General features: G+C 39.8%; 1 protein-coding gene, 1 non-coding gene and 1 pseudogene across 2 annotated transcripts; 1 reads left to right on the plus strand and 2 right to left on the minus strand.

Moving 5' to 3' along the window:
- Positions 1-8,275: 8,275 nt before the first annotated feature.
- On the minus strand, positions 8,276-8,481 carry LOC147999063 (small nucleolar RNA U3). Its single transcript, XR_015644463.1, has one exon. It is a non-coding gene; the product is annotated as a small nucleolar RNA U3 (small nucleolar RNA).
- Positions 8,482-52,708: 44,227 nt separating this feature from the next.
- Iqcm (IQ motif containing M) lies at positions 52,709-207,494 on the plus strand (the record flags this gene model as incomplete). Its single annotated transcript, NM_001014271.2, is given in 13 exon segments — positions 52,709-52,788; positions 54,893-54,975; positions 62,644-62,908; positions 72,892-72,982; positions 80,828-80,907; positions 96,613-96,727; positions 107,488-107,506; positions 109,799-109,810; positions 119,028-119,225; positions 146,008-146,152; positions 151,768-151,902; positions 162,878-163,039; positions 207,170-207,494. Coding segments are annotated over 13 exon segments (1,446 nt in total), but the record flags the coding sequence as incomplete, so codon positions are not given.
- LOC147999064 (septin-7 pseudogene) lies at positions 120,347-121,672 on the minus strand (annotated as a pseudogene).
- Positions 207,495-212,132: the final 4,638 nt, after the last annotated feature.

The following is a 212,132-nucleotide window of genomic DNA, read 5'->3' on the forward strand; positions in this document are numbered from 1 at the left end:
TCCTCCCCTTCCTCGATCTCCTTCTCTCTTCCCTCTCTCCTTCTCCCCCTCCCCCTCCCCCTTTCCTCCCTCCTCCTCCCTCTCCCTCCCCCTCCCTCCTCCTCCCTTTCCCCTGTCTCTCCCTCTCACTCCCCCTCTCCCCTCTCTCTCCCTCTCCCCCTTCCCTTCCAGTATGCAGGCACCAGCTGAAAGCAGGAGATCAGATCAGATCAAAGGATGTAATTCTAGGGACACAGCTGATGTATATTCTGACTCTTTGGTATTTGTTTTTACTAAAAAAAGTTGTCAGATCCAATTTCTGGCGAGTCTACAGTGTTAATTATGAAGAAAATATAGGAGGGCATCAGTAGAAAAGTTGCATGTAACCAGATATATTTTCTTTTGAGTTAGCGTTTTAACTTTTATCATGAAAGGAACTTAGCTGCATTGTGTAAAATGTAGTTTGAAGGGACAGTTACTAGGTTAAAGAGTTTACAGAATTCTCATAAAAAAACTGATATAATTACACAGAATGAAGAATTAGTTTGGCCATTGTAACATTTCTGTTTCAGAATTTATAAAAATGATTTTACTTTTTTATAGGTTATGTAGATGTTAATGCAGTTGCTGATATTAAAGGAGAGCGTTTTCGCACATATCATGACTTCACTGAAGTTAATATAATTTCTGGTGACCCTAAAAATACAGAACAAGAGAATGCTAGCGATGAAGGGAATCAGGAGGCTATTTACACCCGGGTTTCTCATCAGCAGCACTATTAATGCACTGGACTAGGTTGTTCACTGTTGGGAGGTACATGGTGCTGGGGAGTGCGAGGATGGAGCAGTCCTGGGCACTGAAGAATATTTAGCAGTATCTATGGTTTCTGCACGTGAAGTTCCTTCCGTGTTGGATGTAGTGTGTTTGTAAATGTCTTCGTATGTTGGAAAACTGCTACTCTAGGGATGGCTTGGTGGGAGTCATCTTTGATTAAGACACTGGGGCTTGGTGCAACCCTCTTGCTATTAAATAATGTTGATCCTGTGCCTGCTTACAAAGAACTAAGAAGTTTTTCATTTAGTAGCCTAGTTAGGTCTGGTATGTTGGAAGTAAGAGAAGGCAAAGAATGAAGTTATGAATATAATTCAAAGCCTCCATAGATAACACTGGCAGATTTTTAAAAAATGCATTTCTGGGGCTGCCATTTTGTTCTACGATCCTTTCTAGTCTTTCTTTTTCTAAGATCAGCAGCACTAAGAAAATCAATAAACATATCACTTAATTTTATTGACTACATTTACACATAAACACTCTCAGGTGTGCATATGCACAGCCATGCACATGCTCACACGTGTACATACTCACAGTGAGACAGGGTGTTGCTGTATTTCCCAGGTTGTCTTGCGCTCATGGGCTCAGTGCTTTTGCTGCAGTACCCTGAAGCTGGGTTTTAGGTGTGTGTCCCTCTGTTATACTAGTTTGTTTGTTTGTTCACATGACTTTCTCAATGAAGCGTACTGTGTTGATTCTGATAGGAGCATTTAGTGTTCCAACATTCTGTGACAAAATTCACGGACAATCATCAATATCTGGTCCCTTTTGGCTATACCACTGAAGAGATGAACACATCCTTAGCGTGGGCTCCTTTCTAAGTCTGTATCTGTTCTCTATGAGGAGATATTTCCTTGAGGCTCTGTTTTCTATCTGGCATAGTCACAAAGCAGACTTATATTACTCTCTTCCTTAAATTTATTTATCCTATTAATTAATTAATATGATTAAATTAATCCTATTCAAACCTCTCAAAATGTATGTTTGGTTCTTTTAAGAAATGTCCCAGTGAAGACTGTTCTTTGATGGCAATATAATTCTCTCAGGCAATGATAAATTCCATGTTCTCTTTGTTTTTCTGGGGGATACAACACACACACACACACACACACACACACACACACACACACACAAATCATACATATTGACTCACCCCAGAAAGAAAACCCGTGAGATATCAAAATAATGATCTCACAACATCCATCTGGGCAATCAACTGTAGTCTCCTGTCAGTCTTCTCCCCTGAGTTGTTCATTCCTTTTTATACTGCTGGTGGTGGGGGGGCCCTCAAATATCTTCCAAGTGTTTCTTCTCCCAAACGAGGGAGGTTTTATTTACCTCCTGAGTCATATGAGCTTCTCTCCTACAGGGAATATTTCAAATTGGGGGGAAAGTGTCATATGAAACTGTCTGTGTGTGTGTGTGTGTGTGTGTGTGTGTGTGTGTGTGTATTTAGACAAGAAAGGGCATGGGCAACAAAGAACTTGGAGTTTCCTACAGTGGGAAGAAATTGACCTTCACCAATTTGGAGGACGGACATCAGTGAGGGAAAGAAGGCCTTAGCAGAGAAAAGCAAAAGGCAGATGGTTGAGCCCTGGCATACTAAACCAAGTGACTTTAATTTTTATCCCAAGGACAATGGAAAGGGTATAAACCGATCAGACTTTATAGAAATCATCAACAAGAGTCTATTTCCACAACTATACACGGTGTCAAGTCCTTTGGCTTCTTGATCACAAAACTGTTCTTCATAGTGACACAGGGTGGTGGCAGAGATAGCCTGACAATAAAAGACAAACAGTGACCTGTGGGAGAAGATCTAACACACAAGGACAGCGAGGCATTGCTACTTTCTAAATGTATCTGTGGAATTACGCTGTGCCAACATACAGATCAACGTCAAGTGATAATTTCACACAAGAGAGTAAATACTTGCTTCAGAAACGAACAGTCGGGACCAGATCTTTCAGGCGAGAGAGAAAAGACAGTTTCTAAATTCAACTTAGCTGGTGACCAAATTAACTCCTATTAGCATTTGAAGAAATATCCTTAGCCCTAACTAGAGCATGCACATTTGCAAAAACAGCCTCAGTGTTGGAGAAAGCTGCTGCTGCTTCAGCTCTCGTTGTGTTGATGGAACACTCTGTCCCCGTTACGGTGCCCCCACTCCCTCAACGAAACAGGAAGACTAGAACGGCGCAACTGGGAAACCGACAAAGCCGAGTTGTCCCGACTTCTCTAGCTTAGCCTTTGAATTGTCAGCTTACCCAGGAACTGGGATATATTTAACACAGGAGGAGTCTGTAGTGCTATCCTTGAAATGTAGGATGCTTATTACTTTTTCCAGATTTAATTAAACATATGCTTGTTGTGTGCGATAGGAAGACATTGTGGCCAGTGAATCAGAGGATGACGAAAGTAATATTATGGTGTGCTTTGAGGTAAAACCAAAACTTACGTGAAAGAACAGGATCTGACAGTAATGCCTGTCACTCTGAAGCTTTTTTCAAAAGTTGCCATATATGTGTATATATATGAATATATACAAGAATATATACAAGAAGGGGTTGGGGATTTAGCTCAGTGGTAGAGCGCTTGCCTAGCAAGTGCAAGGCCCTTGGTTCAGTCCCCAGCTCCGAAAAAAAGAAAAAAGAAAAAAAAAAGAAGAAAAAAAAAGAATATATACAAGAATACATATATATGTATATATATGTACATATGTATATATGTATATATATATATATATATATATATATATATATATATATATTCTTTTCTTATACAATACATCTCAACTGCAGGCTCTCCTCCCTCCCCTCCTCCAAACACCCCTGCCTCCCCTCTTTCCCATATCCACTGCTCCTTTGTTTCTTTTTAGAAAACAGCTGGCCTCCAGTAATACCCCTGAACTTAGTATAACAAGATGCAGTTAGACTAGGCACATATCTATCCTCACATCAAGGCTGGATGAGGCCACCCAGTAGAAAGTAAGTCCTAAGGTTTGACTTCTCTCTCTTGTCCCTTCATACAGATGAACAGTAAGTTGAGAAAATTATTAACAGTAAATCCAACTTCGTACCTCCCATGGAGGTATTGGACAAAATTCATTTCCTGTCAGGAAGAAATAAGTATCTGGTATTTGTTCATATTACCTCCCAGACTTTGAAAAGCAGGCCACTTTTATTGTAACCGAGAGAAATTATCCCTTTCAGGACTATTTTTGGACCTGTATACAGTTAAAGTGTTATTCAAAAGATCTAAAAATAAATGTTAAGTATTTGTCATAATAACAGGCAGTGTGGTAGAAGGCGATTTTCCTTTTATGTAAAAATATAAAGCCTTGCTGATTTCCTTGCTTTAATCTTGCTTTCCAAGTGTGAGCTTTTTTTTTGTCTCCACAAATGTTCATATTTTATTTTCCTGTTTTGGAGAGGAAGGGGCGGTTGTTAGCTCACCATTGGAATGCTCGGCAATGTGGCATTTCTTTTGACACTGTTTCTTGAAAAAAGAAAACAGGTAAAGCTTCTGCATATAACGTAGACTAAAGAGAGCATAAGTATAAACATTGCAAGATAGAAATATTATAATAGTTTACCTGAGAACTGCATTAAAACAAGAGTAGAAGCATTGCCCATGAAAAAGCCTTGTCTTCCAGTGTTGACGAATGTCTGGAAAAAGAATGCTGGGCATAAAAGGGACTATGTTGGTAGACAGTTTGTGTTTAGATTAACTGTGATTTCTAGAGAAAGAAATACGCATTGTAGATGAAGATCTGGTTTATTACTCATGTTTTTTAAAAAACTCCTACTTAGTAGTTTCTATATCCTGCAAGCTGTTTTTAAACTAAAAATTATTACACTTACTATTCATCATTTATTCATTTTATTATGTGCATCAAAGTCAGAGGATACCTTGCAGGAGTTGGTTCTCCCTTTCACCATGGGTGTTCTAGGGATAAAGCTCAGGTCCCTGGGCTTGGCAGTCGGTGCTCATATTAAATGAGCCACTCCCAGCCCCAGTTGCTTGCTTATAAGAGAAACATTTCCAGTCTTTTTCCTGGCTTCCCAAACTGAAATGCTCCAGTGGTCTCCAGTGTCTGCTGGTAGTCCTGGTAGACTGTGACTGTTGACTCTCGGGCTCTAATGTTAGATAACTTTTTCACATGGTCAGGTGGAAATGTTTGCCGTCTGCCATTTCACTTGGCTTAGGATGCTCCGCCGTGAACGTTAGATTTCATCCCCCTGCCCCAGTTCTTTATTTCTCTAACTTAATCACATTTTTGCACAGTGAGTGCTGGACTAGCCTCCTTTGTATTTTAGACTCGATCTTTACCTCTCGGGATCATCTTCACTCCTCTGGCATATGGAGGCCTAGTTAAAGGAGCCCATCTTTGTGGACATTGCCGAGATTGTGCTCTGTGGGGACACTGGGAGGAAACAGTTGAGTGCAGAAGGTTTACGGATGTGTGTTCACGGGAGATAGTTCTCTAGTGACAGACAAACGGCAGACTAGAGCTAGGAGACTCTTACCTGCAATAGGATAGAAATGGAGGTCTCTCTACCTATGCTGTAGGATGCTGTGGTTATTAGGAGGGGCCTAAGGGATCGTCGCAATTTGAAGCATACGCTTCAGGCATTTGTTTTCAGTGTTAGCCGTGTGTTATCTTTTCACGCCTCCTAGGTGTGGCTTTGACCTAAGACAAGGCCCTTCTCTGTGGCATTAGTCAGGGACTTTGCAATGAGCCATAAACTAGTGATGGGATCAGATGAGTTCGTGCATTGGCCTTGAAATTGCAGATTTTTAATTTTCTAGAAAAGAGTAGGCCTTACAAGCATTATAAACCACCCACTAGGGCATCAAACACTGTCACAATTCTAACTAATCCCTTGGGGCCTTGGTTGGAAACCATTTATGATCACTGGGTTAAAAGACTGCTTATATCTACTATGGCTTTAAGGCTTGTGGATGAACGGGTGCATTGTGGGTCAGAATAGCAAACCTGGCCTGGCTCAGATAATACTGAATCTAAATACTTGTATGCAACCACTACTGCAAAGGATGTGGAGGATATTTAGAATGTTGCCCTCTGTTGCCCTGTAAAGCAGTTGAACCAGTTTATATTTTCATTAGCCATCTAACAGCCACGGGCTTTTAAAGTCTGCTAATTTGAATCTCTGTGAATTTTTACTGATGTTGTGGATGAGGCCCGAGAAGACAGGTAAAGAAGTGGGGCTTGTATAACCTAGGCTATGCTGCCATGCATGTTTTTATCCGGGTTTCTCCAGTGCCTCTAGAGATCTCCGAGAACAAAGGAGAGAGCTGGACACTTTATAATTCACATTTAAGAAAAACTAGAGTACTTAAGAAAGTGATTACTGAGAAGAACGTGGAAATATTTTAAGTTTTGACTGTGCAATTTAAACTCTCTTGGAGGTAACTCTCTTACTCCAATTTAACAAATTTAGATTAGTTCAACTCTGTCCTTTTAATATCTACTAATGGTTCAAAAAGGAATATCTGCTGTTAATTTAATCCTGTTCCCAAGGGCCAGCTGTCGATAGGATTGGCAGCTTCCCAGAAGAAAGAGTGGGCACGGAGACAAAAATAACCAACAAGTTTTCAGTGTGTGCGTTCCAAGAACAGGATGGGAGACTTGAAAATTAATTGTATAAAGTATCCAGATATTATGTATGGGCCAAAATGTGGCCCACACCATTTGTTGTTAATTTGGGATCTTTCACTTTTCTTTCTTTTTTTGTTTATAATCATAATTTGTTCAGTAATAATGTGTCATCACAGTTTGGTATATATAGAGACCATGATATTTTATACGTTTTTAGGAATAGCTAATTTAATAGTACACATAAGATATTAACTCTGAGCTACCCATGCTTTTTCAAACAGAAATTGTCCTATGCAACCACTTATACTTTAATGAGAACCAGGTCATGTATTTTTGTATTTTAATAATAAATTTTAGAAACAACTAATTATTTTAGATATGAACAAACAATACTGAAAATATTGGTGTATCTTTCTATAACAGCAGACATAAAATCAACATTGTTTTATAAAAACAAATACTCTCCCTTATAGTTATTCATGAGCTTATTAAAAAGATGAACATTTTTATGTTTTAATACAAAGTCTTTCGCAGTTTCATGTAATTATTAGAAAGATAAAAGGAGGCTCATTGACAAAAGAAAAATAACCATGTTCATTTTAATGGACTCTTCCAATTTTTCACTTTTTACCACAGTACTTTACCTTTAGATTTGTGTGCATGTGTGTGTGTGTGTGTGTGTGTGTGTGTGTGTGTTTGTGTTTGTGTGTGTATGTATGTGTGTGTATGTGTGTATATGTGTGTGTTTGTATGTGAGTATGTGTGTGTATGTGTTTGTGTGTGTATATGTATGTGTGTGTGTTTGTGTGTGTGAGTGTGTATATGTGTATGTATGTGTGTGTGTTTGTGTGTATGTGTGTGTTTGTGTGTGTGTGTGTGTGTGTGTGTGTGTGTGTGTGTGTGTAAGTGCAGGTGTCTGAGGAGGTCAGGGAACCTTGGAATCCTGCGAAAAGAACTCAGGTTCTCTATAAGAGCAATATATGCTCTTAATCATTGAGCAATCTTTCCAATCCTTCTTATGGATTTCAGATATTTCTGTTTTTTAAGCATAGTATATTGAAAAGTGTGAAAATAAGTTGTATAATGCTATAAATTATTTTGTTCTGTTATAGCACCAAAGTAAACCATCAAGAACAATGTTTTAAATACTGACACACTATCTTCTTAAGAATGAGAATAATATTTCACGATGCTTAAATGACATAATTTGATCCATACATAAGTTGCTTAAAAGCTGTCGTTATTTTAAATAAATTTTCAATAAATAACTTGCTTACAACTCATTGAGTGTTGTCAAATTAGTTTCTTAGATATATCCTTGTGCTGGAATGGCCGTTTGGAAGCAAACCTATTTTGAATTTGAGGCATATTTTCAGAAAATTTTCAGTACCAATTTGCACTCTCTAATAGTGACGTGAGGGAATCAACTACATCCTTTTAGGTATTAATAATATCAATACTTGACCAGCAGATGAAAATCTGTTTTAATCTTTTGATCATTAGTGAGATTGGAAATTTTCATTAGTATTTGCATTGTTTTGTGAGTTATGGGTCTTTTGGTAGTTTAAAAAACTAGATTGTTCCTTTTTAATAAAAATAGATTCAAAAGGACATGGCAGTGATTAAATATATTAGTCCTGTATATTACACATACATTTTCTTGACTTTATTTATAGTATACTTTCCTAGATTAAAAATCATATTTAAAGTATTCAAGTTTTAAGTATTTTCTTGTGTGATTTCTGATCTTTAGGTCAACCTTAGACTAATCACAATATAAAAATATCCTGATTAAAAATGCTACCTTTTTCCTCTTTTTTTCTCTCTCAAATAGAAAGTCTTTCATATTGTGTTTTCTTTAGCTCTCCCGAGGGGGAAGAAGAAAGATCACCAATGGCAGAAGGCCGTGGCAGCATAGGCGCAGAAAGAGCTTGTTTTGTGCTCAGGAGAGAACACGGCATCTCAGCCTCCTGGTTTTAGGTACTCTATGTGTTCACGGAAGTTTCCTAGTAATGAAGTTCAGAGATGGTCCCTGGAAGTCTAGTTCTCGATATCAGATATTTATTCAAAAAATTATATTTTTGTGGAGTTGGCTTCTTGTACAGAATAAGAAGTCTGGTATCTATGTTAGGTTTTGTCTACTTGACAAAGAGTTACCTGCGACCCCAGTTGAGGAATTACATCTATCAGATTGGTCTGTGGGGTTAGTGTTTGATTACTGATTGATGTGGGAGGGCCTCGCCTACTGTGGGTGGTGTCACTCCCTAGGTAGGTTGTACCCTGGGTTTGTATAAGAAAGAACACTGAGCAATCAACCGGATGTAAGCCACTAAGCAGCTTCCCTCCGCTGGTCTCTGCTTCTAGCTTCCACATTGGCTTTCATCCAGGATGCACAACAACCTGTAGCCCAAAAACCCCCTTTCTCTCCAAATTGGTTTTTGTCATGGTGCTAATCACAGCAAGAGAGGAGAATGAGGACAGTATCTTTCCAAAGGAAGGGTGATTATATGAATTATGTTTATTTTATAACTTATTCCCTTCACTTATTTGAAGTTATTTCATCTTCACTTAGATCTTCATTATTTTAAAATCTTTCTTGTTTTATTTAGTATTTATTTATTTATTATTCATTCTTCTCTCATACATTACACCCCAACCACAATTTCCCTTTTTATCCTTCTCCAATCTCATCTCCCTAACCTCCTCTCTCCCCAGATGCACCCCTCTCCAACTCCCCTCAGAAAAGAGCAGGCCTCTCAGGGACATCAACCAAACACGTAATACAACTAGGTACATACCGTCACATCAAGGCTGGACAAGGCAGTCCAGTAGGAAGAAAAGAGTCCCATAAGTAGGCAAGAGAATCAGAGAAAGCCCCTGCTACCATTGTTAGGATTCCCACAAGAACACCAAGTTACTCAGCCGTTGTTAACATGTCTGCAGAGGACTGAGGTCAGACTCCTTTTTTTTTTTTTAATTTAGAGAATACTTTATTAGTTTTTGTAATCAAACCCACGTATATAAGACCTTACATATTTAATACAGTGTGTTACCCCTGTACAAATGGAAAAAACTTAAGTTCAACATTTCTAGACCAATATGGCTATTAATTTCTGTACAGTGCCAACTCAACACAGTAAACGGGGATACTTTTTTCCAAAGTTGACAGCACAGGTAAAGTTTCAAAAAATTCAAATTATATATCTGTATATATATATATATTTATATTTATATAAAAAGACCAATAATAGCAGTGTGTTATGCATCAACAGCAGCAACAGCTTTTCCAGGTTCTGCAGTCATCTGAACAAAACTGTAGAGACATCCAGCATACTCCATTAAAAAAAAGAAAAGTAAAAAAACAAAACCCGAGAAAACAGCACAGTTCTGTTACTCTTGTGGTACCTGGCACCATTTTTTTTTTTAAAATTAGCTTCTCAATCATCATCTGGAAAGAAAACATTCTGAGCAACATCATTAAAAACAGCTCTGATAAAGCACGGTCACTACTACGTATCATAAAGCAGGTACAAGCTATTTTACATCCACAGAGGTATGATACAGTACTGTCCTACATCTATAATACTAGAGGATACAATTTAAAAGGCATTATTTGAGACTTGATTCTACTTTTCCAGCAGAGGGCCCAAAGGATGGTGTGACACAGCTTTGTAAAGAAACATACTCTAGACAGGATTTCCTTTCACTAGTGGCACAGTTCTAAGGATTCATTCTCTCCATGAATGTCAGCTAAAACCGTTATTAAAAAATGAAATATCCCTAGAACAAAACCGTATAACCACCGGATTCACATGAAGATGACCTAGTGGAGACAAGCTGGACCTCACCTTACCAACAAGCTATCAAATCTGTTATGTTTAAACAGTGAGACCTCCAAGGAAGGAGATGCCAAGTAGTGCTTCAAAGCTTCGGACCACAATCAAACACAGCATCCTTTTCAACAGAAGCAGAAGCTCATCTGAATATGCTCAAGGATGCTGACATCAACATTTAATCATCTCCTCACTCATCCAGGAAGAGGGGGAGATCAGTTACTACTGTACTTTATTGTGTTCAACCAAATCACCATGTTACAAAAATAGCAAGCTGCCATAATAAAAAATAAGGCTCCTCTATCCAGCACCAGATAGCATCATTTTACTTTCAAGCCTAGAAATTGCACACTTGTATATAAACCAATCGAAGATGAGGATTGAGAGTTCATCTTGGTGGATTTTTCCTTTGATGAATATGAAGTGTCCTTCCTATCTTTTTTGATGACTTTTAATTGAAAATTGATTTTCTTTGATATTAGAATGGCTACTCCAGCTTGCTTCTTCTGACCATTTGCTTGGAAAGTTGTTTTCCAGCCTTTCACTCTGAGGTAGTGTCTGTCTTTGTCTCTGAGGTGTGTTTCCTGTAGGCAGCAGAATGCAGGGTCCTCGTTGCGTATCCAGTTTGTTAATCTATGTCTTTTTATTGGGGAATTGAGGCCATTGATGTTGAGAGATATTAAGGAATAGTGATTATTGCTTCCTGTTATATTCATATTTGGATGTGAGGTTATGTTTGTGTGCTTTCATTCTCTTTGTTTTGTTGCCAAGACGATTAGTTTCTTGCTTCATCTAGGGTATAGCTTGCCTCCTTATGTTGGGCTTTACCCTTTATTATCCTTTGTAGTGCTGGATTTGTAGAAAGATATTGTGTAAATTTGGTTTTGTCATGGAATATCTTGGTTCCTCCATCTATGTTAATTGAGAGTTTTGCAGGATACAGTAACCTGGGCTGGCATTTGTGTTCTCTTAGGGTCTGTATGACATCAGTCCAGGATCTTCTGGCCTTCATAGTGTCTGGTGAAAAGTCTGGTGTGATTCTGATAGGTGTGCCTTTATATGTTACTTGACCTTTTTCCCTTACTGCTTTTAATATTCTTTCTTTATTTTGTGCGTTTGGTGTTTTGACTATTATGTGACGGGAGGTGTTTCTTTTCTGGTCCAATCTATTTGGAGTTCTGTAGGCTTCTTGTATGCCTATGGGTATCTCTTTTTTTAGGTTAGGGAAGTTTTCTTCTATGATTTTGTTGAAGATATTTACTGGTCCTTTGAGCTGGGAGTCTTCACGCTCTTCTATACCTATTATCCTTAGGTTTGATCTTCTCATTGAGTCCTGGATTTCCTGTATGTTTTGGACCAGTAGCTTTTTCTGCTTTACATTATCTTTGACAGTTGAGTCAATGATTTCTATGGTATCTTCTGCTCCCGAGATTCTCTCTTCCATCTCTTGTATTCTGTTGGTGAAGCTTGTATCTACAGCTCCTTCTCTTTTCTTTTGATTTTCTATGTCCAGGGTTGTTTTCATGTGTTCTTTCTTGATTGCTTCTATTTCCATTTTTAATTCCTTCAACTGTTTGATTGTGTTTTCCTGGAATTCTTTCAGGGATTTTTGCGATTCCTCTCTGTAGGCTTCTACTTGTTCTCTAAGGGAGTTCTTTATGTCTTTCTTGAAGTCCTCTAGCATCATGATCAAGTATGATTTTGAAACTAGATCTTGCTTTTCTGGTGTGTTTGGATATTCCGTGTTTGCTTTGGTGGGAGAATTGGGCTCCGATGATGCCATGTAGTCTTGGTTTCTGTTGCTTGGGTTCCTGTGCTTGCCTCTCGCCATTAGATTATCTCTAGTGTTACTTTGTTCTGCTATTTCTGACCGTGGCTAGACTGTCCTATAAGCCTGTGTGTCAGGAGTGCTGTAGACCTGTTTTCCTGTTTTCTTTCAGCCAGTTATGGCGACAGAGTGTTCTGCTTTCAGGCGTGTAGTTTTTCCTCTGTACAGGTCTTCAGCTGTTCCTGTGGGCCTGTGTCTTGAGTTCACCAGGCAGGTTTCTCGCAGGGGAAAAGTTGGTCCTACCCATGGTTCCAAGGCTCAAGTTTGCTCACGGGGTACTGCCCAAGTCCTCTCCGCGGCTGCAGCAACCGGGAAGATCTGCGCCGCCCTTTCCGGGAGCCTCAGTGCACCAGGGTTCCAGATGGCGTTTGGTGTTCTCCTCTGGCGTCTGGATGTGCACAGAGTGCAGTCTCTTCTGGTTTCCCAGGTGTGTCTGCCTCTCTGAAGGTTTAGCTCTCCCTCCCACGGGATTTGGGTGCAGAGAACTGTTTATCTGGTCTGTTTCCTTCAGGTTCCGGCGGTGTCTCAGGCGCAGGGATCCTGCCGCTCCTGGGCCCTCCCCTACGGGAACCCAGAGGCCTTATACAGTTGCCTCTTGGGCCAGGGATGTGGGCAGGGGTGGGCAGTGTTGGTGGTCTCCTCCCCTCTGCAGCCTCAGGAGTGCCCACCTGATCAGGCGGTGAGGTCTCTCTCCCACGGGGTTTGGGAGCAGAGAGCTGCTGCGGGCCGGGATCCTCGGGTGTGGGACTTCCCGTCGAGGTCAGACTCCTACAGGCTCCCTAATCTCTTTGAGAGCCCATGACTCCTGCTCAGTTGATTTTGTGTTCTCCTGGTACATCCCTGACCACTCTGGTTCCTCCAGTCCTTCCTCTTTCCCCTCAGCAGGACTCCTGGAGCTTCACCTAATTGTTTGGCTGTGTTGCATCGATCTGCTCCCATCAGTGGCTGGGTAACGTCTCTCTCTGCTCTCTTTGGTGAAGATCCTGCCATACTTCAGTCTCAGAACATTCTGTAGGCGGGACAAACTGTAGGTCAAAGTCTTGTGGCTGGGTTGGTGTCCTAATCCCTCCACTTGAGGCCTTGCCTGGTTACAGAAGACGGCCAGTCAGGTCAAGTTACTCTTTAGAGTTCCATGGAGTTTGCATTGTACCTCACCCCTGAAATGGTCTCTAATTCAGTCTTTCCTCCCAGTATTTTTCTCCCTACTCCCAACCTGATCAACCCAGTCCACCCTTGGAATCTATTCGATTTCCCTTTCCCAGGGAGATCCTTGCATCCTTCTTCTTACTTAGCCTTTCTAGGTCCTAAAGTTTACTTATAAATGAGTACATACCATGTTTGTCTTTCAGGGTCTCACTTGCCTCACTTAGGGTAATTTTTTTCTATTCCTATCAATTTACCTGAAACTTTGATGATGCATTCTTTTTAACAGCTGAGTAATACTCCATTGTGTAAACATACTGTGTTTTCTTTATCCATTCTTCAGTTGAGGGACATCTAGGTTGTATCCACATTCTGTCTGTTATGAATAAAGCTTCTTTGAATGGAGTTGAGCCAGTGTCCTTATGTTGGGATAGAGTTTGGGTATACGCCCAGGAGTGGTATGGCTGGTTCTTGAGGTAGATCGATATCCAATTATCTGAGAAACCACCATATTGAGCTCCAAAGTGTCTGTGAAAGTTTGCACTCCCACCAGCAATGGAGAAGTGTTCTCCTTGTTCCACATCCTCACCAGTATGAACTCTCGCTTGCGTTTTTGATCTCAGTTATTCTGACAGGTAGAAGACAGAGTCTGAGTCATTTTGCTTTGCATTTCCCTGGTGGCTAAGTAAGATGTTGAATGTTTCTTTGTTTCTCAGCCATTTGGTAAGTGGTATCTATCAAAGATTATCCATTTATTTTCCATTTTCCATTTTGTGCAGTTCAGGTTTTTGAAGTAAAATGTAATGATTTTTTTTTTTATTTTCTTAGTGCCTGTTGTTATGTCCCCCTTTTAACACCTGATTTTGTTAATTTGGATATTCTCTGTGTTTTACTTAGCTTGGATGAGGGTTTGTCAATATTGTTCCTTTTTTTGCAAACAACCAACTCTTTGTTTCATTGATTATTTGTATTGTTTTTGTTTCTACTTTATTGATTTCAGCTCTGACTCCTACCATCGACTCCTCTTGGGAGTGTTTGTTTCTTTTTATTCTAGTGCTTTGGGATGTGCTAGTATCAGATTTCTCAAATTTCTTTATGTAGGCACTTAGTGCTATGAACTTTCCTCTTAGCACTGCTTTTATCATTTTCCATCAGTGTAGGTATATTGTGTGTTAATTTACATTGAATTCTAGTAAGTCTTTAAGATCTTTCTTTATTTCTGTTTTGATCCTGAAGTTGATCTGTAGGGAATTGCTCAGTTTCCATGAGTTTGTCAGCTTTCTTTAGTTTCTGTTGTTGTTGATACCCAGGTTTAATCTGTGGTGTTCTGATAGGATACAGGGGGTTAGTTTACTTTTCTTATATTTGTTGATACTTGCTTTGTGACTGAGTGTGTGGTCAATTTTTGAGAATGTTCTGTGAGTCGCTGAGAACAAACAAATATTCTTTTGTGTTTGAGTGAAATCTTCTGTAGATATCTGTTAGGTACTTGATTCATATTATCTATTAGTTCCATTATTTCTCAGTTCAGTTTTCATCTGAATGGCCAGTGCATTGGTGAGAGTAGAGTACTGAAATCTTCCACTATTAATGCGTGGGGTTTGATGTATGATTTAAGCTTGAATAATACTTCTTTTACAAGTGTTTGACTTTGAATTAGGGTATAGATAATAAGAACTGAATTGTTATTTTGGTGAATTTTCCCTTTGTTGAGTATGGAATGTCCTTAGCCATCTCTTTTGATTAATTTTGGTGTGAGTCTATTTTGTTAGATATTAAAATAGTTATGCCAGATTATTTCTTGTGTCCATTTGCTTGGAAAATAATTTTACAAGCCTTTACTCTGAAGTTTATCGCTGATGTTGAGGTATGTTTCTGGTATGCAGCAGAAGGATAAATCTTGTTTTCATTTTGTTAGTCCATTTTGTTAGCCTGAGTCTTCTTATGGAGAAGTTAGTCCATTGATATTGAGAGATGTAAATGACCAATGATCCTTAATTCCTGTTATTATTGTTTGTTGTCGTTTGTGGTTCTCTCTCTCTCTCTCTCTCTCTCTCTCTCTCTCTCTGTGTGTGTGTGTGTGTGTGTGTGTGTGTGTGTGTGTGTGCTTTTCTTCTTTGGGTTTTGCTGGTGTGAGATCATTTACTGCCTATGGTTTTACCTGCCTGTGTAGTTAATGTCCTTTGGTCACATTTTCCTTCTAGTACTTTCTGTAGGGCTGTATTTGTGGATAGACATTGTTTACTTTTGACTTTGTTTCATCTATGGTGATTGAAAGTTTTTCTGGGTATAGCATTCTGGGCTGGCATTCATGATCCCTTAGAGTCTCCAAGACATCTGACCAGCTCCTTCTGGCTTTTAGCATCTCAGTTGAGGTGTCTCGTATTCTTCTAATATTACCACAATAATGGTAATAATATTGCAGCTTTTAATATTTTTCTTTGTTCTGTATATTTAGTGTTTTGATTATTATGTGGTGTGAGGACTTTCTTTTCTGGTCCAATCTACTAGGGGTACTGTAAGCTTCTTGTACCTTCAGAGGCATGTCCTTCTTTGGGTTAGGAAAATTTTCTTCTATGATTTTGTTAAAATTTCTGGGTTTTGAGCTGGGATTCTTTTCCTTCTATTCCTATTATTCTTATGTTTAGTCTCTTCATAAGGGTCCTAGATTTCTTGGAGGTTTTATGTTAGAAATTTTTTAGATTTAATATTTTCTTTGACTGATGAATCTAGCCATTCTAGTATATCCTTAACACCTGAGATTCTTTTTTCTGTTTCTTGTATTCTGTTGATGATGCTTGCATTTGTAGTTCCTGTTTGCTTGCTTACATTTCCCATTCCCAGAATTCCCTCAGTTTGTTTCTCTATTGCTTCTGTATCCATTTCCAGGTCTTGAATAGTTTTCTTCCCTTGCTTGTTTTTTTTTTTTCCCCTTGGCTTTCTTGTCATTCTGTAAGGGATTTATTGATTTCCTCCATTTTTTTTGTCTTTTCCTTGATTTCCTTAAGGACTTAAACATTTTTCTTTAAGGAATTCTGTCATCTTCATAAAGTTGGTTTTAAGGTTTTTTTTTTTTTTTTTTTTTTTTTTTTTTTTTTTTTTTTTTTTTTTTTTTTGTGCTTTGGCTGCACTAACCAAGTCTTGCTGTCATAGGGTAGCCTCATGGTGCCATGTTGCCCCGGTTGTGCTCTTTCACTGGTGTTTAGGCATCTGTGTTTGGGATGATTATAGCTCTAGGTGTTGATTTCTCAGTTTGTCTTTGTGATGGATGTTTTATTCCTTAGGTTCTGGTTCTTTGTTGGTCTTCTGGTCTTTGCGGACTGGATTTCTGGTGACCGGTATGACCTCTCATCTAGTAGGGAGTCTCTTGGCCTTTGGTGCAGCAGGGGGTCTCTGTTCTTCTGACTACCGAGTCCTGCACCTGAGCGTCTGCTGGAATTGTAGGCAGGAACCTAGCTGCAGGGAGAGCAGTGAGGTGGGTAGAAGGGGCCTGGCCTTGGGGTGGGTAGTTAGTGGGGGTGGGTGGAATGGCTCTTTGGGAACTGAATCTAGGGTGTTAGTTTGGCTGGCAAGCAGGTCAGTCACCTGTCCTTTTGACCAAAGTGACCTGAGCAACAGGAGTCTTCAAGTATTAGGGTATTTCTTGATTTTTAAAAATTATCATATCTATCTATCTATCTATCTATCTATCTATCTATCTATCTATATCTATATATATCGAATGACAAGAAAGATTAATAATTTTGTCCATATGGGGGCAATGCCAGTGTTTCAATGCTAGTCTAGCATCTAGGACTCACTGTGGCAGAGCTTGCTCTATGTCCTTCCCTGTCCATTGTTGACAGTGTTTTGATTCTAGGCCACTGCTAAGCTCCATGCTTTCTATTTTCTGCTCATAATCTGAAAAAAATTCTCCAACACTTTAACCCATGTTTCTAGAAGGTACAGAGCGAGATTACTAATGGATAACAAACATGATTGCTGTGTCTGACACAGTACTTTCTGTCCCCATTAAACACTTAAGATCTTGAATAGACTGATATTTTATCCAGCAGTCAACCCAGCATTGTCACTTTGGACTGTGTTTGGCACTCCTGTCAAGGGGTTTGAGGTACTGGCCTACTCAAAGGTGGCTGTCTTTTGGTATGGATATCCTTATAATCTGTTTTATTAAAAGTTTAGTTAATTGGGGTTGGGGATTTAGCTCAGTGGTAGAGCGCTTGCCTAGCAAGCACAAGGCCCTGGGTTCGGTCCTCAGTTCTGGAAAAAAGAAAAAGAAGGAAAAAAAAAAAGAAAACAAAAAGTTTAGTAATTAATGACATGAACCCTTTTGTGTGTGTCTCAAATCCCTTGCATATATCGATACATACAATAAAGAGAAGAAAGAGTTTAAGATCTGTATTTTATAGCTGAAAAAAAAAAAAAACCAAACTGAAATAAACAAGAACACACCCAGAGACTTTTAATTGCTATTCAACCCACCTAAAGTTCTACACTCAGAAAGGCTCTTTTATTTAAAATTTTTAATTGATGTTGATTTGATTCTTATAAGCAAAATATAAACTATGTAGCTCAGGCTAGACTTGAGCTTCTGATCCTCCTGCCTGCTTCTTCAATGCTGGGTTTACTGTCGTGTGTGACTTTTGTCCATTCTCCAGAAAAGATCTTACACCAGTATTTCAATTAAGGTGTTTTATTTTATTTTAACTTTTAAGATACTGAAAATTTCAATTCTAGTCATCTAGGTAATTGACTTTTTGGTTTAAGAACAATACCTACTTAAATATTGAAAAGCATTTTTTCTTCATTTTCACTCCAAACTCAATAGCCAACATGAAAGTTTGTGAATAGCTCCTGCATCATTAAATCAATTCATTCCCTCTATTTTGTGTTCTTTAAGAGTTTTATGGTATTCCCAGTTCAGCTTTGAAAGCCCCGAGAAGTTTTCAGCATCTTGCGTCCAGTTCTCATTCTTGGAAAGCTCAGAGGCAGCCAGGCTTTCCCGACTGATGAAAAGCAACACAAAGCTTAGAAGCCCTCTAACCTTACCTCAGCATGATGGCTTTCCTTCTTGCTTTATTACCTTTTTGACAGAGAATCCAACTACAAGAAAAGGGCATTTAAGAGATAAAGTCATTGCTAAAGTGAATATTGCAGACTTCCTTTGGCTCTACCCAGATTTCTAGCCACACTTTCATTTCTAGAAAATCTCTAAGACTTTTAAGTCCTATATTCTTTGCTTTTCTACTAGTTTATTTTTCAAGTATTAGATGTTTATGGCTTTTGTAATAAGTTCTAGTGTCCAGAAAAACTACTATCTATCTATCTATCTATCTATCTATCTATCTATCTATCTATCTATCTATCTATCTAATGTTCATTCAGAAATCCAAGCTCTTGAAATTATTTTTTGAGAGTGATATAATGTTGAAAACTTATACATTGGGAGTGTTGGTGAATTATGATCAAGGTCATGGCAAACACATTGCTTTTCTAGTGGCTGCATAATTATGAGGTCTTTGATGATAAATCTGTACCCACTGAAAATGCATTTAACTTATGTTGGTGATTTTGATTTATTGACCTTACAACAGCCAAGGTGCCCATTTATTAGTGCTTGTTTTATATCTCAGTGGCTGGGGAGCTTGTACATTTGAGGCATAGCCTAAAGTTAGTCTAGCTGTGTCATATTTTATAGCGAGCATCTAATCAGGGAAGCACTTTTTTGATATTTCTATTGGGATATTATATTGCTTTTAATATAGAGCGAGCATGTGATTTTAATTTAGAGTTCCTCTTTTCATGAACAGTATTGTGGTTTCAAAGAACTGGAAAATACAATAGAAATATGAAAATTACTAGTGAGCAATCAGCTTCATTTAGGGGGACATAAGTTAAATAATTTAAATAAAAGCAACAAACAAACAGCGACAGAAAAGATGTATTCATTAGCTTCTTTCTGAGCTTTTGTTCAACATGGACAAATGCTCCTAATGAATTTTATTAAAATTATTCTTAGTTTTCACTATCTAGGGGAATCCTTCAGCGTTTCCCTGGAAGAGCCAAAGAAAAAACTTGAAAGTCTCTAACTAGAATGAGAGCTTAAGGAATGTGGGCTTCAAGTGCCAAGGTTTAGAATAATTTCCAGGGTTAAATTGACTACTAGAGGAAGTACACGTTAATCCAAGCTTTCCTTCTGGATTATTGTAACTTGAAGCTCCATGGATTTGTTAGTGCTCTCAGCTTGGGTCCTAGGAGCCCTGATTTTCACAGTATTGTCAATTCCGGGGGCTGTTCTGTGTATTGTAGTGTAGTTAGTGTTATCTCTGGCCTGTGTCTATTATGTGCAGGTAGGACTACCACAACTGGGAGATGTTTCTAGGAGCTGGGGAGATAGCTCAGGAATATATATATATATATATATATATATATATATATATATATGAATGATATCTTTTGATGATTGTTATCCTTTGGGTCAAATGCTAATTCTGGAGCCAAGAGATAGCCAAGAGATAAATCAAATATAGATCAGATAAATTATCCATTCCATGAAAGTATTCTTAATTTCCTAAGTGAGCTGGAATAGAGGTAAATTTTTTTTGGGGGGGGGAGGGGAGATGATCATCCAAATCTAACACCTTTGGGAACATGGTTGACATTTGCATTTAGTATGAAAAAGCTGTTATGAATTCCAAAAACCATACTAAGATGCCATAAGCCAGATCCTTTGAATGGTGAAGTGTAACGATTGCGCTATGTCCACCTTAAAGTAACTGCGCTATCCCTTTGATTGAGATAATTAGTCTGGTGTAGACTGGGTGGTTCGCTCAGAGCAGACTGCAAGCAATAATCACCAGATAAGAGATTATTCTAGACCTGCTTCCCACACAGCACGGCTAACTGTATGTTTTCCTGGGGAGGAAGTTAGCTACAAACTTCCACCATGATTTTTAATACGGCAGAGCATAGGGTGTAATTTACAATGAAATTATTTGACCAATATGTGATGGGAATTTGTATTTTAATATTTTCTTTTTTTCTCATCCCACTTGGGATTTATTATACATTTCTTTTTTAAATTTATTTATTCACTTTCCATACCAATCATAGCCACCTTCCTTCCTCTCCTCCCAGCCCCACCTTCTCATCCCCGTTTTCCCAATTCCATTCTCAGAGAAGGAGCCCCCCTGGCACGTTTTCTCCCACTGAGACCAGACAGGGCAGCCCAGCTGGGGGAAAGGGAACTCAAGCCAGGCAACAGAATCTCAATCTTGCAACTTTAAAACACAAGTGTAGGTAGTGAGCAGAAGGTTTTATTTTGATGAGTATCAAAGAGCCTGACTTTTAAAGTGTAGGTGATAGCAGTTCACACTGAGGTCCTCGTGCCTCTGCAGCAAGCAAGCATTTGCCAGTTGAATAGTCTTCCCTGGGAAATAACTTTCCTTCCTTCCTTCCTTCCTTCCTTCCTTCCTCCCTTCCTCCCTTCCTTCCTCCTTCCCTCCCTCCCTCTTTCTTTCTTTCTTTCTCTCTCTCTTTCTTTCTTTCTTTCTTTCCTTCCTCCCTCCCTCTCTCTCCCTCTCCCTTCCTTCCTTCTTCCCTCTTTCTTTCTTTTCTTTCTTTCTTTCTTTCTTTTTCTTCCTCCCTCCCTTCCTTCTTTTCTTTCTTTCTTTCTTTCTTTCTTTCTTTCTTTCTTTCTTTCTTTCTCTTTTTTCTTTCTTCTTTAGTTAAAAAGAAAGAAGATTAAAAAGTTCTTGTTTGGGTTATAGATATCACAACTAAGAAGTATCTTCCTTCCCTTCCCTTCCCTTCCCTTCCCTTCCCTTCCCTTCCTTTCCTCTCCCTCTCCCTTCCCCCTCCCTTTCTTTCCTCTCCCTCTCCCTTCCCCCTCCCTTTCTTTCCTTTTTTTCTTTTTAAATGAAGGGTTATTTACTGAACACTCAGGGAGGCAGACAGATCAGGATCTGAACATATCCCCAAAGAGAGATTGTACAACACTTTAAAAAATATTTTTAATCATTTTTTTACAGTTCAGTTGTTATCCCCTTCGGGGTCCACGCTCTGACAGTTCCTCATCCCATTCCTCCTCCCCCATCTCCAAGAGGATGTCTCCAATTCACCCCCTACCCTCCCAGGCCTCCCTCCCTCTCTAGGGCCTCAAGTCTCTCTAGGGTAAGGTGCATCTTGTCTCACTGAGGCCAGACCAGGCAGTCCTCTGCTGTATATGTGTCAGGGACCTCATATCAGCTAGTGTATGCTGCCTGGTTGGTGGCTCAGTGTCTGAAAGATCTCAGGGGTCTATGTTAGTTGAGATTGCTGGTCTCCCCATGGGGTTGCCCTCCTCCTCAGCTTCTTCCAACCTTTCCCTATTCAACCACGGGGGTCCCTGTCTTCTGTCCATTGGTTGGGTATAAGCATCTGCCTGTAACTCTTTCAGCTGCTTGTTGGGCCTCTTGGAGGTTAGCCATGCTAGGCTTTGTCTATAAGCACACCATAGCATCAGTAATAGTGTTAGGCTTTGGAGCCTCCCCTTGAGCTGAATCTCAATTTAGGCCTGCAACTAGACCTCCTTTCCCTTGTGATAGCCAGAAGCTGGAAACAACCCAGATATCTTACAACAGAAGACTGGCTATAGAAAATGTAGTTCATTTACACAATGGAATACTATTCAGCTGTTAAGAATGAGGACATCAATGAGCTTTGCAGGCAAATAGAACTAGAAAATATCATCCTGAATGAGGCAACTCAAACCCAAAAGGACACACATGGTATCTTCTCTTTGTTTCTTATTGAGATAAGGTTTCTCTTTGTATCCTGACTGTCAGAGATCTAACTGCCTCTGTCTCCTGAGTGTTGGGATTCTTTAATCCCATGTATGTATCACCATGCTTGACAGAGAAGCCTCTCTGGTTTAGTAACTTTTAACCCCCCCACTCCCTTTCCATGCAAAATTTGAAAATTAGGATTAATATAAAATTTTAACACAGAGAAGTTTACCAAGAGCTAAGTATATATTTTATATTTTCATATCATATTAACGATATGAAATATTTATTAGAAGCTAAGTGTAGTCACACATTTCTAAGAAACAGTTTACAGCATTGAGATAGTAATGCCGTTGACTGACAACCAGGGTTAAAATTTTAATTAAACAGTACAAGGGCAGTGGCTTTTATTATTACCAGATAGGAGTGCCTTGTCACCTGGGGAGGGCAAAATTTGTAAGTAGCTAGAGCAGAGGGTCTGCCTTAATTTCTGTCAGAAAGAAAGGCAAACAAGGCAGCAGCTCTCTGCTCCCAGACCCGGTGAGAGAGAAACCCAACCGCCTGGTCAGGTGGGCACTCCTGAGGCTGCAGAGCGGAAGAGACCACCAACACTGCTCACCCCTGCCCACATCCCTGGCGCAAGAGGAAACTGTATAAGGCCTCTGGGCTCCCGTGGGGGAGGGCCCAGGAGCGGCAGGACCCCGCCGGACCCTGAAGGAAACAGACCGGATAAACAGTTCTCTGCACCCAAATCCCGTGGGAGGGAGAGCTAAACCTTCAGAGAGGCGGACAAGCCTGGGAAACCAGAAGAGACTGCCCCCTGCACACACATCTCGGACGCCAGAGGAAAAAGCCAAAGACCATCTGGAACCCTGGTGCACTGAAGCACCCGGAAGGGGTGGCACAGGTCTTCCTATTTGCTGCCGCTGCAGAGAGCCCCTGGGCAGCACCCCACGAGCAAACCCGAGCCTCGGGACCACAGGTAAGACCAAATTTTCTGCTGCAAGAAAGCTGCCTGGTGACCTCAAGACACAGGCCCACAGGAACAGCTGAAGACCTGTAGAGAGGAAAAACTACACGCCCGAAAGCAGAACACTCTGTCCCCATAACTGACTGAAAGAGAGGAAAACAGGTCTACAGCACTCCTGACACACAGGCTTATAGGACAGTCTAGCCACTGTCAGAAACAGCAGAACAAAGTAACACTAGAGATAATCTGATGGCGAGAGGCAAGCACAGGAACCCAAGCAACAGAAACCAAGACTACATGGCATCATCGGAGCCCAATTCTCCCACCAAAACAAACATGGAATATCCAAACACACCAGAAAAGCAAGATCTAGTTTCAAAATCATATTTGATCATGATGCTGGAGGACTTCAAGAAAGACATGAACACACTTAGGGAAGCACAGGAAAACATTAATAAACAAGTAAAAGCCTACAGAGAGGAATCGCAAAAATCCCTGAAAGAATTCCAGGAAAACACAATCAAACAGTTGAAGGAATTAAAAATGGAAATAGAAGCAATCAAGAAAGAACACATGGAAACAACCCTGGATATAGAAAACCAAAAGAAGAGACAAGGAGCTGTAGATACAAGCTTCACCAACAGAATACAAGAGATGGAAGAGAGAATCTCAGGAGCAGAAGATTCCATAGAAATCATTGACTCAACTGTCAAAGATAATGTAAAGCGGAAAAAGCTACTGGTCCAAAACATACAGGAAATCCAGGACTCAATGAGAAGATCAAACCTAAGGATAATAGGTATAGAAGAGCGTGAAGACTCCCAGCTCAAAGGACCAGTAAATATCTTCAACAAAATCATAGAAGAAAACTTCCCTAACCTAAAAAAAGAGATACCCATAGACATACAAGAAGCCTACAGAACTCCAAATAGATTGGACCAGAAAAGAAACACCTCCCGTCACATAATTGTCAAAACACCAAACGCACAAAATAAAGAAAGAATATTAAAAGCAGTAAGGGAAAAAGGTCAAGTAACATATAAAGGCAGACCTATCAGAATCACACCAGACTTCTCGCCAGAAACTATGAAGGCCAGAAGATCCTGGATTGATGTCATACAGACACTAAGAGAACACAAATGCCAGCCCAGGTTACTGTATCCAGCAAAACTCTCAATTAACATTGATGGAGAAACCAAGATATTCCATGACAAAACCAAATTTACACAATATCTTTCTACAAATCCAGCACTACAAAGGATAATAAATGGTAAAGCCCAACATAAGGAGGCAAGCTATACCCTAGAAGAAGCAAGAAACTAATTGTCTTGGCAACAAAACAAAGAGAATGAAAGCACACAAACATAACCTCACATCCAAATATGAATATAACGGGAAGCAATAATCACTATTCCTTAATATCTCTCAATATCAATGGCCTCAACTCCCCAATAAAAAGACATAGATTAACAAACTGGATACGCAACGAGGACCCTGCATTCTGCTGCCTACAGGAAACACACCTCAGAGACAAAGACAGACACTACCTCAGAGTGAAAGGCTGGAAAACAACTTTCCAAGCAAATGGTCAGAAGAAGCAAGCTGGAGTAGCCATTCTAATATCAAATAAAATCAATTTCCAACTAAAAGTCATCAAAAAAGATAAGGAAGGACACTTCATATTCATCAAAGGAAAAATCCACCAAGATGAACTCTCAATCCTAAATATCTATGCCCCAAATACAAGGGCACCTACATACGTAAAAGAAACCTTACTAAAGCTCAAAACACACATTGCACCTCACACAATAATAGTGGGAGATTTCAACACCCCACTCTCATCAATGGACAGATCATGGAAACAGAAATTAAACAGTGATGTAGACAGACTAAGAGAAGTCATGAGCCAAATGGACTTAACGGATATTTATAGAACATTCTATCCTAAAGCAAAAGGATATACCTTCTTCTCAGCTCCTCATGGTACTTTCTCCAAAATTGACCATATAATTGGTCAAAAAACGGGCCTCAACAGGTACAGAAAGATAGAAATAATCCCATGCGTGCTATCGGACCACCACGGCCTAAAACTGGTCTTCAATAACAATAAGGGAAGAATGCCCACATATACGTGGAAATTGAACAATGCTCTACTCAATGATAACCTGGTCAAGGAAGAAATAAAGAAAGAAATCAAAAACTTTTTAGAATTTAATGAAAATGAAGATACAACATACTCAAACTTATGGGACACAATGAAAGCTGTGCTAAGAGGAAAACTCATAGCGCTGAGTGCCTGCAGAAAGAAACAGGAAAGAGCATATGTCAGCAGCTTGACAGCACACCTAAAAGCTCTAGAACAAAAAGAAGCAAATACACCCAAGAGGAGTAGAAGGCAGGAAATAATCAAACTCAGAGCTGAAATCAACCAAGTAGAAACAAAAATGAGCATAGAAAGAATCAACAGAACCAAAAGTTGGTTCTTTGAGAAAATCAACAAGATAGATAAACCCTTAGCCAGACTAACGAGAGGACACAGAGAGTGTGTCCAAATTAACAAAATCAGAAATGAAAAGGGAGACATAACTACAGATTCGGAGGAAATTCAAAAAATCATCAGATCTTACTATAAAAACCTATATTCAACAAAATTTGAAAATCTTCAGGAAATGGACAATTTCCTAGACAGATACCAGGTATCGAAGTTAAATCAGGAACAGATAAACCAGTTAAACAACCCCATAACTCCTAAGGAAATAGAAGCAGTCATTAAAGGTCTCCCAACCAAAAAGAGCCCAGGTCCAGACAGGTTTAGTGCAGAATTCTATCAAACCTTCATAGAAGACCTCATACCAATATTATCCAAACTATTCCACAAAATTGAAACAGATGGAGCCCTACCGAATTCCTTCTACGAAGCCACAATTACTCTTATACCTAAACCACACAAAGACACAACAAAGAAAGAGAACTTCAGACCAATTTCCCTTATGAATATCGACGCAAAAATACTCAATAAAATTCTGGCAATCCGAATTCAAGAGCACATCAAAACAATCATCCACCATGACCAAGTAGGCTTCATCCCAGGCATGCAGGGATGGTTTAATATACGGAAAACCATCAACGTGATCCATTATATAAACAAACTGAAAGAACAGAACCACATGATCATTTCATTAGATGCTGAGAAAGCATTTGACAAAATTCAACACCCCTTCATGATAAAAGTCCTGGAAAGAATAGGAATTCAAGGCCCATACCTAAACATAGTAAAAGCCATATACAGCAAACCAGTTGCTAACATTAAACTAAATGGAGAGAAACTTGAAGCAATCCCACTAAAATCAGGGACTAGACAAGGCTGCCCACTCTCTCCCTACTTATTCAATATAGTTCTTGAAGTTCTAGCCAGAGCAATCAGACAACAAAAGGAGATCAAGGGGATACAGATCGGAAAAGAAGAGGTCAAAATATCACTATTTGCAGATGACATGATAGTATATTTAAGTGATCCCAAAAGTTCCACCAGAGAACTACTAAAGCTGATAAACAACTTCAGCAAAGTGGCTGGGTATAAAATTAACTCAAATAAATCAGTTGCCTTCCTCTATACAAAAGAGAAACAAGCCGAGAAAGAAATTAGGGAAACGACACCCTTCATAATAGACCCAAATAATATAAAGTACCTCGGTGTGACTTTAACCAAGCAAGTAAAAGATCTGTACAATAAGAACTTCAAGACACTGAGGAAAGAAATTGAAGAAGACCTCAGAAGATTGAAAGATCTCCCATGCTCATGGATTGGCAGGATTAATATAGTAAAAATGGCCATTTTACCAAAAGCAATCTACAGATTCAATGCAATCCCCATCAAAATACCAATCCAATTCTTCAAAGAGTTAGACAGAACAATTTGCAAATTCATCTGGAATAACAAAAAACCCAGGATAGCTAAAGCTATCCTCAACAATAAAAGGACTTCAGGGGGAATCACTATCCCTGAACTCAAGCAGTATTACAGAGCCATAGTGATAAAAGCTGCATGGTATTGGTACAGAGACAGACAGATAGACCAATGGAATAGAATTGAAGACCCAGAAATGAACCCACACACCTATGGTCACTTGATTTTTGACAAAGGAGCCAAAACCATCAAATGGAAAAAAGATAGCATTTTCAGCAAATGGTGCTGGTTCAACTGGAGGGCAACATGTAGAAGAATGCAGATCGATCCATGCTTATCACCCTGTACAAAGCTTAAGTCCAAGTGGATCAAGGACCTCCACATCAAACCAGACACACTCAAACTAATAGAAGAAAAACTAGGGAAGCATCTGGAACACATGGGCACTGGAAAAAATTTCCTGAACAAAACACCAATGGCTTATGCTCTAAGATCAAGAATCGACAAATGGGATCTCATAAAACTGCAAAGCTTCTGTAAGGCAAAGGACACTGTGGTTAGGACAAAACGGCAACCAACAGATTGGGAAAAGATCTTTACCAATCCTACAACAGATAGAGGCCTTATATCCAAAATATACAAAGAACTCAAGAAGTTAGACCGCAGGGAAACAAATAACCCTATTAAAAAATGGGGTTCAGAGCTAAACAAAGAATTCACAGCTGAGGAATGCCGAATGGCTGAGAAACACCTAAAGAAATGTTCAACATCTTTAGTCATAAGGGAAATGCAAATCAAAACAACCCTGAGATTTCACCTCACACCAGTGCGATTGGCTAAGATCAAAAACTCAGGTGACAGCAGATGCTGGCGAGGATGTGGAGAAAGAGGAACACTCCTCCATTGTTGGTGGGATTGCAGACTGGTAAAACCATTCTGGAAATCAGTCTGGAGGTTCCTCAGAAAATTGGACATTGAACTGCCTGAGGATCCAGCTATACCTCTCTTGGGCATATACCCAAAAGATGCCTCAACATATAAAAGAGACACATGCTCCACTATGTTCATCGCAGCCTTATTTATAATAGCCAGAAAATGGAAAGAACCCAGATGCCCTTCAACAGAGGAATGGATACAGAAAATGTGGTACATCTACACAATGGAATATTACTCAGCTATCAAAAACAACGAGTTTATGAAATTCGTAGGCAAATGGTTGGAACTGGAAAATATCATCCTGAGTGAGCTAACCCAATCACAGAAAGACATACATGGTATGCACTCATTGATAAGTGGCTATTAGCCCAAATGCTTGAATTACCCTAGATCCCTAGAACAAACGAAACTCAAGACGGATGATCAAAATGTGAATGCTTCACTCCTTCTTTAAATGAGGAAATAGAATACCCTTGGCAGGGAAGGGAGAGGCCAAGATTAAAACAGAGACTGAAGGAACACCCATTCAGAGCCTGCCCCACATGTGGCCCATACATATACAGCCACCCAATTAGACAAGATGGATGAAGCAAAGAAGTGCAGACCGACAGGAGCCGGATGTAGATCGCTCCTGAGAGACACAGCCAGAATACAGCAAATATAGAGGCGAATGCCAGCAGCAAACCACTGAACTGAGAATAGGTCCCCTATTGAAGGAATCGGAGAAAGAACTGGAAGAGCTTGAAGGGACTCGAGACCCCAAAAGTACAACAATGCCAAGCAACCAGAGCTTCCAGGGACTAAGCCATTACCTAAAGACTATACATGGACTGACCCTGGACTCTGACCCCATAGGTAGCAATGAATATCCTAGTAAGAGCACCAGTGGAAGGGGAAGCCCTGGGTCCTGCTAAGACTGAACCCCCAGTGAACTAGTCTATGGGGGGAGGGCGGCAATGGGGGGAGGGTTGGGAGGGGAACACCCATAAGGAAGGGGAGGGGGGAGGGGGATGTTTGCCCGGAAACCGGGAAAGGGAATAACACTCGAAATGTATATAAGAAATACTCAAGTTAATAATAAAAAAAAAAAAAAAAGAAAGGCAAACAAAGTCATTCGGGAGGCAGAGGCAGGCAGATCTCTGTGAGTTCGAGGGCTGCCTACTCTATATAGTAAGTTCCAGGACAGCCAAGATTTCATAGTGAGAGCTGGCCTCAAAAAATCAAGACCAAGACCTACTCCCTGCACCACCTCCCCCTGACAAAAATCTGACCCAACCATAACCTAACCAAACCAAAAGGCAGAGAGAGGCTGGAGAGAAATCAGTGGTTAAGATCACTTGTTGCTCTTGTAGATAGATGACTTGGGTTCACATGGCAATGTATAAACATCTATGACTCTGGTTCTAGGGAAACTATGCCCTCCTCTTGCCCATTCTGGCTCCTGTATATATGCGATGAATATCCATCAACTTAGGCACTCATTTATGCACATAAAATAAATAAATATATTTTAAAGGGCAAACAGTAAACCATTTCTCATTTCTTCATTTAATACATGAGATTAGGTAGGGAAAATATAAAAAAAATGGAGTTGCACCAACAGTGCAATTTAAACCATTTAATTACAAGCCTTATAAAATTAGATTATATGTTGCTAAGTTTTAAGAATTAAATATGCAAATATTTTGAAAAATAAGTGTTTCAGGAGAAGAGACGGGTGGGAATGAATGTGGAAGGTAGAATTGCTGAGAGACTGAATTTCGATGGAAAGCCTGTAGGGGCCCTTTACATCTGTCTCACATGCGTCTTTGCAGTAAAGAATTACATCAGATATTTCTGGTGATCGTTTTCATGTCCAAGTTAAGAGTGAAAAGCGTGTAATTAATCTTAAAAGACTACCTGTAGGGTCACTTCCACATGGCCAAGGATTTGGCCTCTGTCAGAGTGATGTTTGATGTTTGAGGGTGGCTCTTGGGAACTTGTCACCAAGGAAAAAGAAGCATTTGAATTTATCTGTTCACCCAGAGGAGTATTAAAGCATACTCTGACTTCTGAAGTCTGTTTGAACGTCGAATGCCTTCCTTTGAGACTACTTTGCTGTTCACTTGTAAAACTGGAAAAGGGCATTGCTGCCATTGCTGTAGTCTCTTAGTTAGGAGCAGAGACTGAGCAGTGGCCACCAGCAGGGATAACTTAAGGGCCCCTCAGAACGCTCTTCTACCAAAACATATCTGCCTGCATGAAGCCTATATATTTCTCTTTCTTGAACTGATTGAAATTCTGCCTACACACAGTGCCCTCTTTAAAACATATATTCCAGGGAAGGTTAAATAGTCTATTAATCGATCATTCACAGTCCTATGGGACTTAGTTTAATTAAATTGCTTTTTTTTCTAGGTAATGGAAGTTTTGATGAGGGTCAGGAGGAGAGAGAAGGGAAGTAGTTTTGTCCCTGAGGCTAGCCTGAGCTGAATGCCAAAGTGAACTCACTTTTGACATCGGAAGGACACAGGATGATACCAGGGACGAAGAAGAGAAGAGATAGAACTAGGAGAGTAAAGAAAGAAAAGAAGTATGGGCGAATATTCAAAAAAATGTTGAAGCATATTTTTTAAAATTTCTTTTTTAGAATTTAGGTTATTTTACTGACTTTGACTAATGTGATTAATGCACTCAAAGCTGCATATAGATGATATCAACCTGTATCCCCATGTTGCTTTGAACATTTATGTGATTATTAATTTTGTTTCAGGTTGATTTTTTTTATTAACTTGAGTATTTCTTATTTACATTTCGAGTGTTATTCCCTTTCCCGGTTTCCGGGCAAACATCCCCCTCCCCCCTCTCCTTCTTTATGGGTGTTCCCCTCCCCATCCTCCCCCATTGCCGCCCTCCCCCCATAGTCTAGTTCACTGGGGGTTCAGTCTTAGCAGGACCCAGGGCTTCCCCTTCCACTGGTGCTCTTACTAGGATATTCATTGCTACCTATGGGGTCAGAGTCCAGGGTCAGTCCATGTATAGTCTTTAGGTAATGGCTTAGTCCCTGGAAGCTCTGGTTGCTTGACATTGTTGTACATATGGGGTCTCGAGCCCCTTCAAGCTCTTCCAGTTCTTTCTCTGATTCCTTCAACGGGGGTCCTATTCTCAGTTCAGTGGTTTGCTGCTGGCATCCGCCTCTGTATTTGCTGTATTCTGGCTGTGTCTCTCAGGAGCGATCTACATCCGGCTCCTGTCAGTCTGCACTTCTTTGCTTCATCCATCTTGTCTAATTGGGTGGCTGTATATGTATGGGCCACATGTGGGGCAGGCTCTGAATGGGTGTTCCTTCAGTCTCTGTTTTAATCTTTGCCTCTTTATTCCCTGCCAAGGGTATTATTGTTCCCCTTTTAAAGAAGGAGTGAAGCATTCACATTTTGATCATCCGTCTTGAGTTTCATTTGTTCTAGGCATCTAGGGTAATTCAAGCATTTGGGCTAATAGCCACTTATCAATGAGTGCATACCATGTGTGTCTTTCTGTGATTGGGTTACCTCACTCAGGATGATATTTTCCAGTTCCAACCATTTGCCTACGAATTTCATAAACTCGTTGTTTTTGATAGCTGAGTAATATTCCATTGTGTAGATGTACCACATTTTCTGTATCCATTCCTCTGTTGAAGGGCATCTGGGTTCTTTCCAGTTTCTGGCTATTATAAATAAGGCTGCTATGAACATAGTGGAGCATGTGTCTTTTTTATATGTTGGGGCATCTTGTGGGTATATGCCCAAGAGAGGTATAGCTGGATCCTCAGACAGTTCAATGTCCAATTTTCTGAGGAACCTCCAGACTGATTTCCAGAATGGTTGTACCAGTCTGCAATCCCACCAACAATGGAGGAGTGTTCCTCTTTCTCCGCATCCTCGCCAGCATCTGCTGTCACCTTTCAGGTTGATTTTGATCTGTTGTCTGCTCTCAGCAATTTTGTTTCAGGTTGATTTTGATCTGTTGTCTGCTCTCAGCAGCACATGCATACACATGCACACACATGCATACACACACGCGCGCACACACACACACACGCCTACTTCTGGGTTAGGGGCATGGAAGAGTGCACAGTTAAAGATTAAATCTGTGAGTTCACCTTCGGTTGTAAACCTGATTACATGGGGAATCCAAGGCAATGTAAGGTTGGTTACACCGTTCTCTCACAGGGAGGTTAAACTTAAAAGATGCTGAGTACACAGCAGGGCCCTGGATTGAATCATCTCTCACGATCTCAAGGCGATCTCAAGGCGTACAATTAACTAGGTTGCAAGGTTCAGCAAATGCTTACCCTTCTTAAAGGCAGGAGGTATTCTCAGAGGAAGATAGCAGCACCCGCTTCGGCAGCCCTCACCTGCCGCGGCAGTGTCTTCTCCGTGAGTAGCTCTCCCGTCCGAATCTGCCTTCTCCAGTTCCACCCAACACTGCACAATGCTCATGTTTTCTTGGCCAGTGTTCTTCTGTAACCTATCCACTTAAGTACTATATTTTTTTTCCCTTACATTTAGGCGTGTGACTTGAGGGAGGGAAACGTCATTATCCATTTTTTCTCAAGGGAGTAACATGTGTCTTAAAAAAATGTTGTATCGCTTAAAATTACCTTTGGCTTTAAAGGAATTTTAGTAGGTCATACTTAAGTTTAAGTGTCTGACAAGTTTCTTATATGTTCCTCATTACCCCTTATGGAATTTGTCTTCCGTGGAATACTAGACGGAGCCAGTAAATCCATAATGTTTGGGTAATTTTGAAACACAAACCTAAATCATAGCTGAATGTGTTAGGGCAGAATGTGTGCAAGTTTTGTTGAGGCAAATCTGTGTCCTAGTAAAACAATGAAGACAAAATTCATATAGCCATCCATATATATATGCATGTATAATATATGCATATAATATATCCATCATATATGCCCATATATTCATATATATGTGTATGTTATACACACACACACACACACACACACACACACACAAGTATACTTGAGGTAAGTATTGCTTAAAGCAGTCTCTGGCTTTTGCCTGGTTTCGTAGCTACAAGGCAGGAAAAGACACAGGGAGTGATGTGAATGCTGCCGCTGTTAGAGGAGACGGTTGCTAGAAGGCTCGAAGGAAAGGACTAGCAATGGGAGGAAGGGAGGCACCTCAGGGCAAAGAGTCAAGATTTACTTTTTCCTCCTCACCTGCGTCTTGCTTCTTACGGTTTGAAAGGGAGATCTGAGAATGATCTAGCTCTTAGAACTTCAGACCAAGAGAGAAAGACAAATCCTAGATCTAGATTAGCTCTTCTGTTGATCCCTTATTTTCCTCTGTCAGAAAGGATTATGTAAATCAGGGCAATGTTCGTGTAAACCATCAAGTGAGCACAAACCTCCCTTAATGTTTCTTAATTAGGTCATCAAAAATGCCACCGAGGGAATTGTGCTGGCATTATATAGAATATCTGGAATCCAATGTTGAGGACACAGGCGTGTTTTGTAGAAGAAGGGGATAGGGAAGGTATAGGGGCTTATGGACAAGAAACCAGGAAAGGGGAATAACATTTGAAATGTAAGTAAGTAATACCCAATTTAATAAAGATGGAGAAAAAAATAAGAGAGGCAGTCCTCACCAGTATAAACCACACTGCGGTACTGTAACAGTTGGTATAATGTCCTATCTGAGCTATTGTTTTTTGATGATGAAAGTGATGATGATGACGATGACGGCGATGATGGTGATAGTGTGTAAAATGAGACGCCGTAATGTTTTTAGGATGAAGGCCGATATCAGATGGAATGTAGTTTGATTTTAATTGAATTAGCTGCATTTACTCTTAGCCTTCATCTTCGTGGGAGTTACAAAAGATGGACTTGGTTGTCCGTATACGTCATGTAAATATGTATTTAAATGAAACGTTTTGCAAATTCTGTAACTACAAGATGCTTTATGTCAAGGGACTCATGTCGCTAGGGACCTCTTTTGAGGAAAAGCTATTTAAATAAGTACTTTGGGATTTTGGGGTCTGTAGAGAACCTTATCCCTGAATTGCAACTGATTAGGCTTTTGATAAATGAATCTGGAGAAGACACGAGACTTTCTTCCTATTCCACCATTGGACGTACCTCTAACTTATTATGTAACTAAGCAATTAAATGTACCTCCTCTCCTGGTATCAGCTGACTCGTAGAAAAAGCCAGATGAACAAGGCCTGCAGGATCAAGATGCTTTTAAAACAGTGTGGAGCAGCTGCAGTCCCTGTCATCAGTGGTCCTGTCTCAGGGACAGGGTGCATGGCCAAAAGGACTTAATAGCTTGCTCTGAAGTTCTGCTTCATAGAAGACTAAGTGAAATGGTTGATTCCCTTTCATATTTAGCATAGTTCTTTCTGATGCTCTATGAGGTAATTGCATGGTGAGCTGAGTATGGATTCTGGAAGAAGATAGCATTTCCCCAAGGCTAGCATCTGCTGTTACCATTTAAGCCATCCTTCTAAGCAAGCACTCTCCCCCTTATAAGCTTGCTGTAGCTGACTTAAAAGATCACTCTGTTAATTTGATTTTATTCTATTCATTACTCATAAACTCACACAAGCCTCAGATTTCCCTACCAATGAAGAAATTCCCCTGTCACACTTTTTAAGCTCTTAGATATGGTTAAAAAGTTTGCCACACAGCTTTTCTTAATATATTGCCAAACATTATCTTATCATATATTAATTTTATTACTTATTTGATTCATGATTCTTTTTAAAGTTTTGCTTCCTTGAATTTGAGAGCGATTACCTTTCCTCCTTGTTCTTGTTTTTCTTGACATTTTCAAATGTATTACCTTTAATAGTAAGCTTATTTTGGGAAGCTTCTATCTTTAATGAGGGTATTAAAATGAGTTCTTATGTTTCCTACTGTAAGAGAAAGAGAAGGGAGAGGAAGAGGAGGAGGAAGAAGAAGAATCTTTTCACTCCTGCCCAATTTCAAAGGGACATCAGGAGAGCCTGTGGCTTGGAACTGGGCTTGTGGTTTTTGATCATTTATTGTGCGATTATCTTTTTAAGTGGGGACTCTCTCAATGGAGATTCTTACAATCGTTTTATTGTTAGTCATAAAGCTATGTGTGCAGAAAGTGTGAGTTGCTTCCTGTCATTTCTTGGCTCTATATTTTGTTATTTGCTTCACATAGTGACCTAGGCCACAGCAGTCCTTGACCCAAAGAGTATGGACTCATGGACTCCTAGTGGTTCTCATGTACTCTGAGAGTTTCAGGGATAGCATATTACTTTCTTGTTGCTGTGATCAACCTGATAAGAAGTAATTAAGTGGAGGAAGGATGTATGGACCCATGGATTGAGCCATGGTAGAAATGGCATGGCAGCTACTTGCTTCCATATAGGTAGGTTAGGACGCAGAGAAGGGAGACAAAGTGGGCACTCAGCTGGCCTTCTCCTTCCTCCTCCTTGTAAGTTCTGGCCTCCGAGTCATGAGACGGTACACCTAACCCGCAGGGCTGCTCTTGTGTTTGAGTTTATCCTATCTGGGAAAGCTCTCACAGAAACTAAACCTTTGCCTCTTTGGTTTCTGAATCCAATGAGGCAGCACTAGCCATCCTTTCTGGTTAGGTTAATTTATAGTTGTCTGGACCCAAAGGCAGCTAAGGAATGCGGACAGCAGGAGCAACAGTCTTCTCCAGGCAAGAGCACACACGTTGGTTATCTAGTACCAAATGGTCAGTCCTGAAAAGATACATTTAAGTAAGATTATATAGACCGAGCAGGTTGTATTGTGTGTGTGTGTGTGTGTGTGTGTGTGTGTGTGTGTGTGTGTATGTGTATGTGTGTGTGCGCGTGTGTGTTCATTCGTTCCAATAAACCATGATCAATGCCTTGATACATTTTACTTAATGATAATTATGATAATGATAATGATGATGACGACGACGACGACGATGATGATAATAATAATGGTAATAATCTCTGAAGGTAGTCTAACAGTCCTGTTGGAGAAGACATCTCCAATGGAAAGTGTCTGGAAAATTCTAGACCCCAATTGTTATTTAGTGCTAAATTGTTATTTAGCCTCAGGAATGCTGTGTGTGTACTCTGCTAATGGCCATATCCCCAGCCCTTTGAACTGGTGTTTATTTATTTGTTATTCATTATTTCTGTGCTGAGAATTGAACCCAAGGCCTGTGTGTGCTATGCTCTTCTCCCGAGGTAACTTACTAGCTATGTGGCTTGTATATTTGGACCAGTTTCATCATGTTTATTACTGTTCCACTCTCAGCCTTCTGCTATGTTATTTTAATCTCACGTAAGTAGTTCTTAATAAAAAGCATTCTATTCTAAGTTGATTTCATCTTATGCAACCTTAGCTCTTTACTTAGAAAGGAAAATACTTGAAGAGCTAGCATGTCTGGATCCCATGTGCTACTGTCCTCACGTCTTTCTCGTTAGCGCATTTCATGCTTTTTGGTCACCCCATTCTCTATTATTTGTTCTTCCCTGTGTGGGGCTCACAAGGCTTTGGGGTCTCGGGGCCTCATTACTGCCCAGCCTTATCTGAGTCTGTCTGTGTTCAGGTTGCCTTTGCCTGTTTGTCTCTCCCCCTGTCCCTTTTTACTCGCTTTCTTTTTTGGGGGGAGGGGGAGGTATTTTTATTTATATTTCAAATGTTATTCCTTTTCCTGGTTTCCCGGCCATAAGCCTCCTATCCCACGCCCCTCTCCTTCCTCTATAAGGGTGTTCCTCCTCCCCAACCACCCCCCTTTCTGCCTTCCCCCCTGACATTCCCCTATACTGGGGGGGGGGGTTCCAGCCTTGGCAGGACCAAGGGCTTCTCTTCCCACTGGTTTCCAACAAGGCCATCCTCTGCTACATATGCAGCTGGAGCCATGGGTCTGTCTATGTGTAGTCTTACTGATGAAGCCAAGAAGTGCATGCTGACAGGAACCGGATATAGCTGTTTCCTGAGAGGCTCAGCCAGAGCATGACAAATACAGAGGCGAATGCTAGCAGCAAACCACCGAACTGAGAACTGGGTCCCTGTTGGAGGAATTAGAGAAAGGATTGAAGGAGCTGAAGGGGCTTGCCGCCCCATAAGAACAACAATACCAACCAACCAGCTCCCAGGGATTAAACTCACTTGCTTTCTTTTGGTCCCTAGAATTTAGGAGACCGTGGACCTTGTTACTGTTTGTCAAGAGCCAGCTTTTGCTTCTTTTGCCTGCCTCTGCTATGCCATTTAGTGGAATTGTTTTCTACCTTGGAACAGTTTTGTTCATTAATTTCTTCTATGTTTTTCAGAATTAATATTTTTTGCTTTGCCCCTAGAGTTATTAGAGTTGTTTTGTTTTGGTAAATACATTCGAGGCAGTCAATTTGCTGTTTGATACTACTTCATGTGCACCCTACAGGCATGATGTCCTTATGCATATTTTCCTCATCCCATGCCTAAATACTTAAATTTTTCTATTATAATGTATATTAAATTTAAGATTTATTCTCTCTAGAATTTTTTACATGAGTACTTACATTATCTTTGCTCCTTTCTTCTCCCCTAACATCTTCTGTCCTCCAGATTCCCTTTCAAATCCATTATGTATTTTTAATTATTATTACATATTCATAAGTATGTATATATGTACATATATATCTTGTTGATTACATTTGTATATATATATATATATATGTATATATATATATATATATGGTGTGTGTGTGTGTGTGTGTGTGTGTGTGTGTGTCTTTAGGGCTTACTTTGTGGGTTGGATAAGCTATCAGGGGCTTTATCCCTGGAGAGAACTGATCCTCTCTTAGTGGCTTTTAATTGCTCATTCTCCTCATCTAGAGGGAAGGCCTTATGGTATTTTCCTTCCTATATTGGCAGGGAAACTGGTATTGCCATTGTTCTGGTCTTATTTAGACTACCATTTTGTTGAGCTATCATGAGTGCAGTTTTCCTGTTATACATAACAGACACAGTCGCACACCAGACGTCCGATTCTCTGTTTCTGCAATCTTTGGCCGCCTCTCCCAGAATGTTTCCTGAGCCTTAGGTGTCGGGGTTGTGTTGTAGATGTATCAGTTGGATTGGACACTCCACTGTGATTTGACCAGTTGTGATTTTCTAATGGTTTCTGTTCACTACAGAAAGAAGCTCCTTTGATGAGGGATAAGAGCTACATTTCACTGTAGGTTTAAGGATAGGTATTTAGAATGCAACTAGAATTTATACTGCTTTAGGCAGCATAGATTAAAGCTGGATATCAACAATGGTAGAAACAACAGAAGACTTATAAACTCGTGAAACCTTGACAACTGGATAAAAAAATGGGAGAAGACAGAAATTAGGAAAGGATTTAAAGTCTTTCTAGAGTTGAATGAAAACAAGTGTACAACATACTTGAAATATAGTTCCCTATATTTAGTGATATATTAAAGTGATTCTAAGAGGCAGAGTCCCAGCTTTAGTGCCTATATAAGATCTCTGGAGAGACCTTATATTAGTAACTTAATACTATACTTGAACATTCCACACCAATATTAGAAATCATATCCAAAAGAAGTAGACATCAAGACATTCTCAAATTCACGGCTGAAGTCAATAAAATAGAAACAAGTGAGCAAGCAAACAAAAAATAATACAAAGTATCTGTGAAACAAAAGCTTTTCATTTGTATATTCTTGAGGTTTCTGTTAAAGGTTATACATAAATTTTAATTAAATTATTTTTTAATTAATTAAATTAAATTACTTTTTATTTTTATTTTATGTGCATGGGTATTTTGCCTACCTATCTGATGTGTGTGCAGTGCCCAAAAATGTCAGAAGGATGCATCAGATTCCCTGGGACTGGAGTTATAGATGGCTTTGAACTGCCAATTAAATCTGGGTCTTGTGGAGGAACAGCCAGTGCTCTTAACCACTGAGCCATCTCTCCAGCCCTCTCATCTGTATTTCTAATTGTCATTTTTTTTAATTGTCATTTTTTTAAAGTAGTGAGTATTCTTTGAATATTTTGAATAGCAGACCTTTATCAGAGAGACATTTAAAACATATTTTTTTCAGTCTAGTCTTCTCTTGAAAAATAATTTTTATAGAGAGAATGTTTAATTTTAATGAAGGCCAGTTTTCTAGCTCTTCCTTTTCATATATAATGCTTTTGGTGTTATGTCTGAAAAGAGTCAATATTAAAATGTGTTTCATGTTTCTCCTTACCTAAAAGGAATTTTTGTTTGATTCTCTGGCTAGTATAAAATCTTTTTGCAGATATTTTTTTCTTTTGCACTTCCTCCCCAGTTGTTCCAACACATTTGCTGAAATACATTTATTTTCTACCGCAATGCCTTGGTTACTTGGTTGAAGATTAGTAGATTATATTCATAAGAGTCTGCTTGTCTATTGATATATATGGATGTATATCAATCAATATATATTCAAGAAAGTGTAATTTTATCTACACTATGCATCCCTCATGTTTATAAAATTCTTCTGTCAGATGCATCCTGTTGTAAATTGTCTCTTCTCTCTGTGAGAGTTCAGGTAATTTATTTATTCATTATTCTTCCAAGACAGTGATTTCCAATGAATGAATGTCAAAATATTAGAAATGCATCAGTGAAGAAGGAATCCTTAAACCCCGGTGTTTATAGGCCTTATAATCTCTGATGTAAATACGTAAGCAAAGATAGAGATAGATAGTCATAAATTAATCCCCTAGTTACCACTAACTTTTGTCTTATCGTGCTTATTCATTGAAACTGTCCAAATGAGGCAGATTCTCCTCTAAATGATTTTTAATTTTTATTTAATAAAAAATTAGTTATGTGGGGTGGACATAAGCACTTTAACGCATGTCTGTAGAGCGGAGAGAGAGGGTACAGGTCCCTGGCGACTGGAACTAGAGGTACTTGTGAATTGCCTGATGTGAGTACCGGGAACTGAACCCTGGTCCTCTGAAAGAACAACACGAACTCTTACCTGTCGAGTGATCTCTCTAGCACCACTGACCTCCACCCAAGCAATTTATTAAAAAACCCACAAACTTCTCCTTGTGTCTTCGTTACTTTCAACGCCCAGAGTCAGTGGCGTCCTAGTGTCACCTGCACCCCTGCGACAAAGAAGGAAAAGAAGACGAGGTTTGGCCTGAACGTTTACATGGACAAGACAGTCTGTGACACTTGTTTGACCCACATTCTTGCAGCTAGACCTTGAGCGCAGTTCAAGAGTTCCTACGAAAGGGAGTTTACCATGGGCTCACGATGAAGAGAAAGCAAGTCTGGCTAGAGGTACAGTAGACTGGGCTGTGCCTCAGTTTAGTGAAAGCGCCGCAGATCCTTGGAGAGCATAGCTGCTGTAGTCCTTCAGAATAGTCCTGAGCTGGGCCAGTTTATCCGGGTCTGCAACCACTCCGGGCTGACTTGCCACTGAGAGTGGACTGCCTGGGCGGCGGGTGTGGTTATGAACAAGGTAACTTCCAGAGAGTGTGATTCCGAGAAGTAAGTGTCACAGCTCAAGGTTGTGCTCTGTGCGTTTCCATAAGTAGGGGACTGCTCTCTCTCTCTCTCTCTCTCTCTCTCTCTCTCTCTCTCTCTCTCTCTCTCTCTCTCTCTCCCTCCCTCCCTCCCTCCCTCCCTCCCTCCCTCCCTCCCCGAAGGCTTGCGTCATGCTTCTCAGTATCCACCAGGGGTGTAGATATATTGTAGTTAGGTTTGCACAAAGACAAAAACCCGAGAACAGAATATAGCAAGACAGAAAATGGAGACAAAGCACATGCACGACTTTTTCTTTATTTCCGATGCTTGCTGTAAAGTGTGGATTTATCTGTATTCATATTGCTCATCTGAGTGTGCTTTCAGCCTGAGACTTGCATCATTAGTTTAATACTCACAGGTCAAATATTGCCTGCCTTCTATTTCTCTTTTTCCTGAAACTTGCTTTCCATGCTCACTGGGATCCTTCAGTATTTATGTCTCTTATTTGATATTTCATCTTTTTTTCCCTCCTCTAAGCATTTCTGGGAAATCCTCCATGCCGTCTTCTAATTCTTAGTCTAATCCAATCTAGACTTACTTTGTACCTTGAACATACAATTTTTCCAAATAATATATTCTCCTTTTCCAAAATTCCAATCTCTTCTTTTTCATGTCTCTATTTTACTCCTGACTGCTTTACTTCGTAGTTTGATGTTCTCTTCGAAAGTCACCCCATCTCCTCCTCCTCTCATGGTAGAGTTCAGTGTCCGTTTAACTCCATCTCATGCCGTTTGCTGTTCCCATTCTCTATGGGATGTCAATTCATTACAATTATTGGTATCATTCATTACTTTTTCCAGTGATGGTTTGGAGCGCATGTTTTATGATTTTAAAGTTATCTTATAACCGCCTGGTTTACACAGAATAGAGATTTTTTTTCTGTTTTTTTTTTTTTTTTTTTTTTTTTTTGCGTTTTTGTATTTTCTGAGTCACACTGTGGCTGCTGGGAGGATTTCCAGTTCAGACCCAGCCATGGTTCTTCCTGGCTCTTGCCCCTGCACTGATGGGAATATTGCACATCCCGTTCCTTAGCCAGGGCCTGGCAGGGTCTGACCACATTTATGTTACTTCTTAAATAGGGAAGTTAGAATGAGCCATGCCTCTAGCAGGAAGTAGTCGCGTTTTCTGCTCCCTCTTGGCCATTGTTTTTAGTGGAGTCAGGTGCCACTCTGCCTTCTGTGGGGTTTATGCTGGTTTCTGGGTGTCTCAGCAGTGTCGAACCCTAGGAACCTTTACCTGCCTGTGGGGGCTGGGACACTGTCCGCACTGCTTCATTTCTGTCACTACACTGTCTTCTGGTTTGGGGTCCTTTGTGGATTAAAAGTGCATCTCTGACTCACTCCATTCCACAAAGAAAACCTGTTCCTACCTTCCTCTTTCTTTTGGTCTAGTCTTCTACAGAAGCCTCACTTATCTGCGGGATTAAAATATAATTTATTATCATATATCATGCTTGCACAATCTCTGACTCCCTTTCCTGTCTGATTATGTTGGTCATTATGGCCTCTGGCCTCTGGCCTCCCTCCTTCCTTCCTTCTTAATGATTTCTGCTCTTCCTACACTATCCACACTTTCCCGAGTCGGCTGCTTGTCTTAATTCTCTGAAAATGAGTCTTATCTGTATGTTAAAAATAACACCTAAAATATTCAACTCTAACATGGAAAGAGAGGCAGGAGTGTGTGAGTCAAATAGGAGAGTGCTTCCTGGAGCTGGGCCTTGCATCATTTTGGGTTATAAGGCTCATCATCATCACCATCATCATCACCATTATCACCACCACCATCATCACCATCATCATCACCATCATCACCACCATCATCACCATCATCATCACCATCATCACCACCACCATCATCACCATCATCACCACCACCACCATCATCACCATCACCATCTCATCACCATTATCACCACCACCATCGTCACCATCATCATCACCATCATCATCACCATCATCACCACCACCATCATCACCATCATCATCACCACCACCATCATCACCATCACCATCTCATCACCATTATCACCACCACCATCGTCACCATCATCATCACCATCATCATCACCATCATCACCACCATCATCACCATCATCATCACCATCATCACCACCATCATCACCATCATCACCACCATCACCATCATCACCACCACCATCATCATCACCATCACCATCATCACCATCATCATCACCATCATCACCACCATCATCACCACCACCATCATCACCATCACCATCATCACCATCATCATCACCACCATCATCATCATCATCATCACCATCATCATCACCAGCATCACCACCACCATCATCATCATCATCACCATCATCATCACCACCACCATCACCATCATCCATATTATGTTTTACAGGATAAAGAGTTTTGGTTAAGAGAATAAGTAACTATCTTGAGTTTTTTCTAACATAAGCAGCCTCCAAGACTCAGGACTCTAGTTTTCGAAACAGTGATGTCATGGCACATTTAATATAATAGCTGGTTGTATAAAACTCAAGACCAGTGAATGGGAACTAAGAACCTTGTAGGGGGAGTACGATTCCCCAGAAGAAGTTTATTTCTCAGGAATCGGGAGATCTGTATCCTGTTTTCCATTCATTCACAAACCCAGTGCTAAATGGATATATAAATTCTTTACATATACCTGAAATGCATTCTTCTTACCTGTAGGAAGGGGGCTCAGAGAAACTCTTAAGATTCTTTGCCATCTTCAAATTATATTACTTGAAGCTGTTACTTAAATATAAACTCTCCTACACCAGTATTTTTTGCAAGGTCTTGAGAATAAAGAAAGGAGAGTACACAGAAGGAATAGACTGTGATTGGCCTCAATTTCTTGGACTGGATCTTTAAATTTACTATTTCTCAGTACAGAACGATTCTCTGTACGATAGCTTTGACCTTTATTTTATTTTGTTTTATTTGTTGTAATTAATTTTTTAGCAATTTCATTGTTGCTTTTACCTATTTACAAAATGTCCCAAGCATATCAACAGGGAACTATTTTGCAAAGTGAGTATTTACTCTGTATTATTATTTATAAGATGTTAATGCCTTCTATTTTAGACATAAATGATTAAGGCCAAATACACTTTATAATAGCACTGTTTTTTTTTTTTTTTGAATTAATTTTTTTTTTGCTAAATCCTTCTTTTTTTTTTTACATTATTAAAACATTTTTTTTTATTAACTTGAGTATTTCTTATATACATTTCAAGTGTTATTCCCTTTCCCGGTTTCCGGGCAAAATCCCCCTCCCCCCTCCCCTTCCTTATGGGTGTTCCCCTCCCAACCCTCCCCCCATTGCCGCCCTCCCCCCATAGTCTAGTTCACTGGGGGTTCAGTCTTAGCAGGACCCAGGGCTTCCCCTTCCACTGGTGCTCTTACTAGGATATTCATTGCTACCTATGGGGTCAGAGTCCAGGGTCAGTCCATATATAGTCTTTAGGTAGTGGCTTAGTCCCTGGAAGCTCTGGTTGCTTGACATTGTTGTACTTTTGGGGTCTCGAGCCCCTTCAAGCTCTTCCAGTTCTTTCTCTGATTCCTTCAACGGGGGACCTATTCTCAGTTCAGTGGTTTGCTGCTGGCATTCGCCTCTGTATTTGCTGTATTCTGGCTGTGTCTCTCAGGAGCGATCTACATCCGGCTCCTGTCGGTCTGCACTTCTTTGCTTCATCCATCTTGTCCAATTGGGTGGCTGTATATGTATGGGCCACCTGTGGGGCAGGCTCTGAATGGGTGTTCCTTCAGTCTCTGTTTTAATCTTTGCCTCTCCCTTCCCAGCCAAGGGTATTCTTTTTCCTCATTTAAAGAAGGAGTGAAGCATTCACATTTTGATCATCCGTCTTGAGTTTCGTTTGTTCTAGGGATCTAGGGTAATTCAAGCATTTGGGCTAATAGCCACTTATCAATGAGTGCATACCATGTATGTCTTTCTGTGATTGGGTTAGCTCACTCAGGATGATATTTTCCAGTTCCAACCATTTGCCTACGAATTTCATAGACTCGTTGTTTTTGATAGCTGAGTAATATTCCATTGTGTAGATGTACCACATTTTCTGTATCCATTCCTCTGTTGAAGGGCATCTGGGTTCTTTCCATTTTCTGGCTATTATAAATAAGGCTGCGATGAACATAGTGGAGCACGTGTCTCTTTTATATGTTGAGGCATCTTTTGGGTATATGCCCAAGAGAGGTATAGCTGGATCCTCAGGCAGTTCAATGTCCAATTTTCTGAGGAACCTCCAGACTGATTTCCAGAATGGTTTTACCAGTCTGCAATCCCACCAACAATGGAGGAGTGTTCCTCTTTCTCCACATCCTCGCCAGCATCTAATAGCACTGTTTTAATCTATAAAAATAACACGAAAGCATGCACATCGTGTTTCATTTGTCATGTATTAATTTGGGAATCTTCATGAGATATTTTGAAACCATACGTGATATGTAAGAGTGCTTCACAGACGGGAGAGTCAGTCTTCTACTGTTGTCACTGGGAATATGTACCTTCACTTAGAGTTTTCTTACCAAAAATCTTTTCATTAAAAATTGTTAAAAACTAAAGTATAATTACACTACTTTTCTTTCCTTGAATTCCTTTCACTATTTCTTCCTCTCAAATTCATGGCTTCCTTTGTTATTGATACACAGACTCACATGCACGAATGTACACACACACACACACACACACACACACACACACACACACATTCAAAAATGTATAAAAAAGGCCTGCATAGTCCGTATAGTGATATATGTATATGTTTCAAGAGCTGACCACTTATCTTACGAAACTTTGTACATAAAAATGCATGATAAGACATAATACTCGTACATTTTATTCAAGAAAAGCTTAAGTCTTCCTGTCATGGGAGTTTGAGGTGAGAGAAATGTAGTAAAAGGTGGATCTTTCTGAAGCCAGCTGCTTGTGTGTTCACTGCTATTTTGGACCAAAGCACTTAGATTCATTTCTCATTTGGCTAATTATGTTCTTCCTGTCAAGGTCACTGTACTAGTCATATTGCAAAATGCATGGCAGGTTACATGGAGGTTTTAGTAGTAATAGGGTTTCTAAAGAGTAGGTTGTCTTGGAAAATGTAGAAGAATACAAAACTAAGACTTCAGAGCAACAGTGTGTGTGTGTGTGTGTGTGTGTGTGTGTGTGCGCGCAGATGTGCATATGCTATGGTGTGCATGTAGAGATCAAAAGGCAACCCTAGGTGTTGGTTCTTATCATCTTATCTTGTTTTAGACAGGATCTTTACTGTTTGTTCACTGTGTTGTCTAGGGTATCCAGGCTAAAAGCATCTCTGGGATTCTCCTGTCTCCATTTCTCATCTCCTTATTGGGGTCTTGTGATAGCAAACACTTGTCCTGCATGCTCTTACTCACATAAAATCCCCAAGAGGGATTTGAACTATGGAATTTACATTTCTTTCATAGAAAGCTAGCTCCCTAGAAGGGTCCCAGCTTTCTATGGTGCAATAGTACAGGCTTAGCCACATATACAATCAATGGAAGACAAAAGTTAGTACTTGGCCAGGTGGGTCTTCCAAAGTAACTCTGACACATCCGGCTTTTTAAAACAAAGCTCTGTGCTTCATATTTCTTTTGATGGACAATCAGCTGATAATAAATAAAAATATCTATGAGGATTAGAGCTTAGTTTCAGTCTTATGTGTCATTTTGAAAAAGTAATAGGTGTCAGTAAATGCATTTTAGTTGCTAAATAAGATATTGGGAAAGTGTATACTATTCCCAGGGGCATAGCTTAATGAATAATACATATTTACAAAGGGAACACATTGTAAACCACATTCCATAAATGTCAGAAATTACTAGGACTTATAGTCTCACCTGAGACTCTTAACTCCTCTCCCTAGAGGTTGTACTTAGTTTTGAACTTTATATCGACTGGAGCATAAATCAGATCCTCTTTATGCTGACTTACTCTTTAACATTGTCTGTGAGAACCAATGATCTTTGATTAAGTCCAGTGTCAAGGCTGCAAATTTTCCACTATGTACATCGTGCTTACATTATTTATTCTTCTTTTGGTGGACATTAGAATTGTTTCTATTATTTCGATTTTTACACAGTACTACTATGATCATCCTTACATGTATCTTTCAGTAAATGGTGTTGCCTTTTCCATAAGGAGTCAGAATTGTCTGGTTCATGGGTAGGAATTTAGTTTTTGAAGATTATTTCCAACCAGTTTAATAAATTGACCAATTAATTCTCCAATAGGCAGGGAGTGAATATTTGAGTTGATCTATGTCTTTGGGGATTTTAAAGAGTCGTTTATTTGGGTATGTGTCTGTAAATTTTAGCCTTATTTTTCCTAATAACAAATCAATTTTGAGTATTATCTAATTTCCATTTGGAAATCTGCCTTGTAATTTTTTCAGTGTTTTCTTTTGTTATAATTTTACTGATTTGTGAAAGTATCTTAGATGTCTGTGTTTTCAATTTTACATTATGTAGAGACTAAAATTACGCATTTCAGCTCCTTGGAGCAGTTGGTACCTTTACTCAAATGTGGCTCCACTTGACAATGATCGACTCTCACTAACACAGGCATAATATGCTTGATTCCCAGGAACTTCCGTACACATGTTTGATTTTGCTAAATCATTTTCGTATATGTATGTGCATATATGTATATATCCATGGGGGCGGCTAGAGTTATATCTTGAGTATCTTTCCTTATATCTCTCTACCTTATTATTATTTTTTGAGACAAATATCATTGAGCCAAGAGCCAGTATAGTTAAGCAGATTGGCTGGTCAGCAAGCTCCAGGAACCATGCTGTCTTCTCTTCCCTAGCGCTACACAGACATGAGCTAGAGGCACACGCCGCCCCATCCAGCCTCAAGTGAGATCTGAGTGTTTGAATTAAGGTCCCTGTGTTTGGGCAGCACACACTGGGGTAACTTCCACCTCACCAAATTATATTTCATAGATCACTGTAGTAATCCGTAGTCATGTGAGATGACAGAAAACCACGGCTTATTGAACATGACTCAGCAGAGTCGGCTTCCTTTCCCCCCCTTTTATTAAAAATACAATTTTTCCTCTCACATAATGTATCCCGGCAACACTTTTCCCTTTATCTAACATCCCAGTTCCTCCTCCCCTCCCCACCCCTCCCCTCCAATCCAGAACACACCCTTTCTGTCATTAGAAATCGAACAGACTTCTAAATAATAATAATGCAATAAAATTAAAAAAAGATAAAACAAAACCTAACACATTGGAATAGGACGAAATGAACTGAAAGGACAGCCCAAGGAAAAGCAAAACTAACAGATACAGATGTCGTGATCCATTCATTTTCACACTCAGGAATTCCATGGAAATACAAAGCTGGAAGCCATTTACTCATTTCCTCTTTAAGGGCCTCTGTCATATTCATAAAGACCACTTCAAGGTCTCTTACTTGTAGTTAAGCTATGTTGCAATGCTCAGGGCCTTCTGTGGTGTGGTTGCTGGCCCTAGTGGAGACATTTTGTCCTGGCTGTTCTTGTGTTTGTTACACTGGAGTCTACACAATTGGCTTTGGAAGACTGGAATTTTAGGTGCTGATTTCCTGTCTTGTCTTTGTTGGGGGAGGGGTGTTTTGTTCCTTGGTTTCTGTTGCTTTTTCTGGTTCTTAGGAGGGTGTGGTGGCTGTGTGTTGCCCAGTGGGGATGCTTCTGGGATCATACAAGGTGTGGTCAATGGGGATTCTAGCTAAAATGTATTCTAGGTGTCTTAGTTAGGGTTTTACTGCTGTGAACAGATACCATGACCAAGGCAAGTCTCCCCAATCTAAACGAGCAATCTCAGGTTCTTTCTGCTCATAGTTAGTGTTCTGTACAAGTGAGAAAATACTTTGTCTAAAGCAACTTGAAAGAGAAGGGGCTATCTTTGCTTTCAGTCTAAGGAAACAGCATAGGATGGCATAAGGATTCCAGTTGTGGTGGCAGAAGCAAGAGGTGGTTGTTTGCACTGTCTCCACAGTCAGCAAGTACAGAGGGAACCACCGAGTCTCCTCTTTTCCTTTCTATTCTATCTGGTATAGCAGTATGGTGGCACTGGCGCTCTCTGGTAAACTTCTCAAAGACTTGCTCAGAAGTGTGTCATCTGATGGGTTGTGATCTAGTCCAGTGGCCAATATGGATAGACCATCACCCTTGTTAATCTGAACGAAATGTAGCACAGATTGGGAACAGTGGTCAGACCAGACTACGAGAGAGAGGTTATGGAATGAGAGGGAGTGCCGAAGGCTGTGGGGGAGTCACGTGACTCAGGAGGTCTGGCCTGGACTTTTCCTTTTATGTCAGACTCTGCAGCTTCTGAAAAGGCAGGAAGTGGCCAAAGGAGACCTGGGAAACCTTGACCGCATAGCTGATTTCTGTCATTCGGAATCGGCGGTTTATTTTTTATTTCAAAATATATAAAAACAATACACCAAAATTAAAATCGGAAGGGCCCTTTAAAGTATTTTATCCCAGTAATATCATTTAAATGAGGAAAATTAAAACTAAACCAAGTCAAATCCACCTACTGACTTAGTTCCAGAGTTGTGGAGTTTTTAAGATTGTAGTCCCAAGCTTCTTTTTTTTTGGTTCTTTTTTTTCGGAGCTGGGGACCGAACCCAGGGCCTTGAGCTTCCTAGGCAAGTGCTCTACCACTGAGCTAAATCCCCAACCCCAGTCCCAAGCTTCTTATTCATATTTATATAGGATGGTGAGATAAACAAGGCCAGGGCCAAGGCCACGTCTTTAAATGCAATCAGAAGCAGTGGAAAGGAAATGATCTGGTCCACACTTTGGAAGGTGGATGCTCTTCTGTGAAGACAGACAAAAACGTAAGGTGTTTTGAGGCCCAGGGCCCCAGGAACAGGTAGATACAGGTCAAGTTTCTGAGCGCAAAGTGTGGAGGTGAAAGTGGGACTGGAGATTTAGAAACTTGGTGTGGAGAGACAGTGGGAAGAAAGTTAGTGTTAAACGAAAATTTCTTTTTTTTTTAAATTTTTTATTTTTTTAATGCATTTTCTTTTTTTCTTCCATCTTTATTAAATTGGGTATTTCTTATTTACATTTCAAATATTATTCCTTTTCCCGATTTCCAGGCCAACATCCCCAAATCCCTCCCACTCCCCTTCTATATGGTGTTCCCCTCCCCATCCACCTCCCATTACTCCCCCCCCCCGCAAAAATCTCTTACATTGTGGGGCCCAGCCTTGGCAGGACCCAGGGCTTCCCCTTCCACTGGTGCTCTTACTAGGATATTCATTGCTACCTATGGGGTCAGAGTCCAGGGTCAGTCCATGTATAGTCTTTAGGTAGTGGCTTAGTCCCTGGAAGCTCTGGTTGCTTGGCATTGTTGTACATATGGGGTCTCCAGCCCCTTCAAGATCTTCCAGTTCTTTCTCTGATTCCTTCAACGGGGGTCCCGTTCTCAGTTCAGTGGTTTGCTGCTGGCATTCGCCTCTGTGTTTGCTGTATTCTGGCTGTGTCTCTCAGGAGAGATCTACATCTGGCTCCTATCGGCCTGCACTTCTTTGCTTCATCCATCTTGTCTAATTGGATGGCTGTATATGTATGGGCCACATGTGGGGCCGGCTCTGAATGGGTGTTCCTTCAGTCTCTGTTTTAATCTTTGCCTCTCTCTTCCCTGCCAAGGGTATTCTTGTTCCCCTTTTAAAGAAGGAGTGAAGCATTCACATTTTGATCATCCGTCTTGAGTTTCATGTGTTCTAGGCATCTAGGGCAATTCGAGCATTTGGGCTAAAATCCACTTATCAGTGAGTGCATACCATGTGTGTCTTTCTGTGATTGGGTTAGCTCACTCAGGATGATGTTTTCCAGTTCCACCCATTTGCCTAATTTCTGTCATTTGTTCTCACACCAACTGCTGGGCCACCTTTTCCAGGTCCCTAAAGTATGGTCCCTTTCCCGGCATCCCCCTGTGGGGCAACCACATCTGTTCTTGATCCCAAGTACATCCTTATGAAAGACATAACATTTGTTATCTTTCCTTTGCTTGGCCAACGTTTCCAGGATATTAATGGCCAATTGTAAAGACAGAAGTTTTGTTTTAGCTTATGGTTTCAGAATTTTCTTTCCATCGTTGTTTGACTCCATCATTTCGGTCTGTGGTGGCACAGTACCTTAAACTAGGGACATTTGATGGAGGAAGTTTGCTCATATCCTGGAAGTGGAAGCAGAATGTCTAGGGTCTTGATATTCTCTTCAAAGGTATGACTCAGTTTCCAGAGATCCTCCTACCAGGAAATGCCACCACCTTCTGGTACTTTTATACAAGCCTTTAATATATAGGCCTTTGGGAAAAATGTAAGGTCCTATATGGTATAGTCTATGATCAACTCTGATTAGTCATCTACTTTATGAAGATAAGGTAGGAAATGAGTTCTAATTCTGTTTGCCTCTTATCCTACAAGAACAGGAATGTAAATCTTAAGCTTTCTCTTACCAATTTAGAGAACTTTAAGTTGATCTACCCAGAGAGGACATATTCTGTGATCCTGCCTACAATATAATTCTGAGACTTGGAGAAATAGATTTTTCTAGAATTCCGAATTTTTAAATACGTGTTGTAGTGGTTTCTTTGTCTGGGTAGGGACCGAGGAAACTTTTTATACTTCTTTATCTAACCACATGTGACTATAGTAATGACTTTCGTGGGGTGGAGTTTATGCTTATTACAATAGTCCCCAAAGGGTTGAACTCTTCTTCACAGATTGTTGGATGAGTCAGTCAACTGAACAGTTATGTGTAAAGTCTAGACTACGATGGTGTGTGGGTCCCTGCGAGGCATGTAGTATTCTTGTTTATAATCATACAAACACTGAGTGCACAGTTTCCACCAGTGCAAGTGATTCCATAACTCTAGAGACACGTAATACATAGCATAATGCTTTCAAAGGAACGTAGTATTGATGTAGAAAGGAGAACTCAGCTCCGTCCATGTACCAGTCCATTTCCGAGCATCTCCAGAATCTGGAACACTGGACTAGAAACCCCTGTATCAAGGTTCAAGGCAGAGGTAAACTTCAAAAATGAAGTTCTTAGAATCTAGACTGATATGTTCATTAAACTTCCCAGGTGCATGGTAGTCATTCACAGTTGAGGACAAGCAGTGTTTAATTTCTAGTATTTTTTTTTTAGTATAATTTTGCTTTCCAGGTGCATGTGGTCTGTGTGGGGTTATGGGACTCTTAGACATACTTCTATTGTTAGCTCCTTACACAGATGAAATAGACAGCATAGCTATGATATTTAAAGCAGAGATAAGGGACTGAGACTAGACAAGTCACGAAGGAGATGGGAACAAAACCCCGGGCACTTTTTAAGTTGAAGATGAACACAAATCTAAGATCAGAGCTGGAATGTATAAGGTATGAATTAGATATTAATAAGAAAGTAATGAAGTTACGTGAGCTCTCACAGCACCTCGAGGTAGAATATTTGAAGTTGAGTTCTTTTACTCCACGAAATAGCTGTTCGCATGAACTGTTGGTTCCCTTTCTCTCCATTTTTTCTTTCGGGCTCTACCAAATGTGAGGCAGCAGCTCTAGGAGGTGTCCAGCTCTGTTACAATACATGAACTGTCTGAGGGAAGTTCATTTAACTCCGTTCCAGAGGTGCAAATTACGGCGCTAGCTTTGTCCCAGCTTCAGTGGGGAAGCTTGTGGCTGAGTTTCTCATAGTGGCAGCACATGAGGAAGAGAGCAATCATATCTCAGAAACCGGAAGCCAGAGGGGCTAGGGTAGCTCAACCTAATCCTATTACATCCTCCACATGACTTAAAGATGCTTCACTAGTTCTTAAGTCCTTCACACTGTCATTGGCACACCAAGAGCCATGCTTTCAACATGGGAACCTTTGGGAATACACTTAAAGACATCCAAACCCTTTCAAAGCTGTTTGAGTCCAGTAAGGTAGAATGTAAGCAAATACCCCACCACCCATCAGAGAAGAGACATTGAAAGCTTTAGATCAGGGGGCTGGAGGGGTGGCTCTGCTCTTCCAGAGGAGCTGGGTTAAAGTCTCAGCACCTTCATGGCCACTCACAACTATCTGTAATTCCAGTTCTAGGGCTTCTGATACTCTCACATGCATATAGACATCTGTGAAAGCAAAACACTAACAACTGTAAGATTGTGTGTGTGTGTGTGTGTGTGTGTGTGTGTGTGTGTGTGTGTGTGTGTGCGTGTGTGTGTAGCCCCGGAAAGTTTTAGATTAAAAGTATGCAATATAAGTGTTAGTTAATCATTTTATTTATGAATAAATAAAATACCTAAATAAGTGACCGTCACATCTTTATCACTCATAAACAGTGGCATTCAGCATTCAAGAAGGATAACCCAACCTACCCGTCATGGCAACTGCAGAAGCTATACCTGAAGTAGTGGAAGGTGAGTAGCCATGTTACCTAATCAATGAAATTGTTTTGAAGAATCTTTTCCTCTGATGCAATGACTCACAGAACAAACCATGTGTAAAGCATGACTTTTGACTTCTACGAACAGAGAAGGCCTGACATGTTATTTACTAGTCACGTGCGGCTACCCACTGCTTGAAACATGGCTGGCATAGCCAAGAGTGCCCATGACTAACAGCTGTTCATGTTTATCTTTTTGGAACATGATCTTTTCTATGCATGAATCTTTTATTGAAATATCTTGGCTTTCACCTGTTAGATATATGTTATTTTAGCCAACGATTATTTCCTTTAAAATAAAACTTAGTAGGAGCTTAAATATGAAACAGAGTTTGAGCTACTCTGGCTGGGGTGCTGGGAGCTCAAGAAATTAATGAAGTACAGATTTAAAGCTGCTGCTTGAGTTTGGATTTGCCTCACTGGGTCATTTCTCTGGAGATGTTTCTGTTTTAAACCTTTCCTTCCATCACGCAATGTAAAGCTTTAACTCTTCAAGGTGAAGTTTAGTCATCAGGGGGCCAGTTAGTGGTGGTTTATGCTATTCTATATTTCAGTATACTTTGTACTAAATGCCATTGAGTTTGTTAATAGATTCTTTCTAGAAGAACCCAAGCTCTATAGTACATAGAAAACAGGTGCAACGGTGTCCCGTGTGGGCACATTTGGCACTGAAAGCAGCACAGAGCTTAGCAGGTACGCAATGAATACATGCAGAATTGAGTTCATTGTGCCTAAGGTTATTTAGCACAGTTTTATTTTTGACTTTTTGAGACAGTATCTTGTTATGTAGCCCAGGCTGGCCTCAAAATCTTTTTGTCTCAGCTTCCCAAATGCTGGGATTCTAGGCATCTGCCAACAGGCTCAGTTTGAGGGTGCCTTTTCCAAATCCTGCGAATTCAGTCAAACACAGACCAGTAAGGGCATTCACTCAGACTACACATGCAGGATGGACTCACCCACATGACCATAAATCTTTGATTATCTTTTTTGTAATTTTTTTGTGAAGGCTTTCTGGGAAGTGAAGTCTAACTGGGAAGGGGTGAAACTTTCTGTGTTAGAAAATACAGGCTTACAAGTCTCTGGGACTTTTGGGTGCATAAAAGGCTTGTTCAAGGATCCCCCTTGCGGGGGAATTAGAGGAAGGATTGAAAGAGTTGAAGGAGCTTGCAACCCCATAAAAACAACAATGCCAACCAACCAGAGCTTCCAGGGACTAAACCACTACCGAAAGACTATACATGGACTGACCCAGGGCTCCAACTGCATATGTGCCTTGTTGGGGCACCAGTGGAATGGGAAGCCCTTGGTCTTGCCAAGGTTGGACCCCCAGTGAAGGGGAATATGGGGGGCAGTCAGGGGGATGTATGGAAGGAATATCTGTAGGAGGGGAGGGGATGGGGGCTTATGGACAGGAAACCGGGAAGGGGAATAACATTTGAAATGTAAGTAAAGAAGTATATCTAATAAAAAATTAAAAAAAAGGAATGGATATTTCTCATTTCCATATAAGTCCTACTGATTTATTGAGGCATTTTATTTTATAATTGTTACTTTACCAACAAATTAAAAGCACTCAAAAACGTATAGAATTATATGCTTTAGTCAACTGGGTAAGAGTTAATATTTTTATGCCCCAAATGTATTTTAATATTTTTATAAGATGATATTCAAAGAATCTTCAAAGACGATGGATATTTCAAGTTTGTTTGTTTTTTCCTTTAGTTTTTCAGGGACTTAATATTTAAGATCATTTAGCTCATTATCCTGACCACTATAAATTGAGTTTTCTTTTCAAATAATAGATATTACATACAAGTAGACGTTATTTCATTTCTTTCGAATCGAACTGTAAAGATTACTTAGAAAGTCCCCGTAATTGAGCCCCACAAAATCCACAACTGTCTCCAAAATTTAATCTCCTAGCTTCACCCCCTTGCTGTAGGGAAGTAAGTAATGATTTTAAGCAGTGCCTGGGAGGCTGAGGAAGGACAATGGCAAATGGCAAGCCAGCTTGTGACCTTGTCTCAGCCACAAAACAAATACTTTTATTTAAAGCAGTGTTTTTGTTTCCATTCTAGGCCCCTTATTAGAAACCACCCAGCGAGATTTTTTGCAAGAAGCAAAATCTCTTATCGCCCAGCATTACAAGAGAGTAAACGAGGTATTGCTTTGCCTTATTTAATGCGTCTATTCAGAAAAAATGAGTCAGGGACTTGAAGACCGTAATGATCATCACAAAAGCTTTCATGGACACTAATGACAGCTTCAAGTAGCTTTTATAAAAACCGATTCAGATGGCACACAGATCATTATTCAAATGATTTGATGATTACACACACACACACACACACACACACACACGTTTGCACATTTGATATATTTAAGGGTGTTAACCCTTTCTTGGATTTATCATTTTATGTAAGTATTCCCTTAAGTCTGTTTAGACAAAACTAGAATAGAAGCTTCACCATGAGACGCACCTCTCCGGTCTCCTCAGCCTGATATGTGAACCGGTGTCTTTTCCCGTGTCACTTTGCATTAAAGCTCTCTGTTGCAGTCTGTAGACCCTGGAGGACAGGCTGTCTTCTCGGAATGTCGTATCTCCAGCAACAAGCGTTGTGCCTGCTCAACAGACATTTGCTAGGCGTCAGGCAGTTGTGCGGTCTTAGGAAGGGTGGGAGGGTAAAAGGGAGCAAAGACGGGGGTCCCAGTTGGGAAAAAGGCTTTGCAGAGCAGGTGGGAAATCTTAAGACGGGGTAGCCATTGGGACAAGTGGTAAAGGTAATACTTAGCACCAAGAGCTTAATGACATCTTGAGTTGGCAACAATTAGAAGTGACAACAACTTGGCTTTTTGTAACCAGCTCTGTCCATCTGTAGGACAGATATTGTATAGACAATTGCATTTCAGGGACCTGGAGCTGTGTCAGTCTTCCACTGACTATGCTGCTCAAAATTAAGAAACACGTGATTAAAAACAACTGAAAAATTATATCCTGTTATCAATACATACAATCAATTCATGACAGCATACCTCCATCCTGAGTGGTTTCCAGCTTAGCAGAGAAACATTTGGGAATTTTATAGGCAGTTAAGTGTTCTCAGAGGTGGTTAAAATGACTAAATTAAAAAAATTATTTAAAAATAGACTGTATTTCTTGAGATAATTTAATTATAATTAATTTCTCCCTTCCCATCCTTCCCTTGAAATCCTTCCATATACCCCTTCCTGCTCTCCTTCAAATTCATCCATTCTTTAAATGTTATTATATATTCATATATATATATATGTATATACACTTTTTTTAAATTAACTTGAGTATTTCTTATTTACATTTCGAGTGTTATTCCCTTTCCCGGATTCCGGGCAAACATCCCCCTAATCCCTCCTCCTCCCCTTCTTTATGGGTGTTCCCCTCCCCTTCCTCCCCCATTGCTGCCCTCCCCCCAACAATCTAGTTTACTGGGGGTTCAGTCTTAGCAGGACCCAGGGCTTCCCCTTCCACTGGTGCTCTTACTAGGATATTCATTGCTACCTATGAGGTCAGAGTCCAGGGTCAGTCCATATATAGTCTTTAGGTAGTGGCTTAGTCCCTGGAAGCTCTGGTTGGTTGGCATTGTTGTTCATAAGGGGTCTCGAGCCCCTTCACGCTCTTCCAGTTCTTTCTCTGATTCCTTCAACGGGGGTCCTATTCTCAGTTCAGTGGTTTGCTGCTGGCATTCGCCTCTGTATTTGCTGTATTCTGGCTGTGTCTCTCAGGAGCGATCTACATCCAGCTCCTGTCGGCCTGCATTTCTTTGCTTCATCCATCTTGTCTAATTGGATGGCTGTATATGTATGGGCCACATGTGGGGCAGGCTCTGAATGGGTGTTCCTTCTGTGTCTGTTTTAATCTTTGCCTCTCTATTCCCTGCCAAGGGTATTCTTGTTCCCCTTTTAAAGAAGGAGTGAAGCATTCACATTTTGATCATCCGTCTTGAGTTTCATGTGTTCTAGGCATCTAGGGTAATTCAAGCATTTGGGCTAATAGCCACTTATCAATGAGTGCATACCATGTGTGTTTTTCTGTGATTGGGTTACCTCACTCAGGATGATATTTTCCAGTTCCAACCATTTGCCTACGAATTTCATAAAGTCATTGTTTTTGATAGCTGAGTAATATTCCATTGTGTAGATGTACCACATTCCTCTGTTGAAGGGCATCTGGGTTCTTTCCAGCTTCTGGCTATTATAAATAAGGCTGCTATGAACATAGTGGAGCACGTGTCTTTTTTATATGTTGGGGCATCTTTTGGGTATATGCCCAAGAGAGGTATAGCTGGATCCTCAGGTAGTTCAATGTCCAATTTTCTGAGGAACCTCCAGACTGATTTCCAGAATGGTTGTACCAGTCTGCAATCCCACCAACAATGGAGGAGTGTTCCTCTTTCTCCACATCCTTGCCAGCATCTGCTGTCACCTGAGTTTTTGATCTTAGCCATTCTCACTGGTGTGAGGTGAAATCTCAGGGTTGTTTTGATTTGCATTTCCCTTATGACTAAAGATGTTGAACATTTCTTTAGGTGTTTCTCAGCCATTCGGCATTCCTCAGCTGTGAATTCTTTGTTTAGCTCTGAACCCCATTTTTTAATAGGGTTATTTGTCTCCCTGCGGTCTAACTTCTTGGGTTCTTTGTATATTTTGGATATAAGGCCTCTATCTGTTGTAGGATTGGTAAAGATCTTTTCCCAATCTGTTGGTTGCCGTTTTGTCCTAACCACAGTGTCCTTTGCCTTACAGAAGCTTTGCAGTTTTATGAGATCCCATTTGTCGATTCTTGATCTTAGAGCATAAGCCATTGGTGTTTTGTTCAGGAAATTTTTTCCAGTGCCCATGTGTTCCAGATGCTTCCCTAGTTTTTCTTCTATTAGTTTGAATGTATCTGGTTTGATGTGGAGGTCCTTGATCCAGTTGGACTTAAGCTTTGTACAGGGTGATAAGCATGGATCGATCTGTATTTCTTCTACATGTTGACCTCCAGTTGAACCAGCACCTTTTGCTGAAAATGCTATCTTTTTTCCATTGGATGGTTTTGGCTCCTTTGTCAAAAATCAAGTGACCATAGGTTGTGGGTTCATTTCTGGGTCTTCAATTCTATTCCATTGGTCTATCTGTCTGTCTCTGTACCAATACCATGCAGTTTTTATCACTATTGCTCTGTAATACTGCTTGAGTTCAGGGATAGTGATTCCCCCTGAAGTCCTTTTATTGTTGAGGATAGCTTTAGCTATCCTGGGTTTTTTGTTATTCCAGATGAATTTGCAAATTGTTCTGTCTAACTCTTTGAAGAATTGGATTGGTATTTTGATGGGGATTGCATTGAATCTGTAGATCGCTTTTGGTAAAATGGCCATTTTTACTATATTAATCCTGCCAATCCATGAGCATGGGAGATCTTTCCATCTTCTGAGGTCTTCTTCAATTTCTTTCCTCAGTGTCTTGAAGTTCTTATTGTACAGATCTTTTACTTGCTTGGTTAAAGACACACCGAGGTACTTTATATTATTTGGGTCTATTATGAAGGGTGTCGTTTCCCTAATTTCTTTCTCGGCTTGTTTCTCTTTTGTGTAGAGGAAGGCTACTGATTTATTTGAGTTAATTTTATACCCAGCCACTTTGCTGAAGTTGTTTATCAGCTTTAGTAGTTCTCTGGTGGAACTTTTGGGGTCACTTAAATATACTATCATATTCATCTGCAAATAGTGATATTTTGACTTCTTCTTTTCCGATCTGTATCCCCTTGACCTCCTTTTGTTGTCTGATTGCTCTGGCTAGAACTTCAAGAACTATATTGAATAAGTAGGGAGAGAGTGGGCAGCCTTGTCTAGTCCCTGATTTTAGTGGGATTGCTTCAAGTTTCTCTCCATTTAGTTTAATGTTAGCAACTGGTTTGCTGTATATGGCTTTTACTATGTTTAGGTATGGGCCTTGAATTCCTATTCTTTCCAGAACTTTTATCATGAAGGGGTGTTGAATTTTGTCAAATGCTTTCTCAGCATCTAATGAAATGATCATGTGGTTTTGTTCTTTCAGTTTGTTTATATAATGGATCACGTTGATGGTTTTCCGTATATTAAACCATCCCTGCATGCCTGGGATGAAGCCTACTTGATCATGGTGGATGATTGTTTTGATGTGCTCTTGGATTTGGTTTGCCAGAATTTTATTGAGTATTTTTGCGTCGATATTCATAAGGGAAATTGGTCTGAAGTTCTCTTTCTTTGTTGTGTCTTTGTGTGGTTTAGGTATAAGAGTAATTGTGGCTTCGTAGAAGGTATTCGGTAGTGATCCATCTGTTTCAATTTTGTGGAATAGTTTGGATAATATTGGTATGAGGTCTTCTATGAAGGTCTGATAGAATTCTGCACTAAACCCATCTGGACCTGGGCTCTTTTTGGTTGGGAGACCTTTAATGACTGCTTCTATTTCCTTAGGAGTTATAGGGTTGTTTAACTGGTTTATCTGTTCCTGATTTAACTTCGGTACCTGGTATCTGTCTAGGAAATTGTCCATTTCCTGCAGATTTTCAAGTTTTGTTGAATATAGGCTTTTATAGTAAGATCTGATGATTTTTTGAATTTCCTCTGAATCTGTAGTTATGTCTCCCTTTTCATTTCTGATTTTGTTAATTTGGACACACTCTCCGTGTCCTCTCGTTAGTCTGGCTAAGGGTTTATCTATCTTGTTGTTTTTCTCAAAGAAACAACTTTTGGTTCTGTTGATTCTTTCAATGGTCCTTTTTGTTTCTACTTGGTTGATTTCAGCTCTGAGTTTGATTATTTCCTGCCTTCTACTCCTCTTGGGTGTATTTGCTTCTTTTTGTTCTAGAGCTTTTAGGTGTGTTGTCAAGCTGCTGATATATGCTCTTTCCTGTTTCTTTCTGCAGGCACTCAGCGCTATGAGTTTTCCTCTTAGCACAGCTTTCATTGTGTCCCATACGTTTGGGTATGTTGTGCCTTCGTTTTCATTAAATTCTAAAAAGTCTTTAATTTCTTTCTTTATTTCTTCCTTGACCAGGTTATCATTGAGTAGAGCATTGTTCAATTTCCACGTATAAGTGGGCATTATTCCCTTATTGTTATTGAAGACCAGCTTTAGGCCGTGGTGGTCTGATAGCACGCATGGGATTATTTCTATCTTTCTGTACCTGTTGAGGCCTGTTTTTTGACCAATTATATGGTCAATTTTGGAGAAAGTACCATGAGGAGCTGAGAAGAAGGTATATCCTTTTGTTTTAGGATAGAATGTTCTATAAATATCTGTTGGGTCCATTTGCCTCATGACTTCTCTTAGTCTGTCTACGTCTCTGTTTAATTTCTGTTTCCATGATCTGTCCATTGATGAAAGTGGGGTGTTGAAATCTCCTACTATTATTGTGTGAGGTGCAATGTGTGTTTTGAGCTTTAGTAAGGTTTCTTTTACAAATGTAGGTGCCCTTGTATTTGGGGCATAGATATTTAGGATTAAGAGTTCATCTTGATGGATTTTTCCTTTGATGAATATGAAGTGTCCTTCCTTAACCTTTTTGATGACTTTTAGTTGAAAATTGATTTTATTTGATATTAGAATGGCTACTCCAGCTTGCTTCTTCCTACCATTTGCTTGGAAAGTTGTTTTCCAGCCTTTCACTCTGAGGTAGTGTCTGTCTTTGTCTCTGAGGTGTGTTTCCTGTAGGCAGCAGAATGCAGGGTCCTTGTTGCGTATCCAGTTTGTTAATCTATGTCTTTTTATTGGGGAGTTGAGCCCATTGATGTTGAGAGATATTAAGGAATAGTGATTATTGCTTCCCGTTATATTCATATTTGGATGTGAGGTTATGTTTGTGTGCTTTTCTTCTCTTTGTTTTGTTGCCAAGACGATTAGTTTCTTGCTTCTTCTAGGGTATAGCTTGCCTCCTTATATTGGGCTTTACCATTTATTATCCTTTGTAGTGCTTGATTTGTAGAAAGATAATGTGTAAATTTGGTTTTGTCATGGAATATCTTGGTTTCTCCATCATGTTAATTGAGAGTATTGCAGGATACAGTAACCTGGGCTGGCATTTGTGTTTTTTTAGGGTGTGTATGACATCTGTCCAGGATCTTCTGGCTTTCATAGTTTCTGGCGAAAAGTCTGGTGTGATTCTGTAGGTCTGCCTTTATTTGTTCCTTGACCTTTTCCCTTACTGCTCTTAATATTCTTTCTTTATTTTGTGTGTTTGGTGTTTTGACTATTATGTGACGGGAGGTGTGTTCTTTTCTGGTCCAATCTATTTGGAGTTCTGTAGGCTTCTTGTATGCCTATGGGTATCTCTTTTTTTAGGTTAGGGAAGTTTTCTTCTATGATTTTTTGAAGATATTTACTGGTCCTTTGAGCTGGGAGTCTTCACTCTCTTCTATACCTATTATCCTTAGGTTTGATCTTCTCATTGAGTCCTGGATTTCCTGTATATTTTGGACCAGTAACTTTTTCTGCTTTACATTATCTTTGACAGTTGAGTCGATGATTTCTATGGAATCTTCTGCTCCTGAGATTTTCTCTTCCATCTCTTGTATTCTGTTGGTGAAGCTTGTATCTACAGCTCCTTGTCTCTTCTTTTGGTTTTCTATATCCAGGGTTGTTTCCATGTGTTCTTTCTTGATTGCTTCTATTTCCATTTTTAATTCCTTCAACTGTTTGATTGTGTTTTCCTGGAATTCTTTCAGGGATTTTCGTGACTCCTATCTCTAGGCTTCTACTTGTTTATTTATGTTTTCCTGGAATTCTTTCAGGGATTTTTGCGATTCCTCTCTGTAGGCTTCTACTTGTTTATTAATGTTTTCCTGTGTTTCTCTAAGGGAGTTCTTCACGTCTTTCTTGAAGTCCTCTAGCATCATGATCAAATATGATTTTGAAACTAGATCTTGCTTTTCTGGTGTGTTTGGATATTCCGTGTTTGCTTTGGTGGGAGAATTGGGCTCCGATGATGCCATGTAGTCTTGGTTTCTGTTGCTTGCCTCTCGCCATCAGATTATCTCTCGTGTTACTTTGTTCTGCTATTTCTGACAGTGGCTAGACTGTCCTATAAGCCTGTGTGTCAGGAGTGCTGTAGACATGTTTTCCTGTTTTCTTTCAGCCAGTTATGGGGACAGAGTGTTCTGCTTTCGGGCGTGTAGTTTTTCCTCTCTACAGGTCTTCAGCTGTTCCTGTGGGCCTGTGTCTTGAGTTCACCAGGCAGGTGGCTTGCAGCAGAAAAGTTGGTCTTACCTGTGGTCCCGAGGCTCAAGTTTGCTCGTGGGGTGTTGCTTATGAGCTCTCCGCGGTGGCAGCAACCAGGAAGCGCATATACACTTTTATTTACATTTCTTTTTTTTTTTTCCAGAGCTGGGGACCGAACAGGGCCTTGTGCTTGCTGGGCAAGTGCTCTACCACTGAGCTAAATCCCCAACCCCTTTCATATATATTTCTATATTTCTAAATGTTCAATTTGAATAATGCTGCCTGTATGTAAGTTTTGGGGGGTGTTTGTTTGCACACCTACATTTTAAAATATCTCTTTTGAGACACAAGCTGCTATTGGACAAATCACTTTCCTTTTGAAGTGGGATTTTGAAGTCCCATTCATGCTTGGGACTAGCTTTAGAGTGTGGGCTTAATTAATAACGGTCATGCATGTTGCAGTAAATATCTTCTCAGCGAGATGGTTTTCAAAATGCAGCCAGCTATGGTATGATTTTTTTTTCATCTCGGTAAAGTTTACTTATAAACTTAACCATGCAACTACATTAAAAAAATAAATATTAAAATTTTAATTTTTTTGTTTTATTTATAGAATAAGGCTCATGGAACGTCTATAGATGTCTTTAAAAACAAACACCAAAAACCGAAAACTGGCCAATTCATACCTTTCGAGATTAAGAAAAGTGAAATCCTTAATGTCGTTGAAGAACATCGGTTGGTACTCAGAAGCATTAGCTCCCCCAAGGACACTGCCAAATGCTCAAATTTAACTGAGGCCTCACAGCAAACTTCCTTGACGGAGCAGCATGTTCCGAATATAAAAAATAAGTACCAGCCTGTAGACCTTTTAAAAAAAGGTAAGCCTCACATGGCAGCAAGAAGATTGGAAAAGCAGCACATGGAACCCTTTGCTGTTTTTGAGAGCTTGAAATAAAATTTTCTGGTTCAAATGGTACCTAGAACCTTGTTTTAGCCGTGAAGGCTGAGGAGGATGGTTTCTGGAGCTTTCAACGTTTGATCTGTCAGAAACTGTGACAAGAGCATCCTAACAGGGAAGGGGAACCTAGGAACCAGAACTGGCTCATGTGTTTTCCTTAAGTGACATTTTTTTCTTTTTCTAGTGCAGATAGTTCGAGAATATTTATTTACCAAATAGCTTAAGTTCTATTGATGGGGACCATTAGGGCAAGCAACCTCTTTTCAGGGATGTTTCCCCAGCTCCCTCAACAGTATTCCCAGGCTGTAGAGTTTTCCACAAGGCAAACATTAGTAAAAATGTATTCTTTATTAGAAGCGTAGTAAGGGGGAAACCTCGGTTCCATTTAAGCAAAGTCAATACTGTTTTCTTCATAGTAACAGCTTAAACAAATGACCTCAAAACACACTTGTAGTTGTTATAGTGGTCAAAGGCTTAGGTATTTCTAAAATATTTCCTAAGCCATTCATCTGTTTATAGTTTTTTTTCTCAGCAAAGACTTTTCTTTCTGTGTCAGACACTGTTCAGAACTGGGGAAACAAAAGGTTAAAAAAGACTTATAGATCAATGTTAGGTTCGAGAATATTCTTTTCCCACTGCATGGCAATTGCTGAATGAGAAGTAAAAGAAAGTATATGGGAACACCATGAAATAATAAACTAAAGGCCAAAATGAAAATTTATCAGCAAAGATCTCACTAGAAATAGGATTTTAAGACATTTCTTTATTGTTAAGAGCAGAGAGAAGCCCCATTGAGCAGTGGGAGAAAAATTCCTCAGTCCCCAGAAGGGCGAAAGATCATGATATCAGGAAACAAAGCTGGGAAGAGGGATAGGGCCAGACTTTTGGGAATCTAAGCAGCCTAGGGTTTGAATCTATGCTTTTAGCAGATGAGAGCAAAGAAATATAAATAACAATGTCTTAGTGTTGTATTGCTGACAAGAGACACCACGACTACAGTTCTTTTAAAGAAAAACATTTAATTGGGACTGGCTTCCGTTTCAGAGGTTTAGTCTATTTTCATCATGGTGGGAACCATGATGGCATGCGGGCAGACATGGTTGAGAGGTAGTTGTGAGTTCTATATCTGAATCCACAGGCAGGTTTAAGCTTCTAAGACACCAAAGCCATACCCTACTGACAAACCTTCTCCAATAAAGCCACACCTCCTATTGTCACTTCCTATGTGCCTATAGGCATCCTTCATCCCTGCATCCCTGGGATGAAGCCTACTTGATCATGATGGGGGATTGATTTGATGTGTTCTTGGATTCAGTTTGCAAGAATCTTATTATTTTGGCATCTATATTCATAAGAGAAATTTGCCTGAAGTTCTCTTTCTTTGTTGGGTCTTTGTGTGGTTTACGTATAAGACTAATTGTGACTTTGTAGAAGGAATTTGGTAGTGTTCCTTCAGTTTCTATTTTGTGGAATAGTTTGGATAGTATTGGTATTAGGTCTTCTACGAAGGTCTGATAGAATTCAGCACTAAACCCATCTATGTGGTCCTTGGTTTTCTTTGATTTGGAGACTTTTAACTTCTATTTCTTTAGGAGTTATTGGACTGTTTAGATGGTTTATCTGATCCTGATTTAACTTTGGTACCTGGTATCTGTCTAGAAAATTGTCCATTTCATTCATATTTTGCAGTTTTGTTGAGTATAGGCTTCTGCAGTAGGATCTGATGTCTTTGAATTTCCTTGGTTTCTGTTGTTATGCCTCCCTTTTCATTTCTTATTTTGCTAATTTGGATACTGTCTCTGTGCCCTCTGGTTAGGCTTGCTCAGGGTTTATCTATCTTGTTGATTTTCTCAAAGAACCAGCTCTTGGTTTCTTGATTCATTGTATAGTTCTTTCTGTTTCTACTTGGTTGATTTCAGCCCTGAGTTTGATTATTTCCTGTCTTCTACTCCTCTTGGGTGTATTTGCTTCTTTTTGTTCTAGAGCTTTCAGATGTGCTGTCAAGCTGCTAGTGTATGCTCTCTCTAGTTTCTTTTTGGAGGCACCCAGAGCTATGAGTTTTCCTCTTAGTACTGCTTTCATTGTGCTCTATAAGTTTCAATATGCTGGGCCTTCATTATCATTAAATTCTAAAAAGTCTTTAACTTCCTTCTTTATTTCTTCCTTGATCAAGTTATCATTGAGTAGAGCATTGTTAAGCTTTCATGTATATGTGGGTTTTCGGTCATTTTTTGTTGTTCTTGAAGACCAGCCTTAGTCCACGGTAGTAGGACAGGATGCCTGGGATTATTTCTATCATCTTGTATCTGTTGAGGCCTGTTTTATGACCTTTATGACCAAGGGTGCCCTTGCATTTAGAGCATAGATATTCAGAATTGAGAGTTCATCTTGGTGGATTTTTTCTTTGATGAGTATAAAGTATCCTGCCTTATCTTTTTTGATAACTTTTGGTTGAAAGTTGATTTCATTTGATATTAGAATGGCTTCTCCAGCTTGTTTCTTGTGACCATTTGCTTGGAAACTTTTTTCTAGCCTTTTACTTTGAGGAAGTGTCTGTCTTTTCACTGAGGTGTGTTTCCTATATACAGCAAAATGCTAGGTTCTGTTTACATATCCAGTCTCTTAGTCTATGCCTTTTTATTGAGGAATTGAGTACATTTGTATTGGTAGATATTAGGAACTAATGATTATTGTTTCCTATTATTTTTGTTTTTAGAGGTGGAATTATGTTTGTGTGGCTATCTTCTTTTGGGTTAGTTGAAAGATTACTTTCTTGCTTTATCTAGGGTTTAGCTTCCTGCCTTGTGTTGGAGTTCTCCATTTAGTATCTTTTATGGGGCTGGATTTGTGAAAATATATTGTGTAAATTTGGTTTTGTAATGGAATATCTTGGTTTCTCCATCTATGGTAATGGAGAGTTTTACTGAATATAGTAGCCTGGGCTGGCATTTGTGTTCTCTTAGGGTCTGTATGACAACTGTGCAGGATCGTCTAGCTTTCATAGTCTCTGTTGCGAAGTCTCGTGTAATTCTGGTAGGTCTGCCTTTATATGTTACTAGACCTTTTTGTCTTACTGCTTTAATATTCTTTCTTTGTTTAGTACATTTGGTGTTTTGACTATTATGTGCTGGGAGGAATTTTTTTCTGCTTCAGTCTACTTGGAGTTCTGTAGGCTTCTTGTATGCTTTTGGGCTTCTCTTTAGGTTAGGGAAATTTTCTTCTATAACTTTGTTGAAGATATTTACCGACCTTTATGTTGGGAATCTTTGCTATCTTCTATACCTATTATCCTTAGGTTTGATCTCATTGTGTCCTTGATATCTCAGATGTTTTGGGTTAGGATCTTTTTGCATTTTGCATTTTCTTTGATGGTTGTGTCAATGTTTTCTAAGGAATCTTCTGCCCCTGAGATCCTCTCTTCTATCTCTTGTGTTCTGTTGGTGATGCTTGCATATATGACTCCTGATCTCTTTCCTAGGTTTTCTGTCTCCAGGGTTGACTTCCTTTGTGGTTTCTTTATTGTTTCTATTTCTATTTTTAGATCCTGGATGGTTTTGTTCAATTCCTTCACCTGTTTGGTTGTGTTTTCATGTAATTCTTTAAGGGATTTTTATGCTTCCTCTTTAAGGGGTTCTAATTGTTTACTTGTGTTGTCCTGTATTTCTTTAAGGTTTTTACTTATATCCTTCTTAAAAGTCATCTAACATCATTATGAGATGTGAGTTTAAATGGGAATCTTGCTTTTATGGTGTGTTGGGATATCCTTGCCCTGCTGTGGTAAGAAAACTGGGTTCTGAAGATGCCAAGTTGCCTTGGTTTCTGTTGCTCATGTTCTTACACTTGGTTCTTGCCATTTGTTTATCTCTGGTGTTAGCTGGTCTTGCTGTCTTTGACAGTCACTTGACCCTCCTGTAAGTCTGTTTGTCAGCTCTCCTGGGAGACCAACTCTTTCCCAGCAGGATCAGGACACAGAGGCCCGTGGCTCAGTATCACCTCTGGGTGCAGACAGAAACTGGAATGATCCTGTCCCAGATTGCTCCTTGGCTCCTGTGTCCTGAGGGCTCCAGGTGGGTCCCTAGGAGCAGAAGTTGTAGTCCTACCTGTGCTCTTGGTGTGCTAGCACTCCTTCCCTTCTTCCTTCCCTTTCCTCACTCCAAGCCTTCCTTCCCATGCAAACCCTTCTTTATTATCTTTTAAATTCATGACCCCCTTTTAAAATTGTTAAATGTGTGTGGGTATGTGTATGTGTTCGCACACACACACATGTGTGCATGTCCATGTCAGTGTCTGTGTCTGTGTGTATTGCAAAATATACATAAATACAACCTGCTTCATCTGTGCAATGTTGCTTGTATGTGTATTTTCAGGCTGACCATTTGATAATGGATAGCCAATTGGTGTACTCTTCCCTAGGGAAGAATATTTCTACCACATTCAGCATTCTTTGGTTGCCTGTAATTCTTCCTCTAGGGTTGAGACTTCATGAGCTTCCTCCTTCCGTGTTAGCATGTTTACTGGTGTCCTTCATGCTCAAACAGTCATGTTGGTGAGACTTTAAAAGTGTAGCTTCTGACATTACATGGAAACACAGGCTCACAGCAAATTCTCTGTTCCTCTGGCTCTTACAATGTTTTTGTCCCTTCTGCAGTGATCACTAAACATTAGGTGCAGGAATTTTTTTGTAGATAAGTTGAGACTGGGCTCTACAACTCCCATTTGTAGAGTTGTAGTTTTCTGTAATGGCCTCCTTGTGTTGTAAAGAGACGTTTCCTTAATGAGGTGTGAGAACTACACTTATCTGTATGTATAAGGTCAAGTATGCAGAATGTAGTTAGGGATCGTGCTGATTAGAATTATTAGTCCAGTGCTAGTTGTAGGTTCCCCAAGGTCCATGACTTCACTAACCCTGAGTAGTTGGTTAGGTTTTCCAATACCAGGCACAACTTCTCTCTTCTTGGCAGGTCTTAAGTCTAATTAGAGAGATGTTGGTTACCGTCAAGGTCTGTGTGTCACTATTGCACCCTTAGAGTTAGTATACCATGCTGGTCATTGTTGTGGTTCATAGGCATCATAGTTGAGTAGGGCTATGAGTTGCTTACATGGTGTCTTTTCGTATCATGAAGGAGACTTTCCGGTCACATCTAGATTAGGTTAGGCCCCCTGGGCCCTGTTTGGGTATGTAGTTTTTAATGGAGAAAACTCAAGAGTTAGGATTTGGATATAGTAGGTACAAGGAGTCTTTTAAACATCAAAGACATGACATCAAGTAGTCTTTTCCTTAAGAGCATTCACTCTGTTATAGCACCACAAAATGGGCTATGACATTACTCAAAAGATACTTTATTTATAACGACATTCAAATTTGATTTTGTGGGCTAAATATCTAAATTTAGTGTTTATTTCTCAAGTAGCACAAATATAGAGTTTATTACCATCATAGACCTTGAGAAGGTCATGAAGGGAAAAAGTGTAGTTGGGAGAAAATCCAAGATCTGAGCTCCAGAGACTTGTAGCATTGTGAGAAGAAAACAAGGAGTGGGAACTGAGGAGCTGAGGGGATTGACAGGACATGCAGTGACCTCATGTTCATGTTTCTACCAGGGAGGAACAATGCCTTAGACATTACCAAGTGTCCTAGGTGAGGCAGGTCTTGGGCATTGATGAATGCAGATTGGCAAGTGAGGGGTAGTGTTACATCTATATTTAAAAATAAATGTCAGAATGAATTCTTCACTTGAAGCTGGGATTGGATCACAAGTAGTAGAGTTTAGAGTAACTGGGAGAGGGGTCACTCTGGCAGACTTTTTTGGTAGAGTGTGGCAATGAATTGACTATGTTAATTTTTGTTTTCAGAGGAAAGGAAAATGATTGGTTAGTTTCTATAAAGAGAACGACTTTCTACAGCCCCAGAGTGTGAGTGGTGAACACATGGAATAAACAAGAGATTCTGGAAGGCTGTGTCCTTAAGATAGATGGTAGAAAGACCAGGCAAGGGACATCAAGGAGAATATAGTGAAATACCAACTTATCTGAGGGAAAGTCTTGAGATATTTGGTGTATAATAGTTTATGTCATGGTTTGAGGAAGGATGATAGATATGGATCTGTGGAGATTGGGATGAAACATTAAGAGTGACAAAATTGTGAGGATCTAGTAGAAAAGATGAGTAACTCTTTATAGCCATAGTCTCTTTGGGGAATATAGTTCCCTTTGGCAGTTAATTTGTACACAAGAGGTTAGGAATGTGGTACGTGATGAGGGAATGAAGTGTCTGTGAGAGTTCAATCACAGGGATCCTCCGGGGAAACCTCTATAGACTCTGTGATGTCAGAGCCATTTGACTAAGAGCCTTTGTATGTTCCCTACCAGGTAGCAATGATCAGAGAGAGAACTGATGTGTGACTTGAAATTGTGAGTCATTTGTTAAAGGTCTTATCTCAACACACATTAGGTTGTACCTTGGATGCATTTATTGAACAAATTTGATATTCACTTTGGGCTGACTTGGAAATGTGATCTAAGGTATCAGTGGCATTAATTTTAGAATTCAATTAGAGTTTGTGAGATAAGAAAGAGAAAATCTGCTATAGTACTTGTAGTCTACTCAGGCTGACAATTTTCTTCTGAAAATGGTGTATCTATCTGTCTATGTGAGAACATGCTAAACATTACCTTGAATTTGATCCAAAGATATCAACTTTTAAAAATGCCATGACAATTATCAGATCAAATAGCTTTAGCAAATATGTTCTTTATGTGTGACAGTTTCCTTAATAGAGTAAAATAAGGAAAAAATATGAACTCAATTTCTCTCGAAGTTTATAGATTCTACAGTACTGATTAACCAATTCCAATCGTCATTCTTCCAAGAACTTATGACTCTGGATTATTATAAATTAGAATTTTGAATGATGTATTATCAAATTAATGAATTTCAGAAATTAGAGATCACACGAGGAGTCACATGAAGAAGTTGGTTTTTGTAGTACATATTAAACACCACTCCATAGTCATCATAAAGCATATAATGTAAATGTCTTTATGCTTTTCTTTGGGGATAAAGGCATGTAATTTTACTTTTGGATTAGTTACAATTTTAAATGAACTTTGCGAGATTTAATATTTATATATGACAAATATATTTAGGATTGATACTAGGTTTTTAACTAGTCTGAAAGGAAGTGTGTGTGTGTGTGTGTGTAGAGAAAGAAAGATAGAGAGACAGAGAGAGAGGCAGAGACAGAAAGAGAGAGGGAGAAGAGACAGAAAGGGAGAGGGAGGAGAGAGAGAGAGAGAGAGAGAGAGAGAGAGAGAGAGAGAGAGAGAGAGAGAAATTTAATTTTGAGATTGTATGTGTGGGTAGTTGTAAATGTGTAGAGATGTGTCAGAATGTATGTTTCTTTGGTTATCAAATCACACATCGTTTCCTTTACATATACGATGAAGGCATATGCACTTTGATAATGATTTTCCTAAGGCATTATTAGGTGATGCATATGTAGGAAAGAATAGAGAAATCTCTAAGGATAGATGTCTGTTTTGTGCTTATTTCTGTGGCCACAGTTACAACTTATAAACAGTGTTTTGATCAATGATGTTTATAAAATATTCTAGTCTATATTTTAATGACTTTTAGAACACATGTAATTGTAGCAAACGTGTTAAAACTTTCTTTTAAAACTTATTTCTACAAAATTATTTGGAAGGATTTAAGTCTGGGATTCTTGATAATTTATTAGAAAAGGAGAAACTAAAATATATTTTTAAAAATGTTTCCATGAAGTAGGAAAATATATTGACTTTAGTATCATGAAGTAACTTGATCTTTGAAGCTTTCACATTTGAAACTATTTCCTTGTGCACAGAGGCTGACTTTCTAGGGGAGGGCTACCCTCAGAAGATGGTCACACAGAGAACTGTGTCTCTGGCTTTTCTTCTAGGTTTGGTTTGTTGTTTATTTTCAGTCCTTGTTACAGAACTTACTGTCCCCCCTTACTTTGTGTTACTGAGAAGACAGGCTCACCGACCTCCCTGACACATGTCTGGGTCATCAGCCTGTATCTCTGTACTCCTTTCACACTGTATCTTGAAACAGATGCATGCAGAGCGAGAACTCTGAATAAATAGGGGGTGCACTGCTTTTGCTGTAATAGGGGTTCGCATGTGAAAAACTTTTGATATAGTTATAAGATCTTAAACATGAACTTATCGTAAGAATTTAGAAGTAATAAAAAGGATTTTCAAAACCATCTTCCTTCTAGTATTTCTAGTATTACCAGACCAGAAAAATTCCATAATGGTCTGACTTTCAAATTGTCTGATTACTCTTGCTTCATGTTTTTTATATGTGGGGAAGAATTAAGAGCATGTCAAGTGTTTTATGGGGGGTGAAGGTCACACCCCATGTTTTATACATGAGTAACTTACACCAGCTCTTCTGAGGAAGTAAAATCATAGCTTCTTAGCTATGGTTTCTTATTTGTAGTGACAACCATCTTTAGTAAATGTATATATTGCTTTGGATTTCCAAGAATCCTTTAGTTCTGTTGACAACATAGTAAACATGCCTGCAATTTGCATCCAGGCATATAAAATCCACATGTGAAATTCATGTATAAACAGTGACTCACTCTTTCATGGCCAGAGTGATGTATTGAATGATAAAGCTCCAACAGGCAAGGGGAAAATGAGTCTGGAGGTAGCAGAGGATATGACCTGGGAATTTAGGACAGAAAATACAGAGTAATGGAGAAAAGCCAAGTCCTAACAAAATTGGTTAGGCCTCTGGACCTAGTATTGTTGCAAGTAAACCTTACCCGGACTCATGAAAACCAGGGACTGTTCCTTTCTTGAGAAGGTAGTCAACACATGTTCACAATTTAGAAGCATTTTCTTTGTGTTTACACTAATTTAGTTTTGTGTTGATCGTCACTATAATTCTGATGGAAACAGACTTTTCATCCAGTCGTCACAGGAAAAAAAATATCCCCTCAGTTGTCTTAAGTAGGTTGAATAATGGTAACTGGATGATACAGACTAGTGCCTGTAAAGTTATTTTATTAAGAAAAACAAGAGCAACAGCAATGAAAACAATGAAGGGTCTTTTTAGTTAAAGTTAACTTGAGAAACATGGGTTGGGGAGAGCAGTGAAAGCTGAGGTAGAAACACTGTCACAGGGAGAGTAGGAGATTGCCGATACAAAGAGGAGCCTTGGACCCTGGTGGCAAGTGTGGTGTGGGCAGAAGGTTGCTGGCAGATCTCGGAACTTGGAAGAGAGGAGGATCATTTATCTATCTATATCTATATATCTATATACCCATACCTATACCTAGATCTATAACTATATTTATATATTAATAGGCTTTATGATATATGGACCATATGCCTCTGTACCTTTTAATATATCTAAGCTGAGAAATGAAAAGTGTTGGTGGATAACCAACTTATTACTTTTGTCTTGAGCCTATTAAATGAAGAGATTTTTGCTTCTGTTAATTAATGACTTGCTAATTGATTTTTAAAACACCAGAGACTCCTATGTAAACCAAGCTTTATGATAATGAAGATAATAATGGTGATATGCACGGAAGTCCTTTGTATGTATGGGCATAAGCTATGTTGGTGTAGGCATTTTTTCCTGCTTTTGATAGACGCTGTTCAAGTCCGGTTTACTTTCTAGCTCTAAATTTTAGTGATTACAAAAGGTCAGAGTAGCATAGAGTAATGAAAAGTCAATCAAATGTGTTTCATGGGTAACTTTGTGCTATTGATTTTGGAATAATATAGCATCTCCTATTTTAAAAAGGTCTGTAAGTTTAAGTTGTAATTCAATCAAAAAGTACATTTGTTTTGGAAACTATAGTAATGCACAATCAAATCTTTTTTTTTTTTTGTTAATTCTAGAAAAAGTGAAACTGGGTAAAATAATGGACGATATTGAATCCGTGAGTAAGAGAATGGAGAAAGAGAAGGAGATGAATCTCAGGAAGTACAGGTACTGTGGATTATCTAATTTAGAGAATAGAGAGAGAGAGAGAGAGAGAGAGAGAGAGAGAGAGAGAGAGAGAGAGAGGGAGGAAGGGGCAGAGGGAGAGGGACTGAGGAAGGAAGAGGGATGGAGGAAAGGAAGGAGGGAGGGAGGGATAGAGACAGAAACAGAAAAAGGAGAGAAAGAGACAGAGAGGGGGGAGAGAGACAGAGAGAGGGAGAGAGAGAGACAGAAATTTTCTTCTTTTCTGGCCGTATTCTCTGACCAATGGCAGTGGTTTCTCAAACCCATCAACACCCCATGCATGAGGCTAATTTATCTTTCTGCTCCAGTCCCAAGGCATGTCAATTATCAAGATTTTAGTTTTCAGTTCAATTAACTTTTGAACCAGAGGATGTCTGAGTAGCTAAGCAAACCATCTGGGTTTTACAGTGCAGAAGCCTGTATCCAATTTGTGTCTTTCTTGAGAAAAATGCCATGTTTTTATGATAATATTATATAAGTTTGGAATTTTAATAACCCCTTTGCAGCAATTATGGAGCAGAATAACTTATGATTTTTTCCCTTTAAAATCTAATAGTTAAAGGTTAGTTTTTCCGTCACAGATGATGAGGGTGATTCCACAGGATGTGGTTGAGATGCAAGGATTTGCAATCTTGCTTCTGCTCTCCAGAGTGCCTGGAGATGGGTCAGCTTCTCTTCAGGGTTATCTTATGGAGTCATATCATCTTCCAGATACCTTTACAGGGGTGTGTGTGTGTTTTACCCCAGGGCTTCAGATAAAACCTCCGACTGCCCATAAGCACATATATTTGACAACTTGTACACTGTAGATGTTTCTCTGTTAAAATGCTCTCTCAATGGCTTATTTTACAGCAATTCATTAACACAACATGTTAAGAGAATTCCACACACGTTAAGAAAATTGACACAATATATAAAGAATGTCTTGTCTTCCAAATTCTGTGTCACAAACTGTGCCTCACGCCAGAAGACCCTTGACCGGTGCACTCGATCTCTTTGATCAAATCTGTTACAAGTCTCAGGTTTGAACAGATGGAAAACAGGCACAGCTTCAGGGCAAGGAGTTTGGTTTCACTTATCATTGGGGGAAGATATACATTATAAGAAAAAGAAGTTATTATATTGAAAGATTAATTTAAAAAAATTTCTCCTTTCTATCTTTACCCCATTTAACTCAAGATTCAGGTAAGATTAACTAAATCATGGCTGTTGGAAGACTACTTAATAAAGCAATTAATGTATAAGGCCTCTGGGTTCCCGTAGGGGAGGGCCCAGGAGCGGCAGGACCCCTGCGCCTGAGACACAGCCGGAACCTGAAGGAAACAGACCGGATAAACAGTTCTCTGCACCCAAGTCCCGTGGGAGGGAGAGCTGGACCTTCGGAGAGGCAGACACGCCTGGGAGACCAGAGGAGACTGCACTCTGCGCACATCCAGACGCCAGAGGAGAACACCAAACGCCATCTGGAACCCTGGTGCACGGAGGCTCCCGGAAAGGGCGGCGCAGATCTTCCCGGTTGCTGCAGCCGCGGAGAGGACTTGGGCAGTACCCCGTGAGCAAACTTGAGCCTTGGAACCATGGGTAGGACCAACTTTTCCCTTGCGAGAAACCTGCCTGGTGAACTCAAGACACAGGCCCACAGGAACAGCTGAAGACCTGGAGAGAGGAAAAACTACACGCCCGAAAGCAGAACACTCTGTCCCCATAACTGGCTGAAAGAAAACAGGAAAACAGGTCTACAGCACTCCTGACACACAGGCTTATAGGACAGTCTAGCCACTGTCAGAAATAGCAGAACAAAGTAACACTAGAGATAATCTGATGGCGAGAGGCAAGCACAGGAACCCAAGCAACAGAAACCAAGACTACATGGCATCATCGGAGCCCAATTCTCCCACCAAAATAAACATGGAATATCCAAACACACCAGAAAAGCAAGATCTAGTTTCAAAATCGTATTTGATCATGATGCTGGAGGACTTCAAGAAAGACGTGGAGAACTCCCTTAGAGAACAAGTAGAAGCCTACAGAGAGGAATCGCAAAAATGCCTGAAAGAATTCCAGGAAAACATAAATAAACAAGTAGAAGCCCTTAGAGAGGAGACACAAAAATCCCTGAAAGAATTCCAGGAAAACACAATCAAACAGTTGAAGGAATTAAAAATGGAAATAGAAGCAATCAAGAAAGAACACATGGAAACAACCCTGGACATAGAAAATCAAAAGAAGAGACAAGGAGCTATAGATACAAGCTTCACCAACAGAATACAAGAGATGGAAGAGAGAATCTCGGGAGCAGAAGATTCCATAGAAATCATTGACTCAACTGTCAAAGATAATGTAAAGCAGAAAAAGCTACTGGTCCAAAACATACAGGAAATCCAGGACTCAATGAGAAGATCAAACCTAAGGATAATAGGTATAGAAGAGAGTGAAGACTCTCAGCTCAAAGGACCAGTAAATATCTTCAACAAAATCATAGAAGAAAACTTCCCTAACCTAAAAAAAGAGATACCCACAGGCATACAAGAAGCCTACAGAACTCCAAATAGATTGGACCAGAAAAGAAACACCTCCCGTCACATTATAGTCAAAACACCAAACGCACAAAATAAAGAAAGAATATTAAAAGCAGTAAGGGAAAAAGGTCAAGTAACATATAAAGGCAGACCTATCAGAATCACACCAGACTTTTCGCCAGAAACTATGAAGGCCAGAAGATCCTGGACAGACGTCATACAGACCCTAAGAGAACACAAATGCCAGCCCAGGTTACTGTATCCTGCAAAACTCTCAATCAACATAGATGGAGAAACCAAGATATTCCATGACAAAACCAAATTTACACAATATCTTTCTACAAATCCAGCACTACAAAGGATAATAAAGGGTAAAGCCCAACATAAGGAGGCAAGCTATACCCTAGAAGAAGCAAGAAACTAATCGTCTTGGCAACAAAACAAAGAGAAGAAAAGCACACAAACATAACCTCACATCCAAATATGAATATAACAGGAAGCAATAATCACTATTCCTTAATATCTCTCAACATCAATGGGCTCAACTCCCCAATAAAAAGACATAGATTAACAAACTGGATACCCAACAAGGACCCTGCATTCTGCTGCCTACAGGAAACACACCTCAGAGACAAAGACAGACACTACCTCAGAGTGAAAGGCTGGAAAACAACTTTCCAAGCAAATGGTCAGAAGAAGCAAGCTGGAGTAGCCATTCTAATATCAAATAAAATCAATTTTCAACTAAAAGTCATCAAAAAAGATAAGGAAGGACACTTCATATTCATCAAAGGAAAAATCCACCAAGATGAACTCTCAATCCTCATCTTCGGTTGGTTTATATACAAGTGTGCAATTTCTAGGCTTGAAAGTAAAATGATGCTATCTGGTGCTGGATAGAGGAGCCTTATTTTTTATTATGGCAGCTTGCTATTTTTGTAACATGGTGATTTGGTTGAACACAATAAAGTACAGTAGTAACTGATCTCCCCTTCTTCCTGGATGAGTGAGCAGATGATTAAATGTTGATGTCAGCATCCTTGAGCATACTCAGATGAGCTTCTGCTTCTGTTGAAAATGATGCTGTGTTTGATTGTGGTCCGAAGCTTTGAAGCACTACTTGGCATCTCCTTCCTTGGAGGTCTCACTGTTTAAACCTAACAGATTTGATAGCTTGTTGGTAAGGTGAGGTCCAGCTTGTCTCCACTAGGTCATCTTCATGTGAATCCGGTGGTTATATGGTTTTGTTCTAGGGATATTTCATTTTTTTTAATAACGGTTTTAGCTGACATTCATGGAGAGAATGAATCCTTAGAACTGTGCCACTAGTGAAAGGAAATCCTGTCTAGAGTATGTTTCTTTACAAAGCTGTGTCACACCATCCTTTGGGCCCTCTGCTGGAAAAGTAGAATCAAGTCTCAAATAATGCCTTTTAAATTGTATCCTCTAGTATTATAGATGTAGGACAGTACTGTATCATACCTCTGTGGATGTAAAATAGCTTGTACCTGCTTTATGATACGTAGTAGTGACCGTGCTTTATCAGAGCTGTTTTTAATGATGTTGCTCAGAATGTTTTCTTTCCAGATGATGATTGAGAAGCTAATTTAAAAAAAAATGGTGCCAGGTACCACAAGAGTAACAGAACTGTGCTGTTTTCTCGGGTTTTGTTTTTTTACTTTTTTTTTTTTTTTAATGGAGTGTGCTGGATGTCTCTACAGTTTTGTTCAGATGACTGCAGAACCTGGAAAAGCTGTTGCTGCTGTTGATGCACAACACACTGCTATTATTGGTCTTTTTATATAAATATAAATATATATATACAGATATATAATTTGAATTTTTTGAAACTTTAGCTGTGCTGTCAACTTTGGAAAAAAGTATCCCCATTTACTGTGTTGAGTTGGCACTGTACAGAAATTAACAGCCATATTGGTCTAGAAATGTTGAACTTAAGTTTTTTCCATTTGTACAGGGGTAACACACTGTATTAAATATGTAAGGTCTTATCTATGTGGGTTTGATTACAAAAATTAATAAAGTATTCGCTAAATAAAAAAAAAAACTCAACCGTGATAATCTTAGCAAATGAGCGGCCGTTTTGTTCATTTAACTATGCAAATAGAGAATCATTTAAATATGCAAATAGCAGCTCAGGTTCATGCAGCATTTAGCCTAGTATTGTAGCAAGTTTTCCATTCTCTCCCACAACTTTCTCTTGTTCTGAATGCTATCATCTGCAGAAGTAGATGGCAGTGTAGTTCACCTCTGACTTCAACACCTTTATCCAATGACATGTTAAACATCTTTATATAGAAATCTCTTTCCAAACAGGTTTATTAAAAGGGAAACTTTCAGCTCTTTGGTTCTCTAAAATAAAAAGCATACCAATTTTAATAAAAAAAATAAAGCAGTTAAACAGTTTAGTCTATCCAGCAAGCTTTTAATAATGAGAAAAGTTAACCAAATTCATTGAAAAATAATTCTTATTTAATTTTAGGAAGCCTGTAATCCAAGGAACATTGACATCGATTTAGGGACAAATGAGCACTCATTTGTGATAAATCTGAACAAGAATAATGTCTTTCATTACGGTGTCTTTCTCAGTAGGGTTAACTGTTTCTCGGGGAATTGTTTCTTCTGCAATGGGTAGAAGATAAAGGTCTCCTAATACCCTCCTAGGTCCCATTTTTAAATGAAAACACATCCTGTTTAATGAGGAAGATCAACACTGTTCGAAATTAAGACCTGGTCCATGTACTCCAATGATAGCCTGGGGCACATAAAGCCTGAACTTCAATCTGCTCGGGCTGCCTTGTCTTTATTTATAGTTATTCTATGTTAGTAAGTTGTTCCTACCTCGGCAGTTGGCTTCATTTTGTTAATGCTGCTGTATGATGGGAATGCAGACAGACAGACAGACAGGCAGACAAGTAAGTACTTTGGGACATGGTGATTCAGGTTTTTTGAAAACCAGTATTTAGGTAGAATTTTTTTTTTTTTTAAAGAAGACATCAGGTTGAATTTTTTTATTGAAATCTGGCTCGTCCTGTCATGCAGAGAAAGCTTAGCAGAGATGCTGTAGAAAGCAGAAGGGAAAGAATGGAATCAGTCAGGTGGACAGGTAGAGAATTGCTAACAGCTTTTCAGACTAGATTTTGGGGGCGCTTCTGTCCAGATCACAGAGAGGCTTACAGGGGAGTTTTTTTCTCTCTCTCCTATATTTCCTTTCAAGATGACTTAGACAGAAAGCACTTATGGTTAAGGTGACATACATCATTTTCAGGTAGATTATAAAAATATTTACTAAAGAAAAGAAAAATGCCTAAAAAATAAGAAATATAAAAGAATTTTGTAAACACGCGATGTTTTAATTCATCTACAGTTCCCCATTTTTTGTCATGCAAAGAACAGAGTGGGCTGTTTCCACATTTTCACACTTCAGTTTAAGAATGTGACTTTCAAATTTTAAGTTAAAGATTATCGTTCACAAACCGTCCTGGTCCAACCATGGCAATGGTGGATGTGGATACATTCTAAATGTTACTTTCCAACCATGACGAAGCTGCACTGACCTACCTATTAGTGCTGTCAGTCATAGCCAGTGCATTGGAAAGCATGGCATCTGTCTTTCCGTCCAGGCACTCTTGGAATCCAGGCAAGTGAACCTAAACGCTGACCTCTGCTTTGTCCTCACCGAAGAGCTTACGCTGTATGTGACAGTCCAAGCCTGGGTCCTCTGACAAGTTCAATAAGAGAACCATAATGACGTGCCTCCCACTTCATTCTCCCACTTTGATTCATCTCCCTCAAAGTGCTAGGATTATTGGCATGCATCTCACTGGGTTGAAACAGCTCTGAATTAGGACTTAATGCTTTTCCTTCTTTTGTTTGCTAAACCAGATGATTTCGGTGACCATTTTTCATTAGTAGACGATTGTTGCTAAGATATCATGTTTTCCAGTTTGAAGATTAAAACATACTTAGTCATGTTCTACATGTTAGAGAGTAAACTGTCTGATACACGCACATACCTCTCAAGTTTGGTAGGATATAAATGAATTCTAAAATTTCAGTGGAATTACCCCGATCTTTGACAAATCCTTGAATATGTCATACTCATAGAAGAAAGACAAGGTGATTTATGAGATAAGTTAATCTCGTAATTTATTTACTCTTTATTTAGTGCCCACACCATATCTGATAGCAAGCTCTGACCAGGACTGTCATAGTCTCTTTCCCCATACATGCTGTTGTTTTTTTTCTCTTAGGGAAATATTTTAAATGCTAACACCTCTGTAATATTTATATAACATCTGGACAATAGTCCCATCCCTAGGCATTTATACCAAACAGGAAATTGAACAGGGGTAGAATTGAGAATGCCCAAAGGTTTCTGAGCCTTTTAAAAATGGCAGAACAGTGTGAGCTCCCTAAATATCTATCAGAAGACTGATACACCATTAGTCTATTCAATCCATATAGTACGACATTAAATAATAGTCCAATAGAACAGCAAGCATCTATGTGTGCTAATGAAGATATCCATAAGAATATCCAGTGTAAAAACTACTAGAAAACAACTTTATACACATAAACACTGTATGGAATATACTCTCTAGCTTATCATGTCAAATGAAGCTAGAATAGATAGTGTGTTATAATTCCTTAAGCCCACTGCCTGACCTCAAATCGAGGCTCCACCTATTTCTAGTTGTGATAATCTGACCTAATAACCCCCAGGCATTCTAGTGCCTTCATGTATAAAATTTGTAAATTAATAGTAGTAATTGGTTATTGGGCAAATTAAATCAGATAGGACATACAGAAGGCTTAAATGATACCTAGTCTATGAGAAATTATAAGTTAGCAAAATATTAGATGATGGCATTAGAGGAGATGTTCCTTTTCTTTTGGTTATTTATATTCTCTAAATTGTCTACATGGTCCTTGGCTTTAGATCCTACAGACAGACCTGTTTTAATCTTTACAAGAGACATTAGGAAAGCACGATTTAAAAATCTCTTATGAAACAATAAAAAATAGACATGGTGATTATTTTCCTGACTTCCGTTAGGTGAGGTTTGCTCAGACAGATGTTCCTGATGTTTACCACACTTAGAAGGTTAAGATTATTCTTTTAATAACGCTTACTGTGTAGGACACTGAGGGTGCCACAGCTCTAGTCCCTTTGTCAGGAGTACATGAGATTAGCATTTAATCCTGTAATTTGAGGTATGGGGGGCTTGCACTACCTAACAGGGGGCACTGAATGACTCAAGTTATAATAATTATGTTTTGAAAACAGGATGTTGGAACCCTTCCATTCCCAGATTGGCTTGTCTTTGCATAATGCGACCTCCCATTTGGGACTTCTGAAGGAACTTGGTGAGTTTCCCTGGACAAATGCTGGGAGCAGTAGTGATTTTCATTATATAAACCAAAGAGATGGTATTGAGCAAAGTCACTTGTTTATGATGTCATCTAAAAAACCATGCCAAAAGATAAAAGAGATTTGGGGGAGATCTAGTGGGAACTACTTTTTGTTACTTTAAACCTGAGAAGTTGGATCTTTAAGGTGTGAATATAGAATGCTGTAGGAAATTATGAAGATAAATTCATAGGCTTGAAAAGGAGTTTTCAGCAATAATTCTTTCAAGTTATTATTTTTGAAGTATATAAAATGTCTTAAAAACAAGCTATCCACGACACTTTATTTTATTTTTTTCCTCCATCATTATTTATTTATTTTTTTGTTATCTTTATTAACTTGAGTATTTCTTATTTACATTTCAGTTGTTATTCCCTTTCCTGGTTTCCAGGCCAACATCCCCCTAACCCCTCCCCTCCCCTTCTATATTGGTGTTCCCCTCCCCATCCTCCCCCCATTACCGCCCTCCCCCCAACAATCACGTTCACTGGGAGTTCAGTCTTGGCAGGACCAAGGGCTTCCCCTTCCACTGGTGCCCTTACTAGGCTATTCATTGCTACCTATGAGGTTGGAGTCCAGGGTCAGTCCATGTATAGTCTGTGGGTAGTGGCTTAGTCCCTGGAAGCTCTGGTTGCTTGGCATTGTTGTTCATATGGGGTCTCGAGACCCCCTTCAAGCTCTTCCAGTTCTTTCTCTGATTCCTTCAACAGGGATCCCGTTCTCAGTTCAGTGGTTTGCTGTTGGCATTCGCCCATGTATTTGCTGTATTCTGGGTGTGTTTCTCAGGAGAGATCTACATCCGGTTCCTGTAGGTCTGCACTTCTTTGCTTCATCTATCTTATCTAATTGGGTGGCTGTATATGTGTGGGCCACATGTGGGGCAGGCTCTGAATGGGTGTTCCTTCTGCCTCTGTTCTAAACTTTGCCTCCCTATTCCCTGCCAAGGGTTTTCTTGTTCCCCTTTTAAAGAAGGAGTGAAGCACATCTGGGTTCTTTCCAGCTTCTGGCTATTATAAATAAGGCTGCAATGAACATAGTGGAGCATGTGTCTTTTTTATATGTTGGGGCATCTTTTGGATATATGCCAAAGAAAGGTATAGCTGGATCCTCAGGCAGTTCAATGTCCAATTTTCTGAGGAACCTCCAGACTGATTTCCAGAATGGTTGTACCAGTTTGCAATCCCACCAACAATGGAGGAGTGTTCCTCTTTCTCCGCATCCTCGCCAGCATCTGCTGTCACCTGAGTTTTTGATCTCAGCCATTCTCACTGGTGTGAGGTGAAATCTCAGGGTTGTTTTGATTTGCATTTCCCTTATGACTAAAGATGTTGAACATTTCTTTAGGTGTTTCTCAGCCATTCGGCATTCCTCAGCTGTGAATTCTTTGTTTAGCTCTGAACCCCATTTTTTAATAGGGTTATTTGTCTCCCTGCGGTCTAACTTCTTGGGTTCTTTGTATATTTTGGATATAAGGCCTCTATCTGTTGTAGGATTGGTAAAGATCTTTTCCCAATCTGTTGGTTGCCGTTTTGTCCTAACCACAGTGTCCTTTGCCTTACAGAAGCTTTGCAGTTTTATGAGATCCCATTTGTCGATTCTTGATCTTAGAGCATAAGCCATTGGTGTTTTGTTCAGGAAAATTTTTCCAGTGCCCATGTGTTCCAGATGCTTCCCCACTTTTTATTCTACTAGTTTGAGTGCATCTGGTTTGATGTGGAGGTCCTTGATCCACTTGGACTTAAGCTTTGTACAGGGTGATATCCATGGGTCGATCTGCATTCTTCTACATGTTGACCTCCAGTTGAACCAGCACCATTTGCTGAAAATGCTATCTTTTCCTTTGGATGGTTTTGGCTCCTTTGTCAAAAATCAAGTGCCCATAGGTGTGTGGGTTCATTTCTGGGTCTTCAATTCTATTCCATTGGTCTATCTGTCTGTTTCTGTACCAATACCATGCAGTTTTTATCACTATTGCTCTGTAATACTGCTTGATTCAGGGAGGTGATTCCTCCTGAAGTCCTTTTATTGTTGAGGATAGTTTTAGCTATCCTGGGTTTTTTGTTATTCCAGATGAATTTGCAAATTGTTCTGTATAACTCTTTGAAGAATTGGATTGGTATTTTGATGGGGATTGCATTGAATCTGTAGATCGCTTTTGGTAAAATGGCCATTTTTGCTATATTAATCCTGCCAATCCATGAACATGGGAGATCTTTCCATCTTCTGAGGTCTTCTTCAATTTCTTTCTTCAGAGGCTTGAAGTTCTTATTGTACAGATCTTTTTTTTTTTTTATTAACTTGAGTATTTCTTATATACATTTCGAGTGTTATTCCCTTTCCCGGTTTCCGGGCAAACATCCCCCTCCCCCCTCCCCTTCCTTATGGGTGTTCCCCTCCCAACCCTCCCCCCATTGCCGCCCTCCCCCCATAGACTAGTTCACTGGGGGTTCAGTCTTAGCAGGACCCAGGGCTTCCCCTTCCACTGGTGCTCTTACTAGGATATTCATTGCTACCTATGGGGTCAGAGTCCAGGGTCAGTCCATGTATAGTCTTTAGGTAGTGGCTTAGTCCCTGGAAGCTCTGGTTGCTTGGCATTGTTGTACATATGGGGTCTCGAGACCCCCTTCAAGGTCTTCCAGTTCTTTCTCTGATTCCTTCAACAGGGGTCCTATTCTCAGTTCAGTGGTTTGCTGCTGGCATTCGCCTCTGTATTTGCTGTATTCTGGCTGTGTCTCTCAGGAGCGATCTACATCCGGCTCCTGTCGGCCTGCACTTCTTTGCTTCATCCATCTTGTCTAATTGGATGGCTGTATATGTATGGGCCACATGTGGGGCAGGCTCTGAATGGGTGTTCCTTCAGTCTCTGTTTTAATCTTTGCCTCTCCCTTCCCTGCCAAGGGTATTCTTTTTCCTCATTTAAAGAAGGAGTGAAGCATTCACATTTTGATCATCCGTCTTGAGTTTCGTTTATTCTAGGGATCTAGGGTAATTCAAGCATTTGGGCTAAAAGCCACTTATCAATGAGTGCATACCATGTATGTCTTTCTGTGATTGGGTTAGCTCACTCAGGATGATATTTTCCAGTTCCAACCATTTGCCTACGAATTTCATAAACTCCTTGTTTTTGATAGCTGAGTAATATTCCATTGTGTAGATGTACCACATTTTCTATATCCATTCCTCTGTTGAAGGGCATCTGGGTTCTTTCCATTTTCTGGCTATTATAAATAAGGCTGCGATGAACATACTGGAGCACGTGTCTCTTTTATATGTTGAGGCATCTTTTGGGTATATGCCCAAGAGAGGTATAGCTGGATCCTCAGGCAGTTCAATGTCCAATTTTCTGAGGAACCTCCAGACTGATTTCCAGAATGGTTTTACCAGTCTGCAATCCCACCAACAATGGAGGAGTGTTCCTCTTTCTCCACATCCTCGCCAGCTTCTGCTGTCACCTGAGTTTTTGATCTTAGCCATTCTCACTGGTGTGAGGTGAAATCTCAGGGTTGTTTTGATTTGCATTTCCCTTATGACTAAAGATGTTGAACATTTCTTTAGGTGTTTCTCAGCCATTCGGCATTCTTCAGCTGTGAATTCTTTGTTTAGCTCTGAACCCCATTTTTTAATAGGGTTATTTGTTTCCCTGCGGTCTAACTTCTTGAGTTCTTTGTATATTTTGGATATAAGGCCTCTATCTGTTGTAGGATTGGTAAAGATCTTTTCCCATGCTGTTGGTTGCCGTTTTGTCCTAACCACAGTGTCCTTCGCCTTACAGAAGCTTTGCAGTTTTATGAGATCCCATTTGTCGATTCTTGATCTTAGAGCATAAGCCATTGGTGTTTTGTTCAGGAAATTTTTTCCAGTGCGTATGTGTTCCAGATGCTTCCCTAGTTTTTCTTCTATTAGTTTGAGTGTGTCTGGTTTGATGTGGAGGTCCTTGATCCACTTGGACTTAAGCTTCTTCAGGGTGATAAGCATGGATCGATCTGCATTCTTCTACATGTTGACCTCCAGTTGAACCAGCACCATTTGCTGAAAATGCTATCTTTTTTCCATTGGATGGTTTTGGCTCCTTTGTCAAAAATCAAGTGACCATAGGTTGTGGGTTCATTTCTGGGTCTTCAATTCTATTCCATTGGTCTATCTGTCTGTCTCTGTACCAATACCATGCAGTTTTTATCACTATTGCTCTGTAATACTGCTTGAGTTCAGGGATAGTGATTCCCCCTGAAGTCCTTTTATTGTTGAGGATAGCTTTAGCTATCCTGGGTTTTTTGTTATTCCAGATGAATTTGCAAATTGTTCTGTCTAACTCTTTGAAGAATTGGATTGGTATTTTGATGGGGATTGCATTGAATCTGTAGATTGCTTTTGGTAAAATGGCCATTTTTACTATATTAATCCTGCCATTCCATGAGCATCGGAGATCTTTCCATCTTCTGAGGTCTTCTTCAATTTCTTTCCTCAGTGTCTTGAAGTTCTTATTGTACAGATCTTTTACTTGCTTGGTTAAAGTCACACCGAGGTACTTTATATTATTTGGGTCTATTATGAAGGGTGTCGTTTCCCTAATTTCTTTCTCGGCTTGTTTCTCTTTTGTGTAGAGGAAGGCTACTGATTTATTTGAGTTAATTTTATACCCAGCCACTTTGCTGAAGTTGTTTATCAGCTTTAGTAGTTCTCTGGTGGAACTTTTGGGATCACTTAAATATACTATCATATCATCTGCAAATAGTGATATTTTGACTTCTTCTTTTCTGATCTGTATCCCCTTGACCTCCTTTTGTTGTCTGATTGCTCTGGCTAGAACTTCAAGAACTATATTGAATAAGTAGGGAGAGAGTGGGCAGCCTTGTCTAGTCCCTGATTTTAGTGGGATTGCTTCAAGTTTCTCTCCATTTAGTTTAATGTTAGCAACTGGTTTGCTGTATATGGCTTTTACTATGTTTAGGTATGGGCCCTGAATTTCTATTCTTTCCAGAACTTTTATCATGAAGGGGTGTTGAATTTTGTCAAATGCTTTTTCAGCATCTAATGAAATGATCATGTGGTTTTGTTCTTTCAGTTTGTTTATATAATGGATCACATTGATGTTTTTCCGTATATTAAACCATCCCTGCATGCCTGGGATGAAGCCTACTTGATCATGGTGGATGATTGTTTTGATGTGCTCTTGGAGTCGGTTTGCCAGAATTTTATTGAGTATTTTTGCGTCGACATTCATAAGGGAAATTGGTCTGAAGTTCTCTTTCTTTGTTGGGTCTTTGTGTGGTTTAGGTATAAGAGTAATTGTGGCTTCATAGAAGGAATTCGGTAGTGCTCCATCTGTATCAATTTTGTGGAATAGTTTGGATAGTATTGGTATGACGTTCTAGGTATGATAGAATTCCGCACTAAACCCGTCTGGACCTGGGCCCTTTTTTTTGGGATACCTTTAATGACTGCTTCTATTTCCTTAGGAGTTATGGGGTTGTTTAACTGGTTTATCTGTTCCTGATTTAACTTCGGTACCTGGTATCTGTCTAGGAAATTGTCCATTTCCTGCAGATTTTCAAGTTTTGTTGAATATAGGCTTTTATAGTAAGATCTGATGATTTTTTTGAATTTCCTCTGAATCTGTAGTTATGTCTCCCTTTTCATTTCTGATTTTGTTAATTTGGACACACTCTCTATGTCCTCTCGATAGTCTGGCTAAGGGTTTATCTATCTTGTTGATTTTCTCAAAGAACCAACTTTTGGTTCTGTTGATTCTTTCTATGGTCCTTTTTGTTTCTACTTGGTTGATTTCAGCTCTGAGTTTGATTATTTCCTGCCTTCTACTCCTCCTGGGTGTATTTGCTTCTTTTTGTTCTAGAGCTGTTAGTTGTGGTGTCAAGCTGCTGACATATGCTCTTTCCTGTTTCTTTCTGCAGGCACTCAGCGCTATGAGTTTTCCTCTTAGCACAGCTTTCATTATGTCCCATAAGTTTGGGTATGTTGTACCTTCATTTTCATTAAATTCTAAAAAGTCTTTAATTTCTTTCTTTATTTCTTCCTTGACCAGGTTATCATTGAGCAGAGCACTGTTCAATTTCCACGTATATGTGGGCATTCTTCCCTTATTGTTATTGAAGACCAGTTTTAGGCCGTGGTGGTCTGATAGCACGCATGGGATTATTTCTACTTTCTGTACCTGTTGAAGCCCGTTTTTTGACCAATTATATTGTCAATTTTGGAGAAAGTACCATGAGGAGCTGAGAAGAATATACATCCTCTTGTTTTAGGATAGAATGTTCTATAAATATCTGTTAAGTCCATTTGGTTCATGACTTCTCTTAGTCTGTCTACGTCTCTGTTTAATTTCTATTTCCATGATCTGTCCATTGATGAGAGTGGGGTGTTGAAATCTCCTACTATTATTGTGTGAGGTGCAATGTGTGTTTTGAGCTTTAGTAAGGTTTCTTTTACGTATGTAGGTGCCCTTGTATTTGGGGCATAGATATTTAGGATTGAGAGTTCATCTTGGTGGATTTTTCCTTTGATGAATATGAAGTGTCCTTCCTTAACCTTTTTGATGACTTTTAGTTGAAAATTGATTTTATTTGATATTAGAATGGCTACTCCAGCTTGCTTCTTCCTACCATTTGCTTGGAAAGTTGTTTTCCAGCCTTTTACTCTGAGGCAGTGTCTGTCTTTGTCTCTGATGTGTGTTTCCTGTAGGCAGCAGAATGCAGGGTCCTCGTTGCGTATCCAGTTTGTTAATCTATGTTTTTATTGGGGAGTTGGGGCCGTTGATGTTGAGAGATTTTAGGAATAGTGATTATTGCTTCCCGTTATATTCATATTTGGATGTGAGGTTATGTTTGTGTGCTTTTCTTCTCTTTGTTTTGTTGCCAAGATGATTAGTTTCTTGCTTCTTCTAGGGGGTAGCTTGCCTCCTTATGTTGGGCTTTACCATTTATTATCCTTTGTAGTGCTGGGTTTGTAGAAAGGTATTGTGTAAATTTGGTTTTGTCATGGATCATCTTGATTTCTCCATCTATGTTAATTGAGAGTTTTGCAGGATACACTAACCTGGGCTGGCATTTGTGTCTCTTAGGGTCTGCATGACATCTGTCCAGGATCTTCTGGCTTTCATAGTTTCTGGTGAAAAGTCTGGTGTGATTCTGATAGGTCTGCCTTTATATGTTCCTTGACCTTTTTCCCTTACTGTTTTTAATATTCTTCCTTTATTTTGTGCATTTGGTGTTTTGACTATTATGTGATGGGAGGAGTTTCTTTTCTGGTCCAATCTATTTGGAGTTCTGTATGCTTCTTGTATGCTTATGGGTATCTCTTTCTTTAGGTTAGGGAAGTTTTCTTCTATGATTTTGTTGAAGATATTTACTGGTCCTTTGAGCTGGGAGTCTTCACTCTCTTCTATACCTATTATCCTTAGGTTTGATCTTCTCATTGAGTCCTGGATTTCCTGTATGTTTTGGACCAGTAGCTTTTTCCGCTTTACATTATCTTTGACAGTTGAGTCAATGATTTCTATGGAATCTTCTGCTCCTGGTATTCTCTCTTCCATCTCTTGTATTCTGTTGGTGATGCTTGTATCTACGACTCCTTGTCTCTTCTCTTGGTTTTCAATATCCAGGGTTGTTTCCATGTGTTCTTTCTTGATTGCTTCTATTTCCATTTTTAATTCCTTCAACTGTTTGATTGTGTTTTCCTGGAATTCTTTCAGGGATTTTTGTGATTCCTCTCTGTAGGCTTCTACTTGTTTATTTATGTTTTCCTGTGTTTCTCTAAGGGAGTTCTTCATGTCTTTCTTGAAGTCCTCCAGCATCATGATCAAATATGATTTTAAATCTAGATCTTGCTTTCCTGGTGTGTTTGGATATTTCCTGTTTGCTTTGGTGGGAGAACTGGGCTCCAATGATGCCATGTAGTCTTGGTTTCTGTGCTTGCCTCTGGCCATCAGATTATCTCTAGTGTTACTTTGTTCTGCTATTTCTGACAGTGGCTAGACTGTCCTATTGGCCTGATTGTCAGGAGTGCTGTAGACCTGTTTTCCTGTTTTCTTTCAACCAGTTATGGGAACAGAGTGTTCTGCTTTCGGGCGTGTAGTTTTTCCTATCTACAGGTCTTTAGCTGTTCTGTGGGCCTGTGTCTTGAGTTCACCAGGCAGGTCGCTTGGAGCAGGAAGGTTTGTCTTACCTGTGGTCCTGAGGCTCAAGTTTGCTCGTGGGGTGTTGCTTATGAGCTCTCTGAGGCGGCAGCAACCAGGAAGATCTGCACCGCCCTCTCCGGGAGCTTCTGTGCCCCAGGGTTCCAGATGTCGTTTGGTGGTTTCCTCTGGAATCAGTAATGTGGGCAAAGTCTAGTCTCTTCTGGTTTCCCGGGTGTGTCTGCCTCTGTGAAGGTTTAGCTTACCCACCCACAGGATTTGGGTGCAGAGAACTGTTTATCTGGTCGGTCCCTTCAGGTTCCGGCAGTGTATCAGACGCACGGGACCTGCTGCTCCTATGCGCTTATCTCCAGGAACCCAGAGGCCGTATACAGTTTCCTTTGGGCCAGGGATGTGGGCAGGGGTGGGCAGTGTTGGTGGTCTCTTCCGCTCTGCAGTCTCAGGAGTGCCCGCCTGCCCGGGTGGTGAGCTCTCCCACGGGGTTTGGGAGCAGTGAGCTGCTGTGGCCAGGGATCCGAGAGTTTTAGATATATTTCTTTACTTACATTTCAAAAGTTATTCCCTTTCCTAGTTTCCTGTCCTTAAGCCCCATCCCCTCCCCTCCCCTCCCCCGTACGGGTATTCCCCCTATACATCCCCCCTACTACCGCCCTCCCCCATATTCTCCTGCACTGGGGGTTCAACCTTGGCAGAACCCTTCCCCTGATGCCCCAACAAGTCTATTCTCTGGTACATATGCAGTTGGAGCCCTGGGTCTGTCCATGTACAGTCTTTGGGTAGGGGTTTAGTCCCTGGAAGCTCTGGTTCGTTGGCATTGTTGTTTTGATGGGATTGCAAGTTCCTTCAACTCTTTCAATCCTTCCTGTAATTCTTCCAAAAGGGGGTCCTGTTCTCAGTTTGGTGGTTTGCTGCTGGCATTGACCTCTGTATTGGACATGGTCTGGATGTGTCTCTCAGGAGAGATCTATATCTGGTCCCTTTCTGCATGCATTTTTTTTTTTAGCTTCATCCATCTTATCTAGTTTTGATGGATATATATATATATACATATACATATACATATACATATACATATACATATACATATACATATACATATATATATATATATATATATATATATATATATGCGCGCCACATGTGGGGCAGGCTCTGAATGGTTGACACTATTTTTAAGTGCTTTTTAAAAAGTAAAGACTGCAAGCAGACTGAAGCAATGGTTCTTTACATCAAGTACATAGTTCTACGCCTGAAAGCCAAACTCTCTGGCAGATCGCTTCATATCCCAGTTCTCTCAACATTCGTCTAAACCAGTCAGTTTAATGTTCTGAAAGTACAAAAATTTCAGTAAATTGATAATTTCTGAGTGTTATAGGCTGCTGTTCTTTCTTTCTTTAAAATTAAATGTATCCCCAACATAAGGAGTTTGTAACCAATGTTCGATCATGTGAAGTTTTGTTGAATTTCATTATGTTTATAGCTAAATCATTACATTTTAATTGAATTAAAACTTTCTAAACAACAACAACAACAACAACAACAACAACAGACAACTAAAATAGAAACACCTAAAGGCTTAGGACCAGGGATTTATTCTGTAAAATACAATGTGAAAAATGTTGATTTTTCTTCTGAAATAATTTATACATATTCCTTACATTGCATAGCATCTTTGTTGAAAAACAGTATTTTAAAAATATTTTTAATGTTCACTCCCATGGCGTTTTCTAAACATATGCATGACATAGGCTTTTATTATTATTACTAAGCCTATTGGCTAAAATGTTTCTCCAGTAATCATAGGAAACATCCACTGAGGCTGATTAAATTATAGAGTGGTGAAAACAGGGAAGAAAAGGACCTAGATCGGCTTCATCTGAAGGGCACAGTCATTTTCTGAAATCTTAAACATTTCTAAAAAGTTTAGGAATAAATTTTCGTAGAAAAAGGGAAGAAAACTAGATCATAAGAATCAAGACCGATCCTGATTTCTATCCATTTGATTGAAATTTTAAGTGGGTGACTAGGACATCACTCTTTGAAGCTCACGTTGTAAAATGGTGGAGCAGGGTGCTTGCTTTGATGATCTGATCCTGCTACACCCGATGCTTACCAAAGCTGAGCTGCAGTTACCGGTAACGGTTTCCAAGTCAAAGGTGAGATAGGAGCAAAGGCCTGTCCTCGACACCTATCCTACAAGAGGGGCAATCTCACAACACAACCTGCATGGTGTGAACACTGCTCCTTTGTGGGGTCATCTGTTCTGCCGTTGTTGCGGTAGTCGTCCCGCTCGAAGGTCTATTTGCCTTCCTGCTTCAGTATGTTCAATAAAGCCCTTCTAACTTGATATTCCAACAAACAACCTTTCCACCACTCATTTCAAAACTCTTTCTTACTTATCTCATTCTAAGAGAATAAAACCATGGCATGAGTTCTAGTTTGGAAAAATGTTCTTTTTTTTTTAAAACTCTAGATTTTAGTGATTTATTTTTCCCTTCTTTTTTATGTTTTTTCTTGCTTTTAAAAACTTTTTTATTAGATATATTTCTTTACTTACATTTCAAATGTTATTCCTCTTCCCAGTTTCCTGTCCATAAGCTCCCATCCCCTCCCCTCCCCCTCCCCCGTACCGGTATTTCCCCCATACACCCCCCTTACTGCCACCCCCCCATATTCCCCTGCACTGGGGGTCAAACCTTGGCAGGACCAAGGGCTTCCCCTTCCACTGGTGCCCCAACAAGGCTATTCTCTGCTACATATGCAGTTGGGGCCCTGGGTCAGTCCATGTATAGTCTTTCAGTAGTGGTTTAGTCCCTGGGAGCTCTGGTTGGTTGACATTGTTGTTTTTATGGGGTTGCAAGCTCCTTTAACTCTTTCAACACTTCCTCTAATTCCCCCCAAGGGAGTCCTGTTCTCAGTTTGGTGGTTTGCTGCTAGCATTGACCTCTGTATTGGACATGCTCTGGATGTGTCTCTCAGGAGAGATCTATAGCTGGTCCGTTTCAGTATGCATTTTTTAGCTTCATCAATCTTATCTAGTTTTGGTGGCTGTATATATATGGGCCACATGTGGGTTAGGCTCTAAATGGCCATTATTTGAGTCACTGCTCTAAACTTTGCTTCCATATCCCCTCCTATGGATATTTTTTCACCTTTTAAGAAGGAATGAGAGCATCCATATTTTGGTCATCCTTCTTGAGCTTCCTTTGGTCTGTGGATTGCATTTTGGGTAATTTGAGCTTTTTGGCAAAAATCCATCAATGTAATCCACTATATAAACAAACTCAAAGATAAGAACCACATGATCATTTCATTAGATGCTGAGAAAGCATTTGACAAAATTCAACACCCCTTCATGATAAAAGTCCTGGAAATTGCATCTTGGGTAATTCGAGCTTTTTGGCTAATATCCACTTATCAATGAATGCATATCAAGTGTGGTTTTCTGTGATTGAGTAACCTACCTCAGGATGATATTTTCTAGTTCATTCCATTTGCCTATGAATTTCATGAAGTCATTGTTTCTGATAGCTGAGTGATATTCTACTGTGTAGATGTACCACATTTTCTGTATCCATTCCTCTGTTGAAGGCATCTGGGTTCTTTCCAGTCTCTGGCTATTATAAATAAGGCTGCTATGAACATAGTGGAGCACGTGTCTTTGTTATATGTTGGGGCATCTTTTAGGTATATGCCCAGGAGAGGAATAGCTGAGTCCTCAAGTAGTTCAATGTCCAATTTTCTGAGGAACCTCCAGACTGATTTCCAGAATGGTTGTACCAGTTTGCAATCCCACCAACAGTGGAGGAGTGTTCCTCTTTCTCCACATCCTCGCCAGCATCTGCTGTCATCTGAGTTTTTTATCTTAGCCATTCTGACTGGTGTGAGGTTGAACTCAGGGTTGTTTTGATTTGCATTTCCCTGATGACTAAGGATGTTGAACATTTCTTTAGGTGCTTTTTGGCCATTTGATAGTCCTCAGCTGAGAATGTTTTGTTTAGCTCTGTACCCCATTTTTAATAGGGTTATTTGTCTCTCTAGAGTCTAACTTATTGAGTTGTTTGTATATTTTGGATATTAGCCCTCTATCAGATGTAGGATTGATAAAGATCCTTTCCCAATTTGTTGGTTGCTGTTTTGTCCTAACAACAGTGTCCTTTGCCTTACAGAAGCTTTGCAGTTTTATGAAGTCCCATTTGTCGATTCTTGATCTTAGAGCATAAGCCATTGGTGTTTTGTTCAGGAATTTTTCCCCAGTACCCATGTGTTCAAGACTATTCCCCACTTTTTCTTCTATAAGTTTGAGTGTATCTGGTTTGATGTGGGGGTCCTTGATCCACTTGGCCTTAAGCTTTGTACAGGGTGATAAGCATGGATCGATCTGCATTCTTCTACATGCTGACCTTCAGTTGAACCAGCACCATTTGTTGAAAATACTACCTTTCTTCCATTGGATGGTTTTAGCTCCTTTGTCAAAGATCAAGTGGCTATAGGTGTGTGCTTTCATTTCTGGGTCTTCAATTCTGTTCCACTGATCTATCTGCTTGTCTCTGTACCAATACCATACAGTTTTTATGACTATTGCTCTGTAATACTGCTTGAAGTCAGAGATGGTGATCCCCCAGAAGTTTTTTATTGTTGAGTATAGTTTTCACTATCCTGGGTTTTTTAATTATTTCAAATGAATTTGCAAATTGCTCTTTCTATCTCTATAAAGAATTGATTAGGAATTTTGATGGGGATTGCACTAAATCTGTAGATTGCTTTTGGCAAAATGGCCATCTTTACTATATTAACCCTGCCTATCCATGAGCATGGGAGATCTTTCCATCTTCTGAGATCTTCCTCAATTTCTTTCTTCAGAGACTTGAAGTTCTTGTCATACAGATCTTTCACTTGGTTGGTTAAAGTCATACCAAGATATTTTATGTTATTTGGGACTATTGTGAAGGGTGTCATTTCCGTAATTTCTTTCTCAGCCTGTTTATCTTTTGAGTAAAGGAAGGCTACTGATTTGTTTGAGTTAATTTTATAACCTGACACTTTGCTGAAGTTCTTTATCACGTTAAGTAGTTCTCTGGTGGAACTTTTGGGGTCGCTTAAGTTCATTATCATTTCATCTGCAAAGAGTGACATTTTGATTTCTTCCCTTCCAATTTGTATCCATTTGACTTCCTTTTGCTGTCTGATTGCTCTGGCTAGGACTTTGAGTATTATATTGAGTAAGTAGGAGAGAGTGGGCAGCCTTGTCTAGTCCCTGATTTTAGTGGGATTTCTTCAAGTTTCCCTCCACTTATTTTGATGTTAACTACTGGTTTGCTGTATATTGCTTTTACTATGTTTAGGACAACGGGGCATCTGAACACAGTGTTTCCAAAACTGGTGCTTAGCTGATGTCTTCCTTATTTTTATTCTGCCTGGGATGCTGGTCTGTGGCAAGGCATCATCCACATCTAGGATAGATCTTCTCTCCTCAGTTAAACCTCTGTGGTGACACCCTCAGAGATACCTGGAGAGGCATGTTTCCTCAGTAATACCAGGTTCAGTCATAAAATCAAGATAAACCATTATAAGGCCTAAGTAGAAAGTAAGCTTTCTTAGGACCTTAAGGTTTGTGTCTTGTAAAACTTCGATAAATAAACAGGACTTCTTTATTAATCAGTTTTTATAGGGGTGTCAGCCGTAAACATGAAAATTGTGAACAATATTGTTTTTCTTCTACATACATCTTTATTTTTCTTGAATCTATTTCAAAACAGTTCATTTTATTCAAACAAAAGACGGTAGCTATCATAACTTGATAATACATTGTTTCATTTTACAAAATAATACATATGAATTAGTTTGAATGGACCGTTTTGCCATTTTTTTTTCTAAAATTCAACTAATATAGCAGATAGAGTTCAGCTACCCAAGCAACTTTCTGAGGTTTGATTATTCAAATGGTTAAGATGCTATTTGTCAACTGTAGGTTACCATCCCTTTTAATTATATAGGTAATCAAACTAAGAACTGCCAATTCTCTCTCCTATTAATTGTTTGTAATCACCTACAGATTAAAACTGCGTGTGCAGTTAACTCTAAGAATTTATTAGTACAAAGGGATTGATAGAAAGGAAACAAAATGAGCTTAGCATTAGAGAGGCTCTGGGGACCCAAGACCACTAAACCCATTTGGTTCTGTCACGTCCTAATAAAGATATATTGGCTTTTCATTGGGCATTCTCCAGAGGCAGCTGCATGCACTGTTACTTCACAGCATTTAGTTTCTTTCTTGAGTGAAACCTTCTATGCAAAGTTCAAAGTGCTGTTGTCTTTTGCCAATGTCCAGATGAACTGAACAAATCTCTTGTTTGTGACGTGAGGGAATGCCGGGGAATCCTTTGCTCCCTCCCTTCTCCTCCCGTCCTCTCAGGCTTTGGTGGCACGCCCAGGTACACACAGCATTACCAGTTTTCTGTGAATCACTTGAACAATTTAGATTTCTAAAACAGCCATGCTTATTAGGTTTCAGAAACATAGCCAACCTGGTTAAATAATTGGCTTAGGTTGAGCACATAAATTTGAATAAAAATGGAAAAAAATCTTCCACCTGGAGGATACTTAAGAGACTATTACCATTCTAATTTTGAAGGTATTGGAGACTAAGGAAAGATGATGTGGTAAAAACATTTTGTCCTCCAAAAGGTGGTACTTTAAATCCTGTGAAATAATTTTTGTCCCCTCGTGGAGTGGTTTTGCTTGGGGGGTTTCATTTGTATGCTTTTGCTGGCTGGCATGCCGTTTAGTGCCAAATGGGTGCTGGGATCTAAGAAAAGGTCGAAGCATTTTCAGTTGTGTCTAGGTTGGCAATGAGATATGCAGAAGACAGCAGAATAATACGAACTCCTGGTATTTTCCAAGCCCACGTGTGTTCTTTGGTTGGTGGCTCAGAGCTCCCAGGGGTGGTTTAGTTGTCGCACTCATCATTTTCTTAAGGAAAAGATTGCCGTAGAATTCCACAGAAGAACGGAGGGTGTCTGTTGTCTGTCCATTTTCTCTCTCACTTTAGCGCCGTTAACAATTTCATTTACTTTGCATTTTTAAAACTTATTTCTTAATAATTTTCTGGATTTCCTTTTAATGTACTTACATGTCAGAGACATTTACTTTTTATGTGTGCAACTCACAAATAGGATTTTACTCGAAGTCTCCTTAAAAAACAAAACAAAACAAAAAACAAAACAAAAAACAAAGGGGTCAACATTCTTGGAGAAGTGAGTCCCCGAGGGTGAAATGGTTAGCTTGCTGCCTGCACACTGGATGCGCTTTACTGTGCTAATTAATTCAAGTCTCTCTTCGTGCAGGGCCATCGCTTCTTCATCTCTCTCTGATGAGATGACAAGATGTGATTTTAACACAGAAAAGTGAGCCCACAAAGATGTTTTGCTTTCCTTCTTGTGTTATAAAGCACTATGATCAGTATGTACTCGTCTTAGATAAATATTATTTTAACCTCCATCAATATTTCCAGCTGACAGGACTCTTTATGATCAGAGGAGTGCTGCATTGATGAGATCTTCCCATTTGCCTCATGAATCTGCTCAGACTTTATCAGGAGCCTCAATAATATTTAAGGATTATTTTATCGTAAGTATTTTTTAAATATGCACATGTCATTTACTTGCCGTTGTTTTTTTCCCTCTCAGTAAAATACTGGGTCGATTTTGATGAAAAAAAAAAGCCATGAAATTTTACAGTGAGCCTAGTTCATTTCTTTTTTTTTTTTTTTTTAATTAACTTGAGTATTTCTTATATACATTTCGAGTGTTATTCCCTTTCCCGGTTTCCGGGCAAACATCCCCCTCCCCCCTCCCCTTCCTTATGGGTGTTCCCCTCCCAACCCTCCCCCCATTGCCGCCCTCCCCCCCACAGTCTAGTTCACTGGGGGTTCAGTCTTAGCAGAACCCAGGGCTTCCCCTTCCACTGGTGCTCTTACTAGGATATTCATTGCTACCTATGAGGTCAGAGTCCAGGGTCAGTCCATGTATAGTCTTTAGGTAGTGGCTTAGTCCCTGGAAGCTCTGGTTGCTTGGCATTGTTGTACATATGGGGTCTCGAGCCCCTTCAAGCTCTTCCAGTTCTTTCTCTGATTCCTTCAACGGGGGTCCTATTCTCAGTTCAGTGGTTTGCTGCTGGCATTCGGCTCTGTATTTGCTGTATTCTGGCTGTGTCTCTCAGGAGCGATCTACATCCGGCTCCTGTCAGTCTGCACTTCTTTGCTTCATCCATCTTGTCTAATTGGGTGGCTGTATATGTATGGGCCACATGTGGGGCAGGCTCTGAATGGGTGTTCCTTCAGTCTCTGTTTTAATCTTTGCCTCTCCCTTCCCTGCCAAGGGTATTCTTTTTCCTCATTTAAAGAAGGAGTGAAGCATTCACATTTTGATCATCCGTCTTGAGTTTTGTTTGTTCTAGGGATCTAGGGTAATTCAAGCATTTGGGCTAATAGCCACTTATCAATGAGTGCATACCATGTATGTCTTTCTGTGATTGGGTTAGCTCACTCAGGATGATATTTTCCAGTTCCAACCATTTGCCTACGAATTTCATAAACTCGTTGTTTTTGATAGCTGAGTAATATTCCATTGTGTATATGTACCACATTTTCTGTATCCATTCCTCTGTTGAAGGGCATCTGGGTTCTTTCCAGTTTCTGGCTATTATAAATAAGGCTGCGATGAACATAGTGGAGCACGTGTCTCTTTTATATGTTGAGGCATCTTTTGGGTATATGCCCAAGAGAGGTATAGCTGGATCCTCAGGCAGTTCAATGTCCAATTTTCTGAGGAACCTCCAGACTGATTTCCAGAATGTTTTTACCAGTCTGCAATCCCACCAACAATGGAGGAGTGTTCCTCTTTCTCCACATCCTCACCAGCATCTGCTGTCACCTGAGGTTTTGATCTTAGCCATTCTCACTGGTGTGAGGTAAAATCTCAGGGTTGTTTTGATTTGCATTTCCCTTATGACTAAAGATGTTGAACATTTCTTTAGGTGTTTCTCAGCCATTCGGCATTCCTCAGCTGTGAATTCTTTGTTTAGCTCTGAACCCCATTTTTTAATAGGGTTATTTGTTTCCCTGCGGTCTAACTTCTTGAGTTCTTTGTATATTTTGGATATAAGGCCTCTATCTGTTGTAGGATTGGTAAAGATCTTTTCCCATGCTGTTGGTTGCCGTTTTGTCCTAACCACAGTGTCCTTTGCCTTACAGAAGCTTTGCAGTTTTATGAGATCCCATTTGTCGATTCTTGATCTTAGAGCAGAAGCCATTGGTGTTTTGTTCAGGAAATTTTTTCCAGTGCCCATGTGTTCCAGATGCTTCCCTAGTTTTTCTTCTATTAGTTTGAGTGTGTCTGGTTTGATGTGGAGGTCCTTGATCCACTTGGACTTAAGCTTTGTACAGGGTGATAAGCATGGATCGATCTGCATTCTTCTACATGTTGACCTCCAGTTGAACCAGCACCATTTGCTGAAAATGCTATCTTTTTTCCATTGGATGGTTTGGGCTCCTTTGTCAAAAATCAAGTGCCCATAGGTGTGTGGGTTCATTTCTGGGTCTTCAATTCTATTCCATTGGTCTATCTGTCTGTCTCTGTACCAATACCATGCAGTTTTTATCACTATTGCTCTGTAATACTGCTTGAGTTCAGGGATAGTGATTCCCCCTGAAGTCCTTTTATTGTTGAGGATAGTTTTAGCTATCCTGGGTTTTTTGTTATTCCAGATGAATTTGCAAATTGTTCTGTCTAACTCTTTGAAGAATTGGATTGGTATTTTGATGGGGATTGCATTGAATCTGTAGATTGCTTTTGGTAAAATGGCCATTTTTACTATATTAATCCTGCCAATCCATGAGCATGGGAGATCTTTCGATCTTCTGAGGTCTTCTTCAATTTCTTTCCTCAGTGTCTTGAAGTTCTTGTTGTACAGATCTTTTACTTGCTTGGTTAAAGTCACACCGAGGTACTTTATATTATTTGGGTCTATTATGAAGGGTGTCGTTTCCCTAATTTCTTTCTCGGCTTGTTTCTCTTTTGTATAGAGGAAGGCAACTGATTTATTTGAATTAATTTTATACCCAGCCACTTTGCTGAAGTTGTTTATCAGCTTTAGTAGTTCTCTGGTGGAACTTTTGGGATCACTTAAATATACTATCATATCATCTGCAAATAGTGATATTTTGACCTCTTCTTTTCCGATCTGTATCCCCTTGATCTCCTTTTGTTGTCTGATTGTTCTGGCTAGAACTTCAAGAACTATATTGAATAAGTAGGGAGAGAGTGGGCACCCTTGTCTAGTCCCTGATTTTAGTGGGATTGCTTCAAGTTTCTCTCCATTTAGTTTAATGTTAGCAACTGGTTTGCTGTATATGGCTTTTACTATGTTTAGGTATGGGCCTTGAATTACTATTCTTTCCAGGACTTTTATCATGAAAGGGTGTTGAATTTTGTCAAATGCTTTCTCAGCATCTAATGAAATGATCATGTGGTTTTGTTCTTTCAGTTTGTTTATATAATGAATCACGTTGATGGTTTTCCATATATTAAACCATCCCTGCATGCCTGGGATGAAGCCTACTTGATCATGGTGGATGATTGTTTTGATGTGCTCTTGAATTCGGTTTGCCAGAATTTTATTGAGTATTTTTGCGTCAATATTCATAAGGGAAATTGGTCTGAAGTTCTCTTTCTTTGTTGTGTCTTTGTGTAGTTTAGGTATAAGAGTAATTGTGGCTTCGTAGAAGGTATTCAGTAGTGATCCATCTGTTTCAATTTTGTGGAATAGTTTGGATAATATTGGTATGAGGTCTTCTATGAAGTTTTGATAGAATTCTGCACTAAACCCGTCTGGACCTGGGCTCTTTTTGGTTGGGAGACCTTTAATGATTGCTTCTATTTCCTTAGGAGTTATGGGGTTGTTTAACTGGTTTATCTGTTCCTGAATTAAATTCGATACGTGGTATCTGTCTAGGAAATTGTCCATTTCCAGAAGATTTCGAAGTTTTGTTGAATATAGGTTTTTATAGTAAGATCTGATGATTTTTTGAATTTCCTCTGAATCTGTTGTTATGTCTCCCTTTCATTTCTGATTTTGTTAATTTGGACACACTCTCTGTGTCCTCTCGTTAGTCTGGCCAAGGGTTTATCTATCTTGTTGATTTTCTCAAAGAACCAACTTTTGGTTCTGTTGATTCTTTCTATGGCCCTTTTTGTTTCTACTTGGTTGATTTCAGCTCTGAGTTTGATTATTTCCTGCCTTCTACTCCTCCTGGGTGTATTTGCTTCTTTTTGTTCTAGAGCTTTTAGGTGTGCTGTCAAGCTGCTGACATATGCTCTTTCCTGTTTCTTTCTGCAGGCACTCAGCGCTATGAGTTTTCCTCTTAGCACAGCTTTCATTGTGTCCCATAAGTTTGGGTTTGTTGTACCTTCATTTTCATTAAATTCTAAAAAGTTTTTAATTTCTTTCTTTATTTCTTCCTTGACCGGGTTATCATTGAGTAGGGCATTGTTCAATTTCCACGTATATGTGGGCATTCTTCCCTTATTGTTATTGAAGACCAGTTATAGGCCGTGGTGGTCTGATAGCACGCATGGGATTATTTCTATCTTTCTGTACCTGTTGAGGCCCGTTTTTTGACCAATTATATGGTCAATTTTGGAGAAAGTACCATGAGGAGCTGAGAAGAAGGTATATCCTTTTGCTTTAGGATAGAATGTTCTATAAATATCTGTTAAGTCCATTTGGCTCATGACTTCTCTTAGTCTGTCTACGTCTCTGTTTAATTTCTGTTTCCATAATCTGTCCATTGATGAGATTGGGTGTTGAAATCTCCCACTATTATTGTGTGAGGTGCAATGTGTGTTTTGAGCTTTAGTAAGGTCTCTTTTACATATGTAGGTGCCCTTGTATTTGGGGCATAGATATTTAGGATTGAGAGTTCATCTTGGTTGATTTTTCCTTTGATGAATATGAAGTGTCCTTCCTTATCTTTTTTGATGACTTTTAGTTGGAAATTGATTTTATTTGATATTAGAATGGCTACTCCAGCTTGCTTCTTCCTACCATTTGCTTGGAAAGTTGTTTTCTAGCCTTTCACTCTGAGGTAGTGTCTGTCTTTGTCTCTGAGGTGTGTTTCCTGTAGGCAGCAGAATGCAGGGTCCTTGTTGCGTATCCAGTTTGTTAATCTATTTCTTTTTATTGGGGAGTTGAGGCCATTGATGTTGAGAGATATTAAGGAATAGTGATTATTGCTTCCTGTTATATTCATATTTGGATGTGAGGTTATGTTTGTCTGCTTTCATTCTCTTTGTTTTGTTGCCAAGACGATTAGTTTCTTGTTTCTTCTAGGGTATAGCTTGCCTCCTTATGTTGGGCTTTACCATTTATTATCCTTTGTAGTGCTGGATTTGTAGAAAGATATTGTGTAAATTTGGTTTTGTGATGGAATATCTTGGTTTCTCCATCTATGTTAATTGAGAGTTTTGCAGGATACAGTAACCTGGGCTGCCATTTGTGTTCTCTTAGGGTCTGTATTACATCAGTCCAGGATCTTCTGGCCTTCATAGTTTCTGCTGAGAAGTCTGGTGTGATTCTGATAGGTCTGCCTTTATATGTTACTTGACCTTTTTCCCTTACTGCTTTTAGTATTCTTTCTTTATTTTGTGCGTTTGGTGTTTTGACAATTATGTGATGGGAGGTGTTTCTTTTCTGGTCCAATCTATTTGGAGTTCTGTAGGCTTCTTGTATGCCTATGGGTATCTCTTTTTTTAGGTTAGGGAAGTTTTCTTCTATGATTTTGTTGAAGATATTTACTGGTCCTTTGAGCTGGGAGTCTTCACTCTCTTCTATACCTATTATCCTTAGGTTTGATCTTCTCATTGAGTCCTGGATTTCCTGTATGTTTTGGACCAGTAGCTTTTTCCACTTTACAATATCTTTGACAATTGAGTCAATGGTTTCTATTTAATCTTCTGCTCCTGAGATTCTCTCTTCCATCTCTTGTATTCTGTTGGTGAAGCTTGTATCTACAGCTCCTTGGTCTCCTCTTTTGGTTTTCTATATCCAGGATTGTTTCCATGTGTTCTTTCTTGATTGCTTCTATTTCCATTTTTAATTCCTTCAACTGTTTGATTGTGTTTTCCTGGGATTCTTTCAGGGATTTTTGTGTCTCCTCTCTATGGGCTTCTACTTGTTTATTTATGTTTTCCTGGAATTCTTTCAGGGATTTTTGTGTCTCCTCTCTATGGGCTTCTACTTGTTTATTTATGTTTTCCTGGAATTCTTTCAGGCATTTTTGCGATTCCTCTCTGTAGGCTTCTACTTGTTCTCTAAGGGAGTTCTTCACGTCTTTCTTGAAGTCCTCCAGCATCATGATCAAAAATGATTTTGAAACTAGATCTTGCTTTTCTGGTGTGTTTGGATATTCCATGTTTGTTTTGATGGGAGAATTGGGCTCCGATGGTGCCATGTAGTCTTGGTTTCTGTTGCTTGGGTTCCTGTGCTTGCCTCTCGCCATCAGATTATCTCTAGTGTTACTTTGTTCTGCTCTTTCTGACAGTGGCTAGACTGTCCTATAAGCCTGTGTGTCAGGAGTGCTGTAGACCTGTTTTCCTCTCTTTCAGTCAGTTATGGGGACAGAGTGTTCTGCTTTCGGGCGTGTAGTTTTTCCTCTCTACAGGTCTTCAGCTGTTCCTGTGGGCCTGTGTCTTGAGTTCACCAGGCAGGTCACTTGTAGCAGAAAAGTTGGTCTTACCTGTGGTCCTGAGGCTCAAGTTCGCTCGCGGGGTGCTGCCCTCGGGCTCTCTGTGGCGGCAGCAACCAGGAAGATCTGCGCTGCCCTTTCCGGGAGCTTCAGTGCATCAGGGTTCCAGATGGCCTTTGGTGTTTTCCTCTGGCGCCCGAGATGTATGTGCAGAGAGCAGTCTCTTCTGGTTTCCCAGGCTTGTCTGCCTCTCTAAAGGTTTAGCTCACCCTCCCACGGGATTTGGGTGTAGAGAACTGTTTATCCGGTCTGTTTCCTTCAGGTTCCGGCGGTGTCTCAGGCAGGGGTCCTGCCGCTCCTGTGCCCTCCCCCACGGGAGCCCAGAGGCCTTATACAGTTTCCTCTTGGGCCAGGGATGTGGGCAGGGGTGGGCAGTGTTGGTGGTCTCTTCCGCTCTGCAGCCTCAGGAGTGCCCACCTGACCAGGCTGTTGGGTCTCTCTCTCACGGGGTCTGGGAGCAGAGAGCTGCTGCCTAGTTCATTTCTAAACTCTCCATTGAAATTCATCTTCTTAGCTACGTCTTTTTAGTTCATGCCTGCAGTCCCAGCACATGTGAGGCCAAAGCAGGAGAATTGGCTGTGTGCTTGAGGCCAGCCTAGGCAACAGTTCTGAGGTATTGTCTCAACGTCAAAAGCAACCTCACCAAAATAAATAATTAAACAAACAAATAAACAAACAGATGCTCTTTTCTGCCAGAAGCAAATCTTGAGCCCTTTTATCATGCCTTGCGTAAAATTTACTAATCACCTTGACCCATAACATGTGCCTATATTTTAGTAGAAAAGCACTTAGCCAAAGGATCATCACATTTTTTTTTCTACATGTGATTACACAGCTACTGTTTCTGTATTATACCAAGGAGTCGAGTAGAGACTGAGGAGAAACACATCTACTTGAAGGATGATAATTGAGGGACCGAGAAAATCCAATTTAGGGCTTTTAGAATGAAGACTCTAATTCAGAGCACGTGAAGCTATAATCTGATAGTCTTTTTGGGTTCTTCTATTAGAGCAAGTCCTTGGGTGCAGCGATGTGAATACCACAGGAAATTCAGCCTTAAACATCTTCAGCACCAATTCTGTAAAAAAAGATTCCAGAGCTATAACACTGTGTCTCAGAGTGTCAGTCTGTGTATCTTGTGTCTCTTACATGATCCTCCCTGTGTGTGACTATGCGCGACCCCTCTTTTCTTTTATCCTATATTTTATATGTTAATGATTTATTTATTTTTCTTCCCTTCCCATTTGCCACCATAGAAAAAAAATGTCAGTGAGTGGTATTAGATAAGTTAATCAGCAAAAGTTCATTGTTCTCACAGTTCTGGATCCCAGAAGTTAGCTATCAAGGTTGCTGGCAGGTGTTTCTTCTGAAGCTTCCCCGTTGACTGCACGGCAGCTGTCTGCTTTGTGTGGTCTCTCCTCTGTTTGTATGGAGTCTGGTGTCTCCTATCTTTTGATAACATTTAATCTTAGCTTCCTCAGATCTGTGTATCCAAAGATGGTCGCACTGATGGCTAGGTCTCTTGCATGTTTGAAGAACACAGTTTAATTATAATTAAATATGAATGAAGTATATTTGAAGTGTTTCTTTACGTTGAATAGTCCTTTACATTTATTTGTCTGTCTGTCTGTTTGTTTTTATTTTTGGGTAGTGATGCGTGGGCCATGGAGTACAGGTCAGAGGACAATATGTAAGAGTGAGTTCTTTCCTATACTGTGTGGGTTGTGGAGTTTGAACCAAATTTAACAAGATTAGCAGAAAGCATCTTTACCCATTCACCAGCAACAGTTCTTATCATTTAAAGTCCTATAGCCACGACTTTAAAATTCACTCTTATCTTATGGTGTTAATTATGTTACTCGTATCTTTATGAGTCTACTTTGCTAAAACTAAATTTTTACAAGTCTTTTTTGGATATGGAAATTACATGGATTCTTTTTAATGGAAAATATAGACATGTCTATGTTTTCATGTCTACATGTGTATAATTTCCTGAAAAAGGTTAAGTCATTGTTATATATTGTTTATGGAAGACATTCCTCAATTCATGATAGTTATTGTTTAGAAGGAGAATGTCTCCTACAGGCTTATATGCTTAAACACTTGCTTGCTAGCTGTTATCATTGTTTTGGTAGATTACCTGACTTCCAGGAAGCAGAAATTAGATGGACAGTGGTACGCCTTATGGTTATAACTTGATTTTCGTTTCCTATGCTTCTCAACTTGATGATACAATGCAACCAGTTGCCACTATGAGCCAGTCTTGCCACCATGCCATCCTTGACATGGTAGACTGTACCATGCAAACAATCCTTCCTCTCCTAAGTTTATAATCCTTGTGATACAAAATAACCGGTTTAGAAAATCAGCACCGAAAAATGGAGTCCCTGCTGTGGAAAACAGTGGTTCATTAGCCTTTGGAGACGTTTGCAGTGGGAATGTGAAAGAGTTTGGAGTTTCTGGCTACAGAAGTGGTTGTGTGCTCTAAGTAGAGCTCAAAGGACCTTTCTGGTAGATGTTCAGAAGACCAAAGTGCTTCCAGAAATGTGAATGTCAAAGTGTTTGCGTGAAGTATCGAAGGGGAAGAAGGACTCTACTAGGGACTTCCATGTTCCAACAATGGACCTGGCTACATTCTACCCTTGTAGAATTATAACTTGGGGTGAAATTTGTAGCAGGATAGCTGAGCTTTGGTGGCGCCTGACTCTTACTGATTGTGTTCTTATGCTCTCCTATAGGCATCTAGATTTCCCTGGTGTTGGCTGGATGAACTTGATGATAGCAGGGCTTTTTTGGAAGGGAGGGAGCCATGAGCCTGACTATGGAGGTTTGGGCACTGGACTCGGCTGGATGTGCCTCTGGCAGACCCCACTAGCAAGGGATTTGTGGGGCAGTGTTCCAAGTCCGTAGTTCTTGGAGGCCCTGTTTGCCTCTATGTGGAAGCAAGAAGCTCTTAGAGTTCTGCAAGGCTCCCATGGACCAAAGGGCAAGCCCAGTGCTAGTGAAAGGAGGTCAGTGGACTGCGTACAACTCACTTCCGCCAGCTGTGACACAGGCAGACCCACCTGGGAAAGCATTGGTAGGGTACGGTTCCAAGCTGGTGAAGCTTGGGTCCCCGGAGGCCCCCACAGGGGAGCAGTACACTCATGGTGTTCCCCATGGCTCCACAGGACTGAAGAGTGAGCCCAGTGCCAAACAATGGAGGTCAGGAGACCGTGGGCAAGTCAACGGTGCTGTCTCTGAGAAAGGGTCTTCTGTTTCATTGACTTTTTATTTGTATTTTTTTGCCAGTCCTGTTTGGTTCTATCCCGTGTCTCTTGGCTGTACTTAACCTCTGGTTTCTGCTTTTTTTTAGGCAGTCTCGGGCATGGGTTCCCTCTCAGGCATGGGCCTCAAGTTGGGCTAGTTATTGTTAGGCTGTTCCTACAAGTTCTGTGCCACCTTTACTCCACCATATTTTACAGGTAGTACGAATTAAAGGTCAAAGATTTTGTGGTTGGGTTGATGTCCCAGTCCCACCACTAGGAGCCTTCCATGGTTATAGAAGGAAGACAGTTTGAGCTCCATATCCTCCATTAGCAGAGACTCTGTTAGGGTAACTCTTGCAGATTCCAGTGATCTTTATCAGTGCTCCCTATCTCTTCCTTGGCCTTATCCCTCCTGCTCCCATCCCCACCTGCCCTAACTTCACCTGAAAAATTTATTTCATTCGTCCTTGATACAGAGATCTGTTTATCAGCCCTTGAACACTTCTCGTTCCTTAGCCACTCTGGGTCTGTGGATTATAGCATGATTATCCTTTGCTTAACAGCAGTACCCAAAAATATAGAACTCAAGAAACAAGACGTAAAAAAAAACACCCCAATAATCCAATTAAAAATGGGTACACCCAGAAGAAGAGACAAGGAGCTGTAGATACGAACTTCACCACAGAATAAGAGAGATGGAAGAGAGAATCTCAGGAGCAGAAGATTCCATAGAAATCATCGACTCAGCTGTCAAAGATAATGTAAAGCAGAAAAAGCTACTGGTCCAAAACATACAGGAAATCCAGGACTCAATGAGAAGATCAAACCTAAGGATAATAGGTATAGAAGAGAGTGAAGACTCCCAGCTCAAAGGACCAGTAAATATCTTCAACAAAATCATAGAAGAAAACTTCCCTAACCTAAAAAAAGAGATACCCATAGGCATACAAGAAGCCTACAGAACTCCAAATAGATTGGACCAGAAAAGAAACACCTCCCATTACATAATAGTCAAAACACCAAATGCACAAAATAAAGAAAGAATATTAAAAGCAGTAAGGGAAAAAGGTCAAGTAACATATAAAGGCAGACCTATCAGAATCACACCAGACTTCTCAGCAGAAACTATGAAGGCCAGAAGATCCTGGACTGATGTCCTACAGACCCTAAGACAACACAAATGCCAGCCCAGGTTACTGTATCCTGCAAAACTCTCATTAACATAGATGGAGAAACCAAGATATTCCATGACAAAACCAAATTTACACAATATCTTTCTACAAATCCAGCACTACAAAGGATAATAAATGGTAAAGCCCAACATAAGGAGGCAAGCTATACCCTAGAAGAAGCAAGAAACTAATCATCTTGGCAACAAAACAAAGAGAATGAAAGCACACAAACATAACCTCACATCCAAATATGAATATAACGGGAAGAAATAATCACTATTCCTTAAAATCTCTCAACATCAATGGCCTCAACTCCCCAATAAAAAGACATAGATTAACAAACTGGATACGCAACGAGGACCCTGCATTCTGCTGCCTACAGGAAACACACCTCAGAGACAAAGACAGACATTACCTCAGAGTGAAAGGCTGGAAAACAATTTTCCAAGCAAATGGTCAGAAGAAGCAAGCTGGAGTAGCCATTCTAATATCAAATAAAATCAATTTTCAACTAAAAGTCATCAAAAAAGATAAGGAAGGACACTTCATATTCATCAAAGGAAAAATCCACAAAGATGAACTCTCAATCCTAAATATCTATGCCCCAAATACAAGGGCACCTACATATGTAAAAGAAACCTTACTAAAGCTCAAAACACACATTGCACCTCACACAATAATAGTGGGAGATTTCAACACCCCACTCTCATCAATGGACAGATCATGGAAACAGAAATTAAACAGTGATGTAGACAGACTAAGAGAAGTCATGAGCCAAATGGACTTAACGGATATTTATAGAACATTCTATCCTAAAGCAAAAGGATATACCTTCTTCTCAGCTCCTCATGGTACTTTCTCCAAAATTGACCATATAATTGGTCAAAAAACGGGCCTCAACAGGTACAGAAAGATAGAAATAATCCCATGCGTGCTATCGGACCACCACGGCCTAAAACTGGTCTTCAATTACAATCAAGGAAGAATGCCCACATATACTTGGAAATTGAACAATGCTCTACTCAATGATAACCTGGTCAAGGAAGAAATAAAGAAAGAAATTAAAAACTTTTTAGAATTTAATGAAAATGAAGGTACAACATACCCAAACTTATGGGACACAATGAAAGCTATGCTAAGAGGAAAACTCATAGCACTGAGTGCCTGCAGAAAGAAACAGGAAAGAGCATATGTCACCAGCTTGACAGCACACCTAAAAGCTCTAGAACAAAAAGAAGCAAATACACCCAGGAGGAGTAGAAGGCAGGAAATAATCAAACTCAGAGCTGAAATCAACCAAGTAGAAACAAAAAGGACCATAGAAAGAATCAACAGAACCAAAAGTTGGTTCTTTGAGAAAATCAACAAGATAGATAAACCCTTAGCCAGACTAACGAGAGGACACAGAGAGTGCGTCCAAATTAACAAAATCAGAAATGAAAAGGGAGACATAACAACAGATTCAGAGGAAATTCAAAAAATCATCAGATCTTACTATAAAAGCCTATATTCAACAAAACTTGAAAATCTTCAGGAAATGGACAATTTCCTAGACAGATACCAGGTACTGAAGTTAAATCAGGAACAGATAAACCAGTTAAACAACCCCATAACTCCTAAGGAAATAGAAGCAGTCATTAAAGGTCTCCCAACCAAAAAGAGCCCAGGTCCAGACGGGTTTAGTGCAGAATTCTATCAAACCTTCATAGAAGACCTCATACCAATATTATCCAAACTATTCCACAAAATTGAAACAGATGGATCACTACCGAATACCTTCTACGAAGCCACAATTACTCTTATACCTAAACCACACAAAGACCCAACAAAGAAAGAGAACTTCAGACCAATTTCCCTTATGAATATCGACGCAAAAATACTCAACAAAATTCTGGCAAACCGAATCCAAGAGCACATCAAAACAATCATCCACCATGACCAAGTAGGCTTCATCCCAGGCATGCAGGGATGGTTTAATATACGGAAAACCATCAACGTGATCCATTATATAAACAAACTGAAAGAACAAAACCACATGATCATTTCATTAGATGCTGAGAAAGCATTTGACAAAATTCAACACCCCTTCATGATAAAAGTCCTGGAAAGAATAGGAATTCAAGGCCCATACCTGAACATAGTAAAAGCCATATAAAGCAAACCAGTTGCTTACATTAAACTAAATGGAGAGAAACTTGAAGCAATCCCACTAAAATCAGGGACTAGACAAGGCTGCCCACTCTCTCCCTACTTATTCAATATAGTTCTTGAAGTTCTAGCCAGAGCAATCAGACAACAAAAGGAGGTCAAGGGGATACAGATCGGAAAAGAAGAAGTCAAAATATCACTATTTGCAGATGATATGATAGTATATTTATGTAATCCCAAAAGTTCCACCAGAGAACTACTAAAGCTGATAAACAACTTCAGCAAAGTGGCTGGGTATAAAATTAACTCAAATAAATCAGTTGCCTTCCTCTACACAAAAAGAGAAACAAGCCGAGAAAGAAATTAGGGAAACGACACCCTTCATAATAGACCCAAATAATATAAAGTACCTCGGTGTGACTTTAACAAAGCAAGTAAAAGATCTGTACAATAAGAACTTCAAGACACTGAAGAAGGAAATTGAAGAAGACCTCAGAAGATGGAAAGATCTCCCATGCTCATGGATTGGCAGGATTAATATAGTAAAAATGGCCATTTTACCAAAAGCAATCTACAGATTCAATGCAATCCCCATCAAAATACCAATCCAATTCTTCAAAGAGTTAGACAGAACAATTTGCAAATTCATCTGGAATAACAAAAAAACCCAGGATAGCTAAAGCTATCCTCAACAATAAAAGGACTTCAGGGGGAATCACTGTCCCTGAACTCAAGCAGTATTACAAAGCAATAGTGAAGCAATAGTGATAAAAAACTGCATGGTATTGGTACAGAGACAGACAGATAGACCAATGGAATAGAATTGAAGACCCAGAAATGAACCCACACACCTATGGTCACTTGATTTTTGACAAAGGAGCCAAAACCATCCAATGGAAAAAAGATAGCATTTTCAGCAAATGGTGCTGGTTCAACTGGAGGTCAACATGTAGAAGAATGCAGATCGATCCATGCTTATCACACTGTACAAAGCTTAAGTCCAAGTGAATCAAGGACCTCCACATCAAACCAGACACACTCAAACTAATAGAAGAAAAACTAGGGAAGCATCTGGAACACATGGGCACTGGAAATAAATTCCTGAACAAAACACCAATGGCTTATGCTCTAAGAACAAGAATCGACAAATGGGATCTCATAAAACTGCAAAGCTTCTGTAAGGCAAAGGACACTGTGGTTAGGACAAAACGGCAACCAACAGATTGGGAAAAGATCTTTACCAATCCTACAACAGATAGAGGCCTTATATCCAAAATATACAAAGAACTCAAGAAGTTAGACCGCAGGGAAACAAATAACCCTATTAAAAAATGGGGTTCAGAGCTAAACAAAGAATTCACAGCTGAGGAATGCCGAATGGCTGAGAAACACCTAAAGAAATGTTTAACATCTTTAGTCATAAGGGAAATGCAAATCAAAACAACCCTGAGATTTCACTTCACACCAGTGAGAATGGCTAAGATCAAAAACTCAGGGGACAACAGATGCTGGCGAGGATGTGGAGGAAGAGGAACACTCCTCCATTGTTGGTGGGATTGCAGACTGGTAAAACCATTCTGGAAATCAGTCTGGAGGTTCCTCAGAAAATTGGACATTGAACTACCTGAGGATCCAGCTATACCTCTCTTGGGCATATACCCAAAAGATGCCCCAACATATAAAAAAGACACGTGCTCCACTATGTTCATTGCAGCCTTATTTATAATAGCCAGAAGCTGGAAAGAACCCAGATGCCCTTCAACAGAGGAATGGATACAGAAAATGTGGTTCATCTACACAATGGAATATTACTCAGCTATCAAAAACAACGACTTTATGAAATTCGTAGGCAAATGGTTGTAACTGGAAAACATCATCCTGAGTGAGCTAACCCAATCACAGAAAGACATACATGGTATGCACTCATTGATAAGTGGCTATTAGCCCAAATGCTTGAATTACCCTAGATGCCTAGAACAAATGAAACTCAAGACGGATGATCAAAATGTGAATGCTTCACTCTTTCTTTAAAAGGGGAACAAGAATACCCTTGGCAGGGAAGAGAGAGGCAAAGATTAAAACAGACACAGAAGGAACACCCATTCAGAGTCTGCCCCACATGTGGCCCATACATATACAGCCACCCAATTAGAAAAGATGGATGAAGCAAAGAAGTGCAGACCGACAGGAGCCGGATGTAGATCGCTCCTGAGAGACACAGCCAGAATACAGCAAATACAGAGGCGAATGCCAGCAGCAAACCACTGAACTGAGAATAGGACCCCCTTGAAGGAATCAGAGAAAGAACTGGAAGAGCTTGAAGGGGCTCGAGACCCCATATGTACAACAATGCCAAGCAACCAGAGCTTCCAGGGACTAAGCCACTACCTAAAGACTATACATGGACTGACCCTGGACTCTGACCTCATAGGTAGCAATGAATATCCTAGTAAGAGCACCAGTGGAAGGGGAAGCCCTGGGTCAGACGTACTTTCTCTGTGTATCCTTAGCTGTCTTAGAACTTACTATGTAGGGGCTGGAGAATGGCTCAGTCAATGTTAAGAGCACTGACTGCTCTTCCAGTCCAATTCCCAGCACCCACAAGGCAGCTCACAACTGTCTGTTATTCCAATATCTGATGCCCCCACACAGGCATTCATGCAGGCAAAACACAATGCACATAAAATAATTATCCATAAAATTAAGAAAAGAGAAAAGATATCATAGGCAAGAACCTGAAATAGTCGATCATTCAGAATCAAGAACTGAGACAAATGAAATATAGACATGCTTACCTGCTTATGTGCCTGCTTCTCTCATTTAGGTTTCTCTTCCCATATCCTCTTCAGTACCTCCTGCCTAGGGAACGGTGCCAACTATAATGGGGTGTCTTTCTACAGCAAAGAACAGTCAACAGTGAACCCCCTGAGGTGTGCTCACAGGTCATGCTCATCTTGATAATTTCTCAGTTGAGGCTCTCTTCCCAGTTGTTTCTAGTTTGTGTCAAGTTGACAGTTGAAACTAACTACCACAGGGTCTCTTTAGTGGCCTACATCTGGTATTCTCTCACAGTGGTGAGAAAGCTTCTAAAGATTGTAGGTGAACTTTGAAAATGGCCTTCCTGAAATTTACACATATTAAAAGTCATTTCCTGGTCCACTAGTCTAGTAACGACAAAGGTAATAAATAGTTAAACTTTAATAAGCAAATGGATTCGGGAAGACATTTCTTATTCCTTTTTTTTTTGCTTGGTCTACTACTTGGTACCCTTGCTTTGTGTGTAAATCCTTACCTGTCATCAATCCGATCACAGGCTGGTATATTAAACTTGTAGGCCCATGCTTTGCAAATTTTATTTTTCCATCTCTTTCTAAAGTGAAGACACTTGGTATTCTTTGGAATTCTCATATCATATTCATTATCTAGTTTCTCACGGTAGACAGAAACAGATAAATGTGGAAAATTGCTCCTGTTAGCCCAGAACATTTAACCACTGAAGGGAAACTTCAATTTTCTTGATGAGATCTTTTCTTAGCTTCAGCCTCATTCTCTCCCTTCCAGTGTACTAGTCCCTCCTCTTCGGGATAGCAGAATTAGTCCAGCAGAAGCTATTTCATTTCCAGCACATCCCTAGACACTGTGCAGCAAGCAAGCTAGAAGATACATTTACTATATTCAGTCTTTACCTCCTGCCCGCTGCCAGGCTAATCTGGACTCTTGGCTTGACTTAGTTACTTTCTCCAATGTCTTCAGCCTAATACGTAGAGAGAGCCAGGGAAGATCACCTTTATGCTACCCCATTAGGGTGCAGCTGTTATAGCTAGCAGGGAGTAGCTAGAAGAGGAATGCATTTTCCAGCCACACTTCTGTCTCCGTGCTCCACACTTACCTCCAAGTCTTGCTCTTGTCTGTCCCTTCAGGGTTTGAGGCCCACTTTCCCCCCTTCTAGTGGAAGAAGAACTAAGTTTAAGGCAAATGAAATCATCCTGTGGTATTTGGTTTGACTTTGCTTCTGATTGCCTCGGCTTGAGTTTGCCTGCTTGCCCATACTTTCAGTAATTACTGGTGTCTTGCTTACTATTGTCAGGACATTTGAGCGTTCTCTTCCTCATGGAGTCCGTGCTTTTCAGTGCCAGCATTTTTTTTTTTTCATGTGGTGTTTCTACTCAATAAGGCTACACATCCCTGTAGGGGCAGGATGGAGCAGTGACCTATTGTACCGCAGATCTCGGTATGATCAGGGACTGCTGTGCCAGCAGCACCACAATTCCAAATCTAGTCTGATCAGAGTAGAAGAAGCATTGCACTGTCAGGGTGAGGATGAGAACACGAAGTGCCCAAGTACCAACAGTGAGAATCTCTGTGAAGACTGAGTAGAGCCTATTGGCTACAGCTTCAGGTTGAAATGAAATCTTCTGTTGTCTCCCCTGGAGCCAAGGTGGCCTGGTCTATATGCTCAGCCATATGTAGAAAACAGACATGTTTCCACTAACATCTGATGAAGGATATAACAGCAAGTAGAGAACGTACTGGTCCTGGGAAATGTCTAGATGGCCGGCTGGGGATGAATGGCTGCGATTCTTGCCTGAAATCAGAAGGAAAAAATGAATGATGGAGGAGAAACAAATCATGAAGGAAAGGATGCAGAAGAGTTCTCACCTTTAAATTACAGCACCACTCCAAAAGCAGTGATGAAGAACGAAGTGCCAAGGATGGGAAGGCAGACTTGCAATAACTTTTCCTTAGAGAAACTTACAGAAAGTGCTAACAGAGGGGCAGAGGCCTGAGGTGAGGGCCCTCTGGACTCCATGGTGCTGTTCTGAGAATGTCTGCCTCTTCTACTTTTCTACTATTCTTTGGCTTATTACTGCTGTCTGGTTTTTGGAGGTATTTTATTTGTTGTAATCAGAGTCCCTAAATGATATATCTCACTGGAAATGTCAAAATCATTCTTTTTTTTCCTCTATCTTTATTAAATTGGGTATTTCTTATTTACATTTCGATTGTTATTCCCTTTCCCGGTTTCCGGGCCAACATCCCCCTAGCCCCTCCCCCTCCCCTTCCCTATGGGTGTTTCCCTCCCCATCCTCCCCCCTTTACCACCTTCCCCCCCACAATCACGTTCACTGGGGGTTCAGTCTTGGCAGGACCAAGGGCTTCCCCTTCCACTGGTGCTCTTACTAGGCTATTCATTGCTACCTATGAGGTCAGAGTCCAGGGTCAGTCCATGTATAGTCTTTGGGTAGTGGCTTAGTCCCTGGAAGCTCTGGTTGCTTGACATTGTTGTACATATGGGGTCTCGAGCCCCTTTAAGCTCTTTCAGTCCTTTCTCTGATTCCTTCAACGGGGTTCCCGTTCTCAGTTCAGTGGTTTGCTGCTGGCATTCGCCTGTGTATTTGCTGTATTCTGGGTGTGTCTCTTAGGAGAGATTTACATCTGGTTCCTGTTGGCTTGCACTTCTTTGCTTCATCCATCTTGTCTAATTGGGTGGCTGTATGTGTATGGGCCACATGTTGGGCAGGCTCTGAATGGGTGTTCCTTCTGCCTCTGTTCTAAACTTTGCCTCCCTATTCCCTGCCAAAGGTATTCTTGTTCCCCTTTTAAAGAAGGAGTGAAGCATTTGCATTTTGGTCATCCTCCTTGAGAGCAAAAGCATTTTTACAAATTTAACTTATTTCACAGATGAAGTAGACTAGCATGAATTCTTACTTTCTGCTAACATATATATCCGCTGATTTCATGACTTAGAATATATACAAAAATTTCATTAGGACAGGTTCTCTTGAACACCAACATGTTAATTGCAAAAATGTCTATATCACTTAGAAGTCATTCATTCTAGTGTGTACAAGTAAAAGCCATTAATAAATTAATAATTATGTAGGGATTCAAAGGTTTTTGCTCAAAATTTGGTAGAAGATAAGTAGGAATTATAAGTTAAAGATCATCAGGATGATCTTGAGTTAAGGAGCCTCTGTTTCTGGATCAGAAATCATCCTGATGTCCTTGTCAGTCCTTTTGCCTCAACAAGCAGATGTATAGTCGTGCCAGTAGCTTTGCCCTGGGAGCCTGTACCCATAATTCCATTCTTTCTGCGATCAATTCTAAGAAAATACAGTCTTCATAAAGCTGTCACACTTCCACTGTTCCTTCCGGGAAACACAATTGATGACTTGTGTATACCTTATCATAGGGCATATGGGAAAATGTAAGGGGAAGGCAAGAATGACCCTTTGGATATTTGAACGAATAGGACTGGCTATGTTCAGCAGGAATCCCCACTAACCATGGTCCTCTACAGAATGCCCATAGGAACGTAGCCATTTGTCATTTGGAACTAATAAAATATCTTGACCCCAAGGGCAGTGACAAACATTGTCACTTTATAATGTCACCTCAGGAAGGGCTTGTAGCTGCCCTTTTTCAAAATAAATAAAAAATAGCTCAGGCATAAATGACAGTAAATATCAGGGATACCAAATTGGGCAAATTTCAGTCGCAAAGAGGAAGTAAAGGATTTGCAAGAATTAATAAAATGAGCGCTTTTTGTATATCAGGCGCTTTTTTATCTAGGAAAATTATATTAAAATCCAAAATAGGTCCTCCTCTGTCAAATTAAGAAGAGATTGTACTTGAAATTCAGCTAGTCAGTGTAACAGAAAGGATTTCACAGTGAATTTTACTCTCTCTCTCTCTCTCTCTCTCTCTCTCTCTCTCTCTCTCTCTCTCCCCCTCTCTCTTTTTTTCCAATCTGAGTAACATTTGTGATTGGTTTCTCAGTACTGGGAACCAATCTCAGGGCCATGTCCATGCCAGACAAACATGTTTGCTGAGTTAAATGATTTGCCACTCAGTGTCTTGTAGGCATGAATTTGTCAGCCTTTGCCTATTTTACTATCTTCATCGAAATTCATCTGTCCCCACTTCATATCTGTCGTAGCTTCTTCTCAAATCCTTTGTTTGTAAGATCAGTTCAAGCCATTCTAGGAAGCTCTGTATAAAGAATTCCATCTCAGCTTTGTCTTTACTTTAAAAGCTACTAGTCATCTATCCATTACTGATCAATATCTGCACGTTTAGGCTCTAAGGTAAAAGTTTGCTTTACATTTTCAGTTGTTAATAATTGTTTCTAACATTTTTTTAAAAATGTTTGCATTTCTTTTTTTTTCTTTTCTTTTTTTCGGAGCTGGGGACCGAACCTAGGGCTTGCGCTTGCTAGGCAAGCGCTCTACCACTGAGCTAAATCCCCAACCCCAATGTTTGCATTTCTTAATAAAAAATGTTTAGAAAATGGGAGCCATTAGCTTAGTAGCTGTATCAGTTCCATCCCTCCTCCTTAACTATTTCTGTGACTTACCTGTCACTTCAAATTTATGATCTCTAATTGTTACTGTTGCATGTCTATGTGTGTTTGTGTTTGTATGTGTGTGTTCGCGCATGCACACATGCATGTGCATGCGTGTGTGCCTGTGTTTGTAATGTACTGTGCTGATAATCCCTTCGATTGGACAACTTACGTGGGAGCTTGTTTCTGGAGAATACTGCTTTCTTCTATCTGAACGGTAATTGACCATCTCTAGCTCTTTATCTAGGGGTGGGACCTTGAGGAATTTCTCCTGCTCCCACTGGCAGGTCAGTTGAGTTGCCACTATGTTGGTTTTGTCAGGCAAGAAAGCTGTTGAGATTTCATGAGTGCAGTCCCCTTGTCAGGTCTAGGAGATCCTATGTTGTAGCAGATGTTTCTGGGGCCCTGGAACTTAAAATCTTTCTTAGAATTCATTGACTGGAGTTCTGTATCTAGGATTTGTGAAATTTCCTCTGTCTCCATTGGCATGGCAAATGATGTCGTCATTATCTAGGTCTTGTTTAAGCAACAGCACTGTTGAGATTTTATGAGTATAATTTCCCTACCATATTGCAAAGACATTGTCTAGTAGCCAGTGACCAGACCCTCTGGCTCCTAAAATCTAGGGTTTATCTACATTCTACTTATTCTACAGAATTATCTACGAATGATATTGGAATTCAAATTCTGGAATAGTGTTATACTATAATTCACACGAGATACAATACAGTGCATTTTACAAGTACGAAAGACAGATTTGAGATTTCTTGCTATTCTACTGACAACCAAGCTTTTATGGTTATATTCGATATCAAAATCAGACTTCCAACTCCTCAATATACCAAGGAACGAGAAATAATAACCATGGGTAAACAAAACAAACAAACAAACAAAAAAACAGACTTGCTCAAGAATCCACTTAATGTAGAAATTAAATAGACTAGAAGAAAATAGAACAAAACCAATGTCAGTTTGAAGAAAATAGAACCAAACCAAAGTCAGTTTGAGTCAGAGACTTACTCTCGGAATTAAGAAAATTGGGTTTGAAATTCTCTGGCCTTTGTCCAGAAGAGAGAACTGTGGTGGGTGGGCTGCCCTATGGTTCTCCTTTTGATATGTGCCCAGAAGTCGTAACAGTAGTGGTTTTTCGTTTCTATAGCCTAAGAATTTGCAAGAGAAGTCAAATCTGAGAGACACTGAAAAAGCAGTCACCATGTTAAACATAAATCATAAATCTAAAGAAAAACATCAGGACACAAAGTTGCCCATGCTTCATATTCATAGCACACACATACATGATCATAGTAGAGAGCTCACATTTTCTTCCGTGCTTACCATCACTGCCATGAGTTTATACACCTTAGTATTGACATCCCATCTTCGTTTTGAGTATGAGCCCACTGTGACTTATACTGTTGCCTAACTCGGTGCTTGCCACACTGCTGCCTCTCTCAGGTCTAGGGTCAGAGGTCATGTTGATGTTGGGTTGGCATATAAGTCATAAATGGCTGACTTATTTAGAGCGGTAGTTATTCTAATATAACGGTGTGGGCATGAAAATTATCTGGACCATCCTGCCCTTTTGAATAGTTGTGAATCAGTTTGAAATATTCCCTCTCTTTTGGGTTTCCTTCCTTTAAAAGTTTGATGTTATGTATGATATATTGACTCTAGCGTCTTTATCCTTTTTTGGAGAACTTTTTCACATAGTTGAATGAGGTTATATATTGAGTTCTATGTACAAGTCCTAGTATATTTCTTGTCTCAGGCCTTTGTTATTGAAGGCTGAATAGTAAAGGTCTGGTGTTCCAACTTCTCTAGAATCTGAGGTCCAAGGTTCATGACTTCATTACCTGCAAGGGATACAGTGAGTTCAAGGCCGGTTTGAGCAACCTAGAAAGACCATGTCTCAATAACAACAACAACAACAGCAACAACAACAGCAACAACAACAGCAACAACGGAACACCAAAAAACCCCCACAAATGAAAAAACAAAAACAAAGCCCCAGACCAAACCAAAACAAAAAAGCTGGGCATATAGCTCAATGGTAGATCACTATGAGGTCATGGCTTTAATACTCAGTACTAAAGTGTGTGTGTGTGTGTGTGTGTGTGTGTGTGTGTGTGTGTGTGCGCGCTCGCGCACACATATACATTCCTCATCAAAAGAATTTAAATTATCTCTAAGAAGTCTTTACATTTTATTTTCAGGTCACAGATTATTGTAAAGCCTGATAAAATCAACAACAAAGTTAAAAGAATTGGGCCACACATAGAAATTTTCCAGCTGTTCCAGGGAAGAAAAAGACTTATATTTACTAAAAGAATTGTTAAACTGATCATCATTATACAAGCATTTATCAGGGGGTGGCTTGAGCGCAAAAGACTTCAACGATTAAAGAGCAAGGTAAGGGTTACCCTGCAGATAAGAATGTCTTTAACATTTTCGATGTAGATTTATGGTTGCTTGATTTGGGTTCGTTGTTATTGTTGTTTTAAGACAGGGTTTTTCTGTGTAGCCCTGGCTGTACTAGAACTTGCTCTGTAGACCAGGCTGGCCTTGAACTCAGAGAGCTGCCTGGCTCTGCCTCTTGAGTGCTGGGATTAAAGGAGATATGCTTCACTACCATCTTGCTTCTTTTTTTTTTTTACGTCACAACATTGTTTATTATGTGAATTTTTTTTACAATACAAACAAAAAATACAGGTATGCAATATATAGATACAGCTAAATGCAGAATGGTGACTTTTTTTCTCTTCAAGAGGCCATGATTCCCATTTCTAGTAAAACAAGACTGAGTATAGGTAGAAACAGGCTGGTCGTTAACTTCACAATTTGCCTAGAAATGATCTACAAATGCATTTTTCCTCCTGCTACTTACCATAAAATGTAAAAAGGGAGTTAAAGTAAAGTTTCCTCGTTGGTTTCTACCATATGAAAGATGCTATCTTCTATTTTAGCAGGGCCAATACATGGAAAATATCTAAATTAAATGTTATTACAAAAATGAAGCAGTAATGAGATTCTGGCTAAAGGGGTACTAAATGAGAATAATATATATATATATATATATATATATATATATATATATATTTAAAGAATCCAAAACAAACAAACAACAAAAAAGGCTGTTATAAAAAGCTCTAGGTGCACTGTAAGCATATAGGTTTTTTCCATGTGTACTTTTAAACAATGGAAGTGTCAAAAAATAGGGTCCACTGTGTTAGACTAAATACATTATTGTATAGGCTGCATCGAATGGAACCTCTGTATTATAATTATCATAGAGTAGCATAGTTTGCATCATATTATGGCAATTTATCCTCAATGAAAACCTTCCAGAGTCCTTTTATTTTAGAATATTCTGTAAACAATCAAACCACCAGAACATGATTATACAACAGTAAAATGTTTTCTTGCATTAAACTGAAGACATCTTTTTAATTTAAAAAAAAAAGAAAAATGTAGAAAGGTACTTAGAGCTGTTAATTTCTAAGTACACAATATCCTAGACAATTCAAGGCATCTTAATCTCCTTCGAGAACAACAACAAAAAAATAATTTTTGTCATGCTGTTAAATCCATCATTATGGATAAAATTGGTGCAAATTGGTCAAACGGATCCAACAAACACTGATGTCCAAGCTGGCGTATTGGCAACTAATACATAACTGGTGGTCAATAGAGTTTAAAAGATCTTGCCTTTCTTCTTGTTCTTTTCCAAGGTTCTTGAAGAATTCTGTTGCTCTAAAATACGTTGTTGAGCTTCCCAGTTTGCTTTTTCTTCTTCAAACTGACGACGTTTTTCCTCTAATTCTTTGTGCTGTGCTTCTTTTTCATTTGCTCATGGCGCCGCTGGAGCTCGGCTTCAGAGTCCTTCAGCTTTTGAACTTTTTCCTTGACCTTCATCTCAAACACCTGCTCCATCTCCATCTCCATCTTCTTCATCTTGGCCACGTGCTCCCTTCTCTCCTCCTCCATCTGCGCCAGAGGGCTCTTGGTAAGTTGCCCTTTGTTCTTGTTGTTATCTACTCCATTGTAGGTCACTGCTGCTAGTTTTCTGCTTCTGTAGTTCTCATAGTGTACGTTATTGGTAACATCTTTCAAGTCCTGCATGTGTGTTCGTATCAACATATTTCTTAGAATTGTAAAATCACAATGCTCACCATTTTCAACTTCAGCCACGCCCCAAGGATACTGCCTTCCTCTGACTCTTTTGCCATTAACTTCAATGATAGTATTACTACCCACCACAGCAAGAGGTAAACGGTCCTTTATCTTCTTAACCAGCTTATTCTCTTCTTCATCATCCGTTTCTGGAAATTCATATATTTTAATTTTATGTTCTTGGATTTCTTTCATTATCTGCTTTTTAAACTGTTGGCATTCCTCTGGTGTAAGTGTGTCTGCTTTGGCAATTAAAGGGATGATATTCACTTTTTCATGCAAACGTTTCATAAACTCAATATCCAATGATTTAAGTCCATGTCCTGAAGGAGCAATGAAGTATAAACAACACTGCACCCTGTTATCAGGCATCTGTCGTCTGTTCACTCGAGATTCTGCATTTAAGTAATCTTCAAATTTACTATCAATGTAGTCGATAACAGGCTGCCAGCAATTACTATTATCCACTGCACCTCCAAGTCCCGGAGTATCAACTATCGTCAGCAGCGACTGAACACCACCTTCTTTGACTAAAACTTTGGATTGCTCCACCTGTACAGTCTTTTTGATTCTATGAGAAGGTCCTGGATACTCTAGAGAATACAAATCTGTGAGGAATAATGAGTTGATTAATGTCGACTTTTCCAGTCCAGATTCACCTACTACCATAAGAGTGAATTCAAATCCTCTTTTCACCGATTTTCTGTACACTTGATTTGGGAGGATGGCAAATCCCACATAGCCCTCAAGGTTCTTCGGTTGAGCCACAAGGGGACCTCAACCCAGGCTGCTCGGGCGGGAGACCCGAGCAGGCAAGGCCTCGGGACCGAAGAGTCGAGGGCCGGAGGCCCAGAGGAGACGCAGGAAAGACTGGCCTCCAAGGCGGGCGAGGGCTGGGCTGGGACGGGGCGGCTCCGGCGACTCGGGCCTCAGAGGCCACGGTCCGCCCGCCCGCTCCGCTCCCCCGGCCTGCCCGCCAAAGCGCTACCATCTTGCTTCTTATGTATTCTTTTTTTTTTCATCTTTATTAACTTGGGTATTTCTTATTTACATTTCGATTGTTATTACCTTTCCCAGTTTCCGGGCCAACATCTCCCTAACCTCTCCCTCCCCTTCTTTATGGGTGTTCTCCTCCCCATCCTCCCCCCATTACCGCCCTCCCCCCAACAATCACATTCACTGGGGGTTCAGTCTTGGCAGGACCAAGGGCTTCCCCTTCCACTGGTGCCCTTACTAGGCTATTCATTGCTACCTATGAGGTTGGAGCCCAGGGTCAGTCCATGTATAGTCTTTAGGTAGTGGCTTAGTCCCTGGAAGCTCTGGTTACTTGGCATTGTTGTTCATATGGGGTCTCGAGCTCCTTCAAGCTCTTCCAGTTCTTTCTCTGATTCCTTCAACGGGGGTCCCGTTCTCAGTTCAGTGGTTTGCTGCTGGCATTCGCCTCTGTATTTGCTGTATTCTGGCTGTGTCTCTCAGGAGAGATCTACATCCGGTTCCTGTTGGCCTGCACTTCTTTGCTTCATCCATCTTGTCTAATTGGGTGGCTGTATATGTATGGGCCACATGTGGGGCAGGCTCTGAATTGGTGTTCCTTCTGTCTCTGTTTTAATCTTTGCCTCTCTCTTCCCTGCCAAGGGTATTCTTGTTCCTCTTTTAAAGAAGGAGTGAAGCATTCACATTTTGATCATCCGTCTTGAGTTTCGTTTGTTCTAGGCATCTAGGGTAATTCAAGCATTTGGGCTAATATCCACTTATCAATGAGTGCATACCATGTGTGTTTTTCTGTGATTGGGTTACCTCACTCAGGATGATATTTTCCAGTTCCAACCATTTGCCTACGAATTTCATAAAGTCATTGTTTTAAAGCTGGGAGTCTTCACTCTCTTCTATACCTATTATCCTTAGGTTTGATCTTCTCATTGAGTCCAGGATTTCCTGTATGTTTTGGACCAGTAGCTTTTTCCTTTTTACATTATCTTTGACAGTTGTGTCGATGATTTCTATGGAATCTTCTGCTCCTGAGATTCTCTCTTCTATCTCTTGCATTCTGTTGGTGATGCTTGTATCTATGGCTCCTTGTCTCTTTCTCCCTTTGTGCTTTCTTTATTACTTCTATTTCCATTTTTAATTCCTTCAACTGTTTGATTGTGTTTTCCTGGAATTCTTTCAGGGATTTTTGTAATTCCTCTCTATAGGCTTCTACTTGTTTATTACTGTTTTCCTGTGTTTCTCTACAGGAGTTCTTTATGTCTTTCTTGCAGTCCTCCATCATCATGATCAAATGTGATTTTAAATCTAGATCTTGCTTTTCTGGTGTGTTTGGATATTCAGTGTTTGCTTTGGTGGAAGAATTGGGCTCCAATGATGCCATGCAGTCTTGGTTTCTCTTGCTTGGGTTCCTGCGCTTGCCTCTCGCCATCAGGTTGTCTCTGGTGTAACCTTGTTCTGCTATTTCTGACAGTGGCTAGACCGTCCTATAGGCCTGTGTGTCAGGAGTGCTGTAGACCTGATTTCCTGTTTTCCTTCAGCCAGTTATGGGAACAGAGTGTTCTGCTTTCTGGCGGGTAGTCTTTCCTGTCTACTGGTCTTCAGCTGTTCCTGTGGGCCTGTGTCCTGAGTCCACCAGGCGGGTCGCTTAGAGCAGAAAAGTTGGTCTTACCTGTGGTCCCATGGCTGAAGTTGCTCCTGGGGGGCTGCTTTTGAGCTCTCCGTGAGGGCAGCAACCAGGAAGGTCTGTGCCGCCTTTTCCCGGGGGCCCCCATGCACCCAGGTCCCAGATGGCATTAGGTGTTTTCCTCTGGAGTCAGAAATGTGAGCAGAGTGTAGTCTCCTCTGGCTTCCCAGGCGTGTCTGCCCCTCTGAAGGTTTAGCTCTCCCTCCCACGGGATTTGGGTGCAGGGAGCTGTTGGGTGCAGGTGGTGTCTGGACCACAGGGAACCTGCCGCTTCAGTTTTTATGTATTCTTAATTATAGAATTCAAATAGTTTTATTGGAAATATTTATGTAATTTGTCTAAAAATGTTCTATCTCTACAAAAATCTATACATTTTGATTGAGAAAACCAAATGAGTAATTTAATTTAGTCTGGTAATAGTTTTGCCTTCTGAGAATTTGGTCACTTAGCAAAGTACTATCTTTATCCAAAGTTCAGCAATTCTGGGACTAGAGGAAACTGTCTTTTTGGTTTGTTTTTTTTTTTTTTTCTTGTGATTTACTCTCTAGCTAGAATAATTAGAAGCTTTCTGCTTCCCAAGCTCCTGGGTACTCTCAAAGTGCATTAAACATTTCCTTTGGAAATAACTGTGTGTAACTCTTCCTTCTACATCTATCTTGGCAGATTTTAGAAACAGCAATGTTGGGTTTCATAATAAACCACAAGTATTCCTTTTGGCTGCCCAAATACAAAAGAATGCCAAATGGATGTGTCCTGGTAAAACTATGAGGGCATGAGAAATATCCTCACTTTGAGAATTAAAGCTTGGCAAACTATAAAGATGTGCACACATTTTTCTTTCAGAGTAGCTCATTGGAGGGACCTTCCTGTTAGGTCCCCAGAATACTTATTTGTAAGAACACAGCTATCTACTTGTTTGTAAGTGCAAGTGTATCCATTGCTTCGATCATTCTGATGTGAAATCTGTCTTATTAAAAATAAACTCTTTATACTGAATTCATCACTAATTCTAATCACTAATATAGGTAGCCGCTGTATATTTTATACTTGAAGAAATACAGGCTCCAGTAAGTAAAATCAACTGCTCAAAGTCGAGTCAAACAGCTGATAGCCTGATAGTCAGTTCTAGGTAGCCTATTGCCTACTTGAACTACTTCCGGCAGGAGTCTTTCCTAATCCAGTAAAGCTACGTCATAGACGTTTCTGTAGCCCAGGCCCAGCTACTGCACTGATTACTCGACGTTTCCTTAGGTCACAATTCACGTGACCCAAAATGAACTCATTTTCTTACTTTCCCAGGTACCTCTGCTCCTGCATTGCATATGCAGTACATCCACTGTGCAGGCACAGCTTAGAAGTGTCTGCATTTTGACATTTTTGTTGCCATACCCAATTGCTTTGAGTTTCACATCTTTCTCTATATTCTCTTCTTCTCTGCCCTTTCCTTTAGATTTTATTTACATCTGCTTTCACGTGAAGAATTACAGTAGGTTTCTCGTTGGTTTCTTTGATTTTGCGCTTATTTTCATTCAGACCTCTGTAATATCTGCCATGTTTTATACTTGACACATTTCCCTATTTCTCATAGTCTTATGCTGCCTTACATTGGATAGGCCATGAACTGTGAACTTACTGACTTGGACATAGGACCTCCAGTCTCTGGTGTCTGTAAAGATTGTCACATGGTACTTCTTTACATACTCTTTAGGAATTAATAAATTCCAAATTTTGATTGTACACTGTTGTTCTGTGGCTTTGACTTCTTTTTTTTTTTTTTTTATTAACTTGAGTATTTCTTATATACATTTCGAGTGTTATTCCCTTTCCCGGTTTCCGGGCAAACATCCCCCTCCCCCCTCCACTTCCTTATGGGTGTTCCCCTCCCAACCCTCCCCCCATTGCCGCCCTCCCCCCATAGACTAGTTCACTGGGGGTTCAGTCTTAGCAGGACCCAGGGCTTCCCCTTCCACTGGCGCTCTTACTAGGATATTCATTGCTACCCATGGGGTCAGAGTCCAGGGTCAGTCCATGTATAGTCTTTAGGTAGTGGCTTAGTCCCTGGAAGCTCTGGTTGCTTGGCATTGTTGTACTTTTCGGGTCTCGAGCCCCTTCAAGCTCTTCCAGTTCTTTCACTGATTCCTTCAATAGGGGACCTATTCTCAGATCAGTGGTTTGCTGCTGGCATTCGCCTCTATATTTGCTGTATTCTGGCTGTGTCTCTCAGGAGCGATCTACATCCGGCTCCTGTCGGTCTGCACTTCTTTGCTTCATCCATCTTGTCTAATTGGGTGGCTGTATATGTATGGGCCACATGTGGGGCAGGCTCTGAATGGGTGTTCCTTCAGTCTCTGTTTTAATCTTTGCCTCTCCCTTCCCTGCCAAGGGTATACTTTTTCCTCATTTAAAGAAGGAGTGAAGCATTCACATTTTGATCATCCGTCTTGAGTTTCGTTTGTTCTAGGGATCTAGGGTAATTCAAGCATTTGGGCTAATAGCCACTTATCAATGAGTGCATACCATGTATGTCTTTCTGTGATTGGGTTAGCTCACTCAGGATGATATTTTCCAGTTCCAACCATTTGCCTACGAATTTCATAAACTCGTTGTTTTTGATAGCTGAGTAATATTCCATTGTGTAGATGTACCACATTTTCTGTATCCATTCCTCTGTTGAAGGGCGTCTGGGTTCTTTCCATTTTCTGGCTATTATAAATAAGGCTGCGATGAACATAGTGGAGCACGTGTCTCTTTTATATGTTGAGGCATCTTTTGGGTATATGCCCAAGAGAGGTATAGCTGGATCCTCAGGCAGTTCAATGTCCAATTTTCTGAGGAACCTCCAGACTGATTTCCAGAATGGTTTTACCAGTCTGCAATCCCACCAACAATGGAGGAGTGTTCCTCTTTCTCCACATCCTCGCCAGCATCTGCTGTCGCCTGAGTTTTTGATCTTAGCCATTCGCACTGGTGTGAGGTGAAATCTCAGGGTTGTTTTGATTTGCATTTCCCTTATGACTAAAGATGTTGAACATTTCTTTAGGTGTTTCTCAGCCATTCGGCATTCCTCAGCTGTGAATTCTTTGTTTAGCTCTGAACCCCATTTTTTAATAGGGTTATTTGTTTCCCTGCGGTCTAACTTCTTGAATTCTTTGTATATTTTGGATATAAGACCTCTATCTGTTGTAGGATTGGTAAAGATCTTTTCCCAATCTGTTGGTTGCCGTTTTGTCCTAACCACAGTGTCCTTTGCCTTACAGAAGCTTTGCAGTTTTATGAGATCCCATTTGTCGATTCTTGATCTTAGAGCATAAGCCGTTGGTGTTTTGTTCAGGAAATTTTTTCCAGTGCCCATGTGTTCCAGATGCTTCCCTAGTTTTTCTTCTATTAGTTTGAGTGTGTCTGGTTTGATGTGGAGGTCCTTGATCCACTTAGACTTAAGCTTTGTACAGGGTGATAAGCATGGATCGATCTGCATTCTTCTACATGTTGACCTCCAGTTGAACCAGCACCATTTGCTGAAAATGCTATCTTTTTTCCATTGGATGGTTTTGGCTCCTTTGTCAAAAATCAAGTGACCATAGGTGTGTGGGTTCATTTCTGGGTCTTCAATTCTATTCCATTGGTCTATCTGTCTGTCTCTGTACCAATACCATGCAGTTTTTATCACTATTGCTCTGTAATACTGCTTGAGTTCAGGGATAGTGATTCCCCCTGAAGTCCTTTTATTGTTGAGGATAGCTTTAGCTATCCTGGGTTTTTTGTTATTCCAGATGAATTTGCAAATTGTTCTGTCTAACTCTTTGAAGAATTGGATTGGTATTTTGATGGGGATTGCATTGAATCTGTAGATTGCTTTTGGTAAAATGGCCATTTTTACTATATTAATCCTGCCAATCCATGAGCATGGGAGATCTTTCCATCTTCTGAGGTCTTCTTCAATTTCTTTCCTCAGTGTCTTGAAGTTCTTATTGTACAGATCTTTTACTTGCTTGGTTAAAGTCACACCGAGGTACTTTATATTATTTGGGTCTATTATGAAGGGTGTCGTTTCCCTAATTTCTCTCTCGGCTTGTTTCTCTTTTGGATAGAGGAAGGCAACTGATTTATTTGAGTTAATTTTATACCCAGCCACTTTGCTGAAGTTGTTTATCAGCTTTAGTAGTTCTCTGGCGGAACTTTTGGGATCACTTAAATATACTATCATGTCATCTGCAAATAGTGATATTTTGACCTCTTCTTTTCCGATCTGTATCCCTTTGATCTCCTTTTGTTGTCTGATTGCTCTGGCTAGAACTTCAAGAACTATATTGAATAAGTAGGGAGAGAGTGGGCAGCCTTGTCTAGTCCCTGATTTTAGTGGGATTGCTTCAAGTTTCTCTCCATTTAGTTTAATGTTAGCAACTGGTTTGCTGTATATGGCTTTTACTATGTTTAGGTATGGGCCTTGAATTCCTATTCTTTCCAGGACTTTTATCATGAAGGAGTGTTGAATTTTGTCAAATGCTTTCTCAGCATCTAATGAAATGATCATGTGGTTCTGTTCTTTCAGTTTGTTTATATAATGGATCACGTTGATGGTTTTCCGTATATTAAACCATCCCTGCATGCCTGGGATGAAGCCTACTTGATCATGGTGGATGATTGTTTTGATGTGCTCTTGAATTCGGTTTGCCAGAATTTTATTGAGTATTTTTGCGTCGATATTCATAAGGGAAATTGGTCTGAAGTTCTCTATCTTTGTTGTGTCTTTGTGTGGTTTAGGTATAAGAGTAATTGTGGCTTCGTAGAAGGAATTCGGTAGGGCTCCATCTGTTTCAATTTTGTGGAATAGTTTGGATAATATTGGTATGAGGTCTTCTATGAAGGTTTGATAGAATTCTGCACTAAACCCGTCGGGACCTGGGCTCTTTTTGGTTGGGAGACCTTTAATGACTGCTTCTATTTCCTTAGGAGTTATGGGGTTGTTTAACTGGTTTATCTGTTCCTGATTTAACTTCGATACCTGGTATCTGTCTAGGAAATTGTCCATTTCCTGAAGATTTTCAAGTTTTGTTGAATATAGGTTTTTATAGTAAGATCTGATGATTTTTTGAATTTCCTCTGAATCTGTAGTTATGTCTCCCTTTTCATTTCTGACTTTGTTAATTTGGACACACTCTCTGTGTCCTCTCGTTAGTCTGGCTAAGGGTTTATCTATCTTGTTGATTTTCTCAAAGAACCAACTTTTAGTTCTGTTGATTCTTTCTATGGTCCTTTTTGTTTCTACTTGGTTGATTTCAGCTCTGAGTTTGATTATTTCCTGCCTTCTACTCCTCCTGGGTGTATTTGCTTCTTTTTGTTCTAGAGCTTTTAGGTGTGCTGTCAAGCTGCTGACATATGCTCTTTCTTGTTTCTTTCTGCAGGCACTCAGCGCTATGAGTTTTCCTCTTAGCACAGCTTTCATTGTGTCCCATAAGTTTGGGTATGTTGTATCTTCATTTTCATTAAATTCTAAAAAGTTTTTAATTTCTTTCTTTATTTCTTCCTTGACCAGGTTATCATTGAGTAGAGCATTGTTCAATTTCCACGTATATGTGGGCATTCTTCCCTTATTGTTATTGAAGACCAGTTTTAGGCCGTGGTGGTCCGATAGCACGCATGGGATTATTTCTATCTTTCTGTACCTGTTGAGGCCCGTTTTTTGACCAATTATATGGTCAATTTTGGAGAAAGTACCATGAGGAGCTGAGAAGAAGGTATATCCTTTTGCTTTAGGATAGAATGTTCTATAAATATCCGTTAAGTCCATTTGGCTCATGACTTCTCTTAGTCTGTCTACATCACTGTTTAATTTCTGTTTCCATTTTCTGTCCATTGATGAGAGTGGGGTGTTGAAATCTCCCACTATTATTGTGTGAGGTGCAATGTGTGTTTTGAGCTTTAGTAAGGTTTCTTTTACGTATGTAGGTGCCCTTGTATTTGGGGCATAGATATTTAGGATTGAGAGTTCATCTTGGTGGATTTTTCCTTTGATGAATATGAAGTGTCCTTCCTTATCTTTTTTGATGACTTTTAGTTGGAAATTGATTTTATTTGATATTAGAATGGCTACTCCAGCTTGCTTCTTCTGACCATTTGCTTGGAAAGTTGTTTTCCAGCCTTTCACTCTGAGGTAGTGTCTGTCTTTGTCTCTGAGGTGTGTTTCCTGTAGGCATCAGAATGCAGGGTCCTCGTTGCGTGACCAGTTTGTTAATCTATGTCTTTTTATTGGGGAGTTGAGGCCATTGATATTGAGAGATATTAAGGAATAGTGATTATTGCTTCCCGTTATATTCATATTTGGATGTGAGGTTATGTTTGTGTGCTTTCATTCTCTTTGTTTTGTTGCCAAGACGATTAGTTTCTTGCTTCTTCTAGGGTATAGCTTGCCTCCTTATGTTGGGCTTTACCATTTATTATCCTTTGTAGTGCTGGGTTTGTAGAAAGATATTGTGTAAATTTGGTTTTGTCATGGAATATCTTGGTTTCTCCATCAATGTTAATTGAGAGTTTTGCTGGATACAGTAACCTGGGCTGGCATTTGTGTTCTCTTAGGGTCTGTATGACATCAGTCCAGGATCTTCTGGCCTTCATAGTTTCTGGCGAGAAGTCTGGTGTGATTCTGATAGGTCTCCCTTTATATGTTACTTGACCTTTTTCCCTTACCGCTTTTAATATTCTTTCTTTATTTTGTGCGTTTGGTGTTTTGACAATTATGTGACGGGAGGTGTTTCTTTTCTGGTCCAATCTATTTGGAGTTCTGTAGGCTTCTTGTATGTCTATGGGTATCTCTTTTTTTAGGTTAGGGAAGTTTTCTTCTATGATTTTGTTGAAGATATTTACTGGTCCTTTGAGCTGGGAGTCTTCACTCTCTTCTATACCTATTATCCTTAGGTTTGATCTTCTCATTGAGTCCTGGATTTCCTGTATGTTTTGGACCAGTAGCTTTTTCCGCTTTACATTATCTTTGACAGTTGAGTCAATGATTTCTATGGAATCTTCTGCTCCTGAGATTCTCTCTTCCATCTCTTGTATTCTGTTGGTGAAGTTTGTATCTACAGCTCCTTGTCTCTTCTTTTGGTTTTCTATATCCAGGGTTGTTTCCATGTGTTCTTTCTTGATTGCTTCTATTTCCATTTTTAATTCCTTCAACTGTTTGATTGTGTTTTCCTGGAATTCTTTCAGGGATTTTTGCGATTCCTCTCTGTACGCTTTTACTTGTTTATTAATGTTTTTCTGTGCTTCCCTAAGTGTGTTCATGTCTTTCTTGAAGTCCTCCAGCATCATGATCAAATATGATTTTGAAACTAGATCTTGCTTTTCTGGTGTGTTTGGATATTCCATGTTTGTTTTGGTGGGAGAATTGGGCTCCGATGATGGCATGTAGTCTTGGTTTCTGTTGCTTGGGTTCCTGCGCTTGCCTCTCGCCATCAGATTATCTCTAGTGTTACTTTGTTCTGCTATTTCTGACAGTGGCTAGACTGTCCTATATGCCTGTGTGTCAGGAGTGCTTCAGACCTGTTTTCCTGTTTTCTTTCAGTCAGTTATGGGGACAGAGTGTTCTGCTTTCGGGCGTGTAGTTTTTCCTCTCTACAGGTCTTCAGCTGTTCCTGTGGGCCTATGTCTTGAGTTCACTAGGCAGCTTTCTTGCAGCAGAAAATTTGGTCTTACCTGTGGTCCCGAGGCTCAGGTTCGCTCGTGGGGTGCTGCCCAGGGGCTCTCTGCAGCGGCAGCAACCAGGAAGACCTGTGCCGCCCCTTCCGGGAGCTTCAGTGCACCAGGGTTCCAGATGGTCTTTGGCTTTTTCCTCTGGCGTCCGAGATGTGTGTGCAGGGAGCAGTCTCTTCTGGTTTCCCAGGCTTGTCTGCCTCTCTGAAGGTTTAGCTCTCCCTCCCACGGGATTTGGGTGCAGAGAACTGTTTATCCGGTCTGTTTCCTTCAGGGTCCGGCGGTGTCTCTGGCAGGGGTCCTGCCGTTCCTGGGCCGGCTTTGACTTCTTTTAATATTAGCCAAGAAAACTTTATTCCTCCTCCTCCTCCTCCTCCTCCTCCTCCTCCTCCTCCTCCTCCTCCTCCTCCTCCTCCTCCTCCTCCTCCTCTTCTTCTTCTTCTTCTTCCTTCTTCTTCTTCTTCTTCTTCTTCTTCTTCTTCTTCTTCTTCTTCTTCTTCTTCTTCTTCTTCTTCTTCTTCTTCTTTTCTTCTTCTTTCTTCTTCTTCTTTCTTCTTCTTTCTTCTTCTTCTTCTAACTTCAAGTCGTCCAGGCAACTAACCCTCCCCATCCCTGGTCCATAGTGCAGAGCGGACCCTTTCATTTTTCTATCTAGTTATCTACATCGTGATCATCTATACCTTGTGGTATAGAGTGCCACTGGGCATGCAAAGCTTAATATTGTCAAATTGACAGGACGTACATTTTCCACAGAAGCAAATTTCTGGTAATGAGGTGAGAAAAGCCACCCTGTATGTAGGTTTTACCATTTCATGGGCTGCTGAGTCCTAGACTGAATAAAAAGGAGAAACCCAGCTGAGCACTAGCATTCATCTCTCCCTGCTCATGACTATAGACAGATTGTGATCAGCCTCCTCCTGGAAATGAAGTTTAAAAATACTACTACTACTACTACCACTACTACCACTACTACTACTACTACTACCACTACTATGACTACTACCACTACTACTAATACTACTACTACTACCACCACCACTACCACCACCACCACTACCACCACCACCACTACCACCACCACTACTACTACTACTACCACCACCACCACCACTACTACTACCACCACCACCACCACTACTACTACCACCACCACCACCACTATTACTACTACCACTACTCCTACTACCACCACCACCACCACTATTACTACTACCACTACTACTACTACCACCACCACCACCACTACTACTATGACTACTACTACCACTACTACCACCACCACCACCACCACTACTACCACCACCACCACCACTACTACCACCACCACCACCACTATTACTACTACTACCACCACCACCACCACTACTAGTACTACTACTACCACCACCACCACCACTATTACTACTACCACCACCACTACCACCACCACTACTACTACTATGACTACTACTACCACCACTACCACTACCACTACCACTACCACTACCACTACTACTACTACCACTACTATTACTACCACCACTACTACTATGACTACTACTACTACCACCACCACCACCACTACTACTACTACCACCACCATCACCACCACCACTACTACTATGACTACTACTACTACCACTACTACCACTACCACTACTACTACTACTAACAACAACAACAACAGCAAGGCCTTCATTCCACAGTTTGCTTTTGTCAGTTATTTGATCACAGCCAAAAAACAACTAATTAATACAGGAAGTACAATTTTTTTGATTTAATTGAGAGCTTCTAGATTGATTTTTGTATTCATATCAGCACATACTCCCTTGACATATAATATACAGTCTTTAGCATTTCAACCATGACTTATTATCTGCTATTTTTCTTGCTCATTATCTATGTATTTAAATTCTTTATTTGGGGATTACAACCCCTGTCTTGTTTGCTACTATTTTAAAATATAGAAAACAGTGTTTAACCTATGGTCTTTCTCTTTACTCAAAAGGTAGCTATGAAATAAATAAGTTGATTCAATGAAACATTATTTATAAGTTTGGCATGCTTCCTAATGAGGCAGAGCTTCAACGTTCTTTGTGTGTTTTTTTTTTTTTTTGAGTATTTCTTATATACATTTCAAGTGTTATTCCCTTTCCCGGTTTCCGGGCAAACATCCCCCTCCCCCCTCCACTTCCTTATGGGTGTTCCCCTCCCAACCCTCCCCCCATTGCCGCCATCCCCCCACCACTCTAGTTCACTGGGGGTTCAGTCTTAGCAGGACCCAGGGCTTCCCCTTCCACTGGTGCTCTTACTAGGATATTCATTGCTACCTATGGGATCAGAGTCCAGGGTCAGTCCATGTATAGTCTTTAGGTAGTGGCTTAGTCCCTGGAAGCTCTGGTTGCTTGGCATTGTTGTACATATGGGGTCTTGAGCCCCTTCAAGCTCTTCCAGTTCTTTCTCTGATTCCTTCAACGGGGGACCTATTCTCAGTTCAGTGGTTTGCTGCTGGCATTCGCCTCTGTATTTGCTGTATTCTGGCTGTGTTTCTCAGGAGCGATCTACATCCGGCTCCTGTCGGTCTGCACTTCTTTGCTTCATCCATCTTGTCTAATTGGGTGGCTGTATATGTATGGGCCACATGTGGGGCAGGCTCTGAATGGGTGTTCCTTCTGTCTCTGTTTTAATCTTTGCCTCTCCCTTCCCTGCCAAGGGTATTCTTTTTCCTCATTTAAAGAAGGAGTGAAGCATTCACATTTTGATCATCGGTCTTGAGTTTCGTTTGTTCGAGGGATCTAGGGTAATTCAAGCATTTGGGCTAATAGCCACTTATCAATGAGTGCATACCATGTATGTCTTTCTGTGATTGGGTTAGCTCACTCAGGATGATATTTTCCAGTTCCAACCATTTGCCTACGAATTTCAAAAACTCGTTGTTTTTGATAGCTGAGTAATATTCCATTGTGTAGATGTACCACATTTTCTGTATCCATTCCTCTGTTGAAGGGCATCTGGGTTCTTTCCATTTTCTGGCTATTATAAATAAGGCTGCGATGAACATAGTGGAGCACGTGTCTCTTTTATATGTTGAGGCATCTTTTGGGTATATGCCCAAGAGAGGTATAGCTGGATCCTCAGGCAGTTCAATGTCCAATTTTCTGAGGAACCTCCAGACTGATTTCCAGAATGGTTTTACCAGTCTGCAATCCCACCAACAATGGAGGAGTGTTCCTCTTTCTCCACATCCTCGCCAGCATCTGCTGTCACCTGAGTTTTTGATCTTAGCCATTCTCACTGGTGTGAGGTGAAATCTCAGGGTTGTTTTGATTTGCATTTCCCTTATGACTAAAGATGTTGAACATTTCTTTAGGTGTTTCTCAGCCATTCGGCATTCCTCAGCTGTGAATTCTTTGTTTAGCTCTGAACCCCATTTTTTAATAGGGTTATTTGTTTCCCTGCGGTCTAACTTCTTGAGTTCTTTGTATATTTTGGATATAAGGCCTCTATCTGTTGTAGGATTGGTAAAGATCTTTTCCCAATCTGTTGGTTGCCGTTTTGTCCTAACCACAGTGTCCTTTGCCTTACAGAAGCTTTGCAGTTTTATGAGATCCCATTTGTCGATTCTTGATCTTAGAGCATAAGCCATTGGTGTTTTGTTCAGGAAATTTTTTCCAGTGCCCATGTGTTCCAGATGCTTCCCTAGTTTTTCTTCTATTAGTTTGAGTGTGTCTGGTTTGATGTGGAGGTCCTTGATCCACTTGGACTTAAGCTTTGTACAGGGTGATAAGCATGGATCGATCTGCATTCTTCTACATGTTGCCCTCCAGTTGAACCAGCACCATTTGCTGAAAATGCTATCTTTTTTCCATTGGATGGTTTTGGCTCCTTTGTCAAAAATCAAGTGACCATAGGTGTGTGGGTTCATTTCTGGGTCTTCAATTCTATTCCATTGGTCTACCTGTCTGTCTCTGTACCAATACCATGCAGTTTTTATCACTATTGCTCTGTAATACTGCTTGAGTTCAGGGATAGTGATTCCCCCTGAAGTCCTTTTATTGTTGAGGATAGCTTTAGCTATTCTGGGTTTTTTGTTATTCCAGATGAATTTGCAAATTGTTCTGTCTAACTCTTTGAAGAATTGGATTGGTATTTTGATGGGGATTGCATTGAATCTGTAGATTGCTTTTGGTAAAATGGCCATTTTTACTATATTAATCCTGCCAATCCATGAGCATGGGAGATCTTTCCATCTTCTGAGGTCTTCTTCAATTTCTTTCCTCAGTGTCTTGAAGTTCTTATTGTACAGATCTTTTACTTGCTTGGTTAAAGTCACACCGAGGTACTTTATATTATTTGGGTCTATTATGAAGGGTGTCGTTTCCCTAATTTCTCTCTCGGCTTGTTTCTCTTTTGTATAGAGGAAGGCAACTGATTTATTTGAGTTAATTTTATACCCAGCCACGTTGCTGAAGTTGTTTATCAGCTTTAGTAGTTCACTGGTGGAACTTTTGGGATCACTTAAATATACTATCATGTCATCTGCAAATAGTGATATTTTGACCTCTTCTTTTCCGATCTGTATCCCCTTGATCTCCTTTTGTTGTCTGATTGCTCTGGCTAGAACTTCAAGAACTATATTGAATAAGTAGGGAGAGAGTGGGCAGCCTTGTCTAGTCCCTGATTTTAGTGGGATTGCTTCAAGTTTCTCTCCATTTAGTTTAATGTTAGCAACTGGTTTGCTGTATATGGCTTTTACTATGTTTCGGTATGGGCCTTGAATTCCTATTCTTTCCAGGACTTTTATCATGAAGGGGTGTTGAATTTTGTCAAATGCTTTCTCAGCATCTAATGAAATGATCATGTGGTTCTGTTCTTTCAGTTTGTTTATATGATGGATCACGTTGATGGTTTTCCGTATATTAAACCATCCCTGCATGCCTGGGATGAAGCCTACTTGATCATGGAGGATGATTGTTTTGATGTGCTCTTGAATTCGGTTTGCCAGAATTTTATTGAGTATTTTTGCGTCGATATTCATAAGGGAAATTGGTCTGAAGTTCTCTTTCTTTGTTGTGTCTTTGTGTGGTTTAGGTATAAGAGTAATTGTGGCTTCGTAGAAGGAATTCGGTAGGGCTCCATCTGTTTCAATTTTGTGGAATAGTTTGGATAATATTGGTATGAGGTCTTCTATGAAGTTTTGATAGAATTCTGCACTAAACCCGTCTGGACCTGGGCTCTTTTTGGTTGGGAGACCTTTAATGACTGCTTCTATTTCCTTAGGAGTTATGGGGTTGTTTAACTGGTTTATCTGTTCCTGATTTAACTTCGATACCTGGTATCTGTCTAGGAAATTGTCCATTTCCTGAAGATTTTCAAGTTTTGTTGAATATAGGCTTTTATAGTAAGATCTGATGATTTTTTGAATTTCCTCTGAATCTGTAGTTATGTCTCCCTTTTCATTTCTGATTTTGTTAATTTGGACGCACTTTCTGTGTCCTCTCGTTAGTCTGGCTAAGGGTTTCTCTATCTTGTTGATTTTCTCAAAGAACCAACTTTTGGTTCTGTTGATTCTTTCTATGGTCCTTTTTGTTTCTACTTGGTTGATTTCAGCTCTGAGTTTGATTATTTCCTGCCTTCTACTCCTCCTGGGTGTATTTGCGTCTTTTTGTTCTAGAGCTTTTAGGTGTGCTGTCAATCTGCTGACATATGCTCTTTCCTGTTTCTTTCTGCAGGCACTCAGCGCTATGAGTTTTCCTCTTAGCACAGCTTTCATTGTGTCCCATAAGTTTGGGTATGTTGTATCTTCATTTTCATTAAATTCTAAAAAGTTTTTAATTTCTTTCTTTATTTCTTCCTTGACCAGGTTATCATTGAGTAGAGCATTGTTCAATTTCCACGTATATGTGGGCATTCTTCCCTTATTGTTATTGAAGACCAGTTTTAGGCCGTGGTGGTCCGATAGCACGCATGGGATTATTTCTATCTTTCTGTACCTGTTGAGGCCCGTTTTTTGACCAATTATATGGTCAATTTTGGAGAAAGTACCATGAGGAGCTGAGAAGAAGGTATATCCTTTTGCTTTAGGATAGAATGTTCTATAAATATCCGTTAAGTCCATTTGGCTCATGACTTCTCTTAGTCTGTCGACATCACTGTTTAATTTCTGTTTCCATGATCTGTCCATTGATGAGAGTGGGGTGTTGAAATCTCCCACTATTATTGTGTGAGGTGCAATGTGTGTTTTGAGCTTTAGTAAGGTTTCTTTTACGTATGTAGGTGCCCTTGTATTTGGGGCATAGATATTTAGGATTGAGAGTTCATCTTGGTGGATTTTTCCTTTGATGAATATGAAGTGTCCTTCCTTATCTTTTTTGATGACTTTTAGTTGGAAATTGATTTTATTTGATATTAGAATGGCTACTCCAGCTTGCTTCTTCTGACCATTTGCTTGGAAAGTTGTTTTCCAGCCTTTCACTCTGAGGTAGTGTCTGTCTTTGTCTCTGAGGTGTGTTTCCTGTAGGCATCAGAATGCAGGGTCCTCGTTGCGTGTCCAGTTTGTTAATCTATGTCTTTTTATTGGGGAGTTGAGGCCATTGATATTGAGAGATATTAAGGAATAGTGATTATTGCTTCCCGTTATATTCATATTTGGATGTGATGTTATGTTTGTGTGCTTTCATTCTCTTTGTTTTGTTGCCAAGACGATTAGTTTCTTGCTTCTTCTAGGGTATAGCTTGCCTCCTTATGTTGGGCTTTACTATTTATTATCCTTTGTAGTTCTGGATTTGTGGAAAGATATTGTGTAAATTTGGTTTTGTCATGGAATATCTTGGTTTCTCCATCAATGTTAATTGAGAGTTTTGCTGGATACAGTAACCTGGGCTGGCATTTGTGTTCTCTTAGGGTCTGTATGACATCAGTCCAGGATCTTCTGGCCTTCATAGTTTCTGGCGAGAAGTCTGGTGTGATTCTGATAGGTCTCCCTTTATATGTTACTTGACCTTTTTCCCTTACCGCTTTTAATATTCTTTCTTTATTTTGTGCGTTTGGTGTTTTGACAATTATGTGACGGGAGGTGTTTCTTTTCTGGTCCAATCTATTTGGAGTTCTGTAGGCTTCTTGTATGTCTATGGGTATCTCTTTTTTTAGGTTAGGGAAGTTTTCTTCTATGATTTTGTTGAAGATATTTACTGGTCCTTTGAGCTGGGAGTCTTCACTCTCTTCTATACCTATTATCCTTGGGTTTGATCTTCTCATTGAGTCCTGGATTTCCTGTATGTTTTGGACCAGTAGCTTTTTCTCCTTTACATTATCTTTGACAGTTGAGTCGATGATTTCTATGGAATCTTCTGCTCCCGAGATTCTCTCTTCCATCTCTTGTATTCTGTTGGTGAAGCTTGTATCTACAGCTCCTTGTCTCTTCTTTTGGTTTTCTATATCCATGGTTGTTTCCATGTGTTCTTTCTTGATTGCTTCTATTTCCATTTTTAATTCCTTCAACTGTTTGATTGTGTTTTCCTGGAATTCTTTGAGGGATTTTTGTGTCTCCTCTCTATGGGCTTCTACTTGTTTATTTATGTTTTCCTGGAATTCTTTCAGGGATTTTTGCGATTCTTTCAGGCATTTTTGCGATTCCTCTCTGTAGGCTTCTACTTGTTCTCTAAGGGAGTTCTTCACGTCTTTCTTGAAGTCCTCCAGCATCATGATCAAAAATGATTTTGGAACTAGATCTTGCTTTTCTGGTGTGTTTGGATATTCCATGTTTGTTTTGATGGGAGAATTGGGCTCCGATGGTGCCATGTAGTCTTGGTTTCTGTTGCTTGGGTTCCTGCGCTTGCCTCTCGCCATCAGATTATCTCTAGTGTTACTTTGTTCTGCTATTTCTGACAGTGGCTAGACTGTCCTATAAGTCTCTGTGTCAGGAGTGCTGTAGACCTGTTTTCCTCTCTTTCAGTCAGTTATGGGGACAGAGTGTTCTGCTTTCCGGCGTGTGGTTTTTCCTCTCTACAGGTCTTCAGCTGTTCCTGTGGGCCTGTGTCTTGAGTTCACTAGGCAGCTTTCTTGCAGCAGAAAAGTTGGTCTTACCTGTGGTCCCAAGGATCAAGTTCGCTCCTGGGGTGCTACCCACGGGCTCTCTGCAGCGGCAGCAACCAGGAATACCTGTGCCGCCGTTTCTGGGAGCTTCAGTGCACCAGGGTTCCAGATGGTCTTTGGCTTTTTCCTCTGGCGTCCGAGATGTGTGTGCAGAAAGCAGTCTCTTCTGGTTTCCCAGGCTTGTCTGCCTCTCTGAAGGTTCAGCTCTCCCTCCCACGGGATTTGGGTGCAGAGAACTGTTTATCCTGTCTGTTTCCTTCTGGTTCTGGTGATGTCTCAGGCACAGGGTTCCTGCCGCTCCTGGGCCCTCCCCCACGGGAGCCCAGAAGCCTTATACAGTTTCCTCTTGGGCCAGGGATGTGGGCAGGGGTGGGCAGTGTTGGTGGTCTCTTCTGCTCTGCAGCCTCAGGAGTGCCCACCTGACCAGGCGGTTGGGTCTCTCTCTCACAGGGTCTGGGGGCAGAGAGCTGCTACGGGCCGGGATCCGCGGGTGTGGGACTTCCGGTAAACACAGAACGTGCCCGGTTCTACAGGAATTCTGCTTCCGTGTGTCCCAAGCTCACCAGGCAGCTTTCTTGCAGCAGAAAAGTTGGTCTTACCTGTGGTCCCGGGGCTCAAGTTCGCTCGTGGGGTGCTGCCCACGGGCTCTCTGCAGCGGCAGCAACCAGCCTTTGTGTGGTTTTTGAATCTTACGTAATTTAATTGTATTATTTCCTGCTGTCAGAGTGAATAGTAGTCATTCATAACCTCGAGCAAAATTGAATCTAGAAAGTTTAGCAACATCGTAACTAAGAGGAAGCTTAATGGAGAGACTGGTATGGAGACCATTGACTTTCTCTGAGGCAGTAGAGTGTGAGAGGAAAACAGTGGGGAGTACTTTAGGGGATAGAGCCAATAGCAGGAAGATTGTAGACTTTTATTTGGTTATAAATTTTGTTATGATCTTTGATATTGATTTTCTGTGCTTATTCTATCACTGGCATGGCATTTAGTGAACCCGATGGTTGCTTTGTTGATTTGACTAAAGTTGTTTCCCTCCTGACAAAATGCTAGAGGGACAGGCTTATAGCACAATAAATGATGTTTCCAAGACCATGCTTACATGAAAGGTTGCTACTGGGGAATCTTGAGATAAGTTCTGCTCCAGGGGCTGCACAGCAAATCATAGAATAATTGCCAGCACTGTGACTATCCCTCTACTGGGAGACTTCCAACTCATCGCTGTAGACACTGTTTACTACAGTGATGGTTTGGTTTTTCACTCTTGCTTTTGACATCCTCTCAGTTTGTGCATATTTGAAAATAATGAAGCAGTGTTCAATTATCTTACCAGTCATTAATAAGATCATGGAGATTTTGACCAGCATAATTTCTAAAGAATTCAAATAGTTCTTTTCTTTAAAAAAAATCTGTTTGTTAGTATTTGATTACAGTATAATAATCCTAAAAACAGAAACAAGGCAAAAACAATATTTCTCAATGTAAAATCTTACTTAATATCAATAGTTTTTATAACTTAGATAATTTTAATTCTTATATGAGATTAGTCAGAATTTTAGGATTAGGTTAAGAAACTATTTAAAATCTTTGAAATTCCAAGTTTTAAAGTTACTATAGCAATGGATAACACATGGGTCAAAGGTCTTTAATATTTTGAAACTCGTAAAATCCTTTGAAAATTTGATAAAGTATTAATTGTATCTCATTGTATGTGTCAAAATCTATAGCAACAGCAAAGTCTGCTTAACCTACTCAGGGATTCCGTGCTAATTTCATGTAAAATAGGTTTGCTTTATAAATGTTTCGTTCCTAGTCACCTGTGGAACATTTACTTAACAATATAACCTATTTTATTCAATACTTTTAATGTGAAAGAGAATCACAGCAGCCTAACAGTGTTCCTAGTTACCGGATACTGAGTTCAATTTCCTGCTACATGATTTCATATAGCATGCATCCCAGTTAAAAGTACAAATGACTTTTAAAAATCTTAGGTACTCTATGAAACTTAATTATGAATACTTAATTAACAAGGCCAGTCACTTAACCCACATTGCTATGTCTGTGTAGGGGTTGGTCAATGCTGATATACTGCAATGTAGAGAGTTCTGTTTTGTCAGACGGTTGTAAAGTCAATAGAGGCAAAAGGAAAGACAGTACCAATGTCCTTGGGTGACACGGAACACTTTTGGGACACGTGGAGTCTTGTTAGGGCAGTGGAATTGGAGGAAGCCAAAGATAAGAGGCTTTCTAAGGGGGCTCTTAGATTAGTGACTGGGCTATTCTGAATGATGTGTTAGGGGCAGAGAGTGACAAAAGAGAGGAAGATGGTTTACTGTGCTCTTTTAGTAGCCTGGTGCATGGTGAGGATGGCTTGAGGCATGGAGAAACGTCAATGGATAGGACTTGGGGTTGACTGGCTGAAGACAATGGTGAGGGAGTAGTCAATAGAGTACCATCATTCTGCTCTGGGTGGATGTGTGAGCAGCTCAGACGTTTTGAGATTTTTCAGGTAAAAGAGTAGGGAGGCAAAAAAAAATGAAGTAGAATACAGATTTCAACACTGAGTTTGAAATGCCTGTTAGAAATCTTTGAGGTAACTAGATATCCATTGGGAGTGTGGATCTAGCGCTCGGAAGGGAACCTGGCCTGTAGGAGAGGATGAAATATTCTTTGATCTTAAATTCCTTTCAAAGTACCTCTCCACAAAAGTTACTTATTTTGCTAATTCTTCTTCCCTTGTCTCTAATAAAGTGTTTCCCCCACTTAGCATGGTTCCCTTGCTTCAGTCAAGTCACTGTTCCTAGCTTCTTTATCAAACAGCTGCCCTGTTGTCCCTTATCTGAAAAACTCTCACTCTGGAAGCTGTCCCCATGCCACCTAATGTACATAACTGTTTCAAAATAGTCAGCTTTGAAATCATATACACATAAGCAGCAAAACTACTCTGCTGGCTATATGTGTATATAACGATATTAAAGAAGACACTATCAGTTTGAGAGGAAGTGAGGAGGCATGGAATGGGTTGGAATGAAGGCACCTGACAGTGGGGAGAACTTATATAATTATATGCTAATTAAAATATATATTTAAAAAACTTTCACTTTGAAAAAGAACGTGGTCTTCAGAATACTCTATGAATTTATCAGAAACAAAGCCAAAACCTTTGCCACAGTTATTCCTAGAAATGTTGCAGTCTGCTGACCTAGCCTAACCTCTTTCTTTGAGTTTAGATGATCAAGGATGTTCTAATTTTCTTATATCTCTTGCTGCTGTTTTCATATTTATGGTATAGATCTATTTGCCTTTGACTTGGATCCATCTCAAACTTTCTTTTACAGGATTCTTTCTGTACTGTATATACCTTCTTAGAACAATGATGTCTATTACCATGACTCCAATTACCACCAATTGTAAAATTTATGGGAGTGAGCAGGACACAGAAACAGCACTGTTGGCTGAGAGACTACTTTAGAATGTTTAGGGCAAAAGAAATTCCCCTGATCCTACTGTGCGATTATACACTTCTATTTAGTTATTCAAAAAACATGCATTAGTTTCTAAATAAGTCATATGAAAGTTCTGGGTCTTGTAAGTCCATTTAATGGACATCTAAGATTCCTATTCTTAAAGAATTATATTCTACCAGGATAATAACTTAATAAAAAATTATGAAGTAGATACCAAATCAAGGAAAGGGACAGCGTCTTCCTCATCTTGGCATGGCTAAGAGTGTCAGTAACGTTTTATTGGCTGAAAAAATTGATATCAGAATCACAACTGGTGTTTCCTGCCTTTGTCGCTTGCATATTTACATGTATGCTTATGTATATAAACATAAGGTGGATATTTAGAATGTTTTATTTTATTTCACTTCATTATTTTAAATTTTATTTCATGGATTTAGTCATTTAAGTATGTGTTCCTCCTTACTTTATGAGGTTTCGGAATAAAGACTCTCTTGGATATTGCCATATGTCAGTGTTTACACAGGGTTAGATCAGCAGACCAGCTAGATATTTCCTCACAGGGGCTAGCACATCACTTTCCAAGAGCTGAATAAAAGCAACACAAAAGCGTTCACTGAGAGAGAGACAGGGTTAAGAAAACATACCAGCCTTCGAAGTTCTCTGAAAAAGTCCTGAGCTGCCCAGAGCATGATAAACAAGCAAACAGAGCCTGTACTTGCTGGCTGCAAAAGGATACATGGGTAGTAAACAGGGAAGGGGCTGCTCTTGCTAATAGAGAAACCACATCCCTCTCAGTGTCATCATGCCAGTGACCAGTGACATGATAGAATCAAACAAAAGACAGACTGAAGCATCCAGGGAGCTAGCATAGACTTGTCCATTATGTTAATATGAATTGGAATATTTTAATCAATAATTTATGTTAACTTTTGTATCATAGCGTTAGAGAATTTAATTAGCATTTTCTCATATATTCTGTATTAGTTACTTTTTTCAGTATTGCCGAATACGTGACAAAAAGCGATGTAAAGCGGAACGGTCTACTTTGGCTCGCAGTTCACAAGGCTACAGTCTGTTACAGCAGGAAAGGTGTCCTAGTTTGTTTTTATTCGATTTGATATAATACCAGGATCAAAGGCAACTTGCGTTGCTTATATCGTTTTGTTTGCATAGCATGGTCTCGGTCTATCAGGAAGGAAGGCAGGGAAGGGATTTGTCAGGAACTGAAGCAGAAGCCCTGGAGTAATGCATACAGCCTTTGCCTCGATGGCTTGTTCAGCTTGTTTGGTCATAAGACTCAGGATTACTTGACCAGAGGTGGTTGTACTCCTAGTAGGCTGGGCTGTCCTGCATAAATAGTTAATTAAGAAAATGTCCCAGGTACAGTTCTGGGTTAATATTTTTGAGATGGGTGGTTGGCCCCATCCCTCAACCAGGGGCTGTGCCTAACCTCTGGATGTAGACTCTACATGCTCTCTCTTCCCTTTGTTGGGTCTTGGCTAATGTCATCCTCACTGGGTCCTGGAAGCCTCTCGCTTTCCTGGCATCTGGGACTTTCTAGCGGTTATGCCCAGTTCCCCATTCCCCAATACTATAAACCTCCATTCAATTTCCGGACCCTCTGTACATCTCTCCTATCTCCTCCCATACCTGATCCTGCCTCCCTTTTCTCTCTCTGTCCTCTTTCCCTCCCAGATCCCTCCCTCCCTCTACTGCCCATGATTATTTTGTTCCCCTTTCTAAGGAGGACTGAAGCATCTACTCCTTGGTCTTCTTTTTTTTCTTGAGCTTTCTATGGTCTGTGAGTTATATTGTAGGCATTCTGAGCTTTTCCCCTAATGTTCATTTATTGGTGAGTGCACACCATGTGTGATCTTTTGTGACTGGGTTCCCTCACTCAGGATGATATTTTCAAGTTGCATCCATTTGCCTGCAAGTTTCATGAAGTCATTGTTTTTAATGGCTAAGTAGTTTCCAGCTTTTTGCTATTATAAATAAGGCTGCTTTGAACATAGTAGAGCATGCGTCCTTGTTATATGTTGGAGTATCTTTTGGGTGTATGCCCAGGAGAGGTATAACTGTGTACCTAGGTAGTGCTATGTCTCATTTTCTGAGGAACTGCCAGATTGGTGTCCAGAGTGGTTGTACCAGTTTGCAATCCCACTAGCAGAAATATTAATGTAGAATTGCTCCTTTCTAAAGGAAATGCAGGGACAAAGAGTAGAGCAGAGAATGAAGGAAAGGGCATCCAGAGACTGCCCCACCTAGGGATCCATTCCATCCACTGACACCAAACCCAGACACTATTGCTGATGCTAAGAGGTACATGCTGACAGGAGCCTGATATAGCTGTCCCCTGAGAGGCTCTGCCAGAGCATGACCAATACAGAGGCAGATGCTCACAGCCAGCCATCAGACTGAGCACTGGGACCCCAATGAAGGAATTAGGAGGACAGAAGGAGCTAGAGGGGATTGAAACCCCATAGGAAGAACAACAATATCAACCAACTAGACCTTCCAGAGCTCCCAGGGACTAAACCACCAACCAAAGAGTACACATAGAGGGACCCATGATTCCAGCTGCATATGTAGCAGAGGAGTGCCTTATCTTGTATTAATGGGAGTGGGGGCCTTTGATCCGATGGCTCGATGGAGGCTCGATGCCCCAGTGTAGGGGAATGCTTGATTGGTAATGCTGAAGCAGGTGGGTGAGTCAGGAAGCACCCTCGTAGAAGCACAGGGGAGGGGCATTGGTTAGGGGGTTTTCAGGAGGGGAAACAGGGAAGGGGGATAATATTTCAAATGTAAAATAATCAATTTTTTTTAAAAAGAAAATGTCCCAGTGCTCTACGGCCAATGTAATGGTTGCATTTTCTCAATTGGGGTTTCCTCTTAAATGAATCTAGCTTGTGTCAAAATAACAAAGAAACTGTCCAGTCTGGTGATGGGAGTGGCTGTTTGTGCTCCGAGGGCAATACACAGCGGGGTGCATATTTCTGTGCAGATTTTTAAGACTGGCTTTTACCTAAGTTGTTTACTCTGGTTATAAATAACAGAAATATATGATATAATATATATATATAATATATATATAATGGTATGTTTTTACTCTTCCTAGGCTTTGTATCATGGGCCGAATTTGAAAGCAGTTATAAAAATGTATCGGAGCTTAATCCACCGTGTTAGACACCGTCTTGGTCTTTGGAGAACAAGACAGATTATATACTTTGGAGAGCTAGAAGAATGGATGGACAGAAAAAAATGTAAGTATTGCAGTCCCTTCTGGCTTGCTGCTAGGTTTAGAACCCATTTTTACTTATTGAAAAGACCTCTATCTACTCCTAGCAATGGAAGGGAGATTGTGTTTTTTATATTTCCATTTGCATCATAAAGTGGCTCGCTGAGTACTTAGATGAATTCATTAGAATTTTTTTTTTGTTATAAACAACAGACTCCTCATTTGGCTACACAAAGTGTAGCAGGAAATTTAAAGGGAAGGGGTTGGAAACACAGATGAAGAAATCAGATTCCACAGAGGGGATAAGCAATAAGTTGCTCCAGAGACCTATGGATCAGAAAATAAAAAGAATCTACTGTTTCCTGAAGAAGAGAAACAGACAACATTGTTATAGAGACTGTCTGTCTGTCCATCCATCCATCCATCCATCCATCCATGCAACCACCCACTCACCCACTCACCCACTCACCCACCTACTCACCTACCTACCCACCAATCCACCTACCTGCCTACCCATTTACCTACCTACCTACCTACCTACCTACCTACCTACCTACCTACCTACCTATTTTCTACCTATTCATATATTGCAATAGGGCTCTCATCTGCCCAGGCTGACTTTGAACTCTTGATGTAGCTAAGAATGACAATGAACTCAAGCTCCTTCCCCCTCTGCCTCCCAAGTGCTGGGACTACAGGTTGGTATCATCATGTCTTTCTTAATGCTGTGTTGGAGAGCCCAGAGTTTCCTGCACGCTAGGCAAATACTTTACCAAGTGACGTATTCATACTGAGACACATTTATTTTTAAATCGGATTTCCAAGAGATTTTAAATGAATGGCTTAGCTTGAGCCACAAGTCAGAAACTTGAAGTGACTGTGGAAGGATTGGAGGCCTTGAGAGTTACAATGGATGACTCTTTGCCCATTGTGGGAGGGGTTCGCCACTCCTGAAATGAATATTAAATTGTAATATTGGTAAATGTTAAAGCATACTGGGCAGAATAAACCATGTATTACTTCAAATTGTTAGGGTTCTGCTCATAAATATAAGGACACACTTTTTTTATCATTGTCTTTCTATTTATAGTTCATCAGTTGAGTGTTATTTAGGTACTGTGTATTACTAGACCAATCTTCTTAAGAATTAAAATGAATGACGCAAGTAAGTTATACTTAATTGGAATAATTTTATGATTTTATGAGATCAATGTGCTACCTTTTGGTAGTTTCAGCTAGTTGTAGTATGTTCATTCTTTATTTGGGACTTCATATTCATGAATGCATCATGAAGATGGGGCTTATGTCTTTCAATGAGCATTACTATTTAATACGTGGCTAGTATATTAGAATAGCAAAAACTATTTTCAAAAGGCTATTTGCATTCAGTTTGTATGCAAAAATGTATTTTTTAAAATAAGTCATACTTGTTCCATTTCTGTCGTTAGACATTAAAGAAAGAAGAAGAAGCCAAATAAAGAAAGAGACCCAGAGAGACAATTCAGAGGTCCATGATACATACATAGATCTTGAGAACCCAGTTCAGGGGATCTAGTCCCACAGCCTGATTTTCAGAAAGTTAGATAAGGCATTTGTAGAATTCTCAAGGCATCTCTCAAACAGATAATACAGCAAAGAGTCAGACAGAGGGAAAGCTATGAATGAGAAAGAAAGAAATCATGGAGAAGACAGAGGCAGAGGCAGTGAGAAATGTTTTCATTTTGGAAACTGCTGGGACTTAGTTTGCAAACTTGAGGGAAGGAGAGGAATATGGGTCCCACCCACGTGTACTCAGAGGTTTAAGACTGTTGGTCATGAGTGCTCCACGCACTAGTATAAAATCAGAGGATACCTCAGTAGTCTTCTATGAATAGTCGTTTCATATTCTGCTAAGCTTTGTAATACAGAGTTTCTAATATTTATCAAAATGTGTGATAGGACTTTTGGTTATTGTAGCAACTAACTTGTGCCCCCCCCCATTTTATTTGATTGTATTTTGAAGGGCTGATTATCTGTTACACTTCAAGACTTATGTTTTACTGGACTCAGACTTCGAAGTAGAAGTACTCTGAGGGCAGCCTACGCCTCTTGACAATCCGTTCCTGGCATTTTTCCTTTGGCTCCCTTCATTCTCTTGGCCAAAATTTAGCATATTGTGCAACACTATAGTGTTTTCTTTAGTACGGTACTTCTTCAGAGAACTATGTCAGTGCTTCTGTTGGGGGGCGCATGGAGGAAGAAGACACTTCATCTTGGCTGTTTTGGTCCCGGGCTTCTTACCTTCTTTGTTTAAGGGCTTTCTGACAACATCCTGGGGGACATTATCTTCTTTAGAGAGGTTGGAAAGCTTTTAAGTTCTGTTGGTTCTTTGGGGTCTTACAACTGAGGCACAGTAGTATCTGTCAGTTCAGGAATATCCTCTCTGTGTCTCTGTGTCTCTGTGTCTCTGTGTCTGTCTCTCTGTCTGTCTCTGTCTGTCTCTGTCTCTCTCTGTCTCTCTGTCTCTCTCTCTCTCTCTCACACACACACACACACACACACACTAACCAAGCTGAGAACATTCAAGTTGGCATCCACAAGAGCTACAATGCATCCACATTGTTAAACTTCCTCTCTCCAGCATGCTTGGTCTTCAAGAAGAATGAATGAATGACTCTTATTCAATGGCAGATGTGCTCTGATGCGGGTCAAGACATATTGCTTTATGGGAAACTCTTGTGTGTTGTTCCCAACCACTCATTTACACCACATGACTCTTCTATTCTTTATTCAGATTACTGATAGTACTTCTTTGGCCATTTCTGGAGGTACCATGAAAACGTCTGTTTTAGTACTCAGCCACAGAATTCCCAGTCACATGCATTTTTATTTTTGACATGGTCCCATTTCTTTAAAACCCGGTATGATTGTCACACTCCAAAATTCTGTCACTATGCTTTTTAAAATTAGTTCTAACGTAACTTGTTTGTTTTAGTTTTAACCCTATCTCCATGATTTCTTACTCTTAACTTGTAATTACAGATTTAAAATTTTCATTATTATTATTTTATTTTTTTAGTTTGGAAACTCACACAGATGGACACACACATACCCCATGTATATCTGTTTTTTTCAGACTGGATTCTGATGGTATCTAGCTGATAAGGTTATTGAGTAAAAGTCTTAAAAGTCTGTGGGTAACTTACATGTGTCTCTTGGCTTGATTCCTAGTCAAGTTCAGAAGGCACTAGAAGATTACAGAGAACCACAGTGCAGTTTATGAATACCTATCGGTGTGGTTAGGCTGGCATGAGACAAAGACAGAATAGAGGCATTTGATTAGACAGACGGTGCTCTGTCCATAGAATCTGCATGGCTAAAGAATTATGAATAGCTTTCACTTACGTTAGACCTAGAGCTTACATAATTTGCAAGGTATTTATGTCATTTTTTCATAGAATTCTCTTCTTTTCCTATGCAATTATTGCTAATTTTTTTATATTTGGAAAATACCTGTGTACCTTTAAAAATATTTCAATAATTTCTAACTGTACTAATAGTCACAATTTCAGTTTTGTTTTTACTAAAACTGGCTAACTAGCTTAGTTCATTAATTCTGCTAGTGAGCTGCAGAAGGCTTGTATTGTACCCTAGGCAGGGCACAGTCACAGAAGTAAGATATTAAAGATATGAAAGGATTCTAAAGATGAGCGAAGGAGAAATTAACAAAAGTTCATGAATCTTCATAGAAATTCTTTGTGTCTTAATTTTAGTCTTTTAGAGAAACAAACCCTGAGACATGGATTTAAGTACGGCTAACGTATTGGGAAGTAAATCCCATAAAGTACTCTTAAATGGCATAGAAAAATGCAGTAGGGACAGGATGAAAGTTAAAAAAACAAACAAACAAACAAAACAAAACACTGTCATGGGAACTCTTGAAGGCAAGTTTCTCAAAAACTAGATTTTCATGTATCAGTTGCCCCCAATCTCTTGCACTTCAGCAGGGGTTGAGGGCCACTCTGCAGGGGTCTGAGACTTTTGGGTTATTGGCCAGAAGGCAACAGATTGATGCCCGGTGCTAGGAGAAGCTTTGAGGCAATGAAATGCAGATGCTGGCACTTCTGAATCAGAAAGCCCGGACACAGAAGGAAAGCCTCAAGTTCCATGCTAAATCCGATGAGAAGAGGCTCCAAATGCAGCAGCTTTAGTTCATAGATTTGAGGAGAGAGAAAAGCACATAACTATATCAAATATTAATTTGTATGTGTTTCCAATGGCTTTGAAGATCTGGCGTAGCCATTCATATTCCAGTAGGAATTTGTTGAATTTTTTTTCCCCTTTTGCTGTGAGATCACTGAACAAAATGTGAACATTGTTCCCAACTCTATTTTTGAATCAGAAAGTCTAATGGAAATCCCAGGGATTAGAGTGTGGACTGGGAGTAGTGAAGAAGTGAGAGGTTTACAGGAGACATGGTAACTTCTGACAGGAGTCATCGTGAATCAGAAACCTGGGGTTCTTGTCATTGGTACTGACAATGTGGACGAAAGGGAACAGACAATATGGAGATTCAAAAGATAAACGAATAAAATAAAAATTCAAAATCGGCCGATGTGGCATTACAGACCTATCATGGTTAAAGCAAGGAGTTTGTAAGTTCCAGGCTAGCCTAGGCAACTTAGTGATCCCCTGGTGCAGAATAAGGTTAAAAAGAGTTGTGGTGGTGATAGATACAGCAGTGGTGGAGTTCTTGCCTTGTATGCATGGTGCTCTCGGTTCAGGCGCCAGTCACAAAATAATTGGTTTTGAAAAAAGGAAGAAGGAAAAGACAAAGAAATCGCATATGATCCAGCTAAGCCACTCTCACTGTGTATCTGAGGAAGCCAAAGCGGCACCCCAAAGAGATTCGCTCTGTCCCTTACTTGTGGCTATTGTCACATTAGTCATAGGCACGACATGGAGTTGGCCCAGGTGTCTAGCAGCCGATGCACGGATAAAGAAAACAGGTTATATATCCTGACTGCAATTTCAGCCATAAAGAAAAGCTTAATGTTTTCATTTTCAGCAATCCGAGTGGATATTGTATTAAGAGAAATGAGCAACACATAGAAAGACAGATAACCACAGTCTTCTCCTAAATATGAATGTTGCAAACATCGACATAGAAATCAAATAGCAACTGTTAGTAGATGAGAAGAGATACAGAGGGACAGGATTAGATCCCTCAGTGCTGTGTATATGCCTTGGATTATCACACTGAGCCCCATTAATGTGTACAACGAGCACATCTTAATAAAAATAAAACATCCCCCATTACAGCTAATAGTTTGTGTGTTGATATGTGTAAGTTCTGTGATCATTTGCCATGAAGCAGGTAGAGCCCCCACCTGTGTCCTGTGCTTTCATGGGAAGCCTGACTGAATGTTAGCCTGAGGAAATTCATGGTGTGGGAATGGGTGAGGAAGAGAGACCCTGCGTCCTGCCTGTTAGCCAGAAGACTTAACACTGGTTTCTAGAATGCCAGAGGCTCTTCCCCAGGTGCAAAGATCAACCTGGCTGACTTCAGTTAACTTCCAGTACAGAAGAACTTTGTAAGTGACTTGTCCACAGCACACTATTTGTAAAAGAAACTCTATTATTTTCCCTTTTGGTTTTTAGTCTATGAAACCATGTTTGCCAAGAGAGAAGACTGGCAAGGATTAGAAAGAAGTGAGCTGCTGAAGTACTTCAACGACTGTGGTCATTTCCCCACACAGAAGCAGATCGATGAGCTCTGGGACCTGTTCCACAGATGTGAGTACTGCTGCCCTCATCCTTGTCCCGCCTTCCCTCTTCTCTCCGTGCTTCTCCTCCTCTTCCTCTCTGATTTATTGTTTAGTAATGTATATTCATTGCACATTGCGTTTTATTAAATAAGTATGACTTCATGCGCACATAACTTTTATGTTTTGCCTTAACGTCGACTACACCTTTTCCTCAAATTTGTTTGTATCCAAACTTAATCTATCTGAGAAAAGGCTGGTTGAAAGAAGTTGAAGTTGTATTTTGACTGAAGAGCATAAAGAAGATGATTTCAGCTTTAACTTTAAAAATAAACATTTTGATATAAGTTACAATAATAATAATAAGTTACATCCAGCTAAGTATGGTAATTACTTTTTCAATCAATACAACGGATACTTGGGAAAAGCAATTTCAATTTTGACTCTTGGTTTCAGAGGATTGAAACGCGTAGTAAAAAGGGAGTGAGAGAAGGGAGACAGAGTTCCACAACAGGCTGCAGTACACAAGGCTGTGCCTTAGTGATGTATTTCTGAATTCTCCAGAACTTCCTAGAGTAGCATCATCAGTGTCAGAACCAAAGCCTTCAACAGCAAGCCCATGAGGGGCCATTTCATTAATAGCAAAGCTATACTAATATATTTAACCCACGGAATTTTAAAAATTGCTGCTAAAATCTTTCTCCTGGTTAGTTAAATTTGATGCCGATAAGCAAAGTCAGCTTAAAAGGCATAAATATAGTAAGGTAAAGCATCTTTCCAATTGGAAAATAAGTTTTTGCTGGGTGCATGGATGAGAAGTACAGAACTTGCCTAGCATACACAAGGTCATGGGTAAAATCCCCAGCAATTCCAGAAAAGGAAAATCATTTTGCCCCAGACCGTAAACAGATAAAATGATAAAAATGTCTAATATTTAATAATAATAATTTATGTAATAGACATTTTTTCTCTTCTCAAACCAGTAAGAGGGAATATTGTCCCAGGTATGAGAACTCTTAATGAATAATTAAAAACATTTCAGCCCGTTTTCTTCCTTATGCTTATTGAAGCCTAATGAACAAATATATTTGAGGAGTATGATGTGGGATGTTATGCCACACATCGATGGCCAAAACTGCTAGCCGGGATATTAGTGGTTGTGTATAGTTCCCTTATGCATACATCTGCGTACATGTGGGAGGGGATGGTGAAGAATTCTCACTTAACAAGGTTTGAGTAAGCCATACAGAATTGTTAATTCTCTTCCGCTCATTAAACTTGTGTTTAAATTATGCTGCTGTATTGTGGGTATACTTTGCATTTTACATTTACAGACTAGCTTCAATGACTTTTCCAATAAGACAGGTTTTCTATAAACTGTCATTCTAATTAATAATTCTTATTAATTATTATATTCTAAAAAACTAATTAAAAACCTTTTTCTTTCAATTCCTAAGGTTAGGGAACTTTCTTGTTTTTATTTATGTGCATTTCAGGGTGTGTATGCATGTGTTTGTGGAGATGTATTCAGAGGCCAGAGAAGTGTCCTGCTTTATGACTCTCTATTCTCTGGAGTGTAACAGTAATATTAATATAAATGTAAGGAGAAAATTAATACAGTGCCTGTTTTTCTTTATCCTAGCGAGTTACCCAATAAAGACCCCAAGCTTTATTTAATCAATCTTTACTACACAATTCTTGGGGAGTCATTAATCTATTTTAATCCTCCAAGCTAATCTGGCTACCTCCCAGCCAAAATCCCTGAGATCCTTGCGTTGTTGTATTGGTCTGGTCCTCTGGCCTTCAGGTGTATTTTCCTATGATGTTTCCTCTCACCCTCATTGTGGCTGAGTCCAGTTTACTCTTCTTTCTTTCCGCATTCCTTGGCTGGCCAAAGTCTTACACGGTTCTCTCTTCTGGCCAGTCATTGGCTGATCAGCTTTTATTGACAAGGCTAAGAATAAGTGGTAAGCCTTGTTTACACAAACTTGAGAAAGGAGATTCTTGACATAGGCATTTGCAATGCTCCGTCAGGATTGAAACCGGATCTGAGCGAGAGAAATCAGCATCTGAATAACACAAAGATTATCTTTAAATAGCGCACAATAGCATTCTGCAAACACTGAATCTATCATTTCTTACTAAACTTGAAGTTCACAGTCATTTGGTTAGGTTGGCTGAAAAGGAATTTCCTGTCCTTGTCTTCTCTTGCCCTCTCTGTGCTGGCATTGTGGGTGCACACCTCACTTTTTATGTGACCCTAGGTCAGGTCTTCATGCCTGTCTGGAAATGATTCTTACAAGGTGGACAGATTTTATCCTCTAGAAAACAACCATAATATTTTCAGTTTATTGTATGTTTAATGATATTGCCCTGTCCCATTAAAGACTCCTTTGTTGCCCACGATAGTTACTGAAAATGAAGTTAACAATGGGAAGAAAACAAAAATCTTGGAGAAGTACTGGTCATTTTGACACACATCATTTTCAAGAGAATCTGATTGCAGATTGTCAGTCAGCCATCTTTATCCACACCGACTCTGCTTGTGGGTGGCAGCTTGATAGATACAAGCTACACATAGAGCATTTAATCTAGTTCACATTTAGTCAGTTCAGCTGATTAACTTCTAGCATGCAATATCAAGTAGGTCAGATTCCTGGAAGGCTTTGCATCTTTAGGTATTTTTTTTATCTTTATTAACTTGAGTATTTCTTATTTACATTTTAAAGGTTATTCCCTTTCCCAGTTTCCGGGCCAACATCCCCCTCCCCTTCTCTATGGGTGTTCCCCTCCCCATCCTCCCCCCATTGCCGCCCTCCCCCCATAGTCTAGTTCACTGGGGGTTCAGTCTTAGCAGGACCCAGGGCTTCCCCTTCCACTGGTGCTCTTACTAGGATATTCATTGCTACCTATGAGGTCAGAGTCCAGGGTCAGTCCATGTATAGTCTTTAGGTAGTGGCTTAGTCCCTGGAAGCTCTGGTTGCTTGGCATTGTTGTACATATGGGGTCTCGAGCCCCTTCAAGCTCTTCCAGTCCTTTCTCTGATTCCTTCAACGGGGGATCTTTAGGTATTTTTAACTCATTGTTATTCCTTATTCTCACTACTATGGTAACATTGGAATTGTAACTGAGGACAGGGTTTCAGTTTGAAAAATTTCTTCTGGGAGAAAGAACTGTACTTGGGCTACATGTATTTTCTTCTTAAATGCCTCTTCCTCTTTTTCCCTTGGTAAATTTATCCAATTTTCTTCCTCTTTGGACTTCGTGCTATACTTTGGACTGCTGTTGCTATACCTAGAATTACATTTTCATCAGGGTCCAGGAGCTCACAGAGACTGACAATGAGGGAGTCTGTATGAATCTGAGCTTGGCCTTGTGAATATATGCTATGCTTGTGCAGGTTGGCCTTCTTGTGGGACTCCTACCAGTGGGAGTGGAGGCTATCTCTGACTCAATTGCCTGCTTTTGGGACCCTTTTCCTCCTATCGGGTTTCCTTGTCCAGCTTTGATATGAGGATACATGCCTAGTTTTATTGTAACTTGTTATGCCTTGTTTGGTTGATATTCCTGGGAGGCCTGTTCTTTTCTGAAGGGAAAGGAAGAGGAGTGGATCCAGGAGTAGAGCAAACGTTTGGGGAAGGGACTGGAAGGAGTGGAGAGAAAGGAAAGCACAGTCACGATGTAATATATGAGATAAAAAGCAGACAAACCAATAAAACTATAAAAGATATGAGACTAGCAAATACTGATGGTGAAATAATATAGAAGAACTAAAGTTTAAGTTGAGGCAAAACTTATTAGTAAGTAACCCTAGAATAAGTGTGGCTCACTTCTTAACAATGTTTGATGTTCATTTACGCGTTAGCATGTTCTCCACTTTGTCCTGTTCTACTAACAACATTCTGGTGTGTGACTCTACTATGTCTTGTTTACCTGGCCATTGGTTTAGTGGCTGTTTAAGTTGCTTTGTCCTTTTTTGCTATGATGTACTATGGACATCTTTATGCCTTGATTTGCATTTCCCTAGTAATGAGTTAAGAGCAAACATTTTTTTCCTATTCTCAGTAGACATTTCTTTTCCTTCTGTAGAGGAATTTGTTGAAATCATGCATATCATTTGGTGTTTCTCTGATAAATAGTATACATCATTTTCCACGATATCAACACATGTGCATTCATGCACACATGCACACTCACACTACATATAATATTTTATGTTATGTTATATATACATATATAAGTCCATTTAGTGTTGCTTTGAGAGACATAGTCTTTACATAGTTTATTAACTCTAATCAATTTACCCATCCAGGCAGACTCTGCCAATTGTTTAAGGTTTGGAAGCTGTGTCTTTGTGTTTCACTCACTGCTTATTTTAAAGTCATTTTAGTCTGTCTTCTTAAAGTTGTGGCTAAGTCCCATTTTCTGATCTATGTTTGTGTTTATTGTGTTCCTCATCTCTATAATGTTTTTCCTCTATTTATCGTGGTTATTGTTTTTTGATTGCTACCATATTTTCTTAGAATTCTTTATGGTTTATGGTAACAATGTGAATGTTTATCTTAGTTCCTTTCAAGACTGCACTAAACCTAACCCCTAAATCCATGATTACTGGCAGCCTGCTTCCTAGAGCATGAGGAATCTGTTCCTATTTTCCTGCATTTCTCATGTTATGTTCCTGCTAATATTGAATCCTGGATATTTTAGGTACAGTGTTCTCAGAGGTATGGAGTCTGCTCAGTTCCAAGACTTTATTTATTCATTTACACTTGATTGGTGGAAATGGAATAAAGGGAACCCTATGCTCATTGGCTGTTCATTCCTGTAATCATTATTTAAAGATTGTGTGTGTGTGTGTGTGTGTACATAAAAGAGGTCAAAGGAGGATATTGGATGCCCTGTATCTGGCGGTATGGCTAACTGTGTACTGACATGGGTGCTGGGAACAGAACTCTGGTCCTCTGAAAAAGCAGCAAGCATTCTTAATCAATTAACTGTCTCTCCAGTCCATGGTATTGTTTAGTTCTTTATTGTTGTTATTGATGCTGTTGTTATTGTTGCTGCTTGAGTGACGTTTCAAAAAGCTACTCTGTACAGTGCTCACCCAATGATTGAATATTCACTCAGATACTTTGAGTTCACCACGTTTATATCCTCTGCCCACAGTTCTGTGTGAGGGGTGGAGCTAATGTTCAGTCGTCAGGTTGTATGTCAGCCCCAGGCTTGATGTTCCCCAGTGGTCTGGAGGACTTCCTTTGAGTCATTTGATTTCTCACACAGCTTTGAAGGACATTCTGTAGTTTTTCATTTCCAAGGGTTTCCTATTCCATTCATGGCAGATCTCTCATTGATGCCAGCTCAGACCGAGCTTTTCTGTGTATTTCTTACACGGTTGTTTTTTTTCTCCTAGTGTCCATGTCAGTTTGCATCATTTCAAAGCCATCAATTTGGCTTAAAGCGATAGCTGGTTAGGAAAAGATCATTTGTATTTGAGCATTTTAGTATCTGCTCAGGGATTCATATTCTTGCCAGAAACTTCAGTAGTTATACTTTTCTTGCAAAAGAGAATGCTTAGAAGAATGGAGGTAGGCAAATGAAGAGAACATTAAGCCCAAATCTGAAGGTCAGAAACCAAGGGGCAAAGATGATTTAGATATGTGGCTACAGTTAGGAAAATGTTACTTCTTCCAATAACAAGCAGTCGGAATATCCCTTTGACCACCATGCTCGTGTCAGCAGTGAGCTGAGCCACCTGACCTGTTCTGACACAAGCTTATTTAGAGCGATTTGAGATGTTTATGTCATGTAACACTAGATCACTGGGGAATAATTAAATGTTACCCTGTCTGCTGATGGCTGTAACCCTAAGTCCTGTTGGGTCTATGTGTATCAAGATCCAGTTTTCTAGCATTCAGTATTTATGTATGGTGTGCATGTGCGTGCGTGCGTGTGCATGCATGTGCCTGTGTACATATATAGGATCCAGAAGTTGTAGTTAGGTCTCATCCTCTATCAGTCTGTACCTTATATTTTGAGACTTTTTCATTAAACATAGAAGTCACCATGTCAGCTAGACAAGTTGGCTAGCAAGGGCCCGGGATCTGCCTATCTGTATCTTCCCTGAGCTGTGGCGACTGATACGTGTGTGGCTGTATCTGGCTTTATGTGGAAGCTGGGATCTGAACTCAGGTCCCTCATGCTTGTGCAGCGAACGATTTACCATTTTAGCAGTGCCCCCTATTGATTTTCGATGAAACTGTTATTTATAAATACATTCTAGAAACTACTGTCCAGCACTCTAGGGACGCTCACCTGTAACTGGACAAATGCAGTATCAAAAGTTTTCTTCATGAATGTGCTGAGTGTGAAGGTGTCACAGGTGTTAATCATGGCTTCAATCTGGAGATCAGAGAAAGGTACAGGGAAGCTAAGGCATGAGTTAATTGTTGAGGGCTAGTTAACTAGATTGAAAACAAACACCGATGTTTGATAAATAGGAGGGCACAATGACTTAGAATTCTCTAGGCAGCCAGTACATCTGAGTAGGAAACCAGATAGGTCTGCCGGGGAAGTGGAAAGGGCACCATATTACTGAAACTTCTGGATAAAAGCAACACCACCACCATCTGCCTGGTCATTTCCTGGGCACAGTGATGGTGTTTGCTTTTCTCTACAGGGGGAATTTTACTGTTTTGAAGTGTTTATTCAATTTATCATCATCTGTCCAATAAAAAATAAATGCTTCCAAATGTTTAATCCAAATAAAATTTTGGATGTAAATCAGTCATATTCCAGTAGGAACTGTTTAAGCAATTTCTAATATTTCCTTCCCTTGGTCATTGAGACCTTACATTTCAGCTTGAAAATTTGAGTTTAAGAACATTTAATCCCTTCAAGCTCGGGGACGCTTTTCCTTCACCTTACCTTGTCTGAGGCCTGTATCATCTTTCACATCGATAAAGTGATGTCAGCTTCTTCTTCGGATTTACTGACGAACATTAAAACGCACTAGGTGAAAGTGGCGTGTCCAACATTGACGACATTAACTTATTTCAAACGAAGGCAAGCAAGTGCAGCATCAGGCGCTTTGACCTCACTGTACCGTGGCAGGAAGTGAATGGCATGTAGAGGAAGTCAGGAGCTGCGAGCCCCACAGTTCATATCACACCACGGCATCATGTTAAGATCCTCCAGGATCAACCATGGCCATACACGTGGATGGGCATCTTAATGTGCACATGATATTACCAAATAGAAGAAATCTTCATACCTTATTGCCTTTGTCCTGAAGCTGTGATCTTAAGATCAGAATTTGGTGTATATATATATGTTTTATACTGTAAATTTCTACATGGAAAGTGGCAGTCTCATGCTCACCATTGCTTAGATTTTAGTGTAGGGTCTTTGTTGGCCTAACGTTGGAGCATTTCCCTTTATGAAGTGATTCATGAAGTACAGTAAGAATAATCTTATCAAGGTTACTACATATTATTATTTTATAGTAGTATGTAGACCTGGTTCTCTAGGTTTCCAGGCTAACTTCGAACCCACCCTGTAGAGTTCTGTAGGCCAACTGACTTCCAGTCTGTGCTAATGCCCCCCGCCTCTGACCAAGTCCTGGGATTATAAAAGAGAGCTGGATTTGGACGCAGCTTTAAATGGAAGGAATCAGAATGAAGTAAAACGCAGAAGAGCTTAAAAAAAAAAGACTTCTGTCCAAGTTGGTCCCTTTCTATTAGGCAGCAGAAATTATTTGGATTCATTCCTACTTTCTTTTTCTTTTTATGGTTTCCAGGAGTAGCTGCAGTCCATTCTGCGTCCTTCTCTGTGCACCGAGGAGCCCTTCAGGGGTTGTGATTCAATCCATTTTCTGTGCTGTCACTTTCCACACTTAGCCCCATTCATACTTGGAAATGCATCCACTGCAGGAGAGTTCCTTGCTTGACTTCTTGAAGAAGTTTTCCCCTCTGCTTTCTCCGGGTGCATTCTTGTTTGTTGTTGTTTTGTTTTTTTTTTTTTGTTTTCTCTTGTTTTCTTCCTGTTGGTGGATGAAAAAGAGTAATAGAGAATCATTTGGCTATGTGTATGAATACACATAGGATGATACTTTAAGTTTTAAATCTGATTTGTTAGGAGGGCATAGTTCTGAACTTTATACTTAAAAAAAAAAAGAAGTGTAACTGTCTGTCGCAGCTAACACGATGAAATAGCATCTAAATCTCAGTGTCCTGGTGCACACTGGTGACCCAGTACTGTGGAGGTGGGGACGATCAGATCCCTGGGGCCCCTGGGCATTCGACTACTTGAAGATCTTCAGGCCAGTAAGAGACATTGTCACCCAAAATAGGTGGACAGCTCTTTATTAACAACTGCCAAGGTTGACTTCTAGCCTACATGCACACACATGCGCGCGCACACACACACACACACGCACACACACACACACACACACACACACACATTGTTCACATGCATACTTTTACACACAAAAGTTATACACACACATACAAAGCAAAAAACAACGATAAAATATGTTTTCGTTATTATCAGAAAAACACTAAATGAAATCTATGAATGTATACATCTACTACTTAATAGATAGATATGATGCTATAAATATTTTACATGTTTAATCCAGTATCTTTAGGAGGATTACGCCATCACCTGGGGATAAACTGTTTAATATTGTAAAGACTATTTGAGTTACGGTTTAGTCGGAAGACAAAAAATTGTCCAGGAATTTGTGTAAGAAAAAAAAAAACTAACACGATGAATTATTAACCCTAGAGAGGAACTGGATTATCAATACAGTATCCGTCATCTAGTGGGGGCTAATAACTAAAGAACTGAGTAGAGCAGATACAGGGAGTGAGGCAGGATGCCAAGCAGGCCACAAACAATAGAGAAGATTGCTCACCCTAGCCTGACATGTCCTTAGAGACCATTCAGTTCCAGCTCAGGGAATGGTGGACAGTACTGAGGTGCCAGGCCTGTGGATCTATGTAAAGCCACTTTCTAGGGTTTGAGAAGAGCCTGTGTGCGGGGGTGTTAGAGGAGGATGCTAAGGAAACGGTCCTGCTTGCCTGATGTCTACATACTCAGGCACGTGTTGAGACACATCCCAGAACTACAGCTCTGCATTCCTGAGGTTCCTCCATTGACCTCTGAGGTGAATGTTAAAAGTCAGGCCCTAGCCTGACAGGGAAGACAGTGAGGGCTGGTGCTGGAGCTCTGAGGTGGTGGACTAACAGATCTGCCTAGCAACAGATCTCTATTCTAATTATGTAGAACTGCCTTGGCTTATTTGCCAACTCCCCCCAAAGAGAGTTTTAACAAAATAAAGAAAAATAAGAGGAAAGGAAAGAATCAAACATAAGAAGGCATTCCATGGAGGTTTTCTTCAATATTTCTTCTTTAATGAAAACCTAACTAATGCTGTGCCAGAACAGTCACTATTTTCATCATTAAAACATTCTAATTTTATCATCCCCACCTCTTTCCTAACCCTCCTATGTTTGATTTACCCTGCCCTACCTTCAAAGCCTCCTCTTTTTTTTTAATTGTATTTTTTATTTACATCTTAAATGTTATCCCATTTCCTGGTTTCCCCTTTAGAAACCCACTATCCCACCCCACCCCTGTTGCTCCCTCACCCTCCCACCCACTCCTTCCCACCCACATGCCCTGATGTTCCTTTACACTGCAGCATCAGGCCTTGACAGGACCAAGGGCTTCTCCTCCCATTGAGGCCCAGCAAGGCCATGCTCTGTACATAGGCAGATAGAGCCATAGATCCATTTCTATGTTCTCTTGGAAGGGTGGTTTAGTCCCTGGGAGCTCTGGGCAGCCTGGTTGGTTGATATTGTGGTGTTCTAATGGGGTTGCAAACCCCTTCAGCTACTTCGGTCACTTCTCTAACTCCTCCATTGGACCCTGCCTTCAGTTCAATGGTTGACTGGCAGCATCCTCCTCGCTATTTGTAAGGCTCTGGCAGAGCCTCTCAGCAGACAGCTATATCAGGCTCTATCAGTCAGCACACACTTACTGACATCTAATCTATATCAGATAGCTATATCAGTCAGCACACGCTTACTGACATCATCAATATTGCTGGGGTTTGGTGGCTGTATATGGGATTCATCCCCAAGTGGGGCAGTCGCTGAATGGCCTTTGAATCTCTGCTCCACACGCTGTCTCCATATTTCCTCCTGTGAGTATTTTTGTTTCCCCTTCTAAAAAGGTCTGAAGTATCCACACTTTGGTTTTCCTTCTTCTTGAGATTGATCTGGTTTATGAATTGTCTCTTGGCTATTTCGAGCTGTTGGGCTAATATCCGCCTATCAGTGAATGCACACTGTATGTGATCTTTTGTGACTGGGTTACCTCACTCAGGATATTTTCAAGTTCTATCCAGTTGCCTTAGAGATGAGCTATAAAAATCTTATGTGATACTACCTTAAAGATCTTGGACAATTCTTTGTTAATTACAAGTGTTCGAAGAAAAAGAATCTTGGTATATCTGTTTTCTGTTTTCTGGTTTTTATGTTAAAATGTTAGACCAGGGATGTTAATTCTTTCTTTATTACCAGCTTGTAAAACTTTGTATTAATTCAACATTTTGCCAGAATAGTCTGATTTTGCTCCTTAATGGCAATTTAAAGTATTCAGTTGTGTTGTAGAATTTATAATGTAACGTTGTTCATTATGTATCTTAATTTTTATGTAGCTTTGGCAATCACTGCTGTAGACGATAGGATCTGAGCCCAATATTGACAAATCTCTGTAAATTTTTGTCAGGACTATATAAAGGATATGATTTTAGTTAAAGTAGTTCTGACATAGGTCAGTCCATGTTTTGATTATATCTTAACACTAAAATTGTTAAGTAGTGTTTAGTTTTTATCTTTTAGAATAAATATGTAAGACATATAAAACGTGTGAAAATTAAAACAATCCTCTCTCTCTCTCTCTCTCTCTCTCTCTCTCTCTCTCTCTCTCTCTTACAGATAGTGAAGGAAAATATTCTGAAGTAATCAGAAAGTCCAGTGCTATTGAACTATTATTTACACTCTATCCTCCTCAAGGTGCCAGAGTGAACGCTGGCACAAGACTGCGGTCCACGTGGCTGAGACCCTTGGTGGATGGGGAAGAAGGCTATAAGTACATAGGTAAGATGCTTGTTTTATTTCTGATGAAAAGGAGGAAATACTATGTCCTGCTCTAGGGCTCTCACCACCACCTAGATGATGCACATGCATGCTGCAATGTCCTCTTTACTTCCTAGGCATTGTGTCTACTGTTTTAAAAGGGGGTATTTTGTGCCTTTTGTGCCCTTACTAGTGTAGTGGAACCACACTGTGGTAAACTATTGCTGAATGGTGGAGAATTGGGAGGTTTTGACTTTGAATGAGTCATGTGTATCCTCTGTATACATCCACATGCAGTGCTATGCACAGTCATAGACATACCTTTCTCTTGGTCATAGAGCTTCAGTGAGGATCTTGCTATTGCACGGCTCTCATCAGTAGGAGATAAAAATTGTTCTTTTCTACAGCTTTTACCAGTTACTGAGATCAGTGTTTGTATGTTTAGCAAGTCCAACAAACATTTATTTACTATATTCTTTTATACTTCTAATTCACATTTTCAAAGTAACTAACCATTTGGAGTCTTTGTATTCGCAATTTTAATGTTTCTGTGGTGATGTCTGTTCCAGGATCTTGGACACTTTTGTATTGTTTGGAATATTGTCAAGCTGTAAGCTCTGTAGGTATTCTCAGGCAGAAATCCTGCATTGCATACATGTTTTAAATTCATGTTTCATCTCTTAAATAGAGTCTTTTGAAGAGATTTTATTTGGTGAGGTCCAAGGGACCATTGCATTTCTTTACGACTTACACCTTTTCTGTCATTTTTAGGATATACCGTCTGGACTTGTCATAAAGGTGTTCTTTATAAAAATTTCAGCTTAAGGGCTTATATATTAGTAGAATTGGTTTTGAGTAAACTTTGTATGTAGCTCAAAGTATAAATTAAACTTTTAAATTGCACTTTATCTCCAAATTTTCTACCAGCATTTACTGAAAAGATCGTTTTATGAATTAAGCTCACATTTTGGTCCAAGCCAAATAAAGTATATCATTGGCAAACATGTGAATGAAATCTATTTGGTGCCATTAGTTACAAAGGATATCAACATTAGAACGGTAGTGAACCAATGCTACTTATCTATTGAGAACGATAACACGTCTTTGATATTAGGTCTACCAGAGTGATATGTGGCAAAGGCATGGAGCGTACACTGAGGAGGAAATTTCAAGAGAGTTGAATTACCTTAGAAATACTTTCAAACTTTCTTATACTGTTGCTATGTTCAGTCACTAAATTCAGGCAACTTCTCTAGGCGATTGCTGAAGATAAGAGAAATAAATTTTTACATATAACTTAAAAAATGAAATTAAGAAGTAGCATCTTTGTGTTTTGATATTATAATTACATCATTTCATCTTCCTCCTTCCAAATCCATGCAGTGCCCTTGTTCTGTTTCAAACTAATGGCTTTTTTCTTTAGTTGCTTTTACATAGATTATATAAAATGATTTTTATATAAAACCTTATATGTATGGATGTATGTATCAGCATCATTCATAATTTGTAGAGTCTGGAAACACATAAGTGGCCTTTAATTGGTGGATGGAAAGCAACATTATATGTAATAACTAATGGTACCCGGAAAAAGATAGGAATACATAGGAACAAACTGTTGCTAAGAGGAATAATGATATGGAAAAACTCCGATATGTCCTGATAAATGAGAAAGCCAGGTTCAGGTGCAAGACATTGTATGGCGCCGTCGAAGTGACAGCTGGGAAAAGGAGAAGCAGCGCAACCAAAGCAGGTCTGTGACTTGTGGAGCTGAGTAATTGTGACTGAGTTCAAGTGCGAAGATGCTGCACAAGGGACCTCTCAGGGTCATGGGACAGCTTTGCACTTGGATCAGTGTATTTGTTAAGCACATGTATGGGAGTCATACAACTCCAGATGAGTCAAATCCCCCAAAATTATACACTTAACTTAGAAAACTGTGCTGTGGACACATTTTAAAAAATGGAGGCACACATCAGTTCTTAGTCAGTAGGGGATTTTTACAGCAGTCTGCAGTGTGTACTGAATGCCCGGTCCTAACTCACTAATATTAGAAGTTAGGTCATCCCAAGTGTTAGCAAGGACTGCAAGAACATGAAACCCAGCAAAATTCTGCTCATGCAAAATTGAACTGCACACACAGTCTTCACACACACACACACACAAAAAAAACTAAAAAACTTGCCACTCTCTAAAAATGTTAACCCCACCCTGCCCTCTTCAGCACAAACAGACACTGGTATTCATTTACCTATTTAACAGGAAGGACTCAAATGACCAACTACAGGTGGACAGAAGGAATATGTTGTGTTATGTAGATGTACATACTTAGAAACAGAAAAGAAAACAAAACTCTTAAAGCTAGTGTTGTACATGAGAATATGGGAAGTGACATGATTCTGCTGAGTGAAGAAAGCCAGATGAAAGGGACCTCATCGGTCTGATGGTTCTCAATTTGAGTAAATATAGAGTAGGCCACGGAAGGAGACTGAGACCTCTTAGGAAAGCAGATAAGATTTTGGAATTAAAGATGAAGTGGGTAAGGGCGATAGGAGTGGTTGGTATCAGACTGTATAATTTTTCACGGGTAAAATGTCAAAAATCCGTCCCATTGAAGACTGTAAATTGCGTGCAATTATTGTCTAATGTCTACCCCTCAGTAAAATTATAAAAGGAAGTATGGAGATATATTTGAAAATATTAAACTTTTATTTTGGAAATTGCTATGCCTGCAAGTATTAAGGCTTGCACATAAATGTTGAATACTCAGTCGAGTGTTGCCCTGGAGGTTGTGGCTCAGTGGTAGAGCACTCACTCTGTGTGTGAGCCATTATTTCAGTCTCCAGAACGGCTAAATGAGTAAGTCACATCTCATTAGAATTTCATCAGACTGGTGTATAGAAACTCATATTAATGTGCTCTGTTTAGTGATATTCTAGAGGAAAAAGAAGAAAAGAAACATTTTTAAAATGATGGAAAGCATTTAGTTTGAAGGGATATGTCTCTGTAAATTAATCAATACTATGGTTCCTATTTATTTTGTCTTTGTGTTCTTCCACCTACGGTTACTAGAACTTGATCGGTTTTAGGCTAAAGATTGGTTTTTACTCTGTAGAGCCAGCTTGACTGATATCCTGTCATAGTAAACACAAAGGAAACCTGACAGCAGCTTTGCCCTATGCCGAGGGCTCTTTTATTAGGTTTCTAGGCTGATTTTTCCCTCTGCCATTTTGGGGAAATGTCCAGAGCCTTGCATCATCTTGAATTACAGTTGTTCTTAAATTAACCAACAAGAGGATTTGAATCATTTCCCTTAAAAAAGATCAGTTTATTTCAGAAATGTTTCCTGAATCTGAGGAGCTCTTTAACTATAAATGTTTGAGAGGAGCTAGAATTGGGAATCTATGTTGTGCTCCCATATTAATACTCTACAGTGTAAGCACTTGTGTTTATTGATTTCACTCTGTAGATTCACTGATGTGCCATAACACGACCGAGGAACAGTTAACAGAGATCTGAGAGCTGTATAAAAGCCTCGGGTGGCAAACAGATTAGTCAGGCCTATGCCTTCCCTGAAGAGACACCTTTCCACCTATATTTTTAACACCATAATTCATAATGTAAGAGTGGTTAAATGTAACGACTGCTGAATATATTTGTCATAATCACGATTTGCTTAATTTGCACAAATAATTTCTTCTAATGGTAATTTATAATCTTTTTCTACTATGTAGAAAAAGAGTTCAGTTTTTAAAGGATACATATCTTACTAGACATATTTAGAAGTGCTCTTTGGGGAAGCTAGTTTTTAAATATCATCTGGTTATTTTTCTATATAAGCCTTCTGTTCTTCAGTTACCTGACCCTCTGGCAGAGCTCGCCCTTACCCTTGCTTCAGCTCCTGCTCTCTCTCAATCAGGCAGGCAAAACTTCTTGTCCTAAATTACATTTGTGTGTGTCCTCGGTTAGCTTTCAATCTGGGAGGTATAATTATATTAAAGAACATCGCAGCCCTATAATTCATAAAGTTTTCATGGGAGTTGCTTTAAAGTGTCTCAAAGCAATGACCATGAAAATAAAATCACTTTATTGTGTGATTATAAGGTTTCTTTCTAATTAGTTCAGGCCATGGGGAATGAGCATAGATCGTAAGGACTACTTGCATGGATTCATTTACAGTATTTCACACAATGAATTCTACATACTGTTATAACATACAGGTTATTTAGATTATACGATCAGCACTGAATCCCTCTTTCTTGAGCCTGCCACTCTTTTGTGACCCATTTAAGAAGTATGTATTGGGGAAAAGTGAAGGGGTAGGAAGGGGAAATGCAGTGTGGTTATGGGTCAAAATACATTGTATACGTGGATTAAAGTTCTCTAAGTGATAATAAAATATACCCCAAAACAAAATTTTAAAAGGATCTTTTTATAATATTCACCTTGTTTTGGTGTCTTTAGGCAAAAACTGACATTTATTTATTTACTTTAAATTTTTTATTAGATATATTTCCTTACATACATTTCAAATCTTAATCCCCTTCCCGGTTTCCTGTCCATAAGCCCCCATTCCCTCCCCTTCCCCTCCCCCATACGGGTATTCCCCCATACAGCTCCCTTACTACCCCCCCATATTCCCCTGCACTAGGGGTTCAACCTTGGCAGGACCAAGGGCTTCCTCTTCCACTGGTGCCCCAACAAGGCTATTCTCTGCTACATATGCAGTTGGAGCCCTGGGTCAGTCCATGTATAGTCTTTCAGTAGTGGTTTAGTCCCTGGGAGCTCTGGTTGGTTGGCATTGTTGTTCTTATGGGGTTGCAAGCCCATTCAACTCTTTCAATCCTCCCTCTAATTCCCCCCAAGGGGGTCCTTTTCTCAGTTCGGTGGTTTGCTGCTAGCATTGACCTCTGTATTGGACATGCTCTGGATGTGTCTCTCAGAGAGATCTATATCCGGTTCCTGTCAGCATGCACTTCTTAGGTTCATCAATCTTATCTAGTTTTGGTGGCTGTATATATATGGGCCACATGTGGGGCAGGCTCTGAATGGCCATTCCTTGAGTCGCTGCTCTAAACTTTGCTTCCATATACCCTCCTATGGATATTTTTTCCCCTTTTAAGAAGGAGTGGGAGCATTTGCATTTTGGTCATCCTTCTTCTTGAGCTTCCTGTGGTCTGTGGATTGCATCTTGGGTAAAAATTTGACATTTATTAAACATAGGAATTTATTCCATTTTTAAACACAGTCATCTCTTGACAGTCAAGTTTGGTGTTTAGTGATCTTTCCTCAGAGTTTTCTATTTAACTCCATAAGTACCGAATCTCTCTTTTTCTTATACTCTTTAAGTATCCATAAATTAGAGCTTCGTATAGATCATTAAAACTCTTGTAAAATATGTCATTTCAAGTAACCCTCAGAAACCCCCACTCCCACTCCTCAGTGTGTTTTAGGTTTTTCACTCTGAATGCTTTGCATATTTTTCATGTTTTACATGTGATTGAGTTTGGAATAAGATTATTAATACAGTTCTGATTTAAAGTAATTTTAGGTTCTACCAATTTCCTTTATAATTTTGAACCATGTAGATGATTCTAAATGCACATCTCAACACTTATTTGGATTTCTATCCTTGATTTTATAATTCTGTAAAGTTTCTATGTGACAATATAATTTCTGCATTTTCTTTTATCTTTTAATTTTGGTATCCTGACTCTTGTCCTGGTTTCAGTCAGTCTCCCAAAATATATACATTTATTATTCTTGCCAAAACTAAGATGAATTTTGAGAACATTCTTTGAAGTCATCTAAAGTATTATTGTAAAATTAAAAAAATGATTTTAAAGGACAAATTGTATAAATATAAGTCATTTATTTCTGATTAAGTATAAAAACGACCTATTAAAATTAAGAAGCATTTAAATATATGGTTAGCTGAATGTCATCCTATATAATACCTACTTGACTGGAGGTGAATAATATAGTCACTAAAAAATGCGTTTTAGACTACGTCAGCCTTAACATGCTGTTTGTGCATCCACTAATTTATGTTCTCTATCAAGCGTATGCTCCCATAGGCTCCACTGTTACGTTTTCTACTTTCTGATTTACTCTCCATAGTGAGGTATGAATATCTTTTCACCTTAGGTACAATTGCTGATGAGAAAAGTGTGTGTTTGCACTCAGTTGTTAACCCCCTTAGTCCTTGGTGTCCTCCCAGATAGCACAGCTGCGAGCCCTTTGGAAGCAAACTCTGCTGCCCCCAGCTAAACTGTCCATGTGTGCTCAAGCTTTTAAAAATTCTTAAGAGTAATTATTTTCCTCAGTTAGGTAAATAAATATATTCTGTGTTAATCCCCCCCCTGCCTTTTTGCTTTTTTTTTTTTTTTCGGAGCTGGGGACTGAACCCAGTGCCCTGAGCTTGCTAGGCAAGCGCTCTACCACTGAGCTAAATCCCCAACCCCTTTTTTGCTTTTTTTTAAACCTTGGATATTAATGATAATATCCTACCCTCATCAAATCAAACTAAACGAGTGGCATTACTCAAAAAGGAAAGCCAAGCTTTATCAGGTTTGCGAGATAAAGGTCGTATGAGCCGCAGAGGATGACTGGTTTGCCTCTCACTACTTCACCGCTCAACTTTTAAAATGGACATTGAAGGATGACTTATTGTGAATCCTGCGTCTTTAATAACCGTGAACTGTCTGCTATGTGGTTGGCAGTGACGTTTGCGCAGTCATTTTATCTCGGTTGCCACTCTAGTCCAAAGCTCTGTCAAGAGTTTTGCACATGCGGGCCGAGCCTCAGTCCTGTTAGTGATGCAAGGTCAGACAGAATGCGCCTGTAGAAAGAACTTCACAAAAAACCTGGACCGACATCCAGAAATTATAAAAATGATGCCAGGCTTCCAATATCCAACATGAAAACACGAAGTCCGCTGTCCACTCTGTAAGAGAAAGTTATTCTTACGGTGCTCAGCGTCTCTGAGAAATCTGCATTTGACATTCTATTTGGTTTGGAAGAAGAACCCATGAGAAACTTCTGAGTATTCATGACTTTGTGAGGTCCTCTCATACTGCACGGAGAATGGCTTTGTTACCAACAGTTACAGTAGAAATGACAGTGTATCACTTCTGAGCTAAAACCTAAACCATGTTCTAGCTTCGGCTTTACTCTCTCTTGGAAAATTGCTCTGAGTAAAACACAGTTGCCCACTAGTGAGGCCACTCCAGCATCCCTGTTGAAGATGGATTGAGCTCTGATTATAGGCCATTAGACAGTGCAGTCTATAGTCAGTTCCTAGTCTATGTCTCCCAGTCCTCTGGAACTGGAAGCTCCAGTCCAAGCACGGTAGTAATGTCCTGAGACCCTACAGTGCAGCTGACAACCACTCTAGGTCTCCATTTCCTAGGAACCATGTGAGGTAAATGTATATTTAAGGTTCTACCTTAGGTAATTGGTTGTGAGGCAGCTGATAGTGGTATGGCGAAAGTCAGTGAACGGATCATTGATAAATGGTGAGATGAATTTTAAACTGGTTCTGGTGTGGTTTGACTATAGCAATCAAGATTGTTTAAAGGGGGTTAAGAATAGCTTCTGGCATTACCAGAAGCCTGTGACCAGAGTTGTAGGAAGTTATCGTTTTATGAAAAAAATTTTTTTTGTTTCTATTCCTGCATGACTTTTCTACCACTGGAGGACAGGAGGTGGGTTTTCTTTTTTGTTTTGTTTTTCTTTTTTGACAGAAACTTTAATGTAACCAGATAAATTGGTAACATAATGTATGGTGTTAGGCATACCTTTTAGGATGTACATATCTTTAGTCAATTCAGTCACTTAAAATATTAATTAGTGGGTATATTTATAGTCATAAATATATGTGGCTACAGATACAAATATATTAGAGATGTTTAGGTAAAATCAAATTCTTCATATAATTTGGGCTGCCCCTATGTGAAAGGGTATTTTATGTAATAAATTTGGGTTTTTAAGACTCCAATAAAAAGGTTGAGGTTTTATTAAAATATCTCTGCCAGTCACAAAAGACCTTAGAAAAAGTGATGTAGAGACCCAGGAGAGAGCCTATTTCAAAGTCTAGTTACTTACTTTAGCTAATGAAGTACATTCCTGTTCAAGACAGGTTTCTCTGGAAGGAATGGTTCCCTGATCTATTAGAGATAGATATTATGTAACAAATATTTTGTTTTTTCTTAATTTCACTAAGTAAAATGTATAGGCAATCCATTAAGATGAACACCCTACACACATAATTTCACATACATGAAAGTATATCTATAAAAAATTATGATTTCTGGTGTATGTATATAGCACATAATCAATGATGAAAATAAAATATAAAATAAATATCGCTTACAAGTAAATTATTTATAATTTCCATATAGTAAATATCCATGGAAATTATAGGTAGATAGTATTGATTCTGGTACCTGAGCAACTAATAAAATGTGGCCTGTGAAAATATGAACTTTAATTGTATAAATGCTAATGTGCTAATGTTCTAGAATATACAACGAGATACTGATATTCTGAGACAGTACATATGAGACAGCCTAAGCCTGGCAACTACAGATACAGAGTATCAAAGGCACTGTACATTTGATCACATACCCTATAGACTATTGCTTTGGAAGTTTCTAATTTTCAAAGGAGTGGGCAATTCTTAATAGAGCTCTTAATAAGAGGATATATAGATTTTGTTGTTGTTTGTTTGACATTGTCCTTGTGTCCAGGAATACTTAGTATCTATTAGAAAATGTCAAATAAAGCATTTTTGTCTGAGCATAGAAATTAACTGAGATGAGTGCCCAAGTGCTTACTCACAGGGTTTTCTCACATAGGATGGAGTAGAACATTTGAAATTTGTTTAGTATAGATGTTTCTAGTCATATAATGACATTTTATCTATTAAAGGAAAATTGTACCCTACATCTCTACCCCAGAAAGACATTTGAGGCACTCAATTATGACCGCAAATACAACATATTCGAAGTTTCAACATCGACAGAGACATATCCCTGAGCAATCACAGCACCTAAAATAAACATGTACATAAACACATAAATACACAGTGGAAAATCTTAGCATTAAGTTTAGTACACATAAAAGTACATGTTCACAATATCCTTAAACCAAATATTATAACTTGAGCTTTTGAATTGTGAAGACTTATCGTGACAGTTAATTTTAGTTGTCAACTTGGCTTAGCTAAGGAACGCTAAGGTAGTTGATGAGATATTTCTGAATGAGTTTGTTACAGACTTTACAGTAGATATTGGTATTTGAGACAGTGGACTAAGTAAGAAAAGCCTTTTTCACCAATGTAGTGAGCATTGAGTAGTCTGTCTAAAGCCGGAACACGACAAAGGGGTGGATGGAAGGCACACTACCTTGCTGTTTGAAGCGGGACATATTGTCTTCTCCCTTTGGCAATAGTGTTCTTCATTCTGTGTCTCTGGATTAGACAGGCACTCACATCATCAGCCACATAGCCCTTGAGCCTTTGACTCATATTAAAGCTTACACCACTGACCCATCGAGTATGGACTCATCAACTGGCTCCTCCGGACCGTCACCCTGAAGATCTGAGACTGCCCAGCCTCATAGCTGATCCTTCACGGTCTCCATCTCTCACCCTTCCTCTCAAGTCTACCTCTGTCTCTCTTCAACCCATCATCCCTCCCTGCCTTTTATATTGTTTCTGTACCTCTTGAAAGCATTTGCTAACTCAGTTGACATGAATATAAAAGTGATAAAGTTAACTCTTTTCATTTCCTAAGTTTGCATGACTCAGGGTCGTGTGCTTTAAGTACATTTTTTTTATTTCACTTTCTCTTTAGTATACACATGATAGAAGCTGTAATAAACGTCATTCTGATGAGGATGATACCATATCACATTGAAGCTAAATCGCTTTGGATCATGGAGTTACTGGGCATACAAGAAGATGTCAGTTAAGCTATTTGACTTTAGACCAAGTTTTTTTTTTTTTTTTTTTTTTTTTTTTTGCTTTGCAAGATGTGCTTTTATTTTTCTTTAAGTTATCTTGGCAAAGACCAGAGAGAATAATTAATTTAATGGTAGTGAAAATCTTAAATCAGCAAAACAGTAATAGAGAAATCCAAAATGGTATTGATTGAAATTTTTGTAATTTTTTTTTTTACATTTTTTTTTTATTAACTTGAGTATTTCTTATATACATTTCAAGTGTTATTCCCTTTCCCGGTTTCCGGGCAAAATCCCCCTCCCCCCTCCCCTTCCTTATGGGTGTTCCCCTCCCAACCCTCCCCCCATTGCCGCCCTCCCCCCATAGTCTAGTTCACTGGGGGTTCAGTCTTAGCAGGACCCAGGGCTTCCCCTTCCACTGGTGCTCTTACTAGGATATTCATTGCTACCTATGAGGTCAGAGTCCAGGGTCAGTCCATGTATAGTCTTTAGGTAGTGGCTTAGTCCCTGGAAGCTCTGGTTGCTTGACATTGTTGTACTTTTGGGGTCTCGAGCCCCTTCAAGCTCTTCCAGTTCTTTCTCTGATTCCTTCAACGGGGGACCTATTCTCAGTTCAGTGGTTTGCTGCTGGCATTCGCCTCTGTATTTGCTGTATTCTGGCTGTGTCTCTCAGGAGCGATCTACATCCGGCTCCTGTCGGTCTGCACTTCTTTGCTTCATCCATCTTGTCTAATTGGGTGGCTGTATATGTATGGGCCACGTGTGGGGCAGGCTCTGATTGGGTGTTCCTTCAGTCTCTGTTTTAATTTTTGCCTCTCCCTTCCCTGCCAAGGGTATTCTTTTTCCTCATTTAAAGAAGGAGTGAAGCATTCACATTTTGATCATCCGTCTTGAGTTTCGTTTGTTCTAGGGATCTAGGGTAATTCAAGCATTTGGGCTAATAGCCACTTATCAATGAGTGCATACCATGTATGTCTTTCTGTGATTGGGTTAGCTCACTCAGGATGATATTTTCCAGTTCCAACCATTTGCCTACGAATTTCAAAAACTCGTTGTTTTTGATAGCTGAGTAATATTCCATTGTGTAGATGTACCACATTTTCTGTATCCATTCCTCTGTTGAAGGGCATCTGGGTTCTTTCCATTTTCTGGCTATTATAAATAAGGCTGCGATGAACATAGTGGAGCACGTGTCTCTTTTATATGTTGAGGCATCTTTTGGGTATATGCCCAAGAGAGGTATAGCTGGATCCTCAGGCAGTTCAATGTCCAATTTTCTGAGGAACCTCCAGACTGATTTCCAGAATGGTTTTACCAGTCTGCAATCCCACCAACAATGGAGGAGTGTTCCTCTTTCTCCACATCCTCGCCAGCATCTGCTGTCACCTGAGTTTTTGATCTTAGCCATTCTCACTGGTGTGAGGTGAAATCTCAGGGTTGTTTTGATTTGCATTTCCCTTATGACTAAAGATGTTGAACATTTCTTTAGGTGTTTCTCAGCCATTCGGCATTCCTCAGCTGTGAATTCTTTGTTTAGCTCTGAACCCCATTTTTTAATAGGGTTATTTGTTTCCCTGCGGTCTAACTTCTTGAGTTCTTTGTATATTTTGGATATAAGGCCTCTATCTGTTGTAGGATTTGTAAAGATCTTTTCCCAATCTGTTGGTTGCCGTTTTGTCCTAACCACCGTGTCCTTTGCCTTACAGAAGCTTTGCAGTTTTATGAGATCCCATTTGTCGATTCTTGATCTTAGAGCATAAGCCATTGGTGTTTTGTTCAGGAAATTTTTTCCAGTGCCCATGTGTTCCAGATGCTTCCCTAGTTTTTCTTCTATTAGTTTGAGTGTGTCTGGTTTGATGTGGAGGTCCTTGATCCACTTGGACTTAAGCTTTGTACAGGGTGATAAGCATGGATCGATCTGCATTCTTCTACATGTTGCCCTCCAGTTGAACCAGCACCATTTGCTGAAAATGCTATCTTTTTTCCATTGGATGGTTTTGGCTCCTTTGTCAAAAATCAAGTGACCATAGGTGTGTGGGTTCATTTCTGGGTCTTCAATTCTATTCCATTGGTCTATCTGTCTGTCTCTGTACCAATACCATGCAGTTTTTATCACTATTGCTCTGTAATACTGCTTGAGTTCAGGGATAGTGATTCCCCCTGAAGTCCTTTTATTGTTGAGGATAGCTTTAGCTATCCTGGGTTTTTTGTTATTCCAGATGAATTTGCAAATTATTCTGTCTAACTCTTTGAAGAATTGGATTGGTATTTTAATGGGGATTGCATTGAATCTGTAGATTGCTTTTGGTAAAATGGCCATTTTTACTATATTAATCCTGCCAATCCATGAGCATGGGAGATCTTTCCATCTTCTGAGGTCTTCTTCAATTTCTTTCCTCAGTGTCTTGTAGTTCTTATTGTACAGATCTTTTACTTGCTTGGTTAAAGTCACACCGAGGTACTTTATATTATTTGGGTCTATTATGAAGGGTGTCGTTTCCCTAATTTCTTTCTCGGCTTGTTTCTCTTTTGTATAGAGGAAGGCAACTGATTTATTTGAGTTAATTTTATACCCAGCCACTTTGCTGAAGTTGTTTATCAGCTTTAGTAGTTCTCTGGTGGAACTTTTGGGATCACTTAAATATACTATCATGTCATCTGCAAATAGTGATATTTTGACTTCTTCTTTTCCGATCTGTATCCCCTTGATCTCCTTTTGTTGTCTGATTGCTCTGGCTAGAACTTCAAGAACTATATTGAATAAGTAGGGAGAGAGTGGGCAGCCTTGTCTAGTCCCTGATTTTAGTGGGATTGCTTCAAGTTTCTCTCCATTTAGTTTAATGTTAGCAACTGGTTTGCTGTATATGGCTTTTACTATGTTTAGGTATGGTCCTTGAATTCCTATTCTTTCCAGGACTTTTATCATGAAGGGGTGTTGAATTTTGTCAAATGCTTTCTCAGCATCTAATGAAATGATCATGTGGTTTTGTTCTTTCAGTTTGTTTATATGATGGATCACGTTGATGGTTTTCCGTATATTAAACCATCCCTGCATGCCTGGGATGAAGCCTACTTGATCATGGTGGATGATTGTTTTGATGTGCTCTTGAATTCGGTTTGCCAGAATTTTATTGAGTATTTTTGCGTCGATATTCATAAGGGAAATTGGTCTGAAGTTCTCTTTCTTTGTTGTGTCTTTGTGTGGTTTAGGTATAAGAGTAATTGTGGCTTCGTAGAAGGAATTCGGTAGGGCTCCATCTGTTTCAATTTTGTGGAATAGTTTGGATAATATTGGTATGAGGTCTTCTATGAAGGTTTGATAGAATTCTGCACTAAACCCGTCTGGACCTGGGCTCTTTTTGGTTGGAAGACCTTTAATGACTGCTTCTATTTCCTTAGGAGTTATGGGGTTGTTTAACTGGTTTATCTGTTCCTGATTTAACTTCGATACCTGGTATCTGTCTAGGAAATTGTCCATTTCCTGAAGATTTTCAAATTTTGTTGAATATAGGTTTTTATAGTAAGATCTGATGATTTTTTGAATTTCTTCTGAATCTGTAGTTATGTCTCCCTTTTCATTTCTAATTTTGTTAATTTGGACGCACTCTCTGTGTCCTCTCGTTAGTCTGGCTAAGGGTTTATCTATCTTGTTGATTTTCTCAAAGAACCAACTTTTGGTTCTGTTGATTCTTTCTATGGTCCTTTTTGTTTCTACTTGGTTGATTTCATCTCTGAGTTTGATTATTTCCTGCCTTCTACTCCTCCTGGGTGTATTTGCTTCTTTTTGTTCTAGAGCTTTTAGGTGTGCTGTCAAGCTGCTGACATATGCTCTTTCCTGTTTCTTTCTGCAGGCACTCAGCGCTATGAGTTTTCCTCTTAGCACAGCTTTCATTGTGTCCCATAAGTTTGGGTATGTTGTATCTTCATTTTCATTAAATTCTAAAAAGTTTTTAATTTCTTTCTTTATTTCTTCCTTGACCAGGTTATCATTGAGTAGAGCATTGTTCAATTTCCACGTATACGTGGGCATTCTTCCCTTATTGTTATTGAAGACCAGTTTTAGGCCGTGGTGGTCCGATAGCACGCATGGGATTATCTCTATCTTTCTGTACCTGTTGAGGCCCGTTTTTTGACCAATTATATGGTCAATTTTGGAGAAAGTACCATGAGGAGCTGAGAAGAAGGTATATCCTTTTGCTTTAGGATAGAATGTTCTATAAATATCCGTTAAGTCCATTTGGCTCATGACTTCTCTTAGTCTGTCTACATCACTGTTTAATTTCTGTTTCCATGATCTGTCCATTGATGAGAGTGGGGTGTTGAGATCTCCCACTATTATTGTGTGAGGTGCAATGTGTGTTTTGAGCTTTAGTAAGGTTTCTTTTACGTATGTAGGTGCCCTTGTATTTGGGGCATAGATATTTAGGATTGAGAGTTCATCTTGGTGGATTTTTCCTTTGATGAATGTGAAGTGTCCTTCCTTATCTTTTTTGATGACTTTTAGTTGAAAATTGATTTTATTTGATATTAGAATGGCTACTCCAGCTTGCTTCGTCTGACCATTTGCTTGGAAAGTTGTTTTCCAGCCTTTCACTCTGAGGTAGTGTCTGTCTGTTTTAACACTTTAAATAGCAAAACTTTGGAAATTTATTTTAGCTGAAATGTTCTTAAATCACCAAGAAAATACTAAACTATGATGCCTTTACATATTTAGAATTTAGTGAAGTGACTACATGTAATTGTGGACACTTGAATCTTAGTCTCAGGAGACAGGGGCAGAAGGATTAGGGTGTCAGGACTAGCCTGAGCTACATAGCAAGATCCTGTCTTAGGCTGAGACTGTACATGGCTCATGGAACGTGCTTGGCAGCTGCTTCGATCTCTAGCTGTAGAAATAGTGGGCGGTGTGGTATGATGGTCTATCTCAGCACAATATATGAAGCATTGACCTAGTAGGTTAAGCATTATTCCACAATCATTTTTTATTCAAGTAATTTTGATTGCTTTCCCTAAATGTCTTCTGAGATCACTGTACCACCTGGCTATAATGTGAATGCAATATCAAGGCAGACTAAAGAAATTTTGTAAAAACTTTAAAATAGAAAATATGACTAGGAGGCGAATTCTGTATCATAGGTGCTTCTCTTAGTTTTTGGCTTAGTTTCTTCAGAAGTTTTACTTAACTACAGAATAATGAAGATCTGAAAAGGCTGTTGCACAATATTTGCCCAGTTCTCTATCGTTATTCTTATAGAAAGCTACTCAACCGACATTAGGAACGTATTTTAATTAAGCATCCTGAGGCACAGAGGCTATGTGGCTTGTATAAGATTCTGCCTTTAATTGTAACTTGAGTCAATGCCTCAATTTCGCCTACGTTAGCCCCATTACTCTCATCCCATGGTTCTGCCGATGTAAAAGTGATTTAACTGGCCCAAGTCTATGTAGCACTTCTTTATGTATAAGCTTTGGGTTTATTTTTTGTTTTGATAAAAGATAAATGAGAGTGGCTGTTTTTGTCCTTTGCATATTCCCTGAAGCAAAAATTGCAAGAAATTCTCTTCTTCTGTCTTGGGAAATGGAGTGGCGGCAAAGGCTGGAGCATTTTACCACTGCAAAATCTCTCACTGTCTGTGGGCACACTAGATTTCAATTTGGGGAAATCCCTCAACATGAATTATTTTTGCCCCTCAAAATTTACTGTGCATATCTATTTTAATTTCATTTCTTCCACTTTCCAACTATTCATGTTACAAGAGGAAAATGGTATTTTCTCTTGGAATCTCATGTGAAGCAAAACCCGATTCTTATCACATGTAAGCTTTAAGTAGAAACCATTTCATATTGCTAGAAGAGAATGCTTATTGCCCCTTTCCACAAGACTGCGGCATAATGAAGTAAAAATGTTTTCACAATACTTTGGAATCTTTGTAATTGTCCTCTGTATTATTTGGCTATCAGTTAAACTTGAACGTTTGATAATTGCAGGGAGCTGACAAGACTTTCTATTACAGGGATGTCATTTAATCTCAGCTCAAATATAGTTTGCCTGAACCCTGTTCTGATTACATAATAGTAGAATAAATTAAGCTATTAAGTGAGCTTACCCGGAGGTCGTAGAATATTTTAAATGTATTTAAAAATAACAGTGATTTAAACAAGTTGGTAAATCCTATATTAAAACCATACCTGTTTTTTCTCCTTAAAGCCTTTAAAATTTAGAGCATAGATATTTAGATATCTACATCCATATTTAGTGGTAAAATTCACACAATAAATAAGGAATATTTGGATCTTATTGTGTACTTATAATGTAAAGATAGGAATGAATTTTTAAGAATGTAGGCTCTCCCAGGTTTCATTTTGCATGCCAACACCTGGATACTGGAATTTTTGAATGAATCAACTGTCAGCTGCTCCTACAAGCACAGTTTTTATTTGAAAATGTAAGCCTGCTTTGTTTTTTTCTTTGTGACTGTGTAAAAATAATAAATGTCCTCCAACAACTGTAACTTTATATATGAGTGGGAAAGGTTCATTGACCATTTCAGGATATGCTTTGAAGCATTCCTATCACTGTCACATACTCTCTAATTTTAAAGATACGGTCTGCATTCTATTTTTAGATCTATGAAATACAACTGCCCAATCTTAGCCTAATTAGGTGGAAATGTAAAATCTTTACTCACTTAATATTCATTCCAAAAATATCAAGAAGTATGTATGTAGACTGTGGCTGGTACAACAGGAACCTGTAACCCATTTAGAGACGTGAAAGATTCAAGAAAGGTCGACAAGAGAGTAAATGATTTTTTTTCTAGCCTATGGGTAAATTGACTTCCAGGATGCCTGACCTAAAACAAATGTAAAATGTGCACTATTCTGGGCATAATTGAACTATTCTTCATTATTTTTCATGTTATCTTACCTCCAACAATCTATGTAGTAGGTATCTACTCACATTTTAAGGCAGAGGGAAAAGTATGGGGGAGATGATGGGAGGAGAATTTTTTTTTAATCTTTATTAACGTGAGTATTTCTTATTTACATTTCGATTATTTTTCCCTCTCCCGGTTTCCGGGCCAACATCCCCCTAACTCCTCCCCCTCCCCTTCTTTATGGGTGTTCCCTCCCCATCCTCCCCCCATTGCCGCCCTCCCCCCAACAATCACGTTCACTGGTGGTTCAGTCTTGGCAGGACCAAGGGCTTCCCCTTCCACTGGTGCTCTTACTAGGATATTCATTGCTACCTATGAGGTCAGTCCAGGGTCAGTCCATGTATAGTCTTTAGGTAGTGGCTTAGTCCCTGGAAGCTCTGGTTGCTTGGCATTGCTGTTCATATGGGGTCTCGAGCCCCTTCAAGCTCTTCCAGTCCTTTCTCTGATTCCTTCAACGGGGGTCCCGTTCCCAGTTCAGTGGTTTGCTGCTGGCATTTGCCTCTGTATTTGCTGTATTCTGGCTGTGTCTCTCAGGAGCGATCTACATCCGGTTCCTGTCAGCCTGCACTTCTTTGCTTCATCCATCTTATCTAATTGGGTGGCTGTATATGTATGGGCCACAAGTGGGGCAGGCTCTGAATGGGTGTTCCTTCTGCCTCTGTTCTAAACTTTGCCTCCATATTCCCTGCCAAGGGTATTCTTGTTGAGGGGAGGAGAATTTTACAGCAGACACAGGCACGGCATGTGCATTGTCATAGGTATACTCTGAGGCCACGCTATTTATGTCTACCATTTAAAATGTCATTACCTAGTGTACAGCCTACAGGTTTTAGTAGTAGCTCAGTCGTTTTACAGGTAGAACAATCGCTCCTTCTGAATGACCACTGCTATGAAGAAGCTGCAAATTACAGCCTCAGTTTTTGGTCTTAACTCGGGGTAACTGCAGTTCTTTAGCATCAAACACAACCAACACCTGTAGACCCCTTCCATAGATAATATATTTTGGGTTGAAAATTATAACTCACCGGACCCAACTAGAAAATCCTATGATAGGTGTCTTAACTGCCTTTGTTTAGGTGGTCTTATAACCCAGTGTGTCAGGTAACTCATTATAAAATGACCAGAACATGGTTTCTTGTATGGGGGATAATTTCTGGATATATCAAATAGGCATATATGTTTTTTATTGAGTTTTGGTTATGATGATTTTTGAGTTTTGGAAGGGAAGATAAGTTAGTTTTAAAAGCTAACATCAATATAACTTTGTGATGTTTACCAATTTTCTTAAGAAAAAATTATTAATTACTCCTTATGAATGCTTTTGAGTAAAAATAAAAATAAAAAAGAATGTAGTATTGATGTGGGGTCCTATGTCCATTCTGCCACAGGTCTAGGGCTCCTCAGGAAGGCACGACACAGGAAGTTTGACCATGCTTACCCCACTCTCCCCAGGGCAGGTGTTGGGCTGTGGGAAGCCATGGGACACCGCTCTGGGGGTGGGGAAGCGCCATGTGAGGTGCCACTGAGAAGGTGTGGAAGAGTTGAGAATGGAATGGGAGCCCACGGGCTGGATCTAGTCCAGGGCTGAAGGGAAAAGAAGGGAAGCTCTGGCTGGTCCTGTGTGTGTGTGTTGGTGTGTGTGTGTGTGTGTGTGTGTGTGTGTGTGTGTGTGTGTGTGTGTGGTGTACTTGGCTGGGCGGGGGCAGCTGGGAGTACAGGGAGGCTTTCTTGGGAGATTAGACAGTAGCTCTGTAGGCCAAGGCCTTCTCTATGGCTCCCCACAGAGGATCTCAATGATCCTCTGTGGTTTTAAAGCATTTATTGTTAATGGCGGAAAGTGGATGAGTAAAACTGTACCCCACTTCTCAGAGTGGGCCTGAGATTAAATACCTTTTGCAGGGAGGGGTGTCTGGGAAGAAAAGTTCATTGACTAAGCCTCCAGGCTTTTAGGTACCTCATTATAATGGAGATCTGTTTTGAGCCTACTGACCTGTCCTCATGTCCTCTATCTGTGAAGGGGAATGGGGCATTGCCCTTATATGACTGATGGCCACGCATCTATGCAGGGCTGAGAGCCTATGGTCCCTTCAGGGTCACTGGGGTCTCAAGTCTCCTCAACTGGGAACCAGGGTGCCTTTCACGGTCCTACAAAAGAATCTACTCATTTACTCAACCAATATTTATTGATTACTACAGCATAGCAACAAAGTGGCCACCAGGAGACAGCCACTCAAAATGATTTGTGTTTTCTTACGCTTTTCTTTTTAAATATAATTATCGTCAGATATAGATTTTAAAATCAGTTTTTCTGATTGTAAAATAACACATGGTCATTGTGAAATATCTAAAACTTAAAATTACAAATAAGTAACATTATAAAAAGTATTCAAATATCTACATTTTAGAATTCTTGTTGTCTTAGCGTATTTCATGTTATACAATGGACTCATTCCTCACACATATGCACATACATACATGCATGCATACATACATAACATGTCTAATTATACTGCTTGCTATCATAGTTGATCTAGGAAAATTTATAGCTAGATGGACAATGTTAATGAAACAATGGACAGATCCTGTTTTCTTTAATAAGGCTTAGTGGTGTTTCATGATTGAATGGTTGAGCCCTTTGGTAATTCAGTGAGACTCTAACAAATTCAGAAGAGTATTACTCACAGTCTTCTCCCAGGAAAATGGCTAAATTGCCTCTCTGCACTCCCCTGGTTTTGTTCAAGGAAACATTTTAGAAATTCTCAGCACTGGTTCCAGCTATACAAATATTTTGACTATTTAAGGAAGCTCTAGAAGATAAGACTAATGTTTAGTTTCTATTTCTTCTATATCCATACGTCATATGTGAAAAATAAAGTAAATATGGAAATCAGGAATGATTTCGTAGCGTTTGTTGCTTGACCCTGAACTGACAAGCATGGGAGAGCTTAGCAGGAAGGGCAAGGTACCACAAAGGGAACAGTTGAATGAATGAAGGAATGAATGAATGAACGAATGAACGAAGTGTTTTCCACATAGAATGGGGAACTCTTGATCACACACTTTTAACATTAATTTTCAGATTTGAATGTAGTGCGTCTTATCTACCAATACATGGTGCTCCAATCAAAATTAACTATGCTTCTTATTTAGTCTTATTAGAAGATCATTAAATCCCAATGGAGCAAAATAAGGTGACATCTAGAAATAGTTTTTTTTGGGAGGGGGGACTAGTCTCTGCCAGTCCACTGGCATATAAGCCATTGGTCTGACTGATATATCAAAGCCCATGTGCCAGGGAGAGATCTCCACAAAGTACCTACTGGGGAGAGTCAGTACTACCTTAAGAATCACCAGGTTGGCAAAACATTTATTTAAAATTGTGATTTGAGGGACATAGCAAGAATAAGGACAGAGCAGAAGCCCCTAGTGAGGGGCAAATTCAGGTCAGGCTATGCGAAATTTTTGGCAAACAGTTATCAAATGGGGTCCTTCAGTGTGAGCTCTAAGTGGAATTAAAAAAAATATACATACAAGTTTTCCACTTAAGTTTTGTTTTGATTAGGTTCTCCATCTGCTAAGTGTATCTAAAACTTGAAAATTATGTAAGTCCTCTTATAGCCTTAAAAGTCTGTTCTTTTTACAGAACCAGAAAGTATACGAAAAGCTTGGGTCAACCCTTCCCTCCCCTGTCAGTCTGTATAAAATCTTCAGCTAAATTATATACATATTTTACTATAGCAGTTTTCAATGTAATAAGTTAGGAATGTGTGTGTGTGTGTGTGTGTGTGTGTGTGTGTGTGTGTATGTGTGTGTATGTGTGTGTATATGTGGGTGTGTATGTATGTGTGTGTGTGTGTGTGTGTATGTATGTATGGTGGTTTTCTATACATGCACGAGTACATGAATTAAGATTCCCAGAGTCTAAAGTCTGGATATGGCCACACCTGTGCTGTGGGAGTGGAGGTAGGAGGGTAGCTTGATTTTTCTGGACAGCCAGTCTAGCTAAAACCGGAAATCTCCTGATTCACTGAGGGACCATGTTTCAAGTACATAAAATTTAGAATGGCAGAGAAAGGTACTGCTATTGCCTCTGCACATGCTTATATAGGCATTTGTGCCTGCATGCATGGTGGTCCATCTGCATACCATACCATACCTACACACACACACACACACACACACACACACACACACACACACAGTGGATGTACAAACACATAAATTCAAAACATAAAGGGAAGATATGCTTGTAGTCTTTATTTCCATTTTATATATTTATACATGCTAGAAGGGTATACAGTATTATTCTTATTTAAAATATTAATTATTAACTATGTTTTATTTATTCCTTGATAATTTTATAACATGCAGACAATGTATTTTGATCTTATTTGCCAACCATTTCCCCCTCCAACTCTTCCCAGATCTTGCCTCATTACCCTTCCTAGCTTGATGTATTTTTCTCTTATTTTTTATAGTCTACTGACCCTAATTGTTACTGCCTTATGTCCACTGGTCTGGAGCACTTCCATACGGGCATCAGAATCTTTCTCCTACAACATCTATCAACTTCCAACAACAACTTAGTTGGGCTGGGGTGCTCCCTGTGCCTCCTCATCCAATCATGCTGGAGTATTTCCTGGCTTTCTCTTCTGCAGGGCTAGTGCAGGCAACCAGAGCTGCTTTGAGTTAATGTGTGCACATACTGTCATGTCCAGATGACACTGTTTTGAACGTAAAGAATGGAAGTGACAAAAATAGTTTTGAGAAGTTTATACATTCCTACACATATACAATGATATATGACTACATTTTCCCCAGTTTTCCATTCCAACACTGTCCATATTCCCTATGCATGGCCCTCCCAACCTCATTACTTTCTCTTGATAATTCACTAAGTCCAGCTAGTGCTGTCCATGTATGTATGAGTATGGGGCCATCCACCAGAACATGGGAAACCTACCCATTGGCTTCCTTTATATTTTCCTGGCTGTGGTGAAGGTTTATGAATAGACATAAGGTGACCATTGCTCACTGGCTGGAGACTTTTGAGAAAATATTCTGCCTCTTGTAAACTTTAGAAACTAAAATCAGAATAACGACCTAATATTCTAGCTTATATCCTTCCTGTCTTTATTATACATATTTAAATTAATTTTCGATAGACTCATACAAGTATAAGCACAGCAGCTGAAGTGGTCACATCATTAATACTGATGTAAATAATTGCACCGTAGAAAAAATTGTTTCTACTGTTTAAGAATTAAGTCTGGCATAAAATTCCACATGGAATTCATGGCACACTTCTTTTGTTTTTTTGTATGGTAGCATTATCAATTACAAAGTTTAGCTTTTTTCACACCAAAGATTACAATGTAGGTTTTTAAAGGCAACCACACAACTCTAGTTGTTCACGTTTGTCCCACGCATGCGTTATAAACGCTATGAAGATGTGGCATGGTGGAATTCTGACTAGCATTTCATTCCCATATGACTGACAGCACAGAATTCATACAAACTGAAGACATTTTCAACTAGACAAGTTCTGCAAAGCCTGAGTGGAAAAATAAGAATTCTAAAAGGGAATATGTACCGTCTGCACCCCCCAAAAGCACACTCAGTGACTGATGTGTCTTCAGACCCTCCTTCTGATAATCCACTCATCTATGAGCCCGTCAACAGACTGATCTATCAATCAAATTAGCACACTGCTGATTCAGTCTCCTTTCAGTGGTACCATCAGCTGGCACTAAGAATTCAACACATGAGATCTTGGTGGGGGACACTCTACATTTTAATCATAAAACAATAAATTTCCCTCATGAAATAGAAAGCAGGGGATTTGTCTCCCTTGCTCCAGAAATTCTGGAATTCTCATTGTCCCCTGTGCTTCTTATTGCCCCGAGTCTACAACACTATTTCATTAAACTTAGTAGTAGATACTACTGATAATCCTGGAAATGTGAAAGTGTTTGAGACTGTTGATGGAGAAGGAGCCATTTGTTCTAAGCTATTTGGGGATTGTCAGTTTTACATGTAGGGGGAAGGTTGGTTTGGGTCTAAGCCTATTGTAACTAACTATACAAAGCAACTCTAACCTTTATTGTTACTGGCTGTAAAGGAGGGTGAGGGTCCGGGGAATTGGAAAGAACATCAAAACAGGATATGGTAAGTGGTTAACTTGGGCATGAGAAAGTTACTCTGTAACAATGTATGACGCTCGGCTACAGGCATACAACAAAATGGCTACAGTAATGTCAGAAAGGCAATGGCTACCTAGGTCTTAACATTAAAAAAAGAGTCATGTAATTGAACAGAGCCTATGAATTGTAGAAAATTCTCAGAACTTGTAGGAAAGGAACCAGGAAAGATAAAAGTGCAATGTGTTCCATGATGTCCTAAGGGGCATGACAGACACACACCACATGTTTTCCTCAGTTCCTAGGTATGGGGTCCTGTTTGCTTCCTTAGCCTGTGGACCTTTCCTAAAGCAGCTCTTCCACTAGAGACTGAAGCGAGTTTGCCCCGAATCAGGGGCTGAAATTCCTGATTTACTGTATAACTGAAAAGCTCTCATGGTGCAAGCAAATCCTCTCCTTCTGAACTCATTTGGGATATCAGTTTGGGTCAAAATTGTCCTTCATGATGAATACCTGGTAGAATTGATTGGCTACTTTGGTGATACTCAGAACGCAATGGAACTATTTATATCTCTCAGCACTTGCATGAGATAAAGAGAATATTAAATTTAATCAACTGCTTTTATCCCCCCACCCTTAGGAAAGCTTCCATTATAAGTTAGGAGCGGATAAGGTTCAACAGGGGTTCACATATGAGAAAAATCAAGAGTTACTTTTTTTCTCTCCATCTTTATTAACTTGGGTATTTCTTATTTACATTTCGATTGTTATTCCCTTTCCCGGTTTCCAGGCCAACATCCCCCTAACCCCTCCTCCTCCCCTTCTTTATGGGTGTTCCCCTCCCCATCCTTCCCCCATTACTGCCCTCCCCAGAACAATCACGTTCACTGGGGGTTCAGTCTTGACAGGACCCAGGGCTTCCCCTTCCACTGGTGCTCTTACTAGGATATTCATTGCTACCTATGAGGTTGGAGCCCAGGGTCAGTCCATACTTTTAATGGTATTTGTCATCCTAAATAAATATGCCTATTTCAAGTCACTGGCTCTCAAGTAAGAGATTGCATGGATGAGACCTAGACACGTTTTTTATAATATGCCCAGAGGAGAGTTCTTTGTTATGGCTTCACTGCACACTCATTAATTTTGTAACCGAATGAGGGAGTTGCTAACAGTTTTGCACCTATCTGCAGATATATGAAATGTTTAGTCACTTTCCGGGAAAAAATTCTCACATGTCAGCATTTCACCGAATTTAACAAAACTTCTCAGCTTCTGTAAGAAAAATTGTTTAATAATCACGAGCATCAAAACATCTCCATTAGTTAATGAAATTGATTTTAAAATACAGCTATGCCAATAAACTGTATTTTTAGTTTTAAGTATGTCTTGAAAACTTAGAGGGCTATGGGCATTATTATTTGCACACCTACCTATTGGCTGTCCAAAGAGGGCCCTCAAATTTTGCCTTATGTGTTATATTTTCCCCTCCATTTGACCTTCTCCTTACTTAACATGGTCTGGAGGAAAACATGCAGAGAACACAGGGAATGGGTCAGGGCAGTGACTGCAGAGGGACGGAGAGGCCCTCAGAGTTCCCACGTACCCGCATCACATCGTCTTAGCACTAGCCCTGCTCTGCTCTGCAAGCTTAGACCCGCTCCTGCCTCCCTGTAGCAAGCTTGGACCCGCTCCTGCCTCCCTGTAGCAAGCTTGGACCCGTTCCTGCCTCCCTGTAGCAAGCTTCCTCCTGTATGAGTGTGTGTATTTTAGTGGGAGATAAATAGAAACTCATAATAATAATATCATAGATTTTAAGAGGTTTCTGGAACAGCCACATCGATTTAAGCCAATAATTGTTAAATCAAATTGACAAAGCAATGATCATGCTTGTTGTGGTATTTTAACTTTTCTGTAGTTCACAAATATTAATACTCACACATTTTAAAAATATTCCCCTTGAGTGTATGCCCAGGAGTGGTATAGCTAGGCATCAGGTAGGCTACTTCCAATGGGGGAATGGGGTGAAGAACTCCGGGAGGGGAACCACTAGGAGGCAATATTTGTAATGTAAATAAGTAAAATAATGAAAGAAAACAAGAAAATTAAAAAAAATTTCTTCCTTCCTTTCCTCTGATGATGAATGTATATTCATCATTTCCTTTTTCTTTATGCACTGAGACTGGATCTCACATTCTCTGTCACTAACCCAGTACCCCTCATGTAGTGTCCATGAGCCTTGAACTTGTGACAATCCTCCTGTCTTAGTTTTGCCTGGTTTAAAAATTATTAGTGATATAAAATGCAACAAAAGTCAGCATTTTTAAAGGACTGCCTACAAGTGTTAAACTCACGGCATGGTAATTTGGCATGATAACAACAGTTGGAAGGATGAAGTCAGTTTGAGAAGGCCAATTTGGAAAAATTAAAGTTTGAGTGTTATGTGTACGGAGAAGATTGGAGAGAAATAGTTTTTCAGAGACACCAGGAGTTTAAAAGTTGCAACATGTCTAGCTAGTTTCCTCTTCTGGGAATAGAGAACAAGTCTTAATACTAATTATACCAACGAGCATTTGCATAGCCCTTTATTGTCCCCAAAATACTTTCCTGTCTCCTGGTAGATATGGCTGGAGGTCATTGAAACGAGCTACTCAGAGTAACTTAACACTCACTCTTATTCTTTGGCAGAAAACAGACAACTCCATGACAGGTAGGTTGTATAATGCCCCAGGGGTTAAAGGGGAGTGATGCATAACCCTTTGGGATTCCACTTAGCTGTACTTTTGTATTTTCTGTTCTTTGCTATACAAAACTAACTAAGCTTAAAGAAGGCATCCAATCTAGAATAATCATATGTAACCGTTCTCAGAAAAGCGGCACTTAATTCAATCTCAAGTTGGGTAATTCTACATTTTTGGGCTGAAAGTCATATTCAGAAAATTATCTTTCTATCTATCTATAGTACCGTTACACTGTTGCAGAAATGAATCTATAGATGTGAAATGGCTCCGGTTCAGCTTAAAAATGCATTCAACACCCCCAGTGCTCTGTACACACAACACTCCCAATGCTGTATCTATACCTCACTCTCAATGCTTTCTGTATATGTTACCCCTAATGCCCTGGATTTGGAGGCAGGGTAGCCCTTTTGTGCTGGCAGTGGAACTGGAATTTTCTTCCTAGTTGCCATGTGTTTCTGGCAAGACTATATGTTGAAAGCCAATGTTAGCTATAGATATGTGTTAGTTTGTGACCTCTTTCTCCGTTTGAATTGGCCACTCTAGAGTTTTCAGATGTCAGTTAGAGCACTGTTAGATATCTAGTTGTGGACGTGTGCTGTTCCCAGTTCCTTTTGGCTGGCTTTGCTTGGTGGCATTTAATTCCAGGATGTTTTTGGTCTCAGTGAAATCACAAGCCAATTCAACCATTAATTTGCTTTGCTCAGAGATGTGAGCCTCTAGGCAATATAACTGAACAACCACAGTCCAGGCAATTCTCTAGAACTGTGCCGTTCCTCAGACATGAATTAATCACTAGGTATTTAAGTCAGTACATTTAAAAATGAGGTTGAATAAGCTATTCCTCATCAGTCAGATTAACTTTTCAGAGTGTGAAATGTAATTACTACTGTGGAAGACAGACCATATGAGCATTGTACCAATCCTCAAACAAGAAGAAGCAAAACACATAAGTATTTACAAGAGGAGCAACCTGAAGGGCCTTCAGCTGTGCTCACCAGAATAAGGGGGAAATGCATCCCTCAAGTTACGTTACCATTTACATAATCGAATAAAAGAGCTTAAAAAGAGAAAGTCAAACACACAGAGAGGTTACATTTAAGTACATTGCAATGAAACTTGTATTGGAAGAATGAGGGAGAGTTGCCATGACTTGGAGGCAAAGGGATCAGATTTAAGAGCTTCAGGAGAGAAATCATCCAGCTACATAGGTGAAAAGGAAAAGCAGGTCCATAGGGGTGCTGCATAGAAGGTAACATGGCCGCAAGATAAAATATAGGCTTAGAAGGTGTTAAGCTAGGAATACCGGAGGGGAGTATGTGCTAGCTGGGGAAGGTTAGAAGTACCTAACCATTAAGCTAGTCAAGGCATATCAAAATTAGCTGGTGTGTGCGTGTGTGTGTGTGTGTGTGTGTGTGTGTGTGTGTGTGTGTGTGTCTTTAATTCATGAATACAGAGCTCTTGGGAGGGTGCAATGTGTGTACACGACCCATAGGGAGTCAAAGCAGATTAATGTGAGCTTCAGGATCATTTTTAAAGTACTTCAGAAACAAAAAAATAAGAAGAAACCAAAAAAGAATAGTAACATATGGACAATATATGGAATTGGTAATAAAGTTGCCCTATTTTATTCCTGAGAGTTTATAAATCAACTTTTATTAAAGGTGTGGACCTGTGAGCCCTTCCCACTGTCTCCTCTTGTATCCATTGAAGTATGGCACGTTTGGAGTTACTGATTATTCAACCTGGCAGTGACATCATAATGACAATTACAAATAAGGAGAATCGCATTTCTCATCTGATTTGAACAAGATATAGCATTAATGAATCCATTTATACAGGACCTTCCAAGTCTTACGAATTTTTCCTTAGAAGCAATGAGAAGCCAGTGTTTTTAGTAAGAGATGTTCATATTTGAGACCTGAGAAGTTACTTGTTTTCCCAGGAGAATGAGTTAGTTACGGGAGGATGAGCAAATGGGATGGAGGGATGGTTCAGTCTACAGTTTATCCACTCGAGTGTATTTATTGGGTACTTAGTATGTTCTACGTGCTGAGGCATGGCTCTTCATGTCATAGTAATGCAGCTCTAGTTGGCATGGCTGCTAATTGTTTGAATTAGGGCTCTCATGGAGAAGATGAAAAGAACGGTATGTATTTGAGAGTAATATTAAAAGAAAAGCACTCGATAATAGTCAAATTTAGCTTGGATTTCCAACTAGAAATATGGGATGAAATATCTACCATGACAAAGACCTAATTTGTATAGAAAAATCATCTCTAGATCTTTGAATATGCTGGGCTGGACAGATTTATCAAGTCAATTCCCAGCTCTGAGCTGTGGCTGGGAGATCTTGGCTTCTGAGAGTTCCTGACCTGGAACTTTGCTCCCTCTATTCACTTTTTCCCCTGACTCAACCTGTCATGTGGTTTGCTCCTTCCTCCCTGTCATTCTTCCACCACAGAGAGGTGGCCGTCACCCCTTCCTTACGCTTGTATGCTCTTCATCTGTATGCTTTCCCATGAGGTCTTTGAGGACTAGCATGCTAACCACACTAGACAGACTCTGACACTTGAAAGGCATTTAATTGCAGGTATGCTCAAAAGAATGGTTCAACAGTCAGATTAAGACCACGTCAGGCCTTAAGCCCAGAAATACAGCTAGTGTCACAAGTCCTGGGCTTTCCTCGTGTTCTCCCCAAACTTCTGTCTGAGGAACAGCAGTAGCAGGTCCAGTTTTCACTTCTCCCTCCTGCGTCTCATCCTTTAAGCAGAGGAGTTAAACTTAAAGTGGATACCTGAAAAAGCCTTAAGAATGTATATACAGTTTGTTTAAGTAAAATGACAAAAGCAAGATCTGAAGAAACACTGTACAGACACAACTCCAGGCTGTCCCTGACGCTTGTTTTTGATCTAACTGAAAATGGAGCATGACCTGGACGGAGGCAGACACTTTCAATCTTCCTTCTTCTCTCTGAAATTGGGAATCTATGAGAGCTTAGGAATTCGGCCTCTCATTATTATTCCACCGAGAGCCAACCTTTCGAAGCATATTTAATGTTAATGATTATAATCATGAATTCAGAGAGAAATTATTCTTTCGAACGTAATCAGTTTTGTAGCTAAATAATCGACTTTTTCCAAAAATCTTTGTGATAGATTTCACAATCATACTTATGTCAAATGTGGTTTGTTAAATATATGGAATATTATAAATCTGATAATAGCACCAATTTGTGTCCCTGAATTCTATAATATCCTGGAAGAGCCGCTAAGGTCTGCATTATTCACATATGACTTCAAACCTTCCTTAGTTAGCACTTTGTGGCATTCTTTTTTGCTAAGATCAAGAACGGTAGCAAGCATTAGTTAATGAGTAGGCATATTCTAAAGTTTCTAATTTATGAATAAGTCAAAATGTATTGAGTAAGCATTTTGTCCCAATTCCTTATCATGACTTTATTCATAGTATCTTTATATAGGAAAGAAAGTAATTGCTCATGTAGCCAAACATCTGTTTACCCGGGCATGACCCAAGGGGTTAAAAGGTGCTAAGTATTTCTATCAGCCCTAGGACATATGAGGGAGTCCATTTGCTTTTAATACTATTTGGATATCTGTTTAGAACATTGAAGCTTCAGTAAAAATGTCTTCTCTCTTTGAGTTCAAGGATGTGATCAGTAATGTCAAAAGAAGACTAAAATTAAAACTTAAGTTGCAGTTTTTACATGACTGCTCTAAACTAGACACACCAACCATTAGCAAAACCATTGAGTTTAAATCTGCTATTGCTCCGATGTATTGAAGTCTGAGGGTGATTCTGCCTTTGATAGCACTGAAATTTAGTGTGAACAATATCCCTGAAAACAATCACATAGTACGGCCTTTATCATTGCTTCATTAGCAGCCGAGGCCATTTGGGAAGAGATTATCCCTGTCTATTCAGCAGGGAGCTTCTCGGTTCTTCTCTGTGACATTGTGTTTTCATTCCAGAAGATAACTAGGCTCTATCAGATGCCAAATACACCACGAGCTTTTATCTAAGTTCTGTAGGGAAAACAGGACCCAGGAAAGTACCCATTCTGCAACTAGAAAGACTTTAGGGTATAAATTAGAATTATAATATGCCACCGTGCCATATTAAAATGGGGACCCGATGCCAATTTCATTCTAAGTGGTTTATGGCATCTACGGAAACAACACTTTCACTCACTAAATTACTATACATTCCTAAATTTTGGAAGAGAAATCTACACAGATGTAGACTCTAAATAGAACAAGGCCAAGAGTTGGCAACATTCCAAGAAACTAGGACAGTGGCAGTAAAAACACTGTGTAACTCAACCATTTCCCCAAGTGCACCCAAGGATTTTTTTATCATACAACCCCACTCATTTGTTTTTTCTAGGCCTTATTGACAATAGGCTTTATGCAATTCTGTTTTAAAACCACAAGGGACATCGTGATCCAAATAGCCCCAAATCCTTGTTAGTAAATAATTAATATTTTGTACAAATACATATATATTATACTATATATATATATATATATATTAAAAGGTACTAAAAATGTCTGGTTCAAAATACAACAGTGGGGTGGAAGGGGCCAGAATGCAGGTACTTTTCCTGAAGAGATACAGTGCTTCAATTTAAATGGGACAATCTGTTGGTTCGATTTCTGTTATGATAACAAAAAAGAGTAGGGATTTCTTTCAGTTTACATTTTTTGAGGTTACAGTCCAAGATCCAATGATAAATTGCTTTGGAACTCTAATAGTTTATCTAGGAAAACAAAGCTCACTTCATTGAATCCAGAAGCAAGGTAAGAAAGGCAATGTGGCCGACAGCCTTCTTCAAGCACATATTCTCAAAGACATAAAGGATTTCCACCAAACACAGCTAAAAGTTCCATTTCCTATAAGTTGACTCTGGAGACTGAGCTTGTAAATATGGTTCTTTGAGGACACTTGTGCAAACCATAGCAAATGACCAGGAATATTACACTTGGGAGGTGATATTTGAGCATTAGGGAATGGAGTTCAATGGCAGAGAACTTGCTTTAGGAAACATGAGGCCCTGGGTTCAAGTCCAAACACACAAATGGGGAATAAGAGAGATGGAGAAGGAGGAGACTAGGACAGAGAAGGCAGAACAAGGCAAGTAACAGAGAGAAGGATGGAGGGTGGGAGGGGAGGGGAGATAGTGCAGGTAGCAACATTTGAAGAAACGCTTGAAAGAAAATGGAGGAGGATTGACCATTGAGAATTATTGAGATAATTCTAAGACTCAACAACAAAATAAAAAAGTCTTTAGTAAAGCAGGTTTGAAGTGTTTGAGGAGCAGCTGGAAAGACTAACGTAGTTGGAAAAAAATAAATGATCGCAAGGGTTAGGTTAAGGTTATGTATGGGGGCAGTCTTTTATGATTTTAGTGTTTAGGAAGAAGGAAATGGGAATTGTGGTAGAGTGCCGATCATGGGTGTCATGAGTTGGGCTGCAGTCCCAGCACTCAGGAGGCTAAGACAAGAGGAGTGAAGAGTGAACTCTTAGCCACCTTGGGCTACATAGCAAGCCTCTGCCAAAACAAACCAACAAACGAATGAAATAAAAAGAAAATAAAGGTATGATTTACACTGGTTGTTATCTAGATAATGAGCTGAAGAGGCAAAAATTGTGGCTATCAGAGCTGGGGTGATGCTGGCTTCTCTGGCCCAAGATAAATGATGCCCAAGAACTCAGCTATTTAGAAGGCAGGGTTGATGGTGTGCAGGACCCGTCCAGGCAACACAACGAAAACCATGCTTAATCAGTCAAACGAGTCAGCAGTGAGGGAACAAAGAGAGCTGTTTTAATAATCCAAGCAGGTTCCAAATAAGAGCTTCCAAGATGCGGAATAATGTTCCCATGGCAGTGATGACAAGTGACCCTAGGATGAACCTATTTAGAAAATAGAAGTAGCAGAACATGCTATTAAATTGATTGTCATTACATGGACAAGAGCTAAAGTCTGACTTCTAAGTCTGAAGAGTAAGATGACGAGCTTCATTGAGCTGAGAAGAAAGGGAAACGCGGGTGAAGAGAAACTCGAAAGACGTTCCCAATGGAGTGTGAATTTTAAAATGGGGAGTATACACTGAGGCAGAGATTGCAAGACACATGGACACCAAGTCTGGACAAGAAGGTGCTTCGATCAGGCTGAATCTTAAACAACAGGATTGGTAAGAATGTTCCTGTTTAAAAGAAGAGCTGCCAGCACACTGGAACAGGTAAGCCAACTGCAGAATGTTCAGCCATGCACACGAGGTTATGGTCAGGGCACATCCTTTGGCCTTCTCTCCCTCTCTTGGATCACAGAGTCGCTCAGCTTTCTTTTCTTTGCATATTCGTTTGCTGCTTTTGTTAATGCTGTTTTCTCCATCCAGGACACATAGATAGCTATAGACAGTAGCCTGTTTGGGCATAATATAAAAGTCCAGCATGTAAACGTTGCTACAAATAGCTACAAACCCTCTCCTCCTGAAAATATGCTGAGCTAATTTGTTTCTGTGGTCTCTCCTTTATTGGACGGCACAAGGATCCGAAACGTTTAATTTCCTCCCTTCAGATAACCCCACGGTCTTCACTTCCGTGTTTGTAAGGAAATCTACCATTGCAGCGACACCAAAACCGGCTACTGATCTTGGACGCAGGACTTTGCATTCATAGGGTATCACTAGATACACAGAAGCAGTTGCTAAAACAAGAGTTTCCAACACACAGAGTGAAGAATGCTTTCAGTCCCTTAGTATTTTGTTGGCTTGAGTTTCTTGGGCATCTCCAGGCCCTTATCTGAAAGTACTTATCAGCAGTCTACCTCTGGAAGGGCAGGTGGGGATTATATTTCTAATTTTCATGGGCTAACTGCCTCTAATATGATGCTCCTGGGTGTAAAATTGATAAAAGAGGTCTAACATTATATATAAAAGAATTTGATGAACACAGTACATCCCTGGTAGTGTTATTTTTCTAGTACACAGTAGATCCTAAGACCCTCATATAGATATAAAAGTTATACCCAAAATAGACACATAAATTAGATAATGCCCTGAAAATGTACTAGATCAGGCTGCTCAATGCATAACCAAAGTTGTCTTCAAACTCCATGTAGTTCGGGCAGTCCTCCTTGAACTCTTGAATCCTCTGGCATCAGTTTTCCAGGGATGAGATTACAAGTGTAAGTTGTACTGCCCAGATCAACCTCATGATTTTTAAAGAGTCCTGGGTATATGAGTATAGCAAACAAGCAATGAAAATAGATGGGCTCCCTCATCTATTTTCCATCTATTCATAATCAGAATATGATTACAGGCCAGAGGGACGAAGTCTTAAAAGTCTGCACAGAAACAGTCAGGAAGGGAAGAATACGGGGCTTGCTTTGCCAATCTCATTCCAGATGAGACTGGGGAGACAGGAATGAGCCAGGCCAGCCAGGTCTTTTGGAGACCTCAGTGACAAAGTTTAGGTGGTTTTTGATTATCACAACTGAGGGAGAGCCTCTGTTCCCAGTTGGAAGCACTGTCTTGATATGAAGCTCTTAATGCATCTTTAGTTCTAGCATCTGAATAAAATTTTATTTCCTTTTGAAGGTCAACTGATTTAGTCTTATCACCTTGGCCAATGCACCAAAATGTATGTTAAAAGGAAATTTTACTAAAATAATTAAAGCAATGATCTGTTTTTGCTATGATGTAAAATCTAATGTCTTCTGAGGAAAGAAGTGATTATAAAATATTATCATACTTTAATTAGACCCAGAAGCTTCATGTGACTGATTTGTGTTTTTAAAAGGCAGAGACTTGTGCAAACACTGGCATTTTAATATTAAATTGCAGAGATTCCCCTTTTTTTAATTTTTCTTAAACCTTTCTATTTTTTCTTTGTTTAATAAATACATTTTGGGATTCTAAATGACGACCTTGGATAGATATAAAGTTTAGAGCCTTTAAAGAAGCATACCTATCTGTTGTTTGTTTCTGTACATATCAGATTACGTTATATAAAACTAACTGGGGAGAACTCACAGGATATTTTCATTTGCATTCTATTGCAGAAAATGCATTTTATGTCCCCCTTGCTACACAAATATGAATGTGGCTCCACGTTGAGGTCAGACTCACTGAGGGGCCAGTGGGGGCCTTGAGTAAAGCACATTGGAAACATTGGGCGGTGCCTGCCACCTGTCACTCACTGTGCATTGTCACTTCCGCTGGGCAGCCCTGGCTGCACTGCAGCAGGCTATTGTTTGTGGGGAAAGCGGATATTAGGAGAGAGGCGATGAGAATGCCGTAGAAGAAGATAATTGAATACTATCTGGTTTTTCTTTTTTGGCACTTGCATCTTGTATCTCTCTGTAGTTTGTCACTTTAGAGTCCTTTATTCGGTCTTTCTATAAAATCCCATTATTTAAAAACTGAGGGCACAGCGATGGCCTGTAGGGGTTTAATATATCACTCTGATGCTTGGTGAAAACCCTTTGTCCTCCGCTACTCAGCAAACCCCATTTTATTGAAAACATGAGAAAAGCCTGAAGAAAATAATAAAATATAAATTATCATCCCAGGATTCACTTGAAACATTTTTCCATTGTTGCAATCTTTTTCAGAGTGTGAGGACATTCTAAACTTACGTCAATGTTATAGGGGTGGGGTGGACACACTTTCTTAGGTGCTGCTCTTTCTTTTTTTTTTTTTTTTTTAGATTTTTTTTTTATTAACTTGAGTATTTCTTATATACATTTCAAGTGTTATTCCCTTTCCCGGTTTCCGGACAAACATCACCCTCCCCCCTCCCCTTCCTTGTGGGTGTTCCCCTCCCAAACCTCCCCCCATTGCCACCCTCCCCGCATAGTCTAGTTCACTGGGGGTTCAGTCTTAGCAGGACCCAGGGCTTCCCCTTCCACTGGTGCTCTTACTAGGATATTCATTGCTACCTATGGGGACAGAGTCCAGGGTCAGTCCATGTATAGTCTTTAGGTAGTGGCTTAGTCCCTGGAAGCTCTGGTTGCTTGACATTGTTGTACTTTTGGGGTCTCGAGCACCTTCAAGCTCTTCCAGTTCTTTCTCTGATTCCTTCAACGGGGGACCTATTCTCAGTTCAGTGGTTTGCTGCTGGCATTCGCCTCTGTATTTGCTGTATTCTGGCTGTGTCTCTCAGGAGCGATCTACATCCGGCTCCTGTCGGTCTGCACTTCTTTGCTTCATCCATCTTGTCTAATTGGGTGGCTGTATATGTATGGGCCACATGTGGGGCAGGCTCTGAATGGGTGTTCCTTCTGTCTCTGTTTTAATCTTTGCCTCTCCCTTCCCTGCCAAGGGTATTCTTTTTCCTCATTTAAAGAAGGAGTGAAGCATTCACATTTTGATCATCCGTCTTGAGTTTCGTTTGTTCTAGGGATCTAGGATAATTCAAGCATTTGGGCTAATAGCCACTTATCAATGAGTGCATACCATGTATGTCTTTCTGTGATTGGGTTAGCTCACTCAGGATGATGTTTTCCAGTTACAACCATTTGCCTACGAATTTCATAAACTCGTTGTTTTTGATAGCTGAGTAATATTCCATTGTGTAGATGTACCACATTTTCTGTATCCATTCCTCTGTTGAAGGGCATCTGGGTTCTTTCCAGTTTCTGGCTATTATAAATAAGGCTGCGATGAACATAGTGGGGTGCTGCTCTTTCTAATCGGTGTAGCTGGCTCCTCTTCATAAAGGGCTTCCGATATTTCTGAATAGACAGATGGAGAGATGCAAAATAACGATCAATTAAAGTTCTAACTGTACACTCTAGGATCTCATTCATGCTTTTATCAGGTTTAAAAACTTCATAATACGCCATTGGAAACCCCAAATGGTCAGGTATTTCTATGCTGGCCATGTCCGGGAAAACAGGATAACTTCCTTTTTTAAAAGTCAATTATTGATGACATCAAAAATAATCTTATAGCATTGAATTCTGATCTTATTTTGAGAAAATGCTCTACTTTTAATCTGAGTTTGATGAATGTTAACATGAAGCATGAACATGAAAGAGGAATGAATAGTTAAATTAAAATACGTGGAAAATGAAATAATAACAAGGATATCGTAGCGAAAATATATTCATATTTGTAAAAAGATCTGGAAAGAAACTAGGGGGCAAAAGTACCTGCTCTTCTTCCCACAGAAATACATAAAATTATCATTCAAAGCTCACTTAGCTTTAATTTTTAATTTTACAAAACTGTAACCATCACTTCCAAATACTTGCATAGGAACAAGCCTTCTCCTGCATGCACCTTCTGCATTAGACTTCTTTTGTCTAGCTGTGGTGGGGACTTGCATAGAGTTTTGATCTCTCTGCTTCCTCCTCCTTCTGCAGGGAAGATGAAGGAAGCAGAAACATCAGATGACTGTAGGCGCCACGTTGTAGCAAAAATACCAGCCGAACGAATTTTTGGTCAGGTACAAAGAAACAAATGGCTGGTGGTTTTCCCAAATGTTGTTTACCCTTCTGATATTCTTCCCCAAACCATCCTGTATAAATATGTCTGGTATTTACTTCACTGTACAGCTGAGCACTAACAACAAGGTTTACAGGCACGGATATTTTTTCTTCATTATGAAGGTGTCGATACTTGTAAATGAATGGGTCTGAGACTACCTTAGTGGCTACGACTAAGAAAAATCTTGCTAAAAAGAGATTACCTAGAAACAGAGTGGTGAAAAGGAGGGGGAGGGGAGGAGAGAGGAAGAGGCAAGAGAGGGAGGGGAAGAGAGGGAGAGTGGAGAGGAGAGGAAAAGAAGAGGGGAGGGGAAGAGGGAATCCATTTCACTACCCTGATATTGACGTGTTCATGAAATGATGCCTTGGTTATCTAATCAATTCTTGATGGTCTACTTCCTAATTTCACAAATTTCACCGTGACTTTTTGGAGCCACAGAAAACTGAAATATTCTCAGAAGCAAAACTTATATCCAACAGCACTGCTATCTCTAAAAGCTACAACTTCTACCAGGAAGCAATGACACAATTTATATAACCAAGTCATTGTCAGTTGATTTCTGATCATGACTGGAATACATAACAATATTGAAGGGACATTTGACATACAAGTAACATTTTAGGTTATAAGATACAATGTGAATTCAACAGACAGTTAACGAAACATTACCAAATTTTGAAATAGTCAAAACATTTATCTGAAGATATAACTAATATCCAATAATTTGATTGTCCATTGTAGCTCCTGTCGTGAAGTTGTCCTTCTAAATCTGAGTTTCATTTTGTATACAATGAAATTGCCAAGCATGAGTAGTTAGAAAGTTGCTATTTTTTTTCTCTCTAGAATTCAAGGAGGTGGGAGGAAACTGATGTGTGCCTAAAAGTTAATCATGAAAGAAGAAGAAAAATGTCTTTCCAGAAACTTAGGTCTAAGAAGTGTCAGGTAAAGGAGGTTCAGGGTGTATATATTTTCAATAGCTTTGAAGAATAGGAAAAAATCCAGCAGTGAAGCATATATATATATATATCCTTGGTGTTTGGAGGAGAGAAGGCATAGGTGGATGAACTGGAGGAAAATAGTTTTCATGGACTTTACATTGTGAAGCACTGTGGAGTAAGAAATCAGTGGAGAATGTTTCAAAGAGAGTATCAAAGAAATGTAAGAGAAAGGAGCATTAAGATTACTTTAAAATGACTTTTAGCACATATATGTATAAGTTTATCATTAACTTAGAACTGAGTAAAAATTAGTATTGTTCATCATTAGCTTATACTATGCCAAAAGACATCAGATGGATCTCTAGTGTATATTTGGGTACATTGTGAGAATTATGGCCACGAATATCCTTTTATTTAACTTGACAATTCAGGGTTGAAAATTCCCTATTCTTGAGACAAAAGCACATTTCTCCTTTTCTTTCCTGGTAAGAGAATGGTATCTTAGTTTTGTTTCTGATGGGGCACAATATACCAAGACAAAAGCAGCTTAGCGGATAGAAGCATTTTCTTTTTCTAGCTCATAGTGCCAGGTTAGAGCTGCAGGAACTTGGGACAAGGCGGTCATGTCGCATCCACACTGTCGAAAGGAAGGGAAGCTGGGAGAATGAGTGTATGACCAGGTGTCACTCAGTTTTCTGTCCTCCTTCATTCTGTCCAGACCTGAAATGGTGCGATATGCATCCAGGGTAGATCTTCCCACCTCAGCTAGACGGCCATATTGAGAAAATCCTTATAGGTCTGCTTATGGGCCAAGCTAATGTAGACGATCCGCACTGAGACACCCTTCCCAGGTGATTTCAGGCTGTCAGGAATCAAAACTAACCACCCACTCTGAGGACCATCAACACCACTGAGGTTGGTGGCTCTGGAACATGTCATAATGCTCAGTCGCAGTGTCCTAAATTTTGAAATAATTGGCAGTTTTGTTTCAAAATGCTCTGCCCAAGACAAGCTATGCCAGAAAAAGAAGCAAACATGTACAGTACCGAATTATAATAAATGCACTAAACTGAATAGATCTAAACGAATACTATTTAAATAACCAAATAACCATCTTTGAACCCACACTGAAAGGTAAGATTCTTTTGTTCAGATAATGTCCAAGTCAAATAAATATGGACTTCTAAGAATATGTCTACAGTAGAGCTTGTAGTTGACACTTGTGTTGACACCGCCCTTAACTGTTTGCAGGCTCAGACTAATTGCAATACTGTTCTGAAGGCTTGAGTAATTCGTCAGACTTATACAGGGGTGCGGGGGGACGGTACATGGGAGTGGAATATGCTGCTAAAATTCAAGGATGGTCACTCTTAGAAATACCAAAATCTAGCCGTCAATATCAGACTCAGAGCTGAGCTGAAAACATGGGCATCGCATTTCAAGGTGGAGTCACATGCCAACAGATTGTTGCCGTGGTTGGTCCATTCCGTTCTGTGCATCTTTGAGAAAGGAAGACAAATGACTGATTTTCCCTCTGCTCTCGAACGTTTGTCTGTCTGAAGTCAAACAATAAAGATTGAGAGGTAGGAAGGCGCTCAGGATGGAGAAGCACCTAAGCCATGCTTCTGCCTCTGGAAGAGAGCTGCTAAGGGAAGAACTCGCTGGTAACGATGTGCAAATTCTCCTGTCCAGACCAAGCTCACTGAGAGCCAGCCTGGGTCTTCTTGATCAGTCTTGGTTTTTATGTTTTGCACATCAGAGGGCTGTCCGCAGAGTTAATGTTACTTTCAGTGACTTTCTCGGGTGTGGGATAAGAGTCAAGACTGCAGAACATTTTGGTGATAGGAACTGGCTGCTCATTAGCTAGTGTGTGTTAACAGAATAATACATAGGAAGAATTTACAACTGTGAGTGTGTTTATCCTACGAATGTACCTTTTCAAGTTGTCTTTCAATGAAGGTCGTGTTTTAAAGAGGTTGTGTAACATTCTGGCACAAGTGTTTACTTGGAAACTTTCAATGATTAACTTCAAAGTCTGGAAGAAAGAAATGTGAGCTATTCTGCCAGGTCGAGTCTCTTATTCAATATTCTTGTAAAATGGAAAAATGTGACAATGACAATTGGGAGATTGAGCTGGAAGCTTTTATACCCACAGATATACCTAAATAACGTATCCAAGAGGGATTAATAAAAGGGAAGTTTGTACACCTTGGATTTAGGTTGGTCTGTATCTTGAAAACTAATCAGAGTAGATTATGGTAAACTCGTTTGCACGTAAGAATCAATTTCAGTGATCATCAACGGGTGATTAGATAAGGAACATCGCATGGCCTGAGAGCAGAGAAATCGATCCTTTAGAATGATCCTGAAGTCTTCGCTGTTTTTGCCTTGTATTTTCCTTTTTCATCCTCTTTAAGCTTCAAAAGAAGACATCCTGAAAAATTTGAAATTGCGAGCTTTGAAGCCACTCCGGTATCCTCACCTCTCAGAGTCCTTGCTCAGAGCTTCTCTTCTCAGCCATGACAGAGAGCAAGACCCAGTTCATGGGAATGACAGGTTGCTTGCATAAATCTTGCCCGGGAGCTCTCAGAGAGGTTATTGCTTATAATTAGGCCTGAAGAGTCCAAGAAAGATTTTACCAACCTGAAATTGGTTAGAAATTATTTGCCTTCATAGTAAAAAGCATTGAATGGAGAAAAGTTTAGAATCAGGTTTCTAGTAAAGGATATGCTAAGGCAGTGGCATACTGCTATAGGAATATAAGAATACCATATTTGTGCTGCATGGTCTGCTATGTTAACACATTTAATCAGCACATATTACCAATTACTATGGAAAGCAATTGATATGATTTAACCAGTCTAAATAAAAAGCAATTAGTGGGAACATCTGCTACATGTGGGCAGGGGGCCTAGGTTCAGCTCCTGTACGCTCTTTGATTGGTGGCTCAGTCCTGTAGAGCTCCCAGAGGTCCAGGTTGGTTGGCTCTTTTGGTCTTCCTGTGGAGTTCCTAGCCCCTTCGTGGCCGTCAATCCTTCCCCCAACTTTTCTGTAAGCGTCCCCGACCTCTGTCCAATGTTTGGCTGGGGGTATCTGCACCTATTTCAGTCAGCTTCAAGCCATTTTTTTAAATGTATCTTCAGACATCTATTTGATTTCTTTGATATTACTTCTTTTGATATTACATATTTCTTTCAGGAAATAAACTTCTCTATGTTATTACAGAAGACAGTAAACTAAATGAGGTTGGAAAAAATAGACACAGGGACGACGTAACCCAGTTAAAGCATTAGAACCTGCTGTCAGTGTGACTTATAGATGATGTCATTAATGTGGATCACTCGGGTGACAAAGCGCTTAACCAGACCTCACTCCTCTAAAGATGGACGATGCTCTTTCTGCAGTTAATGTTTCGGAATCACAAAGCAGGCCCTGCAAGATGGCTCTGTTGCCAAAGGAACTTGTCAATCCTGAAACACGGAGTTTAGTTCTTAGGACCCATACAGTGGGCAGAGGGAAGTGACTTCTTGGGACCCACATGATAGACACAGGGAACTATTCTGCGAGCCACCCTCTGACCTTCACATGTGCATCCTGTTAGACATACATTCCAGCACATAAATACATTTTTAAAAATAAATATAAATGAACTACACTTTTCATTTCAATTTGGGGAACAGATGGGTTAGTGATACTATTTTCCTTCCAGAGATGGATGACATCACACGTTTTTAAGAAATATTGTGCAATGGTCCCATTCTATCAATTTTTAAATTAATATCATTATACATTAATTGTATTGACTTAGGTATGTTCTTTTAAAGCAAGGCTCCTGTATTTTCTCACAATGCTTTATTTCTGGAGTTTGACCATTTCCTTACTTTCTGGCAACACCCCTCTCTGCAGGCTCATGTGGTGTTACCTTTGAATGGTCCATTTCTCTAAGAACCATAGGCTGTTTTATTGTGAATGATATTTCAAAGCTAAGATCTGGGCCCAGATCTGCTTATTGCCAAAATAAAGTCAGTCAGTTGGTTCCCCCTTTCCTCTTTCTCTCCTCTCCCATTCTCCTGTCTTCCCCCTCTGTCAATGTATCTGTAATCCATCCACATTTTATCTCTGCCTCCAGTTTTCCTTCAAACTCCTCTGCAGTGTCTTCCCGTCCATATCCTTGAATTTGCTTTCACTCTGAGTTTAATTTTCATGTCTTAAGTATGAAGAGGTCATGAGTGTAGAGTACGTTTTCTTGTTGGTAATTGTTTTTTTTCTCTTTATCTCACCATCTCGTCAGCTTTTGTGCTTGTATGTTGCCCCTGTTACTAACACATGATTGTTAGGGCCTCTTTGCTGACAGTCCTTCGTAAGAGGCCTGCTCCCTCATTTCCTCTCATCTATTGAGTGATTCTGCATTCTAACATTCCTGGTGCTAACCTACTCTATCCTGTAACCTGTGTTACCTGGACCCTGCAGCCTTTCAGTGACATCACTGTGATATTTGCCAAGGCCCCTGGAGTTGAGCACTTCCAACTCTGTTTTTACTTTTTGCAAACTGGGGTCAGGTCTGGTCAGCTAGTCCTCTCAGAATGCCTAGGCTCCCTTCAGAGATTTCACAGCCTTATTAGACTTCCTCTTACCCTGTGGGGATCAGTTTTTTATGTAAGACTGCAGAAGCCTGGCTGTATTCAGCCCTCAGCCTGGCTTTTCTAAGAAGTCTGCAACCAAACTTCCCTAGTCTTCGACCATCCTAGTGATATGGACACACTTCATATCTTTGTGGTCTTCCCTTTTCTTTCCCCAGGCCAAGGAGCCAGGGAAGGGAGCCTTGGGCTATGCTCACAGCCTAACATGGTTCTCTTTTTTCTCCATTACTCTGCTCTTCAGTTCTCACTTTCATGCAGTTGGACAGAGTTCTCACCTCATCACAGGGTCTTCTTACCATATGGCCCACGTGCCAAGTCCTCCAGACTCCCACTTCCTAGATCCCTAAATGCCACTCATGCTGCAGGAAGCTATACCCTTCCAAGTGGGAAGCTTGCTTTTATAAGTCTTTTCTTTGTCTTTTATAACCTCTTGAAATGTGCGTGTCTTTGTTCTTGGATTTTTCTGCCTGAAGGAAGTGTATGTATGGATTCACAGATGGATGAAGGAAAAGGATTCACATCCTTTTTCAAAGGATGAGTTACGGTTTATTAAGCGTCTATATGTTTTTCAGTTTTGCAAATTTAAAACCTCAAGATGAATGTATTTATTAACTGCTACTGATTTGTTTTTTTAAAACTTGGTAACCAGAAATGAGGTGCTTTCTATTCAGTTATTCTTAGGAAGTCACTCTTGCCCTCTAAGTAGCAGCATCTGAAACTAGAGGTGATGGTAAGTGAGAGACGAAGTTTTAATATTTCACAATCCCACACAACCATGAGTGCACACATATCTGCAAGTGAATGTCCGTATGCAGGAGTGTGTGTGTGGTCTGTCAGAAGCCATCCCCATAACTTCAGTGATGGTTACAGATTCTCTTAAATATCTTAGTTCACACTTGCTCACGAGTGCATCACTCTAGACTGCAGCACAGAACTCCAAGTTCTCGGTACTTGGTACTCACCCATCCAACCCCCGTCTCGTGATGCCCTGCTGAAGCTTAAGGAGCCTGGTGAAGATTTGTTAGTGCCCCCACTGCCATTCTCACCCACTAACGTCATGTTCTGGTGAGTCACGTGGAATAAAGCCAACACAGTGACGGAAGAAGCCCCTTTCCTGTCTTTATACCGCTGTCACTCTGTTGGATCATTGATGTGTTTGTCTGTTCCAACATCATATAGGGGAATGGCCTTTTGCCTCTTTTCATTTTCCCACCGAAGCCTTCCTCCCATAATGCAGTACACAAGATCTCCCTATGCATGGGAAGAGAAGCTGAATAAGGGACTAGAAAACCTATCCAAAACACAGAGAAACCATCCAGAAGGTACTACCAAGTACCTTCATGTAGAACTAGAGATAGACCACTCCAATGGTCAGTGGCACTGACCGTCTGTCCTTACCCATGGTCTACTTGAGTATTCTTCCAGCTGTACCTGTTCAGATACTTTGCTCTCACCACTTAATTTAGTTTTGCTTGTGTAAGGCTGGGCCTTTGGCTAATGTCAGCAACAATATGACAAGTTTTCTGGCAGTTGCTTGTGTTTTTGTTTAACAACTGTAGTGCTTGAGCAGTTGGGCTATGTAAGCCTATCTCTGAATTGTTGCTATGTATAATGGTGGCTTTAGTAAATATATGACTCATAGCTTTCAGAATAACTGCACAGATAAATATGAGCCAAATACAGGCACGCTATACATTAGTGACTTACATTAAGTATCTGCATGAATATTATGCTATCAGTTTTAATATGTTTGTTCTTGTGATTGAACAAAGTGTATCTCATTTATTTCAAGTATTCTATATGTCAATGAAATTTATTTCCTGATATAATTTCTCTCAACCCTTACTAAAGGGTTCAATTTTATTTATCTTCATGTCTGTATGTGTGAGTATAGGCCACATGTGTGAGAGTCCCTAGAGAGACCAAAGGAAGGTAGTGGTTTCCTGGGAGCTGGAGTTACCACTCATAGGGAGTCACCTGACATCAGTGCTGGGAAATGAATTGAGATCCTCTGGAAGAGCAGCAATGCTCTTAACCATTGACTCATCTCTCCAGCACCTTCTCTCAACTCTTCAGTCCAATAACAGTTGGAGAATCAGTTGACAAGATCTATAAGGTGATACAATAGAAATGAGAGAAATGTGCCCAATTCATTCTTTTGGCATGTTGTAGCACAACCAAAATTAATTTCATATGATATATTAATATTTCAAAAACATAATGTATTTCCATTGTATGAATTGATTGGACATCCTTAATGTAATCCTATATTTTGTATTATAGTGACTGGACATCCAATACTCAAGAGAGCTAACATCCGGACTGTTGGGAAGTTGGTGGCTAGATCCATAAGAGAAAGAAAAATGAGACAATTTTATAAATCATGAGAACTGGAATAAAATTTTCAACACAGTGCTTCATTAAATAGTTGAACTTACCTCCTCAGAAAAGCATATTAGTAATGAACGCAGAATGACTTGCTATCAACAGGATAAAAGGAGGAATCTTTGCATATGCGAAAGGGGCTGTTGACAAGTTAGTTCCTCATTTCTAAGTAAGTTTGGATGAGCGGTCTTTATCGTCCTCATTAAACATCTGCTAATCATGATGACGTGAAGCTGTGCAGTGTCACTTATTAATTCTCATTGGACTGAAATCTATTTTGCTCCGCTGCTAACGAAGGTTACAAACTTGAGAATTCTTAGCTTCCATTTTTACTCTTTCAAAATTGTATCGGTGTGGTATTTTGCTGAAACAACACATTTCAAATAGTCTGTCAGAATGTGTCTCATCACTTAAGTCTTTTGAATTGTTTCTGAAAACGTGTCTAGATCACAGACCACTTTTTTGTTTGTTTGTTTGTTTGTTTCTCTCCTTGACCACATTGCTCATTCCAAAGGGAAGAACAGACCTCCAACATGCTCTACACACGAGTCATTTGGCCTTTGTGCTACAAGAATTTGAAGTGCAGTGGCTACGCCATCAGTTCTTTAAGAATCTGAATTTAGTTTTATTCATATGTCTATTCTTAGAGTCACACTCAACTTCATGAACGGGAGTGTAAGGTCAGGAAGGTGGGTGCGGCCGTAGGGGAGCGGAGTCTAATATGCAACACAGACACATATCCGAGGGATAACCTCTGGCAGGCATCCTGGGTTCTCAAAGTGCTTAACATTGATCTATTATTACTTTAATATCCCCCCTTGTTCCCTCAGGCCACTTACATAAGGTAGTTTACCATGGGAATGCACATGGAAGTCTGGAGAGGAACTACGCAAGTCTATGCCTCACTAAAACTAGAGCCAAGATGATATAGAAGCCATGAGGCAGTCTAACCAGAAAAGTTTAGATCTTACATCCAACAAGGATGAAAACACTGATGCCTGACTAAAATATAGCTTATGTAGGAAATGAAATTAAACGTAGTCTTCTTACTAACAGTTGCAATGAAAATCACTTTAGTGAGAAAGGGTTTTTTTTGTTATTCATGTGCTAAAAACAGGAATGCACAATCAAACATACAAGAAAAATGTAAAAATGCACCACTGTTACTCCTAAATATTGGGAGGACAATATGCAGTTATAGTTAAAAGTTTCTTATGGACCTGAAAAAGAAGCTCTCCCAGTGTGATATTATCTTTTCAATAAATGGACGACAATCATATCTCAGGAGGTAATTAATATAAAATCATGTCAAAGGTACTTTATAAAAATACAATGAAATTTAGTTATGAATATAACATTGAGTAATGAAGTACTTTTAAAAAGTCATCACTGTTATCTCTGTCTCCTTCTTTTACAACAAACTACAGTGGGGTTGCTGAATGTCTTTCAGAAGTGTAGGCCTACATTAAGTCCAATGATAACATGTCACTTCAAACTGTGGAAGACAGTGTAAGGTCAGGGAGAGAAGCCTTCACTTTTCAACTGTCAGATTGTATGTACAAATTGGCACTTGGCGCTCATCAAAGAAGAAGAAATATTGGATGTGCTCTAAGTGTCCATCGTGTTTTGGAGCCAACTCCCTGATGGAAGTCGTCAGTTATATGCAAATGAATTGTCAATGGCTTGCCACAGTTGGCAATCACTGGACTGTGAAGGGTATGTCTTAGTAAGAACTGAAGCTCTCTCTTCACGTACTTTGATTCACAAAAAACAGTGGAAGGAAACAAATAAAAATCTCCAGGACCCAAAACGGAAATAGAATCAATAAAGACAATACTAACTAAAAGAATTCTCAGAATAAAAAATTTAGGGATTTGAGCAAGAACTACAGAGGCAAGCTTCACCAAAAGAATACAAGAGATGGAAGGGAGAATCTCAAGCATTGAAGATACAATGGGTAGAACGGTCAGAGGCAAAAATAAAGCTCCTGTCACGAAACATCCAGGAGATCCGGAACAGTATGAGAAAGCCAAACCTAAGAGTAGTAGGAATGGAGAAAGGAGACTAACCCTAGCTCACAGGCACAGAAAATACTTGCAGCAAAATTACAGAAAAAAAAATTGTCCTAAGCTAAAGAAGATGATGCCTTCAAAGGTAAGAAGTTTACAGAATACCAAAATGGATTGGACCAGAAAAGAAAGTTATTTCAACGTGAGGACAACGCCTTTTGAATCAATATTATAGCGTTCATCTTAGCAATTTTGAGTCACACACTCCTGAGCGTGCGACTGGGTGGGTCTCTGGTTCATGTGCCTTCTCTTGGGGATCTTGGCCTTCTGTTACGTTGCCTTGTCCAGCTCCAGTGTGATGGTTTTGCTTTATTTTATTATATTTCATTTTGTCATGTTCGGTTGTTATCTCCTAGAAGCCTGTTCTTTTCTAATGAGAGACAGAAAGGGGGTGGATCTAGAGGGGAGGGGAGAAACTGAGGCAGCTACTAAAGCAACAGATGAAGGGCGATGTGACTGAATGGGAGTATCTCAGTTACATGTTCTGAACAGTGAGCATTATGACACCCTATAAGGGACAGTTCAGAAGGAGGTTACATTTTTATTCAAACAAGATATCAACACAAAACAATTTTTAAAACACTGTGTAACTCACAATAAAACATGAAATGAGACTGTGTGTGGTGGGGGAAAGAAGGTAAGTGAGTAAACATTTCATATTCACTGGTTTCATATCTTAGCTGTATCATTATTAACTGGCTGAATGTTTGGAGCCAATAAAATTGTCTCCCTGGGCCTCAATTTATCTCCATACAAAACATTGGGTTTAGCTCAGCTGATACCTTAAACGGTTGCAATATTAAATGTTCTACAATGCATGATCTAAATTAATTAAAATAACAGATATTTACTGATTGTAGCCTGTAAGTAACACATGAAGCTTACAGCTTTATTAAAAATCTATAGAAGTTATGGAAATCTCAAAAATAAGAGTATTTACTAGGAACATTTTCATGCAGAAGGCACACATATCTAAGCAAATTTTATTAGCTCTTCAGACCACTGTATGGTTATACAAAAATAACATTGGAGAATGTTACAGAGTTTTGACTTTTGGTATTTTTCCAAAACATTAGGTGACAGCAATGTAATTCAGCTTGGCAAGGTTCCCAAGAATAACACATCTCTCATTGGACTTGATTATATATATACAAACATCATAAGAATATCAGTAAAACTAGAACAAAGTTGTTCATTTCGAAAAAATACTTTGACTCATAGTCTGACTGTCTTATGAAAGATACTTATATCCACTACTCACTAATCCATTGGACATGTGTCAAAATTATACAATTTAAAAATTATTTCCAAAAATTTCATTTGGAAGAAAAGTGTTCATTACTTATAAGTTTAACATGTAACATGGTAATATAATATCAATTGCTTAGCATTATCTAAACCCATAAAGCAGTGTAACTATTCTACATTTTATGACTAAAAATAACTCTCAATTTTAAGGTATCTTATTACATACAAAAATTAATATTTACTGGTTCCAAAAGTGACCACATCGCATTCTTGAGCTCTGTTCTAATTTCACCAACACTGACTGCATTTCATAATCGGACTCTCAGGAAGACTTTGCGTGTGGATTTAAGAAGCTTGGTGTCTTACAAAATCGTTGTGAGACGGTGAGAACATCCTCCCTGGCTTAGTGCCACGTGTGGGTTTCCCAGACGTTTTGTCAAATGCTTTTACTTTACAAGAATGCTACTGGAGAGAAGAAAAACACTGATTTGATCTGTTTTTTGATTCTTCCATATCTAGTTCTTAGAAAACAATAAATGCCCAATTTGTACTTAGAAACATGTTTCTCATTAATACTAATAAATGTACTAACGTGTGTTTTAGACAATTTTTAATGGGTGAAATTTAAATGTGTGATCTTCACTTCTAAAGTCTCTTAAACTGGCCACCCACTGAGTAGCTTAACCAGGTATCTAAGAGCAGACATTTTAGCTATGGATCCAGAGGTCCAGTATTACATCAAAAATACTTTGAATCTCTGAATAAAAGTACATTATTGTTAGATGTGGCAACTCGTGCCTTAACACCAAGCTGAGGTAGGATTGCTGTGAAATCTAGGTCAGGGACATCTTTTGCTATAAAGTAACACCATGTCTCAGAAAACAAACAAAAATAAACAAAAAAGAAAATATCAACTATTGAGTAGCATATGTATTTATTCTGCTGTATGTATATTTACATATATATAATATATAATATATATAATATATATGTATATATATATATACATATTTAAGGTAATACATGATGCTGCTTAGGGAAGTCTTTCTGATATTTCACAGCACAGAGACTTAGTGTTCTATTTTACAAAAGGTTTTCTGTTTCTTTTTCTTTTTCTTCTCACATCTATATGGGCGTTCCCTTCCCCACCCTCCCCCCATTACCGCCTTCCCCCCAACAATCACCTTCACTGGGGGTTCAGTCTTAGCAGGACCAAGGGCTTCCCCTTCCAGGGGTACTCTTACTAGGCTGTTCATTGCTACCTATGAGGATGCCCTTCAACAGAGGAATGGATACAGAAAATGTGGTACATCTACACAATGGAATATTACTCAGCTATCAAAAACAATGGCTTTATGAAATTCATAGGCAAATGGAGGGAACTGGAAAATATCATCCTGAGTGAGGTAACCCAATCACAGAAAAACACACATGGTATGCACTCATTGATAAGTGACTATTACAAATTCCAAATGCTGGAATTGCCCTAGATGCCTAGAACACATGAAACTCAAGAAGGATGACCAAAATGCGAATGCTTCACT

This window comes from Rattus norvegicus, chromosome 19 (assembly GCF_021556685.1).
Source record: "Rattus norvegicus strain SHRSP/BbbUtx chromosome 19, alternate assembly SHRSP_T2T, whole genome shotgun sequence".
Classification (NCBI taxonomy): domain Eukaryota; kingdom Metazoa; phylum Chordata; class Mammalia; order Rodentia; family Muridae; genus Rattus; species Rattus norvegicus.